Below are 205,029 nucleotides of genomic sequence, written 5' to 3'. Positions count from 1 at the left end.
TGCCCAAGTAATATCAAAATGTGGTATTCCTTTGTTATTTACCCCTGCTCAGATGTTCACATAATTACTTAAAAAAGCATTTTAGATTGTTTTAAGTTGATTAGACTTCTATTACCATTGAAATTTTCCAGTTTTAAGAATAAAATATACAAACACGCATAAAAATGTTTTGTAGAATCAGCCTGTACGAGGTTTGAATCAACAAAATTTTTGTTGAATACAATCAACAAAAAAGATTGCGTTGAAACAAACCTTGATTTTCTCAATTCCACAAAAGTCTTTTGTTGTTTTGAAAAATCTGCTTTGACGTTTAGCGTTGATACAACAAAAATTATGATTTTCACATAAAAAAACGGTTTTGTTGATTAAAATATGCCCTATTTTTCTGCGTGAATAACTTTCTATTCTAATGCAATGCAAAAACATTCATTTTTCATTCAACCTATTTTTTTTTCCAAAAAAACGGTTTTTTTTATAGAGTAATTAAATAAATTATATCAAAAAGTTAATGAGCTGCACATAATGGAACAAAGTTCCAACATACCTAGAGTTATTTTAAAAGCTTTTTTAAATATTTCTAAGGTATGCTCTGCCCCTGATCGCATAAATGTCCCATATGCATTTTCATCGTTTTTGTGTTATTAATGCATTTTGGGTCAAAATCGTGTGCTCTTTCAGAAAACCCTACAACATCCAGTACTTTGTTCTAGAAACCAGGAGGAAATCAAGTTTTTCGCGAAAACTTAACACGTGGCCTTATGTGTGGGACAAACTTCAAAAGCGTTTTTTTCAGCTTGCTGTTTTTGCATATGAGGCATTTATGCGAATGCAGTGCTCATGTTTAACAAATTAGAAATCGATGGAATAACTTTTTAAGCTAAACATGTATTGTGACGACTGGAATTGCGAATGTGCCCACTGTGCATTCGGCGCTGGACTCGAACTCGGCCCGAATGCCGAGCCTCGACTGTCGTTGACAGCGCGTCATTGTTTACTGTGTGTTGTCATGTGGTTGAAATAAATGTTATTAACTTGATTGATAGAAGACTAACCACACGCGTTTTATTATACTTACGAAGTTTACCTGTAATCAGTGTTAATTAGTGTGATAATCATTACACCCCACGACCGAGTTTCGGCTAACCTCCGGTCGTCTGTGGGGTCGTAAAAACATGGAAAAATAGCTGACGGTTTCGCCCATGTTGTCCGATTCGCTCCAGCTGACGGTTTACCAGTGAGAATCTGAAAATTAATATAAAAATCAGTTGATTCCAACCGTAAAACCTGTACCATTTAAACCCGTGAGGAAGTGGTTGATCACGAACCGCATGTGATCGCGAAGATCGTTCCGAAAATGCCCACAACTACCTAGCTACATAGCTGAAGAAAGAATCAAGAGAGAGGGTCTTGTTTATGTTTTATTTCTCTCTCTCTCTCTCTCTCTCTCTCTCTCTCGGCGGTGTTATCTCGCGTATGCAAACAAGAAATACCAAGCAGAAGTTGCGCCACATGGCATAAAAAGCATACTGTTTTTATCAGAGTATGCTTGAGAGATCGATGTCACGGTGAATATTTTGGCGAAAAACATGTCTTTTGCTTTGGAGCTTGAACAAAAAATTTTTTTTGTTGAATTTACTGAATTTTCATCTACTGAAATTTCAGTAAACGATTCAGTAATTAAGATTTTACTGAATTCTCTGTTAACTGATATTTGTCGCTTTGACAGATGAAAAACTGAAATATCATTAAAATTGTTGTCAAAAAAACTAAAATTTCAGCAAAAGAAACTTCAAATTATTTTGCAGAAAACTCAGTAATTTTCTTGTGGCAGTTTGACAGATTATTTGCTGAAGATTCAGTTATCAAAATTTGATTTTGCATGTTATTAACACTCAAACGCTCGGGTAGTCATTTGACCCCAATTTTTTTTCTTAAAGATCTCATAACTTTTGGTAGAATTGACCAATTTGGATGCTTCCGGTTGCAAAGATTTGTCTATATATTGAACTGTCAGATGGGGGACAAATATGGTCCACTTTTATCGGAGATAAAAGTGATTCCGTTGGGGTACCTTGACCCGCCTATTTGGGGTTCGGGTATCTGTCAAACTGAAATGTCACTTCTGACTCATTGTTTGGTTTGGATGCTGCCTTGAGAAAATCCTCTTTGAAAAGTGTTGTTTTTTTTTATTTTGTATTGTGATCTTTTGAAAGAAATGTAAGACAAATGTTATTAACAAATACCACGATGCTAACTCGGGTAGTCATTTGACCCCTGTTTTTTTTCTTAAAAATCTCATAACTTTTGGTAGAATTAACCAATTTGGATGGTTCCGGTTGCAAAAGATCCAGATTTGTCTATATTTTGAACTATCAGATGGGGGACAAATATGGTCCACTTTTACCGGAGATATTCCGGATTCCGTTGGGGTACCTTGACCCTCCTATTTGGGGTTCGGGTCAATATAACAATAACTTTTTCACAGAACAGTGCCAGAAACGATGCAAAACTTCAAGGCATCATCCTAATACATCATCCTGCAAAAATAATTGACATGGTTAAGTCCTACGGGGCACCGGAGCCGGTTCCAGTTGCTCAGCTCCATCAGCTCAGTAAACCGTTTCCGTTCACTCATGTCATGTATCAATCCAGGATGATGTATTAGGATGATGCCTTGAAGTTTTGCATCATTTCCGGCACGGTTCTGTGAAAAAGTTATTGTTATATTGACCCGAACCCCAAATAGGAGGGACAAGGTACCCCAACGGAATCCGGAATATCTCCGGTAAAAGTGGACCATATTTGTCCCCCATCTGATAGTTCAAAATATAGACAAATCTGGATCTTTTGCAACCGGAACCATCCAAATTGGTTAATTCTACCAAAAGTTATGAGATTTTTAAGAAAAAAAAAACTGGGGTCAAATGACTACCCGTGTTAGCATCGTGGTATTTGTTAATAACATTTGTCTTACATTTCTTTCAAAAGATCACAATACAAAATTTAAAAAAAACAACACGTTTGAAAGAGAATTTTCTCAAGGCAGCATCCAAAGTTTGGATTTCAAACAATGAGTCAGAAGTGACATTTCAGTTTGACAGATATGCAGTTACTGATTTTTCAGTAATGTTTTTGTATATTACATACAGAATTTCAGCAAATGTGATGATTACTGAATCGCATTCAGTTATTTATTTCACTGAAATGGCAACCCAAAATTTGGTTGAGGATCTTGGAAAAAATAATTATAGAGAAAAGAACGAAACAAATATTATGGTCATGCAATACCTTCAATGTAAAAAGGATAGCTACGAAAAAAAAACAATAAAAGTTTTTAGATTTTTTGTCAGTAAGTTCTTTATTCAAGATACCGCTCTCTTCGTTTGCTTGCTGTGTGAGTGTTGCCTCTTTGAATGTGGGTAAATTTATGTTTTTATTTTGCTCCCGAAGAGCGAATCACGATGAGCAACAGCGACGGCGCGTTCCGTGATCGTAGTTTTTTTTCCACCGTTCATTACCGCGTAACGCTTGCCAGAGAAAAGTTGAACAATTTTCCACCGCAAGACGAGACATTAGCCAAGGGAAAACCCAGCTGTCAGCATTAGTAGAGTAGTGTTCGGTTGGAGTGCAAGTGTTAGTTTTTTTTTCAGTTCCTTCTAGAATTGCATTTCATTTCTTCCGGTGCGCGTGGCACTGCCTCTTCCGGCGTAAAGTTACTACGCAATACGCAAACAAAGTTTTTTGCTTGTTTTCTTCTCGAGTTGTTTGTGTTTTTCTTATGTTCTGTTGCTGAAAAAGGTAAACAAAATTCCAGCAGAGCTCAAACGAGAGACATGTGAGTGTACATTGAATGGAAAACCCCTCCCTTCCTCCTTCCCTAAAATTCATTCATCAACGGTTCACGGTGCAAAGAATGGCGAACAAAATAAAGATAACAACAAAAATAAACACGTCTTACATGCGAATGATACCCCAAAAGAAGAGACCGGAATAACCTTGGCCACGAATGCGCACCTGTGTGTGTTATTATGCTTAAACTTAATCATCATTGAGGAGTGTTGTTATTCAGGGCAGAAACAAAAACGCGAATCGATTCATTCACACGAGCACCGCTTCCGGTGGTCAACTCTCCGCCTAAGAATGCCACATGGCAACTGGTTTAAGGGTGTGTGCGAGAGTGCGGTGCATCGAACTGCACATTCCTGAATGGAACTTTGAGCACAGTTGAAAGTTTGATTTGAAAAAAGGGTAATGTTTGTAAGCTGAAATGAATTACACTCAACCCCCGGTGGTTGTTCACTTTTTCGTTTGACACTTTTTTAGTTTGTACCCCGTTAGTTGGTCAAAGTCAAACTAAAAAGTGACGAACTGTCACTTTATACACGGCGCTCACGCACACTTTCAAAACAAACGTTTGGTAGTATGTGTAAACTCCGTGTAAAAGGGGTGTCAAACTAAAAAGTGACTCCGTTCGTTTGACAACAGTTGGTGTCAAACCATCGGGGTTTGATTGAATACGTAATTCTACGTCAGCATAATACAAATTTTCACTCTTTTTTTTGCCGTGCATTCTAGATAGAATGAGATACAGAAAGGTGGTATGTAACATTGCCGCTGGTTGTTGGTTGGTTACGTTGGATGATTCATCAGTTCAGTTGGTTAGTTAGTCTTCGTGGTATGCGACCGAGTGCGACCTTGAAAGTGTTCTACAGGTCATGAGAAGGGGTTTGCTCGAGAACTTTGTTTTTATCGACCAACTGTTTGAATGTGGTAGAGATTAGTTTTTTTTCCAAGAAATTTCCTCTTTTTGTGATGAGATATTAAGGGACCATCCACAATCCACGTGGACACTTTTTTGGAAATCACAAGACCCCCCCCCCCCTCCCCCTCTATCGTGGACAATTTCCATACAAATAAAATCTTTTTTGACAATCGTCAAATCACGTCCATGAATAGGAGGAGGAGGAGGGGGGGGGGGGGGGGGGGTTGTCTGGGGCAATCTACGCCTTTTACGACCAAATTTACAGAAAGCATCTGAGTGAACCTTCAAAAATCAGTTTTTTTAACATTACAATCCAGGGTAAAGTTTTAGAGAAAAGTGATGTTGGGGGCAATTCAAGAGCTATGCAAAACAAACATTTTTATTTTTTGACATGCCATTTTGGACTTAAGGGTCAAAAGTTACAGCCCTTTTAAGGTATAAAATATGCTAATTTAAAACTTAAATATCTCGAAAAAGCTCAGGCCAAATTTTAGGCACCATATTGCATTCAAAAATAAAAAATAAAAATGAAAATGTCTAATTTTCAAAGGAAAAGTGTATGGGACCACCCTAACGTAATTCAAAAATTGTCCAACTATATGTTTAACCATGTAATTTTGACCGCTGAATCCGAATTTGCCATCAAAATTGACCTAAATTGTCAAAATATCGATTTTTGATCATATTTAGAATTTATATGATAATTTTACATAGAAACCAAAAATATGACCAAAAATCAATATGTTGACAATTTGGGTCAATTTTGTGGGAAATTCGGATTCAGCGGGCAAAATTATATGGAGCTCTAAAAGTTCCCCCCAACATCGCTTTTCTCTAAATTTTTACCCGGAATTGTTATGTTAAAAACTGATTTTTGAAGGTTCGCTCAGATGCTTTCTCTCAATTTGGTCGTAGAAGGCGTAGATTGCGTGATAAAATTTTGGTGTCTTGGACAAAGTTGCTTAAATTGGCCAGCCTAACACAAAAATTCCCAAAAATATTCCTGAAAAGTAAGACTTTGAAAATCACTCTAACCGTGGAACCACCCTAATTTTCAACCAAACTTAAAGTTGCCCCTTTCTATTTGCAACAACTCTTCTGAAGACACCAAAGCTCCAAAACTTCACCATTTATCGGAAAATCCATTTTCCACTTAATTTTGCAATCTAGACCACTGTGCAATGGGTTAATTTTCGTTCTGATTTAAATCTTAGGGGCCATCCATAAACCACGTGGACACTTTTTTGGGAATCTGTTACCCCCTGTTAATCCCGCGGCGGGCGCTCTAAAATTCTTTGTGTAAATATGGGTATTCGGCGCCGTCGCTCCGTGCCATACTTTCATACACTTAGGAGCCCAGGGCGGCGAAGTCCTTGTAGATAAAAAAAAGGAAGACACTAGTGGTTGGTACTAGCAATGGTGGCCGACAGCTATAAAGTCAACTTCGTTTCGTTACCCCCCCCCCCCTCGTGGACAATTGTCCATACAAAAAAAAACTTTTTTGTATGGATCGTGGACAATCGCCATACCCTCCCCCTAAAGTGTCCACGTGGTTTATGGATGGTCCCTTAGTTGAGTTTGTTAAAAAGTTATAAAATTAGCTAAAATTTTGGCAAAGTAACTAACTTTTTTGTTAAATGTCATCTTTATGCTAATCCAAACAAGTTATTGGTCAGGCCGAGAATTAACCCAACAATTGAGTCCTAAAATTAATTAAGAGCGAGTCCACGAACAGGGCATACCCCTTTGTATGGGACGTCGTTTGGACCTCATCAATCTGCCTGAAATTTTCAGGGGTTGTTTGTACATATAAAACTAGCATCTGGCCAAAATATGAGCACTCTAGGTCAACGGGAAGTGGGGCAAATCGGGACACAAAGTTTGAAGGTTCAAAAACGTCAAAAATCTTAAAAAGGCTATAACTTTGGCAAAATTCAATTTATTTTCAAAATTCAAAATGCAAAAATGCAGGATAGAGCATCCCAATTGGTTAAATCTAAAGGGAGTTATTGTCATTTTAGTGAAAAATAGCATAATTTTCAAACTCATATAAAAAAGTGTTCCATCCAGATATCAACTCGGTTCGACCTGCAGCTTGTAGGGGACATCTGGGACTACCATCTGAGACTGAGAACGCTTTGGGTAAGGCAGTTTAACATATTAAATAAACACTTTTACTTTTAGTGAATTTTTTGGTTGTAAATTTTTGCTCGGGGAACCCCTTAGAACCCATTTTCTGGTGATAATTTTATCATATTCGTGTTTCTGAGACAATTTCACAATAGAAACATGCATAAAAATATTTATTTTGATTCATTTTAACCCTTTAAAAAATAAATGTTGAAAAGCCTTTTTAAGATTTTTGACGTTTTTGAACCTTCAAACTTCGTGTCCCGATTTGCCCCACTTTCTGTTGACCTAGAGTGCTCATATTTTGGCCAGATGCTAGTTTTATATGTACAAACAACCCCTGAAAATTTCAGGCAGATTGGTGAGGTCGATGCGAGATGGGTATGCTTTGCTCGTGGACTCGCTCTTAAATTTGTGTTATTATTGTTAACAACGATAAAGCTAATTTTTCCGAGTACAATGACCTTTTGTATGACTGCAAAGGATTAAATATGGATTTTTAATAAAGGTCCTAGTTGACAGCTCGCTCCAAAGGGGACCATAGTCGATCCATCGAAAAAATGTTTTGTTGTCAATTTATTTTTTTGCATTATAAAATGAAAAAAAAGTGATCAGAAATGGTTTTTAATCGTGTTTTTTAACCGTTCTACATCAAAATTTACATGGGGCTTTAAGACCCTATTGTATCTTTTCCGGTTATTTTATGTGTAAAAGATAATTTTTCATCTAGTTTTAAATTGGGGGTAGTTTTTTATTCCAAATTATGACAAATTTATGGTAAATTGACTTATTTGTACTAAGTAGTGCTTATATAACTAATGTTTCATTTTTAGGGTTACAAACCTTACTACTTTTGTATATGTTATATTTTTTGGTCCGATTTTCACAAAAATACTTTTTTTCGGTGAACCTTATTTTGTAAGCTTCAAATATTAGATCAAAATGGGCAGAAAGTATCTTTTATGTTTGCACTTTCACTTTACTTTTGCAAACAACTTACTTACTTTTGCCCTTGTTCCCCTGAAAACCCCTAAATGTTGATTATTTTCAATTTAAAACGTATCCAAATCGTATTTCAAGCAAAGCAGCATCGAGTTACTGTACATTTTTTGCCTTGTCTAGTAAACAAGAGACTCATCGCATTTACAAGCTGGTAAAGTACAAAGATCACGCACTCAAGAATCAGCTCGGAGCGTCTCATGCTTACAGATCCGTACTCTTCAAAGTCAAACCCAGCGAGCATAAGTGTATCGCCTGCCAAATCCGCCTCTGCTTCGCAGATTTAAGACACCTTATCTTGCGAGGGACGCTCACGAGAGTTTATGAACACCTACTCTACCAGCAACTATCTGGTTCAACTCCTTAGGTGTCGTGTGTGATGATAAGAGACGTCGCGCGATGATTACACGCGAGACACTTACACGCGGAGCACTCGTATGTAGGTCAGGATTTAAGTGTGAACGGACTCTGAGTCAATCAGGGACTGGTGAAGATTCAGTGATGATTGTGATGCACCCAAGTGGGGTTTGCATTAAGTTGTACTGTGTTATTTTGAACGATGCTATTCAACAACTTTGGATCTTGAAGTTTTAATCCAGATTAGTTTGTCCAGAATATTTGTTCCAGCATAATTTTTGCACGACATGTTCCTTTGGGTGTACAAAACAGACAACTGACGTATTTTGCTTGATTTATTTTGGGGACCAAAACTCTGACAGTTCATGCAACTACGCAAATGTTTGTATTTTATTATCCAGCGAAGAAGATCATATGTAAACCAATTTGTAATAAAACAACATTTTAATCAACGCTCGGGAACCCGCTAGATACTTCAACGTAAACAAATTCTGGAATGCTACAATTTACGCGGAATAACAATACAACAACAGTTTAAAAACACAGTCTAGTTCGATTAATCATCCAACTCCAGCAATAGTTGTCTAGTCAACATTTTGCAGCCATAATTTATGCACGTTTAGCGAAACAGTAAACAAATTTTTACCGACCAGCAGGAGCATTACTGCATTTCAAAAGTTCCCACAACTGGAAAAGGAAATTTGATTCTGTTTATGAAAGTCGATTCCGTGCAATGTTTGCAGAAATTTAATGTTTAAATAGTGACTCATATCACTACTGATGTAGAATAATCAAATAAAATCGCAATTGAATACACCTGAAAGATACAAAAAAAATCTACAAGAATTCCCTCAGCGAAATCCAACAGTTGTTACTTGCTGTTAGTTCGAAACCGGTTTCCCACATGGTGTAACACAACGCTGCCATACTCAATTGATAAGAGCTTAGCTAGTGTTCCCATTTGATTGATTGGTGATGTTGTGTCGATTGGATGATGTAAGAGCTATTCTGCTCTGTGTGCACCACCTCGTGGAACTGGAATGTGCTGGGTTTGAGATTTGAATTGTTTGCAAAATAGTGTCATTTAAATTGTAGTAAATATTTGGGTGTCCCGCCCGTGTGGATCAATCGGACCGCGCACTGGACTCACAATCCAGAGGTCGCCGGTTCGAATCCCACGGTGGGCGCTCTAAAATTCTTTGTGTAAATATGGGTATTCGGCGCCGTCGCTCCGTGCCATACTTTCATACACTAAGGAGCCCAGGGCGGTGAAGTCCTTGTAGATAAAAAAAGGAAGACACTAGTGGTTGGTACTAGCAATGGTGGCCGACAGCTATAAAGTCAACTTCGTTTAAATATTTGGGTACCAAGCAAATCTCCTGCTGTGACAAAAGCTTGGTTAACAAGCAGCTGTGTAAATAAGACCAGATTACTTGGTAGAAAGGATGTTGCAGATGCTGCAAAAGAATATATCACAGCTTATCAAGCTTATCACTGGAGAATAGTTGTTTGTACATCCGGGATAAATATTGGTAGTTGCAGTCTTTCTAACGGCTGTCACAATGTTAAACGAATGATTTTGTTCAAAATAATAACAATCAGCTGATTCATAACTCAAACAAATAAAAGAAAAAATAGTCGTTTAAAATTACAAATCACATAAACAAAAAAAAATGTTTTCATATTTCTACTTTTTTATTCAAAAAAATTGTGATGTTGGCATATCAAAATCTCATTTTGTATTTCTAGAATTTTTTTTTGAATAGGTCCTATAAACATTTGAAAGACAATAGCTTATAGGTCCTTTTCAAAAAAAATCTGGATTTCTTTATTGCTGAGTCACTTTTTCCGTACCTGTTAATTTAAAATGTACTAAATCTAACTGGAAATCACGAGTTTCATAAGTATGATTACAACAGTTCCAGTTTTTAATCGCATCATAGTTGACAACATAAGCGAGTCGGAGCTATGGTCCATTTACCGAGAGTACAGAGTTCGCTTGAGGCAGTGCAAGACACCCGAGGAACAGATCGACGTGATCGCACACTTGCTGACACATGGCACGAAAAAATGATCATCTGAATCAGTTACAGTTTTTTTTTTATTTTTCTTTTATTATTTTTTACCTTTTGATCCTCGGTCCTAACCTGGTCACAGCACCTAAAAGGACCTAATAAAAATAAGCTATGAAAAAAAAAAAATAGTTGACAACATTACATAGAAACCTCTTTTTACGTGGAGGTGTTACGTATTGTAATATGTTGATTTCTCTGGAAAGAGGTTACAATTTTGCAATCTTTTGAAAGCATTTTGTAGGTCTTGTGCCCATCTACAAATCACTTTTAAAGAATAAAAAAAGTGTTATGGTTTTAGAAGAATCGAAGAAATATTAAAGCGATTATATAGCTATTTCGATTTGGGTTTGTTTCAAGATTTTTTTTTAAATTTAACTTTAGGCCGATGCAAATATGTTTAAAATTTTTGTCCCTCGACCTCGTCCAGAGCTAAACAAAAGAATTGAAATTACAAGCCAAAATTTCACGATTTAAAGGAAAAAACCATTGCAAAATGCATTATTCACATGTACAGTTGACAATCATTTGTTTATAAAAAGTAAGATTTGACAAAAAAAAACCCTTTTCCGATTTTGTTCATCGAAAATTTAAAAAAAAATCAAAGGATTTTTGAATCAACCCAAATATGCTTAAAAATAATCCAAACTTAGGGGAATACATTTTAAATTGGTTTTAATTTTTTTTTTATAATTGCAAGCTAATGTTACCTTCTCAAACTGTAAAATTGTCCAATGAATCCGAAAATGCATTCCGTTTTCTAATACAACCCCATTGTCATTGAGAAAAATTATGACACTTTGAGAACATCAAAATAATAGCATATTCATCAACTCAAAATTTTATGAAAACTTCTCCTTGAAGTACTTTGAACACTTCTCTATCAAGGTCAGTATAATTATATACCATTCCGTAAGAAATGACCTCCTATCCTAACCGTTAATGCACAAATAAATAAATTTCAACTATATAATTTTAAGAAAAATACTACTCAAAAATCATAAAATAGTATTTTTATAAATCCATATATCACTTCAAAACAATACAATTACGTGAGAAAATCTCAGCCTGTTTACATTTTTTGCTAATGTAGGGGAAATATGCCCATTTTAAGCCTAATAAGCGGTCGTGTTTGAATGATGCTGGATAATCTGGATTGTTCCTTGAAATTCACTAAAACCAAGTACACCAACGAGTAGAGCAACTTTTTGTGAACATTTCTGTTTATTTTCACTTTTATTAAAAGTTATGCTTTTCCTTTTACAAGCATTTAAAAAAAAATATTTCAAAAATGCATTCTAATCAGTCGTGTGCATTGGGCCACGCCCATTTTTCTATTTTCAGCTTTGTTCTTTTTTACTTCTGCTTAGTGCTGCCAAAATTGATTAAATTTTAAGCGAACACTCACGAAAAGTAGCATTTATAGCGAAAGTTTCCTGGCAGCACTTGCTCACTCCAACAGGCGCTGCACCAGCATGTTGGTGGTGTTGGTGGCCACCCTTTGTTCTTTATTTACCTTCGTTTCTCGCTCGGTTTTTTCAGCCTTCGATTGGAATGGGTAGTCAAAATTGAAACGTCAAAAGGTTTAGCGCGTTTGTTTTTTTTTCATGGTGCTTGCTAATTATTTACATTTTTCGGGATTATTTTTCAAGTGAGTGACTAACTAATGAGCAAAAGAACATGTTGCTTGCGTGTGGATGTGTGAGCCACCAAAATTATGAGAAATGGTCTCGCAAAATAGAAATTATGATCAAAAGTGCATTAAATTTGATCTTTTTGGCCAGTAAATGGCATAAATTTGCGTGCTTACTCGAGGCGGTGCTGTTGCTGTTAAGTTTATAGCCTAAATAGTATTTTTGGAGCTTTAATCGAGCATCAAACTCTCCATATGACGAAGATAGGTGTTTGATTAGAAAGGGTATATTTCCCCTATCCTTTTATTTATTCATTTTGTAAGAGAGTTGACACTCCAAGCATATTTTCTCAATATTTCCAATTACCTAAAATCTGGCAATATTTCCAATAAGAATTGATAAATCGATAACAATAAAATTTCTACCACAGATAAACAAACATGTAGTTTATTTATTTAATATATAACAAACTAGCAAAGTGACTGTGACATAATGGTCCTCTCAAAAGCACCTCCATCCACGGTAGAAGCCCCTTTTAATCTGTTCTACATACACAACACGGTCAGATGGATGTACTCAAAATCAAGTTCGATTCACTCATTTTGGACCATGCGTGGAGGAATTCATTTATGAGTTTAATGCTGAAACTCATAAATGAGTTTAGCGCTCGAACTGCCGAATGAGTAGTTTGGTTGGCCCGCGATTTTTGGCTGTATTCGTTGATTTTAGCAAAATAAATTGAAATAGGTGCAATTTATAACAAAATTCATGAAAATTGCCAATGAAATAAAACTTCTTGATAAAAAACAAACTTTATTTCTTATGTTTCAAGAAACATTGATTGTGGATGGAAACAACGGTTGTGGATGGCCTTGTTGGAGAGTTTCAGGAGGATCTCGTTACGAATTCTTAGCCGCATCGGCGGTTCCTTAGTCATCGAGGACGCGCCTGGCCCACGCGCAAGTCGGCCAATTCATTGGCGAACGTTTCGGCAATTCACAGGATCTGCTGGGGGACTGTCACGTTACGCGCGAGTGGGAAGTACCCGGTGGTGAAGACGGAGTTGGGTTTCGCGGGGAGTTTGAACAATTTGTTGAGAACATGCTGCTCGTTCAACTCGTCGTAGTCGATTTCCATTAGGCTTGGAGTTGCGACGGCCGCCCCCGCATGTGCTTGCTTAGGTTGGTATTTTTTGCCGCGAGCTGGGAGGACATGGAGCTCTCGAGGGCGCGTTTGGCCCGCGTTTGTCCAACTTTGGGATGGCGCGGCCAATTCACTGCACCGAAGTCAGGTGGTCAACCTTCTGGTCGTCTAGCCTTGTCTTCAGGTAACAATCTTTGGAATGGACGAAGCAGACGTAGGTTTTTCTCCAGTTCCCGCTTGGAACCACAATCAGCGGGTTGTTCAAAGACGGCTTCTTCCGGAACTTTCATCGAGTTTGTCCATACGGGGGATTTACTGGAAGATAACTAGATTTAGAAGGAGTTTGAGATTTGGAAAGATTGGCTACTTACCGGAGCAACGGCGACAGTGACGGAGAACTTGACATTGTTAATTCCGCCACTTTCCTTTTTCGTGGAAGCTGCTTGCCTGTCTGCTTAAAGGACAGTCGAGCGATTGAAGAGGAGCAATTTGTACTGTTGAATAGGATTGACGCGTTCACCCGGGGTGGTTCTGATGGTGGTGCTGGTAGCGTGACCGATCTACGACATCCGGGCCTCTCGTCAACTTGCACTCGAATCCTGGTGCGACGTGGAGATCACCAAGCGCAGCCAGTGCCGCGTCGTATCTCCAAAAATCCTTTCGATCAACACGAAAAAGCTTATCCGGAATCCTCGGTCCCGCCAAGCCATCCAATCCTCTTTCAAACACGCCCAACCCCTCCTCGGAATGAATTTCGGGCGTCTCCTGTAGTAACTGACGAAGATCCCGCGTACTCCAGGTCAACTCGGCGCCAGCTAAAATGACAGAAAGAAAATGTACGTTTTTCATCCGCATTAAATTAGACCCTTTGAAAGAAGTTTAACATTTCAACCAAAACTCACCGTTGGTACTGCCCAGCGAAAGTTCGCTCAGGACTGACAGCGAGTCGTTGGCACGCGGCGCTGACGCAAAGGTCGGCTGTAACATCCTTCCGAACAACGTTGCAGGCGAACCGCTTCTTGGACTCAATCCACAGAACAAATCCTTCTTGAGACCACTCCGCCGGAAGCTAGTTTGTTCGCCTGCAGCATCCCAAAGGCCGCCTCAAAGTCTCCAAACTCCTGCCGCAGCGCAACAGCAGCAGGCTCAATCGCGTTGTTCTATCCAATTGATCGAATCTTGGACAAGGTGTTGCATACGGCTAGCCCGCTCGGCTGGTAATCCCGCCATCGGATGCGTGATGAGACTGCTGTTGTTGTTGCTGCTGCTACAGAATAGTATGCGAACTTCCGGAAGGTGGTGTCGTCGGGTTGCTTGATGCTTTGGAGCTGACCGGCGATGATACGGCAGTTCCACGGTAACCTGGTACCTTCGAAGTACCCCCCTGAGAGGAGAAAAAAATTTCAACTCGTGAATCTAAACCTAACTACTTATTCATCCTACCTGCAGCGGTTCGTTCTCGATCAAAAACGCTCCAGCAACGCCATGTGATCCGCCGGGTTCGTGTTCGTGTCCGTGACCCCGACCTCCTCCGTCCGCGTCTCGGACTTGCGATGGCTGATAGTGGTTGTTCTGCCCTCCACCACACCGTCACTAATGGTAACACGGTGACCACGGTGATAATTCTGGGCGCCACTCCGTTAAACAGTGGGTACAAATGCGCTTGCGCATTCGCGTGAAGGTTGTTGTTGATCTTGTACTGCAGCTTGTTGGCGATAGCTGTTGCCGCTAAAGTGGAAGAAGCGATTGAAGTTGGTATTCCGCTGTCGATTGGACCGGCGCTGCTGGCGGTACGGTGAAGATATTATCACTGCCGCGAAAGAAGTGGGCATTGGTGTTGAAGGTTGAGCCACCGCGGCCAGCGACACCGGGGGGACGAAAGAAGCTTGCTTGCTGAACGCTTGAAGCGGCGATGTTGGCATTGAAGGCGCAGTTGAAACCATCGTGGTTGAATCGGAGCGCAACTGTGGTCGGGGCACTGGCTGGCGTAATCAAGCTGCTCACACTACAGGTCGCAGCTGGCAAGGGTTGCAGCAATCTAGAATGTAAAAAAAACTAAAGTTTATTCCCCACCTTCGTCTGGTTTTGCACCTTCCGGATCGTCTGGAAGAAAATCATAGAAAATACATTCCTTCTCCAACGAGTTTTGCACCTTCCGGACTGTCCGGACCTTGTTGGCATCTTCGGGATAATCCGGAGGGTACACAAACAGAGAAACAAATTCCTCCTCCGGAAGGTCCAAAAACAAACAAACAAATGTCTCCTCGAACCACGTTTGCATCTTTCGTACAATCCGGAGGACTCAAAAACAAAGAATTAACTTCCTCCTTCAACCGAATTTGCACCTTCCGGCCAATCCGGAAGGGCTCAACTTAAAAAAAAAACAACTTTTCCGGCAAAAGTAAAATTGGATTGCCACTTCCGCCAGCTGAAAAAGTGGTCCATCAACCTTCCCGAACTGTTCCGGGACAGGAAATTGCAGCGTTCGAGCAATACTTACCTCCACTTAGAAGAAAAGTTCACTGCTAAGTGCAAACTGCAAACACCAACTTGACGTTTTAATCGCCAAGTCCAAACTACTCAAACGACAGTTCAGCTTTTGAACTGTCGTTTGAGTGAAAAATCCACTCAAAATCAAGTTCAGAAAACCACTCATTTTCAGTTCGAGCTCCGAACTTGATTATGAGTGGATTTGAACTTGATTTTGAGTACATCCAGCTGACCGTGAAGAGTTGTGTAAACGCCATCGACGACAACGACAACAACAGCAACAGCAACAACTACAACAACGCCCAGAAGAGGCAGACTACGACCGCCATCGCCACTGGTTGGTTGGTTGCTGTTATTATAGGCAGTCGATTCTGGCGAGTCTGGCTCAGTCTCTCGAACGAACCTAGCCGGGGACCAGGCAGTTCTCGTTGTTTGGTTTCGTGACTTGGTAGATTTAAAGCGCAGTGTGTTGAGTTCTGTTTGTCCTGTCGGCGTTGGAAGTTTTGAACCCGCATTGTCAGCAAAAGTGTTTAATTTGTAGGCAACTTTTGTGCAACCGTTGATGGATGTAGCCCAAGAAGTTTAACAAAGTGTTCAAACTGTAACATTGCCATTGCCACCGATTCGTTGCAGATTCCAGCTACTATGAGAAGTCGTTGAAGTGCGCGAAACTGTGAAGCAGTCAGTGTGGGAACTAACACAAGTTACGCTTGCAATCGCTTGTGCAACAACAACTGCAACCTCTGAAGAACCTCAAAATGGCCAAGTACAGTGTGGTGTTTGTGCGCCACGGCGAAAGTGAATGGAACAAGATGAATCTCTTCTGCGGCTGGCACGACGTTGGGCTGAGCGAGGAAGGTAAGTTCTCCGACGGAGTTTAGAGACAACATTTTGCAACATGGACGTTATCAGTGGTGCTCGGGGCGGTAGTTTTTATCACGAAAAAGATACGACGAAGTCGGTGTTGAGCTTGAAGACAAGTGTGAGCAATGTATTAGCGGCTGTTAGCGCTGAAACCGGCTTGGTTGATTTAATTTTGGGATGATCAGTGGCAACAGAGTCGCGATATCAAGTCTGATGGCGGTTTATTTTGGTGGACTATTTTTAACTATTTTGTTTTGGTTCTTTGAGCATCCCGTGCTTTGACGATTGGATGGTGTCAACGACAGATTGACCTTCCGGTTTGTGCTCTAGCGTGGTATCGTCCACAAATCGATGCATTTCAGAGTGTTCTGATGTTATGATAGTCTTCAGAAATTATTCAAAGAATACAAACAAGTAAAAACAGTAGAGAGAGATTTAAAAATTATTCTAAAAACGATTTTTTAATGGATATGATGAAAGTAGAATTATTTACGTCTTTTTGCTTTTGCTTCAGCCAATTAAGTCAAGCAAAATACTTTTTCTTCTTTGCAGTTTTTATCTCATCTTTTTCATCTCAAATAAATGTTAATGTTTTTTTTAAGTTGCCATAAGTAGTTCACCCGTAGCCGGGACCCGTGGTGTAGGAGCAAGCGTGGTTGCCCCACTCAGTCGGCCTGGGTTCGATCCCAGAAGGTCCCGGTGGCAAACTTTGAGACGAGATTTGTCTAATCACGCCTTCCGTCGGACAGGGAAGTAATTATTGGCCCCGGTCTAACCTAGAGGTTAGGTCGATAGCTCAGTCCAGGTGTAGGAGTCGTCTCCTTGGGTCCTGTCTTGGTGGAGTCGCTGGCAGGCAGTTGGACTCACAATTCAAAGATTGTCAGTTCGAATCCCGGGGTGGATGGAAGCTTAGGTGTAAAAGGAGGTTTGCAATTGCCTCAACAATCAAGTCTTCGGACACCTAGTTTTGAGTAGGAATCTCACAATCGAGAACGCCAAGGCAATAATGTAGAGCGAATAATTTTGTTTTATCATATGAAGGTTTTTTCGAATGCAAGCAAATGTGATATTTATGCCCTTATATTTGAAGTCGAATCTCGCTAATCTGAATGGAACACGATGAAATCTGGCTTGCTCACTTCCTACTGAGCTATTTTTACCTGATTTCTGTTGAAAACGTCTTTGAGAAGATGTAATTTAACAGCAATTAGTGCGTTCATCCCGGGAATTCCCGGGACAAAATCCAGGGATTTTTCCAAAACCGAGAATTCCTGAGTCCCGAGAATTTTCATAATTTGTCCTAGGAATTCCCGAAATTTAAAAAATAATAATCAAATTTTGGTCTGGAAATTCAGATTAGATTGTATGAATAGATGAACAGTTGAATACAATGTCATAGCAATCGATACGAATTTTAAAGCATTAACATTTGTATACGGCATATCAGCTTTAAATTGGGGAAAATTGTTGAAATTTTAGTTTTTTGCTTTAAATATTTTCAACTTAATTTCACGTTTTTTTAAAGCCTGGGTATTATTTTTATTTTTAGGATTTTAAATTTGAAAAAAAAATCTAATCTACATCAAATTATTTTTCATCAAACACCGGAATCTGGGGCAAATCACGACAAATGTGACGAAGCAAGACAGCTATTTAAGTCAATTTTTATTTGCATCGTGTTTTGAATAACTTCGGTTAAAGTAAAAACAGAACAAAACAATTAGTACACTGATTTTTAAATTCATTGCTCTGAAATCTCCTGTGCCTTTTCAGCCTGTAGTCCTGATTTTCCCCAGTTGGCGGTAGTAACTTAAAGATAATTAGTAAAACATGTTTTATATACAATAGGACATTCAAAACTTATCTAAAATTTTACATTGACTGGTAGTTATCATTTTATTTTTAAAGTTTTTTTTAAAGGGTCCTATAAACATATGAAAGACAATAGCTTATAGGATCTTTAAAAAAAAACTATGGTTTTGTTGTCGCTTCTCGTTTTTTCGACATTTTTAATGACATTTTTCAAGCTTTTCTAGTAATGGCTTATAACAAAATATATAAAATAAATCTATATCTATATCTATATATCTCTTATATATAAAAATATATAAATAATATAAAATATATATATATATATAAATAATATAAAAATATATATAAAAAATTTCGATGGTTTTGTTCGAACGCGAATCAATTCAATACGGAGCGTCGGATCGAGGTGCTCTTTGTTGCGTTGGGTTCGTATAAGCCCAAGGAAGGTTCTTACGCCAAAAAATTACAACTTTGGCCACTCCGGAACCGATTCCAGAAGATCTGCAGATTGTATGGGAAAAGCTGCGTAAAATCGAATTTTGATCACAAAAGTCAACAAACGAAAAAAAAAGGCAGAACAAAGTTTGTCGGGTAAGGCTTGTGTATTTATAAAACACTTATTTAATTTGAATCACATTGAAATTGAAATGTGTAGGTTTTTTTTAATCCAAAGCACAGCAAAGATCAAAAAAATCATTTCTCATTTCTTTTAAGTTATGTAAAACTGTCGTCCTTGTTTAGATTGAAGTGTAGATTGTCACCAATTATTGTTATTGAGCTAATTCTATGATTTTAAGCTTGAAATATCAAATATTATGAAAACATAGATTTTATGACTGCTTCAAAAATTTCCCGGGATCCCGGGATTTCAAAAATATTTTTCCCCGTTTCCCGGGAAATTCAAAACCCGGGAAAATTGGACGCCCTAACAGCAATGTCTCGTGCTTATGCCAACTGTAGGTACTGGATGGTATGATATAATCTCTAATTCAGATGAAAGTTATTTGCGATTCTTTGGTGAAACCTATTTTTAATACGGAGTGAGGATTGCACCAACAACATTGGTGGATTGAGTTAGTTTTCAGTGTTTATTCTTCCAGCAGTCCGGGGTCGGTAGTGTAGTGGTAAGTGTGCTTGCCTCTCACCCCAGTTGGCCTGGGTTCGGTCCCAGTCGACCCCGGTGGCATTTTTCTTGGTTAGGGACCATCCATAAACCACGTGGACACTTTAGGGGGAGGGTATGGCGATTGTCCACGATCCATACAAAAAAGTTTTTTTTTGTATGGACAATTGTCCACGAGGGGGGGGGGGGGTAACAGATTCCCAAAAAAGTGTCCACGTGGTTTATGGATGGCCCCTTAGGTCGTTAGCTCAGTTCAGGTGGTAGAAGTCGTCTCCCTGTGAAAACAACCTGTCACGGTAAATTCGCTTGTTGGCAATTGGACTCACAATCCTTGTTTCGAGTAGGAATCTCGTAATAGAGAACGTCAAAGTAAAGCTGTAGATTTGATTTTGTTCAGCATAAGATTTCCTAAGATCATGAATGTCTACACAGTAAAAAAAAATCATGGTAATATTACATCTGGGAAGTGGTACATCTTTCATGTCAGAAAAAATGTGTAATTTTACCTCTGAAAATGTGTAATTTTACCACTTTTCTGGTGTAATGACACTAAAATTCAACCTTCAGAAATTACAGCTTCAAAATTTACACAATTTTTTACTTTGTATTTCTGGAGAAGAACAACATTTAAGAAGCGTGTTTCAGCAAACTGAATTTGCATTTCATGAGAATAGATGATAATGATTATTTTAGTACCCTCAACTTAATGATTTTTTTTCTCATATCCAGGAGAATGGGACGCGCTGGAGATTTCGGCCGCTTCGCTCAAGCGCGAAAACATCACCTTCGATGTGGCCTTCACGTCGTGCCTCCGTCGGGCCAACCAAACGCTGGACGTGATCCGGCGCGAGCTGAATCTTGGCCACATCCCGGTGCATCAGCTGTGGCGTCTGAACGAGCGCCACTACGGTGCCCTAACCGGGTTCAACAAGCGCCAGATGGCGGACATTTACGGCGAACCGCAGGTGCAGGTGTGGCGCCGCAGCTTCAACGTCCCGCCACCAGCGATCGAGCCGAACAACCCGTACTACGGTGCCATCCGGAACAATCCCAAGTTTCGACACATTGCCGAGAAGGACTTCCCGCTTACGGAAACGCTCGAGACTACGATGCAGCGGGTCGTGCCCGAGTGGACCGATACGATCATTCCGGAGGTGCGCGCCGGCAAGAAGGTGCTGGTGGTGGCCCACGGAACGAGCCTTCGGGGACTGGTCAAGCATATTCAAGGTACGATGGAATTCAAGCTGCTAGAAGAATTGCTTGCCTTAACCAGTAACGAGACAAACTGGAACTCTGCATTTTTGCTTGAACATTTCTAAATGGTGGTGGTATTAACGAGTATTCTCTTTTTTTTCTCTTTGTATCTCTTTCTTAAATGGGTAAACAAATATGTCTCGACGATTGACTTCCAAAAACTTTTTCGCTAACCTCCAGATATTTCAGATGCCGACATTATGAAGTTCAATCTTCCCAACAGTATTCCGTTCATCTTCGACTTTGACGAGAACATGAAGATGGTCGGCGGCATCCGGTTTCTCGCGAACGAGGACACCGTCATCAAGGCGATGGAGAAGGTCGCCTCGATTGGCAAGTAGACGCTGGTAAAATCAAAACTGAGTAGGAACTCTACCTCATTGTACACGGGCGTAGGAAAGCGATGATGGAGTGATTGTTTTATCTTCTGTTTTGAAAGGTTAGGAACGATGCACGATGGTTGATTCGTAGGATGGTAGGGTATATGACCCTATTTTGGACCTAGTACCTATTTTGGACCTATTTTTATTAATCGAGTTAGTTCAGGCTTTTAAAGTACGAATTCACTGAATCCAACCAACAGAAAGTGTAGGCAGGATCGTTTTGTATCTTACCTCTTCCAAAAATGTTAACATTTTTGATTATTTCCGCCTCTTCAGCCACTTTTTCCAACGCCATTCGAACTTCCTTTCATTTTCCTAGCACATCGATTAGGTCCAAAAATTCCGGCCTCGTTGCTTATCAGATTTGGCTCGCGACACCTTGATGATTTTTTCTGTTTTGCACTGACACCAAGCAATTTCGTCCGGTTTCCGAGCAATGTAACTGTTGCTTATTTAATTCTTTCTTGTTTTCCGTCACTAAACTATTGATATAACTATTCTATTATCGAAAAAAACTCATTTCAAAATATATTTTCAAATCAGCCGCGTTGGATCAGTTTTGGAGCTACTTTGCCGTCGGTTCAAGGCTATCACCAACACATGCATAACAAGGTGTTGCCAGTTTTGTTTATCAATTTATTTCGATATTTCATTGAAATTGATTGATTTTTTTTAACTTAATATTTTGAATTGAATTTCTTTACTGTAATTATTTGAATGAAATCTAAGCTTTAAAAGCAAATGATTAACAGAAACAATGAAAATATGTTTTTTAAACGATTACAATGCAAATTGATGCTAGAGATTTAGATGATTGTTAGGACCGATTGCAAAGTATCCCAAAATTTAAACTGATGTTGATTTATTTTTGTCTTAACATCATTATCACCAATTTAGCCGCATATATTTTTAATTTTTGCTTCAAAAAATGCAAACTGGCTACCCTGTTGGAATTGAAGGGGAAACGATTGAAAAACCTAAAGGGTCTAGTTCATTAAATCGTCAGCTGTCACCGTGACAGGAGCTGTCAACATCGTTTACGAGTGGTTTTTGAAAAAGTCGTATGAATTAAATTTAAAAAAAATCTTGAGTTAGTTTAAAAAAGATCCTAAGCGCTAGTTGTAAACAAATCAATTTTTCGATTTGTTCTCGATCAATTTACGAATTATAAATAAAAAATGCTTTGAATTATCATCTGCACGTCTCTTAAATGCTCTTTACTGGAAAACAAACAAAATTTGGTTTGGTTCAGAAAAAAAATCAAATATATGTCGGAGATCGTGATGGCTTTTAAGACGTATTGCAAACTAATCAGAGAAATATACATATGGAAAATATATTTTTTGTAAGTTTTATCTGATTTTTGCATATATATATAATTTTTAAAAATATAGGTATAACGATTTTTTTTTTCGCCATTGGCAGCGTTGGTTTATAATAAATTACATTTTTAAGTTTTACCGTGTCAATCATGTTAGAAACACAATTAAACCAGCTAGAAAAATAAAAATCTTCGAAAAAAATAGGCATAAGAGGTTAATGCGATGTCAACATTATCACAGACAACAGACGTTTGGGCTCGATTCTTCCCTTGTGTAAATCATTGTTACAGATTTTTTAGTTGTGGCAATCCGTTTGTGGAGCTGCAGTCGCTTTGCCCTGACACATTGCCCGCTGTCAAAATATCGCTTTCCGCCTACTTTCATTTTGTTGGTTTTCAACGTTTGTAATCGTTTGTTCTGGTTCTGGTGTTTGAGGATCGCTTACACTAGAAATCCGGTGGGGGGAATCTGACGCGCCGGGGAGAACATTCAAGATTCAGGCCTTTGGTATGGCGACGAGGGTTCGCCGGAAGTGGCGTCACTTGAAGGTGGGGTGGGTTTCGAGGGCGTTGAAGATGTTGATGCCTTGGAGGTGAGCGTTGAAATGATCGTGGTAGCTGGTTTGTCGGTTCCGGAGATAATCTTCGGAATGCGGTCGTTTGGGGCCAAAAGGTTTACGGGGTTGGCCGTGATAATAGCTCTTGCTGACGGCGCCGATGACATCCAGACTTTACCGTGTCATACCTTGCTGTTTTTCCTTCTTCGACAGTTCCGGATTGTTTCGTTTCTGGTTCCGGATCTTTTATCCTCCAAGAAACGCTTGCCCATCCTCCCGATTTCCACCGGGTCTCCTCCTTATTTTCGCTCACCTCTGTTGGTTTTGTTTATAAACACAACCAGCAAAATTTGACAGCCTCAAGCGCGGCCTTGGTTGCTGTGTTAAAAACCATCAGATTAGACTATTTTTAATATTGATAATTAAATGAAAAAAAATCCATGTGCTCGTAAATCGTGTTAATTGATAATTAAAGTAGATTTACTATAGCATAAAAACACAATCTTTACCTTTTTATTTCTTTTCTCGAAAAATTTAAATAATATATTTTTAAACATTTTTGGGTGATGCATTTTCAAACACACCTTCTCAGAAAACCATCATGGCTGCTTTAGAGAGTGGCAATAGGCTAACAGATGGCGCTAGTAGATTAGCAGGATGCGGCAGCCATGTTTTTACACGAAAACGAAACGAAACTATTGGCACTACGCCCCCCGGGGCATGGCCTTCCTCTAACGTGGGATTTCTGCTCCAGCGCCTCTGACGAGACAGGAGAAACCGGGACCGACGTTTTACTTCACCATCCGATAGAAGCTCAGTGGATAAGGCGGGAATCGAACCCGCGTCTCATAGCATCATCGGGATCGGCAGCCGAAGCCGCTAGTTTTTACACACGATTTTCAAAATATTTTGTTCTAGCCGCTACGTCTGTTGTCTGTGCTATAACTAAGAAAATGTTGATAAATAGCATTATTTTCATCTTCTCAACGTGTCATGATTTTTTCAATGAACATGATTTTGAATCGTAAAACGGAATGCATTTTCGGATTCTTCGGACAATCTTCTATCAGGAAAAGGTAAAATAAGTAATATAAATATTATTAAATTTTATTTGTTTTTGAAACATAATTTAAAAAAATCTCATAATTTAAAGGCATTTCCAGTAAAACAAATTTCATATAAAATGTGAAAACTTTTGATTCATTCTTTAAATTCAGTTATACATGTTATATAAATCCATAATTTAATAAACAAAACTAGTTTCAATGAATTTCAGGCAAAGTTCTAAATTTTTAACAATATTACCTAAAATTGATATGTATTATATTAAAAAGCTTATAAACATAATTAACTAAGTATTGACATAAATGATTTTCTTAAAAAATATATCAGCAACCTGAGTGATGGTAAGTTCGAAGTAAAAATAATGTTTGAAAACCTCAAATCTGCTTTTAACAAGACAAACTATGACTATCAAAGGCACCCTGGTATTCAAACAAAGATTTTTTTGAAATATTACATTGTTTTTAAAGTGCAACATGTAGTTAATCTTTTTGTCAAGCAACTGTAAAGTTTAACATGACAGATGAGAAAGTTTCACACCAAGTTACCAGCTATAATCTCCCTTTAAAATTTCTTGATTGTTTAATAATATTTGAACATAAGCTCTGCGTAAAATTTAGAACCTTTTTTCATTGTAACTTGTTATGTATCTGTGTCATTCATTTAATGTTAAGATAAGGTGTTTTTATTGCGAGTAATAACGGGTTGTCTTTTATGTTCTAATGCTTGAACAATTAGGTCGTAAGAATATGCAAATTGTAAATAGGACAGAGACCTTCTAAAGATGCGTGAGTTTCCATTCAATATGATTAAAACACGTTTTCAAATTCAAATCCATTGTTTCATCATAATTGTTTAATTTCTGAAATAAATATTTTCCAAATTATAATCGTGGATAGGCCCTTTGGTTTATCAAACCGAGTTTTTGTAAGTGTGCGTGTTGCCGCCGCACGCCGCAATTCGAGTTGTCCAAATTTCAACCAATCAGAGTGTGGGTCCAAAATAGGTTCAGCGATGTCTCCAAAATACATTCAATAAGTCCAAAAGCATCCAAAAATGTTTTACTTGAAATGCTTATTACAATGGAATGGTTAAATTATTTTAAATTTTCAATAGTACACTTTGTTAAGCATAAATTAAGGCACAAAACAATCCTGAAACGAGCCAAATTAGTTAGACCGTTCCTGAGAACTATGCGAAATATGTTGACGCTTTGCATAGTAGGTCCAAAATAGGGCCATATACCCTAGTTCCAGTTTAATTTTATCATACAATACTTTACAGTACATCAAGCATGCTTTACGTTCGTGATGAATCTGTCGAAATTGTACGCGGGTTAAGGATAAGATTCTGAGTAACCGCCAGCCCGAGATAATATGAAAGAGGTTATGTTTATTCTAGCCAGTGCATCGTACTTGTTTTTATCCTATGTTTGTTGAAATTTTTATCTCAGAATATCGCTTACACTGATATACAAAAGCTGGCAGAAAGCTAGGCACCAGTTAGTTGTGTAAGTTATCTTTGTTTATTGATAGATATAAGTAAGGCTATTATGAGTAATATTTATTCTAACCCTCTTTGGCTAGAGCAGACTGAGCAAGGTAAATAAAATAAATTAGGAATTTGCATCTGCCCAAGGTAATTTAGCATTTGTTTGGTTTACGAGCTTGAAAGAAATCCGTTTACTCAAGATAAACGACAATCGAATGAGATGAAATGTTTTTCAAGATTACTAAATTCAGAAATTATATCATTGATATTATTCCATTTCTTCTAATTTATCGATATAGAGTCGACTCTTCGATTGTCAATATTCAAGGAACCATCGAAGAAAAGAATCGTCATGAAGTTTTTAAAGAACGATGCAAAATGAAGACTCGATTAGGTTTTACACCGTGACGTCATTTGACAGCTGGTGTGCACTGTTTACATGGTCTTCGTCGATTGTCGACGAATTTCCCCGAACAAAATCGACGACCGCATCGAACTGTGCTAAGTCCATGTAAACAGTGCACTCCTTTCTAACCTCCAAATCGAGTCGGCGTAAAACCTAATTGAAAATATGTTTTTCGTTCTACATAGCTTATTAGGTACTACGCCGACTCGATTTAGAGGTTAGAAAAGGGTGCACTGTTTACATGAACTTAGCACAGTTCGATGCGGTCGTCGATTTTGTTCGGGGAAATTCGTCGACAATCGACGAAGACCATGTAAACAGTGCACACGAGCTGTCAAATAATGTCACGGCGTAATCATGGTAACGTCCTACAAACAAAAACAGACAAATGTCAAAAATCCTTCAAAACATCGTTTCGCATACAAAAAAGTCTATGAATGCCATGGGAAAGTGAAATTCTTGACAACCGGAAGAGATTTTTAAAGCAAAAAGAATCCAAAGGACCGTCGAGAAAGAGATTTTTCAAGTAAGAGAAAATATCGAGGAATGAAGAGAATCGAAGTATGCAGTTTGGAGGGTTCATCGGTAGAAGGATCAATATCGAGATCGAGAATATCGACAACCAGAGAGTCAACTATAGATTGAAGTCTATTGGCATAAAAAGATTTTACTTTATAATATGCTTTTGTGTCATAATATAACTGCCCACGATCAATTTTAGTGAATATTAAGGGGATACGGGAAGATTCGCCATATTGATTCCACGACTCGAGCTTTCAAAACCGGTTTTTTGCCATAACGTAAAAGAATTCTGTTTGTTGCAGACGAGAAAAAATACGATAGCATACAAACTGTCGAGTTCTGAAATCATATTAAGTTGATCAGGGGTTTGTAATCGTGAAAATACGTATTCCTCGACTCGCGTTTTTGAAAGCAAGTTTAAGAAAAAAAACGCCGTATCTTAGAAAGTTTTTTGTTTGGCATACGGTAAATAAGCCGTTAGCAAACAATCTGTCGAGTTTAAAAATTGATTTAAGTCACATTGAAGTTTTTTTTATTAGCCGACGTCCAGTTTCAACTGAAGATTACAAGTTAATAAACGGGAACCACGATTGCTCATAAATGCCTTTGCTCATATTTTAGATGAAGTCAGTTTGGTTCCATGTAGAAGTGCTTAATCACATTTATTCTCCATACAAAATTCTGTAATTTTAGTGCCTTCTGAAGCTCAGTACCGAACTGAAATTAAAAAGGTGCTGCCCAGCAAATAGAATAGGAGTTTTCAAATGAAACTTTTTTCGACGATGCCTGCATGTCAATAAAAATCGTACTTGTACTTTTTACACACTTTGTAAGGCCATCTGTAAGAAATGCCAAAACAGGCAACTGCCACATGGTTGTGTAGACGTTATAAAATCATTTATAAATAGTTTACAATCAATTTTAATAGTTTTTTTTTATAAAATCAAAATTTTTATGAATAAATATTTTGGGGGGTGGTAACAAAACAATGAAATAAAATTTGCATTTGCCTTACTTGAATGAGTGTTTAATTTGGAATTCATTATAAATGCCGAGTGCTAGTCGAAAAGCATAAAATTGACGATGGCCATAAAATATCCCGCAAACTTGCCGGCTTGAAGTGGTCCAATCAAATCATTCAAGTATACCACGAAGCCCAAATTTTATTTCTACTTTTCTGTTAACGATCGTCATTCATCGTCCTTCCGGTGTCCGGCAGCAGTAGCAATCGTCCAACCATCCGCAGGCGATGACAATCACAAGTTTATCGTCCCCAATTAACACCACATACCCCCGTTTCACCAGCCAACATGGCCACCACCGAAGCCCACCCGCATGCCCATTGACACATTAATCGTCGTTGTGTCCTCCCCGTTTTCATTCAGTGTCAGGTTTTCCGGTCGAGTAACGTCGCACCAGCCAACAAACAGGAGTCTGCGGGTACATGCGGTTCTATGCGGCTTGCTGTGGCTTTTCCAACACCCACTTCAAGCAGGGAGGGAAAATGCTAAACAAAATCTCCATTCATGAAAATGGAAAAAAAATAAGTGAGAGCAAGAGAGAAATTCGCGAGAGAGAACGTCCACTGGAAAGCAACCAGTTGCGTCTACTATCGAAGAAAATCTGGGAGAAGGAGAGAGTTTTCCGACCATGCTTGTTTTGTTGTATGCGTGTGCGTGAGAGAAAAACTGGAAAATGGTTTTGTTTATATTATGCATTGCATGGTGGCTTCTTGAATAAGATTTAGAAGATAACCGGGAATTTTGAGGTACTTGATGTAATGATGGAAAAAATCGGAAACATTTCTGCATAGAAATCTTTTTTTTTATCAAAATAGAATGAAAAAATACTTAGTAACCATCACAGACTGGAACGGACAGTGAAAATGATACATATTTAATACCTTTGGGACCATCCCATCGTAAAATTGTCACAAACTTGTTTGTTGCCTTTGTAAAAATTAGTGAAAGCGATTATGAATATGGCAATTAAGCCATTGATGCGCTCGAAATTAAACACTTTTGTCTTTTTTCATATATCCGTGAACCACGCATTAGTATGCACATCACCTATGTGAAAATGCCACTTAAAATTACATACTGCATGTACGGAGTTTTTCATTACACAAGAAAAAGTGGCAACCGACGGGATTCAAATCAGAAATCACAGCGAGGACAGGCACCCTAGCCCGCTCGATTATAATACCGTTGTAAAATGGAAAGGATAAACGCATATAAGAGCTTGACATTTCGGACAGGAAGGTTTCCAAACTGAGAGTACATATTTCTGGGTGTAACATTACATACATTTTATAAAAAAAATCAAAATTAATTTTGCATCCATGCCTTTTACAAGCAGCTGGATAACTACTATTTTTCTGTGTAACACTTTGTATAGAAATTTACAAATACCAGGATTTCCCGGGGTCGGAATGATGTAATCCAGCTGCATGTAACATTTTATGTGATATTACACCCACAAATATGTAGCCTATCAGTATGGAAAACCTGCATGAGCAAAATGACAAGCTGATATCTGCAGTTTTTTTTTTAAAGACCCGATAAACAACTGTTTCATTTTTTGCTTTTAGGGTGTTTTTGAATACCCCTGACGGTATGGCGGTTTAAAAAACACTCAATAAGCAAAATTCAAAATTTTGTTTATTGGACATTAAAAAAACTAGGCGTTTGTCCGTCCTTCTCTTCAATGGTTCTACAGCCGTGCAAACTAATACACAGTACCAGGAGTAGTGAGTTTGAATCCTACAACCTGAATTTTTTTTAAATTTTTTGGTAAAAAATGTCACAAATAATTAATTAGGTATATTCTTCAAATTTGTCTTAATATGGAAAAACTAATTTGTTTAGAAATATAAGTATTTAACGTGAAGTTAAATTTTTTTGGACTCAAACAATGTAATTCCCGGAGCCCCACCCCCGAGTGGTCACCCTGCAGCCCGCCTTCCAGTCGGCACCACTTTAGCATCCCACCACCTACTACGAGAGGGAGTTCGTTCCGAGACCAGGTGTGTGAGTTTGGCGGCTGTGGGTGGCGGACGGCTCTAGTAGACGACCCGACCCGACGATAGGCACGTTGGCGTTCAGCCGTTTCAGTAGGTGTCGAGCGGTGGTAGCGTCCGGCTGGTCGGATGGATCGATTTGTTTCGAGTCGGTTCCTTTCGAAGAGTCACGTTTCGTCCGTTGGGGTATGCTAGCTAGCTAGTGCGTGATATACAGTGAGGCGACAGCTGCCGGACGGATCAGTAGTCGATGGGACGTGTCAGCGAGAACATCTCAAGAATATCGCCGTTTGATGGAGAGAGTGTTGTTCTGAAGAGCAATTAAGCGCCGTCGGTTCTTGGAGGTTGGGCGTTTTGTGTGATGAAGACGATGTGGGCACAGCTGGAGAGGTTATTAGGCGGGAGTGCTGTTTGGTGTCGAATTTACTTCTAGGATAATACGATTAGGATTGCCGGCTGGTGGCGTTGAGCACCTGAACAAACGGTTCGTTAATTGTGGTTTCCCTTTCGGAAAGGGAGTGTCCTTTCGTGGCATCTTGAGGCGGTGGGGTAGGTGTGTCACCTGTTGAATATGAAATAATGGGCACTTTCACCGGGGTTATGTGAGAATAGCGATAGAGTTGACACGTTCTGTGTTTTATGGTGTGGAAAGTTAAAGCCGGATAGCAAAATGTGATTTATGCTAAACTAAAGTGTTATTTTATGTTCGTTCGTGTTTTTCTTTATGTTCACAAAACGAAGAAGAAGATAATAAATTACAGTGAGCATACTTAATACAGTTCAAAATGGTCAACGACAGCTACAGTTCCTTAGTGATGGCGTCAACCTTGTCCTCGGTGGCCACCGGTGGCCTTTACAACACCACAGCCATCCCAACCAACACCACTATTGTGTCCTCGGGGATGTCCCAAGAAGAAGAACTTGAAATCGAAATGATCGTTTCACGAATTGTACCCATCTTTTTCGGACTGATCGGAATCACCGGTCTGCTCGGTAACGCCCTCGTAGTCCTCGTGGTCGTTTCGAACCCCATGATGCGATCCACCACCAATCTGCTGATCATCAACCTGGCCATCGCCGACCTGCTGTTCGTGGTGTTCTGCATCCCGTTCACCGCCACCGATTACGTGCTCTCGTCGTGGCCCTTTGGAGAACTGTGGTGCAAGATTGTGCAGTATCTGATCGTGGTGACGGCCCACGCCAGCATCTACACGCTGGTGCTTATGTCACTGGATCGGTTTCTGGCGGTGGTGCACCCGATAGCCAGCATGGTCATCCGGACCGAGCGGAACACGCTCTGGGCCATTACGGTGCTGTGGGTGGTGATCGTGACAACGGCGCTGCCCGTTATGTTTGCCCATGGAGTCAATGTGAGTATTTTTTGGATCTCTTCTGTTGTTATAAGGGACCATCCATAAACCACGTGGACACTTTTTTGTGAATCTGTTACCCCCCCCCCCTCGTGGACAATTGTCCATACAAAAAAAAACTTTTTGTATGGATCGTGGACAATCGCCATACCCCCTAAAGTGTCCACATGGTTTATGGATGGTCCCTAAGCAAGGTAAAAAATTGTATAAAAAATTATTTGAATGATTTTTAGCTTTTAGCAGTGTCAAACCTATTAAACTTGTGCCGTTTTGAGAATTATTCGACATTTCATGTCATGACAAATATGTGTTGCTTATCACGAACGCCGATTCTGAAATTTTATCTATTATACAAAAATATAAAAATTGAAATAACAAGCCATGGTATTCACATTTTAATGAAAAAGGAGTTTTAAAATGCATTATACACCTGCCCAGTTGTATTGCAATCATTAGTTTTCACTATTCATTAGTTTTCAAACTATCCAAGTATTGACGAACCTGTTTTTTCAGCCGAAAAAAAAACTTTTAGCATTACTGTGCAACGGAATTTCATAAAAATTAAAAATATTTTTGGTCGATCCCAGACATGCTAAATATGATTTTAAACGCAGGAATATGCATTTCAATTTGTTTTCAGTTGATAACACTTCTATTTCCATTAAAAAAAAGGTGCAGGTGGTTATGTTACACATGACCAGTATGACAAAGAACTTTGCTAGATGATTGTTGAAATTTTCGATTAGAACGTCCGATCCAAATTTCCCCATGATTCCCTTATAATTACACAAAACAACTCTTTTGTGGTCTATTTCGTGGCTCTGAAACAGGCTGTTTGATTTGTAAAGTTTTAAGACATAATATCAACGTCCTATCGAACTAAGGGGATGAAAATTGCAAGTGGAGCTGAACTGCCCTATTCAGGGCTCTAATTGATTACGAAATAGTTATTCTAAATTTCCAGAAACAGATTTCAGAAGTTTAACAGTCATTTTCCCCAACTCTTATGGTTCGGCAAATGTCCCCCCATCGGAACATCCCCGGGGCCTCCGGCCACTTCGGAGTGTGGCCACTACTGCCGAAATTTCAAATTTCATGTCCAGTATCAAAATCCATAAAGTTTAATACCCATATTGCAACAACTCTTATGATTCGGCAAATGTCCCCCCATCGGAACATTCCCTGGGGCCGCCGGCCACTCCAGGTGGTGGCCACTACTGCCGAAATATCAAATTTCATGTTCAGTATCAAAAACCTTAAAGTTTGATACCCATATTGCCCCAACTCTTATGGTTCCGCAAATGTCCCCCCATCGGAACATCCCCGGGGCCTCCGGCCACTCCAGGTGGTGGCCACTACTGCAAAAATGTCAAATTTCATATCCAGTATCAAAAACCCTAAGGTTTGATACCCATATTGCCCCAACTCTTATGGTTCCGCAAATGTCCCCCCATCGGAACATCCGCGGGGCCTTCGGCCACTCCGGATTGTGGCCACTACTGCCGAAATGTCAAATTTCATATCCAGTATCAATAACCCTAAAGTTTGATACCCATATTGCCCCAACTCTTATGGTTCCGCAAATGTCCCCCCATCGGAACATCCGCGGGGCCTCCGGCCACTCCAGGTGGTGGCCACTACTGCCAAAATGTCAAATTTCATGTGCAGTATCAAAAACCCTAAAGTTTGATACCCATATTGCCCCAACTCTAATGGTTCGGTAAATGTCCCCCCATCGGAACATCCGCGAGGCCTTCGGCCACTCCGTTTTGTGGCCACTACTGCCGAAATGTCAAATTTCATGTCCAGTATCAAAAACCTTAAAGTTTGATACCCATATTGCCCCAACTCTTATGGTTCCGCAAATGTCCCCCCATCGGAACATCCCCGGGGCCTCCGGCCACTCCAGGTGGTGGCCACTACTGCAAAAATGTCAAATTTCATATCCAGTATCAAAAACCCTAAAGTTTGATACCCATATTGCCCCAACTCTTATGGTTCCGCAAATGTCCCCCCATCGGAACATCCGCGGGGCCTTCGGCCACTCCGGATTGTGGCCACTACTGCCGAAATGTCAAATTTCATATCCAGTATCAATAACCCTAAAGTTTGATACCCATATTGCCCCAACTCTTATGGTTCCGCAAATGTCCCCCCATCGGAACATCCGCGGGGCCTCCGGCCACTCCAGGTGGTGGCCACTACTGCCAAAATGTCAAATTTCATGTGCAGTATCAAAAACCCTAAAGTTTGATACCCATATTGCCCCAACTCTTATGGTACGGCAAATGTCCCCCCATCGGAACATCCCCAGGGCCTCTGGCCACTCCAGGTGGTGGTCACTACTGCCAAAGTGTCATATTTCATGTGCAGTATCAAAAACCCTAAAGTTTGATACCCATATTGCCCCTACTCTTATGGTTCGGCAAATATCCCCCTATCGGAACATCCCCGGGGCCTCCGGCCACTCCATGTGGTGGCCACTACTGACGAAATGTCAAATTTCATATCCAGTATCAATAACCCTAAAGTTTGATACCCATATTGCCCCAACTCTCATGGTTCCGCAAATGTCCCCCCATCGGAACATCCGCGGGGCCTCCGGCCACTCCAGGTGGTGGCCACTACTGCCGAAATGTCAAATTTCATATCCAGTATCAAAAACCCTAAAGTTTGATACCCATATTGCCCCAACTCTTATGGTTCCACAAATGTCCCCCCATCGGAACATCCGCGAAGCCTCCGGCCACTTCGGAGTGTGGCCACTACTGCCGAAATTTCAAATTTCATGTCCAGTATCAAAATCCATAAAGTTTAATACCCATATTGCAACAACTCTTATGATTCGGCAAATGTCCCCCCATCGGAACATTCCCTGGGGCCGCCGGCCACTCCGGATTGTGGCCACTACTGCCGAAATGTCAAATTTCATATCCAGTATCAAAAACCCTAAAGTTTGATACCCATATTGCCCCAACTCTTATGGTTCGGCAAATGTCCCCCTATCGGAACACCCGCCGGGGACTCCGGCCACTCCAAGTGGTGGCTAATTCCAATTCCCGCTCATGCCGGCTGGCATGTCTTGGCGTGTCCATGCCTTCAGGCTATCTGCTCCCGGGCCTCCAGGCCGTCTGCAAACGGGCCACCAGGCCATCTGCTCCTGATGTGTTCTCGTCGACGGTCAGCAACAGACTGAATTTCCGGGACCGACCGAGCCGAGTTTTGTTAATTTGGATCGGGGACGTAGGGGAAATCTACCCTTTCCAATCAAACACCTATCTTCGTCATATGGAGAGTTTGATGCTCGATTAAAGCTCCAAAAATACTATTTGGGCTATAAACTTACCAGCAACAGCACCGCCTCGAGTAAGCACGCAAATGTATGCCACTTACTGGCCAAAAGATCACATTTAATGCACTTTTGATCATAATTTGTATTTTGCGAGACCACTTCTCATCATTTTGTTGGCACACACAGTGACACACACGAGAATCCCTCAAACGCTTAATGAATATCGCCAAAATTACCTTTTCACTTTCGCTTACTTTTTCACGGCGCTTAAGATATGAAATTGCTTCCAACTACCGGCAACATGTTCTTTTGATCATTAGTAAGGCACTCACTTGAAGAATAATCCCGAAAAATGTAATAAATTAGCAAGCGCCATCAAAAAAACAAACGCGTCAAGTCGTTTGACGTTTCAATTTTCACTTTGCATTCCAACCGAAGGCTGAAGAAAACCGAGCGAGAGACGAAGGCAAAAAAGAACAAAGGGAGCGTTCTTTTATTACGTAACGCAGTTAGGGGGGGGAGGGGGTGTCGGTGTCTGTTACGAAATGTTACAAAAATTGGGGGGGGGGTGTGCTGAAAAATTCTGTTACGTAACGCAAAATTTTCATATAAGCACTCATAAAAAATTTACAAAAAGACCTTGCGTTACGCGTTACAGGGAGGGTAGGGGGATGGCTCATCTGTTACGATTTGTTACAAAGGGGGAGGGGGTCAAAAATCCCAAATTTTGCGTTACGTAATAAAAGAACGCTCCCAAAGGCTGGCCGTCAACACCACCAGCAGCACAGCCAGCGATGCCAGGAAACTTTCCCTATAAATGCCACTTTTCGTGAGTGTTCGTTTGAACTGTCAGCGCAAATGGCAACACTCGACAGAGTGTTGGAAGAAAAAAGAACTAAGCCGATATTAGAAAAATGGGCGTGGCCCAATGCATTCGCCTCGATTAGAATACCCTTGGGAATTTTTTTTTGCTAAATGCTTGGTAAAGAAATAGAATAACTTTTAGTGAAAGTGAAAATAAACAGAAATGTTCACAAAAACTTGCTCTACTCGTTGGTGTACTTGGTTTTAGTAAAATTCAAGGGATACTCTAGATTATCCAGCATCATTCAAACACGACCGCTTATTAGGATTAAAATGGGTAGATTTCCCCTATGCCCCGCCTTTTTGCACCCATTCTCCTATACCTCCTTATTCGCTTGTTGCCCGTCGACGATCCGAAAATTATGAGGTGGAGTGGGGGTGATTTTAGATACATCAATCTCACGTCTCTCGATTGACTGATTGGGAAACGTTTGTTCAACCAACCAGCGTGCACCAAAAAGAGGGGAAATTTGCCGAGAGGGGAATTCGTCACGTAACGTTTTCGCTTCGCGAAAATTTTGGATTGACACCTTGTATAGAAACCTTAGGACAAAGTTCTTTGTCAAAATTTGCCCCCTGATTTTTCGGACCGATTTTGAAGAGGTCGCCCCTTTAAACTTTAAAAAATATTTACAACGGCCTAAGTTATTTATGTATTATGTATTTCGTAATTTAAAAATTACTGTATCTCAAAGCCGTTGCATCGTATCAAAAAGTGGTCATACACAAACTTTTTTTCGTTCGAATTTTTGAGGAATTAGCCTAAGATATTACAACAAGACTAACGAAAAATACAGGATGGAATGTCTCTGGTAAAAAAATACAAAAATCAAAATTTTCAAAAACCGATGCTGGGGATCGATTCTCCAGCTCGTCCGATTTCCCATTAGTTTGTCTTTGACAGTATTTCAATAGGATGTACACTGCCCATGATCGCATAAATGTCCCATATGCAATTTCGACACTTTTGAGTTATTGATGCAGTTTGGTTCAAAATCGTGTGCTCTTTCAAAAGAGCCTATAACATCCAGTACTTTGTTCCATAAATTAAGAGGAAATCCAGTTTTTTCGTGAAAACTTTACACGTAGCCTTATGTATGGGACAAACTTCAAATGCGTTTTTCTCAGCCTGCTGTTTTTGCATATGGGACATTTATGCGAACATGGGCAGTACAGATATAAGCTTAATTTCATAACTGTGAACATGATATTTTTTTCAGTGTAGTGAAGTGGATAGTACAGCCTGGATAGTAAATAAGCTTACATAATAAATAAACCGAGTTAAATTAAAAAGTGTAACTTTTCAGCACTTAAATGATTACTAAAATAAACTTTTTGCAATTTCGTCATGAAACTACTTACTTTTCCTGTCATTCTTGAACGACGAAAAAGCCTACTTTTCTGTACCAAAAATATCAGAATTGAATAGTAACACTTTTCATAATAAATGCTGTAAAGTTCTACTTTTCAGCACTGAAATGGATGCTGAAAAGTTGAACTTTTCAGCACTTGTCTCAAAACGTGATACTTTTCAACATTTATTAGATTTAAACGGTTAATTGACAAAATACATGAACATTTGACTCATAATTTCACTCAAAAAATGTTGTATGGAACTTTGAAAAATATTCGCAACGGCCTAAAAGGCAGCAACCATGCAGGTAAATTATATTAGTTTAAGTTGATTATCAGCTTTTTCGTTACATTGAAACCTCATGCTTTGCGGAAAAAATTAAGTTCATGTTAATTGAAATTTATATTTATAAACTTTGTGCTTTCTTTTTTTTATTGATATTTTTCGGCGATACGCAAAGCTTATGATTCTAGTAGATTTTAATAAAGCCTTGGCGCACAATTAACGTAATTGCGAAATGGACCATTAAACGTGTTCTGATAAAGTTGACCGTCCGTTGATTCTTGCAACCTCACATCTTAGTGATAATACGTGTGTCGAGAAAAGCAATTGCTAACATATGTTTAGTTGGCCGGCTAGTTTGCCCGAGTGTGTCGAAACACATAAAACACGCACGTACAAAGTGTCCTCCCACTCCCTTGTGGACCACCGATCAGTGAGGTACTCCTGGATATTAGCTCCTGAAAAGTGCTTTAAAAGTGCAAAAAATGCCTCACGGCAAGAAAAAGAGGCGGTCCTCACCAGCAGGATCGGCAGATTTGAAGAAGCTAAAAAATGCCGAAGCGCTACCTGCAAAGCCAGGCAGTTTGAGCAAGGACGCTCAAAATTCGTCTGGAAACCAGTTCGCTACCCTCCCTGTGGACGTGAGCGAGAAGGAAGTATTTGAACGACGGAAAAAGTTGCCACCCATTTTTGTGAAAACATCGTCATCGGATTCGGTGCGAAAGTGGCTGACCGGGTTTATCAAATCTGGTGCTTTACGAGCTTCCATTCGCTTGTGTGCTGATGGACTCAAAATTTTGCTACCTAGCAGAAAGGATTACAACTACGTTCGGGAATTCCTGAACAACACCAAGATTGAATACTACAGCCATGACGATCCAGGTAAACGCCCCATGAAACAGGTCCTCCGAGGTCTGTACGACATGGATGTGAGTGTACTGTGTTCGACATGTTTGAATAGACGTGCACCTTCTGTGTAAAACTTTGACGTGTATATTTTTCCGTGTACTTGATTGAGCCAAAATAAAGGAGTAGAGTTTAGCGTGTAACAGAAAAAGCAAGACGCGCGCGTTTTTACTCGATCCGTTCGCGGAAAGATAAAATCCGAAAAATCGAGAAAAAATACAGTCCACTCGAAGTAAAACGGGAAACATTGTGGTCCTGCACGAGCCGGATGCTGAAGTAGTGGTCCGGGAGTGACGGTGTACGGATTTCGACGGGAAATCCGACTTTGAACACGGTCGACGTGTCCGTGTGTGCGCGTGTGTGAGACGTCGAGGGGCGTAGCACCCACGCCGCGAAAAAGTGCGCGATCTGACAGCCAGTGCTTTGGAAGACCGAGAAGTGCTCCGGAAGATCGGAAAAAGGTTCCGAAAGACCGGACTAGTGGTCCGGAAGTGACGGAGAAATCCGATTCGTTCGCGTGATTGACGTTATCGCGTGTGAGAGTGTTTGTGGGACGTCGAGGCGTAGCACCACCTAGCGACGGGCATGGATGATGTTGAGAACGCCCAAAGGTGGTAGGAAGAAGACGCCAAAGAAGAAAACCCCCGCGAAAAGTGACAAGAACGGTGACGCTCAAAAGAGCGATACGCAAGAAGTGAAAGTGGTTCCGGTTACGCCGATCAGCAAGCAGCTTGAGGAACAGCGCCGGAAGGAGGAAGCTCGGAAGATGGAAGAGCAGCAGATAGTGCTGATGCGGCAGCGGGACGCGGTGGCGGAAAAGCTGGACCGAGTGAAAGCAGCCATCAAGTCGAGCACCGAGCAACCGAACCAGAACTTGAAGAACCTGCACTTCCTGAGGTTGCAGTTGAAGACGGTTGAAGCCTGTTACGGTGAGTTCAATGCGTTCCAGAACCAGATCTACGGGCTGGCACTCACTCCGGAGCAGGAGAAGCTGCACCGGGCGTGCTACTTAAAGTTCGAGACGCTTCACAACATTTTGACGGTTCAGCTCAACGAGTTGATCGAACGGCTTTCAAAGCCAAGCGTCGCGCTCGTTCCGGCCGCCCCCGCGTGTGCAGTTGTGCCGCAGTACCTGCCGCCGCTCAGTGTGCCCTTGCCGAAGTTCGACGGCACTTACGAGAACTGGTTTTCGTTCAAGTGCATGTTCAGGAGCGTGATGGACCGGTACCAGGGTGAGGCTCCGTCGATAAAGCTGTACCATCTACGGAACTCGTTGGTCGGCAGGGCAGAAGGCGTGATCGACCAAGACATCATCAACAACAACGACTACGAGGCAGCATGGGCTCTCTTGGTGGAAACATACGAGGACAAGCGAGTGATAATCGACAAGCACATCGAAGCTTTGTTCAATCTGCCGAAGATCACAAATGACGACGCCGTCGCGTTCCGGAAATTGATTGACACGTGCGTCAAGCACATCGAGGCGTTGAAGAATCTTCAACTTCCTGTCGACGGATTGGGTGAGCAGATGCTGATGAACCTGCTTGCAGCACGGATGGACAAGGAGACGCGGTTGGCTTGGGAATCACAACGGAAGGCCGGTGAGCTACCGACGTACGCGGCCACGATCGCGTACCTAAAGGAGAAGTGCCGAGTTCTGGAGGTGGTGGAACAGTGCAGTGTGGAAAAAGTGACGCCGCACAGATCAGTAGCGATGCTGATAGCTGGTACACAGAAGTGTTCCGTATGCAACCGGCAACACGGCTTGAACGGGTGCGAGCAGTTCAAGGGAAAATCCGTCAACGAGAAGTACAGCCATTTGCGGAAATGTGGGTTGTGCTTCAACTGTTTGAGGAGAGGACATCGCGTGGCAGCATGTACGTCTACGAACACCTGCAAGATCTGTGGCAATCGGCATCACACCATGCTGCACACTGACGGAGTGAAAAAGCAGATGGTCGTCCCGATCTCGACGGCGCCAGTTACGCCGAAGCCAACGGACAAACGCCGGCCAGGCCCAGCAAGGAAACAGACCCTTCTTTCGACCGCCGTCGTACTCGTCAACGGCAGAAGCAGCGGCCCGCACTTGTGTCGGGCGCTCATAGACTCCGGGTCGCAGCACCACTTCGTCACGGAACGATTTGCCAACAAACTGGCGATCAAGAAGGAGCGTGCCAACTACCATGTTAGTGGTTTGCACGAAAGCCAAACGAGGATCAGCAACTTGGTCCGAGCGACGGTGAAGTCCCGCGTCGCCGATTTCTCGACTGAGCTAGAGTTGTTGGTCACTCCGAGAATCGTCGCTGACCTGCCGCCGGAATCAGTCGACATCACAAGCTGGAACTTGCCGCCAAACATTGAACTCGCCGATCCAAGGTTCAATTCGGCAGGTCAGATTGATATGCTCTTGGGAGCTGGGTTGTTCTGGAACCTTATCAAGTCTGGGAAAATCACGCTGGCGGAGAACTTGCCCTCGCTTCGAGAAACTGAGTTCGGATGGGTGGTTGGCGGTGTCTTGAAGCATGCAGCAGAGTGAATCTATAAGAGCAAGGATGGCGAATTGAAATGTTTTCATTTCAAGGTGGGAGGATGTTCGACATGTTTGAATAGACGTGCACCTTCTGTGTAAAACTTTGACGTGTATATTTTTCCGTGTACTTGATTGAGCCAAAATAAAGGAGTAGAGTTTAGCGTGTAACAGAAAAAGCAAGACGCGCGCGTTTTTACTCGATCCGTTCGCGGAAAGATAAAATCCGAAAAATCGAGAAAAAATACAGTCCACTCGAAGTAAAACGGGAAACATACTGAAAGAAGAGCTCAAAACTCTTAAGTTGAACGTGATCGAAGTCTTCAAGATGACGAGACACAACAAGGACATCAAGTATCGTGATCAACTGTACCTGGTTCATCTCGAGAAAGGATCGACAACGCCTTCTGAGCTGAAAGCAGTTCGGGCAATTTTCAACATCATCGTGACTTGGGAACGTTATCGTCCAGTGCACCGTGACGTGACACAGTGTTCGAACTGCTTGCAGTTTGGACATGGTGCGAGGAACTGTTTCATCAAGAGTCGTTGTGCAACCTGCGGAGGTGAGCACAAAACTCAAGCTTGCGAAACATTCAACGAGAACATCGAAGCGAAATGCTTCAATTGCGGCGGCGACCATTCGACCAAGAATCGAAGCTGCCCAAAACGAGCTGAGTTTGTAAAAATTCGGCAGCAAGCGACGACGAGGCACCAACCAAATCGTCGCAAAACACCACCAGCATACACGGACGTGGATTTTCCTGCTTTGGCGTCACCTGGAGCAGGATCTGTTCGAGTGGTTCCAAATCTGCAGCCATTGCCGTTGAATCAGCGGCAAAGAGTTGCAGAGAATACAACACCTCCAGGCTTCAGTCAGCAACCGAGGGAAAACCAACCAACATCAACGGGTGAAAGCAATAGTGACCTGTTTTCACCACAAGAACTTCTGAACATTTTCATCGAGATGACAACAACACTGCGTGGTTGCAAAACTCGCCAGGAACAAGTGAGAACGCTTGGAGCATTTATCTTAAAATACAGTTCGTAGTTTACTCGTTCTAATGATTTTGAATATTTCAATGAATTTATTTTTTTAGTTTTAAGTTAGGATTAGTTGTTAAAGTGATTTTTTTTCTTTTTTACCCAAATGTATTCGATTAAATGCAATAATGTAAAACAATTTGAAGTAAATAAAATAAATGTTATCAGTTAATAATAAAACGAAAAATACAACAAAGATGAAGAGCATTAGGCCATACCACTTAGCATGTAAAAGAAATGTAATTATTATAAGAAAGTTCAATAAAGACATATTTAATTTCAAAAAAAAAAAAAAAAAAAAAAGTGTCCTCCCAACTGCTAAACACTTTAAATGCAGGTCAAGACCACTCCCTTACCACAAAAAAACGAACTTTATCTTCAGTGGCAGCTGCTGCTGCTGCTGCTTCGGAAAACTGTTCTCGGAAGGTGAGAGAGAAAAACTTAAGGAAAAGAACTTGACTTTGGAGAGCATCACTTATGGTACGTTCGTTTGAAAAGCCGGTGCGGCACTGAGTGCCGCACTAGTCGGTGCCAGTTTTGGTTCAATCGAACGTCACTTGTCAGTGTACGTGGAACTCGCATGAAACTGAAAAAATATCGAGTGCGGCACTAGAGTTTCAGTTCCAAGATGGCGGCGAAACTCGTGCGGAACTAGCGCGAGTTTCTTCAAAGAAACACTTTGACAGCTCTGAGTGCGGCACTCAGTGTGGAACTAGCCATCAAACGAACGTACCATTAGTCACGGACAGCTCGGAAAAGTCAATTCCCGTCGTGAATGACCCCTTTGATCTGTGTTTCGAGTTGTTGGAAATCGGCGAGCGTAATAAATTATTCAGAATGAAACTTAGACACCCTTGGGAAACTTGGAGCGTGAAGACCGACTTCAAGAGGGTTTGATTGATTTAACTTTTGACCTTCGAAATTGCTTTAAGCTGTGGGTTTATGACGGGTTGAATTTTTTAGGAGCTTTTTGAATTAAAAAGCTTGCAAATTTGATTAAAAAATATTGTGAATCTATAGTTTTTAATAGATACGTATCTACTCAAATGAGCATCCAGTTTCCAGCAAGTTTCAGCATGCCAAGAATTGTCCTTTTAAAGCACGCTGCTTTGATGTTGCCGACCACAACTAGCAGCCAATTTTCCATGTTGAGATTTCCATTTTCATTGCCAAAAGCTGATGGTGGTGGTGTTGGGAACCATTTGAATTCAATTCCATTCGATGGCCCACAATGGTTGTCCGCGTTGCGTCCGGTGACCAAAGCATGGGCTTTTGAATGCCACGTCGTCTGTGCCCGGTCCCAACAATGTGGTATTCCGGACGACGACCGACTGTGGGATCCGTTCCCTTTTTCCATGTGATCAAATAAACTCAGTTGGATGAAATCCTTCGGTAATTGCATTGAAATCGATATGAATAAGTTTTGAACATTCATCATTGAAAAATTGATTGAAATTGTTTAAAATCTTTGAGATTTAAATATTTATGTTAACTTGTCAGAAGTTTTCAAGACGATAACTAAATGACGAAAAGAGAATTTTCTAACCAGGAATACATTTTTCTAAAAACTTTAAGATCAACTACGGGCTCCACAATATCTCAAGAGTGCATAAAACAAATGGGCTGTCATAAGGGGGAAGACACGTAAATTGAATAATCGTGTGATTTTTTTTGAATCTCGATTAGGCTGATGCAAATATTTTTCAAAGTTTTTATCCCTCGGCTTGACGAAAACAAAAAAAATATTAAACCCAAACATGCTCAAAATGATTCTAAACGAAAGGGAATGCATTTTCAATTGATTTCAGCTAATTGCACATACATTTTTATTGACATTTTAAAGTTTTTAGAAAAATATTTTTTTCCCCTGATTTTTCAGACCGACTTCGAAGGGGGGTGACAAAAACTTTAAATACATTTTTTACCAGCATTATGTAAAACAAAAATTCAAAACATACAAAAATGAACTTCAACTGGTCTTCAATTAAAATTTAATTGTTTTTCTAACCAATTTTCATTTACATTATATTTGTAAAATTACGATTGTCTTCAACCACAAAATGAACCAACCCTGAATTTTTGTTTGTTGGAAAATATCGAAAACCTGGACAAAAAAGAATAAAAATCATTTTTGAATGATAAATCGAATTTGCAATCGAAAAGTACTATATTTTTTCATAAAATGTACCATATTAAAGTTAACTTAAGGTATACATTTTCGATTTCTTTAAGATTTTTTTCTTTGCATTTTTAAAATAATTTTTGAAAGAAAAGCACCCCGGAAAGAAAAATTTCGAAGAACTGACAAAATTTTACACATTTTTTTCTCAGGAACTTTGAAATTGGACAATAAGTGTTACCTATTAGCCTGTAATTTTCAATATCTCTAATACTATTGATCCGAATTCAATGTGAACATTCCAACGACCAAGGCTCCAAAAAAGTTGGAACGGTAACTTCAACTCGCTGGTTCTCGGGCATAATTCAACCAATCAAGACGATTCTTTTTCCAGTGATTTGTTAAGAGGCAGTATTTGTAGATTCTGCTCGGTTTGTTCTAGAGGTCGTATCGAGGTGCTCCGATTTGGATGAAACTTTCAGGGTTTGTTTGTCTATACATGAGATGAACTCATGCCAAATATGAGCCCTCTACGACTAAGGGAAGTGGGGTGGGCATTGAAGTTTGAGGTCCAAAAACATGAAAAATCTTAAAATTGCTCGCATTTCCGTAAAACTTCATCAATTCCAACTCTCTTAGATGCATTCGAATGGTCTTTTGAAGCCCTTCAAAATGTGCTATAGACATCCAGGATTGGTTTGACATTTTCTCATAGCTTTTGCAAATTACTGTTAAAATGGATTTTTAAAACCTTAATAACTTTTGCAACAGCCTCCAACACCCATACTCCCATAGGTCAAAAGTTAGGCAATTACATGGACTATAAGCCTACGGTATTAACTTTTTGGCGAATCGCAGTTTTTCTCATAGTTTTACGAGTTTTCTATAACAAACATTTTACAACGTTAGTTTTTGCCCTGTAGGCCGTCTTAGTGTCACTTTTTGGTCTCAATTTTGTCATATTCGAAATCCTCGGACAATTTCACGTAAGTTAGAAGTATTGGAAATGTAAATTTGATTGGAAAAAATGCCATTTAGAATTAATTAAAATATTATTTACCATTTTGTCGGATAATGGGTAAAACAGGTATCCGCCTACTTGATACAGCATTTGACGTATTGAACACAGGGTATGAAAAATCCAACTTTTTTTCAGAAATGTTTTATTTAATTATTTTCTTAATCAAATTCAAAATTCCAACACTTCAATCTAATGTAAAATTTCCTGAGGATTGCGAATATGTCAAAATTGAGACCAAAAAGTGCCGCTATGGAGGCCTACAGGGCAAAAACTAACGTTGTAAAATGTTTGTTATAGAAAACTCGTAAAACTATGAGAAAAACTGCGATTGGCCAAAAAGTTAATACCGTAGGCTTATAGTCCATGTAATTGCCTAACTTTTGACCTATGGGAGTATGGGTGTTGGAGGCTGTTGCAAAAAGTTATTAAGGTTTTAAAAAAATCCATTTTTAACAGTAATTTGCAAAAGCTATGAGAAAATGTCAAACCAATCCTGGATGTCTATAGCACATTTTGAAGGGCTTCAAAAGACCATTCGAATGCATCTAAGAGAGTTGGAATTGATGAAGTTTTACGGAAATGCGAGCAATTTTAAGATTTTTCATGTTTTTTGGACCTCAAACTTCAATGCCCGTTTTACCCCACTTCCCTTAGTCGTAGAGGGCTCATATTTGGCATGAGTTCATCTCATGTATAGACAAACAAACCGTGAAAGTTTCATCCAAATCGGAGCACCTCGATACGACCTGTTTCACATCGGTGAAAAACTCGCTCTTAAGATTTTGCGATCAAAAACATCGTTCCACCTTTTTTTTCGCGTGTAAAAAAAATCGCCAAAAATTCTGTGGAGGCAGTTGTTTTTAAAAAGGTGGAACGATGTTTTCGGTCGCAGAAATTACAGATTTGTTCAAATCAAGTTCTGCAAAATTTTAGGATCATATGGACATTATTACAAATCACTAGAAACAAGAATCGTCCCGATTGGTTGAGTTATGCCCAGCGAGTTGAAGTTACCGTTGCAACTTTTTTGGGAGGCGTGGGCTTCCGGGTATTTTTGACGAGCGTTGGGCGTTCCAGTGTTAAAAAATGAAGATTTAGCGGTTTACTTTTGAATAAGTATATAAATAGATAATTTTTGTAATTTTACAGTTGAGATCAAACTCTTAAATTCAATTTGACACACTACTGAGTGTACCGTATTATCGTGCTCCACGAAGGGATTTGATGTCTGGGCTGGGGCCCCCACTAAAAGCTTATTTCACGTTGATTTGGATTTAGGGAGCGGGGGTGTCACTGAATGGACAAGGATTGACGTCGCTTTACCAAGACTAGAGGGTGATGGGTCAAGGGGTGAAAAATTGTTCGTAGTACATGCCCTCGGTCACGCCCCGAGATCCCGAGGGTGCTCCCGGGGGATCAAATCTAGGGCAAGTCTCGGACCAAATAAGAGGACCCCCGATTGTTTAATGTCACGCGTGACAAAAGGGTTCTCTGGTGCTTCTGGAAAAAATGTGGCTCTCGATAAATCGAAGGAGTGACAATTTGGACCAGGAAGAGTTGCAATGTTTAGGCTGGATGAAATAGAATTCAATGTTCGATTCCTGGTAGGCAAAAGGAGAAAATTGAATGATTGCGTGAGGATTCAATCGTAAAATGGAATCTTGGACATAAACCAATACGGATTCGTTCGCATGAAGTAGAATTTTCGTCTTTTTTATGGCAATGACCTAGTTTAAAGTAGTAAAATATTTACTTTTTCTGAACCCATGAAAATCAGTCGAAGCAGTAGTGTTCATTTATCAATAATTCATTCAATAAATTTAAAAGAATGAAAGAAAAATAATAAACAAAATGTAACTATTCAATTCAAAGAATGGATTCTTTTTAGGACAAAAAAAAGATTGAATTACAAAACTTCTCCCTCAGAATGTCATCAAACAGACAACATTGGAATTTTTCCACATCAATTGACCAAGACGCCTTGACCGGATTCCGTTTTGTCGTTTCCCCCGGGGACAGTGAAGTAGAGAAATTCCAGACTCTGGTCCAGTTAACCATAACCAGCAGTATGTAGCAAGCACGTGTGCAACTTGGAACTTGTGACCACTCACCATCCCATCAGGCGACTATATCGGATATCAGAAATAGCCCTGCCTGGAGCGCGCTGTCCCATGTTGGTAACCACAAGGTGTGGGAGGTAACCACTTGAGTACACACCACACAGTCCGGAATTTGTAACACTATTTGACGAAATTGTTTCACTGTCGTTTATCTCTGAAGGCTGCGTTGTAATTTTACAGTAAACTTCTAAATTTTTGACGATGTGGTTTGTTTCAACCCTCTACTGTCAAACACTTCTTTTTAATTATTTAGCTTTTCCATGTTCAAAATCTAATTTTGAGCCACTCCGCATGTTTGAGGTTTATTTTCATTATTTTTTTTTAAATAATGTTTTGTTTTCATTTTTTTTATCTTTCTTTCAAAGTGTTACCTGTTTTTCCGGATCATAATTTACAAATACGTTAATTAATCAGAACCAAAAAAAATACAAAAATTAATTCTTTATTGGCAAATTATTTTACTCTCCAAGTGCCAAACACTTTTTTCTTGTCGATTAGTGTAATCTAATACAAGCTAACACAGCTAGAGGGTCCGGACATGAGCGAAAACATGGGTTAAAATCAATCTCTCCCCGGGCCGGGTGGGATATCTATTTGACAATCGATGGTTTGCGGTGGACCAACGAGGAGTGGTGAGGCGGGCTGGTGTTTGTTAACAATCCAATATCGGCCTTATTTGCGGTTGTAACAAAACTTTATCTTCAGCCCCGTTATCAGCATCTGGTCTCCGTCACATGTCACACACGTACCTGGAACTGTCACCATTGCCAACCGGGAATGGCACCGCCCTCAAAGCGTTGGATTTCAAACAGGCCTTCCGGAAAAAGCTGGTTCAAAAAGTTGCTCAAAGTTCAACACGCATCGCACGGGCTGTTTTGTATCAACTTTCGTCATAAACCTCTCTGACAGCAATCCCTAGGAGCATGGAGAAGCATTGTTTGACGGAGATTTTTAATTAATTTTACACAACGCGTCAAAGTGGTGGACCAGCGGAATGACGCGGGTTGTCACATTTGTCACGATTGGTGCTCATCTCATCATGAGTGCTGGGATGTTTCTGGGTAGAGTCCACGAGGAATTTAATCTCATGGGTTTGGGGAGTGTCGGTTGCCTTGAAGCAAAAAATTTTTATCTTTAGTTGATAAACTGAATTTTACCATTACAGTCCAGATTTGATTATCGGAAGGTCTCGGACAAATTTCACTCCGGATAATCGAACCGTTTTTTTTTCGTTGTCGAGCTTGAATATAGAAAATGCATTTGGAATTCCAACAGTCCCAATAAACACTAAAATTTTACTAAAAGAGGGTCGCAACTCGACTTTAAAAAGTAAAAAAAATACGATGCAAAAAATTATGTTCGAAATCAAAACGATCCATAAAAAATTCCGGTGCTTCTTTACGGTTCTGAAATAACCTAAATTGCTTTTTTGTTCAAAAAGGGTTTTCATCAAACATTAAGAACAAAATGTTTTAACATCAATAACTATTGCATTGCATAAATTCACAGGTTTATTCTCTTAATACTCAACTTCAGTCCATTTTTCAATTTTCCCCCTTAATTCTATTGAAATGCAAATTCGATAAAGAATCGTTAAACATCGCTGCATAAAGCTTTCTTACGACCATTTTAAGAGACTTTTCCAACAACATTCCAAAAAGACCGTTCAAAAATCATAGTACATGCCTCCGATGAAACTCAAAAAAGTTTCAAAACTCAATTTACGTCATCATCACACAATTTGCCTTCTCATAATCCTTTAAATCATCAGATTTATATACTTTGCCACAGTTGGAAAACTTTGACAGTAGCCGGCACCAAAACCACAAAAAAAATAACCAACCGCCAAGTCTCGCCCCAACCAAGGCATCAGCTGGCTAATCGTAAAATCTGAAAATGTATTTCATGAAGCCCCTTCAGCTCACCTGCGTGCTTTCTCAAAGAACCTCTTCCGCGTGTGGCAGGGCATGTCAAACTTTGCAGCGAACAAATAACAACAACATCAAGAATGGAACAGGAGGAATAACGTTGGCATATCATCCTTGCAAATCTTTTCCAAGGTTTCCGCTCTGCTCGTCAAAACTCAAGCAAGACTTTGTGTGGAAACTTTAGCGGATTTATTACGGCTGTACCGAACATAAGTTATTTCAATTATCATCGCGATGAGCTCGATGAAATGCAGCGGTTTTTCTTTCCTAGTTATTATCTCCTTGTGATTAAAAAGGAAAGAAAAAGGAGTTATTGTTCAAAACAATTTTAATAAAATGAACATTGCAATTTCCTTTTACTAAAATTTAAAAAATGCCTAAAAATTGTTATACATTTTTACAAATATAAAAAACAAAAAAAAATGCAAAAATGGCTGAAACTGCCGTCCGTTCTCATAGACTTTAAGAGGGAGTCGTAGAACCTCGGAATTACTAAAATTTTAAATTATTTGAAATGCTTGAAGCCGACAAATTTAGTGTCATGTTAGGTCATCACACACCATCGACACCGAAAGCAAAAGCAGGCCTTATTTATGTGAAAATAAACAAGTTTCGGTTCAGCTAACTTTACCACCCAACGATCCACATTTGGTTTAGAACATTTCCCAGATTCTACACAGAAAAAAATCAATTCTCGAAACCGTGAAGTTAGTTCACGATTATGAGAACCACGAAGGAATATATTCACGTTTATGGTGCAAATGCACCATACTCATGAATAAATTCCTTCGTGGATCTCACATTCGTGAACTTAATTCACGATTACGGGAATTGATTTTTTTCTGTGTAGCCGCTTCTGATGCATCCGGCAACCTTTTTGTGCTGGGTCCGGGTAGTTTTCGGCCCATATATTTTACAGCTGGGTCAACGCAGGATTTATGTCCCTGTCACTATCTATCGCTGGAAAACGTAATGCTGCTCGCCGAGGATCAACTTTTCAATGCTATGGGTGTAAAGTGGGTCGGTTGCTCTCAATTTTATTTTTAAGCCACCGAAAACTTGTTGTTCATTCTAAAACAAAACCAATGGTAGTTCAAGTTGAAAAAAGCCCAACCAAAAAAAAAAAAAAACAACGAAACACAACCATTAGGTCCGAGTTTATGGGCTCCCTGGAACATGACATTACATGCCCTTCCGGGAACAATCGCCATACATCATGACACGATGGCTAATGCTTTTCCCTATCCTTCGCCGTCGCACACACAATGGCTATTGTTTTGCTAAATTTTCTCATGCATCAGCATCATAGCTTGGCAAACACACATACACACGCTACTTCTGTTTGCTCTTGTGCTGTACTTGGCGTGTGACACATTATGACCGGTGCCATCTGGTGGTGCAAATAGAACTACATAAAGCTTGTATCGAAAATGTCCAGCAGAATCACCAGCGACTCCGCATAATGGTCAGTGGAATGTATTTTGTCTTTTAGTGGTGGGATCAGAAGATATATGTAGAATGCTTAAGAAGCTTATCGTTGCAAAAATGTAGCTGTCGGCTCTTCTTTTTCCGGTTTGAAACAATTCTTGCAAAACTAAACATTTCCCTTTCTATACTTGAGTTCTGCGGACATACACATAGCTGGTCTATACCGGCATGGCTGTAAACTGAAAAACTTCTTGAACATGATAGACTCATATCGACGCTGTCGTGCTATTTTGTCGCACGTCACTTTTTGACGTTCCAACAAAAACGCGTTTTAATGTTTGAACATGAATAAACAAAAACGAGATCACGCAATGTAAACAACAACAAACATGTTTTGTTTGGTTCATCATGCTGTGCATTGTTCCAAAGTTTGGTTTACGATAGACGGGCATGTACGTGTGTCAAACGCGTTCGGACCTGAAATCCCTTTGACCAGTTGTCGCACTTACAGCAATTTTCAGGGTGTGTTAAGAAAGCACGACAAGATTGAAACTTCTTGAATATAAGGAGTGACAAGAAAGCAAGGAGATATTCGGTTTTTATTGAATATCTCAGGATTGGAATCAAATTGCGTTTTAACTTAATTTGGCCCAAAACGCACGTGCGACAAAATAACACGACTTTGACGATATGTTATCTTTCTTCAAGAAGATATGTTATCTTATGTTCTTATATACACAGCAAAAAATCCGATGGTAAAATCGCATACAAAAGCATGCACATCACCTTCGTCAAAATAGACACTTAAAATTACACGCTGCATGTAAAATTTTTGCAAACACAAAAAAAAGTTGCAACCGACGGGATTCAACAGTAAGGACTGGTGCCTTAGCCCACTCGGCCATCAAACCGATGTCAAGCTGAAGCGATAAACGCATATATGGGCTTGACACTTCGGTCTAGTAGATACCCCTAATTGATAGGCTACATATTTCAGGGTGTAAAATTACATAAAATTGCATAAAATAATGCCATATTTATTTTACACCTAGGCCTTTTACACGTAGCTGGATTACTACTTTTTTAGCTGAAATATCTTTTCTTCACAAAGAGAAAAGTTTATGAATATATGTAAGTATTTAAAATGCTAACCAATTGCCAGTATAGTAAGAAATTAATATTCATCAGCAAAAAATCATGTTTTTGCTTTTCATTTTGGAGATAATTCAGCATTTAAAATTTCTAAAATATCAGTAAAAATAGAGATAGTTGAACGGTAAATTCAGCTGATGTAAAAATCCTACAACATTTCTCAACGGTTTGAAATGTGTATCTTGAACTACTGCTTATATTTCAGTAAATTTCCTGAACACATTTAATCCGACCAAACAATGTATTTTTTAGTTTTTTGAAGCAGCTATTAAAGTACCGTGAAATAGCCGTTGAATACCAATGTTTTGTAATTGGTATGCCGCTTATCAATAACTCTTCTTATATGGGTGGCTCGATATGCAGAACAGCCTTTTTCTGGCCACATTTAGGCTTCAAAATAGCCCCTATAAATTTGGGAGCTTTCTGAGCAGACCCGGTTTTCCGCAAAATATTTCTATATTGTATGCGAACAATAGCGTTCAAATTGAGAAATAAAATGCCAAAGCATTCCCGAAGAAAGTATGGCAAAAGACTGGTCTAAAATGCACGTTTTAATGCTATCTTAACCACATTTTTCCGGGAAAGTTTTAGCTATTTTTTTTTATTTGAACGCTATTTTGTTAGTTTTCGATTGGCAGAAAAATGAAAATTACAAAAATCAAATTTCAAAATGTTTCGATTTCCCACACAAATTCTCATACAAAATTAAATTGCTTTGCGGAAAGCCTGCACTGATTGCTTCTAAATTTGAGCAGGTTGTTTTGAAGCCTAACTACGATCAGAAAAATAGCTATTCTGAATCACTGATTAACAACCCAATATAAAAAACCTAATAATAAATAGTAGATATGTTTTTTTTAGTTTCTTGTAGAATTCCCAATAACACGTACTATAAATATTTTAGAGAAACCTAAGTAAATCCCATCCCGAGCAGAATGAATTTTTGCCAGAATGTTTGTTTTCGTGCCTGTTTACAATAAATATTCCACGTGTAAACTCTGCCTCGTGCCATCCGTGCTGTTGGACCAGACATGTTCCCTGCAGAAACACCACGGGGCTGACGCACCGGATTATCGGAGTGCCCCCTCCCCACGAGAGCAAGCTATAGCAACAGTTTTCGCTCCAAAAATCGCAGCAGCAGGTCTTTTCACCTCGATGTGGAATTTGGCGAGGATTCCTCACCGAGATAAGATAGCAGCGAGGGCGAGTGAAGTGTGGCGTATAATTTATTGCTTCTTATTTCTGGGCGAAACGGATCGATGGAATGTTTGTGTCCGGAAATTTGGCCGCGTTTCTGGCTTCTGCTGCGCTAAACTTGCAGCAAAATCAACTTGAGCTTGAGAAATAAACAACCACAGCGCGATGAACAAGTTTATGATTTAAAACGATGTTTGTGCATCGATAAATCTCACTTCATCGACGGAGGAACTTGCTCCATTCTACTTGGATGGTTCTTTCTGGTATCGAGAAGCAGAGTGTTCGACGTGGTCCCTCCTTATTGAGGGCAGTGATGCAGTGAAAGTATTATCAAAAGGATGCTCAAGCGAGTAAAGCAATGTTCAGTCAAGTCGACATTCTAATCAATTAGTCCAACTGTCGCAAAATAGCTAGAATAGGACCATTCCTCCTATACGATAACTCCGGCTTAGAATTCAATTTGCGACCGCTTATCTGCTCATCTATCACGGCTTTCAGTTACCATTAGGGTTGTTTCACTTTGCGGCTGATTCAGTCGGATAGCTTTTGTTCGTGGAGGTGTGTAAGCTATCTCTCTATCCGTTGCTAATTGAAACATCTACCCCAACAAAGCTGATCATATGCGAAGAACCACACCATTTGCTCACTTGGAGCTCTTTTACCCTATTAGTCCTGTAGCCCTAGGTAAAGGGATAACGCATCGTTCGCTTAACCGATAGAGGACTTTCAGCGGCCGGGATTCCATCCATCAGGGATGAAAACATCAAAGAGCTGTCCTTCATCGGACGTTGTGCGGTTTTGCGGATTCAATCAATCTGCTGCATGGGTGAGAACTTTAACGCGCGCGCGGTGCAATCACGTGTAAGCTTCAACGCTTCTTTGTTCGTTGAAGCTTGAAATGTGTGGTCAACCACTCTGGGGTGTAAGTTGAACGTTCTCGCGGTTTAATTGGAGAGATGGCTCGTTGATGGAGAAACGATGAAAATGAACATGTTGAAACGACTGCTACACCTGGAATGACCTAACGAACTGAAACTCTAGTGCCGCATTCGATATTTTTTCAGTTTCATGCGAGTTCCACGCACACTGACAAATGACGTTCGATTGAACCAAAACTGGCACCGACGAGTGCGGCACTCAGTGCCACACCGGCTCTTCAAACAAACGTACCATTAAGTTATTTTTTTACGTTCAATTCTACTAAAAGTTATAGGCAAAACGTTACTTAAGAGGCAGTATTTGTAGATTCTGCTCGGTTTGTTCTAGAGGTCGTATCGAGGTGCTCCGATTTGGATGAAACTTTCAGGGTTTATTTGTCTATACATGAGATGAACTCATGCCAAATATGAGCCCTCTACGACAAAGTTAAGTGGGGTAAAACGGGCATTGAAGTTTGAGGTCCAAAAAACATGAAAAATCTTAAAATTGCTCGCATTTCCGTAAAACTTCATCAATTTCAACTCTCTTAGATGCATTCGAATGGTCTTTTGAAGCCCTTCAAAATGTGCTATAGACATCCAGGATTGGTTTAACTTTTTCTCATAGCTTTTGCAAATTACTGTTAAAAATGGATTTTTTTAAAACCTTAATAACTTTTGGCAACAGCCTCCAACACCCATACTCCCATAGGTCAAAAGTTAGGGAATTTCATGGACTATAAGCCTACTGTATTAACTTTTTGGCCAATCGCAGTTTTTCTCATAGTTTTTCGATTTTTCTAGAACAAACATTTTACAACGCAAATTTTGATTTGTTTGAAAATTTGGGTGGTTCACGATTAGGGTGATTTTGAAAATCTAACTTAGGCCGATGCAAATATTTAAAAAAGTTTTTGTCCCTCGGCCCTGGCCGAGGTCAAGGGGGGGGGGGGGCAAAAAAATAAAAAAATATAAAAATTTAAATAACAAGCCATAGTCTTCACATTTAAATGAAAAAAGTGTTTTAAAATGCATTTTACACTAGTTCAGTTGTTTTGCAATCATTAGTTTTCAAAAAATCTAAGATCTGACAAAAACAAAAATTGTATAGAAAAAAAAGATTTTGCATCGAAAATTTTCAAAAAATCATAAGATTTTTTAATAAACCCAAACGTGCTAAAAATGATTTTAAACGCAGAAGAATGTATTTTAATTTGATTTCAGCTGGTTGCGCTTGAATTTTCATTGAAATTTTGAAGTTTATTGTAAAAATATTTTTTTGCCCCCTGATTTTTCGGGCAAATTTTGAAGGGGGGGTCGACAAAAACTTTTAAAAATATTTGTACCAGCCTTATCAGGAATATTATTAATTATCACTCAAACCAAAAGTTGCCCCTTTCAATTTGCAACAACTCTTCTGAAGACACCAAAGCTCCAAAACTTCACCCTTTTTCGGAAAACAAATTTTCCACATCACCGGAAAAGGGAAAAATATTTTTAAAATCCGGTAAATTCCTAGGATCCTGGGAAAATCACAAACTTTGCGTTAATAAAAATGCAAAAAAATCAATAACAAAAATGTGTTGAAAGTCAACACAATACCCTGATGAAAGTTCAAGTGACATCGGTGCAAATTTAGTAATTAAAATAAGGTGATTTTCAGATGATATGGTCCACAATCACCACAAATTGATCAACCATATCTCTAAATCAGCATCGATCTGGGATGTTACAATTTTGTTTTCACATCCTGAAAGTTCGCCAATTCTAGCTTACCCTAAGTTTAGTTCGTAAGAGGACTGCAGTTGACTGAACCATCATTTGGAGTCCATAACTCATCCCCTCTACTGCACTAATAAAACGGCCCCCGAAATGTGCCGTGGTATCCTTTTCGATGGTGAACAACCAGCCGGGAAGTTGTTATGGCACATAATACTCCCTTTTAGCTGACCTTTTATTTATGTTTATGTTTCGATCAGCGATTTTTTTAATGCTTTTCTTTTTTATGGATTTATTTGCGGGTAATCTGCACGATTTTCTACTTGATGGGCGAGGGCTTTGAATAGATATTATTTGGGGATTTATTATATTGCTCAATATGGAACCTATAATCATGATATTAAAGTTTTAAAGACGTTTTTGAAATGGATTTGAATAAAAAACCTTATGTTTTCTCTCTCATTGAAACCAGCCAGTTCTTTTTTACGTCTGGTAAAAAGTGGCCACGATGCCATGGAAATTCAATTTCTACCTGCAAGCAATTTCAAAGCCCGTCTGACCTGGAAACTTCGTTTCCTCGGGGCTAAGGTGGATCATAATGAACGAGCAATCCGTACGCCGTACAGTCCACTGCTAATGGAAATGGTGGTATGATTAATTCTGCTTCTCCCGCACCCTCAAAGTCATTTCCCGGTCAAAAGCGAGTTGCGACCACCATTGTGTGTTCATTCCGCTACACTTTGAGTTACTGAAAAAGATAATATTTCAAAAAGTATTTGCTTTTTTCAATCAATTCCTAAAATTTCATATTTTCAAAATAATTTTGCAATCAACTGAGCTATGAACTATGACGCCCAAGAAAATCATACTTGCAAATCAGCAATTATGATTGGGAACACAATAACTCTGGAGCTGCTCGCCCTCCGATGCTTTTAACCCAGGGGTGCTCAAAGTTTTTGAAGGCCGGGCCAAATTTGAAGCTTAAATGAGCTTGCGGGCCAAATTTACAAAAAAAAAGGTTGTTAAAAAAATAAATTACGTTATTTTAATGTAAAAGATTACATTTCTGTTATTTATTTAAAAAAATGTCTTTTCAAAATAATAGAAACTAACCACAAAATAACGAGTTACTATCGGGATTGTTGTTTCTGGTATTTGAACAAAAAAATTCTTAGCTGAATGTACCTGTGTTTTCAAAAAAAAAAAAAAAAATAAAGTTTTGTTTTTATATTTCGAAAATTGTGGTGACATTACATGTTGAACAATTCTTCTATAAGTTAAGTGTGGCTAATGAACAATCGTTGAGATCCAGAATTTGAACATTTCAATGAAAAACAACTTTTAGAAAATGTTTTAAGCTTCCGTATAGTTAACCTGCAATCATTTTTTTCAAAAAAAAGCGAATCAACATTTATTTATTTAATCGAAAATTCACTAAAATTCAAATTATTTTTAATAAACCCAAACATGCACAAATGATTTTAAATGCAAAGGAATGCATATTTAATTAATTTCAGCTAAATGCACTTAAATTTCATTTTTTAAGTTTTTTAAAAATATAATTATGCTTCTGGTTTTTTGAGTCAATTTTTTAATAATGGTGGAGGGTGGGTTGATCGACGAAAGCTTTGTAAAATATTTGCTGCAAACTTGATCCTCCGATTTCCACATTTTGTCTGCCTGAATCAGTTGATAGTCAATCAGATTCGTTATCTAACTGTAATGAGCTCGAATCCCTAAGGAAGTGCAATGTAAGTTTGAGGGTGACTTGCAAATTAATAAAGAAAACTTTTATTTTTGCAACTATTACAGAATTCTACCTAAGTCAAACTTGAACGTTTTTTTGATATTTCTAAAAATGTTTGATGAAAGTTTTGACGATATTTACTAGTTTCACTCATATTGAAACGTGTGAAATTGTTTTAATTATAAAATATTTTGAACAAATTATTTGTATCCTAAAGTGGGGATCAAAATATTGATAAACCATAAGTTTCTTTTTATTAACAAAAAAATAAAAAAGATTAGCATATAAAAACTTAAAATAAACCATAATTTTGAAAAAGTATAAAATCACTTTACAAGTGGTCAACGGGCCATTTTACATGATCATTAAAAATGGGTCCGCGGGCCACAAAATATCACATCGCGGGCCACGTTTGGCCCCCGGGCCATACTTTGGGCACCCCTGTTTTAACCGGATGACTTTGGCCAGCCCCCTGCAGGAATATCACGCTGGCTTAGCCAGCAGAGCAGAAGAATATTGAATAGAATAACAAATGAAGCTTTACGAGGGACCGGGAAATTTGAAATTACTCTTGAATGAGTTGGAGTTCCACCGGCAATGATGGCATAGCTGGGAAAAGCCGGGCTTTTTTCATGGAGAAAAAATGAAGATTAATTAGCTGTTGGATCGAAAAATGTTTTTCATGCCAGGAGTGTAAGCGGAAAATGTACGATAAATTATGCAGGTTTTAATCTTCTTATGGTTAGGTAAAAAGGATCAACCAAAATGATCAGATTTGATGATGGTATTTTTTTATTTGCAGAACTGTTACAATGTTTCTTAGATTTTAATAATTCAAAAAACCATCAACATGAGTTAGGGAGATCTGTTTTGTTTGCCTCTTCGTTACTGATTAAGACTGAAACCATTTTTTTGGATTTTGATATTTTAAAAATCCGCGTTTCAAGCTATATTAAAACCGGATTCATAATCGGTTGCTCTGGACTTACAATTTTCTCGAAGAGAGTATAGTGCTAACTTGCTCCTATAAAAAGATACAGCGTGTTCAAAACTCGTCCTAAACGTGTTTTTGCTCGAAAATCACGTTTTAGACGAGTTTTGAGGACGCTGTATCTTTTTTCAGGAGCAAGTTAGCACTAAACTATCTTCGGGAAAGTTGTAGAGCACCTTCCAGAGCATCCGAGTATGAATCCGGTTTTGGTATTGCGTAAAACGTGAATTTTTTAAATATCAAAATTCATGAAAATGGTTTTTCCCATACAAATTTATATGGAAAATTTAATCGCTTTGCGCAAAGTGAGGACTAAACCAATCGTTCCCAAACTTTGGGGAGTTTTTTAGGACCCCAAAAGGAACTGAAAAATTGCTGAGCTGGAAAATCGATTTTGTTATTACACCCTAATATCCCATATGTCAGGAGCGGCCGTGGCTGACTGGTTACGGTGTTCGCTTTGTAAGTGAATGGTCTTGGGTTCGATTCCCATCTGCTCCCAACGAGAAAGTATAGGAAATATAAATCTTGAAACTCGGAATATGAACGGAAAATCAAAGTCGCTCGAGTCGGGGTTCGATCCCCCGTCCTTTGGATCGGTAAGCAAAAATGCTAACCACTAGGCCATCGCGACTTGGTGAGCTATAACTGGAATTAGGAATACTGTTACTACAAACTATATACGCGCTGGGTCCTTGTCCATTTGACAAGGGTTCGGAAGTTCTAAACAACGTTTGAATCCGATTGATGCAAACGTTCTTCAGGGCGGGGCTTGTCGATAAAGCTGAAGTACCTCGCGCTCGGCTAGCCAGCGTAGAAATGGGTCACCGAAGCTCGGCAGAGCTAACACCTTCCAAATGCCTATGCGAGTTATTTGCATGTATAGAATGTAGATATATAAAAAAAAAATACATGGAAACAACTCAATTTGTAAGAAGCGACCGCGTGGTCCCGTTTGGTTGGTTGCACACACACACACACACACACACACACACACACACACACACACACCCTAATGTCCCATATGTCCCTATATTTGAATAGTTTTGACAAGTAGTAAAAGTAGTAAAAGATAGTTGTTGGCATGCCATCCGATCTGTAAAGATATGGAGATGAGAGAAGAGTCTGCTTAAAACAAATCCTTGCCATTTTTACGTAGTATTTTTTGTTTTAAATTCCTCATAGACCTTTCCCCTTACAAATTTCCTAACCGACTTGAAACAAGCGGGGAAATCCCAGAAATGATCTAGCAAAACATCTCCGCAAAGTGCTTCCCTTAATTGCGAATTCATTATTTAGCCCGGAACAATTGCGAGCGGGTCTTCTTCCAGCAACCGTTTTCGAGGGAGCTCAGGGATCATTTATCAATTTGGGCCCAACCTTCCGCACAAGTGAGAGGAGGTCTCAGGCCAGCAGAAACAACCCGGCCAGATGTTTACGAAGCCTACTTTCAGGCTGTGCTCAGGGCAAAAAACGGAAGGAAAAATCTGAAGAAATAAAACGAAACTACATCACAGCAAATAAACGTTTGCCTTTAAGACAGTTCCTGGGAGGGAAGGCAGGGTGCGAAAAGTGATAACGGCCAGGGAGTGCGGCAACACCGGTGACCCTGGCTCGGAAGTTCCGGAAAAGACCGTCCTCCACGACGTAATCGTCGTCGTCGACAGCGTTGGTACAAATAAATTAATTAAAAGAGATAATAAATCGCTTGTTTTTATGTGTGTAGACAATGGAAAGGAGGGCAGCGCCTTCGGCGTGGTGCTTCACGAATTCACGAATGCTTTTGGAGGGACTCTGCTGCCTGGTCCACCGTTGGCACGTGGTGAAGTGGCAGTTTGACAAATAGGACTTCCGCGGCCGTCCGCGTGAGGTTCAGGTTCGTTGTCAGGAGAGTCGTGCTGCGTAACTAGAGCACAGTCATCGCAGGTTTTATGAAATTAGAATAAAAATTGCATAACTATTGTCTGCTTAATGTCATCATTGTTAATTAGGAACAATATTTTTTTCAGTTTATTCATAAAAATCTTCATAAAATTTTGGCAGCTGGCCATACAAATATGCTATCAAAATATTAAAAAATGGGTTATTCTTTTTGAACGTGTTGTAATTTTTTGCCCATGTTTTACCCATGGTGCAAAACTATCCCAGCCATAAGCCCTGCTAGGCACCGCGACAATGGCGATAGGGACCACATCCCGCCCAAGTAGTAGCAGTATCTAGTGATAGTGAAACTAGACTATGGATGACAAAGAGTGCGAACATGAAATATGGCAACAAAAGTGCTTTCCCGTGCTTCCGGGTTCAGAAGTGTGCCCTCCTGGCAGCGGCGGCGTTCGTAAACATCGCCGAGCGCCATCTAACGACGTTATTATGCATCTTGCATACTGGTTTGGCTGACGATGACGATGTCATGTTGCTGGGTTAGGTTCCGCGAACCGCGATAGTCCTGACGACACTCCGATGGCCGTGGGGCTCCAACGTGCCAGTCAGTGTAGACATATTGCGGTGGTTTAACGAGCTGATGGATTTTTCTGTGCAGTTAACTTGCTGAAGAGCGGTGGGAAATTAATACAAAGTACCGACGGATTTCTGGAGGGGTTTTAATGAATTCAGGAAACCGACAAATTGTGCTATAAATTAGTGCTATCCTTAGATTTAATTTAAAATTACGTGATCAATTATTGGCATATATTTATTACGTAAAAAGCTACAAAAATTTCAAAATCGGGCTTCATCATGCACACCAGATGTGTCTTGAGAGTCTTCACCCCAAATTTCAGCCAACTTGGTCCATCCTATCTCAACATATCGTGGCACCCGTATATTAACTCGGTGATTCGATAAATACCCGAACAAAGTTTGACAGTTCGCTGTCAACATTTTGAGCCTAAGTCGTATCTTAATCAGACTTATCATGACATATGATCATGAAATTTGGTTGTAAATAATCTTTTTAGTGAATTTATTTAATTTTCTGTTAGATTCAATTTTGTGATTTTCTACATGAATGTAACCCCTTAACAAGAGTAAATGAGGTTGTAAGGTTATAATTATAGTAAATAACTTTTGTTGGTTCCAATCTGGGGTCCTCGTCACAAAAATTTGAACAATTTGCTTAAAGTCCATTGACTAATGAGTTCATCAATCACGCGTCTCAATGAAAAGTTTCCACGCTTACTACGATCAACAAGGCGAAATTTGTAAGACATTTTTAAGAAAGATTAGAAGTGAAAAATTTGACTCACATTTTGTTAAAGCCTCGGGTGTAATTTACAAGCTACGTAAACACTTACTGCATGAACAATTGTCCACGAGTTATGAGAAAAAGATTTTGCAATTTTCAAAAAATGTCCAATTGGTTTATGAATGGTTCTGACAACTCGTGTTCTCACATTGTGCTGTCATTTTTTTTTTTAAAGAAATAGTCTTCACGAAGCTGTCTCCTGCTGGTTCTAGAGGTGATAAAACTTAATTACACTTCAAGAGTACCTTCTCGAGTGCCTCTTGAGTTATAAGTGCAAAGCAAGTTTGGTTTCCCGAACTGGTGAGGTCAAGTATCTGGCCCAATAGTTTCACCTCAAGAGAGCAAAGTGCGGTGAAGTGGCAGCATATTCAATTAGCTTTCCCAAAATCAATATTTCATCAGACCAATTTGCTGCAATATCCCAAAGGACACGTATTCCATTTAATGCTTTTGTTTAGTCACTTTTCTACACCCAAAACTGGCAGCGCTAGTCCGAGAGAATGATGGTCTCGAGTCGAGGGAATAGTGGTACCATTCACGGACGCAGAGAACACAGCTCGAGATGGGCGATAGAACTATTCTCTCGAGGTTCATTTGCAAAAAAAGTTCATCCGTCAAACAAAAAACCAAAAGTGTCGACAACGAGAATGACTTAGCTGCCTCGGCCACCAAAGCTTGGTGACCAAGGAGAAGTCAGAAGTCGATGTATGACACTTGTTGGAGATTTATTAATTCAACTAACGAATGAACTCATTTGTTATGATGGTGTGAGTTGGTACCATTATTCTATCGATTTTGGCACTGAGCCCTCAATAAATTTTGAAAGAACGATTATCTCGATTCTGAATTTTGGGTGTAACCCTCCAAAACTGTATTACCTGCCATAAAACGACGTGTGGCGAAGGCATACTTGCCCAAAAAGACAGATTCAGACACACACAAGTACATTCACACATGAACCATGGCGATAATGTAGTAAATTTATTCAGGCCAAAGTAAATATTTGCCACTGTGTGGGTATGTTCGTGAGTGCGCACACGTCGGTGTGTGGGGGAGCTAAATTAAAACATAAGCAATAAAATTGTGCAGTTTAGGACATGAGTGAGACAGGTTCCGTCCTGTCCCAAATCGGGGAGTTTCCGTAAATTACGAGGTTCCGGTTTGGAAATGGTACTTTAGATGATTTTTAGTTTATTTTTTAAATTGATTTCTTACATCATTAAGTATCTACACGGAGAAAAAACAGTTCTGAAAATCCTGAACTAGCATGCATGAAACTCGGAACCACAAACAAACAAATACCATGATTTTGGGACCAGTTTCATCTCGATGTAAATATCAGGTATTTGCGAACATCCCATTTTCTCATATCGTCATAAAATGGTGCATTGCTCGCACCGAGTAAACACACCGACGCAGGGCTATGAAGTGCTAGTTTGTCGATGCAAAATATTTGATACTAGTTTAATCAACGACATCATTGCCGTCATCGTCACCGCCGTCGTGGTTTGCTTGAGAAAATGGTACCACAGCAAACTCCAGGAGACGCCCGGTTAACGACTAATGAGTTCATAAACCGCGCGTCTCCATCAGAAGATCCCACACTTTACTAGCGAAAAAATGGCGAAAATTTCTGCACCGCCAGCAGCAGCGGCAGTCAAATCTTTTTTTTCCAGTAAATTGATTACGAAACCAGAAGAAGAGGAAGAGTGAACGGTTTTATAGCCAGCTTTTATCCCCGAACACAATTATTGGACCATCCCGTAGTAAGCCGAAGAACGTCAAACCAAGACCATGATGCGATGGGATAAGAAATACTTTGGCTGGAATTGGACACAGTGAAAAACAATTTTTCTTCTTCAGTCCCGTGTTTTATCCTCCAAGCAACCCGTGGGCCTTTTATTCTCAACTAGGCGCTGTGCTGCTTTAGGTGTAGAATGGTTTACCCTTAAATGTTTTAGGGGACAATACCCTCCACTTTTTGACCCCGCTACGGAATTTTACTTAATTTTTTTTTGTCATAAGTTTTAAATGTATATTTATTTTTTTATCGAAATTTAAATTTTTAATCGAAGAGTTAAAAATTTCAGTTTTTTACAATACAATTCGATAGTAATAATAATTTTGTGAAATCTCAGAATGTTCACAAAACTACGTGTTTTTTTAAAAAAACATTTTTTTTGTTTTTACAAAATGGGTATTTAATGATCGGGAATTTTTATACATTTTAATGGAAATATTAAAAAAAACCCGATTTAATATCACCAGAGGTGAAATAGAGCCTTTCTTACAAAATGATGAAACTCCGAGAAATATATTGGTGCAATAAATTTTTCAAAAACATAATGATACCATCCAGTGAGAATTTTACCTAAAGCTTTGAATCTTTTTAGGCTAAACCACAAATGCCATTTTTTTTTTAATTTCAGAAGTACATTATTTGTCGCAAAACATTTAAATTTAATTAAGAAAAACATATTGGATTGACATTATTAGAAAAAAAAATAAAGGGTACTCAGTCTATAATGTTAGTCTATGATTAACTTAAAAAAATATGTATCGCTATTGCACTTTGTCGATCAATTATGAGAAGCCAGAAAGAACACTTTCACGCGCAGCGTAAAACGCGCAAGCGTAAAAGCGCTGGCGTTGAAGCTTCGACTTATCTTGTCGAGCTTTCGAGCGAGAACGAGCCGGGACTTCGAATTTGATGTTCAGTATATGATTTTGTATAAATCCAAAAATTTAATAGGAAAAAATAGGGTAAAAATAAGACGAAAAACACTAAAATCGCTATATCTCTGGAAATACATTTTGGAAAAGCTTCAAATTTTGGGCCCAAACAGTTTATGGCGCATGTTTTCGAATGGCTTTTTGTTTGAAACTGAATTCTTTAAATTTGATATTGTTATCTGTAAAATAGTCCAAAAAATACCTCTAACAATGACTTTGACCACATTTACTGGTCGAAAATTGTGAATCGAAAAATAAAATGTTCGTCTCCGACCCCACGGCTACAGATCTGACTTATTAAAATTGTGGGTTTTACGAGCGGTTTTCCAGTGATGGAAGACACAAATTTTTAAGAGCGGATACAGACATCGCTCATGTATTTCAGAAAAAGAGCTCTCAAAAATCAGACTTTGAGTACCGGGTTTCGGGCCAAAATTCAATCGAAAGAACGCATCCAAACCGTCAATTTAGTAATAGGATTTTTTTCCTGGGACGAATCCTCGCCGTGCACGAATTTTTTAAGATTTCTGAAAAAAGCGTTTTTCCAAAAGCAAACCTTAAACCTTTCTTTTGTAAGAAAGGCAAAACTGATATTTGGAGTATTTTTTCCAAAATATGTAGTTTTATGAAAATATTGAGCCTTGAACATTTAATCCCGATCATTTGATATTCATATTGAAAAAAATAATTTATAGGTATTTTTTTTCGAAAATACGTAGTTTTGTGAACATTTTGAGTATATTCAAAAAATTTGTGCAATTATTTTCAGACTATGAAAACTACGTATTTGTTGAATTTTTTTGTTTTTTTTTTCGTAAATACGTAGTTTTGTGAAAATTTTAAGCATTTCACAAAAATATTGTTACATTCGAAATATATGAAAAATCTCAACCATTTGATACGCATATTACAATATCAATAAATTTGAGAATTTTTCGAGAAACATGCAGGAAAAATACGTATTTTTTGTGAAAATTGGCAATGGATAGCTGACATCATTCCGATTCCAAAACACTATAAGTTTTTTGAAGTTTGGATTTCGCCATCGAGTTTGGATTATAGCCAATGTCTCCCATATAGCCAAAATCCCATAAGCTCTGTGCATCAGTTAAGCACTGGGCCATGCTTAACCGAGGCAGCTGAACGAATCATAATACCAATAACTCAGTGGTCCAATTTTCAATGTTGAAATCAAACATTTGTAAAGTTTTCCGATCTCTTGATATATTTTTGTGGAAACTTTCGAAGACTAACATTCCAATAAACGATTTTTTAAAGGTCCATTCCTTTAATTCCTGATTTAAACAATAAATTAATTTATCAATTGATATCAAATAGGAATCTGATTTTGTAGACATTTTGATTCATTGTTCGCCTAACTAAGTTATCGTAGCCTGCCAGAGGCAGCAGTAAGTAAATCAGCCTCGTAAATGGCAAAATACCAGACGGGTTGGTTGGGAGGAGGCTAGATGCCATAATAATTTTACCGCCACAAGCCACGCACAATGTACGCGTGTTGTTGTTGTCCTCTTGCGTCGGATATCCGGATAAGGCGAGCACTTTGGTTGATCTTCTTATTCTTTTTTTTATATCGTTTTTTTGCCTCCGTCATCCTGCAGACGAGTTAAGACCCTTTGATTGGCTTATGGGGCGGGTTTTGGCATGCATGATACATTAATGTTTGGTGAAATAGACGCACATACATACAAACTCACGAGCAAGAAAGGATAATGTCGCTAGGATGGTGGCTTGTAATGTTTATCCTTTTCACTTGGGTAAGCTGATCCTGGTGGAACCCGAAAAAATCTGCTCAATGATAAGACGAAAGTCGTGTTACAATGCAGCTTTTCCGAGTGAGTGAGTGAGTAAGCTTTCATAGAAATCACTTGAGTTCCATTTATCATGGGCCTGCTTAATGTCACGTAACGAGTTGTCGAGTCAGTTGATTCAAATCTAATTTCGATCAAAATTATTTTAAAAAATAGCAAAACTTTGTCCTCGCATCATATGAAACTTGCGCAATTAAATTTTAATCAGTTCACTTGTTTCCACCACATAATTTTTCGTAAACTTTTTTGAATAAATAAATAAATTAATTCCGGTAGTTTGCTTGCACGCCAGCGGCTACAAACCGGCCATTTGGGGTTGGCAGCCCAGGATTAAACAAGTGTGAAGCCAAGCCATACTGGCAAAAAAGGGCCAAATTTTCCGTGCGGCCCGGATGTCAACGGCGTTGCCGTCGGGGAAAATTTTCGAAATTAATTTTTTTTTTTTTTCAACGCTGGCAAACTTTTTTTCAAGCTCGACAGAGCTCTGCTACAGAGCTGGTTTTACGATTTACAATTGCAAGAGTTTTTACCGAACCACATTCAACACATGCATACAAGTGGCAAACGAGAATTTCCACGTTATGAGCTGGAAAATTATTCCGTTGCAACGATACAATCCGTTTCGGTTGCGCTGCCGTCAGCGGTCCGTGGTGGGTTTGGACGATATGATCAAAAAGTTTTAATTGAGCAATTTGTTTTTTTTTGTAATAAATTATTATTGTTAGAATCACATGACAGTTTTTTTTTGTGTACATGAACTAATAACATTCGATACATAAACTCAAAAAAATAAGAGAAACTACAGCTTCAATAAGTGAATATTGTTGAAGCTTTTGTCCCTTGATTTAAACACTTAATAAAAAGATTTAAGAGGCAGTATTTGTAGATTCTGCTCGGTTTGTTCTAGAGGTTGTATCGAGGTGCTCCGATTTGGATGAAACTTTCAGCATTTGTTTGTCTATACATGAGATGAACTCATGCCAAATATGAGCCCTCTACGACACAGGAAAGTGGGGTAAAACGGGCATTGAAGTTTGAGGTCCAAAAAACATGAAAAATCTTAAAATTGCTCGCATTTCCGTAAAACTTCATCAATTCCAACTCTCTTAGATGCATTCGAAAAGTATTTTGAAGCCCTTCAAAATGTGCTATAGACATCCAGGATTGGTTTGACTTTTTCTCATAGCTTTTGCAAATTACTGTTAAAAATGGATTTTTTTTAAACCTTAATAACTTTTTGCAACAGCTTCCAACACCAGTGTCTTGCGAACCTTCGTGGTGAACGGACACTAGAGCTGCGGTATTTTTTACTACCTAAGCTCAGAGTTATTTCAAACAAAATTCACAGTCTTTTTAAAGACTACCTGAGTTACTTTCCAAAATTCTAAACAGTCTTTTCAAGACTAACCCCACCTGAAAGTTTGTTGTATTTTACAAACGAAGCCATCTTTTTAAGAGAACTTTGCTTGCAAAATGCGTCAAAACAAAGGTAAACGCAAATCTTCTGAAGATTTGGTCGTTACGTCGGTGAAGCGTTTGAACGCTAAATCGGCTAACGGAAACAGAAAAAGAAAACAGCCTCATCCGAGGTCTGATTCTGATTCTGAAAGTGAGGTCAATCCTCCAATCCCATTGGCAAACGGTTTCGGTGTTTTATCCGAAACTGTTGACAAGAATCCTTCTCCTCGTACTGAGCCTTCTGCCGTCGAGAAACGAGTAAAGGCTCCGCCAATTGTAGTGACTTCCGTCTCCGATTTGGCCAGCTTTCGAACGCAACTGAAGAATTGCAAGGAAACTTGCAATTTGAAGGTTTCGTTCCAGCTTGGTCGAAGAGGAGAATGTCGCTTGTTGACGGAATCTTTACAAGATCACCAAACTTTTGTTGGTTATTTGAAAACCACAAACACAATTTCTACACGTATGAGACCAAGAATGCTCGTCCATTCAAGGCGGTCCTGAAAGGTCTCTCCAACGACTTGTCGGTGGATGAGATCAAAAACGAACTTAAGGTGTTGCTTTGCTTTGCCCCATCCCAAGTAATACCAATGAAGAAAAAATCAAACGGGAATATTTCTCGCTTTGGTTTGACTTCACAATTTTATCTGATTCATTTCAACAGAAATGAAATCAACAATTTGAAACTTTTGGACAAAGTACAGTTTTTGTTCCATGTACGGGTAAAGTGGGAGCATTTTAAGAAACATGGCGGTAATGGCCAGAATCTGACCCAGTGCCGGCGTTGCCAGGCATTCGGTCACGGTACTGATCATTGCGCCATGGTTCCAAAATGCATGGTTTGCGGGGATTCTTCTCACGACAAGGACAATTGTCCCGTGAAAGAAGTCACCCAATTTAAATGTGCAAATTGTGGTGGAAATCACAAATCAAATTTCTGGGATTGCCCCATCAGAAAAAGGTTTTGGATTCTCGTGCTAAGCATCAGCCGAAATCCAAACCGAAATTTTCTCAAAGTCAGGTTGTACCTGCATCTTTAAATCAAACGTTCGTGCTGTCTCACTCGAACAATGCTAGAAATACCCCTACCGTGGAAAAGTTAGGTAACACTAATGGTATTTCTTATGCCAACGTCGTTTCGGGTTCGGGTTCATCCACGAATTTTAAATCCTCTACCAATCTTCCTGAAATTGGCAGGTACCTCAAATTTCATTTGAAAATTTTTCTGCTGGCAACGCTTTGGGATCTTCTGATCTCGGCGATGTTACGTTTGAAAAAATGACTTTTTTGCAAAACTCACTGTTTGGTTTGATTCAAACAATGAGTAATGCTACATCCATGATGGAAGCAATCCAGATTGGATTAAAATTTGCGAATGATGTTGTTCTTACCCTGAAGTTTAATCATGGATCTAAGTAATTCCATCAATATTATGAATTTTAATGCTCGCTCTTTAAAAGCGAAAGAAAATGAATTTTTCAACTTTTTACGAGTTCATAACGTGCATGTTGCTGTTATAACCGAAACATTTTTAAAAACTGGCACTTATTTGAAAAGTGATCCAGATTATAAAGTTATAACCAATAACAGAATGAATCGAAATGGCGGTGGAGTTGCAATAGTTATCCACCGTAGTATGACTTATAGTACGTTACGTGACTTTAAGTTAAAAGTTATTGAAAGTTTGGGCATTGAACTTGAAACTTCTTTTGGGAAAATTATGATTGCAGCTGCATATTTGCCTTTCCAATGCACTGGGGAAAATAAAAATTATTTCAAAGGGGATTTGAATAAACTTACTCGGCATAGATCTCGATTTTTGATCATCGGTGATTTTAATGCCAAACACCAATCTTGGAATAATTCAAAAGTAAATTCCAATGGTAAAATTCTATTCAGAGATTGCACTTCTGGTCTTTATTCGGTTTTATACCCGAATGGACCAACTTGCTTTTCTTCTGTTAGAAATCCATCAACAATTGATTTGGTTTTGACAAATCAAAGTCAGTATTGTGGTCCTTTAGTGACTCATGCTGATTTTGATTCTGATCACCTTCCAGTAACATTTTCACTTTCTCATGAAGCAGTTACCAGACCCAATAGTTCTGTGTTTAATTACCACAAAGCTAATTGGGACAGGTATCAGCATCATATTGAGAATAATTTAAATCATGATTTTGTTTTAGAAACCAAAGCTGATATTGATTCTGCCTTGGAATCTTTAACTAATGCAATTTTGGATGCTAGGAATATTGCTATTCCTAAAGTCCAAGTCAAATTTGATTCTCCCATTATTGATGACGATCTTCAGCTTCTGATTCGTCTGAAAAATGTTCGCCGAAGGCAGTATCAACGTTCTCGTGATCCTGCACTGAAGCGAATTCAAAAAGATTTGCAAAAGGTTATTGACCACAGATTCACTCTCCTGCGAAATGAAAAGTTCGCAAGAGATGTCGAACAAATTAAACCTTATTCCAAACCTTTTTGAAACTTTCAAAGGTTCTTAAGAAACCTCAAAACCAATCCCTTCTTTAAAAGATGGTGATAATATTCTATTAACTAATGGGGAGAAAGCTCGAAAACTTGCTCAGCAGTTTGAGAGTGCTCATAATTTCAACTTAAATGTTTTGAGTCCTATTGAAGATCAAATTTCAATAGAATTTCAGAATATTGTTGATCAAGAATTTTCATCAGATGAAGTTTTTAATACGGATTTGAATGAAATAAAATCTATTATCAAAAAATTTAAAAATATGAAAGCCCCTGGTGAGGATGGCATTTTTTACATTTTAATTAAAAAATTACCTGAAGCAACTTCAAGAAGCTTGGTCAAAATTTGCAACAAATGTTTTGATTTGGCATACTTCCCCAGTAGTTGGAAAAATGCCAAAGTAGTTCCGATTTTGAAACCGGATAAAAATCCTGCTGAAGCCTCAAGCTATCGGCCCATTAGTTTGCTTTCATCTATTAGTAAATTATTCGAAAGAATAATTCTTAATAGAATGATGACGCACATTAATGAAAATTAAATTTTCGCTGATGAGCAGTTTGGATTTCGCCTTGGGCATTCAACTACTCATCAGTTGTTGAGAGTTTCAAATTTGATTCGAAGCAACAAATCTGAGGGCTATTCTACTGGCGCTGCTCTTCTAGACATAGAAAAAGCATTTGACAGTGTTTGGCATAAAGGTTTGATTGCGAAATTAAAAAGGTTTAATTTTCCGATTTATATCGTGAAAATTATCCAAAATTATTTGACCGTACTCTGCAGGTATGTTATCAGAATAGCAAATCTGATCATCTACCTGTACGTGCCGGCGTCCCTCAAGGAAGCATTTTGGGTCCAATTTTATACAATATTTTTACTTCTGACTTGCCTGATTTGCCCCCAGGATGTCAGAAATCACTTTTTGCTGATGATACAAGCATCTCCGCCAAAGGTAGAAGCCTTCGTGTCATCACAAGAAGATTACAAAAAGCTTGGATATTTTCAATGCTTATTTGAAAGAATGGAAAATTACTCCAAATGCTGCAAAACTCAACTTATTATTTTCCCTCACAAACCAAGGGCTGATTTTCTTAAACCAAAAAGTCATCACATTATAAAGATGAATGAGGTAAATTTAAAGTGGGAGGATAAAGTGAAATATCTTGGACTTGCTTTTGACAAAACCTTACTTACAAGGATCACATTGAAAGTATCCAGGTTAAATGTAACAAATATATTAAATGTTTGTATCCACTTATAAACAGGAATTCTAGACTTTGTCTCAAGAATAAACTGTTAATTTATAAACAAATTTTCAGACCTGCCATGCTTTATGCTGTGCCGATCTGGACAACCTGTTGCCTAACCAGCAGTGTTGCGTTCCTCACGCGCTCACGCGCTCGTGAGCGCTCACTTTTCGCTCATTCGTGAGGAGGAGCGCTGCGTGAGCTAGCTCACGTTTGCCCGCGCTCACGTTTGCTCCGATTTTTTCAGCTCGCGTTTGCCCCACGCTCGCGCTCGCGCTCATTTTTCGCTCACGGAGCGCTCACTTTGGAAGTATCGCGAATCGTTTTACTTTTTTGAGACATTTTTTTTTTGTTTTTCAATCCTAGTTAGATTTTTTACTTAAGGCGCAGCATGTCAGTGGAAACATCACTTAGGAATTTTTTTTTATATGTTAATTGAAAAGCTTATTTTCATAAACCTTGTTTTTAAATAATAAATTGGATTCACAAGGGTCAAACCATATTGGAGATCTACAGTCAGAGTTGAAAATATAAATATTTTCGAATTAATCGACCTTACCTTAATAATAGTCAAGGTAAGCAGAGACAATTGCTGGGGGAAGGGTATAAGCGCGTAAACAAAAAGGACTGAAAACCTTAGGAAAACTTACAAAACAATGAAATAATTCAAGAAGATTTATGCTGGGGTAAGTTCGATTCAGTGTTATGTGCTTGGTGAATTAAAATATAAAAATAAACTGTATGTACCTAAACAGTTTGTTGGCTACCATTCCAGCGTGCGGATCAGAATGAGCAATCATTAAACAAAAGTCATTCCGTTTAATAAATTGTTCAGTGCTTGGAAATGGCTGATCATTTTTATAAAGTTAATCTTTATCATGCTTATTCTAGAAAATAGGGTTTAATTGTTGAAACAGTTCTCTTTTTACAAAAAAGCCTCAAAATTGCTAGTGTTTGAAACAACCCATTTGAATGAAATAATATAATATAATGATGGCTCATCTTCCGTCAAGTAAATTATATTTAACACTTCCGCTACCAAGCCTCTGAAAATATTCAATTACAAATTAAATAAATGATTTTTTGAATATGGACATTCTATAAAATGTTCCGAATATGAGGGATGATTATAACTATTATAAAGCTTACTGCTGGGTTTTTTAATGGTCTAATAAAACAAATTTAATTTTTTTGACGTAGACTTACGTCTTTGTCGAAGGTACTGGGGTGTCATTCCAAAAAACCCGGGCCGAAGGCCCTGGATTACTGCGTCATCCGTCAAACGCTTATATCTTCCTTCCCTCTAATCGAATCGACACGATTTATGTGCCATTCGATTCGAAAATTATTCAGCAATTTGCTATAAAACTTTCATTGTTGGCAAAATAGTTTAACTATTGAAACAATTGAATGTTTTAAAATGTTTTCAAAATGCAGAGATTTTGCAAGCAAAATGAGCGCTTCCCACTCACGGACGGGAATGTCAAGTACCTATTTTGAGGGGAAAATCATCCGAGCAACGCGACCGAGTGTCGGTCGCGAAAAAGGAGGAGAAGTAGCGGGCCGAAATCATATATAAGAACGTGCGCCAGAGCCCATTCCATCATTCACGTCTCAGACGTCGGACCGGCAGCAGCAGCAGCAGCAGCAGGAAAGCTCAGCCCAGAGCAGCAGCAGCAGGAGAGAGACCAGAGCAGCAGCAGGAAAGCTCAGCCCAGAGCAGCAGGAGAGAGACCAGAGCAGCAGCAGCAGGAGAGAGGGACCAGAACTGGAAAAGAAGTGCGCATCGCCTTCTCGTCGTCACCGTCAGCCAGTTGCCTCTCGATGGCCGGACCGTTAGGATCTTTCGTGGTTGCTGTGGTTCGGAGGTGCTTCAATCCCCATCCCTCGTCCCACCCGGGACGAGGCTTCAACAAGATGAGGCGCGCGCCTGCTGCCTTCCGCCGAAAAGCCTCTCGTGGGTCAAGCCTTGGTTGTTAAACAATCGGGACATCCAACTAGCTCGTCGCATTCGCGGCGAGCGCTTCTGAAAGATTTACGTCTCATCAAATTCTAGTGTTGAAAGAGTTGCCCTCGTCCCACCCGGGACGAGGCAGCGAGCTAATTTGAATTTAAATTTCAGGAACAAATTTTGGTCTGCGGGGGCGACGGATTGCACAGCTTTCTGAGGCTGCTCTCGCCCCCAACCCCTATGCCCCCTCTCCCCCTCCCCCCATTCGGCTCGCTAAAATTCCTTCGTCTCTTTTGACGTAGACTTACGTCTTTGTCGAAGGTACTGGGGTGTCATTCCAAAAAACCCGGGCCGAAGGCCCTGGAATATTGCGTCATCCGTCAATCGCTTATATCTTCCTTCCCTCAAATAGAATCGGCACGATTTTGATTCCATTCGATTCGAAAATTATTCAGCAATTTGTAGTTTTCAATGTTGGCAAAATAGATTTACTATTGTAACAACTCAATGTTTTAAAATGTTTTCAAAATGCAGAGATTTTGCAAGCAAAATGATCACTTCCCACTCACGGACGGGAATGTCAAGTACCTATTTTGAGGGGAAAATCACCCGAGCAACGCGACCGAGTGTCGATCGCGAAAAAGGAGGGGAAGTAGCGAGCCGAAAACATATATAAGAAAGTGCGCCAGTTTTCAGACCATCATTTACGTCTCAGACGTCGGACCGGCAGCAGCAGCAGGAAAGCTCAGCCCAGAGGAGCAGCAGCAGGAGGGAGACCAGAGCAGCAGAGGAGAGAGAGGGACCAGAACTGCAAATGAAGCGCGCATCGTCTTCTCGTCGTCACCGTCAGCCAGTTGCCTCTCGATGGCCGGACCGTTTGGATCTTTCGTGGTAGGGGGTGAGGATTTCCCAACTCTTCGGAGTTGCCTCACTCCCCGTCCCTCGTCCCACCCGGGACGAGGCAGCAACAAGATGAGGCACGCGCCTGCTGCCGTCTCGCCAAACAGTACCCTCTCTTGGATCAAGCCGTGGTTGTGAAACAATCAGGAAGGGGGTGAAGACTTCCCAACTCTTCGGAGTTGCCACACACCCCGTCTCTCGACCCACCCGTGATGAGTCGGTGAAATGCCTTTCAGGAACTAGTGTTGGTCTTCGGGGGTGACGGTTTGCACAGCTTTCTGAGGCTGCTCCCCCCCGACCCCTCTCTCTCCCCACACATTATGCTACCAAACTTTCATTCGGTTCGCGAAAAAATCGTTTTTCGTTCTTCTCTCCTCCATTCGATGTTTCCATTGTTTAAATAAGGCTTTCTAGTCAAAGATTTACCAACACATTCAAAGGAAGGTTACATGGCAGTTGCGGTCCGATTGAGTTGACTGGAGTGTGTAAGTTCTGTCTTGTTGGGGGGTCCATCTCCCATTTACGATCTTATTCCGTTAATGTATTTCAAGTATCTAGCTAATTCTTCAAAATTAAGATATGGAAAACTCTATGTCCATATCTCAAAACTTTACGTAGTCTACGCCATTCCGGTTATGTCTGTGACATAACTACTTTGACTTTCTTTCCTCTCTTTGCCGTTCGAATGGGTGTTCCTTCCAATATATATATAGCTAATTCTTCAAATTAATATATGGAAAACCCACATGTCCACATATCTAAATTTTACGTAAGTCTACGCCATTCCGGTTATGTCTGTGACATAACTACTTTGACTTTTGATGTTTTTAAAACTGCCTTGGTTCAAAACTCCGGATTCTAAAAACTTAAAATAAATATTTGTCAATTAATTAAATTTTTTGTGCATATCAGTGCATCTCTTCACGTCAATGATTTTTTACATTAAGAATGAGTTAGCTCTTTGTTAGCACACTCAAGAGTGAATCATTCTGCCCCTTGGATAATTCTGAATTTAAAATAGAACGTATATTTCGGTTCGCCGAATAAATCCATTTCATTGCTTACTTTCGTTTGTTTGACCACTTTCTTGTTTGTATTTGCTGCCTGTGCTGAGATAGTTCTAGAAACTTCGTTTCAAACATGCAGATGCTTCAACAGGGAAAAACAACTACCTACTTTGGCTCACCAGCTCACGTGAGCGCAAAACGCTCCGGTGAGCGTGAGCGAGCACGAGCTACCTGATTAAAACTCACGCTCCAGCTGGAGCGAGCACACTTTCCGTGAGCGCTCGCTCATTCGCAACCCTGCTAACCAGGAAGAAAAAACTTCAGAGGATTCAGAACAAAATTCTGAAAATGATTCTGAAACTTCCTCCCTGGCACCAGTGAACTTCATCAATTAGCCGAAGTTGACACTTTGGATGTTATGCCCAATAAGATAATTGATGCATTTCGACAAAAATCATTGCAGTCTTCAGCTGCATTGATCCGCTCTTTATATAGTTTATAAGTTAGTGGGTCTCGTGGCGCAGGGGTAGCGGCTTCGGCTGCCGATCCCGATGATGCTATGAGACGCGGGTTCGATTCCCGCCTTATCCACTGAGCTTCTATCGGATGGTGAAGTAAAACGTCGGTCCCGGTTTCTCCTGTCTCGTCAGAGGCGCTGGAGCAGAAATCCCACGTTAGAGGAAGGCCATGCCCCGGGGGGCGTAGTGCCAATAGTTTCGTTTTTTTTTAAGTTAGTTTTAAGGTATCCCTTTTCCCTTTTGTACATGTAGGACCTCCTACATTTGAAATCACTGAATAGCGAAAGCTACAATATTTCATGAATAAATGAAAGTTGCTTGTATTTAAAATTGAGATGAAAAGTCATCGATTGTGATTGGACACTCAATAATATTTTAACTGAATGAATGTACATGGAAGAGAAAATCAAAATAAATATAAATAAAAAAAGAAAAAAAAAAAAAACAGCTTCCAACACCCATACTCTCATAGGTCAAAAGTTAGGGAATTTCATTTCAAGCCTACGGTATTAACTAACGTTGTAAAATGTTTGTTCTAGAAAAATCTTAAAACTATGAGAAAAACTGCGATTGGCCAAAAAGTTAATACCGTAGCCTTATAGTCCATGAAATTCCCTAACTTTTGACCTATGGGAGTATGGGTGTTGGAGGCTGTTGCCAAAAGTTATTAAGAGCGAGTTTTTCACCAATGTGTAACAGGTCGTATCGAGGTGCTTCGATTTGGATGAAACTTTCAGCGTTTGTTTGTCTATACATGAGATGAACTCATGCCAAATATGAGCCCTCTACGACAAAGGGAAGTGGGGTAAATCGGGCTTTGAAGTTTGAGGTCCAAAAAACCTAAAAAATCTTAAAATTGCTCGCATTTCCGTAAAACTTCATCAATTCCAACTCTCTTAGATGCATTCGAAAGGTCTTTTGAAGCCCTTTAAAATGTGCCATAGACATCCAGGATTGGTTTGACTTTTTCTCTTAGCTTTTGCAAATTACTGTCAAAAATGGATTTTTTTAAAACCTTAATATCTTTTTCCAACAGCCTCCAACACCCATACTCCCATAGGTCAAAAGATAGGTAATTACATGGACTATGAGCCTACGGTGTTAACTTTTTGGCCAATCGCAGTTTTTCGCATAGTTTTTCGATTTTTCTAGAACAAACATTTTACAACGTTAGTTTTTGCCCTGTAGGACGCCATAGCTTCACTTTTTGGTCTCAATTTTGTCATATTCGGAATCCTCGGACAATTTCACGTAAGTTAGCAGTATTGGAGTACTAAATTTGATTGGAAAAATTGCTATTTAGAATGAATTAAAATATTTTTTAACAATTTGTTGGATTAGGGGTAAAACAGGTTTTCGCCTACTTGATACAGCATTTGACGTATTGATCATAGGGTAAATAAGATCCATTTCTTTTTTCAAAAATGTTTAATTTAATTATTTTTTAAATCCAATTTACAACTCCAATACTACTAACTTACATGAAATTGTCCGAGGATTCCGAATATGACAAAATTGAGACCAAAAAGTGAAGCTATGGCGGCCTACAGGGCAAAAACTAACGTTGTAAAATGTTTGTTCTAGAAAAATCGATAAACTATGAGAAAAACTGCGATTGGCCAAAAAGTTAACACCGTAGGCTTATAGTGCATGAAATTACCTTTCTTTTGACCTATGGGAGTATGGGTGTTGGAGGCTGTTGGAAAAAGATATTAAGGTTTTAAAAAAATCCATTTTTGACAGTAATTTGCAAAAGCTAAGAGAAAAAGTCGATTCAATCCTGGATGTCTATGGCACATTTTAAAGTGCTCCAAAAGACCTTTCGAATACATCTAAGAGAGTTGGAATTGATGAAGTTTTACGGAAATGCGAGCAATTTTAAGATTTTTTAGGTTTTTTGGACCTCAAACTTCAAAGCCCGTTTTACCCCACTTCCCTTTGTCGTAGAGGGCTCATATTTGGCATAAGTTCATCTCATGTATAGACAAACAAACGCTGAAAGTTTCATCCAAATCGGAGCACCTCGATACGACCTCTAGAACAAACCGAGCAATATTTACAAATACTGCCTCTTAAGTGTAAATGTATTATACAAACATCAAACCCAGATCTGGGCATCGACATACGAGAGGATAAAGAGCATGGTGAACGGACGGAGAAGATAAATTCCGAAATTACCGACAGTACTATTCTCGTGGGTTCATTTTCCAAAAAGTTCACCCTTAAAAAAAGTGTCGATACCGAGACTCGAACCCAAGACTTTCGACTTATTGGTATCGGCCACCACGGTTCGGTGACTAAGCGACGGTCTTTTGTCCATATAAGCCACTTTATGGGATGAACTGTTACAATGAACGAAAGAACACGATTTGTTGTTGTTATAAGCGCGAGAAGTCTAATAGTATAGGCCAAATAGTACTTTCCTCTCGTTTCTTTTCGGAAGGACTATCCGCTTGGTCTTTAACTTTAGGTGCAGTTCTAAAAAATAATAATAATGAAGCACTGAAATGATAAAATTAAAGTATTCTGAGTACAGTAAATACCCTTTTCCTGTAAAAAAACGAAAAAAAACGAAACTATTGGCACTACGCCCCCCGGGGCATGGCCTTCCTCTAACGTGGGATTTCTGCTCCAGCGCCTCTGACGAGACAGGAGAAACCGGGACCGACGTTTTACTTCACCATCCGATAGAAGCTCAGTGGATAAGGCGGGAATCGAACCCGCGTCTCATAGCATCATCGGGATCGGCAGCCGAAGCCGCTACCCCTGCGCCACGAGACCCACTGTTTGCTAAAATAACAAACGGCAGACAATTTTAAATTGCTTCTCGGCGTACGCAAAAATTAATGATTGCAAAAATAAAATAAAAAACCCAGAGAAAATCTGTTTTCTGATGAGATTTGTTTGGCTTCCCTTTTTTATTTCTTTTTTGCTTCTGTTCACTTCCGTGCCCAGTTGACTAAATCGGAACGCAACGGATCTGCCGAGAGTGCTGTGGGAAAACTAATTTTTGTTTGATGTTGGCAGTCCAAACATGTTCTGTTTGCAAAATTTTAATCTAGCCCTTGGCATGTTGTCATAAACAAAACGTCTCTCTACTGCGTGGTGGAGTGCTGTTTTTTGCTGGTGCAAATTTATTTGGGAGTGGTGGTCATCTCTGGACTATTTATATTACAAAAAACATGAGGAGAATCAAATTTAGGTAGCTCACTTTTTTAAATGAGACTTAATTTTTTTTTAATTAATACCGAATTACACACTTCCAAGCAAGCAGCTGGAAACATTCACCTACCTGGAAGAGGTTAGGCTCGGTGGTTGCTGGTGGTTTTTTTTCCAGCTCGCTTATCTGTACAAATCCTCAGTGAGCAATTTTGCTCTTTTAAGAGGATTTTTTCTTCTTTTTTATTCTTTTTTTTGCGATTCTTTTTTTTTTTTTTTTTTTTTTTAAGAGTTAGAGACTGGTGTTAGTGAATACAATTGATGATGATGGGTGGTGGGGTGTGGGTGGTGAGCATTTGGCGGTTTTCGGTGGGCGGTGGGTGGTGGGCGATTGGCGATGGGCGGTTGATGGCTGGCGTTGGGCGGTGGGCGGTTGGCGGTGGGCGGTGGGCGGTGGGCGTTCTCGGTGGGCGTTCTCGGCGGGCGGTGGCGGCATCGGTAACGAGAGTTAGAGCAGATAGGGTGGCATTAGAGGCGAACATCATTGGCAGCAAGAAAGCCACTGACAGTGGATTTCAAAAAACTACGGAGTCTTTGCTTGAAAGATTGCTTCGAAGTCACTAGTTTTAGAGGAACGGGCAGAAGGTTGTGCAGTTTATAGCCAATGTACGTGAAGCGATTTTTTCCAAGCTCGGTGTTGGGGCGTGTTAATCTAAGGTCTCCAGTAGAGCTGGTGGGGCGTCCACTATTGAGTGTAGGAAGCTCAAGGTTGTGGTGGGTCTCAGGATCGTTGATCATGTTGTGCGTCAGTGTTATGTTCTGGAGGGCATGGAGTCCTCGGATAGGTAAGGCGGAGTGTCTCGGGTCTTCGTACAGCATTTGGGTAGAATACAGCCGGGGAAGGTTGAACACCACTTTCAAACAGCGGTTCTGCAGCGATTGCAGTTCCCGAATTCGAACCTGGCGCGCCGAACCCCATACCGCTGAAAGATACTGGAGTCTCGAGTGAACCATTGCGTAGTACAACTTCAGCAGCCATGTTCGAGGCACGAACGACGACATTTTCCATAGAGCTCCACAGATGGGTGCAATCTTTTGTTTTAGATGATCGATATGCAACTCCCAGTTCAGCTTACTGTCCAGTATTAGACCAAGGTACTTGTATACTGAAACCCTCTGTATCTCAACATCTTCTATAAGTACCGCAGGCAAGACAGGCACGTTCCTCCATGCAGAGTGGAAAATCATGTAGTTTGTTTTTCCCAGGTTTAGTGATAACAGGTTCGATTTGAAGTACTCAAGAAGGCACTGTAGATCAGCTTTTATGTCCTCAGCAATCCTTGTACTGTCAGCGTTCCCATACAGAAGGACCGTATCATCAGCAAACAAACGAATTTGTCCACGCCAGGTCATACGAGGCAGGTCGTTGATGAAGATAAGGAACAGCAGTGGACCAAGAATGCTTCCTTGGGGCACTCCAGTGGCAATGTGTAGATGATCACTTGAAAATCCATTTACCGAGACGAATTGGAGGCTGGACTTGACTCTTGATATTCAGACAGCTCACTTTAATTGGTACTTTTGATCTGTCAGGAACATAAATCTATAAATGAAACAGACTCGCTGAGTTTATTTTAATTAATTACGTATTCTTAAAAATAAATCTTCTATAATTTGAAGAATCTGAAAAAAATAAATAAAAAGGCATTTATTCAAATATTGATCTTTTTTAAAAAAAAATCAAGTATTGCTCCTGAACATCCCAAACCATTTTTTTTAAATTCCATCAAGCGGGTCAAATGGGATTGCCACCGGAGAAGCAATGTAAGCTGTTCCGTCGTCGTCGTCGTCTGTGGTGTAATCTGCAACGGAAACGGAAACGCAATGAACCGGAATCTCGAGCGCTCGTTTGCAATTTGCAAATCATTAAAAAGTTTAATCTTTATGCGCGAAAGAAGTCGTTATATTTTTGGGTCGGTCGCCAAATAAGCCATTTCCCCTCAGATTCGCTGTTTCATGCAGTGGAAAATCTTCTGCCCGTTTTCGGCAGCATCGGATCAGCGGATCAGCATTTGAAGTGGAAGATTATTGCTAGAGTTTGTTGTTTTCGGGACCGGGACACAGCTTCGCTTTGGACACGCTCCAAAAACGCTTCAAATGAAGCGCTCTTGAATGACTTTATTTCCACCTGATCGCACCCCCGGAAGGACGCACACACACTTCCGAGATCAGAGGGGAGAAAATCAATCTGCAGCATATTTCCAGGAGGAAAAAAGTGCGAGTCAAACAAATATCAACCATCTGCTCATCGGAGCGGTAAAAAAATGGTTTTTTTCCATCTCCTTAACGGTTGACGGCATCCTTGGGGCTTGCTCCGTCCGTGGGGCCACCATGAGGCGTTGAATCTGAATTTGTTTTTCTTCCTTGCCTGAAAATGTCCTGAGCTTCATCGGCGGGGGTGTTCATCGTCGACGACAACAACATGCAGCTTTCCGATAAGTCCAATGATGGCCGTGGGATAGTCGACAAACAAACAAAAATAGCTGCGGGACATCGCCGCCGGATTGGGATGAGGAGGCGGATTATCACGTCTATAAGGTAGAGATTTGTTGAAGAAGTGGGAGTTTATATGGCCACAATAGGTCATAATGATTAAAAATTCATTGTGTAATTCAAATCAAAAACTTATTAAAAATCATATAAAAACAAGATTAAACCAAATAGTAACTTCAAGACACTTTGAAACATATTTTTAAAAAAATCTTCTCTGTACTTATACCTATTAAATAAACGCTCATAAGCATTTATGTATGGGAACAGACTTGTGTTTACAAAAAACAAAAACAACTTTGACTTTATTTCGTTCTCTCCCAACTAACGTCCCACTGTTTCAAACGGGCCCAGATGCGAAAATGGCTCATTATCTGATCAAATCCAACCAACGGGAACGCATCGATGGCCGGAATCAGGTCATTTGTCGTGCTGTGATTTGCCATAACCGATAGAGGAGGATGAAGTTGTTTTGCAAACATCACTTGGTTTCGTCGCAGCCTCTTGTCAACATGTGACACATTCCGAGATGTCGTGCGAACCTTCCGGCAGGAGCGAGACTTTAACTTGTGAAGCGTGAAGTGCCGAACAAACGGGCCAAACTGTGAGGAGAACAGTGATTTTTCATACCGTGTTCCATTGGTCGGGAAATTCATGCGCTTCACAAAGTTTGCTGAATTCGATTGCTCCCAAAACGGGATTTGTGCAGCTGCCCTTGACGCAGACGGTGATAAAATGGACTGTTTCCTGAAATAGATGGCCAAAGTTAGCGGCGTGAAAATATGACACCCCAATGATGGTGGCCCTCCAGAGGGACCGAAATAATTTGCCCCAAGTTTATGAAGTGGCCGGACTGGTCGGACTCGAGCAGATTACCAGGAAGTCAATATCCGGGTGAGCCGTTATCTGGGGGTGAAATCGAAATGACCTTGTCTGGATTTCGAATTGGGGTATCAATACGCACTGTTACCAGTTGACATTTCGTCGTTGGCGTACTATCTTGTCGCACGTGCGTTTTGGGCCAAATTGTGCTAAGAACGCCATTTTGTGCAGCTCATAAAACGTTGTTATGGTTTCGTTTGAGCAACCTGCCAAAAATGTATGGAATTTCGTAATTTTTGTTCTCGTGGATCAAACTTACTTTTTGCCCAGGTATTTAAAAACGTAGGTTTTAAAGAAAACCTAGATGTTTGAGTATCAAAAGATCAGAAATTTTATGCCCTTTCCGATTCTACATAGGTTGACTTGTGAGTCGTGGACCGGTTCGGATGCCGGCGGATTTTCCTACGACGTAATTCCGGGTTGGTACGAAATTCCAACGAAAAATCTATTCTATCGATACAAATACCCCCAAAACGGTGTTATACCCACTCCAAAATGTTTATTTAGCAATTCTATGGTAATATATTGACGTTTAGTTGAATTAAAAGTTTGCAAAATTAAGTTTAGATAAGTTTTATATAGAATTTCCAGAGTTATATAAACTTTTATAATAAGTAGTTAGTAAACTTTATATTCAAACTTTGTTTGCACCTTTTTTATTTTCGTAATAGTATTTGTTATATAACTTTTTATAGAAATCATCTTTTCATGAGCTTTTTGTAGCAAAATGTTTGGCATGAGTTTCTAAACAAAACGTAGTACTAGGTTCCTATCAAACTTTAAATTTTTTACATGTTTCATCACAAAATGTGCATAGTGCCCAAGGGGTGTAAATACTTTTTTTACATACTGTAGGTTTACAAATATCAAAAAACACGTGCGACAAAACAGCACCACAGCGTAGAATTGATGAAAAGAATCAAATTTTTTTTTACCCTGAGAGAAAAAAATGTAAGAACGTTGAAAGATTAAGAGGAGCAAAATCACGCAACTGCACTGCAATCCAAAATCGAGAGAAATTTTTTTTTCATGGTGGCATGCTGAACCGCACTTTGCAAAATTCAATTTGCTGGAACAAACTATCACAACATCGCTCGTGCGTGATTGTAATGGCAACACAGCAGTAGCGGGCATTACGCATTCTGATGGAAAATTAAACCCGAACTCGAGCACCGATTTCTCCAGAGTGCCAAGATTGTGGGTTGTACCCTTTAGCACTGGGTTCTTTCTCTCGTATACAGTGCTAGAGGAACATAAAATTTTCATTCAAAGTCACGGAAGCGTCAAAGGCCCAAACATGCAACTATGTTCACGCTTTTAATAAGGTAGTGTCCCATTTGAGGAACTTTATTTTTAATAAAGCAAGTAGAGTTCATAAATTTTAAAATCACTTGGAAGTAGTTCTACTATTTCACATGCTACCTTAAAAAATCACTCAACAGTTACTTGAACCATGCTCACGATCGTTATTCAAATTCCTTACAACATGAAACTACGAGCACCCATTGGTAAATAGCTTTGAATCGCCTTAATCTACTTGAATTAAATACAAGGGCACTCCTTAAGAGGAATTTACCTTGCCTCTCAAGCTTATTTAAGTTCCGTCAATACGAAATGAAGTCTACCTAATACATTTTATGTTAATTTTTAAACACTTGAAGGCCAAACCGATTACCATCACAAATCCTAATTATTCCATCCAATCGCAAACGCACTGTCTCCACAGTTCGTTCAAAATGACCTACCAACACCCATTTGGAAGGCAATTTGCAAAAGGACCCCTCAGATGAATGGGACGGGTGGTAATTGGGCGGTTTAATGTTATGTGTGTAATTGGCCCCAGTCAGGGATCAGCGAAGCCATCGGATCGGAATTGGCTCGCACTGCTGGAGATAATTGCCTGCCCCGGCTAATAACAGGGGTGTGAATGATTGCCCTGGAGGGGAAGCGATTTGCGAAGTCCATCCCCGATCCAAGAGGCTGGAAAAATAATTTAGGGAAGGCGACTGCTTTTTGAGTCCTTTAAGTTTTACTACGTAATGGCTTTTCAAATGGAACATTTATATTGGGCAAAGTGGTTTCAAACAGAAATACCGAATGCTCGCTAACTAGGCTGATCAAAAAATGACGAGCGGAACATCGATGAATTCTAGTTTCTCAACAAAGAATAACAATAAAAGTAACTCAAAGTTTTTCCAGGTTTTCATTGAATACGACATCAAATTTCATGATGACATGAAACTTTTTTTTTGTTTGATGAAATTCATTTTTGCTTCAACTGACCCATCAATCATTTTGCTTTGTTATAGTTTTTTTACATTTGTCTGCTTTTTTTCGAACACCCAGTTGAAAGTAGCCCAGATAAACAACACCCAGTTACCGAACAAGTACTGTAAAACAACAGGCTAAACAAATTAAAATACAACCTCTGCTTTTACTCTCAATTGGTTCGATTTGTAACATTCAAATTATCACTATAATAAAAAAAGTAGATGAAACAGCAATACAAAAACGAACGTCACAAAATCCAGCTCCATCAACGACGTAATTGGCCAAAAGTCGTGAAATTTACAACCAACAATGCGAACAGCATTGCTTTCCCAATCATGGTCGATTTTAATGGGAATTGCTAACAATGAATGTATTCGTTTGAATTCCTGTCGAGGAGTCACTATAAAGGAGATGAAATCATAAAATGTTTATCACTATGAATATGATCTTGAACTTGATCATGAACTTGAACATGAGCTCTAAGAACTTGTTCATTGAAAAAGTTCAAGATATTTTTCTTGTGTGCTCCTTAACACCACGTTTTGACAATTCTTCAGCATATCATTTTGACTCCAGATCCCTACTTCCGTTGCGTAGCGTGCCTACCGTTACGTGCAATCAGTACGACGTTGACGCTTTTCTGTGCTTTTTTTGCTCCGCCCTGGAGGCTTATTTTTATTCAAATTTAATCTCAAATTGACTGTCGCAACGGAAAAACAGAGCGTGGCGTGACAGTTTAATAGGCTCTTGCTCGGAGAGAGCAAAAAAAACAATAACATCACAATGGACGTAATGGAACGAAATTGTGCAACGTTCGAATCACAGACAATTAGACCTTAATGTGTTTTTTTTTTTCTAAAGTTGATTCGAACGAAGATAACAATGATGATTTCGATTGTAAAAATTACCATAACAACTAGGGTGACCGTTGTCCATTAGCAGGGCTAGAACCAGAAGATAACAAAATGTAAACTGCTTTCATTTAAATTTGAAATGTCCCCATCGTAGGTATCTCACTTAGAGACGGTCCTGAAAAGCATACGTTTCAAATGGTTGAGCACTCGGTAAAAGTTAATTACTGAAATTCACTTTTTTGCTCTTTTCAAGCGTAAATGATGACCTACTTCTTCCTTTTATCATTACGGAGTCCAAAGGTGCATTAGGGCTGCATCCTTTGAACAAAAAAGAAAACACATTACTTGTGTCCTCTCTGAGAAATACGGTAGTCACAGCACCTTTGCACTTTTAACAGCGAAGTAATTAAAACTCATCACTATTCTTTTCATTTCAAATGCTACTCGTTTTCTAAGTAACTTTGCTACTGACTGATTAATTGAAAATTTGTTTTTCCTGATTTTAAAATTTTAAGAAATCTACGTTTAGTAATCAATAGGTTTTTCGTTTTACAAACTAATCCCTTTTAAGATATTATTCTAGAAATACGAATGTCACTGTTGAACGACTTCTAGCTAAAAAAACTACACAAGTGCAAACAAATGCGCTCATTAAACCCTTAGGATATACCCACCGGTTCCAGTTCCATTTTTTCATCCGAAAAACTAGTGCAAACGATAAAGTTGACTTTTACTGCTCGGAAAGTCTAACCTGGTAATATGTTTAAGTAGTTACAAAGAGACAACCAAAAAAACAACCATCCCTCGATGTTGATTATCTCACTTTATCTCCCACCGGACGGAAATTAATTCAATGAGCACAAAAGTACATAACTACATAGCCATTAGACATACAAACTCACTTTTCTAACTTTTTCGGTGAAGGCCCTCGGATTCTGTCGGGGATAATCTGGTGGGAGTCTCATGTTTTCCGTAAAAGTGCCCTCGTAGATAAGGCAGCCAGGCCGGTACTCCGCAAACTTTTCCGTGCAAATACACCGAGGGATGGCTCGAGACTAATTTATGAAAAGGACATAAAAAACTGATTGTGTTGAACAAGTTGTGAATTGGGGTGTTTTGCGAACATAAAGTGGAACTTCCATGTGAAAACAAAAATTGAGTTTTCGGTTTGGCAGCATGCACGACTTTTTTACTTGCCATGCCATGAAGCTGTGTGCATAAACATGGAAGCCCGATCCAACATTAGAACACTTAACTCTTTCTGGCCCAGATGGCAGCAAAACGGCTGATGTAGCAGAGCAAATCCAGCCTTAAATACAAAAAAGGATAACCTTTTGTTTTTTTTTTTGCTTAACGGTGCACATCAACCAGAGCTTTTTACACCAAGATTATTGTTTCAGATATTTTAGTATCTTCCAAACTACGGGAATTATTGAAACAATTTCTAATTCATCCCCTAAATTACCGTCTACAAAATTGTTAACAACAAAATTTGACTATTTTTTCAATCAGATTGTTGCAGGATTGGGTCCGTAAATTTGCCAATTTTGGAATAAGAAGACAACAACTTCCTTGGTTGCTGTGCACCCTTAAACTCGAAATATTTTTAAATTAACCCAAACATGTTAAAAAGGTTACAAACGCTGGAGAATGCATTTGAAATTGTTTTAAGCAGATTGCACTTGAAATTTCATAGTGATTTCAAAGTTTATTTTTTTATTTTTTTAAATATATATAAAAAAAAAACAAAGAAAAGTCAATTTAACAAAACGTTCTTAATGACACATTATTCATAAAAAATAAGCAATACAATACACAGCTTAACGGTGCACATCAACCAGAGCTTTTGCACCCAGATTTGTGTTACAGACATTTTAGTATCTTCAAAACTACGGGTACTTTCGAAATATTTTTTTATTCATCCCCTAAAGTACTGTCCACCAAGTAATTTACAGCAAAGTTTCATTAATTTTACAATCCCGTAGTTGCAGGATTGGGTTCGTAAGTTTGACAATTTTGGTATAAGAAGACAACAACTTCCTTCGTTGCTGTGCACCCTTAAGGGTGGACCCAAAGAATCATCACTAATTAGATCCAATTGGGTCCAAAAATTAAACCTGAATTTGAGATATTATTGTTCACAACGATAAAGCTTATTTTTCTGAGAACAATGAGCTTTTGTACGAACGCAAAGGATTGAAAATGGATTTTTAAATCAATTTAAAAAAAAAATACTTCCCGGCCCTTCTTGACAGAAAGGGTCCTAATTGACAGCTCGTTCCAAGGGGACCATGGTTGAACCATCGAAAAAATGTTGTCTGGATTAGTTCTTTTTGAATACAGTTTTATCCCGGTTTTGGCAATAGACGTGATTCTTATTTTACCAAAATAGGGGAAATCTTAAAAAGTGTGCCTTAAGAAAAACTACTAATATTTGTGGGAAATCATCAATAAACATCGTTAGCCCTGTATAATGACGGTGTGGTTAAAAGGGCAAATTAATCAATCACGTAATAAACAAAATAGATGATTCGGTGACCTTAAAAAATGTTTCCGATAAAAGATATTATTTGCTTAAAAATAATTATGTTTTGGAGAGATAACTTACAAATTATTATTTTTTTAAGTATAACGAGTCCAAAAATATCAAATTTAATTTGGCTGTTGCCAAAATCGGGCAGATATGAAGAATATGTTGCCAAAACCGGGTGTGGCCAAAAACGGGATGTCACTGTAATTGTAATTGTAATTGTAATTGTAATTTATTTGGTAACGATATCCTGTTAGTTTACACTTTGTATCAGGGCAAGGAAGGGATTAAGGAGATTGTACATTTGGAGCCAAATAAATAACAAAATTATTTTTTTAATATTACATTATTGCATTCAAACAAATTCTACACTGTACGTGGATTCCACATCCGAACCTCCAAATCCCGTTGGCATTTTTGTAGGTTAATGATGTCAAAGCAAACAGTTTTTGTTCCGTGCAAAAGCCCCCGAGGGTGACAACAGAACGACGAAACTGTGCTGTGTTTTGCCGTTGATGCAGTCCACTTTTGGAGCTTAGCGTTGGATGCTGTCCTTGCAGACATATCACCAAAGTTTATTTTTCAACCACGCTGGTGACCTTTGCTTGCCATGTTCTGTTGACAGCAGGATTAAAAATATGTTTCTAGTTTTTGACGTAGTATAACAGACAAATAGAGATAACAAACATTAATTCTGATATTGTAACATTTCCTGTCACGTGAATTGTAAATCTGAAAAAAAAAGATTTTTTTATTAAAGATGGTGTCAATCAGTACTTCACTGCCCATGATCGCATAAATGTCCCATATGCATTTTCGTCACTTTTGAGTTATTGATGCAGTTTGGTTCAAAAACGTGTGCTCTTTCAAAAGAGCCTATAACATCCAGTACTTTGTTCTATAAATCAGGAGGAAATCCAGTTTTTTCGTGAAAACTTAACACGTAGCCTTATGTGTGGGACAAACTTGTTTAGCGTTTTTCTCAGCTTGCTGTTTTTGCATATGGGACATTTATGCGAACATGGGCAGTTCAGCTTTAAACTTTATCAAAATTTTCCACAGCCATCATTAAATCCCTGTTCGCTTCACTTCCTACCATCCCAGTCCTGTGGTATTTTCGGCATCCATTTTTCCCACCACAGAGCAGGAGAAAGTTATGCCCTGGCACAGGAAAGATAATGACGTGCCACACAGCACACTTTCACTAATTGAATCAATCCAGTGAGCAAATATTTATCATTCCACAGTTTGTTTGCATGTGTGTGTGTTTGTTTGGTGAGTCAGTATAAGTCCCCAGAGTGAAAGCAGTGTCTTCTATATAGTAAGTCGCACTTTCACACCACTAGGGGCACCCACCCTGCTTTGATGTCATTTCTCAGAGGTGGGAACGTTCCGAGCTCATTCGGATGCTGGACGGTCACCGCACCTGTAATAAGGCTGTGGGTTGATCCGCAAGCCAGACCTGAAATAAACTAGCAAATGAGGTCATTTTTTTCTGTGGATTACCATCAGAATGAACTAGAGCGTCCAATTTCCCGTCCCGGGAAAAAATTTCCCGGGAATTCCCGGGATTTCCCGAAAAATAATATTTCCCGTTTCCCGGGAAATTTTTAAATTTCCCGGGAATTCCCGAAATTCAAGCGGAAGTATACATTTTCCTTGCTTCTTGGTCCTAATTTTTTTTAATTTGAAAAAATATCAATGGGAGAACCTAACTTAATTTTATTCATTTTAATCTACTGTGCATATTAAACTTATAAGAAAAACGGGGTTTCAATGATAGGATTTCATTCTGTTTTTATTTTTTTTTTCCAACTGGTATGGTTTGTCTCAAGATTATTATTTTGTAAAACATGTACTGGAGTAGGCCACACAAGGTCCATGTTCTATTGTTGGAAAAAATGTTTTTCAATAGTATTTGAAAACTAGTGGCGTTGAAAATTGTATTTAGCATATTGGGGTGACTTTGTACAAAATATTTGTTGTTAAAATCAGATTTAATGTGTTCAAATTTTACACAATCACTAAGGTTGCTGATAAGTTTTTAAGAAGAAAAAGAAAATCAATGTGTAAATTTTACTTAACATATTTTATAAGTTTTTTTACAATATACCTATAAATTTTTGGTGAAATTGATAAAAAGTCAAAATTTTGCCTAAAAATCCTTAAAATGAGTTTTGTTGACAAAATTACGGTCTAGAACAAGTTATTTGCCATGAAAAACATAATTTCTGCATGCTTTTATTTTTTGTTTGTTTTATGAGTCAACGTTATTCTTAAACATATTCATTTGAAATGGTAACAGAGACAAATTTAAAAGCATTTTTATGGTTAAGAAGCATGGATTTTACTCACTGATTCAATATTTTATTTAAAAAAATAATACTTCTTAACAAAAAAAATATCAATTGATATAATAAGAAAATTTTATTTTTTTTACTAAGTTGTATGATTTTTATAAGCAGTCAAGCCATTAATTGGCCCCTACACTCATTTTGAACATTAAAGTTGCAGTTCTATACAACTTTGTTGCAAAATATCAATCAGAAGCAGGATAAGATCAATTTTCGATAAATTTCAAATTTCCCGGGAATTCCCGGGATTTCCCGGGAAATTTGTTGAAAAATTCCCGTTTCCCGGGAATTTTGTAACCCCGGGAAATTGGACGCTCTAGAATGAACCAATCAATCAGATTGAGCAAAAAAGGCCTTGAATAAATTTGCTATTTATAAGGGTTTTTAAAGCTAACGAAGTTTTTTTGATTGAACGGTTAGTCAATTTTGATTATTTAATTAATGTCAAGAAGATTATTATGCTTCCCAAAATCACATTACAAATTATGCTATAAAATGAGATTAATTCTAGGCTATAAATATCACTCTCTCGCTACGTTCAAATCAATCTTTATTAAATATAAACAAGAATTTGCAGCACCTTTATTAAATTCGAGGAGAAAGAAAAAATCATCAACTTCTACGACCATAACTTGCTGGCACAAAATCGAGTTGCAACACACGGCCAAGTGCACAGCGTTAAAAAGTATATCTGATGAATAATGCATCGGCATCTGATATTAAATTTTCCGGGCCATTTTGTCAAGGTTGACGCAGCTCGAAACGCCACCAACGCAATGTCAGTAGTCAGTACACAGGAAATGTGTTGTGCTGGAGAGACTCCTGGTACGATGTCTGGTTCAAGGAAGACACTGAAAGTAATAAATCAAATTAAGAAATTTCCTCTGGCACGTGAAACTTGTACGAAAATTCTAGGTTAGGTATGCACCCAAAATGGGTTGTTATTTTTGGAAATTTGATAAGGTCATCTTTTTTTGGGAATTTTGTCCCGAGAAATACTCACAAATATCGAATTAAGCTTTTTTATTATGTTCAGTTTAAGAAGCAGTTTTTCTAGATTTAACTTTGGTTGTTCTAGAGGTTGTTTCAGCATTTGTCTATCTATACTTAAGATGAATTCATAAGGGTCGCTATATCTTTTCATACAAGAAAGTCTTCTTTAAATCGCTAATAACTCGTCAAGGTTAACTCGGATCGTTTTGTGGTCTTGGACAAAGTTGTTTGTCATTAAATTTTACAATAGGATCTCATACGTTTGAAAATGATCCGACAGAAATTTTGTCATTTTTGCTTTGCTTCATACATTTTTGCGAATTTTTCCATACAAACTTCAACGATAAAAAATTGGCACACTTACTTATTTTTTACCGGGACCCGTGGTGTAGGGGCATGGTTGCCTCTCACCCAATCGGCCTGGGTTTGATCCCAAAAGGTTCCGCTTGCATATTTCGAGACGAGATTTGTCTGATCACGCAATCGAGAACGCCAAGGCAATGCTGTAGAGCGAATAATTTGATTTGATTTTTTTACTTATTTTTGCCTTAAAAGTCTTAAGATTCCAAAATTTTTAAGTAAAGTTGCTTTGGACTTTAGACGAAATATTTCGATGCACCTCGCAAAATGTCGGGAAAGAGCCCTTCTTTCATGGTGCGAGAGCGTGATGATGAACTGTATTTTTTTTGTAGTTTTTGCCTTATGATTTAATGTCTAAATAATTCAAAGTGTTTGGTTACAATACATATCATATAGATCATAAGATTTTCAAATAAAAGATGTTTAATCTTACGTAAAAGCTTCATCAAAAAGTTTGATTAGCATAATTAAACACGGCGCCTTCTTTAATGAAAACCCATCAAGCGTTGATCCCGCTAATCAGGCAGCCTCTAATTAGAACAAGAATCACGCTCTGACGTTACAACTCGCTGGCAAAGAATTCAAGGCCGGTATCAATTAGGTGAAATCATCCCCTTTTCGCTCCTAATAAATTAAACCCTTTCCAATGAGCAAGCGAAACCACGCCAAGCGTCGACATAATTTGTAAGCTAATAAATTATAAGGGTTTGTTCAAATATTACGTCCAGAGATTTTCGGGATTTCAGACCCCCCCCCCTCCCCCCTGTCACGCACTTTTCCTATACCTTTAACATGGGCTGTCACAAACCTCAGACCCCCTCCCCTATTCATGGACGTAATTTTTGAACGAACCCTAAACGCAACAACAATTCAATCAAGTGAAGACGATGCCTGCCAACCAGCCAGCAAGCGCCCAAGACAGGCCAAAGTTCAAAAGCCTAAAGCGTCGTCTTGACGTCGTCCCAGCACGGAGACTGTTTCTTCAAGAACCGTGCTCAAGTTCGTCAGCTTGGTAGTGTGGTGCCATCTTGTCGTATTTGACATTTGCAGAATAAAAATCGAAATAAAAATTATTTTTTGGACAATTTCATTGTGCAATTATTTACTTTTCCCGTCATTCTCGAATCACAAATCGGCCAACGTTTCGTCGCCAAAAATAACAGTACTGAAAAAAATCATTTCGATACTGTTTTAGAGTTAGACACTTATCTTGACGGCAAGTCACATTCTAGCTGTCCCTTTTCAGATTGTAGTCCCGATTCACCCCAGTTGACGGTCTTCAACTTGTTTTTTTAGCTCGAGTTGTAGTTTTATCCAACGATCTTAACCTACTTTTTGCAACTTCCTGCATGAACTACAGTCATCCCACATATTCGGAGCGGTTTATAGATCGGCCAATGTTAAAAAAATCATAGAAAATCGATAATTGAACTTAATGATCCGCTTTCACCTTCATTTGGAAGCTTTTCTCGCGGTCTTTCGAATGCTTTATCGAAACACTGCAAATTTTAACTTTTATATCATGTTTTTGAAGAAAAACTTTGACCCTTGAAATCCACAAATTCGGAACACTTTTTTCTTACGGATGTAAACAAACATTGGTTCTCTCCATGAGTACAAAATTTTTACAAAATAATGACTTCACGCACTGAAACCAACGAAACTAAAGCATAGTTATGTTTTATGAATGGTCTGATAACTTTTTTTTGTGAAAATATCAGTTAAATTCAGATGTTCCACAATTGTGGGCGGCACAATAACAACCCACAATTATGGAACAGGCGATTTGGAGGCAGTGTTTTGCTGCTCTGGATAAAATAGTCTTGAAATGAGGTTTGTGTTCAAAAAGTACTACTTTTACTAGTGACATTGCAAGAGAATGTCCAAATGAAGGTCTTAAAAATAGTAGGGTCAACAGAAATGCTGCATTTGCCATATTATTGACAAATTATCACAAAAGTGTTCCGAATTTGTGGGTGTTCCGAATACGTGGGATGACTGTACAATTGTGTAACCTTTGACTTTTTGAGACCCAACTGTGGCAAGAGTTAACGCCACTGAATATTTCACAATTCTTGCCATTTGGCAAAGCTGGAGTCAACCAGGCCGGTTGGCCTTAACCTCTAACCAGGCCGCTGATGACAGGGGCCATCAGGGAGTTGTTTCTGCTCCGGCAGTCAATTCCCAGAACAATAATTCCATGTGCCATGTGTCTCGTGCCAACGGGCGGGCACAGGTTACTGGGCGTGGGCCCAGGGCGTAGGATTGTTAATCAGAGTCCAATTTCCATCACATCACAAGCACACGCACAGTTGGAGATAATGATGTTTTCGGATTTGGCGCGGAGCTGCTGGATGATCTTGACTCGTGGCCTCCAGCTTGGAGCAGGTTCGCTGGAGTTATTTTGGCACACGGTGAAAGTGAAACAGTAAAATAAAAATTATGGTATTCTGATCTTGTAATATTTGGTTTATTTAACTGGAATTAAGGTCTTCTAAATCTTGCTTAATACCAAAAATTGCCTGCAATTTGTACCGCAATAATTCTCCATAAAAAATTTTGCAATCTTCAAAGCTCCTTAATTTAAAAAAAATCAAAAATGCGAAGATAATATAAATAAAATTTTATCAAATATGTCTTATAAAATAACTTTTTTTACTGTGCTGTGTCCCACACAGTTACATCAAATTTCACCTTCACATCGTACCCCCGCCGGGCACCGATGTCATTAGGAGGTGATTGGATTTGTCTTCGGGGATTTTTTTGTTTTTGATACCTTCAAAATAAAAAAAAGGGCAAACAACAAAAAGCCTCCACGTGACTCTGAAAAAAAAACTAGCTGTCACGTAGATGTCGGTCGGCGGGTTAAGCCAACCAGACCCACCCACTGGGCCGTGTCTCGTTCGTGCAAAGAAGAGGGAAATTGATTATTTATCTAGACAGGTCACCCTGCATAGTGTACAGTAGAACCTCGGAGGTTTAACACCAATCTGTAGCCGCTTTGATTCAAACCATCGCTTTTTAACACAGTTTTTGGCGCACACTTTCTATTATTCAGAGTTAACAAGAGACCCTACTTGTTTGCTAAATAATTACTGTCGAACTAGCGAGGGTTTACTGTAATCAGTCGAGCATACTGCCTTAGAGAATTATGTAGCTTTATGCCGGTTAGTTGAGCTGGAAAACAGTGACTTGCTAAAAAACAGCAGTTTTTGGAAATCTTCCTGCTAAGATAATTCGTTGAACTCGAGCGGAAAACTAGTGAATTCAAAAGCAATCAGCTAGAAGGTTACAAATGTTTCAATTTGATTTTACAGGATTCGGCACAAACTGAGAAAAATAAAACTTTGCCAATTCAAAGCAGATGACCAGGCCGAATCTGCAAAAAAAAAATCATGCTGTGTCAAACCTTGTATGAAAAGTTTAACCGTTTCGTAGGATTCAAACAAACGATTAGTCACGAGCAAAATCAGCAACTCGTTGCGTTAAAACACTAGCGGAGGAAATGAAAGTGGGATTTAATTAAAACTTTATCCGTAGAGCAATTCGTTTGTTTGTGCTTTGTACCGTCAGATTGTGCGTGTTTTATTTTTAACAAAAGCTTATATTTTTGCCGTCCTTACTGGGAAAAGGCTATACTCAGGGTTGTTAGGTTGCCAGTTAAAACTGGGAATGTCAGATTTTTCAAGTGTCAGCCAGAATAAAGATTCACACTTTTCTGTGACAGTTTTTGTCAGAGTTGTAACTTTATGCCCATTTTAAACAGCTTTTTGAATAAAATGAACCAATTTAATTCAAAACAAAACAAAAATATGACTTTCTTAATGAAAATGTAAACTCAGCATTTTTGAGGCCATGAAATCAGTTAAACCATCCGAATTCTAGCAAATTTTGGATATGTTTTCTTCCTCCTTTTTTTTTCTCCATTCATAATTCAGAATTAGATTTTCGTCTGCCAGATTTTTTTAGATTTATCATCGATACTTTGCCAGATGTTTCAAATTTTGACCTGATATAACCCTGCTTCTATTGTGAGTGAACTTTTTTCTTTGATATTTTAACAGTCTTTTTGCGCTTCTTAAATAAATTCAAGGTTTAAAGGACTATTTTCAGCCTAAAAACTGGTTTAGGTAAATGGAAAAGAATTGCCGAAAATTCAAATTGACTTTTCTTTAACAAAAAATCAATCACATTAAATCCATATTTTTTTGTTTTTATTTCATATGTTTCAGGGGACAAACACCCACAGCTTAAGATTCATAGAAGAGTACGCCCTTTGGAAATGTTAGTCTTGATTTCAAAATATTCAGTATATTTATTAGAGGAGATCAGAAAATTTCTCAAATGTTTCATTTTTTTAATATTAAAAAAAATACAATTTGCTGCGATACTGACATTAACAATCGGGAGCAGCCATGCCAGATATACAGATAAATCTGTATTATACAGATTTTTTGATCCCAAAAATCACAAAAATCTGTATATACAGATTTTTAAAAAATGATTTAATTTGAAAATTTCAATATTGAACAATGCTTTAATATGATTAAAAAGCTTAAATCTGTCGTGAAAAGTCTAAAAAAATCTTCTATGGCTTCGAATTTGACATGATACAGATTAGAGGTGGGCAAAACCGCTCTTTTTTAGGAGCCGCTCTTTTTCGTTCGCTCATTAAAAAGAGCCGCTCTTTTGAACGGCTCTTTCGGTCTTTTTCAAAATTTTGATGAAAAGGACTTAAAAGAATCGTGTGATTTTGAAAGTTATTTCACATTGGACATTTATAAATTATTGGATAAATAAAATTAAAACTGATAACGAGAAGATGCCCTTGACAACCATAGGTCTTGGTGGTCTCTATGTCAAGATTTCTACTCGAACCTAAACTTTGAACTAATCATGATATTTTATTTAGAGAAAATATTCTGTGAACTCTTTTCTGCATTCTGATTTAATCGATAAAGTCTAAAAACGCTAAAGTTTAATCGGACAAAAGGATTGATTTTTTGTCCAAAATTTCTAAACTATTTAGAAGATTTTTGGTTATATTTTACAAATTTTTAAATGCTCAGATTTGTTTTCCGGTATTACTTTAATGTACAATCAGTTGTACAATAAAATGTTAGTTTTTCATTTTGTTTAGAAAATCATTTACTTTTGGCATAAATTTTTATAAGCATTCAAATATTTGAAATTGAATTTTCTATTCTAAAAAACAAATTTAATATTTTCTTTTTTTCTGGAAATTCAATAAATTATATTTATATCAAAAATCATGCCATCTCGAAACGGTTCTTTCATAAGACGGGAGTTTAAAAAAGAACCGCGGTTCATTTTTTTGTGAGCCACGGTTCGTTCGCTCTTTTCAGTGAACCGGCTCTTTGAGCGGCTCACTCTTATTTTGCCCACCTCTAATACAGATAAAATACAGATTTATTTTAAAAAAAATACAGATTTCCCATAAAATAATCTGGCAACGTTGATCGGGAGCAGTTTGAGTAAGACCTAAAAACCGCTGTATCTCAGCAAAAGAGGATCAATCTTCAATGTTTCTTAGACGATTGTTTTGGAATTTTTCTGAACATTTCGAAATAGTGCAACAAGTGGCAAAAAGAAAATTTTTCAGCATTAGTGGTACATTTATCAAACGAGGTTCACCGATTTGGATAAATACGACGAGTGCAGAATAAACTAGTTTTGCAACGAGTTCCTTTCTATATTATATTATTTCAGAAAAAAATAAAACTGATGTTTCTTACATCTCTGATTTAAAATTAAAATAATATTGAACGCATAGCAAACATTTTTAAGGAAGAGTAGAGCACTTCAATTTTTCGAGATAAAATTTAACAAGGTAAATCTTGTATGCGTTTAAAATATTTTTTAAATATCACAGCAATTCCAGTCGACAGTAACTTCCGTTAATTTCCTCTCCCGCCAGTCTTGACACGGCAAAAAGTCAACAAGCAAGCACGCTCTCGTCGAACGTTGTTTTGCTTGGCGTGTTGCTTTGCATACTTCCATCCTGAGTCTCTGCTCCTCTGATGATTATAGGTTAGGGTGCCCAAAACATGGGTAAATGTTTCAAAACCTCACTCCACAAGCTATATCCAGTTTCTCGGGGTAAATAGACTCGATTATTCTAAGCCCCGATTTTACGAAGTTTCGATTATCCAAAAGATTTTTTCGTTTTTTTTATTAAGGGATTACTTAGAAACGTGTTTAACTAATCGACAACCCATAACCGTGTTCCAAGTCCAAAAATTAAAATTGGCTCGAGGCTTAAAATAGGCTTAAGGGTCATAGGGTAATTTTTTTTTCTGGTCACCCTATTGTAGGTACATCGCAACAGTACTTACCCCGTGACTGTTGTAGGTCGGTTGCGAGAAGAGGTGCTTTCAACCCCCAGGCATCACATCTTGTTTGCCGATTGAACGAACCAACTTTGACGTTCCTGTTTTTCCTATCCAACACAAACCCAAAGCCCACACACCGACCGCACCCAGACAAGGGCAAAGTGTGAATTGAAGCATAAGCGCGATGTAATTAGATTAACCAAGCATTAATTAATTTCCTTCTCATTAGAGTAGTTCCGCGAAGACTAGGAGGATGCAAGCAAAAAAAAATGGTAATGGCGTCGTTATCTGCACAGGACAGAACAACTTCGAACAATTCGCTATCTTCCGTGTGGGGGTTTTGCGAGGGAATGTCTAATAGTTTTATGGTAAATGGCAGCACTGCTGGGAGCAAGCATTCTTTTTGCTTCCATTTCCGACAGGCGAATCGTTGATTAGCGTAATTGTTCACGGAAAATACTTGAGGCAAATTAGATTCTGGGATGCAATCATGTGCACTAATCAGAGGTGGAAAGTTGGAATACCTCCTGTCAAAATCATTTGGACATCTGTTTTAAAAATGTTTTAAGTTGAGCGTCAAATAACCAAACGTTAATTAGGAGTACAGTAATTTAAGCTGCATATGCATGCACAATAGTTTTCAGAAAAGCAATCGATAGCAAGCAACCTTCAATAAATTTAACCATTTGCTATGCAATTGAAGTTTAATTAGTTGTTGAATCAAGCATGTGGAAAACCATTTGAATTATGGGTTAGCACATCATCTGAACCGTATGAAGTGGGTAGAACCGCAAACTAAACTATCGATTTATCAGCACCACCACGAACATATTTGAAATTGGGAATCCTGTTTTATTTGTATTGCTTCCACAGAGCAGCTATAGTTACTAGAGTGTAACAAAAATGACTTTTTGGCGGGCATTCAGGGGTTTGTTCCGGTGGGCATACTGAGCCCAAATCCCAAATATGAGCTCGATTGGACGTAACAGGAGCTGGCGCTCCGCCCTTCAATTTTAAATGGGATTTAACCCGTAAAAAAAGATTTTTTCAAAAATGACAATTTTTGAGGCATTTTGGCCACTGAAGCGTTTATCAAAAACATCACTGGCATGTAGGCCAGATCCTTGCGCATCTTTTGGTATATAAAACATTGAAGTTTGGGCACCCTGGAGCTCGGTACAGACCTTCAAAGTTTGGCATTTTTTCGAAAAATCGGTCCCAGCAAAATCAAATAGCGTCTCGGGCGTCGCGAGACGCGACGCATATCTTTTTTGCCGGGGCCGGTTTTACGAAAAAATGCCAAACTTTGAAGGTCTGTACCGAGCTCCAGAGTGCTCCAAATTTCAATGTTATATATACCAAAAGATGCGCAAGGATCTGGCCTACATGCCAGTGATGTTTTTGATAAACGCTTCAGTGGCCAAAATGCCTCAAAAATTGTCATTTTTGAAAAAATCTTTTTTTACGGGTTAAATCCCATTTAAAATTGAAGGGCGGAGCGCCAGCTCCTGTTACGTCCAATCGAGCTCATATTTGGGATTTGGGCTCAGTATGCCCACCGGAACAAACCCCTGAATGCCCGCCAAAAAGTCATTTTTGTTACATCCTAATAGTTACTCAGTTTTTCTATCCATTTTTACTTGCAGAAAAACCTGTACCAGGACCGGGAGATCGCTTCCTGTACCTTCCTGGAGAACGACCAGTTCTCCCGTGCTGCCTTCCACATTGCGTTCTTCTCCAGCTCCTACCTGGTGCCGCTGGTCCTGATCAGCGTCCTGTACATGTGCATGCTGTCCCGGCTGTGGCGGAGTTCCGTCGGGGGGCGTTCCGCAGAGTCGAAGAAGAGCAAAAAACGGGTCACCCGGCTCGTGGTGGTCGTGGTCGCGGCCTTCGCGTCCCTCTGGTTCCCCATACAGGTGAGTGCGGCCGATGTCGAGTTAATTAAAATCAGCGATGTGGCGAGCTATTCCCTCCCACGAGTGATGCAAATTAGCAACGGGTCTAGGGGACCAGGTTGCCGTGCCCGGAAGGGCAATGGAAAATTATGAGTTAATTGCACTGGGCACACAATTACTTCATTTGCGTACCATCTAACCTTTTTAATCAATATTTTTATGATTAATGAAGCATCGTGAGTCACAACTAATTAAAAAAAAAGTATGGAATAAAATATTAGTGTTAGGAAATTGAACATAAAATAAAAACAAATTATAGAAAAATCGTTCCTTTAACCCTCTACTGCCCAAATTTTTTTTTCGAGAATTTTTATTTTTCCCGTGTTTAGGAGGTCATTTTGAGCAACTTTTGTTCTACGAAAAACTTTACTTCTCTTGTTTTATGTTTTTCTTGTTTCATTTTTAGTATTTTAATTTGCATTTATCTTGTTTAGTTTATGTTTGTTTTTGGTAGTATTTGGCCTATTCTACCACCTAATATAATTACATTTCGCCTATCTAATTTTTTCATGTTTTTACAGTCACTTTTTCATTTTTTTGCATGTTTTTCACATTTTCTGCTATAGAATCGCACCATCATCATTTAAATTGTAAAAAAATGCATAGAGGCGTAGTCTGGGACACTACAAAAATTACTGCATACTTCTTTTTACTTAAAGTATAGGAAATGTTAGTAAAAAACACAGCCAAAGTTGACCCCTAAAAAAATGACATTTTTAAAAACATTGGCAAAGTCACACAAAACAAGTCAAACTTCCAACCCTAGGATTTTCCAAAAATTTAAAAGTTCTTCTTTCCAATGCTTTTTAAAGATCAAAAATTGGTTTAAAAATGGATTTTTGGCGATTTTTTAAATCGAAGCCCGTCTAGAGGCGGGGTTGGGTTGTAGAGGGTTAACTCAAGTTCCTTTGTGGAACACCAATCAGTGAGGTACTCCTGGATATTAGCTCCTGAAAGGTGCTTAAAAAGTGCAAAAATGGCGAAAAAGAGGCGGTCCTCACCAGCAGAATCGGCAGATTTGAAGAAGCTAAAGAATACCGAAGCGCTACCTGCAAAGCCAGGACGTTAAAGAGAAGGAAGAATTTGAACGACGGGAAATGTTGCCACCCATTTTTGTGAAAACATCGTCATCGGATTTGGTGCGAAAGTGGCTGACCGGGTTCATCAAATCTGGTGCTTTACGAGCTTCCATTTGCTTGTGTGCTGATGGACTCAAAATTCTGCTACCTACCAGAAAGGATTACAACTATGTTCGGGATTTCCTGAACAACACCAAGATTGAATACTACAGCCATGATGATCCAGGTAAACGCCCCATGAAACAGGTCCTCCGTAGCCTGTATGACATGGATGTGAGTGTGCTGAAATAAGAGCTAAAAACTCCTAAGTTGAACGTGATCGAAGTTTTCAAGATGACGAGACACAACAAGGACATCAAGTATCGTGATCAACTGTACCTAGTTCATCTCGAGAAAGGATCGACAACGCCAACATCATCGTGACTTGGGAACGTTATCGTCCACAGAGTAAAAAAAAACATGGTAAATTACATCTAAAAAGGGGTACATCTTTTATGTCAGAAAAAAGCTTTAATTTTACCTCTGAAAATGTGTAAATTTACATCTGGCAGACGCTAGAAAAATATCTGTAATCCTAAAAAATATCAAACTGGCTTACTAAGTTCGCACGGCCAACTCGCCGCTGTGAAAACTAGATGATAAAAGCCGATGTACCTCTATGTGTTCCGTACATTGTATACTGTATTTACTGCATATACGGTACATAGAGATACATCGGATTTTATCATCTAGTTTTCACAGCGGCGAGTTGGCCGTGCGGGTTGGGACGCGGACTTAGTAAGCCAGATATAACTATCGCCGATTTGATATTTTTTTAGGATTACAGATATTTTTTCCTAACGTCTGCCAGATGTAAATTTACACATTATCAAACGTAAAATCAAAGCTTTTTTTCTGACATAAAAGGTGTACCCCTTTTTAGATGTAATTTTACCATTTTTTTACTGTGCAGTGCACCGTGACGTGACACAATGTTCGAACTGTTTGCAGTTTGGGCATGGTGGAAGGAACTGTTTCATCAAGAGTCGTTGTGCAACCTGCGGAGGTGAGCACAAAACTCAAGCTTGCGAAACAATCAACGAGAACATCGAAGCGAAATGCTTCAATTGCGGTGGCGACCATTCGACCAATAATCGAAGCTGCCCAAAACGAGCTGAGTTTGTGAAAATTCGGCAGCAAGCGACGACGAGGCACCAACCAAATCGTTGCAAAACACCACCAGCATACACGGACGTGGATTTTCCTGCTTTGGCGTCACCAGGAGCAGGATCTGTTCGAGTGGTTCCAAATCTGCAGCCATTGCCGTTGAATCAGCGGCAAAAATTTGCAGAGAATACAACACCTCCAGGCTTCAGTCAGCAACCGAGGGAAAACCAACCAGCATCAACGGGTGAAGGCAGCAGTGACCTGTTTTCACCACAAGAACTTCTGAACATTTTCATCGAGATGACAACAACACTGCGTGGTTGCAAAACTCGTCAGGAACAAGTGAGAACTCTTGGAGCATTCATCTTAAAATACAGTTCGTAGTTTACTCGTTCTAGTGATTTTGAATATTTCAATGGATTTATTTTTTTAGTTTTAAGTTAGGATAAGTTGCAAAAGTGATTTTTTTTTCTTTTTTACTCAAATGTATTCGATTCAATACAATAATATAAAACAATTTGAAGCAAATAAATAAATGTGATCAGTTAATAATAAAACGAAAAATACAACAAAGATGAAGAGCATTAGGCCATACCACTTAGCATGTAAAAGAAATGTAATTATTATAAGAATGTTCAATAAAGACATATTTAATTTCAAAAAAAAAATATTAACTCTAAATTTCTATCTTTTCAAACGTGTCTTAATGAAAATTCAGAATTTGATTTGGCGGAGAATGACTCATCAAGACTTTAAATATTTTTCTCTGATTTTTGCAAAAAAAGTACGACATTTCATTTTTTAATCGAACGAAAATGCTTTGTAACAAGATGAAAAGTTGTGCAAAATATAAAGCAATATTATTTATCCCACAGTAATCTTGATCTAAATCTTTTTCACTGCTCCTGAGTTATATTGAACAGAGGCACCTCGCATGTAAGTGGACTATTTCTCATCGACGACGTGTTCCACATTTGAAACCATAACTTGTTCTGTAATCTGTAACCACCATCTGGAAAGCTCATACTCTATACATTTATTTCCAACATATGTACATTAACAACACCGGAAAAAAGTATCGATTGCACCAGCTTCCCCCCACCTCCCCGGGGAAGCACCAATATCTCCTCCGAAAGGGGTCACCAGTCTTCCGGTGTGTGCCGGATCTGTCCCCGGGAGAAGTGAAATGATAATCCCATGAATGGTTGCACGCGTCTGCAGTTTGTCCTCCCGCGGCTGCCGTGACTAGACTACGCGAGATATTTTTTTCTTCTTCCCGGAACCGCCAATCCATCATTTTGGCACTTACGTGCCGTTTAGGTCCCCCCGGGAGAGCTTTGAATATGTCATCGTCTGGCGTGCTAAAAGCCCTAGCGCCATTGCTGTCACCGGGATAGGGACATCCGGCCAGCACAGTGATGGTTGAAAGTTTTAGGATTAAATCTTCCTAACTTAAGCTAACTAGTTCTAATTTCAAACACATTCCGTCGGCAGTGTACTCACACGCACAAAGAATTTCCATTCCGTTCATCATGATGTTGCCCCCTGGTTTTGGCAGCAATGGTGGTCTCAAAAGACCGACGACTTCGAAAAGTGTGTTTGTGTGTGTGTGGATGACAATATACTTTTGTAAGTCATAGCCTAACGAAATGTGAGATATGCTTGTTTAGCGAAGAGCACGCATTTCCTTTGCATAAATATATTTGGCAGCTCCTTGTCGGGAAATGTGATAAATATTTAAGCCTCCGTTTGCTCGCACGCGTGTATCAAGTTACGATCTGTGGAAATAATGGTGTAAATTGCACAGAAATTGTTGCTTGCTGCAAGAAAAACAACAAGTTGGATGTTTGCTATTTAGTGTAATTCATAATTTATTTTGTCACAAATAAGAAAAATTTAAAAATATTTTTTTTTAATTTACATAAATGATATGAATGCCGCCGGGTTTCGAAGCATGTGGTAGTGAGCTTTTCAGCTGCTTTAGTGTTAGTGTGCTGGAGGAAAAAGTGTGTCGTTGCCACCTGAAATTATTGTTTTGGTTTGCCGATGACAAGCCGATTGAAAGAGTTGTTCCCACCGGCTACTCAGCGGCCGGCGAAAGTTATCCGAGGCAAGCGGCCACTTGTATTTCCGTGCGACTTCAAAGAGTTTTTCAATTCGGGTGAGTTTATTCCTTGTAGCAGGCCATTTTGCAGAGAGCCCAAGTTTCGATTGACGTAAGAGAGGTGAGTTTCTTTGACAGAAGACCCACTCAGTGAGTGTCTGAGTGCTGGGTTAATGTTTGCAAGCCTCTACTGTAAGATTTGAAGATGCAGGGCTGCCATAGTTTTGGATTACTTATCTTTGTTAAAATTTATTATTTCTTGGTTATGTATTTGTTTGTGTCGTAACTTGTTGGCATGCTTATTTAGGGGTCTGTTGGTTTGTGTTAATAAATAAAAACAAAGGTGGTGGGTAATTTATTGAATGATCATTATTTCACTGTTATATTTGTGCAAGCTGGCTTCGCGTGGTGATTCTAGTGCAAGCAGCAGTGGAGGAAAGTTGAATTTTATTTGTGTTCTTTTGTGCCCTATTCGTGTTCCAATCATGCATGTCCATCTGGAGCATTACCTTTTGAATTATTTATATTTTTCACAGCTTCCTGGAATCATCTTTAAATTAACTGCTTATATGTATTTATCTAGGCACTTTATGATTTATTTATATTGTTATATTATTCCTTGTCCTGTTCCTAATCCTTTATCATACCATTCCCCCATATAATATATATTGAAATTGCATAAACTAACGATACTTAAAAAAAAACAGCATCTGGAGCATTTGTTTTTAAATTATTGCTATTTTTACAGCTTCCAGGAATTATTTTCAAATTTACTATCGATATACATCAATTCACCATATGATTTATTTAAATGTTCAAATCATTCCTTCCTCACACCGTAAACGATCAAATTGCATAAATTAACGACACTTATTAAAAAGGCAAGGGAACCATTTAGAGCATTTGCATTTTAAATAATTGCAATTTTTTACAGCTTTCTGGAATCATCATGATTATATAAATTATCATTACAAAATTTTATGCTTTTACAGCTTCCTGGAATCATCTTGATTATATTCATTATACTTATTTTATTTATTATATTTTTTATATTTATTATAATTGTTACATTTATTATATTTATTACATTTATTATATTTATTATTTATTATTATTACAAAATTATATGCTTATTAGATAATACACTACAGACTCACACTAACACTTACAAACTTCCAATACATTTAATACATTACGAATTAAACAATTTTCATCGGCCCGATGAAATTCCCATAACCCCCATTCCAAACCTCCCAAAAAATATTCCGTTCATTTTTTAAAGTCGCATGGGTTCCCTGCTTTTTTGCCGCTAGTGAACAACAAAAACATCCCCTCCCAAATCCCCACGGGACTGTATGGGCGTAGCTTTGGAGCACAGTGTGGAAATTTACGTCCTTAGATATTTTTGATTGTACCGGGCAGCAATCAAACTGTCTAAGAATATTGAATTGACCATTGTGGCACCCCCTACAGCGTGGTGCAGACCCGTTATGCTATGCTATGCTATGCTATGCTATGCTATGATATGAATGCTGTTTTCCAAGTTGGGTCCTTAAATTTAAGCTTAAATTTGTGATATTATTTTTCAAAACGATAAAGCTTATTTTTCTGAGTACAATAACGCTTTGTAAGGCCGCAAAGGATTTAAAATGGATTTAAAAAAAATAACTACGCAGCCCTTCGGCTTCATCCATAAAGTACGTCACGCTAAAATCAGCCAAAATTTACCCCCCCCCCCCCTCCCCTGTCACGTTTTTCCTATACTTACAACACGCAATGTCACACTTGCTCAGACCCCCTCCCCCTAGAGCATGACATACTTTATGGATGACGCCTTCTTGACATAAAAGGTCCTACTTGTCAGCTCGATCCAGGGGGACCATAGTTGACCCATCGAAAAAATGTTTGATGAAACTATAATTTTTTTTTGAATGCGTTATTATTTTAGTTAGGTACTAATAGTCAATCATTTTTGAAAAAAAGATCTACTCCAAGACATTCGTTCTCAGGTTTAAAGATGTCTGTAAATTTCCTCCTATTTAAGTCAGAGTATATTTTTTTAAATTGGAATTAGGGGAACAGCATCTAATTCCATCGTTCCTCTTATGTTGGCGTATCAGCACCTTGACGTTCAACTAAAGCTCATAAAAATCGTTTTCAACTGAAATCCAGTTTCAAAAAGTTCAAAAGTTATATACATAGAGACAATCAGCAAATTGAATGGAGCTGGGGGCGAGCGCTTAAGCTGCCAAATATACGAGAATTTCCCCTATTGAACATAAATGCAAGTAAAAGAGAGCAGTTTGGAGTCATAGCTTTGTTTTTGAGTAGTCTTGTTTATTCAAGGTCAAACATTGAAACGCGATTGTCTCGAAACGTCGTGCGATCAGATAGCACGAGCAGGTCGATTTTGCTTCTAAATTCAACTTATTCGCTTTGTAAAGTTTTTCTCAGGATATTTACTGAAAGCAGAAAGTTTTGAAATCTCATGACGGTGGGGCGGTACGGAAATCAATAGAGAACGTTATATGAAAAAATTGTCCGTAAACAATATGAGAGTGTTTGCTAAATTTCATCGATTTGTTACTTATTTGCCTCTGTTTGATGTGATAAATAAACGCTTAAAAAATTAATGCTCCGACAGATTCGGGTCAAAAATTTAATTAACTAAAAGGTTAAAAATCCAAAATAATGAGATGCAATTTCGATATTTTATCAGCCCCAAGGATGATTTTACTTCATTTCCTCTACCAATTTCATCTGCCATCGAAGTAATTACATGTGCACGCACACACACACACACACACGCAATTTCCATCCTTATAATAAAATTGATGCCGGTTTATGATGAAATTTCCATGAGACGCCACAGTTTATTGCCTGCGATCGTTCGTTTTTCGGGGTGAGTTTTTTTCCCAATTCAGCCCTTTGGCATCTTGGTGACACACGTGTACGTACAGTGAGAAAATTTGATCCAACATTTTTTGGGTAAAATTTTATTAAGAATAAAAAAATGTTTAAAGAGTTTAATTGAACTTGCTTAACAGGATTTATAACATCAGATAATAATTTCAAGTAAATTATTAACCCACAATTTTGAACAATTTTTTCGTCATATTTCGTGATTTTCGCTCAAAATTCTACGTGAGGAGCGCGCGATAAGCCGGTCGGCCGTTGCATCGCGAAGGTAAAAATTCAATCAACTGCGTTACCCAGCGTAAAAATTTTCTCTCAATTTTGGGCGATCGAATTACATCCACCAAAATTGAAGGGTGTAGCTTGTTTGACTGAGAATTTGAAACATTTATTAAATTCGTATCATTCGCCTACGTTAATAATTTTGAATATCACAAGAAAAGCTTCTTTGAAAAAGATTTGATGAAGCACAAAGTTTATTTTACCTTCAAATGTTACACCACCCTAGCGGCTTCGAACTTTATATTCTCAGGAGGATTCGCACCAATAGAACTCGGGAACGGTGTGAGTGGATTCCCGTGAAATAAATACAATTCAATTTTTCCATGATACCTCAATCTTGCTTTATCGCACCGAAACGATACGTGGTATTTGCACAGTCGTTGAGAACCCTCAAAATCTTCCCCCAAGTGGAGCCGTACATATACAGCACACCCCCGTTGGTTTGACACTGTTCTGTTTTGTCGCTTATTTGAAACACGATAACAATCAAATAAACCAGAATGCGGTACTTAAATTGACAAGAATCACCGTCAAACGATCGAGGTTTTACTGTGCACCCATATAAGTTTATGTTTGGTTTCCATCGAAATTGCAAACAAAAATGTTGGCCATGGGTGATAATACCGTGAGGGAGGAGGGAAGAGAATTGAGACACGCAGTCATACATCAGATCGGCTCGGAATTTCCCAAAGCCGGGTTCGATGGCTTTTGAATCAATGGAAGTGAAATTTTTTCTACCAAGCTGGGACGGCGACAGTTTGAGTCTGATAGATTTATTTGGAAAGAAGAAACACAAAATGAAACCGGCACGCGTGACAGAGTGGGTGTTGAGTTGAAAGAAGATTAAATTGCATTATTTAGACTCAAGGCGGGTTTCAATTACTGGAAATGTTGAATACAGTTCAATGTAAGGAAAACTTTCGTAACTCATTAATATTTTAATTTCCGGCATTCTCAATCATATAGGGGAAATATACCCATTTTAATCACTCTAAGCCGTTCGACCAATTCTCATCACTTTCGCTGTTTTCCACTATTAAATCAACATTTTCAGATATGTCAACAATGGAGAATTGCTTGCTCACTTTTATTTGAGCTATTCATTACTTTGGAACAGTCAAAAACACTTTATGAAAGCTGGAATACGTGATCAAAGTGCTGATAGGCTGATAATAGAAATAGGCTGAAAAAGGGTGTAGTTCCCCTACTGAGACTTCGGTAAATGGAATTCTTAGTATTATTAATATGGTTAAGATTTCCTATCATCGCTGGTAACGACATCAAGAAAATGTATTTGACACATTCTCCGGGATGGTATACCAGCGCGATAATTTTAAAATTTAATTTAATGGCTAAATAGGTGCAGTGATTGCTGTAATGCTGACATGTTTTCAAGCACATCAATCTGCAAAAAAGAAGTACCTCAAAACCACCTCCAGAAAACCAGAAGTATATCCGAAACCATTTTTCGAAATCTGACCAAATCCTGAAAACAGAGTTAATTTCTCGTCGAACGCAACCTGGTAGATTGAAATTGGTAAATTTTTCGGATTTTTTTTTTTAGGTGTCAATGACGGCATTTAATTTTGAATAAAAAACATGAAAAAGTCTAGATTATGTTGATAAACAGGGCAAAATCACAGCCTTTTTTAATAAAATATTGAAGAAAAATAAACAAATTTCTCCTCTATTGTAGTGTCACTCGCAGCACAGCAAAAATAACGTCCAAAGTTGATTATTATGGCAACTTTTAAGTACTTTAAGAATCTTTAAAGATATTGAGGTGTTTTATCAGATTTACAAGTTACAGAAAAAAAAATCTTTAAAAAATAACGTCACGGAAGAATGTGTCATTTTATTGCATTTTTTTAACACATAAAATCAAATTGCGTCAAAGTCCATAATTTGGATAGGTTTGAGATGAATGTTAAAGGGAAATTAACACGTAAGACGATTTTTTCTTTCTACATGTATTCTTAGAAATCGACGCTATCATGTCGTACGTCGCTATTTGGCGTTCCGAGAAAACGCGTTTTAATGTTTGACCTTGAATAAACAAAAACGAGAGCACGCAATGTAAACAATGACAATCACGTTTTGTTCGGTTGACCATTCTGTGCATTGCTCCGAAGTTTGATTGAAATTGGTTGCCAAATTGGTTGTCCCGAGTTATAATTGAAAATGTTTACAGAAGCCGGGCTTGTTGGTGTGTCAAACGCGTTCTGACCTGAAATCCCTTTGGCCAGTTGTCGCACTTACATCAATTTTCAGGCTGTGTCAAGATAGCACGACAAGATTGAAACTTTTTTCATATAAAAAGTGACAAAAATGCACGGAGTTTTTTCGGTTTTATGGAATATCTCAGGATTAATATCGAATTTTGGGGATCTGTGAAGATCAAAAGGTGAGACATTATGAGCTGCACTAAATGGCGTTCTTAACTCAATTTGGCCCAAAATGCACGTACGACATGTTAGCACGACGGCGACGAAATGTTCACATTTTTATTTAAAGTTCAGATAATTTCTTAACATTGATGATTCAATCATTTGTAATTGAGGTCAGGAATGTGAAATGATCAGAAATTAATTTCTATGAAAGCTGGCTTCTAATTGTTGTAGAAATTATCGATTGCATTGTTCAGCTGTAGGTTGGGTCGTTTCGTGTCTTCTGATTTTTTAAAAATAGTTAGAGTTTTGTTTTTTCAACAGTTTTTAAGTGACTTTATCATCGTTTTGAAAAATATCACTTCCAAGGTAAACTTTAACTGTGTACTTGACAAAATAAGTTGGCAATACTTTTTGGATGTATATTGCAACTTAAATGCCAATATATTAATTTTATAGCATAAAATGTGAAAAACAAGCAAGCAATCAACAAGAAAATAATGACTGCAAGTAATGAACAAAAGAGAAGCCAAAGATATAAAAAAAGTATCGAAAAAAAAAACAACTTGGATCACATATTCTTGAAAAATTGATTTAAGGAGGAGTACAAGTTTTCGCAACAAAGAACGGTAAAATGACCAATATTTTTAATTCTTTTTGAAAAACTCTAACGTTGCAATATATTTTAAAAAAATGGTTTGATTATTAATATTTTTATTTAAATCTATTGCAATTTCAAATTAGATTTAGTGTTCTTCTTGATATTTGCTTATATCTTACCTAACCATCTTAAGGTCATCGATGGTATCATTCACTTTTGGATCAATGACTGTCAATGTTGGTTTTGGCTATAGAGCCCAAAAATAATAAATCGAAATGAAAATTAATCACGATATTAAAATGATTCTACAAACAATATGCAGAAATCCATCTTTTGATTGATGCATTCTCAATCAACGTTTTTTTTATAAAACAAACATGATTTAGAAATGGCTGAATAATGATACTTCTACAGCCTTGAAATTTAAAGAATTTTTTTGAATGTTTTTTACTATTAGAAGACAACGAGAAGTACATCGATTTTTGTCGAAAAGTCTCTGAAATTATTAAAAAAAAGTAAACAAAGATTAAAAAAAAACTGTCAGGTTATGAATTCTATGTTTAAAAAGAAGAGCTTGAAGAAAAACTTGATGTTTTCAGCGGCGCTGTTATAAATTCTGTAACATTTTAAACAGTGGACGAATCTTTTCGCATTCTTCGGCAAAGTTATTCCCTGGAACACGGACTATGAGCTCATGACGTTTTTGAAAAATGCAAAGGGGCTTTAAGCCAACCAATCAAGCTAATATTTGGGATTCGGTCTCAGTACACCTAGGGGATCATGCCCTGAAATGCCCTCAAATTTTACCCGTTTTGTTACATCCTAGTGACACACATCAAATGGGAATCATGGTCAATGATATGTATAATTGAAAATTTCACAACGAAGTGAGGACCTCATTAATTTCAACTATTTCACCGACAAACAAAGTGACATAGAGTCATTTTTAATCATTAGTGGTGCCACGTGCAGCACTACTCCGCCTTTTAATCTTGCTCATTAGTGGTGGATTCAAATTAGTACCGAACATAATTGGAACTGGTTCCACGTGTATCTCTCTGCGCTCTTCCCCCCTTCCAACGTCTCTTTACTATCACGTGTTTGCGCTGTATTCATTTTTTCACGCTCCCGTTAAAGGTAAATTATAGCGTCATGTATCCATCAAAGGAGCTTTTTTCCCCTACCTTCCAACCTTCGATTTTCCATTTTCCCATTATCGCGATGCGCCCGCACACATCTGTCAATGTGGCAAAAAAGGTACATCTACAGCTCACTCCAACAGGTCCACCCGGAGGTGGGTCATAAATTTTCACCGCCGGTAAAAGTCAAATTTCCGCGTCGTTTAGAGCGAACATGTTTGTTAAAATGTACTGGACATGTATCAATTGTGTACAATTTTATGGAGATGAAAATTCTGGGATCATCATTTTGTATAATATCTACTTGGAAAAATTATTGGTTGTCGATTTTTCATTAACTTCAGCTGAATTTGTTTTACCTTAATAATTTTAAACTGTATTAACTTTTCCATTTTTAATTTTCCTTTCAGATCATACTGGTGCTAAAGAGTATGGAGGTCTTTGTACCCGATACGTACTTTAAGATTTCGCTCCAAATCATCTCCCACGTGCTGGCGTACACGAGCTCCTGCATCAATCCACTGCTGTACGCGTTCCTGTCGGAAAACTTTCGGAAAGCGTTTCGAAAGGTGAGCCTGAGCTAATAATCCCATTTGAGGATCTCGCATCATATAGCAAAACAAACAAATCTTTAATCCTAGTCGGGCCCCTTCGCAAAAAAAATTCAAGGATTTACAAATCATTTATCCATGGTGAGGTTTTTTCCTCATTCAAATTAAAAAAATCGAATCAAACTAAAAAATCCAGGGAATTTCACATTCACTAAAATTCAACCGACCCTAAATGACAGGGAAGCGATTCCCAGTAATTGAATAGCAGCAAAATCGGTTTCAACTAATAAAAAAGTACGCCCTGTACCCGAAAGTGCCGCCCCCTGTGCGCCCTCTCCGGGTTCCGACGGCGATGGAATCTGGTTCTACTCAACGTTCGCGATGAAGTCATCAAGCGTTTGCATGTTTTCGGCCCCCGCGGGAGGATATTGGCCCGCTCTCGCGGCATGAGCTGTGCTTGTCTGGCTGGTTGGAAGTCTTACTGGCCGTTGAGTGCGCTGAACTAGCAACAAAAGAGTATAATCAGATTGCCACACTAGAGGACGGTGACGGCAGTGGAATCTGGTATGACGTTTCTGTCTGGGAGGAAAATTGCCTCCTGGTGAGCCGATTTCGACGTAAGTGCGGCAGTATCGGTTGAAGGTTATTTTTGGAGGTTTGCGAATGTTGGTGGAAGTGAATAGAAATATCTGAAAAACCTAATAAATTGCTAACATGTAAACTGCAAGAATTCAAAAATAACAAAATAAAACTTGCAATAGAACAAAAAAAAATATATCTGGCAACCCTGTCTCATATTATGACCACTAAAGTGACATTTACATCGCTTGATCAACTTCGTTGGACAAGTAATCGACCGAAAATCGAAGACCTTTAATGAGTTTATGTGTGGCAACCCTGTCACCAGTTATTTTTATTTAGATCATTGCAAATTTTATTTCAAATCCCTACCTTAAATATCAGAGTTCCAATTTTTTAAATTAGATTGAGATTTTCAATGAAAAAACTTTTAGGACCTAGCTAAAAAAATACTTTAAAAAATTTAAAATTCAATGATATTAGCAATTTGTTTTATAGTGGTATGACTGTGGTGATGTATTAAGCATTTTGGGATACTTTTCTTAAATTTTGAAAAGAAATTGAGTATTTCCTTGTTTTCATGCTCCTCCCTCGACTTTCAATATTTTTTTTACCAGCCTTAAGGTCCAGAAGCCAATTGAGTATTGTCTAAACTGGTTCCATGCCCTAAACTGAATTTTCTACGCTTTTTTTTCAAGACTTTTACATGGGTAATTCTTCGCCAATTTCCACAGCAGTTGCCCCGACCCCTCTTAGAATTACGTAAAATTTTGATCCCTGATTAAGAATCCAACATCCATGTTTCGATGGTTGGTGACGGTGGGGCTGTACGACCCCTTATTTTTTCTGGATTTATAATAAGCCACGTTTTAAGAGCGAGTCCACGAGCAAAGCATACCCATCTCGCATTGACCTCACCAATCTGCCTGAAATTTTCAGGGGTTGTTTGTACATATAAAACTAGCATCTGGCCAAAATATGAGCACTCTAGGTCAACGGGAAGTGGGGCAAATCGGTACACAAAGTTTGAAGGTTCAAAAACGTCAGAAATCTTAAAAATGCTGTTACTTTGGCAAAACTCAATATAATTTCAAAATTCAAAATGCATTTGAAAGGGCTTAAAAAATGCAACAAAATGCAGGGAGAAGCACCCCAATTGGTTAAATTTAAAGAGAGTTATGGGCATTTTGGTGAAAAAATAGCATAATTTTCAAACTCAAATAAAAAAGTGTTCCATCCAGATATCAACTCAATTTGACCTGCAGCTTGTAGGGGACATCTGGGACTACCATCTGAGACTGAGAACGCTTTGGGTAAGGCAGTTTAACATATTAAATAGACACTTTTACTTTTTGTGAAGTTTTTGGTTGTACATTTTTGCTCGGGGGACCCCTTAGATCCCATTTTCTGGTGATAATTTTATCATATTCGTGTTCCTGAGACAATTTCACAATAGAAACATGCATAAAAATGTTTATTTTCATCCATTTTAACCCTTTAAAAAATAAAAGTTAAAAAAAATTAAAAAGCTGTTTTTTTCTGGTGTCATCTAGTATCCTTGGAAACGAACTTGATTTTCAATAAATGTGAATCGAAGATTTTTTTTAACTTTCATTTTTTAAAGGGTTAAAATGGATGAAAATAAACATTTTTATGCATGTTTCTATTGTGAAATTGTCTCAGGAACACGAATATGATAAAATTATCACCAGAAAATGGGATCTAAGGGGTCCCCCGAGCAAAAATGTACAACCAAAAACTTCACAAAAAGTAAAAGTGTCTATTTAATATGTTAAACTGCCTTACCCAAAGCGTTCTCAGTCTCAGATGGTAGTCCCAGATGTCCCCTACAAGCTGCAGGTCGAATTGAGTTGATATCTGGATGGAACACTTTTTTATTTGAGTTTGAAAATTATGAAATTTTTTCACCAAAATGCCCATAACTCTCTTTAAATTTAACCAATTGGGGTGCTTCTTCCTGCATTTTGTTGCATTTTTTAAGCCCTTTCAGATGCATTTTGAATTTTGAAATTATATTGAGTTTTGCCAAAGTTACAGCATTTTTAAGATTTCTGACGTTTTTGAACCTTCAAACTTTGTGTACCGATTTGCCCCACTTCCCGTTGACCTAGAGTGCTCATATTTTGGCCAGATGCTAGTTTTATATGTACAAACAACCCCTGAAAATTTCAGGCAGATTGGTGAGATCCAAACGACGTCCCATACAAAGGGGTATGCCCTGTTCGTGGACTCGCTCTTAAGTGATTTGTAGCTCAAAACTCAGAACTAAAAAAAAAACATGTTTTTCTTTCAAAAAGAGTAAAAGTTTTAAAATTGCTGTCTTTTCCGTCACACAACTTTCTAAAATCTTGAGATACGTCATTAAATGGGAAATTTAATGTACATTTCGAATCTGCAATAACTCATTTATTTAATTTTGTTGTGACATTGCACAGTGGTCCGAAACCGAAATCTAGCGTGACAAAATTGATAGCGGCCACACGTTAAGATTTAGAGCTTTGGTGTCTTCGGGACAAATGATCAGGGTCAATAGGGGCATCTTTTGGTATGGTGGACATTAGGGTGGTCCAAATTTTAGGGTGGTTCAGAATTTTTATTTTGGCGAGATGACGAGATAGCGCTTTGGTGTCTTCAGAAAAGTTGTAGGGAACACCATTCTGAGCAACTTTGCTGAAGGGCCCAAAGCTCTATCTTCAAACGGGAAGTTTCTAGAGCCATTTTTGTAATTTAGGTTTAGGTGTTTATGAAAAAATGAGTTTTTTGAATTTATCAACTCAGGCTTATGTCGTAGCGAGTTGGTGTCTTCTAGACATTTGAAGAGCTTATCAAAACACACATTTATCTTCCAAGAGAGCGAAAATCGGACCTTTTAAACGAAAGTTATAGCCAAAATACGACGAAAAAGACGCCATTTTGAAATGTGAATAACTCGAAAAGGTGGTGGAGTTTGACCTCGCTCTTAGAAGCATCTGAAAGTACACATTCTAGAGTACATTTGCTGAAAATATCTCGGAGGTCTTTTTTGTTTAACTCATTTAATCTTAATTTGAAAATGAGCATTTTTAAATCGTTTTTTGCCCATAACTTTTGATAGAATTGGCCAAAATTCGTTTTTCAAGAACGAAAATGTTCATTTTGACAAGCTCTACAATTGTCTAGAAGGGCTCAAAAATGTACAAAATGATCTAGTGGTTGTAAAAGAAGAAACAAGTTTTTACTGAAATATTTTAGGAATCAACAAAATAATTAAATTTATTCCTGAAATATTTCAGTAAAAACTTGTTTCTTCTTTTACAAAAAAAAACGAATTTTGGCCAATTCTATCAAAAGTTATGGGCAAAAAACGATTTAAAAATGCTCATTTTCAAATTAAGATTAAATGAGTTAAACAAAAAAGACCTCCGAGATATTTTCAGCAAATGTACTCTAGAATGTGTACTTTCAGATGCTTCTAAGAGCGAGGTCAAACTCCACCACCTTTTCGAGTTATTCACATTTCAAAATGGCGTCTTTTTCGTCGTATTTTGGCTATAACTTTCGTTTAAAAGGTCCGATTTTCGCTCTCTTGGAAGATAAATGTGTGTTTTGATAAGCTCTTCAAATGTCTAGAAGACACCAACTCGCTACGACATAAGCCTGAGTTGATAAATTCAAAAAAACTCATTTTTTCATAAACACCTAAACCTAAATTACAAAAATGGCTCTAGAAACTTCCCGTTTGAAGATAGAGCTTTGAGCCCTTCAGCAAAGTTGCTCAGAATGGTGTTCCTACAACTTTTCTGAAGACACCAAAGCGCTATCTCGTCATCTCGCCAAAATAAAAATTCTGAACCACCCTAAAATTTGGACCACCCTAATGTCCACCATACCAAAAGATGCCCCTATTGACCCTGATCATTTGTCCCGAAGACACCAAAGCTCTAAATCTTAACGTGTGGCCGCTATCAATTTTGTCACGCTAGATTTCGGTTTCGGACCACTGTGCATTGCTGCAATGAGAGATATTTTTTCTAGTTAAAAAATATGTTTGTTAGAAACGGCAGTATCTGGTTTGCTTCAATATTTTAGAAAAATCCCCAATTTCAAGCAGAGCACATGCACATGCAAAGGGTAATTCTTAAGCAAAATTGGCAAAACTTTCCGATAAAAATTATTTCAAAAGCAAACATTGAGTTCTAGGGGTAAAAACTTAGAAAAATTAGTCAAAATGGTCAAAACCATCAACTTTTTTGATTTTTTTTCGTAAAAGTAATCCTGCAAAGTTTTTTTTTAGATTCAAAAAGAACATTAAGTTTCTTATAAATTGACAATTTTCTCGACTTTAGCAGTTGTGTAATGGGAAATGGCACTGATTAAAAAACTAGTTCATGCTGAAAAATACGTTTATATTTCGGAATTTTGAGCATGCCATTAAATCGGGTGTTTTATTTTCAATTTTACACAAAATTCTCATTGACACCAAATTTCATCTCACCACGGTTTTGAGCTAAAAATCATTTCTTGGTAAAAATCAAGCAACATGTAAGGGATCATACCGTCCCGACATCGTAATCAGGGACCAAAATATTCCCCTAGAGCAAAATTTCACGGAAATCGAAGAGCGGTCGGGGAAACTTTTTCCGATTTCATGTTAGTTGGCGGAGATTTTTTTTGTATTTTTTAAGTCCTCTTTTTGGGTAACGATTTAGGAAGGCACCAATCACATAGATAGATTGAGTTAGTTTTTCTAATGAAAATAAAACAAATAATTAGCTATCAAAATGAGATTGTTACCTCAAAAATATTATTGTTGAAATTACAAACCTCAACGAAACGGAGCATAAATAACGCCAAGTTGTTATGTTCCATCACGATTGATTTATGACTGGGAGGAATATGAAAGAAGGTATATTTGTAAATAGCCCAAAGATGTATACACTTTCTATCGGCACTGTTTCGCTGGAATACATTCCAGTCACGCAGAGTTTGACGTCCGTTTGAAGTTTGTTAGCGCAACATTTGAGGGGGGCGAAAATTTGGCTGTGTCAAGTCGAGAAATTTTCCAGGGACCCGCTGGGAACTTCCTCTTTACTATAAGCGAAGTATCGAATCCGTGGTTTAAACCATGGATGAATTCAAATACAATTATTTCTACACTTTTTCAGATAAAAAAATAATGTTTGTACAATCATAAAATAATATTTACTTCCAACATTTTAACTAACCTTAAAAATAATACATTTTGTTTTAAAGATTAGGATTTCATGGTCGTTCATAAACCAGAAAGGTAAACCGAAAATCGCCTGCCACGCCGCATTAGCTTAAACAGACCAAAAAATCAGCCGTTAAATGGCAGTTCATTACGGTGAATTATTACCATTTCCGGTGGACCCAACCGCGCTAGGCCACGTGGCCTTGGAAGCGCCGAACTCAGGGCACCCGGCAACAATGAGTGGAAATTTGGCCTAATACAAAAAAAACCCCAAGTGAGTTTCAACCAGAAGATTCTCCAAACAGCAGGGAACCGTACACGGCTACAGGGATTGCGCTGTGTTTCGGGTGGAAAAGAATCTTGACAAACTTTCACTGACGGAGAACGACGAAAACGGAAAGTGAACGCTTCCTGGCAATCTACTTGTTTTTTTGCTGCTCAGCTCACTCATTGTGTTACTTAGAACCCTCAGTCAGGGAAAAGACGGAAATTTCACTCAAGTGAGTCTAGCCTTTTTTATGCTTCTTCTGGGTTGGTTTGCATCATCGTCTCATTTTTGGTACAGAGGCGTTTGAAAGATTGGTTTAAATATAAAAGACAAATTTTAATTTCAGTGTTTAACATTTTTTCAGAGTTTTCCAGGAAACCCAATTCTCTATAACAAACATAATAAGAATGTTTTAGGCCGTGTGTTTGCCCGACATTAATTGAATTCGCTGCTTCATTTCCTCCGACATTTTCAGCGGAATATTCTTATTGGGCACATGTCGGGTTCTCAGATTCCTAACGTGCAAGTACCTGAGGGAAAACAGGCCCGAGTTTCGCTTCAGCTTCCCGTTCCGTGACGTGAATCCAGCTCTGAGTTTTATGTTGGAAGGATTATGCACAAAAAATGATACAATTTTCTGTGTTTGCATGCTCCACATGTGTTCATTTCTACCAAAGTACATAATACTTGTTATGATTATACACTGGCATTAACAAAGGTAGAATATCCAAGAAATCTTAAAAAGCATTTTATATTTGCTTTTACTTAAGTTTATGTTTTTTTAAACACAAATTATCACCAAGAATAACATTTTGCTAACTGGTCTTCGTTAAAAAATAGTATTGTTCCATCCAAACCCTATTTTATTCGGGTTCAAAAGGTTATTTTGAGCAACTGAAGTTCAACTAAAAACTCTTCTTATGTTTTATATTTTGCCTTCCTCATTGAGGTAAGGCTAAAATCCTACTCTAAAAATGAACTTTTCACGGAAAGCTCGTTGACCCACTTTCAAACATACCTATCGACTCAAAATCGGACGAACAAATGTCTGTGTGTGTGTGTATGTGACCAATACTGGCACTCAGTTTTCTCAGCACTGGTTGATCCGATTTTGGTCAAACCAGTTGCATTTGATTTGGTTTAGGATCCCATAAGTACCTTATTTCCCGGGAATTCCCGGGAAATTCTAAATTTTATAAAATTGTTGTGATCTTGACTCTTACATTTTGCAAAAAAAAAATTGATTAAAACAGCGACATTAAAGGTCAAAATAAGTGTGAAAATCTAATATGTAAACAATCGATCAATCAAATGCATGTAAACAATAATACAACTACTTGTAAATGTATGATTTTTTTTCTAATTTTAAGAGCTGACATCGTAAAATAAATCAAAAATTGATCTCAGGTATTTTTGGTTACGAACAGTGTTGCAAATGAGTGATAGAAAAGCTATCAATAGATAATCTCTGCACCAAAAATATCCGAGAGTATAGCGGCCGTCACTATAGCTTGTGAGATCTCTTCTTGTGTCTCGTGATTCCCAGCGATGTCATTCTCTCTCTATCACTCCTCCCCTTTTCCTCGACTATGCGCTCTCACCGCTGAGTCTCTCAACCTCTCCGAAAACTGCAATGAGAGAACGCGAGATGGCGATTAGGAGCCAACCACGCATGACCTCCAGCTAAACTGCGTATGCGAAATTGGTTTTGTGGCGGCTTTTGTGGTTAAACGCTGATACGGTAGGATAGTAGTGGAAGCGGGAATGAAACACGAAAACGTGTTCGGCTATGTTCGGCGCTGAGAGTTTCAGAAGAGCAGTTGTATTTCAGGCATGATTATTCAGGCGGGATAATTGTAGTTGCTGAGAGCTGATATTTTGATATTTTAACAGCCCTGGTTACGAAGTATTTTTTTATCAAAGTGGTTGGACAGTGAGTTAAATGAATCTATACTCCACAACCATAAAATGTATTTTAAACTTGCCTCTGTGAACATTTTGAAAGATTATGGTTTGGCACATAATGTTGAAATAAAAAAAAAATGCAGAAGTTATGTTTTTTATAACAAATAAGTTTCCTAAAACATGTCATACTGGTTTCAGTTCTTGAACAAAATAATAAAGCTTCTTAGTTATTCCTGAAAATCTAACTTCTTGTTTTACTTCAAACAACTTAATGTTTTTAAATATTTAGAGCGAGTTTTTTTTAAATATGTTTGCATTTTTTGGGCACCTCTCAAACAATAGAAAAAAGATTTTCAATGATTTTTATGGTTAATTCATGCCACATGGTTTTCGGGTATTAACTTCGGTTGATTTTTTTTCACAGCGCAAAACATGATTTTAATTGTACGATAAATTAACAGCATTTCACAATCAGTCATCAATTTTTCATATTTAACCCTTTAACACCCATTGTTGCCCCAGTGCTCCATAATTCTTATACCTCAAATTGTATTTTTTTGAATACTAGGTATAAACGAATTGCAGTAGTTCTTCTTGCATAAACTATTTGAAATATTTAATGACACTACAAAATTGAATTTTCATCTCATTTGATCATGGTAAACAAAAAGTAAAATAATCACAATTTTGCTTTGGCGGAAACGAGTAACATCTTTTTTTATGAAATAACACCAATAGCTTACCTAAATTGTAATAGTTAATTTTCATTAAGTTAGATCTACTTACAGATGCTTAATAAATGAATATTATCAGAAAGAAATCTTGACACAATTTTTTGTGTTATCTGATTAATACTGTTTTATTTGAATTGAACAATACATTGAATTGGACAAAATTATGTTGAGTTTCTTTATTTATTATTTTTTAAGAGCAAAAATCGTTCTAAAAAGTAAAGAAAATGTATACTTTTGCTTAAATTTTGGGAATTCCCGGGATATTTCAAAATTTCCAGGGAAACAGGTTATCGGGAAATCCCGGGAATTTTTCCCATACAAATTTCAAGCGATTAGAGGGAGGTGTTCCCGTGGTCAGAATGAGCTTAAATTTGGAATTTAGCCTAGTCAATCTTTGATTTCAGAGGGTAGCCCAGAGAAAGCCCGGATTTGGACCATCCTAAAGTGTGCATGCTTTTGGATGCGATTTTACCATCGGATTTTTTGCTGCGTAGATATGGAGGCAACAATAATGGTATTGTTTTTTACCGGATTCAATAATAAATTAAATTTTCATGCATAAATAAATCGCATAAAATCACCACATTTCATAAAGAATTCATCAATGTAATGAAAAGCAAAGGATCATGTGGGTGGCCTCTCCATTTGATTCTCAAACCCCAAACGAAGGAAAAGCTTTGAAAGAAAAAAAAGAACTTATTCAGATGTGTAAGAAAGCAAACATTTTTTCAGTCTCTTTGCTCTCTTTCACTGTTTTAGACGTATCATGTGGGTAATTCTCTACCAACTCACACGAAATCGGGAAAAGTTGCCCCGACCCCTCTTCGATTTGCGTGAAACTTTGTCCTAAGGGGTAACTTTTGTCCCTGATCACGAATCCGAGGTCCGTTTTTTGATATCTCGTGACGGAGGGGCGGTACGACCCCTTCCATTTTTGAACATGCGAAAAAAGAGGTGTTTTTCAATAATTTGCAGCCTGAAACGGTGATGAGATAGAAATTTGGTGTCAAAAGGACTTTTATGTAAAATTAGACGCCCGATTTGATGGCGTACTCAGAATTCCGAAAAAACGTATTTTTCATCGAAAAAAACACTAAAAAAGTTTTAAAAATTCTCCCATTTTCCGTTACTCGACTGTAAAATTTTTGGAACATGTCATTTTATGGGAAATTTAATGTACTTTTCGAATCTACATTGTCCCAGAAGGGTCATTTTTTCATTTAGAACAACATTTTTCATTTTAAAATTTCGTGTTTTTTCTAACTTTGCAGGGTTATTTTTTAGAGTGTAACAATGTTCTACAAAGTTGTAGAGCAGACAATTACAAAAATTTTTATATAAAGACATAAGGGGTTTGCTTATAAACATCACAAGTTATCGCGATTTTACGAAAAAAAGTTTTGAAAAAGTTACTTTTTGCGTTTCTCTTTGTTTCGTCGTCCGTGTCTGTCGCGGGTTACCATGAACGGCCATGATCGATGACGACCAACTTTTTCAAAACTTTTTTTCGTAAAATCGCGATAACTCGTGATGTTTATTAGCAAACCCCTTATGTCTATATATCAAATTTTTTTAATTGTCTGCTCTACAACTTTGTAGAACATTGTTACACTCTAAAAAATAACCCTGCAAAGTTAGAAAAAACACGAAATTTTAAAATGAAAAATTTTGTTCTAAATGAAAAAATGACCCTTCTGGGACAATGTAGATTCGAAAAGTACATTAAATTTCCCATAAAATGACATGTTCCAAAATTTTTACAGTCGAGTAACGGAAAATGGGAGAATTTTAAAACTTTTTAGTGTTTTTTTCGATGAAAAATACGTTTTTTCGGAATTCTGAGTACGCCATCAAATCGGGCGTCTAATTTTACATAAAAGTCCCTTTGACACCAAATTTCTATCTCATCACCATTTCAGGTTGCAAATTATTGAAAAAAACCTCTTTTTTCGCATGTTCAAAAATGGAAGGGGTCGTACCGCCCCTCCGTCACGAGATATCAAAAAACGAACCTCGGATTCGTGATCAGGGACAAAAGTTACCCCTTAGGACAAAGTTTCACGCAAATCGAAGAGGGGTCGGGGCAACTGCTGTGTGAGTTGGCGGAGAATTACCCATGTAGGTTCTCATGAACGCTCCTTGTGTGGAAAATGGAAATGTGTATATTTTCCCATTTATGTTTGTGTGCTCTCGCGCCAGCAAGCATCAGCGCATATAATGCGTGAAAAGCTGTTGAACCGACTGGCCCGAATCCCGGAGGGTTGCGGAAAAGCATACACCTCACGAAAATTGGCATGTTCTTTGGAAAAGGAAACGAGCGAGAAACAAAAACTTGGGGAAACTACGTTTTCAGAGTCCTTGGCTCGAGTAGCATCATAAAGCTTAGAGTAGGAGGGGTATTTTTCCTCTTGTGCCTTCTTCAAACGATGTCAGAGTATGAAGATTATATTGAGTTGTAAAAGTAAATGTTTATTCCCGGAAAAAAGTTATGCGCATCACAGTTGAGCTTGAGCTTGAGGAACATCGTAAATTCCATTGAATGTAAAAAAGATGATTTAATGAATGATCAAAAGCATAATAAAAAGCTTAAATTTCATTAACTAAAAAACTGTCTTTTGATTCCAATAAAATAACCCATTTCTGAATTTCAGTTATTTTAAACCTTTCCATAAATTCAAGCATCGTGCTACCATTCAACCAATTTAAAGAAACCTATGCTCAGGATAGTAACTGCTAAAAAGTATTAAAACCACCTTCATGAAATAAATCAAAGTTTGTTGCCAGAGCAGTTGCTAGGTGGAGAAAGACAAGTTGGCTTGTCGAGTGGGAAAAGTGCATCGCTGTCGTGACAAAAGATGGATAAAAATGGAGGATAAAAAAGCTACAGTTCAGTAGTTGTTACTGACAGCTTTGTTGACATGTGGCATCCCACTGAGCAGTTCCACAGCAAGTGACGTTGATGGTTCAGGTGACTGTATGACTCTCACAATTATTTCAAAATAAATCAAACAATATCACAACACTGTGTACGTGTAATTGCTTCTGTTATTTGTTATCATTGAAAATTAATTCTATTTAACCTCGAGCATTTAACGAGCAATTTGGCCTAAATAATGTTGTTCTGATTTGTCCTTGCGAAGATTCTTCTGAGGAATTCATTTGATATTTTAGTTGGAGAACTTATTCAATAAAATGAGAAAAATCGATATCGCTTTGTTCTATGAGTAAGTATCGAATTGAAAAATAGTTCAATGATTTCTGCTTATGTTTTAACATAAATTCTGACAAAAGAGATCAAAAATTTCTTGGAAAAACATCAAAAATAACGTTATTTTAAAAATCAAATCGATCCACAAATTCTTGAGCACTGAAAGTTTTTTTTTTTTTTTTTATTTTTTTTTTTTTAAATTTATATTTATTCAGTTTTTCTTTTCCATGTACATTCATTCAGTTAAAATATTATTGAGTGTCCAATCACAATCGATGACTTTTCACCTCAATTTTAAATACTAGCAACTTTCATTTATTCATGAAATATTGTAGCTTTCGCTATTCAGTGATTTCAAATGTAGGAGGTCCTACATGTACAAAAGGGAAAAGGGATACCTTAAAACTAACTTATAAACTATATAAAGAGCGGATCAATGCAGCTGAAGACTGCAATGATTTTTGTCGAAATGCATCAATTATCTTATTGGACATAACATCCAAAGTGTCAACTTCGGCTAATTGATGAAGTTCACTGGTGCTGAACCAGGAGGAAGTTTCAGAATCATTTTCAGAATTTTGTTCTGAATCCTCTGAAGTTTTTTCTTCCTGGTTAAGCAACAGCTTGTCCAGATCGGCACAGCATAAAGCATGGCAGGTCTGAAAATTTGTTTATAAATTAACAGTTTATTCTTGAGACAAAGTCTAGAATTCCTGTTTATAAGTGGATACAAACATTTAATATATTTGTTACATTTAACCTGGATACTTTCAATGTGATCCTTGTAAGTAAGGTTTTTGTCAAAAGCAAGTCCAAGATATTTCACTTGATCCTCCCACTTTAAATTTACCTCATTCATCTTTATAATGTGATGACTTTTGGTTTAAGAAAATCAGCCCTTGGTTTGTGAGGGAAAATAATAAGTTGAGTTTTGCAGCATTTGGAGTAATTTTCCATTCTTTCAAATAAGAATTGAAAATATCCAAGCTTTTTGTAATCTTCTTGTGATGACACGAAGGCTTCTACCTTTGGCGGAGATGCTTGTATCATCAGCAAAAGTGATTTCTGACATCCTGGGGGCAAATCAGGCAAGTCAGAAGTAAAAATATTGTATAAAATTGGACCCAAAATGCTTCCTTGAGGGACGCCAGCACGTACAGGTAGTTGATCAGATTTGCTATTCTGATAACATACCTGCAGAGTACGATCCGTCAAATAATTTTGAATAATTTTCACGATATAAATCGGAAAATTAAACCTTTTCAATTTCGCAATCAAACCTTTATGCCAAACACTGTCAAATGCTTTTTCTATGTCTAGAAGAGCAGCGCCAGTAGAATAGCCCTCAGATTTGTTGCTTCGAATTAAATTTGAAACTCTCAACAACTGATGAGTAGTTGAATGCCCAAGGCGAAATCCAAACTGCTCATCAGCGAAAATTGAATTTTCATTAATGTGCGTCATCATTCTATTAAGAATTATTCTTTCGAATAATTTACTAATAGATGAAAGCAAACTAATGGGCCGATAGCTTGAGGCTTCAGCAGGATTTTTATCCGGTTTCAAAATCGGAACTACTTTGGCATTTTTCCAACTACTGGGAAAATATGCCAAATCAAAACATTTGTTGAAAATTTTGACCAAGCTACTTAAAGTTGCTTCAGGTAATTTTTAATTAAAATGTAAAAATGCCATCCTCACCAGGGGCTTTCATATTTTTAAATTTTTTGATAATAGATTTTATTTCATTCAGATCCGTATTAAAAACTTCATCTGATGAAAATTCTTGTTCAACAATATTCTGAAATTCTATTGAAATTTGATCTTCAATAGGACTCAAAACATTTAAGTTGAAATTATGAGCACTCTCAAACTGCTGAGCAAGTTTTTGAGCTTTCTCCCCATTAGTTAATAGAATATTATCACCATCTTTTAAAGAAGGGATTGGTTTTTGAGGTTTCTTAAGAACCTTTGAAAGTTTCCAAAAAGGTTTGGAATAAGGTTTAATTTGTTCGACATCTCTTGCGAACTTTTCATTTCGCAGGAGAGTGAATCTGTGGTCAATAACCTTTTGCAAATCTTTTTGAATTCGCTTCAGTGCAGGATCACGAGAACGTTGATACTGTCTTCGGCGAACATTTTCAGACGAATCAGAAGCTGAAGATCGTCATCAATAATGGGAGAATCAAATTTGACTTGGACTTTAGGAATAGCAATATTCCTAGCATCCAAAATTGCATTAGTTAAAGATTCCAAGGCTGAATCAATATCAGCTTTGGTTTCTAAAACAAAATCATGATTTAAATTATTCTCAATATGATGCTGATACCTGTCCCAATTAGCTTTGTGGTAATTAAACACAGAACTATTGGGTCTGGTAACTGCTTCATGAGAAAGTGAAAAAGTTACTGGAAGGTGATCAGAATCAAAATCAGCATGAGTCACTAAAGGACCACAATACTGACTTTGATTTGTCAAAACCAAATCAATTGTTGATGGATTTCTAACAGAAGAAAAGCAAGTTGGCCCATTCGGGTATAAAACCGAATAAAGACCAGAAGTGCAATCTCTGAATAGAATTTTACCATTGGAATTTACTTTTGAATTATTCCAAGATTGGTGTTTGGCATTAAAATCACCGATGATCAAAAATCGAGATCTATGCCGAGTAAGTTTATTCAAATCCCCTTTGAAATAATTTTTATTTTCCCCAGTGCATTGGAAAGGCAAATATGCAGCTGCAATCATAATTTTCCCAAAAGAAGTTTCAAGTTCAATGCCCAAACTTTCAATAACTTTTAACTTAAAGTCACGTAACGTGCTATAAGTCATACTACGGTGGATAACTATTGCAACTCCACCGCCATTTCGATTCATTCTGTTATTGGTTATAACTTTATAATCTGGATCACTTTTCAAATAAGTGCCAGTTTTTAAAAATGTTTCGGTTATAACAGCAACATGCACGTTATGAACTCGTAAAAGTTGAAAAATTCATTTTCTTTCGCTTTTAAAGAGCGAGCATTAAAATTCATAATATTGATGGAATTACTTAGATCCATGATTAAACTTCAGGGTAAGAACAACATCATTCGCAAATTTTAATCCAATCTGGATAGCTTCCATCATGGATGTAGCATTACTCATTGTTTGAATCAAACCAAACAGTGAGTTTTGCAAAAAGTCATTTTTCAAACGTAACATCGCCGAGATCAGAAGATCCCAAAGCGTTGCCAGCAGAAAAATTTTCAAATGAAATTTGAGGTACCTGCCCAATTTGAAAATTGGTAGAGGATTTAAAATTCGTGGATGAACCCGAACCCGAAACGACGTTGGCATAAGAAATGCCATTGCTGTTACCTAACTTTTCCATGGTAGGGGTATTGTTCGAGTGAGACAGCACGAACGTTTGATTTAAAGATGCAGGTACAACCTGACTTTGAGAAAATTTCGGTTTGGTTTCGGCTGATGCTTAGCACGAGAATCCAAAACCTTTTTCTGATGGGGCAATCCCAGAAATTTGATTTGTGATTTCCACCACAATTTGCACATTTAAATTGGGTGACTTCTTTCACGGGACAATTGTCCTTGTCGTGAGAAGAATCCCCGCAAACCATGCATTTTGGAACCATGGCGCAATGATCAGTACCGTGACCGAATGCCTGGCAACGCCGGCACTGGGTCAGATTCTGGCCATTACCGCCATGTTTCTTAAAATGCTCCCACTTTACCCGTACATGGAACAAAAACTGAACTTTGTCCAAAAGTTTCAAATTGTTGATTTCATTTCTGTTGAAATGAATCAGATAAAATTGTGAAGTCAAACCAAAGCGAGAAATATTCCCGTTTGATTTTTTCTTCATTGGTATTACTTGGGATGGGGCAAAGCCAAGCAACACCTTAAGTTCGTTTTTGATCTCATCCACCGACAAGTCGTTGGAGAGACCTTTCAGGACCGCTTTGAATGGACGAGCATTCTTGGTCTCATACGTGTAGAAATTGTGTTTGTGGTTTTTCAAATAACCAACAAAAGTTTGGTGATCTTGTAAAGATTCCGTCAACAAGCGACATTCTCCTCTTCGACCAAGCTGGAACGAAACCTTCAAATTGCAAGTTTCCTTGCAATTCTTCAGTTGCGTTCGAAAGCTGGCCAAATCGGAGACGGAAGTCACTACAATTGGCGGAGCCTTTACTCGTTTCTCGACGGCAGAAGGCTCAGTACGAGGAGAAGGATCCTTGTCAACAGTTTCGGATAAAACACCGAAACTGTTTGCCAATGGAATTGGAGGATTGACCTCACTTTCAGAATCAGAATCAGACCTCGGATGAGGCTGTTTTCTTTTTCTGTTTCCGTTAGCCGATTTAGCGTTCAAACGCTTCACCGACGTAACGACCAAATCTTCAGAAGATTTGCGTTTACCTTTGTTTTGACGCATTTTGCAAGCAAAGTTCTCTTAAACAGATGGCTTCGTTTGTAAAATACAACAAAATTTCAGGTGGGGTTAGTCTTGAAAAGACTGTTTAGAATTTTTGAAAGTAACTCAGGTAGTCTTTAAAAAGACTGTGAATTTTGTTTGAAATAACTCTGAGCTTAGGTAGTAAAAAATACCGCAGCTCTAGTGTCCGTTCACCACGAAGGTTCGCAAGACACTGTTGAGCACTGAAAGTAATTTTTCGTTTCTACTGTCAACCCCACGTTAAAATACTTTGTAGACAGTGATGGAATAACTACTCTGCTTTCTTTTCGCTTCACCGCAAGAAACTTCCGCGACAGGGCGAAAGTTTTGCCGAAACCTTCGTTGTGTTACTGTTCTAGACTTGTTGAGTGACGTTGAAAAAATATGATGACATAAATTGTCTCTCAGACATTTTGCGTCATTTTCGTAAAATGTGGCTGGGCTATGCCAACTCGAGGTTTTTTTTGTGGCGTTTCATATCTAGACTTGACGCTACAAAGTTGAACAAATTTTACACTCCTAATTCGAGCGGGGCAATTTAAATTTTATATTGTTCCTCTAAATAGTTCCACTTACGAACCAGTCAAGCAATCAGCCAACTATCTCACCAGAACTGTTGTACCACCAGCTGTTGGCAAAAGTCAACCATTTCCAGCAGTCAGTGTGCATTCACATAAATTTCACCATAACCATCATCAGAAGTTGAGTACTTCATTTCGAGTTGTAGACACCGGCGCCCATAAAGTGGTGCTCCTTGTCACAGCCGGCACGGCATCAGTCATCAGTGCTATACTAAAGTTAATTGCCCAGTTTCTACCACTCTCTGTGAGCAACGTCTGTGAATGATGAAAATCCGCTTCATGCATATGGAAATTGCGTTCAGGAAATTGCTGGCGCGTCATTCCACGGCACTCAAGAGGGCGATACTTGGCCAAAGTGTAATGGGCCGCAGCAGCGAGCGAACGAGACAAACCTGATTGCTCATTTGTCCTGACTGGTTTTGATTAGCAAATTTTACCCCCTCCTGCCCTCCCGAAAGGCAAAGGCCTAAACTTTATGCAAACACGGCAGCGACGGTGGAAACGACAACAGCTGATATGATAAGCATTTGGAATAAATTGTAGAATTTGGAACTAAACACTGGTTTCTGTGTTGGGGTGAAGAGCTCTTTGAAATGAAATGCAATTTGGGAACTGGGACAGCTGTTTTAGCCTTGTTACCTCTTAATTTTTGGATGTTTTTGATTATTTTCGGATAGAACAGGCACAGATCAACAAAAATAGTGTATCAATTTTTAAATTTCAAGCTTTTAAGTGCTCTAAAACGTACTTTCCCTCTTCAGACTGTAGTCCCGATTCGCCCAAAGGACGGTACCATTAGTATTTGAGGACGCCCTATCCACGGATTGCTCCACAAAGCTTGTACAGTAGGGTAACACATTTTAAGGTTATGTCGAGAAATTTTTCAGCGTCACTTCTGAAACGATAGATTATGATGCCAGGAAAAAAATCCTCGGTAAAAAAACTTTCTTGTTTTACTGAACCTTTTTTTTAAATCAATTATGTATTTATTGAACTTTCTTATTACAATTATATTTAATTTAAATTCTACTCCCAAAAACTGGGCAGCACTAGTCCGAGAGAATAATGGCCTCGAGACGAGAGAACAGTGGTACCATTTACGAAAACAGCTCGAGATGGGCGAGAGAATGATTCTCTCGAGGTTCATTTGCAAAAGAAAAATTCATCCGTTAAAACAAAAAAACAAAAGTGTCGACTACGGGAATCTAACCAGAGACCTTTGACATACTAACCCAATGACTTAACTGCTTAGGCCACCACAGCTTGGTTAACAAGGAGTGGTAAGCGAACTGGTTTCCAGACGAATTTTTAGCGTCCTTGCTCAAACTGCCTGGCTTTGCAGGTAGCGCATCGGCATTCTTTAACTTCTTCAAATCTACTGATCCTGCTGGTGAGAACCGCCTCTTTTTCTTGCCGTTAGGCATTTTTTGCACCTTTTAGCACTTATCGCAAACTCATTTTACTGAAACTGAAAAATACATTCCAGCGAACTTTCTTCGATTTACTGAAACTGTCTCTTTTTTACTAATTTCTTATTAAAGTCAATGCACAACATGTTTAAACAAAAGGTTTTTTTGTCATTAAAAAATAGGTCATTGGCCAAGGATCAAGTTGCAATATTAATATTTGACTCAAATTTAAGTTTGTATGTTATACCATGCGGGTTTGTATCGAAAAATAGCACTTAAATCAATTATGTATGCGTGTAGGAAATTTCAAATATAACGGCTCTCGAGTGTCAATCATGCAAAAAATCAACAACATATTTCAACTAATTATAGAGCATGCGATCCAATTTTAAAAAATATTGAAATCACAAAAAAAATGTGTGGAAATGTGTGGAATAAACGTTCTGATTACACAGCTCGCCAATTTCGAAGTTGATAGATATTTTTTATAGTTTGGTAGACTTGAGCTCCCTGAACACACTCTTATCGACAGAATTGAATTTTAATTAATTTCCATACCATTTGTTTGCCCCACTTATCACAAGCTGCGACGAATTTTTCACAGATAATCAACCCTTTTCCGACATCTCTCAGCGGAGCTATCTATTCCGCATTTGTAATAAATTATCAAATTAACTGAATCCTGTTAATCTCAACAATGTAGCTCATAATTTAATTTCATCTAGTAATTAAAATCAATAATAAATTCAGTAGCGCAGTCGAACTTCATTAATGCTGCTTATTACTATGCTATGCCAACGACGAAATCTCGCGGTAATCTATTTAAAATACCACCCAACTCCAACACATCAGCTCGCGCAAGCAAATTGGTCGAGGCCAATTAAACCAACCAGTATTAGATCGGGGTACACACAGCAAATCTCCAGCATCTGGTACCACTCGAGTAGCGCCGTTGATTGTTTATTTGAAATTCATAGTTTTCCCGCGCGAAACCGGTGGCGTAAACAATAATAACAATTAAATTTATTGGCACCCACAAACACTCTGCCTGCTCTGACCCATCTTGTCCGTGTCCGTGTTCCGAGGTCCGAGAACCAAACTGCACCCACTCACGCTTTTCCGAGCCCGGGATGGAAAATTTACGGAAAACGGCGGAAAGGGCTTGGGCACTGCTCCTTCAGCGAGATAAATCGGTGCGCGCCTCCACATCGGAATAACACATAAACATCAGGCAAAACGCCCGACCGACACAGGCAGACATCGGATACGGGTCCACTCTGTCGGTCTGACGGTTAACGTTTTGTGTTGTTTTGTTCGTGGCAGGGCATCGGAGAGCACCGCCGGCAAGGATCGCACCGGTTACCGAACAACAGCCGGGTCCCGAGTTGCGAGATTTACAGCTGAGTTCAATTATTTGGGGTTTCAAAATGTGTACTGAAATTTTTTAATGTAGACAAGATATTGTAAATCTGGCAACTATGTATAATGTCATGAATACTTAACTTTAGAACTGTTGAATGTTTTAAAAAGATTCCGGGATCGTACTCTGTACATTTTTAGTTTGGTATTTGGAATAACTCATCGATTAGTCATGCGATATTGATACTAAAGCTGATCATTATATTTCATATATTTAAAAGAAAACAAAGAATACATCAGCTATATAGAAAATCTATCCATACGATCAAATATATTTAACCAATCTTGCAACTCTGGCCAAACTATCAACATTTCATTGTTTAATCTGAACGATATATGTATTTCACTAGCCAAAATAATTGACGTTAGAAGATTTTTTTTTTCTTTTTCCAAACTCTCATTCATGATTGTTCCAAACAATAGCAGTTTTAAATAACTTACTTTTTAAATGTTTCAATAAAAAAAAATCTGGATTTTTTTCATAATAAATTAAACTAAAGCTACTTAATATCTTGAAAACGGTGTACTTTATTAAACCACCTGGAAAGTACTTTTCGATTGCAATTTGATTTTGCATTAAAAACTCGACGGCAACATTTTTGTCCATACTCAAAAGTTGCGGTTTTTGTCCCTTAAAACACATAATTTTTTTTTTAAATTAATAATATGGAAATTGATATTTTGTAAAAAAAAGTTATTTTTTCCGTTTACCATTTTTTTTTCTAAATAGTCCAACAACTTTGCCTAAGAAAAAAAAACGAACAGTGAATTCCTTCAAAAGATACAGATTTTCGAATATTTACGCACACAATAAAAAAAACCCAACCAAACCAATGATACAAAAAGGCTTCTTCCGACATAGGGAAGGCCCCCGAAAAGTTTGAACCAATTCAAAAATGAATAAATAACATTTATTTCCAGTGTTGGTGAAGAATTGATCAAGGGCGTTTAACATTATTTAAGGGAATAGGGTTTTAAAGCCCTATGTTAATTTTTATGCACTACGGCAAAAATCACGATTAAAAACCATTTCTGATCACTTTTTTTCATTTCAAAGCAATAAACTAAATTAACAAGACCTCATTGTTTCAATGGATTAACTATGGTCCCCTTAGAACGAGCTGTAAACCTTTTCTGTCAAGAAGGGCCGCGATGTTATTTTTTGAAAATTTAATTAAATTTCAATTTTACATCCTTTGCGGTCGTACAAAGGTTCATTGTATTGGAGCGTGGCAAAAAAAAAAATATATATATATAAATATTGAAATCACAAGCCATAGTTTCAACATTTGCATGGAAAAAGGTGTTTTAAAATGCATTTTACACTAGTTCAATTGTTTTGCAATCAATAGTTTTAAAAAAATTACGAAAAAAAAACATTTTAGCGAAAAAAAAAACTTCTTGCGATAATAAACATTGAAAATTTAAAAAAAATTAAAGAATTCTTAAATCAGCCCAAACTTGATAAAAATGATTCTAAGCGCAGGGGAATGCATTTTAAATTAATTTCAGCATATTGCACTTAATTTTACATTGAAATTTTGAAGTTTTTTGAACAAAATATTATTTGCCCCCTGATTTTTTGGGCCAACTTTGAAGGGGGGAGAGACAAAAACTTTAAATAAAATTTGTACCATGCAAATTCCAAAGAAGTAATGAATAAACGAATTGTTTGTCGATTTTATTGCCCATTACATATAAAATTTCAGAATAACTCACAGCATTCTCAAATCTCTTTCTACTCGGGGAAATCGTATAAATCCTAAGCAATAATACCAATCCGAGTGGGCAGGTTATGGTACTCAGGAACAGAACAGCAGAAGAAGGGGAAAACGAAGGGGAAAGTTTGTTTTCCTTCCAAACAGTGCCAGTGTAAATAAAACAAAGCCGATGATTGCACTGAATAAAGAAAAATATTATCTCAATGGGCAACTAGGAATTCACACAACAAGGTGGGTTGAGCACATGGAAAAGTTCAACTGAGGACTTTAACCCACCGCCGCCAACGATAACAACAGCGAGAGTTTCCATTCGTGAATCGTGCGCTCACGTGGAAACGGTGATTAATCGGCTTTACGTGCTTCGATGGGCACGGTGGAATTTTGTTTTGCTCTTTCGAATTTTGAAATAAGTTTTTGAAAAAGCGAATCGTAAAATTTTGATTATTTTTTCTTATTATATGAATTAGAGAAATAAATTTCCTTGAATGGTTCTTTCTTAACTGTGGAAAATAAATTGATCAAAAATATGACATTTTTGAATCCCCCCACTTGAGATTTGAAAATATTTTTGCCCAACACAATAATATTTTATCCAGCTGTGCCTTGCTGCTTAAACAATCTGTGAGGAATGTGTGTACACTCTTGGTATCCCAGGGCCAGAGAAGAAAGATGTGAAAATAATAGTATTATTTCGATTGTTGCGATTTCAATCGCTGCCGAGCTCTATTAAGACTTAATTGTATCATTTGTTTGGGTTTTCTCGTAAATTGAAAGGGCTTTCGATGCGCCGTTAGTAAGAAGGTTGGCATGTGCCAACAAAGGATTTTATTTCGACGGAGTTCAAGGTAAATTGTTTGGTAATGGCATTGTTGAAGGATAAACACGATGAAGCTCGATTGTAAAAACCCAATTACGGGTAAATTTAGTAACAAAAGCCAAAATTTTGTCTCACAATTGTGTACCATTTCTAAATAACATGTTTCCAATTTTCCTCGAATAAATTAAAATTGTTTGAAAATGTGTTTAATGAATAGAAATGAACATGAAAAATAAAATTATAAGTAGTTTCTCCAAATCTCCCGAATTCCGTAGCAAATCTTCAAATGAAAAACATCAAACGAAACATGTTAAAATTCTCTATCAGTTTCCGGGCACTTATTTTTTATTAAATCTGAAAATTTGGCTATTATGACACAATAAAGTCTGCTTCAAAGTAGTTACTCATTAGACTGAAATATTAGCCTCTTGTTTTTCACAACAACGGTGAAAATAAAACTTAAAAAACTTTAAAAGTGTGATCAATTCTCCCAAAAATGAGCAAACTGATTGAAATTTATTGTTTTTATTTTTTGTATGGAGCGTGGTTTTTCAGCATTGCGCATCATTATTTGAATAATCCCATTTTTGGATATGTTTTAGATGACAAAAATTGGTCAAAATTGATATGATTCCAATTTAAAAAAAAACTAACTTAATTCACCTATGTGGTTGGTGCCTTCCTCACGCTTTACCAACAACGGGTAGTATGATGGGTTTGTACATAAATTTCAACTATTATTTTAGATCCAGACATAAAAAAGTACACAATATCACTTTAGCGATCATAACTTGAGATAGGGTTGCCAAATGTTTTGGATTTGCTGAAAGGTCTTTCGATTACCTAACAAACGATGGGTCGGATGATGGATCCGGATATAGGTAACATACAATTAAGTGAGATCCGGCTTAAAAAGGTACACAAATATTACTTAAGTGGTTATAACTAGAAACAGGGTTGCCAGATCTTCAATGTTTTGGATTCGTTGGAAAAAATAACCAACGATGGGTTGAATGATAGATCCGGGCATATTGTACATACATTTAAGTGAGATCCGGCTTCAAAAAAGTACACAAATATCACTTAAGTTGACATATGTTGAGACATGGTTGCCAGAACTTCAATGATTTGAACTTAATGGAAAGGTCTTTTGATTACCTAAGTAACATATTATAACATACAGGGACTTGAGTTTTTTTTTTGCCATTTTTCTATCATTCAGATATTTGCGAAAACACATTTTTATACATAACTTTTGAACTACTTATCGAAACTTCAAACAATTCAATAGCGCAGTATGGAACCTTAAACCGAGACGAATGAGACTGGTATGATCAAAATCGGTTCAGCCAGTAATGAGCAAACTTGGCAAGAGTTTTGGTCACACACACACATACACACACACACACACACACACACACACACACACACACACACACACACACACACACACGCGAATACATTTGTTCAGTTTTCAATTCTGAGGTATACCCACCTTCATGAGTCTCCGAGCTTTTTACATTGTTTATTTAAATGTTTATTTTCAGAGCAGGATTATAGCCATACCTCAGCGAAGAAGGCGAAACAACTTTTTTTGTTGGAAACGTGACTTTTTTACCTGTAGAAGTTATAATCAAACTTGACTCATTTAATTTAATGCTCCTCCGAAAAAACAAAATATTCTCAATTGTTTTTTTTTTATCAACCCTGATATTTGAAATGGCATTAACGAACTTATTTTTGATCCTATCAAATGTTAGGTTTGATATGAACATTTAAAAAATATTTTTTCCCGAAAGAACGATTATGGATGAACTAATGATGCAAAATGACTTCACTGATAAAAAAGTACACACAAAGTACATCAAAATTTAAAAAAAAACAAAAAATAATTGTTGTAAGAAGCGTGGCTCGTGTACCTTTGTAATACAATTTTCAATCTGACCCTTACATTTTGTATCTTAACTGCCACCATTCACTTTGCTGATCTTTTTTCACCTCAAGTTTGATAATCAATTTCATAGGTTTCATCCAAATTAAATAGTTTTTAATTTTTATATAAAACTTAATTCTAATGAGATAAAAATAGATCCTTGTTTATACATAAAAATATGTTTCCACTTTTAGTGCAATTGCAATTCATTGCAAAAACACTCGCCTTCGCCCAAAGTCGTTCAAAATAATCATTTGATTATGTTTTGGTCATTTTATTCCCTAGAATCCATTAGTCATGTAATAAAAAAAAACAATGCTAACACTTTAGCACGAGAAGCTTAATGCTAAAATCTCTATCCTTTCCACCAAAAACACCATATTTTGAATGGAATCTACCACAATTCCACGAATTTTCCATAATCCAGTTTTGAAATTGTAACGAGAGTCGGGCTAATTTAGTTCAGTTCATGTGTAAATCCATAATTATTTTAGCTTTTATTCCATAGCAAAAACACCATATTTTGAATGGAATCTACCACAATTCCACGAATTTTCCATAATCCAGTTTCGAAATTGTAACGAGAGTCGTGCGATTAAAACTTCAGGCTAATTTAGTTCATTTCATGTTCAACTAAATCCATAATTATTTTAGCTTTTATTCCATAGCAAATGTCCACTTTTCTACGAAATACCTGATGGTTCCATTTACCTAGTGGAAGTTACGAATTAAAATCCTTTTAACGGGAACCACTACACGAAACAGCGACCAGCGTGACCTGCAGGTGCCAGTTCACACTGGTGTGGTTGGTTCACCGTTCCCAGAGGACAATGCATTGCCTGCGTTTGCCATTTCCCGTTCGCGGAAACCGCCTGCTCGCACTTACATGTTCTAACTTTTTATTTCGTGTGTTTGTGTGTGATTCTGTCCATTCCAGATCGTGTACTGTGGGCCCGGAAGTCGTCGCCACGGCAGCACCCGCCACATGCCACTGCCAACGAAGACGACGCGCACCGGCAGCTGCCAGGGGCAGGACATTTTATAACCGGAAATGGAGCAAACGTCCGTCGCATACTTCTAGGAGGTTCACCATCAACATTATCCATCAACGTCGTTGTCGTCCAGCCAATCATCATCATCATCATCATAACCAACATCATCGGCAGAAACGACCAGCAGCAGCCGTATAATCATCCCCGACCACCAGGCGAAACGGGGCAATTTGGTTAGGGGTGGTCCCGGGCTGGGAACGATCACCCGAATCCGGGACCGTTCTGCCACGACATCGCACAACATCACAAATCACACGGAACCTATCGCGCTTTTATCGACTGTAACCGCTGGACGTGAACGTCCCAAAGCATCATATCCCATTATCGGAGGACAATAGTGGACACAGCGTTTTTGTGGAGTCACAACGAGGGCGACGGAGGTTTCAACGGGGCTGTAAATGGACAGAGGGCATCCGGATCGTCGCAAATTATGCCAAGGTAAGCTAAAGAGCGTGCAGATTAATGGTGATTTGGGTACGGGAATTTTAACTGATGCTCGGAATCGGTCAATGTTTGTAACGTGGAGATTTGGGCGATGTTTCAAATTGTAACCCATCTGCAGTGAACTGTATATTTTCCATTGTTGACTGGGAGTATAAAGTTCAGTGAACGTACTGAGAGAATGCAGCGCCTGTGGGCTAGGGTACGCAGAAAAAAAGTTGAATTTTGGAAGGTTGAAAATTTGGTGGGTTGATTATTACCTCTTTTTTGAGTAATATTACATTAAAAATGTATAAAAATGTGAACCTGATGAAAATTCAATAAATATTACACATTTATTTGACACAAAATCTGTCATCATTTCCTGATGAATATTACCGTCATTTATTTCCTGTGTATTTGACTCTCAGGTTCCTTCTAAAAATAGATTTGGAACTTATGTGAAAATTTTATTTAAAGAGAATCATTATAATTTAAATTTAATATTTCAAATCCGTTGACCTCATATTTGGCCTAGGATGGTTCATTGGTCCACGTTCCGTTTGGGAGCACCATCACAAATCAAAGGTTAACCTTGATGATTATTTACATTAGTCGGATGTAGGATCTCTGTTTTATTAATATTTTTTTTCGGAAGGTTGTACCGAAACTGTTAAAAATGAAACAATTATTGCAGGATTTTTAAAATTATTGTTGTTTTGATTCTTTTTTTTTTTTTTTGTCCTTGACCTTTCATCTTTATCTCTTTCGCAAGAAAAAGTTGGTACCATAAATTGAGTGCGTCCATTCCGGAAATTCCCGGGAAAAAAATGAAAAAAATACGGTACACGGTACTGACATTTGAATGAAAAAAGTGTTTAAAAATGCATTTTACATCTACCTTGTTGTTTTGCAATCATTAGTTTTCAAAATATCTATGTATTAACAAAAATTTTATTTCATTGCAAAAAAAAAAATTGCGGTGCTGTACATTGGAATTTTATAAAAAATCAAAACATTTTTAAACAAGCCCAAACATACTAAATATGATTATCAATGCAGAAAAATGCATTTTAGATTGTTTTCAGTTGATTAGACTTCTATTTTCAAGGAAATTTTGAAGTTTTATGGAAAAATATTTTTTTTGCCCCCTGATTTTTCAGACCAATTTTGAAGGGGGGGCGACATAAACTTTAAAAAATACTTGCAACGGCCTTACGTCAAATAAAAAAATTAAAAAAATATTTAACAGAGACTTCTTTAATTTGAATCACATTGGATAAGAAATTGTGGTGAATATAAATTCAACGCACAACAAACATTCACATAAAAAAATCTTTTCAGCTACCTAAAAAGGGTTGACTATCACCAATTAGTAGTACTCAGGGCCGTGTACAAGGGGGGGGTTTTAGGGGTTTAACCCCCCCCCCTGGCAAATTAAGTTAGTTACACCCCATGCGCCCCTCGGCCCGAAGGGCCGATTTTTTTTTAGCTATGTTGCTAAAATGCCAAAGAGATTTTTTTTTTCAAATCGATATGAAAAATTTGACTGGAGGCGCCCTAATGACTTAAACATTTTTATGAAAATTATGAAAATTTAACTGGAGGCGCCCCTAAAACTTATTTTTTCAATACGAATATGCAATATAAAAATTTGACTGAAGGCGCCCCTACGACTTAAACAATCATGCAAATTCTCGATATGAAAAATTTGACTGGAGGCGCCCTAACGATTAAAACATTTTTATGAAAATTATGAAAATTTAACTAGAGGCGCCCCTAAAACTTAATTTTTTTCAATACGAATATGCAATATAAAAATTTGACTGGAGACGCCCCTACGACTTAAAAATATCATGCAAATTCTCGATATGAAAAATTGAAAGCAGGCACCCTTACGACTTAAAAAAATCAAACAAATTTTGTTATGAAAATTTGACTGGAGGCGCCCTTATGACTTAAAAATTCAAGCAAATTCTCGATACGAAAAATTTGACTGGATCGCCCCTATGATTGAAACATTTTCATGAAAATTATGAAAATTTAACTGGAGGCGCCCCTAAGACTTAATTTTTTTTCAATACGAATATGCAATATAAAAAATTGACTGGAAGCGCCCCTACGACTTTAAAAAATCATACAAATTTTGTTATGAAAATTTGACTGAAGGCGCCCTTATGACTTAAACAATCATGCAAATTCTCGATACCGTCAGTGGGGGTGACATTGGGTCTGGGGGGTGAGATTGGGTCAAAGTGATTTTTACGGATTTTACCATTTCTCAGATTCTTTTCAATGAAACTGAATTCTGTTAAAAGGGTTGTGTAGGGGACATCTTAAGATGACTTCGCTGAAAAAATTCGTTCCTAGAACATATCCTGTTATTTTGGCAGATGTCTAAAGTTGGGGTACGTTTTTGGCCAAAATGACCTCTCGAAAATCATTTTTCTAATATTTTTGTTAGAATTGCTCGAAAACTACCCAAATGTTTGAAAATCTCCACTTCAAACATTGTAGCGTGTCAATACGATTCCCTCGAACAAGAAACGCTGTTGGATGACTTGTTTTTACCATATCTTTGTATTTCAGCATCATTTTAGTTTCATTTGACCAAATGTCACCCCCTCTAAGGGGTGAGATTGGGTCAATTTTCAAACAATTGGCATTTAAGGTAGTGTTCATCAAAATCGACCATATTTTGGGAAAATGTTAGTAAACTATCTAAGCACAAATCTACGTTAAAAGATTTTCGATGTTATTTAAATTGTTTTTGTTATTAAGAAATTTCGAGAGGTGTTTCGTTTTTTGACCCATAGTCACCCCCACTGACGGTATGAAAATTTGACTGGAGGCGCCCTATGACTAAAACATTTTTATGAATATTATGAAAATTTAACTGGAGGCGCCCCTAAGACTTAATTTTTTTCAATACGAATATGCAATATAAAAAATTGACTGGAAGCGCCCCTACGACTTTAAAAAATCATGCAAATTCTCGATACGAAAAATTAAATAGAGGCGCCCCTACGACTTTAAAAAATCATACAAATTTTGTTATGAAAATTTGACTGGAAGCATCCTTATGACTTAAAAAAATCATGTAAATTACCGGTATGAAAAATTTGACTGGAGGCGCCCCTATGACTAAAACATTTTTATGAAAATTATGAAAATTTAACTGGACGCGCCCTTAGACTTAATTATTTTTAATACGAATATGCAATATAAAAATATGACTGGAGGCGCCCTTTGTCTTAAAAAAATCATGCAAATTCTCGAAATGAAATATTGAATGGAGGCGCCCCTACGACTTTAAAAAAATCATATTAATTTTATTATAAAAATTGACTGGAGACGCCCTTATGACTTGAAAAAAAAACATGAAAATTCTCGATATAAAAAAATTGACTGGAGGCGTCCCTATTACTACCACATTTTTATGAAAATTTAACTGGACGCGCCCTTTAGACTTAATTATTTTCAATACGAATATGCAATATAAAAATATGACTGGAGGCGCCCCTACGTCTTAAAAAATCATGCAAATTCTCGAAATGAAATATTGAATGGAGGCGCGCCTACGTCTTAAAAAATCATGCAAATTCTCGAAATGAAATATTGAATGCAGGCGCCCCTACGACTTAAAACAATCATATTAATTTTTTTATAAAAATTGACTGGAGGATCCCTATGACTTGAAAAAACATGAAAATACTTGATATAAAAAAATTGACTGGAGGCGCCCCTATGACTACCACATTTTTATGAAAATTTAACTGGACGCGCCCCTTAGACTTAATTATTTTCAATACGAATATGCAATATAAAAATATGACTGGAGGCGCCCCTACGTCTTAAAAAAATCATGCAAATTCTCGAAATGAAATATTGAATGGAGGCGCCCCTACGTCTTAAAAAAATCATGCAAATTCTCGAAATGAAATATTGAATGGAGGCGCCCCTACGACTTAAAAAAAATCATATTAACTTTTTTATAAAAATTGACTGGAGGCGCCCTTATGACTTGAAAAACATGAAAATTCTTGATATAAAAATTGACTGGAGGCGCCCCTATGACTACCACATTTTTATGAAAGTTTAACTGGACGCGTCCCTTAGACTTAATTATTTTCAATACGAATATGCAATATAAAAATATGACTGGAGGCGCCCCTACGTCTTAAAAAAATCATGCAAATTCTCGAAATGAAATATTGAATGGAGGCGCCCCTACGTCTTAAAAAATCATGCAAATTCTCGAAATGAAATATTGAATGGAGGCGCCTTTACGACTTTAAATAAATCATATTAATTTTATTATAAAAATTGACTGGAGGCGCCTTTATGACTTGAAAAAAATAGAAAATTCTCGATATAAAAAAATTGACTGGAGGCGTCCCTATGACTACCACATTTTTATGAAAATTTAACTGGACGCGCCCCTAAGACTTAATTTTTTCAATACGATTATGCAATATAAAAATTTGACTGGAGGCGCCCCTACGTCTTAAAAAATCATGCAAATTCTCGAAATGAAATATTGAATGGAGGTGCCCTACGACTTTAAAAAATCATATTAATTTTATTATAAAAATTAACTGGAGGCGCCTTTATGACTTGAAAAAACATGAAAATTCTCGATATAAAAATTTGACTGGAGGCGCCCTATGACTACCACATTTTTATGAAAATTTAACTGATACGCCCCTTAGACTTAATTTTTTCAATACGAATATGCAATATAAAAATTTGACTGGAGGCGCCCTACGACTTTAAAAAATCATACAAATTTTGTCATGAAAATTTGACTGGAGGCGCCCTTATTACTTTAAAAATCATGCAAATTCTCGATATGTAAAAAATTTGGCTGAAGGCGCCCCTATGACTAAAACTTTTTTATGAAAATTATGAAAATTTAATTGGAGGCGCCCCTAAGACTTATTTTTTTTCAGTACGAATATGCCATATAAAAATTTGACTGGAGGCGCCCCTACGACTTAAAAAAACATACAAATTTTATAATGAAAATTTGACTAGAGGCGCTCTTATGACTTAAAAAAATCATACCAATTCTTATATTGAAAATTTGACCTATGACTATGTATGAAACATTTTTATGAAAATTCTCAATATGAAAATTTAACTGGAGGCGCCTCTACGACCTAATTTTTTTTAAACATAATCTCAACATTAAAGATTTGACTGGAGGCGTCCCTTAGAATAAAAAAAATCATGCGAATTCTTGATATGGAAAATTGACTGAAAGCGCCCCTATGAATTATTTTTTTTAAATACAAATTCCCAATGTAAAAATATGACTGAAGACGCCCCTACGACTTTAAAGGCATATGCTCGATATGACAACTTGGATTGAGGCGCCCTTATGACTTTAAAAAATCATACAAATTCTTATTATGAAAATTTAACTGGTGCCGCCCCTACGACTTAATTTTTTTAAACAAATTCTCAATATTAAAAATTTGACAGGAGGCGACTTAAAAATCATGAAAATTTTCGCTATGAAAAATTTAATGAATGCGTCCCTACAACTTTGAAAAAATCATACAATTTCTTATTATGAAAAATGACTGGAGCGCCCTATGACTTAAACATTTTTATGAAAATTCTCGATATGAAAATTGAATTGAAGGCGCCCCTACGACCTAACAAAATCATGCAAATTCTCGATATGAAATATTTGACTGGAGGCGTCCCTTTGACTTAAACATTTTTATGAAAATCATGAAAATTTAACTGGAGGCCTACGACTTATTTTTTTTTTTAAATAAAAGTTCACAATATAGAAACTTGACTGGAGGTGCCCATTTAACTTAAAAATATCATGCAAATTCTCCATATGAAATATTGAATGGAGGCGCCCCTACGACATTAAAAAAAACATATTAATTATATTTAAAAATGACTGGAGGCGCCCTTATGACTTGAAAAAACATGAAAATTCTCGATATTAAAATTTGGTTGTAGGCGCCTCTATGACAAAAACATTTTTATGAAAATTCTTGATATGAAAATTGAATTGGAGGCGCCCCTACGACTTAAAAAATCATGCAAATTCACGATATAAAAATGAATGGAGGCTCCCTACGACTTCAAAAATTCATGCAAATTCTCGATATGAAAATTTTACTGGAGGCGCCCTATGACTAAAAATTTTTATGAAAATTATGAAAATTTTACTGGAGGCGCCCTACGATTTAATTCTTTCCAATTCAAATTCTCAATATAAAATTTTGACTGGAGACGCCCTAACGACTTAAAAAATCAGGCCAACTTTCGATATGAAAAATGAATGGAGGCGCTCTTTTGACTCAAAAAAATCATACAAATTCTTATTATGAAAATTCAACTTGTGACTTAAATTTTTAGAACAAATTTTCAATACCAAAAATTTGACAGAAGGCGCCCCTACGACTTAAACAATCATGAAAATTTTCGCTATGAAAAATTTAATGGATGCATGACTACGACTTTAAAAAATCATACAATTTCTTATTATGAAAATTGACTGGAGGCGCCCCTATGACTAAAACATTTTTATGAAAATTATGAAAATTTAATTGGAGGCGCCACTACGACTTTAAAAAATCATACAAATTTTTATGAAAATTTGACTGGAGGCACCCTTATGACTAAAAAAATCATGCAAATTCTCGATATGAACATTTTGATTTGAGGCGCCCTACGACTTAAAAAATCATGCAAATTATCGATATGGAAAATGGAATGGGGGCGCCCTATGACGTAAACATTTTTATGTAAATTCTCAATATGTAAGTTTTACTGGAGGCGCCCTTATGAGTGGGGAAAAAATTGGTAAAAATATTGAAAAAAGTTGAATAATCAGTGCCCAAATCAGCTTAAAAATGATAAAAATATTTTAAACATAAGATTTTACTGGAACCTCTATTATGACAAAATTAAAACATTCAACAAAAAAAAGTTTGACTATTGACGCCCCTCTAGCAACATAAAGACTGTTTAATAAGAGCAAAACAAAGTTTGGCGTACGGTAACATAAAAAAATAAAAATTCTGTTTAGCGGTCTAGCTACAACAATTTTTTGCGCCGGTTGGCAAACTTTGTTTGGGACCATCCATAAACCACGTGGACACTTTAGGGGGTATGGCGATTGTCCACGATCCATACAAAAGATTTTTTGTATGGACAATTGTCCACGAAGGGGGTAAAGATTCCCAAAAAGTGTCCACGTGGTTTATGGATGGTCCCTTTGACTAATTTTGAATAGTCTTTATAGCTTGAGGAGCGCCGATAGTCAAATAATTTTATCAACAAAACGCCGCTGGTAAAATCCTATTTTTGAAATATTTATCTTTGATCTTTTTATGTTGCTCTACTTTTTCATTTTTTTATTTTGTCATGAGGCCACCTCTAGTGAAATTTTATTTTCAAAAAAAGTCAAATTGTTTTATTTAAAAAAATTATTTCATCACAAGGCGCAACTTTTTATCATTTTTATGTTGCTTAAGCTAATTTTTTTTTTTGATTATTTTTTTTACGTGTTGTGAAACTTTCTTTGAAATCTAATTTTCAAAATATTTTCATCATTTCTATGGTGCTTTTCAGGCGTTGATAGTATTTTTTTTAATATGTTAATTATTTTATCATTCTTTAAATTTTGTTTATGAGAGAGGTGCCTTTTCGGAACATTTTCTGGGGTAAATCGAAATATATCTTTGTTTCCTGTAGCAACTTTGTTACTTTTTATCGATTTTCTAGGACGTTTCTTCAGAAAAGTCAAGGAATCGATAGAAATATATTCAAAATTATTTTTTAATTTTTATACTCAAAAATCTGTTACAAATGTTTGACCCAAAATGAAGTTTCTTATCTAATTTTTCAGATTTTCAGAAAATTCCGTCCAAAGATACAAAATTTCATACGTTTACATACCCATTCCAGCCCTCAAAATTGTATGGAGACTTGTATGGAAAAACAAATGATGCAAAATTGCTTCTTTTGACATAGGGAATGCAAAGAAAAGTCGATTGAAAACCAGTAGTTTCCGAGTTATGATCAGTTGAACACTTTCAGTTTATCCAGCTACAACCCAACCCCACCTCTAGGCGGGGTTCGATCTAATAATTCGCCAAAAATCTTTTTTTTTACCAATTTTCGACCTTTAAAAAGCATTGGAAAGGTGAACTCTTAAAATTTGATTTTTTTAGGGTTGAACGTGTGACTTGTTTTATTTGACTTTACCAATGTTTAAAAAAATGAAAATTTTTCTTGGCTGTGTTTTTCACTAATATTTTCTGTACTTTTTTTTCTATTGTTTCAGACTATACCTCTAAGCATTTTTTAACAATTTAAATGATAATGGTTTGTTCTAGAGTAAAAAAAATTAAAAACATACAAAAAAATAATGAAAAATTGGCTGTAAAAACATGACAAATTAGGTGCTAGAATAGGCCAAATACTACCAAAAACAAATATCAACTAAACAAGATAAATGCAAATATAAAAACTATAAATGAAACAAACAAAACAAAAAACAAGAGACGTAAACTTTTTCGTAGAACAAAAGTTGCTCAAAATGACAAGGGAAAAATTTAAAAAAAATCGAAAAAAAATTGGGCAGCAAAGGGTTAACACTTAGAAAAAATCAAGTTCATCGATTTGATTTCTTTGAGATTGTGTATCTCAGAAACAAATTGCTCGATTTGAAAGTTTCAGAGAGAAAATTGTACAAAATTTTCTTGAAAAGAAACCAAAATAAATTGAAAATGCAGTCCTAAAATTAGCTTTAACCTGAAAACGGTACATTTTGTTAACAAAATTGCTTCAACAATTTTTGTCCACTTTTACGTTTTTTTTTCAAAAAATCATATCTCCTAAACCAGATGAATAATATGACCGGCCCCAGAATTGTATGGACATTTGTATAGAAAAACGAATTATGCAATTGTGCTTCTTTTGACATATGGAATGCATGGTGCATGGCAAAGTTTCATCCAAATCAAAAAAATGAAAAGCTAAAAATCGTGAAAAAATTTGCGAAATCGTAGAGAACTACTCTTAATATTTAAAAAAAACTTATGAAAACTTGTTTTGAGCAATTACTGCTACACTTCTTCACTAAAACCCCATTTTACGCTCCACAAGTGAACGGCCCATGCCTCTTCCGATTTACGCCAAAACTCTCATTTGCGCAAAAATCTCAAATTCGCTCAAACTCCGAATTAACGCCCCCCCTTCATAGTGCTATTCAACACGATTTGCAGCACCAATTCAAAAAGTGTAGTCTCCTGTTGCACCAATGTAAAATATATAAAAAACTGTCACTGTCTTCCTTTTAACTACAAGGACTTCGCCGCCCTGTTTGAGTAAGGCACAGAGCGACGGCGCCGGATACCCATATTTACACTTAGAATTTTAGAGCGTCCGCCGCGGGATTCGAACCAGCAAAATATATGTAAAATATACCAAAGTATTATTTAATGAGTTTAAAGATTGACTGTTAGCGCCCTTTCGCAATCTAAACAAGCACCCCATGCGCCCCTTTCGAGAAAACCCTCCCCTTTCGAAAATCCTGTGCACGGCCCTGGTAGTACTGATCTATTTCTATGATTTTAAGCTTGAAAAGCATAACAAATATAATGCAAACCTAGATTTAATGACTGTATTAAAAAGTTCCAGGGATCCCGGGAATTCCCGGGATTTAAAAAATATTTTTCCCGTTTCCCGGGAAATTCAAATCCCGGGAAAATTGGACGCCCAACATAAATTGAGCAATTTCAATTGTCGTGAAATATCTCTTCTATCCTTTAAACTACAATAATTGCCATCGGCCCAAACTTTGGAAACATTCAGTAAAATATGTAAATAACGGTCAACCCAATAAGCCGTTTATCGCAAACACGTGCGAAAAGTTCTTCTCTTTCATCGCTGCCGATACCGTGTTTTGTATGGTCGAACAATCGCCAACAGCCATCCATCCTCCTCCCACAACACGTGGTAGAACAATAACCACCAACGACCGGATGGGGAAAATTGCCCTTTTGGTCCCTATTCAAATTTGTTCCCTTTTTTCGGTATCTATTTTTCCTGAGCAATCTTGCTTGTTGGGATTGCGGCGTTGTCAGCCAAGGGCTTTTCAACCGTAAAAGGATAGGTTTGAAAGTGTTAAAATTTGCAGAAATGTTTCACCTGAGATTCTGTTAGAGATTTGCCGAGGGTGGGGTTTCCAAACATTTTCTATTGGAAATTTTATTGTTTGAACTCTCGGAATGAAAAAATAGCTAAATAATTAATTTTGATGCATTTTCATCGTAAACCTTATGAGAATAAATAATTGCTTTTTCCGAAGCACAACAATGATTGTACCAAGTTTTAATCTTTAAAAGCATCATTTGCATAGCACAAAACAATAAAAACAGACGTTGACAGAATCTGAGTGACATTCTTGCTTCATCACATCTTTTCCATCCTTCTTCTCCGACAAGAAAGTTGCGAGATAATTTTCAAGGTCAGATAAATATACAAAGTTGAATAGGGCAATTATGCCTATTTTAATCAAACACCTATCTTCGTCATATGGAGAGTTTGTTGCTCGATTAAAGCTCCAAAAATACTATTTTTGCCATAACTTTACCAGCAACAGCACCGCCTCGAGTAAGCACACAAATTTATGCCATTTATTGGCCAAAAATATCTTATTTAATGCACTTTTGATCAAAATTTATATTTTGCAAAACCATTTCTTATCACGTTGCGTGCACACACTGACACACACGCGAGCAGCTATCAACCGCTTAATGAATATCGCAAAAATCATCTTTTCACTATCGCTCAAGTTTACACAGCTATTTCGGGATAAAACTGCTTCCAACTACCGGGAACATGTTCTTTTGGCCATATTTTAGTCACTCACTTGTTAAGTAGTCCCGAAACATGTAATTAATAAGCAAGCGCCATAAATAAAAACAAACGCACTGAGTCACTTGACGTAAAGCCTATTCTAAACGAAGGCTGAAGAAAACCGAGCGAGAAGCGAAGGCAAATAAAGAACAAAGGATGGCCACCAACACCACCAGCAGCGCAGCCAGCGATGCCAGGAAACTTTCCTATAAATGCCACTTTTCGTGAGCGTTCGCTTAAAATTTCGTCACAAATGGCAACAATAGGCAGACACAAAAAGTGCTGGAAGAAAAAGAGCTAAGCCGATATTAGAAAGGTGGGCGTGGCCAAGTGCATTCTCGTGTGATTAAAATACCCCTGGGAATTATTATTTTTAAATGCTTGTAAAAGGAATAGAATAACTTTTGATAAAGATCAAATTAAACTGAAATGTTCACAAAAAGTTGCTCTTCTGGTTGGTGTACTTGGTTTCAGTAAATTTCAAGGAACACTCCAGATTGTGCAGCATCTTTCAAACACGACCGCTTATTAGGCTTAAAATGGGTATATTTCCCCTATAACGAGCGGCTGGTGGAAGAAAAAAGAAAGAAAACGGTACTAATCCTTTGCTGCAGACATCCTTTTGAATGGAGAAGAAAAAAGTTGGAGGGGTGGTTTGACAAATAGTTTGTACAACCCTTTCATCGCTATTCGCATCTTGATACGATAGTGTATTCCCTGTTGGGTTTTTTAGCTATTGGGGTAGTTTTTCATTTGACGAAATGTGGTGCAAAGTTGGCAATTTGCCAAAGCATTTTGTTAACATTACAATATTTTTCTAAATTTGTGTTACAAAGTGATTTGAAGTATGAGTTAGTGACACAGGTAATTAAATTATGAAGAGTAAATTAATTTATCTAAAAAATGTTTTGGTCTTTTTTTTCTAGTCATTTTAATCTCGTAAGAAAATGTATTTGTGTGCAAATAAAGTTAAATTAAGGAAATTAAATTGCACGCGCCATATAAAAACTGTCATTCAATAAAACTGTTTTTTTAAGCTGTGAGATTCATCTTACCTTGTTTAATCCAACTTGGTTTTGCGGTTTAAAATAAGAAAATGTTTTTTAAATGTTATTTTTCGCATAAAAAATCAACAATAAATCAAAAACTAATCTAAAGCTGTATCATCACCGCCCTTTACCTAAATTACTTGGCCACAACTCGAATTCTGTCAACCCTATGATTACAACGGCGGCAAAGCGACCTCTCCAACATTTCGCTGCCACTTCCAAGGCCATAGGTTCCGCAGCCAGTAGAAAGATATGTAAAAGATAATCGAGTCAGTACCAGACCAACAACCAACGAACTCACCAACTATGCGGAAACCCCCCTTCCCCAAACGATGGAGCGTCGCTTCTTTGACATTTCTCCAGTACGTCACCAGCACAGTATTGCGGACAATCTCGTCCGCACAATGCCGGTGGGACACAAGTGCTCCCTTCGGGGACATTCCCACCCAGCAGCAGCCGTTGCACGTGCTGATTGCCCAACCAACCAACGGATTGTCCTGTGGAGGATACTTGTACCATTCAGCAGCAGTTTGTAGTTTTCCAAGATATCTAGAAGATGTTCAAGGCTAACTAGCCGTATACCAGAAATCTTGAAATCTCAAATATTTCACAGCTCATAAGACGAAACCATCTCCAGTGCCACCCTCCTGTTGACGAAAATGTTGAATGGCAGATGACAGCCCAACTTTGAGATCCCGGTGCAGATTCCAGCCGGAATGCGGAAGACATAAATCTTCGCTAAACTAATCCTTACCACGGTTCAAACCTTCTTGACCCGCGTTCCTCCCCACAGGCCTGCTGGCACATACTGGCCGCCGCAATGATTTATGGTTTTGCATGACCCACGGGGCAGTTCAGGATGAAGAGAGGGGAGCAAAAATAACGAAATCTTCAACATCTTGAAACGATTTGGCTTCCTGGATCTCGCGTGCTGAAGATGTTGTTGACACGGAAAAAAACTTTTCAGAAATTAAAAGTAAAGAGCATCAAGAAATTGACCTTTCCCATAATTATTTCTGAACGTGATTAATTTCCTTAGCAATAAATAACAATTAAATCTCCAATACCTGAACTTATGTGAAATTCCGATGATTCTAAATATGTCAATGTTGATAGCAAAAAATTGCTTTTTGTCTCGCTACAGGTCAAAATTTTAGAAATGAAAATGGAAGAATTTTACAAATAAATTCGTCCAGCTTTGAAAGCATTTTTTAAAGCTACTTTAACCTTTTTCCTTAATCTTAATTTCAACCATCCAGCTAGATTATTTTCCGTGTTTCCACCCACCGTTCCAACAGATCCGAATTGTTCCATCGATATGATGGCGTTAGACAGGACAGGACAGGACCGGCCAGCAGCAGCAGCTCCTCCGGTGCCTAATCAAGTCAATAAATCACGTTCGGAATCTCGTCAGCAGATAAGAAGCAAGTGAAGCCGTTCGGGTGGGGGTGGACCATTAGGGTGTAATATCAAAATCGATTTTCCAGCACAGCATTATTTTAGTTCCTTTTGGGGTCCTAAACAACTCCCCAAAGTTTGGGAACGATTGGTTTAGTCCTCACTTTGCGCAAAGCGATTCAATTTTCCATACAAATTTGTATGGGAAAAATCATTTTTTTGAATTTTGATATTTAAAAAATCCAAGTTTCACGCTATACTAAAACCGGATTCATATTCGGATGCTCCGGAATGTGCTCTACAACTTTCCCGAAGAGAGTATGGTGCTAACTTGCTCCTATAAAAAGATATAGCGTGTTCAAAACTCGTCTAAAACGTGTTTTTTGATCGAAAATCACGTTTTAGACGAGTTTTTAGGACGCTATATCTTTTTATAGGAGCAAGTTAGCACCATACTCTCTTCGGGAAAGTTGTAGAGCACATTCCAGAGCATCCAAATATGAATCCGGTTTTGATATAGCGTGAAACGTGGATTTTATAAATTTCAAAATTCAAAAAAATGATTTTTCCCATACAAATTTGTATGGAAAATTGAATTGCTTTGCGCAAAGTGAGGACTAAACCAATCGTTCCCAAACTTTGGGGAGTTGTTAAGGATCCTACAAGGAACCAAAAAGTTGCTGTGCTAGCCAAATTTGGACAACTTTATTTTTTCCATACAACCATATTACACCCTAGTGGTCCATTAGGGTGTAATATCAAAATCGATTTTCCAGCACAACAATTTTCCAGTTCCTTTTGGGGTCCTAAACAACTCCCCAAAGTTTGGGAACGATTGGTTTAGTCCTCACTTTGCGCAAAGCGATTCAATTTTCCTTATAAATTAGTATGGGAAAACCCATTTTTTTTAGTTATGATATTTATAAAATCCACGTTTCACGCTATACTAAAACCGGATTCTTATTCGGATACTCTGGAATGAGCTCTACAACTTTCCCGAAGAGAGTATGGTGCTAGCTTGTCCCTGAAAGAAGATACAGCGTCCTCAAAACTCGTCTAAAACGTGATTTTCGAGCAAAAAACACGTTTTAGACGAGTTTTGAACATGCTGTAACTTTTTATAGGAGCAAGTTAGCACCATACTCTCTTCGGGAAAGTTGTAGAGCACATTCCAGAGCATCCGAATATGAATCCGGTTTTAGTACAGCGTGAAACGTGGATTTTATAAATATCAAAATCCAAAAAAATGGTTTTTCCCATACAAATTTATATGGAAAATTGAATCGCTTTGCACAAAGTGAGGACTAAGCCAATCGTTCCCAAACTTTGGGGAGTTGTTTAGGACCCCAAAAGGAACTGAAAAATGGTTGTGCTCGCTAAATTTGGACAACTTTATTTTTTTCCATACAACCATATTACACCCTAGTGGTCCATTCATGCCCAGTCTTTGCGACTGCTGCAAGATTGTGTTTCATCATACGTGATTTCCGAACGTCAATTTCTGCACAGTTGGAGAGAATGCCAACATGAACTGGCTTGAAATGTGTAGAATCAGCCCAATAATCGAATTAATCAGATGTAATTTGTTGGAAGTACTGCTTTGGGAGTTTGTTTCGGAAACTAACTTGTTCTACCAGGCAAGGAAAGGCAGATTTGATGGCCGAAGATTTTGCTGATGGAATAGTAGTTTGAGCAGTAATCTTATTTTCCATTTTAGCACTGGAAATGCCGAGTTATATCTTATTTTATAAGCCATTTCAACTTGTTTTCTTAGGTTATTTGACGTTTTGACTAGAGTCTGTATTCATCTTGAACAATTAAATTTAAAGAGTCTTAAAATACGTTCAAACTAACCATAAATTGAAACACATAGCCTCCCTCGCAAATAAATATAAATTTTCCTGAATTTGAATGAACCTTTACTTTGCATGTACCGGGTCAGACGCCCCGTCAGGTCGTGCCGAGCCGTTTCCAGAATATTAATCAAGTTATCGATCCACGATAGGATGAATTAGTGTTTTTCCACCCAACACACCGAGCCACGAAAGAAGGGGGGAAAATATGATTAATTCGATCTTTATTATTTACACATTTATCGTTGACCGACGATGATGACGCTGACGGTGAAGTTATTGTAAGGATGATGAATATAAAACAGATGATAATAATGATGCTGGTGATTTTGTTGATTTTGTTTTCAAAGTTCCGTATAAAGTGGGTGTTTTTAGCACGAACTTTAATTTTCAAAGTGGCTTTTAGGGCTTCTTATGGTGCTGGCTTCGCAGTGAAATTCCATGAATCGATATTGATGGGAAAGAATCCTTAAAAAAGGATAATTATTTTAAAAAGTGATAATCAGAAACTTTTTTTTCTGTTTTGCTTCACCCAAATAAAAATCCGGTGATTAAAGCCCAATTTGAGTATAATTATCTAACGCCTGGACAAGACAAGAACCCACCTTGGCATACCTTCCGAAAAATATAAATCCCTTTTCCGCTGATGAAGGTGGAATGAAATTGTTTCCAAATGAGGAATTCTTCCTTCCAGCCAAGTCAAAATCGTGAAAGTGGGGGTGCTGTCCTTTTTTCATTGCTCGCTTTTCTCAGCAGCTCAGGCTTTATGAAAGTTGATGAGTTTTTGAATAAATCATGTCGCTTGGAGGTACAGTTAGCCCGCAATCAAAAATCGTGAAATGTTTCAAGAACGCAGACGAACTGTACCTCAGTAACAACTTGCATTCTCGAAATCAGAGTAGGCAGCATTCAGAGTGCGATAAAACTTGTCATGCGAAACAAAAAAAAACGCTTTCGCAATGAACTTTATCGGTTGTGAAGCGAGGGCAATTGAGATGAATGTAGTGCAGTTTTAAAAAATGTCAGCAGCATGAACGGTTTTATTGCATTGCCGCTCTGGATGCACGATTGAATAACCATGTGAAGATATTGGCGATACTGGGATATGATTTGAAGTTTATGAAATTTGAGTATGTTGACAATAGATTATTAAATATTTTTAAAATTGATCAAAATCATCCTTTTAAAGACACTTGACACCATATAATTGGGTAAATAATTGGTTCCAAATACGTCGGTAACCCCTCCCTCCAATCACTTGAAGTTTGTTTGGAAAAAAAATCGTCAGAATGTATGGAGAAAAGCAACTTCTTCATTTTTTTACCTTTGGAGGGCACAATAGTCGTCCCGAGAAAGTCCGGATTTAGATCACCCTAATGTATAATTATTTGACAAAAAACGAGTCCTAAAATTAAGCTTAAATTTGTTCACAACGATGAAGCATATTTTTTTGAGTACAATGACCCTTTGCACGACCGCAAAGGATTAAAAAATGATTTTTAAATCAATTAATAAAAAATAACTTCGCGTCCTTCTCGACAGGAAAGGTCCTACTTGGCAGCTCGTTCCAAGGGGACCATAGTTGATCCATCAAAAATGTTGTCTTGTCAATTTTTTTTTTTTTGCATTTAAATGAAAAAAAATAATCAGAAATGGTTTTCAATCATGTTTTTTTCAATCAAGCTTGAAGATTGTTTGTCTTTGCATTGGAAATATTTCCGTGATTGTTCAAAAACAAAAAAAAAATCTTAACTCAGTTATTTATGAAAGTATGAGATTTCAATAGATTTTAACCATCAAGGCGCAAGTATTCATAGAAATGCAATATTATGTTTTGCATCCAGATTATTTTTTTCAATTAAGAGAAGAACGATTGCATATCACGCTTTGTTTTAATCGCAGACCGGTTTTTCAAAATGTAAACAGATATTTCTCTTCAATCAAGTCTCAAGCGATGTTAAGAGCAAATGTATTTAGGAAATCGTAAATCTTTTTATTATTATTGAAACAGATTGCATTCAAACTCTAACAGTTGTATTGTTTAAAGGTAAAATGCCTATTAAACCTATTTTTTTGGATTGTATATAGAGCAACATCGTTCCAGATCAAATTAAATTTAACCCTATCAAAATACACATTTAACACAAATAATCCCGTTGGCAAAATAACAAGCTCTCAAAGCTTCACACCGCACCAACAAGTTCTCAGAACCCTGCAGTGTTGGTAGGACGATGTAAATCTTGCCTGTATTCTTTACTAATTGAACGATAATAACCGCCCTCAGCAGTTGAGGCCTTGCCTTGGCACCGGGAAAACATGACCCCAAACTACATGCCTCCTTCCCATTCGCTGGCCAGAGAGCCACTTTATCCCACAGCAGCGATCCATCTTAATTCAGTTTCCCATCTCGTATCTCTTTCTCGTTTTTCTCTCGACCAGATTGGACCAGAGCTGCTTTCGGTCCGGACCTGGAGCTTCGAAGCTTTCGAGACCCCCGCGGGAGCAGAAACCACCACCAGATTATCCCCAATTATGCTCCCAGAGAGTGTCTGGTTCCCAGGCTGAGTGCTCTCAATCTTTGCTCCCATGGACTCAGGGAATCTGCTGCTGATGCCGTTGTTCACCGGACTAATTGCGCCCTGCAGCCATGGCCAAGATGCAATTCTGAAGTGGCCACTCTATCTTGGTATCAAGTTCGTTCCTGGGAGTCAGAGCAATGCTTTCTTGCACACATCCAGATAATTAGGTAATAAACGAGGGATGAAATTGTTCCTACCGGGGGTGTGTCAATCCAGGTATTCTGGGTGCTGGGAGCAGTTGCGAAGAATTGGGGACGATGCGACCTTTGAGAGCTGAGAAAACATCACTTGGATTGGGTTTGGTAGACGATTAAACAACAGTAGCTTGGAGGAAGATTCCTTGGACAGGGCAGGTTGAGACCGGGCATAAATGACTATAAATAATTTGGTGCACATTTTTGCATTACATAGGCATGCAGAATGCTTCTGGCTATTTATTGTACTGTGTTATGAAAATTTATGACCTTTCAAGAAAGCTTCAAATGCAAAACTCCAAAAGGAATATTAGCTTTAACAAATGAACCTGTTGCTTGATAAATCATTGAACAATATTTGCATCGATCAAACATGAGTTTTTTGTCCCAAAAATATTTCAAGTGATTTTGCCAAATGCATCAAAGGACAATTGAACTCGAAGAAAACATACAAATCCCTGGCTTAAACAACGGAAACAAATATTTAAAGCCAGCGTTGTGTCCATTTCTTTACTAGCGTCTCGCCCCGAAGGCTTTTCCTTAAAAGGTGCTACCAAAACGCGTAAAAAAGGTTGTAAATACCGAAAAAGGTCCCTTCTTGAGAATTTTCCTGCCAATAAAAACAAAGCCGAAAAAAGCGAGCTCTCGATTTTCCCTCTTGTCCTGCGCGGCCTCTGCGTAAGATAAATTACCCTCTGCCCCACAGGTAACCCACCTTTCATCGCGTCGCAACAGTCAAAAGAAAAGATGCTAATTCAAAATTCGCGAGAGAGAGAAAGAAAAAAATGATGAAAAATGCACGTGGGTCGCGTCCGGTGCAGACGGAATCGTGAAATTAAGTGATGATAAATAAAGCTCTTTGCTAGGGGAGAACCTGCAGCACAACAAAAAAAAAAACAAGGTAAAGTGCGAAGTGTACGTCCTTTTTGGGGGCCCTTCCCGGAAGGTAAAAGCGCAACCATTTTACTGCTGCAACCATAAAAAGTACATCGAAGTTGAGGCTAGAGTTTTTTTTTGTGAAAAATGAGGTAAAGGAAACAACCGAAACAGATTACGACTTTTCTTTTAAACTCGAAAGAAAAAAAGATTGATTGAGTCGAGTTGATAAAGAAACTTGTAGATAGATAGGCTACCATTATTAACGGAAATAGGAAGTACCAACTGCTGTAGATAAATGTAGAATTATTTTAAAAGTGTATTTTTGGCAAAGCAGAAATCTACGAATTTGTCACTATTTTACTTACGATGAGAATCTTTAAAGTTGAAGAGATTTAAAAGCTAGTCAAGGTCGCTTTTAGATTTAACAGCCATATAGTATAACTAGTAGTAGCATAATAGCAGATCGTTAGTCATGACTAGTCAATGTTAGTGTTTAACTTGATCTATTTTGCTATTAAAAAAAAAAAGTTTTAAGCAGATTTTATCAGTGCGAATAAAAGTTTCGCGAAATGCAAGCTTAACCAATGATGAGCCCCACATTTTTCCAAAGTTTCCCAACAGTTTTAGCTAACTTTGTTTCAATACAGATATTTTTATGTTTTATTTTATTTTTCATTACGATTGCATAAAAAATGTACCAGATTTTTTTCAATTTTGAATCAAGTTTTAAAATGAATTCATTTTTACGTTTCCAAATTACTTTCAACTCTATTCGCCATCAAAATGTAAAAATACCCGCCTACGATCCAGTGAAATTGTCCCTTCATCCGAAAATTTTCAAAAATTAATAGAAATATCTCGTCCGTAACCAATTTCCCCATAGCAGCACAAACCCCAGCAATAAAATCATCTAAAATATGGTGCCACCAGTTAGCACCACGTCAATCTGACTTATTAAATGGATGCCCGCTTCGCGCCAGTTTCACACGCTCTAAACCAGAAAACGGCGTCGACGACCAGAAATCTGCGAACCGAGGCGATCGAAACTATTTGACACACATGAACGATAGATGATTCTTTGGAGTAAATTGCCAAATTTGGCACGCTTTCATCAAAATTGCTCGGAGACCATGCGCCTCCACTAAAAGTTGGAATTCTGAATAGTTTGATGGAGCCGCATGGTGTCCTAATGATTTTCAAAAAGCTTCCCTGTTTAGACCGCCATACAAAAGTTTTGTGTTTTCGCATATTATAAGCCATGACACTATTCAACTTTTTTTCGCATTTTGAAGCAAAAAATATATATATATATTGGTTGTTATTGCATGCAATTTTCGAATATTATGCAGCAAGACAACCCGCCGGAGAAAAGCCTTTTGACCCTTCAAATCATCTTTGGATATTGTACCAAAATTGGTGAAATTCCCCAAAAACATGATATTTCCATTATGGAAATATTTACGACCTCAACATTCATTCGAAGGTAATAAAATAGCGAAAACTATGGAAATACACGGTTCAGGCTTGAACCCCCCTACAATATCTATAAGCATTCGTAGAGAGCCTCCACAGATTCATGGTCAATAGCTGTATACATTTCAGCTCGATATATGAACCAGTGAATTCCAAGCTTTGCCAGCACTCACGGATTTGTATCAATTTAATTTTCCTTGCCTGATAAGGGCTTTTGATGATGCAGTAGATTTCGAATAATTTCGATGGATTGCAACTGGAATCCGATTTTCCCTTTCATGAAACGTAAATATTTAAATCTTTCTTGTCTATATCTAGCCAAAATACCCTGCCTTCATGGTTTCAAAAATGAATAAAAAATGTGGAAACGTGAAAATGATAACCGTATAAAAAGTTGATCCCTTCCTCATCCCAAAAAAAATAACCTAACTGATCCGTCTGCGAGCAGGGGCGTGCATTGGCAATATAAAATAGAGAAACTCTGTGGAAATAGTTTGGCCCCGGGCTTCGATAAGGACGAATCTATCCCCATGTGGATGGATTACCCCCAGCAAGTCCCACCCCCCTTCGTACGCAGACTTTGGAGAATAAAAATAACGATGGGTTGAAGCTTATAAACCTAGCCCGACCCCTCTCTCGCTTCTGATGTTCTATAAATTTCAATCCACGTAAAATGATTGATCGACAGCACGGTTTGCGGCGTGGGTGGGCTTTGAAAACAGGGTGCTGGAAATAAATCCGAAACAAGGATGAAAAGATGAATAGCCGGAAATTAGAGGGAAAAGTCCTCTTTTGAACGACGTGCTTGATTGGGTGCGTGGATAAATTTAATCCTTGGACTAATAGATAAATAATGTTGGCAAACTTTTATGCATAACATATTTATTACGCGATTTTGAACTAATTGAACTGATTCATTTGAATCTTGATTGCTGAAAATCTACCCTCAACTAACGAACACAAATTGAACGCCAAAAACTTACTTTGATTAAACTCTCCCCATTCTTTTATGCACTATCTCTCTCATTCTATTCGGCTAGTATGTGATTGATTTGGACAAGCCGATCGCGCTTTATCACTCCAAGCTGACCAAAAATCGTCGGCAATCGAGAAGAAATTGAGAAATTGTGTTTACACAGCATCAAAGACAACAACATACACCATGCAAAATTCAAATTGACGGCTAAAAACAATGCCGCTCGTATATTTTTTAGTTTCACTCCTCTCAGAGCAAATTTGCGTGTCGCCGACAAGCGGAGTAGGCCAAGTAAGTCAAACAAGATTTGGATACCTGAGCGAAACGATGGAAGAAATCGCTGGCTGCTTGCGAATCACGGTCGCTCACTATTGATTGCGGGTTGACGATTCACATTATTAGATCGCTACTGAGTGATAGTTTGTGCTCTTTTAACCTAACCTTTGTTTAGTATAATACAGTCATCAGGGGTCATATAAATTTCCACAAGTAAATATGACCTTATCTCACCTCCAGACCCAATGTACCTGATGACGGTGGCTTATTAATTTGTTTTTCACTTTCAGGATGGATTTGATTTTTTTAGGTGAGGGTTTGATTTTTATTCTTGTTTCACCACGTCTAAATTTCGTTCGATGGCAAAAAAAAATGTTTTTTTAAGATGATTCCATTGCTTCTCTTCATTGAATTAATTTAATAATATTTTTTATTGTATTATTTCAACTGTATTTTTTGTTAGTTAAACTAAATAGATATTTCAAAAGGTCATTATGACGTACAATTTGGTAAAACAAAACTGTGACTTTTTGGAAAATTCGTAGTTAAGCTTGCATTTCGCTCAACCCGTAACGTAAAACAGAAATCAGTGTTCCAATAGTCGAAGAAATGTCCGTGCAGATCAAACAATTTAAAGAAAATAAACGCTCTCCCAACATCCCACCACAACTGTGTAAATGAGTTTTCTGAAACCGTAAACCGTTTTGTGCTTGAAAAAATGTTAAGAAAAACATGGAAAATTTTAAATGATGTTGCTGTTACAAACAGACAGGAAGTAAAAATAAATAAACCATTATTGTTTCACAGCAACAGTGTGAGGGATTGCCCTCACCAATACAAAGAAATAAAACAAATAAATACACACACAGAATCAAACACCGGGAAATCAGAATCGATTTGTAACACGCGCAATGCAAAGCCAAGCCAATCGATTATTTAAATATTTGCCATTTATCACTTCCGCTCGCTTGGGCTGACATTGTCGTATTCGTCGTCATCGTCATCGTATTTGCATGATAGTGCAAGCATGTGCGGCTGATACGCTCAAATTGTAGCGGTAAACAAACAAATAAACAATGATCGCTTATAAGGGAGGTGGCGGAGTGAGTCGCGGTTGGTAAACAATGAAGAAGCAAACAAAAGAACCAAACTAAACCAACCAACAAACCACGATGACAATGATAGAAACAATGGTCTATTAGTTTTTTATCCTCTATGCTGTGAATTCGAAAATAGAAGAAGAAAAATCAAACAGAGAAATCCATTTTCTACCAAACAATTAGGCAAAATAAGAAGCAAAACGACCCGAAGCTTTGGGAATCCACGAATTTGTACAAAAAATAAGAAAAGAAAAATAAATCATACAATGAATGTCAAAAAAAACGCGATCGATGATGATAGGGCTCTTTGTAAGAATGGTTGTTAATTATGAGAAACTATTTGGATGAAATAAAATTTGCATTATTTAAAAAAAAGTTCGTTTGTTTGCCTTCCTGGGACGAGAAAAGAAACAGATGGTACTAGGTATGACTATTCAGTAGCGTTCAGTTTTGCATTGCGTTTTGTTTTTATGCATTATTCATAGTGCAATCTCTGAAAGTAAATAAAATTATTCGATTTAAATATTGCTATCCATTCATCTGATTCATCTGAACTACAGCCGGGTTTCGATTTGTTTTCATATTTTAGGGTTGCAAATTTAACTGCATTAAAAAAAATCCAGAAATTTATTGCGCCTTGCAGCAATTTCTAGAGTTTTGTGTCAATCGTGCTAGGCCTAGATTTTTTCATCACACTGCTTTGCAGGACTGAGAACTGCCAACTTTGCGCACTTTGCACCTCAGTAGAGTGCTGCGGGATTATTTTCATCACAGTTGGCAAACTGAATTTCTATCACACCATCAAAACAAAACAAGTGCAATGCATCGACTTCTGACCCCAATCTAGTCACCAAGCTGTGGTGGCCGTGGCAGTTAAGTCTTGAGATGGTCTGTTAAAGGTTCTTGAATCGATTCTTGTAGTTGACACTTTTGGGTTTTTTTTAACGGGTTATTTTTTCTAATAAGCTCGAGGCCATAATTATATCGGCCATCTTGTAACCGTTGGTCACAGTTCTTGAACGAACCTTTACTTTTTAACATAATTCCTCAACCTACAATACTACACCCTACACTAGCAGCGAAGGGATTTGCGTACCACTGCAATTAAGACAGGCTCGACAGCGCTGCGTCGAAACTGCATCAAAAATGGATTGGATTGAAAATGGTGGAGTTTCCTTTCGGAAAAGATTAGAAGGGAGAAGTGGAATTTTATCACCGATTGCAAAGATCGGAATCTTTTGCCATTCAGGTGTCTGTGTGGTTAGTCAAGTGTCCCAGTGTCAGTCCCGTTTTCGTACTGGTCACGCTCTGCATCCCGGAAAAGGAAGTGCCCCGGCAGAAGTTAATAATCCGCAGGACCTCGGCAACCCACGGTTTTTGGTCGGTCTAGGCTTGTGAGTGCGTAGGGGCCATTGCCTGCATCAAAACGTCCACCATACATTTCACCTCTGGCGGACCATCTTCATCTCTGGCGTGGACCATCTTCACCTCTGGCGCGGAACGCGCCATCATCGTCAAGGAGGTTCCCTCTCGGTTCAACCGGATCAGCCAGGTGCTGGGTTGGCCGATACCGTCAGTGAGAGAAGACGCCTAGCCGCGCGGAAGCCCAGCAACACCCGCTCGACTTCCGGCAGCGGAATCCTGCCCGAAGCAGCAACAACAGCCATCAGCCGTTATTTGACTCCAAAGATCCACCGTAAGCCAAGATGCCGGCGCAACACGACTGCATCTCGGCACCAAAGACCGCGATTCCACAGTCGGAACAAATCGGAACACACTTTCTCTGGGCTGGACGAGCTTTCTGAACTTCCAAAAATAAATTAATAAACAGCCTGCCATAGCAACGGATATCATCGTCATCACTGTGAAGAAAAATCACTGTGATGAAAATAATTGCGCAAGACTCTAGTAAAGTGCAAAATGCGCAATATTACACATCAGTCTTTAGGGTTTAGTAACAAAATCGTTTTTCTAGCACAGCCTGTTTTGAGCACGCTGAAGCACGATAGCACCATAGTTTCTTCGAGAAAGTTTTATAATTTTTTCAATTTTAACGCTATTGTATAAATTCAAAATACAATAATCAGGTTTTCCCATATAAATTGCCATACAAAATTAAAATTAAATGCTCAAGGTGTGGATTGATTCAAAATTTTAGGGGGGTTGTTGAAGCGCAAAAGGCACCAACAATTTTTTGTTGTGGATCGATTTGATCTTTTTCTAAATTTACCATTAACGACAAATCAGTAAGCCTGATCCACAATCAAACTTACGCAAACTCTTGCGAAAACAATCATCAAGTGGATCGAGATGTCATTCAAGTATCGATCATTGGTTGCTGCGATCCCTGTTAGATATCGACAATAAACAGGGGCAATCGTGACAGACGCAACATTCTACGATTTGCCATTGTAGATTAGACTTAACGATTATGTTATTACAACCTAATGGGTCATTCTCCACCAACTCATATAATATAGCAGTTGCCTCGACCCCTCTTCGATTTGCGTGAAACTTTGTCCTAACGTATAATAATGGTCCCTGTTAACGAGTCTGGGGTCCATATTTCGATATCTCGTGACGGAACATTCGGGAAAAGACGTAGAATTTGCAGCCTGAAATGGTGATGATTTAGAAATTCGTTTATAACTTTAATGTAAAATTAGACGCCTGATTTGATGGCGTACTCAAAGTTAAAAAACGCATTTTATATTGAAGAAAAACATTAATGATTTTAAAAACACTGCCATTTTTCGGTACTCAACTGTAAATATCATTGGCGCATTTCATTTTAAGGGAAATTTAATGTTCTTTTCTCATCAAGAACAAAAAGAAAAATATAAAATAAAAAAATCGGGCTTATTGTTACTTTGCAACTCACACAGCAGTTGCCCCGACCCCTCTTCGATTTGCGTGAAACTTTGTCCTAAGGGGTAACGAAACACGAATCCGAGGTCCGTTTTTTGATATCTCGCGACGGAGGGGCTGTACGACCCCTTCCATTTTTGAACATACGAAAAAAGAGGTGTTTTTCAATAATTTGCAGCCTAAAACGGTGATGAGATAGAAATTTGGTGTCAAAGGAACTTTTATGTGAAATTAGACGCCCGATTTGATGGCGTACTTAGAATTCCGAAAAAACGTATTTTTCATCAAAAAAAACACTAAAAAAGTTTTAAAAATTCTCCCATTTTCCGTTACTTGAATGTAACATTTTTTGGAACATGTCATTTTAATAATGTAATAATGTTCTACAAAGTTCTACGACTTGTTTACAAAGTTTCACTTTTGCCTGAAGACACTTTTCCACAATACGACATTGAGCACCATCGATGAAAATAACTTTCAACAAACAGCTCGTTCCATTCCGTAACCACCTTAATGCTAGGCAAATTGGTTGCCCTGGTACAATCGCAACATCGATAGAAAGAGGTCCAATCGCAGTACCATCGCACACCCTTCCTTCCTAAACGATGCAGTATTTATGGTCCCCATCCGCAAATAGGGTACTTCCAGACCTTCTCGATACCTTTTGTCCTTCTCTTTCAATCGACAAAGTAAGCTCCCCCACTTTTCATCGAGTGTTGTGTGCACATCGGCCGCGTAGGTGTCGATTAAACTTCCACCCGGATTGGCCCGAGGCCGTTCGGTAGGAAAATAAACTTCAATTTTATTCCGGGAAAACCACACCGGTTCCGCTGGTGGGTTGGAAACACGGTTGGTCCTCTTTTTTTTTGTGTTTGGAATGAAATCCTTAAAGTTTGCACAACACCATTCGGCAGGGACAATAACAGCAACGGCAGAGAAGCCTCTTTGCAACGCCATCCTCCTATGGATTCGATTTTCATTGGCTTTCATCGGCTGGTGGCAACACCCACATGCCACAACAAAACAACTCGAGAGCAAATTTGAAGGCTTTTTCATTCAGTGCACAGTGGAAATATTTTCTGAAATTGGGCTTTAATGTAAAAATCATGCCATCTTTTGTGGTCTCTATTGCAAGTTTCTGCTCGAACCCAGGAGTCCGAAGGCTTGAATGGGGAGAGCACCCAAACCTCTTTTTACTCCAAGGAACCTTTCACCCCAGTGTTTGAACTGACGACCTATGGATTGCGAGTCCAACCGCCGCCAGCGATTCCACCGGAGTAGGCTTGGTTTGGTGTGTTGTTTGTACTTATGGCATGGAGACGACTCCTACACCTGGAATGACTTAACGGCCTAACAACCAAGGGCGGGACCGACATTTTACTTCCTCATCCGATGGAAGGTTGCAGAAGATGGGAATCGAACCCAGAATCATCCGCTTACAAAGCGGACAGCGTAACCATTCGGCCACGCACTGCCAATCATGCATATTATCATTTTAAATTCATCTATCAGCCCAATTATCAAAGAATCCGTGTACCAGTAAGATGTGCCCAAAAATACCATACAAACTTATACATACATAATCCATCATACAAAATCCATAAAAATCTCGCAAAAATAAGGGTTGATCATTAGAGTGGTACAAATTTGACTTTTCACAATTTTTTTAAGGTCTGATTTGTATGGGTATACCTGGGTATACTGAGCCTAATTTTTGGATGTGTCCTGCAAATTTAAATCACTCTTTAAAAAAACAAATCATTCGCTCTACAACTTCATGGCCATGGTCTTTATTGCAAGAATCCAACTGGGCTCTAGAGGTGGTCCATGAGTCTTTTATATCTATACCAGATGACTCCTACACCTGGATTGACCTAACGGCCTAACCTCTAAATTTGACCGAGGCTGACATTCACTTATTAATTTGACGGAAGGCGTGATCCAGCAAATCTTGTCGATATTTGAACACAAACTTTTCACAGTGTAAGTATTCCCAAACACCGACCCATACACATCTTCATTCAGCTGTGGGGTGGGATCAAACCAGGTGAGTGTGAGCATTGTGTGCTGCTAAGCTTGTGTGAAATCGAAATGGGATACATTGTCACAGTGATTGAACACATTCGAGGCATCGGTATTGGGAAACACATCGATGGGTTAAAATGTGGTATGCATTCACCTAAAGGTGCAAAAGTCTTGATTGTGCAAGCCGGTGTAATTAAAAATTAGTTATCTCAAAATGAACGTAAATTTTAACTCATTTCCTCGACACAGATTTTTAAACAAAATTCAAATCGCGCATTATCAAAAGAACACCTCTGCACAACAAAGAGAAATTTCCAACGCAAAAAAAAAGTTCGTCAACACACATCCCTCGTCAATCATACGGGCCAATGGAATGCGATCTCTGGACGTTGGTTCGAGTGTCCGTGCAGCACAAATGGGATTGTTTCGTCGAACCGGTCCAATTTTCAGTGCGTCCCGGAGGAAACGGACACGTGCAGCGACAAATATTCGGTGTGGTTGTTCACAGTGAGAGACAGGGTAGGTAAACCATCACCATCGCACTATCATTGATGCATATTTCGGTGCGTTCCTCGTCTCTTAAAATTTCTCTTCTCTTTCGCAGCCGAGTGATGGTCGGCTTGCTATCGCGAATATCGAAAGCCCATCACATCGACGAGAAATACCCTATCGCTGGCTCCGATGGAACTATCGTTCCAACCGGAGAGATACGCACACGAAATTGCTGTATACATACACTGGAGCTCACGCACACAAATGAACTCATTTCTACAGGGCTTACGGGCGAGAGAATTTCACGATTGCTCTTTCTCTTGCTTTTTGAGCGAGGGGACTGGCTGTGTGAGAGATTTTTTTCCGCCTTTCGCATCGGTTTGTTCGTTGCTCGCTATTTCATCGGCGTCGTTTTCGCTTCGCTCTCTTGATGCAGTTTTGGGAGAACGCCGAAAATTTGATGATTTGAGCGAGGGACGATATCTAAAAGCCCTCGCCATCGGCGAGGAAACGAGAAAATACCATCCCTGGTGAGAGATGCCACAACTTGTTTACCAATACACACGCATTACAGGAAAGTTTTAATTTGCATTTCGGTGGAAATTTTAGCACAAGAATCAATTTGGAAGGATCTGGGAAACCAAATTTAAATAACTACTCGATCAGCTATAACTAATTAAATGATACACCCAGAATTCAGAGTCACGAAAATCAACAAAATCGCGAAACAAATGTGGGCATTGGTTAATTGTCCCAATAAATTTCCAACAAGTGTCATACATCGACTTCTTACCACTTCTTGATCGCCAAGCTGTGTTGGCCGAGGCAGTTAAGTCGTTGGATTAGTCTGTCAATGGTTCGATTCCCTTGGTCTCCACTTTTTTGTTTTGACGGATAAACTTTTTTTGCAGCAATTCTCTCGCCCATCTCTAGCTGTTTTCTGCGTGTCCGTGGATGGTACCACTATTCTCTCACCTCGAGGCCATCATTCTCTCGAACGAGCGCTACCCAGTTTTGGGTGTGGTCAATGAATTTAAATGAATGATTATCTCAAGATTTACTTGAAAATTCTTACAGTCCAACTACAAGAACTTCAAAAAGAAGAAAAATCTTGAAAATAATGAAATTAATAAAAAATTGAGCAAAATATTTATTTTTCTAAAATTACACGATCACACGATTGTCTCCTAAAACACATTAAAAAAATCAAAAACTTAAAACTATGGATTTTTGGAAATTAATTTGATTTTTCTCAATAGTCCTCATCATACCTAAACCTTGCCGAAGACACCAAAACGATAAAAAAAATCCATCAATATATTCAGATTTTCGAATATTTACACTCTATTATTCTAGATACGGTCGCTAACATTGTATTGAGCCTTGTATGGGTGAATCAATGACACAAAATGGCTTCCAAAAAGTTTGAGCCAATCAAAAAAATGTAAATAATATCCATTTCCAGTTTTGGTGGAGAATTGCTCATTTGCGCAACACACAGTGGTCACAATTTTTATTCGGAAAATGGGCTGGGTTAATCCCACCTACGTCCATTTTTCAACCTAATTATTTTTGGATCATCCTTCCTATGATTGTATAAATAGGCAAATTTTGTTATAAATCGCTTAGTAGACAGTACTTTCGGGGATGAACAAAAAAATATATCGATAGTTCTCGTAGTTTCGGAAATACTAAAATATTTGTAACAAAAATCTTGGTGCAAATACTCTGTTTGATGTGCACCGTTAATCAGTTTTGAGTGCTGATACTTTTTTTTATAATCCATATAAAGTTAATTTTGGTAGGACTTTCAATATTTGCGAGAAAGGGTGCATATTAAAACGATTACTTAGTATCTTTTAAATCTAAACTTCTGAACATCTCCGTACTTTGAAATAATTGAGAAAAAGCCCAACCAAACCATTTTATGAACGCAAAATCAATAATTAAGTTAACAATCTGATTAAACCTCTCCCATTTCCACTTCTTAAACTCCTCATAACTTCTTATGATTGAATTACCCTGCTCTCAAACACGAACTCATATGACCTCCTTCGAGCGCGCTAATCCCAACGGCTCATCATCAATCTTGGCTGCACACATTCTCGGATGTACGTACGTACGTACGGTACCTACACAAAGTATATATATAAACGACTATCCCGGATAAAGCAAAGCTATTACGGGGACAAAATGTGCTCGGGGCTGTCGTTTAATTAAATATATTGTATGACTTATGCCTTCATTGCCACCAGCCCAGCCCAGCCCACCCCGCTATCGAGGAGTCAAAGGACGGCGACGATGTTGACATGAACTCACAATACCATACTCGGTATCTGTAATCACAGCTCAATGGATGATACCGGCAGAGTTCCATCAGGCTGGTAAGGAGCGATGAACGTTGTTACTCTACACTTCAAAAATTAGAACGAAGAATCAGTTGAGTGACATTTGCAATATTGAGTAATTTAATTTTGTATTCAGTTTACTGCTTGTTGCTTTTGCAATTCCCCTTCTGAGGAGTTCACAACACAAAAAAAAAATAGAATGGTAAGTCCCCGAGGAATTTCTGTTGATACAACAAACGAATCTACTGTTGCACCAGGTTGCAATCAACAGAGCGATGTCCATGGGATGGTCAGAAATTTGATTTTAATTAAATTTGCGTGATCTGTTTGATCAACCGAGCAAAGATCTTTAACTAACTAATCTAGTTAGCTTGAAAGATTTCGAACCACCCTAGGTCCCAATACCCAAAACGAGTCAGATTCCATTGTAGTAGCTGTTGTTGTTGCCAGTCACCCCCGAAACAACTTCTTCCGAACCCCACCAAGCGTCGACGGGGGCAGTCAGCAGTCAGTCATGAGACCGGCGACGGAAATCCAAATCACAAAACGAAAGCGAATTGAATAATGCAGCTCGGGCGCAACCTCGGGGGTGTTTTCGAATGCCATTTCTAGCGAAGGCTGTTGTTACAGGAAACTGTTGTTACGGAATGCAAGCGCCAGCGTAGGTACAAGTACAGAGGGCATTCATTCTCTTCTGGAAAATGAAGTCAGCCATAGAAGGTTCGTTTGCTTTTCAATTTGAGTTTAGACCAACGCACTGGATGTTGCTTTTTTCGGAGCAGGTTTGGAGTGAATATTTTAAAAAGGTTTTTTTTAACGCAATCACAGCAAAACAGTACAGTAAAACTCTTCAGGAAACTGGTTCAAGCATATTGCATATTACAAAATATATGATACAGTTCAGACTCGATTATCCGAAATTCTTGGCAAAATTTCATTTCGAGTATTCAAAACAAAATCACAAAAAATCGTTGTCTTAGGCCGTTGCAAATTTTATTCATCCTTCGGAGAATCGAACTTCTGATAATCTAGACTTTCGATAATCGAGTCTGGACTCTATATATTAATAAGGGATATATACAGCAATTCCATTTGAAAAGAGCCTAAACCGAAAAAAAGTTCTCAGATCGGGCTCAAAATTTACCTGGGGGTTCCTTGGTCAAAATAATTAGACCCATATTTTTTTTTGGCCTTTAGGGCCACTCTACATCGTGCTAGGGTGGTTCGAATAAGGCAATTTTCGTCATTTTTCGAAAAAAAAACACTTTTTTCAAAAAATTATATCTCCACGTCATTTCATCCGATTTTAGCTGTCTTAGACCCAAAAAAAAGGTGATTATTTTGGTTTTTTTAGAAGAATAGTAAGAAGTTTCAAAAATCTAGCTCAACATTTGAAAAAGTCGTATGAAAACTTTAAATGGCGTTTGACCAAAGAGCCTATGTCTGAAAATATTTATTTATCGGATTCCTCGAAAAATTTCACATAACAAATTAAAAAATTTGCGATGTCGAGCCGTACGTTTCCGGGATATGATTTTTTGAAAATAAAACTGAGTTTTTCGACGCGCCACGCGCAAAAACCGAAAAATGACGAAATCGGCAAAAAAATCAACTTTTTTCACTAAAACTGCGATAACTTAAAAATTTCAGCGATGGCCTCTACATGTTATGGTCCAAAATTTTCGTAATTAAAATACGCAAAACGGAAACGTATGGTTCGACATCGCCACTTTTTTTAATTTGTTATGTGAAATTTTCCGAGGAATCCGATAAAAAATATTTTCAGACATAGGCTTTTTGGTCCAGACATGGTCAAAACGCCATTTAATGTTTTCAATACAACTTTTTCAAATGGTGAGCCAGATTTTTTTAACTTCTTACTATTTTTCTCAAATTGCCAAACTAATCACCTTTATTTTACGTCTAAGACAGCTAAAATCAGATGAAATGACGCGGAGATATGACTTTTTGAAAAAAGTGGTTTTTGCGAAAAATTAAGAAATTTGACATTTTTCGAACCACTCTAGCACGATGTAGGTCACCCTAATGGCCGAACAAAAAAATACGGGTCTAATTATTTTGGCCAATAAACCCCCAGAAAAATTTTGAGCCCGATCGGAGAACTTTTTTTCGGTTTAAGCTCTTTTCAAATGGAATTGCTGTATATTTTGTTTAAAATTAAACTCACAAGCATAGTATAATTTGTATGGAAAACTCAACTTTACCGATATGACAAACTACTCAATGGTGTTAAACCAGCTCATTCTTCAATAAATTTTATTGATTGTAAGAAATTTTGTTTTAAGCACTAAAATTACATTTTAAATATGTTCTAAGTACGTTGTATTATATTTTGGGATCTTCGGTTTTGAAATATGTAGCATGAAACGTGATTTTTCAGAAATCAAAATTCAAAAAACCGTTTCCCACTGTGCATTGTACGACACAAAATATTGGCACGAACTATTTGATAAACAATGACTTTTTTCCAGTTCCCGAGAAATTAAATGCTCAATTTAGAACCCCATAGTAAACTGATAAATTGCTGGGATGGAAAATTGATTTTGTAATCGTATTCGTAATCGCAATGTGTCATACGTCGATAAAAATATGTCACTGATGCATATTAATGTACATTTCTAAGAGTCCAGTTAACTTGCAATGTAAAGGCTTGAGATGTTTCCCTATTTGTGTATTAATTTTTGGCTTTCGTCTTGCTGATGCTACTTCATCAATTCCGTTATCATTCCCCCTACAAGCCCATAAATTTTACTGTCATCAAACATGATTGAAGATAAAAAGGTACAACCAAAAAAAAAAGTGCCAATTCATTCGATGAAGATGCGCTGCTGGCACACAAAAAACATGACATCGAACAATTTTCGGAAAGTGACACATCAAAAAGAAGCCCAGACAAGTCCTTTCATTCATCGCTCACTGATTGATTATACACTTTTGCATCGCTGGTGCCATCAGTCAGTGTAACGTGGGAGGGGGTTCTTCTTAACGACCATGCCACTCCTCTCAACAGCTCCCAAGGATGTCACTGTCTATGGAATAACAAATGGCCAAGTTTCGCGAAATCCTTCCCAATTCCCAAAACAACAAGATCGCACAAAGTGGTTGTCAAAAAAATCGAGAGAGAGAGAATTTCGATTGCTGCCTATCACCGTTTAGCAATCAATCCCTTTGATCCCTTGTATTTGTTGTTGACTGTGCTCGGATGATTGACGCACACGACCAACCTCCCACACTTTGGTTTAGTTCAAACGACGTGCATTTGGCAGATGTCAAAATGTCAAACGGGATGAGCACGCGACTTCCAAGCAGGTCGTTACCATGGACAGCAATGACTCATCTTCTAGTGATGAGGCAGGGGCAGATGAGATGAACCGTGAAATGGAAACAAAATTTCATTTGTTTCTTATGAAATTTGAAATGTCTGATGATAAGAACAAGTTGAGTCAAACAAAGTAACAAAAACGATTTTGGGTATTCAAAAAATGTTTTATTCAGATCCACATTACCTCCTTGCCCTAATATACAGTGTAAACTAACAGGATATCGTTTCAATAAAATTACAATTACAAATACAATGTTTAGAATTACTGTATACACGACAAATAATTTAACAAATTCGCCACTAAATCAAATGATGTACTTTTATAATGAAAATTCACAGTACATACATTTTGACCTGTCTAAACCGGAACTACGAAAAAATCTGTACAATAGAAATAATATCTAATATGTAAGAAAAAATTGTAAGTAGTCTACATTAGCTTGACGAATAAACAAAAAATTACTGAAAACTTATTTGTTCTGTTTTCTAAAACTCATCTCGATTTAATGAGGTTTCGAAGTTTTCAATCAATGCAACACAATAGGATTCAATGTAACACAAAGAATTTATTTTCCAATCAAGCAAACGAAAAAGAAGCTTAACTTTACGACAACAACCATTTCACCTCATTTTACGGTGCATCATTTCATGAATGTGACGTTTCATTTTCATGACCGATCAACTCTCATCAATAAGTGTCACGCTGAGATTTGCACCCAGTCCAAACGGCAGTCCAGATTAAGGATGGAAATGCCATCTGAGACCGAGACAAATCTTTGTTTAGCTATGAATTTAAAGAAATCCAAATCATCGTAAAGTATTTATTCCCCTAGTAAATGTTGAATAATTTCTCGACATTCACGAAAAAGTTAGAGCACAGTTGATGAGACCACCCCATCAAATCAAAAGCGCAAACTCTTGCTTGATGACCCATTTGAAAAAGTGCCATAATATCGAACATTTGGAAAGCTCAGAAAATGCTTCCACCCATGTGTCGTAGATCCGGTGCGGAGCAAACAATGAAGCAGGAGGATCTTTATCGTCTAAATTTTATCAGCTTGTGGTGGTCGGAGGTTCGTGGTGATGGTGGGAAGTGTTCATCCTCTTAAGTCGTCTTTATCACACATGCTCGCCTTTCTGACGTAAGAGAGGAAATGGGACATTGGGTAAGGGAGTGCGCTTTTAAGCTTTTAGAGTAGTTTGATAAAAGTTGGCTACCACCAAGCCGAATGCAGTCAGTTAATATTTTTTTAAGTGTAATAGTTTATACTAAAACGTTTCCGGGACTTTTCATTGTTTTGTTTTTATATGAATATTTTTACAGTGTCGTACTTCCTAGTCTAATTCCTTCATTAAAAACCAAAAACAGTATTTAACTAACGTCATGATTCGAATTCCCGGACGCTTCGAAACCCGGACACTTCATCTTGTTTCATGAATTATTTGGATATAAGTTCACATTCTGAATGTCAAAACTGTGTTATTTGATGAATTCCAAAATTAACTTTCATTTAAAGTTTGTTTGAACGCTGTAACAAACGCCAAATCAATTAAATACAATTAAATTATAAGTTTACCAAAAATGCGAAACATTTCAACTGAAATATTTCATAGGCGTTCGAAGCACCGGGAAGGCAAAGCAGAAAATTATGGTTTCGATTTTCTTAAATTCTAGCAAATTTTTATATAAACTATCGATTGTTTTGATGTTAACAGCTTATTTGAGACCTAAAGAATGACATTCACTAACATTTCAGTCCAAATTTGTGTGATTCATAAGTAAAATCGAGTGTCCGGAATTCGAAGCAAAAGTGTCCGGATTTCGAATCAGCTTTTATCAGTGTCCGGGATTCGAAGCACAACAAGTCATTTTAATTTTAAAATTCTGATGAAAAATTGTTAGAAAATACATATTTTTCATGCTTTTTCTTGAAACTGACTGTTTATACTACATCCTGATGATATTTCTACATTTCCAACTTATTACATGATTTTTTGCCAGCTATAACAAAAATGATATGTTACTAAGTGTCCGGATTTCGAATCATGACGTTATCTGCAAATAACCCTACATTGTGGAATTACCAGCAGCCGGACGGTGAAACGTAACAATACTGATGGAGTGGGTGACACCTCGAGAGGCTGTCAAGGTGCTATAACTGAAAAGGCCCTGAGAGCCAGGGTCTACTGTCAGCCAACAACTTCCTATATCGATCACTGATGGATAATTCCACTTGGAAGCGGAAAGGCGGGAAAAGATAACGAAACTATTGGCACTACGCCCCCCGGGGCATGGCCTTCCTCTAACGTGGGATTTCTGCTCCAGCGCCTCTGACGAGACAGGAGAAAACGGGACCGACGTTTTACTTCACCATCCGATAGAAGCTCAGTGGATAAGGCGGGAATCGAACCCGCGTCTCATAGCATCATCGGGATCGGCAGCCGAAGCCGCTACCCCTGCGCCACGAGACCCACCCAAAAGATATCAGACAATAATTTGATTTGTGTTTTCTTTTTGTTACGCCACGGCTGATACTTGCTGGGGAAGTTGTGGTTAAATTAAATTATAGTAACACTGTAGCTTTTGAAACAACTCTAAAAATGCTTCAAAACAGCTTATTTAAGCTGTTCAACATCACGCTTTAAACAAAAAACATGCAAAGGTACGAGCAAATAAAAAATCATCTCATTTCCGCAAACACTCCACTGGAGAAATGAGCTGAAACGGAAGTGAATCAACAACCTCAGCTCAGCCAGTTGGTGATGGGTGGTGCCAAAACCACGAAACTGCAATTTTGAGTGTGCCGTAAGTCTGTGCTGTTTGTGGCAGTAAATCAAAGCTCTATGCCACAATCTGTTTACACTGAGTTTTTTTTTTTCATTCATTTCTTGATTTACTGTTTGCTGAGCGGAGCTGATGATGGTGGTTGAAAACGTTTGCGGCAGAGCTGTGCAAAATGTTTTGAATTGTATAAATTTACTATCAGTTTCTCTGATATCTTGATTATTGATTATTTTTATTAAGTGAACAGCAGACCTTAAAATATTTTTTTTAAGAAACTTTCAAAATAAATTGAAGGAGAAATTTCCAGCACTGTGAACACGCCCGAGTGAGCTTGAAAGTTGAATTTTCATGGATTTTCCCAATGAAGTCCACAGTCTATGCCTACATCCCAAAGCATTGAAGAAGAAAGATGAACTCGGTTGGGGTGCGTGTGTACATTAGAAATGATTTATGCAGCGCGAGGCTTTCTGTGATGAATGAAAAATGCTCCCCATTCCGCCTGTGAAGTATATTTTTTAAACATTTCGGCTCCCATTACAGATTGAAAGTTTTGGGCGCTGGTTGGGGGGGGGGGTGTTATTGCAGAGCAGTGGTCCTGGAATTATTATGCCATCACAAACAGAGAGAAATGATGAAGGGACAAATACGGTTCATCCATCGTACAAACAAAAAATAAAACCATTCCACTGAATTAATCATTTCCCAATCGTTAGGCAAATTAGCTTTTCGGACGAGAGGGAGGGAAATAAGGTCCAAAATAAATTTCCCTGACCAACCGTCCACGACGGGGTGGCGGGTGTAGAAAGTCAGCCGAGCTTGGCCGGAGCAAACATCAATTTATCAAATTGAATTTTGAATTCAAAAGGGACAAAGCTTTTGCACGTTGCAGATTTGATATTTCCGAATGCTTTTTCGATTTTAGGGTGGGCCGGAACGGAGGGTGTGTACAGGAATAATGGACGTAATTCGATTTGGGTGTATCAAATCGGAACGACTCCGGAGAGAGAGGATTGATACGGAAAGGAAACAAACCAATTTTACTAGGGATCACGTGTTGAAAAACATAAATATAGCCAATAAAACGGTTTTAACCAGTTTTAAATAAGATAAAGTAATTATCACAGCCGGGACCGTGGTGTAGGGGTAAGCGTGATTGCCTCTCACCCAGTCGGCCTGGGTTCGATCCCAGACGGTCCCGGTGGCATTTTTTCGAGACGAGATTTGTCTGATCACGCCTTCCGTCGGACGGGAAGTAAATGTTGGCCCCGGACTAACCTAAAAAGATTAGGTCGTTAGCTCAGTCCAGGTGTAGAAGTCGTCTCCCTGGGTCCTGCCTTGGTGGAGTCGCTGGAAGGCAGTTGGACTAATAATCCAAAGGTCGTCAGTTCGAATCCCGGGGTGGATGGAAGCTAAGGTGTAAAAAGAGGTTTGCAATTGCCTCAACAATCAAGCCTTCGGACACTTAGTTTCGAGTAGGAATCTCGTAAATCGAGAACGCCAAGGCAATGCTGTAGAGCGAATAACTTGACTTGAATTATTTTGCCAATTAAATCACCTTTTAAACAATTGACCGAATCTTTATGAAGATACACAACATGTTCACTTCTATCAATTAGCAATGTGTTTTTACAATAAAAAAAACATTTGTTCGTGTTCAAATAATTGCTTCAAGGTTGTTTTGCCTTCCTTACTGAGGTAAGGCTATAATCCTGCTCGAAAAATGAACTTTTGAAAAACAGCTCGTAGACCTATATTCATGTATACCTATCGACTCAGAATCGAAAACTGAACAAATGTCTGTGTGTGTGTGCGACCCATCGTTGGTTAGGTAATCAAAAGACCTTTCCAATGAGTCCAAAACATTGAAGATCTGGCAACCCTGTCTCAAGTTATGACCACTTAAGTGATATTTATGTACTTTTTTGAAGCCGGATCTCACTTAAATGTTTGTAAACTATGTCCGGATCCATCATCCGACCCATCGTTAGTTAGGTAATCAAAAGACCTTTCCAATGAGTCCAAAACATTGAAGATCTGGCAACCCTGTTTCGAGATATGACCACTTAAGTGATATTTATGTACTTTTTTAAAGCCGGATCTCACTTGAATGTATGTAAACTATGTCCGGATCCATCATCCAACCCATCGTTAGTTAGGTAATCAAAAGACCTTTCCAATGAGTCCAAAACATTGAAGATCTGTCAACCCTGTCTCAAGTTATGACCACTTAAGTGATATTTATGTACTTTTTTGAAGCCGGATCTCACTTAAATGTTTGTAAACTATGTCCGGATCCATCATCTGACCCATCGTTAGTTAGGTAATCAAAAGACCTTTCCAATGAGTCCAAAACATTGAAGATCTGGCAACCCTGTCCCGAGATATTACCACTTAAGTGATATTTGTGTACTTTTTTAAAGCCGGATCTCACTTAAATGTTTGTAAACTATGTCCGGATCCATCATCCGACCCATCGTTGGTTAGGTTTGAAGATCTGGCAACGCTCAGTCTCAAGTTATGATCGCTTAAGTGACATTTGTGTATTTTTTTTATTGAGAAATAGATGGAATTGGTGTCCAAACCCATCATATCACCAAATGTTGGTAAAAAGTGAGGAAGGCGCCAACCACATAGGTGGATTAAGTTAGTTTTTTTAAATAAACTCTCTATAAATATTATGTCCAGATCCATCATCCGACCCATCATTGAATGGGTAATCGAAAAACTTTTCCAACAAGTCTTAAAGCATGAAGATCTGTTTTATTATTCGAATGCATTTTGTTGCTGGATCTTGGAACTTGTAATGGAAAATGGCAGAGTTTTTAAAACTGTTTTAGTGTTTTTTTTTTCGATGAATAATACGTTTTTTTTCAGAATTTTAAGCCATCAAATCGGTTGTCCAATCTTATATATATAAAAAATTTCGATGGTTTTGTTCGAACGCGAATCAGTTCAATATGGAACAACGGATCGGTGCGCTTTTTACTACGTTGGGTTCGTATAAGTGCAAGGAAGGTTTATACGCCAACTAATTAACACTTTGGCCACTCTGGAACCGAAAAACTCAACTTCTCATACATCTGTCAACGTCCATGCATGCTAACACATTCATCAACATCTTCTATGAAATCTGTAAAAATTATCTAATTCACAACCATTCTACCTTTTCTATAGGACAGAATGAATATCAAATCAAATAAACCGGATCAGTGGCACTGTGCTGCCTCTGACAAGGGTCATTCATCACCTCTCCTCAACTAAATGGGATCCATTAAGTTTCAATTTCCGCCTGGCTTAGTATTAATTTACAAATTCCAACCATGGCATCACCTCTGCCCAGTATAATTAGACAGCCAGTAAATTCCCATAGTCCCCGCCACTAATCGGAAACCAACCTCTCTCTCCATCGGAATGGCACTAAATCTGAGCCACAAAAAGCACCCATTTTTGGTCTCTTTCAATTAAATTGAGCGTGATGACCATTCGCGTGCTATTAGAAACATTCCAGCTGCGAAAACCAAACCCGAAATGAGTATCCTCCCTCTTGTGTTTCCCCAGAGGGAAAAACTCGGAAATTGTTGTTTATTGTATCTTTTGGGGGGTAAAAAAATCAGAAAAACAAACGCTCCTCCAGGCCAAACAGCCCAGTTGGGTGGCCGTTTTGTTTTTATTTTATTTTATTTTTGAACCAAGCTTCTCTCCCTCGCAGTCCTGGGGGTCGTGATTTACGAGATTGCAGGACGAGGCAAGTTTTGCAATGTTGAGCTGCAGACCAGAAACCGGCCGTTTCCGAGTCCTGGTGGTTGGTGAAAATTCATATCGTGCCTTGGAAACGAGGAAATTCCGCAACAAAAAATGTTGTGGCTGCGGTCATGTTCGGGGAACATGAAAAGATGCGCCCCGCAAAAACCCAGCCGGTGGTCAGTTTACAACGCCCACGCGTAGCTTGGGAGCCGCAGCAAAAAAAGAAGCATTTTATGACCATTACCCAGCAGATAACAAATGTTTTCAAATTTGGGTCTGGAAAAAGTGGGAGGGAGTCTCGTTTAACAAGTTTAAATTGAGTTTACAAATTCAATGCCAAAATGGTAATGAATTTCAAGGATATTTTTTTTGAAATTAAATACGTCTTTATTGAATATTTTTATAATAATTACATTTCTTTTACATGCTAAGTGGTATGGCCTAATGCTCTTCATCTTTGTTGTATTTTTCGTTTTATTATTGACTGATCACATTTATTTTATTTATTTCAAATTGTTTTACATTATTGCATTGAATCGAATACATTTTGGTAAAAAAGAAAAAAATCACTTTAACAACTAATCCTAACTTAAAACTAAAAAAAATAAATTCATTGAAATATTCAAAATCACTAGAACGAGTAAACTACGAACTGTATTTTAAGATGAATGCTCCAAGAGTTCTTACTTGTTCCTGACGAGTTTTGCAACCACGCAGTGTTGTTGTCATCTCGATGAAAATGTTCAAAAGTTCTTGTGGTGAAAACAGGTCACTACTGCCTTCACCCGTTGATGTTGGTTGGTTTTCCCTCGGTTGCTGACTGAAGCCTGGAGGTGTTGTATTCTCTGCAACTTTTTGCCGCTGATTCAACGGCAATGGCTGCAGATTGGGAACCACTCGAACAGATCCTGCTCCTGGTGACGCCAAAGCAGGAAAATCCACGTCCGTGTATGCTGGTGGTGTTTTGCGACGATTTGGTTGGTGCCTCGTCGTCGCTTGCTGCCGAATTTTTACAAACTCAGCACGTTTTGGGCAGCTCCGATTCTTGGTCGAATGGTCGCCGCCGCAATTGAAGCATTTCGCTTCGATGTTCTCGTTGATTGTTTCGCAAGCTTGAGTTTTGTGCTCACCTCCGCAGGTTGCACAACGACTCTTGATGAAACAGTTCCTTCCACCATGTCCAAACTGCAAGCAGTTCGAACATTGCGTCACGTCACGGTGCACTGGACGATAACGTTCCCAAGTCACGATGATGTTGAAGATTGCCCGAACTGCTTTCAGCTCAGACGGCGTTGTCGATCCTTTCTCGAGATGAACCAGGTACAGTTGATCACGATACTTGATGTCCTTGTTGTGTCTCGTCATCTTGAAGACTTCGATCACGTTCAACTTAAGAGTTTTGAGCTCTTCTTTCAACACACTCACATCCATGTCATACAGGCCTCGGAGGACCTGTTTCATGGGGCGTTTACCTGGATCGTCATGGCTGTAGTATTCAATCTTTGTGTTGTTCAGGAAATCCCGAACGTAGTTGTAATCCTTTCTGGTAGGTAGCAGAATTTTGAGTCCATCAGCACACAAGCGAATGGAAGCTCGTAAAGCACCAGATTTGATAAACCCGGTCAGCCACTTTCGCACCGAATCCGATGACGATGTTTTCACAAAAATGGGTGGCAACTTTTCCCGTCGTTCAAATTCTTCCTTCTCGCTCACGTCCACAGGGAGGGTAGCGAACTGGTTTCCAGACGAATTTTGAGCGTCCTTGCTCAAACTGCCTGGCTTTGCAGGTAGCGCTTCGGCATTCTTTAGCTTCTTCAAATCTGCCGATCCTGCTGGTGAGGACCGCCTCTTTTTCTTGCCGTGAGGCATTTTTGCACTTTTTAAGCACTTTTCAGGAGCTAATATCCAGGAGTACCTCACTGATTGGTGTTCCACAAGGGAATGACCAAGGATATTTATTAGACCAACAGTTCTTTTCCGGTAAAATAATCTTAATATGTATTAATTCAGATTTGATGTAGTACCGATTTGCTCCATTTGAAGAATTATTATTTTAGTTTCTCCTTTAACCATTCAAACATTATTAAAAAAATAATTGGAAATTAAAAAAAACTCATGATTTTTTGACGATTTTAAAAGATTGATTTTGATCATCTTCACCATGGCTTGATTATTGCAATGTTGTGCAGTATTGTGTGATATCTATGAGCCTAAAAATTGAGCTTCTTGTCCAAATCATGATTGCTTGAAGAACTTGAAAAATATTTCCCAATGACATCATGACACATGATATGGCATTACGAATTATTCTTTCTTGAAATGTTACGGCAAACCTTGAATTTGAATACATTACGCAATTCAACCCCTCTCCCTCACGTCATGTTCTCAAATATTTTCCATCAAACAGGATTGTACCCTTCACTGGAGGGCAGTCCAAACAAAATGCATGCAAAATTGGGTCACTGCGGCCAACAACACATACCAAAAGAGGAGTACAAACAAAACTTCGTTCATTGCTTCAACCTACCGCACCAATCGCAAAAAGCTTCAATGCAGCCGAGATGCCATCAAGAGGGTACCCCTTCTAGGAAATCTGATTCATGAGCATCATTGCTCACAAGCTAACTGTTCAGGGCAAAACAAGCTTGAGCTCGGTTTTGGTTTGGAATGCATTTTTTTCGAGCATTGCCTTTCTTTGCGAAAGGGAAATGGATATTATATATTACAGTTTCAATTTTAATAGATGAATTTCAAATTCAAAATTATCCTTTTCAAACTATTCATATTGAAAATAAACAGTAAGAAGAATATACAGTTATTTCGTTGTGCTCCGTTTTATGAATTTAAATTTACAGCTAGGAGAAATATAATAATCATATTTATATACATTGAACATGGAAAAAACATCCTCAGCACAACAATATGTTTCGAATGTCTAAGGCATCATCCATAAAGTATGTCACGCTCTAGGGGGAGAGGGGGGTCTGAGCAAGCGTGACATTGCATGTGACAAGTATAGGAAAAGCGTGACAAAGGGGAAGGAGGGGGCATAAATTTTGGCTGATTTTAGCGTGACGTACTTTATGGATGAAGCCTAAGATATGTGGGCCTTCTCTTCGAAACGAATCCATCGAACCATAACAAAGTACGTCCTAACCGTCCAAGAAGATACATTCTCCTAATGGCATTACCTACTTCAAAAAACGAAACAGTCTAACAATTCCACGAAAAAGTCTGTAGTCAACATGCAGACACCATGACGGTGTGTACCTGCCACTGCACGCTGCACCTGCACGCTGGAACGCAAATGATACAGAGTGCGCACTCTGGACCTGGCAGAAAATGCTTTCTAAGAGGATTATTATATTGAAATATGCACCGTCGGAGAGGAGCTTCGTTGGCACCGAATGTATCATGTTGTGTGAAGAGTTGCTTGTTTGCGTACCTCCAACCTAGGAAAAAATATCTGTTATACCAAAAAAATATCAAACCGGCAATAGTTACATCAAGCTTACTAAGTCCGCGCCCCAACCCGCACGGCCATCTCGCCGCTGTGAAAAACTGGACGATCAAAGCCAATGTAGCTCTACGTATCTCGTATTTCGTATATGTACCCTATATGCAGTAAATACAGTATACAATATTCGGAACACATAGAGCTACATTGGCTTTGATCATCCAGTTTTCACAGCGGCGAGATGGCCGTGCGGGTTGGGGCGCGGACTTAGTAAGCTAGATATAACTATCGCCGGATTGATATTTTTTTGGGATTACAGATATTTTTTCCTAGCGTCTGCCAGATGTAAATTTACACATTATTAGAGGTAATATTAAAGCTTTTTTCTGACATAAAAGATGTACTCCTTTTTAGATGAAATATTACCTTGATTTTTTTTACTGTGTAGACAGTCGTAAAGTGCAGTGACGTAATGCCAAATCTAGAAAACACCATTTTTGGGTATGGCAGTATGGCGCAAAATGAAGCAAACGTCACCTAGGCGTATTAGGGCAGTAGAGTGAACAGTGAAAAATATGTAATATGGTGTTATTTTTCAGCAAGTTTAAATTGAATATAAATTTTAAAGGGGGGAGAGTGGACAATTTTTGTGTATCTATATTCTATCAAAGACCAAGGATGGCCAAGATGATTGCTTTACCGTAGATTGCGTAGATTGTTTGTTAGTTTTAGGAAATATCTGGAGCAACATTTGAAAGGGGCGGTACGACATTGCTCTTACGGCCTTTCGTCCCATTTAAACGCGTGTAATGAAAGGCCGTAAGAGCAATGTCGTACCGCCCCTTTCAAATGTTGCTCCAGATATGACGGTTGGAAACTACTTACGGCTTTACATGCTTCGTAGAAAAGCTTCCCATCAAAGGAATTTCAAATTATCCGCGCTAAATAGAGGGAGCTTTTCTCATAGCCTTTAGCCTCAATAAATCACAAATTTGTAAACCAAACCACCCGCCCCAGCCGCATCATACTCACGTCTTGAAGCTCATGCACTAATTTGACGTGAAGTAGATCCGAGTTAACATGACGGTAAATGTCTCATAAACCACTTACTAGCTTCCCAACACATGTGAGACCTCACAGCAAACTGGCTGGGACTGGCAGATATCATCTTCGTCTAACTTTTCAGCATCCAACACAGATACGAGCTTTTGAAAGGAAATCCAACGGCTGTGAAATGCTTTCATAGCGCAAATCTTTTTAATTATCAAGAATTATTTGAACTTGTGCACTTGACCAGACGATTTGATCCAGAAAGGTGCAGAGAAACGAGCAGAGCTGTTCGGCCCGACATTGATTATGGCGCCTGCTTCCCAGGATCGGTTGTATAGCAAGCATGGTTGCCTCTCACCCCAACGTGGTTTCAACCCAAGTTATAGAAGAGAGCTAGAAAGTTCTGTTGGTATTAAATTATGCTTACAGAACTATTCCACAAATAAACTCATGATAGAATTTTACTTCCCCACAAAGTTCGATGAATTTCATGGGTTCTGTCTTCCTCACTGATATAATCCAGCTCTGAAAACGTTTTTAATAAAAAGATTGGTTCACGACCCTTCACGTATACATACTATGGTGCCCAGAAAAAATGACACCCTGCTCCACAAGTGGAACATGGTTTTTGGGTTATTAAAGCCGTAATTTTTTAAGATTAACTCATTTCGTCGCTGTCGCGCTAACTTGTCGCACGTGCATTTTGGGTTAAATTGAGTTAAGAACGCCTTTTTTGCAGCTCACAATGTCTCATCTTTTGACCTTCACAGATCCCCAAAATTAGATTTCAATCCTGAGATATTGAATAAAAACCTAGAAAAATCGTGCATATGCATATGCTGAATATGAAAGATGTAGGTGCGACAACTAGCCAAATGGATTTCAGGTCAGAACGAGTTTGACACACGTAAAAGCCTGACTACCATAAACATTTGTGATTATAACTCGGGACTCCAACAACCAAATTCAACCAAACCTTTTGACGATGCACAGAATGGTCAGCCAAACAAATCGTGTTTGTTATTGTTTACATTGTGTGCTCTATTTTTTGTTTATTTAAGGTCAAACATTAAAACACGTTATTCTCGGAACGTAAAAAATCGACGTGCGAACAGATAGCACGACAGCGTCGATTTATTCTCAGTCCAAAAATTGGTAACAAATTGTTTTTCAAGATAGGGTTAAAACAAGTCATCCAACAGTGTTACTTGTTCAAGAGAATCGTATTGACATGCTACAATGTTGGAAGAGGAGATTTTGATACATTTAGGCAATGTCAAAGTTTCAGCTAATTTCGTAAATAATCACTTTTACCTAAGGCTACCAACTGTACGGATTTTTTCCTTACCATACGAATTTTCGAACCTCTTCGCGGATTTTTAACAGGCCGGAATTTTTGTAGGGAATTTTACGCATAATACGGATTTGTAAGGAATTTTAACAACTTTTTAATCATTGAATTGCTTTTTTGATGTGGTCGAAGCTTTTGTCAACTAGAAATTTTTATTTTTCTGTGAGTTTGATTTAAAAAGGGAGAGTTTTCCGGGGTTTCCTCAATTCAAACTTGATTATCAATAATTCTAGAGTTTTTGAACTATTGTCTTTAATATGTTGATAGGACCTTTTTTAAAAAAAAACTCTAGAATTTTTATTTGAGAAATTCTTTACTAAATTTATTTATCCCTTTCCAAAGGCATTCTAAAACTTGTGAAAACATTAGAACATTTGAATTAACAAATCTAGAGTTTTTTTTAAAGGTCTTATAAACTGTTGTGTTTCACATGTTATAGGACCTTTTCAATGAAAAAAACTCTGGAAAAGTGTTCGTTAAAACACCAAGAACGATATTATTCGTAAAAGCAAACTTAACATTTCGTAAACTTTTAAACGTTTAACAAAAACAATTGAAAAACGTAATGATTTGATTCAAATCACGGTTTATTTTATGAATACTTCATTGAACTTCATTATGAATAATTCATTGACAGTTTTTGTTATACCATGGTGTCATATCGGCAAAGTGTACGGATTTTTGCTCAGCAAGAGTTGGTAGCCTTACTTTTACCCAATGTCACAAGCGATTATTTTAAATTATAATCCCAAAGTAATGTTTTCATGCCCATTTCAAAAGAGTAATATTTTGTTTTTTTTCCTAAACAAACAATTAATTCTGTTATTGCACGGCAGTACTTCCGATTGCAAGCTAAATTTAACATCCTCAAATTATTTTCGATAAAAATGAGGGCGCTTGAGATACTTTTCACAATCTTTTTTTCAACATGTATGTTTTAACTTGGGCTCAACAAAATCGTTCGTTTTAACATTAAGTCAAAAGTTGGCATTTTAAGTCCCACGATCCAAGAAAAGAAATACAAAATAGATTTGCGAGAATAACCGGAAAACTAAAAGCGCAGAGGATTTCTCAATAGAATATATAAATTCGATGTAGACTAAAGTTGGTTCAACTCCGCGTGAATAATGATATAATTGATGATGATGATGAGTCCCAAGTAACATTTTTGTCCAGGAGTTCTACAAGAGCTCTTCAAGATAGCTACAGTATAGCAGTTTGGACCGCGGTAGGATAAAATTCTCTTCAAAACTTCTTCAGGAGTTTGGAAGAGTACTTGAAGAGAGTTTTATCCTACCGCGGTCCAAACTTCTATGCTGTAGCTATCTTGAAGAGCTCTTGTAGAACTCCTGGAAAAAAATGTTACTTGGGGTCTTACTGTTTTCAATCATTTATTGGTGAAAACTGATAATGAGCAACCGCGCGTCTCCCTTTAAAAGCTATAAACAAACCAAAAAAATGTTTTGGTTATATGTTTTATAACATAAAAGCTTTTAGAAATTTCAGCGACATTTTGTGGCACAGCAAACAGAAACCATAGAAGAAAAAAAAAGCGCAAATAAATGTTGCACATTTCGCAAACAAAGCATTTATGCTGGAGCACATGTCGCACGTGGTTTTATGCTACTCGGAAAACAACGTGAAACCACGACAATGCAACGCTCCACACTGCCAAACCGTGGGTGCATGGAGCGAAAATTTAATGCATGGTGCGTTTTATCCGTTAGTATGCATTAAATTCTGAAATGGAAGAAAAACTCTTGATGGACAAACTAAATTATGCTACAGATTTTTGCGAGAGCTTTTACGGTTCAGATTTATTTTTCTTATTTCATTCTGAAAATTACAAACATCGATGTGGAGCAAGGAATGATGTAAGTCCTGTCTGAGCCCTGACAAATTTCATTAATCATCATCATGTGGAGATTAAACTCGAATCTATTTGATTTTGCACAGAAAACAATACTAGACGACTCCTCGAATCGTACGGATTTCTCGAAATATTGTCAAAAGTGATGAATTTTAACGTTTTGGGAAATGTATATCATTTGTCAATAGATTTCATTTAAAACATTTTGGGTTTTTTTTTCAATTTAGCAGCAAGTTGTAAGCTCTGCTAACGAGCTTAGCTGCAAGGTTTTAACTGATTACGTTTTATAACACTGACCAACAAAAAAATAAAAAAAAAGTGACTGCTGAGTCTCAACTCAAGAAGGCCTTGACTAAATATTTAAAAAAAATCAAAGTGCACGTGTTTCTAGGGACCCCGAAGTTCATGCTTCCCCTCGAGTTGAGTCTACGCAGAAATTTTGTTGGTCGGTGTAACAGTTTCACCTCAACAACTGGCCCACTTAACATTCATTTCGGAGAGTTGTTTTCACAGTTGGTAGAATTTCAATTTCTGGCGATCGTCGTCATGGGGTGCTACAAGAGAGGAAGGATTTCAGAGAAAATCTACAAAAGTGCCAGTGTCAAAAATGAGCGTTGCTTTGGGAGAGATTAACAAATATTCAACGATACGGTAACAAACAGTTTGGCTGTATCAACTAGTCTCAGAATTTGAAAAGTGTAAAAAAAAAATAAACCGCTTTGACTATGATTATTACCGGATAGCTAAAGAGTTCTCTGCGAAATTGAAGAGAAACTCAGTCTCAAGCAGTGGCATGCGTCTCACAATTGACACTTGGCAGCTTATTTTTTCCTCGTAAACACGCTTGGGGGATAAAAGTTTCCGCTATTTTGCAGATGCAGTAAACAAAAAATTAGAATTGTATTTTTCAATTTTACTGTATGCAGTAATAATAATTGATTGACAGCAAAATCAACAACCAAGGTTGCAACCCACGCTTGCAATAATTTACACAATAATTTGCGAGGAGAAAAATAACACTGCTCCAGATACTTCACCAACAGAAGTATTTTTGCACAATGAACTCAGCTGGATAAAAGATACTTGGTCTATTTTAACAGAAATCTCGAAAACCGTGGGAAAATACCCTACGGAAAGGATGTATTTTACTTGACCCGTCACTGCTTTTGCCTGTCTCTTAATTAACTTTTTTGTAACGAATCGTAAAGTTTGTGTAACCTTTTTTTGGGATACTAACTTCACAAACGTTTCAGGGGTTTAATAAGATAATAGGTCTTTTGACATAAAATTGCCTTTCGTTTAACAAAATTCGTTTCATTTAAAGAATTAAAAAAGTTTTGAAGAAACCCAACAAACTGTATTTAAACATAAAATTGCATTCAAAACTATGTCTTACAGCTTAAATTGATGATTCAATTACAACCACTTTCCTCTGGGACTCCACTGCGATAAATATCCATCAGAGCACGATTTCACAGTGAAACAATTGCGTTACAGAAAAAAAAGAGCAAACGCAAACAGAACGCCCATCTGACGCGTTTTTTTAAATGGCCCCGTTGTCTTTCAATTTCCATAAAACGAATCACTAACGTCTCTGAAGGACGTGATGAAAAAGGACGAGGTAAAGAACCGGCAACGATTTTTCACTTTTCTGCTCGAATGCACTTTGATGCACTTTGCTGCTTCACCCTCTGGAGAGCAAAAGGAAGAAAAATTGAAGGAAAATGCATTCTGTCCGTCTGTCTGAGCTCTGAGTAGTGTAACTAAACGAACTCAACTGTCTGTTCGAAGCAATCTACTGTTTTCGACTCTGCAAAGTGGGAAGGATCTTTCGTAGAACTCACCATTTTGTATCTTTCCTTAGTCAACTCTTCCAGAAATCTTTGCAGAAGATTGCAATCCCTGATTGAGAATTCTTTGAAAATGTTGGAAGATATAGAACTCAGCCGAGATAATATTGTTAAATGGGATACGATTCATGCAGAGCAGCGTTATAACAATTCCTGGTTGTGAATGCAATATAGAATACCTAGAAGCATTTGATTTAATTGTAAACATGTTTTTAAAGATCTTTTATAGCTGTTTGTTAGGAGACTTAAGTTCCCTCAGTAAAATAAAAAATGTTATCAAGGAAATTTTGTTCTTCGTTGCTGTCACATACTCAATTCAAGCATTTACTTCAGCTCAACATTTCACGAAATAAGTTTGATGCATCATCACATGTGAGCTTATGTCAAGGATGCGTAAACTTTTAATTTATTCAGATTTGCTCCCCAGTTAACAGCTGTCTTCTGGCTCGGGTACGTTCTCAGAGTAGTCGAGAGTTCAAGCTACCCGGCTCGAACTTTTCTACCTGGAACTCCCAAAGTCAAAGTTCTTGCTGAATGTAGCAGCTTTAAAGGGAGAATTGATCGAGGGATGCAGCTTCGGTTTGACAAGGGTAACCGAAGAAAACTTTCTTTCCAGCAATTGGACCCAAGTTGAAAAGTAATCATAAACAAACTTGGAGGAAAGAAATTTGATAAGTTGGTTGTGGTGCATTGGTTCTTCCGAATAGAAGTTTATTTGCCAGATTAAACTCTTGGCTTAGATTCTAAGCCAAGTAGAAATTAGGAATACAGTCCAGACTCGATTATCCGAAAGCCTTGGAAAAAATTCAGATTAGATAATCAAGTCTTTGAATTGAGTTGTTTGAATTGTCTTTTTTTTTGACTGTCCAACTTAATTATGAAAGGAAAGTTGTCATCTAAACTGCCCATGTTCGCATGAATGTCCCAAGCAGACATTTATGCGCTCAGGGGCAGTAAAGTGATTTCAAATTTGGACATCCATGATGGCGTCTTAAATGGTGGTGATCAGTATTGAAAATCCGACTACTATGATTGATTTTGCGATTAAAAGTTGCCTGTTGCAGCTCCCGAACTTGATTGTGATGAAATATTGATAAAATGCATTTGGTAATTTAATAGGCAATCAACCATTCCAATCTTACTAAAATGGAGTCACTAAACTAAATTGAAGTAAAAAAAATACGATAAAACATTTTTATTCGTGATTCGATTATCAAGTCCAATACAAACCTTGGACTCATCGAGTCTGGACTGTATACTAACTTCACTGATAATTACATTTGTGTCCCTTGATCAAGAAGCTTCACATGAGCTCAATCCTGAGAAATACCAACATCAAACTGTTCAATCCAATATGCCAGTGCATTGAATCCTCATAACGGCTAAGTACGAAGAGTAAGTTTTCTCCAAATACAACATTGGACCTTCCCGTTCGCCATGAGTAGGACTATCATCCAACTTCTGGTTGCAAAAAGAGGAGCTGTAGAGAAAACCCATTACATCGGACTCTTTCCACAACTTCTCGGAAATCTTTCTATAGCCTGAAAGGTTTGAATTGAATCAAACAACAACTTGTCAGAGCATTGGGATGAGCAAAATTGATTTCGGTCCATGATGGAACTCCCACGCACCACCCTGCCCTTGTCAATACTGGGAATTACCTCTCTTTTAACACTCCTCCGTCCAAGGCATATTTCACTTACACGGACGACCAAGCCTCCGAAACCGTTGCTTCGCTAAATTCAACTCGCTCGCATTTGGCTCCATTTCAACCAATCTTGATCGTTCTTGCAGCATTCGAACCGGTAGGATTTCAAGATTCATCTAAAACAAGAACGAACCTGATCCGACTTACCTGCTAGTCACACCGACTAAATTCGTCGAAGCAACTCTTTTTAGGCGCTCGTTTTAGGGAACACGTCATGGCCAAATCAACAACTAAGCATTAAAATTTGGAATCAACCATTCAAATTTAACTAATTTGGGGTCGCTGAACACGAATATGACACTCAGAATATCCCAAAATATTCAGAAATCCAGAAATCCAAGATGGCGGCCAATATGGCGCCTGTAGTATATTGGGAACATATATTTGAGGGTGTAATAGTGATTCAACCACTCAAATCTAACTAATTTGAGGTCGCTGAACAATAATATGACACTTAGAAAATCCCAAAGTATTCAGAAATCAAGAAATCCAAGATGGCGGCCAAAATGGCGCCTGTAGTATATTGGGAATATTTTTTTGAGGTTGTAATAGTGATTCAACCACTCAAATCTAACTAATTTGAGGTCGCTGAACAAAAATCTTAGAAAATCCCAAAGTATTCAGAAATCCAGAAATCCAAGATGGCGGCCAATATGGCGCCTGTAGTATATTGGGAATATTTTTTTGAGGTTGTAATAGAGATTCAACCACTCAAATCTAACTAATTTGAGGTCGTTGAACAAGAATATGATACTTAGAAAATCCCAAAGTATTCAGCAATCCAGAAATCCAAGATGGCGGCCAATATGGCGCCTGTAGTATATTGGGAGTATTTATTTGAGGTTGTAAAAGCCAATCAACCACTCAAATCCAACTGATTTGGGGTCGCTGAACACGAATATGACACTTTGTATATTCAAAAGTGTTCAGAAATTCAGAAATCCAAGATGGCGGCCAATATGGCGCCTGTAGTATATTGGGAATATTTATTTGAGGGTGTAATAGCCATTCAACCACTCAAATCTAACTAATTTGGGGTCGCTGAACACGAATATGACACTTGGTATATTCCAAAGTATTATGAAATTCAGAAATCCAAGATGGCGGCCAATATGGCGCCTGTAGTATATTGGGAATATTTATTTGAGGTTGTAATAGTGATTCAACCACTCAAATCTAACTAATTTGAGGTCGTTGAACACGAATATGACACTTAGAATATTCCAAAAATTCAGAAATCCAGAAATCCAAGATGGCAGCCAATATGGCGCCTGTAGAATTTTGGGAATATTTATTTGAGAGTGTAAAAGCCATTCAACCACTCAAATCTTACTTATTTGGGGTCGCTGACCATGAATATGACACTTGGTATATTCCAAAGTATTCTGAAATTCAGAAATCCAAGATGGCGGCTGTAACGTCATGATTCGAAATCCGGACACTAAGTACCATATTATTTTTGTTATAGCTGGCAAAAATCATGTAATAAGTTGGAAATGTAGAAATATCATCAGGATTTAGTATAAACAGTCAGTTTTAAGAGAATGCATGCAAAATATGTCTTTTCTAACAATTTTTCATCAGAATTTGAAAATTAAAATGACTTGTTGTGCTTCGAATCCCGGACACTGATAAAAGCTGATTCGAAATCCGGACACTTTTGCTTCGAATTCCGGACACTCGATGTTGCTTATGAATCGCACAAATTTGGACAGAAATGTTACTGAATGGCATTCTTTAGGTTTCAAATAAGCTGTTAACAACAAAACAATCGATAGTTTATATAAAAATTTGCTAGAATTTAAGGAAATCAAAAACATAAATTTCTGCTTTGTCTTCCCGATGCTTCGGACGCCTATGAAATATTTCAATTGAAATGTTTCGCATTTTTGGTAAACTTATAATTTTATTTTATTTTATTGTTTTGGCACTAACTACAACGTTCAAACAAACTTTAAATGAAAGTTGATGTTAGAATTCATCAAATAACACAGTTTTGACATTCATGATGCGAACTTATATCCAAATAAATGATAAAACAAATTGAAGTGTCCGGGTTTCGAAGCGTCCGGGAATTCGAATCATGACGTTAGAATTTTGGGAATATTTGTATGAGGGTGTAATAGCCATTCAACCACTCAAATGTAACTAATTTGGGGTCGCTGAACACGAATATGACACTTGGTATATTCCAAAGTATTCTGAAATTCAGAAATCCAAGATGGCGGCCAATATGGCGCCTGTAGTATATTGGGAATATTTATTTGAGGGTGTAATAGCCATTCAACCACTCAAATCTAACTAATTTGGGGTCGCTGAACACGAATATGACACTAAGAATATCCCAAAGTATTCAGAAATCTAGAAATCCAAGATGGTTGCCAATATGGCGCCTGTAGTATATTGGGAATATTTATTTGAGGTTGTAATAGTGATTCAACCACTCAAATCCACACGGAGAAAAAAGAGTTCCTAAAATCGTGAACAAGCGTTCATGAAAATGGGAACCACGAACAAAGTGTTCAAATTCCATGGTACGTTTTTCGAAATCGTACCATGAGATTTGAACACTTTGTTCGTGGTTCCTATTTTCATGAACGCTTGTTCACGATTTTGGGAACTCTTTTTTCTCCGTGCAACAATATGCCGGGACCGTGGTGTAGGGTAAGCGTGGTTGCCTCTCACCCAGTCGGCCTGGGTTCGATCCCAGACGGTCCCGGTGGCATTTTCGAGACGAGATTTGTCTGATCACGCCTTCCGTCGGACGGGTAAATGTTGGCCCCGGACTAACCTAAAAGGTTAGGTCGTTAGCTCAGTCCAGGTGTAGGAGTCGTCTCCCTGGGTCCTGTCTCGGTGGAGTCGCTGGTAGGCAGTTGGACTAACAATCCAAAGGGCGTCAGTTCGAATCCCGGGTGGATGGAAGCTAAGGTGTAAAAAGAGGTTTGCAATTGCCTCAACAATCAAGCCTTCGAACACCTTGTTTCAAGTAGGAATCTCGCAATCGAGAACGCCAGGCAATGCTGTAGAGCGAATAATTTGATATGATTTGATTGATCTAACCAATTTGGGGTATGAATATGAGGAATATTCCAATATTCCAAAAAATCAAATCAAAATCAAATTATTCGCTCTACAGCATTGCCTTGGCGTTCTCGATTGCGAGATTCCTACTCGAAACTAGGTGTCCGAAGGCTTGATTGTTGAGGCAATTGCAAACCTCTTTTTACACCTAAGCTTCCATCCACCCCGGGATTCGAACTGACGACCTTTGGATTATTAGTCCAACTGCCTACCAGCGACTCCACCGAGACAGGACCCAGGAGACGACTCCTCCTGGACTGAGCTAACGACCTAACCTTTTTAGGTTAGTCCGGGGCCAACATTTACTTCCCGTCCGACGGAAGGCGTGATCAGACAAATCTCGTCTCGAAAAATGCCACCGGGACCGTCTGGGATCGAACCCAGGCCGACTGGGTGAGAGGCAATCACGCTTACCCCTACACCACGGTCCCGGATAATATTCCAAATATTCCAAAGTATTCAGAAATCCAGAAATCCATGACGCCTGTAGAATATTGGGAATATTTATTTGAGGTTGTAAAAGTGATTCAACCACTCAAATCTATCTAATTTGAGGTCGCTGAACACGAATATGACACTTAGAATATTCCAAAGTATTCAGAAATCCAGAAATCCAAGATGGCGGCCAATATGGCGCCTGTAGAATTTTGGGAATATTTATTTGAGGTTGTAATAGTGATTCAACCACTCAAATCTAACTGATTTGAGTCGCTGAACACGTATATGACACTAAGAATATCCCAAAGTATTCCGATATCAAGAATTTCAATATGGCGGCCAATATGGCGCCTGTAGAATATTGGGAAAATTTATTTGAGGTTGTAAAAGCCATTCAACCACTCAAATCTTACTTATTTGGGGTCGCTAAACACGAATATGACACTTGGTATATTCCAAAGTATTCTGATATTCAGAAATCCAAGATGGCGGCCAATATGGCGCCTGTAGTATATTGGGAATATTGATTTGGGGTTGTAATAGTAATTCAACATCTTAAATCTAAATAATTTGAAGTCACTGAACACGAATATGACACTTAGAATATCCCAAAGTATTCAGAAATCCAGAAATCTAAGATGACTGCCAAAATGGCGCCTGTAGTATGTTGGGAATAATTTTTATTTTTTTCTGGATTTCTGAATACTTTGGGATATTCTTAGTGTCATATTCGTGTTCAGCGACACCAAATTAGTTACATTTGAGTGGTTGAATCACTATTACAACCTCAAATAAATATTCCCAATATACTACAGGCGCCATATTGGCCGCCATCTTGGATTTCTGAATTTCAGAATACTTTGGAATATACCAAGTGTCATATTCGTGTTCAGCGACTCCAAATAAGAAAGATTTGAGTGGTTGAATGGCTTTAACACTCTCATATAAATATTCCCAAAATTCTACAGGCGCCATATAGGCCGCCAGCTTGGATTTCTGGATTTCTGAATACTTTGGAATATTCTTAGTGTCATATTCGTGTTCAGCGACCTCAAATTATTTGGATTTGGGTGGTTGAATCACTATTACAACCTCAAATAAATATTCCCAATATACTACAGGCGCCGTATTGGCCGCCATCTTGGATTTCTGAATTTCTGAACACTTTGGAATATACCAAGTGTCATCTTCGTGTTCAGCGACCCCAAATTAGTTTGATTTGAGTGGTTGAATGGCTATTACACCCTCAAATAAATATTCCCAAAATTCTACAGGCGCCATATTGGCCGCCATCTTGGATTTCTGGATTTCTGAATACTTTGGATTATACCAAGTGTCATATCCATGTTCAGCGACCTCAAATCAGTTTTCAAGTCATTCAATTTTGCATTAAAAACTATGATAAGAACTGCTCATGTTTTAAAGAATGGAAAAACACACAAAAATGTAACAAAACGATTGATGATTCTATGAAAAGTTTTTTTGCCAAATCATCATTATTAATTTTAAAAGAGTAGACAATTTCCAGAAACTTTTTTATTGGAGTCATAAAATTTCGAATTAAATTCTATGATAAGAACTGTTCATGTTTTAAAGAATGGAAAAACACAAACAAAAATGTTTAAAAAGATAAAGATGTCTCAAAGAATTGATGTTTTTCCAAACATGTTCTGATCTAGACTGACAACTACACTTAAAACCATCAAAAGAACTGCTCTTTTTTTAAAAGTATGTGAAAATACAAAAAAAAGCAATATTGATTTTAAAAGAATAGACAATTTTCAGAAACTTTTTCAAGTCATTCAATTTTGCATTAAGAAGTATGATAAGAACTGCTCATGTTTTAAAGAATGGAAAAACACACAAAAATGTAACAAAACTATTGATGATTCTATGAAAAGTTTTTTTGCCAAATCAAATTAGATTATGATAAATTCGTTTTCATACTTTTTATTTTTATATAATTTTTCATTTTTGTCGCAAAAGTTTGCATAAACAAAGTAGACTTTGGAGTGTTCTACACGCAAACGAGAAATCCGTGAGAGAGGCCCTCCCAATTTCAGTTGCGTGGGACAGCGCTGAAATCGCGTGGAAATCCCTCCCGATTAGAACGGTCTCTAAAATTCACGCACACCATCACAGGAAAATGTCGAAATGTTTCAATTTCATTGATCAAGAACGTAAACACTCGACGGGCAGTTGTATCTCATACGTCAGTGCTGTGCACAAGTATGCGTGCTCAATTTGTATCGCTGATCAGCACAAATTCACTTAGCAGTGTGGTGCAGGAGTGACATGACTCAAACAAATTAAAAATATCGAAGAATTGTTTAATTGTTTAATTGTTTAATTGTTTAATTGTTTAATTGTTTAATTGTTTAATTGTTTAATTGTTTAATTGTTTAATTGTTTAATTGTTTAATTGTTTAATTGTTTAATTGTTTAATTGTTTAATTGTTTAATTGTTTAATTGTTTAATTGTTTAATTGTTTAATTGTTTAATTGTTTAATTGTTTAATTGTTTAATTGTTTAATTGTTTAATTGTTTAATTGTTTAATTGTTTAATTGTTTAATTGTTTAATTGTTTAATTGTTTAATTGTTTAATTGTTTAATTGTTTAATTGTTTAATTGTTTAATTGTTTAATTGTTTAATTGTTTAATTGTTTAATTGTTTAATTGTTTAATTGTTTAATTGTTTAATTGTTTAATTGTTTAATTGTTTAATTGTTTAATTGTTTAATTGTTTAATTGTTAATTGTTTAATTGTTTAATTGTTTAATTGTTTAATTGTTTAATTGTTTAATTGTTTAATTGTTTAATTGTTTAATTGTTTAATTGTTTAATTGTTTAATTGTTTAATTGTTTAATTGTTTAATTGTTTAATTGTTTAATTGTTTAATTGTTTAATTGTTTAATTGTTTAATTGTTTAATTGTTTAATTGTTTAATTGTTTAATTGTTTAATTGTTTAATTGTTTAATTGTTTAATTGTTTAATTGTTTAATTGTTTAATTGTTTAATTGTTTAATTGTTTAATTGTTTAATTGTTTAATTGTTTAATTGTTTAATTGTTTAATTGTTTAATTGTTTAATTGTTTAATTGTTTAATTGTTTAATTGTTTAATTGTTTAATTGTTTAATTGTTTAATTGTTTAATTGTTTAATTGTTTAATTGTTTAATTGTTTAATTGTTTAATTGTTTAATTGTTTAATTGTTTAATTGTTTAATTGTTTAATTGTTTAATTGTTTAATTGTTTAATTGTTTAATTGTTTAATTGTTTAATTGTTTAATTGTTTAATTGTTTAATTGTTTAATTGTTTAATTGTTTAATTGTTTAATTGTTTAATTGTTTAATTGTTTAATTGTTTAATTGTTTAATTGTTTAATTGTTTAATTGTTAATTGTTTAATTGTTTAATTGTTTAATTGTTTAATTGTTTAATTGTTTAATTGTTTAATTGTTTAATTGTTTAATTGTTTAATTGTTTAATTGTTTAATTGTTTAATTGTTTAATTGTTTAATTGTTTAATTGTTTAATTGTTTAATTGTTTAATTGTTTAATTGTTTAATTGTTTAATTGTTTAATTGTTTAATTGTTTAATTGTTTAATTGTTTAATTGTTTAATTGTTTAATTGTTTAATTGTTTAATTGTTTAATTGTTTAATTGTTTAATTGTTTAATTGTTTAATTGTTTAATTGTTTAATTGTTTAATTGTTTAATTGTTTAATTGTTTAATTGTTTAATTGTTTAATTGTTTAATTGTTTAATTGTTTAATTGTTTAATTGTTTAATTGTTTAATTGTTTAATTGTTTAATTGTTTAATTGTTTAATTGTTCATTTTGACATTTTGACATTTTGAAATTTTGACATTTTGACATTTTGACATTTTGACATTTTGACTTTTTGACATTTTGACATTTTGACAATTTGACAATTTGACATTTTGACATTTTGACAATTTGACATTTTGACATTTTGACATTATGACATTTTGACATTTTGACATTTTGACATTTTGACATTTTGACATTTTGACAATTTGACAATTTGACAATTTGACAATTTGACAATTTGACAATTTGACAATTTGACAATTTGACAATTTGACAATTTGACAATTTGACAATTTGACAATTTGACAATTTGACAATTTGACAATTTGACAATTTGACAATTTGACAATTTGACAATTTGACAATTTGACAATTTGACAATTTGACTTTTTGACTTTTTGACAATTTGACATTTTGACATTTTGACATTTTGACATTTTGACATTTTGACATTTTGACATTTTGACATTTTGACATTTTGACATTTTGACATTTTGACATTTTGACATTTTGACATTTTGACATTTTGACATTTTGACATTTTGACATTTTGACATTTTGACATTTTGACATTTTGACATTTTGACATTTTGACATTTTGACATTTTGACATTTTGACAATTTGACAATTTGACAATTTGACAATTTGACAATTTGACAATTTGACAATTTGACAATTTGACAATTTGACAATTTGACAATTTGACAATTTGACAATTTGACAATTTGACAATTTGACAATTTGACAATTTGACAATTTGACAATTTGACAATTTGACAATTTGACAATTTGACAATTTGACAATTTGACAATTTGACAATTTGACAATTTGACAATTTGACAATTTGACAATTTGACAATTTGACAATTTGACAATTTGACAATTTGACAATTTGACAATTTGACAATTTGACAATTTGACAATTTGACAATTTGACAATTTGACAATTTGACAATTTGACAATTTGACAATTTGACAATTTGACAATTTGACAATTTGACAATTTGACAATTTGACAATTTGAAAATTCGACAAATTGACAATTTGGAGTCATTAATAAGTTAAAATTCGATTAAAGGATTATATTTTTTATTTTTAAATGATATTATAGCTTAAATGATTTAAATCACAATTTCGTCATTCATAATTTTTACTAAAAATTTTAACAATAAAAATGTTATTACGTAGTTCAGGGGATGACCCATATCGAACCAAAAAGTATCCCTAATTTAGGTACTGCCCCTTGTCAAAACTATTTAGAACTCACTAACACTCACACACGCTCATAGCAGCCGTCGCTGTCACTTTGTCGGGCCAATTCAGTAGTTCTGCCAGTTTTGCTTTCTACATTTTTATCGGCGGACATAAATCAGTTACCTAATTTTGAAGATTTTTCTAAAACTCGGGAAAACAATATGACTTGTCGAGCAGGTAAGCTAACTTTTTTGTTTTGAGTTCAACATACTGCGTATCGATGATGGAAGTCATAAAATTGATTGTGTTTTCTTGTTTTTGCTTTTTCGTTTTGCAGGTTGCTGGTCCAGGAAATCGTTTGGATGCTGTTCCTGTGGAAAAGTGTTGTCGAGAAATCACGGGTTTGGCCATGACGATGGGCCAAATCCTGATCAAGAACGATGGTGAGCAGAACCGCGGCAGCAACGGTCGCAGATTTACTCCGGGCGTGATCGGGAAAGTGCATCCAACGCGCTCGAAGGGCCAAAGAAAGCACTAGTGAAATTTGTGTGTGGAATTTGTGGCTTAGTGATGGGTTGAATTTGAGGTTCATAAATAAAAAAAAAATCAAACTAAAACCAACTGCTTTTTTCTGAAAAAAAGAATAAGAGTAAGAAGTGTAATATTCTTGGTACACACATACACACGCAAAAAATAGCTCACCAATACTTCCACAACAAAAGAAACCAAATGAACACCAACACAAATAAAAAAAACAGTTTCAATGTGTGAGTGTTTTCGTGTTTTTAAGCTTGAAATGATTCATGCGGTTTTCCCTCACAAGCTTTGTGCGGTATTTCTCGCCTGTTCGTGCGCGGAAGGATTTCTCGCTCGTTTCGAGAGGGATTCCGCACAAATATCCGCCGATCTCGGTTGCGTGTAAGGGTCATATTCGTGGCCAGCGACCCCAAATTAGTTAGATTTGAGTGGTTGAATGCCTATTTCACTCTCAAATAAATGTTTCCCATAATCTACAGGCGCCATATTGGACGCCATCTTGGAGTTCTTGATCTTGGAATACTTTGGAGTATTCTTAGTGTCATATTCGTGTTCAGCGTCCCCAAGTTAGTTAGATTTGAGTGGTTGAAAGGCTGTTACACCCTCAAATTAATATTCCCAATATTCTACAGGCGCCATATTGGCCGCCATCTTGGAATTCATGATCTTGGAATACTTTGGAGTATTCTCAGTTTCATATTCGTGTTCAGCGTCCCCAAGTTAGTTAGATTTGAGTGGTTGAAAGGCTGTTACATCCTCAAATAAATATTCTCAATATTCTACAGGCGCCATATTGGCCGCCATCTTGGAATTCATGATCTTCGAATACTTTGCAGTATCCTCAGTTTCATATTCGTGGCCAGCGACCCCAAATTAGTTAGATTTGAGTGGTTGAATGCCTATTTTACTCTCAAATAAATGTTTCCCATAATCTACAGGCGCCATATTGGCCGCCATCTTGGAGTTCTTGTTCTTGGAATACTTTGGAGTATTCTTAGTGTCATATTCGTGTTCAGCGTCCCCAAATAAGTTAGATTTGAGTGGTTGAATGCCTATTTCACTCTCAAATAAATGTTTCCCATAATCAACAGGCACCATATTGGCCGCCATCTTGGAATTCATGATCTTGGAATACTTTGGAGTATCCAAAGTTTCATATTCGTGGCCAGCGACCCCAAATTAGTTAGATTTGAGTGGTTGAATGCCTATTTCACTCTCAAATAAATGTTTCCCATAATCTACAGGCGCCATATTGGCCGCCATCTTGGAAGTCATGATCTTGGAATACTTTGGAGTATCCTAAGTTTCATATTCGTGGCCAGCAACCCCAAATTAGTTAGATTTGAGTGGTTGAAAGGCTGTTACACCCTCAAATAAATATTCCCAATATTCTTCAGGCGCCATATTGGCCGCCATCTTGGATTTCTGGATTACTGAATACTTTGGAGTATTCTATGTGTCATATTCATGGTCAGCGACCCTAAATTAGTTAGATTTGAGTAGTTGAACGGCTACTACACCCTCAAATATATGTTCCCTCTATTCTACAGGGGTGCGGGACATTTCGCCGAATGTCGTTTCGCCGACGGTCATTTCGCCGAAGGTCATTTCGCCGAATGTCGTTTCGCCGCATGGTACGTTTCGCCGAATGGGACGTTTCGCCGAATTGACAAATAATCGTAAAATAAATATATAAAATGGACACAAATTGTATTAAATTATTTTGAAAAACTATAATGTCCCTAAAAGGTGATTTTGCAATTTTATTTGTTTTTAAATTGTTTCTTAGTATGAAATTTTTATAAGTTACAAGCTTACCCCGACAAACTTCGTTCTGCCTTTTTTCGTTTGTTGACGTTTTTAAATTTTTCGCTTATTCAGCCTCCTGTGATCAAAATTTTATTTTACGTAACTTTTCCCATACAATCTGCAGATTTTCTGGAATCGGTTCCAGAGTGGCCAAAGTTGTAACTTCTTGGCGTAAGAACCTTCCTTGGACTTATACGAACCCAACGCAACAAAGAGCACCTCGATCTGACGCTCCGTATGGAACTGATTCGCGTTCGAACAAAACCGTCGAAATTTTTTATATATATAGAAGAAGATAACATGCATAAACAATTGCTTAAAAAATAATCTAGTGGAAAAAAATTGTGCGAGTTTTTGCATTCTTTCAAATATAAGCAGTTATTTAATTACAGCAAACAATTTTAAATCAATTCGGTGAGTTTTTGAATTAATTTCTGTTAGTTTTTTGCATTCTTGAATTATTTCTGTGAGTTTTTGCGTTCTGTTGACTATGAGCAGTTCTTTTAATTTTCTGCTTACAATTTTGATAAATTTCTGTTAGTTTTTGCATATTTTGTTTTTAAGTATATTATTTGTATAATTTTTGTAAGTTTTTGTATTCTTTCCAACATGAGGAGTTCTTTTGATTTTCAGCATACATTTTTGAAAAAATGCCGGTAGTCTTTGTTTACTAAGCATATTTTTTAAATTATATCTGAGAGTTTTTGCATTCTTTCAAACATGAACAGTTTTTTTTATTTTCTGCTTAGGCTGGTACAAATATTTTTAAAAGTTTTTGTCACCCCCCCCCCCCCCCTTCAAAATTGGCCCGAAAAATCATGGGGCAAAAAAAATATTTTTACAATAAACTTCAAAATTTCAATGAAAATTCAAGTGCAACCAACTGAAATCAAATTAAAATACATTCTTCTGCATTTAAAATCGTTTTTAGCATGTTTGGGTTTATTAAAAAATGTTAAGATTTTTTGAAAATTTTCGATGCAAAATCTTTTTTTTCGATACAATTTTTGTTTTTGTCAGGTCTTAGATTTTTTGAAAACTAATGATTGCAAAACAACTGAACTAGTGTAAAATGCATTTTGAAACACTTTTTTCATTTAATTGTGAAGACTATGGCTTGTTATTTAAATTTTTATATTTTTTTATTTTTTTGCCCCCCCCTTGACCTCGGTCAGGGCCGAGGGACAAAAACTTTTTTAAATATTTGCATCGGCCTTATAATTTTGATTATTTCTGTTTGTTTTTGCATTCTTTGTTTTTTAAGCAAATTATTTGTATAATTTTTATGAGTTTATGCATTCTTTCAAACATGAGCAGTTCTTTTGATTTTTAGCATAACATTTTGGATTTTTTTTGTTAGTTTTTGCATTCTTTGTATTTCAGCATGTTTTTTGAATTATTTCTATGAGTTTTTGCATTCTTTCAAACATGAGCAGTTCTTTTAATTGGCTGCTTATAATTTAGATTATTTCTGTTTGTTTTTGCATTTTTTGTTTTTCAACCAAATTATTTGTATATTTTTTGGGAGTTTTCGCATTCTTTCAAACATGAGCAGTTCTTTTGGTTTTCAGCACATCATTTTGCAAAGTTGCTGTTAGTTTTTGCATTATAGATTTTTGGCATATTTTTCAATTATTTCGGTGAGTTTATGTATATTTAGTTTTTTAAGCATATTATTTCTATAATTTTTGTTAGGTTTTGCAATCTTTCAAACATGAGCAGTTTTTTTTATTTTTAGCATACAATTTAGAATAATTTCTGATAGTTTTTGCATTCTTCATTTTTTAAGCAAATTATGTGTATTGTTTCTGTGAGTTTTTGCATTCTGTGAAACATGAGACGTTCTTTACTTTTCAAATTAGCGAACAAATAGCATAAATTATACAAAAAAGTTAATTTTTATTCAATTCGGCGAAACGTCCATTCGGCGAAATGACTTTCGGCGAAACGTACCATTCGGCGAAACGACATTCGGTGAAATGACCGTCGGCGAAACGACATTCGGCGAAACGTACCAGATCCATTCTACAGGCGCCATATTGGCCGCCATCTTGGATTTCTGGATTTCTGAATATTTTGGGATATTATGAGTGTCATATTCGTGTTCAGCGACCCCAAATTAGTTAAATTTGAATGGTTGATTCCAAATTTTAATGCTTAGTTGTTGATTTGGCCATGACGTGTTCCCTAAAACGAGCGCCCAAAAAAGAGTTGCTTCGACGAATTTAGTCGGTGTGACTAGCAGGTTAGTCGGATCAAGTTCGTTCTTGTTTCAGATGAATCTTGAAATCCTACCGGTTCGAATGCTGCAAGAACGATCAAGATTGGTTGAAATGGGGCCAAATGCGAGCGAGTTGAAATTAGCGAAGCAACGGTTTCGGAGGCTTGGACGGAGGAGTGTTAATGTTGGAAAGGGATAAGCAAAAATATCTCTTTAAATTTATGTAACACAAATATTACTCGAAGTGATGGGCAGATGCTGGTGATTCTCTCGAAGTACCTTCAAGCTAAGGGTTAATCACTTCTCTTGCGACGAAGTAGAAAATATCAAGCACTACTTCGAAGGTTCATTTGATACTTCGAAAGAGTCACCACAACCAGAAGGAGGTAAGCAAACAATGGGTTCGAAACAGTGGTTATTTCGGGTCAGGTGATTTTGAAATAAGGTTCTAATTGGATACATGGCAAAAGTTGCGCGCTGTACTATACGTTTTGCAAAGAAAATCACAAGATCATAACTTTGCTTGGTTACTATTGTTTTGACAAAGTTTATTCTTATGAGAAAGTTCTTTCATTGCTAACATTTAACAAGATGTCATAGGATTTGATTGTCTTGCCGGTACAACCAGAACTGGTCCGTTCTTGGCACTGTCCTTAAACTGTATTTTTAAGGATTAGCAGGTTATAAAATAAATTCGGTAAACTATTTGAACTGATTCACCTCCTTTGAACCAAAAACCTGAAATCAGCTTTTTAGCTGAACGCAAATACATATTGTGCAAACCATCTTCAATCCGTTTGTTTTTGACTCAATAAATCTGAAATGGGAATGAGCAACGGAAAACCCATTAGCGGTATGTCAATTTGGAAAATTTCCACCACATTTTTCACAGATCGCTGCAATATCCCTTTCCGCGAAAAGTGATTCGAATTCAGGATCGTGAAATGCAGCCCTTCTCTGTTGGGAATCGACCAAATGAGATTCATTTTCTGCATACATTTCACGTAGGGTAAGGTGGCATAAATTCGTCACATTAAACGTAATTTAACCTGCAGATTCTTTCAACGTTGTTTCTAAACATTTTAAATTGATAGCAACTCAAAATATGGTTTGAAAAAGCCTCAAACCACTCACAAACCAAAAAGCCACCTCAAATTGCCATTTCCGGCAGCTCTGCCCTGCTGCGGTCTGACAGTAATGGTGATAGATTTTGCATCCACAGCTCCGAGCACTTCCAACTCTGTACCGCAACTAGTTGATGGTGGTTTTGCCACCGTGGCCGAAAGCCACGTGCACGCCCCACTGCATAACTCGATTAGTCCGCCATCTTCTGGCGAGATGCTGCGAAATGTGTAATTATCTTCTCGACTTCACACAATCACATGGCTCGGTGTGTGTTTGAATGTTTGTTACATGCTCGTTTTCCATGTCATTTTGAAAGGCAGTTTGTTTTTAAAACATCTACAAGTAATAAATTTCAATTTACCAAAAAAAATCTTTTATTTTCTTTCCTCACGCAGGTAATCCGAAGTTTCGACTATCCGAAGTTCGATTATCCGAAGGTTTGTATGGGACTTCGGATAATCGAATCGAGAACAAAAAAAAATCTTATTTTTTTTTTCTTACCTTTAACATCAAACTCGAGTTCTGCAACCCCATTTAAGTCACATTTAAATTTTAATGGTTACTAAAGCTCAATAATCAAAAATATGATAACAAAAGATTTTTTTTTTCGAGATTCGATTATCCTAAGTGAAATTTTGCCAAGGCCTTCGGATAATCGAGTCTAGACTGTACTATCATATTACACGTCGGTGGACAAGTTAACAAAAGACCTTCCACATGATGTAGGAAGGACGGTTTTGAACACTAACCACGAACACGCAAAAAAATATATTTATTTAGCTCATTGCATTGCGATGTTTAACAACCACGTGCTCTGTGGTCTGTTACCCTGAAATGCCAAAAATTAACTGAAACTTTTTCAATTGCAGCTCTCGAAACATAAGTTGAGTTCTAAATAAAACCAAAGGTTCGAGAGTCCTTGTACACACTATGCATGATTGTGGGTTTTCAACAACTCCCACGCAGTATACTTCAAACTTGTACCAAATAACTGTCAACGTGCTCTCACAACAGGTCACAGCACCTAAACTGGTGGCTGAGTTTCATTTTTGATGTGGTGTAATATTAGTTTGGCTGAACAGACTGAGCTGAAAATATTAGTTTGCCCACATATTATCCTATTTAATTTGTAGAGAATTGGAAATTAAATTTATTGATTCCCAAATTTTAATTTGCTACTAAAGCCGTTGCAAACAATTTTCAATATTTATGTCGCACCCCCCCCCCCCCTCCCCTTCAAAATTGGTTCGAAAAATCAGGGGCAAAAAATTTGTTTTTCGTAAAACTGGAAAATTTTAATGGAAATGGAAGTCTAATCAACTCAAAACAATCTAAAACGCCTTTTTCTGCATTGATAATCATATATGATTAATGTGGGCTTGTTTAAAAATATTTTATACTTTTAATAAAATTACAATGTTTAGCACCGCAAAAACATTTTTTTTGTCAAAAATAAAATTTTCGTCAATACTTAGAAATTTTGGAAACTTACAGTATGTAAAAAAAGTATTTACACCCCTTGGGCACTATGCACATATTGTGATGGAACATCTAAACAATTTAATGTTGACAGAAACCTACACACCAATTTCTCATTACTGAATTCAGTTAAATTTACTGAAATCTGCACTACTGAAATTTTCAGTAAATGAAAACTTGCTGAAATTTCAGCAAACTTTGACAGCTCCATACAAATTTTTACTAAAGTTCAGCGAAAAACTAACTGAAAATTTCAGTAGTGCAGTTTTCAGTAAATATTAACTGAAAACGAACATCAGAATTTGCTGTGTAGTACTACGTTTTGATCAGAAACTCATGCCAAACATTTTGCTACAAAAAGCTCATGAAAAGATGATTTCTATAAAAAGTTATATAACAAATACTATTACGAAAATAATAAAGGAACAAAAAAAGTTTGTACACCTTTCGAAAAATTAACATAAATAATGTTATTTGTTGACAAATCACCATAAATCCAGTCTCCCAACTCCAAATAGGCATCCTTGACTGATTAAAAAAAAAATTTGGATTGAATATAAAGTTTACTAACTACTTAGTATAAAAGTTTATATAACTCTGGAAATTCTATATAAAACTTATCTAAACTTAATTTTGCAAACTTTTAATTCAACTATATCTCAATATATTACCATAGAATTGCTAAATAAACATTTTGGAGTGGGTATAACACCGTTTTGGGGGTATTTGTATCGATAGAATAGATTTTTCGTTGGAATTTCGTACCAACCCGGAATTACGTCGTCGGAAAATCCGTCAGCATCTGAAC

General features: G+C 37.6%; 2 protein-coding genes and 1 long non-coding RNA gene across 5 annotated transcripts; 2 read left to right on the top strand and 1 right to left on the bottom strand.

Annotated features, from left to right (window-relative positions):
• The first annotated feature begins 3,522 nt into the window (after nt 1-3,522).
• LOC6046157 (2,3-bisphosphoglycerate-dependent phosphoglycerate mutase) lies at nt 3,523-21,140 on the top strand. 3 transcript variants are annotated; one of them, XM_038248878.1, is made up of 4 exons: nt 3,523-3,835; nt 16,221-16,445; nt 20,116-20,613; nt 20,821-21,138. In XM_038248878.1, the coding sequence occupies exons 2-4, from the start codon at nt 16,346-16,348 to the stop codon at nt 20,979-20,981; spliced, it is 759 nt and encodes a 252-aa protein (XP_038104806.1). In that variant the 5' UTR covers nt 3,523-3,835; nt 16,221-16,345; the 3' UTR covers nt 20,982-21,138. The 3 variants fall into 3 exon arrangements, with proteins under 3 accessions (XP_038104806.1, XP_038104807.1, XP_001863396.1); XM_038248879.1 differs by lacking the exon at nt 3,523-3,835 and adding an exon at nt 15,911-16,124 and having other exon boundaries at nt 20,830-21,140; XM_001863361.2 differs by lacking the exon at nt 3,523-3,835 and adding an exon at nt 15,912-16,124.
• LOC119765295 lies at nt 12,847-14,475 on the bottom strand. The gene is made up of 3 exons (XR_005276627.1): nt 14,000-14,475; nt 13,469-13,912; nt 12,847-13,412 (listed from the first exon to the last, which is right to left on the bottom strand). It is a non-coding gene; the product is annotated as an uncharacterized LOC119765295 (long non-coding RNA).
• An 8,437-nt stretch (nt 21,141-29,577) lies between the features above and the next one.
• On the top strand, nt 29,578-157,021 carry LOC6043892 (allatostatin-A receptor). Its single transcript, XM_038248206.1, has 5 exons — nt 29,578-30,771; nt 98,701-98,970; nt 111,074-111,232; nt 136,395-136,947; nt 154,568-157,021. The coding sequence occupies exons 1-4, from the start codon at nt 30,187-30,189 to the stop codon at nt 136,500-136,502; spliced, it is 1,122 nt and encodes a 373-aa protein (XP_038104134.1). The 5' UTR covers nt 29,578-30,186; the 3' UTR covers nt 136,503-136,947; nt 154,568-157,021.
• The last annotated feature ends 48,008 nt before the right edge of the window (nt 157,022-205,029 follow it).

This window comes from Culex quinquefasciatus, chromosome 1, assembly GCF_015732765.1.
Source record: "Culex quinquefasciatus strain JHB chromosome 1, VPISU_Cqui_1.0_pri_paternal, whole genome shotgun sequence".
Lineage (NCBI taxonomy): Eukaryota > Metazoa > Arthropoda > Insecta > Diptera > Culicidae > Culex > Culex quinquefasciatus.
This window is presented reverse-complemented; position numbering and strand designations above follow the sequence as displayed.

What these genes read in the sequence shown, in the direction of transcription:
- LOC6046157 (XM_038248878.1), top strand. Translation starts at nt 16,346, where the DNA reads ATGGCCAAGTACAGTGTGGTGTTTGTGCGCCACGGCGAAAGTGAATGG. An exon ending in CGTTGGGCTGAGCGAGGAAG is followed by an intron (nt 16,446 to 20,115) that starts GTAAGTTCTCCG and finishes TCTCATATCCAG; the next exon opens with GAGAATGGGACGCGCTGGAG. An exon ending in ACTGGTCAAGCATATTCAAG is followed by an intron (nt 20,614 to 20,820) that starts GTACGATGGAAT and finishes GCTAACCTCCAG; the next exon opens with ATATTTCAGATGCCGACATT.
- LOC6043892 (XM_038248206.1), top strand. Translation starts at nt 30,187, where the DNA reads ATGGTCAACGACAGCTACAGTTCCTTAGTGATGGCGTCAACCTTGTCC. An exon ending in TGTTTGCCCATGGAGTCAAT is followed by an intron (nt 30,772 to 98,700) that starts GTGAGTATTTTT and finishes TTTTACTTGCAG; the next exon opens with AAAAACCTGTACCAGGACCG. An exon ending in TTCGGAAAGCGTTTCGAAAG is followed by an intron (nt 111,233 to 136,394) that starts GTGAGCCTGAGC and finishes TGTCCATTCCAG; the next exon opens with ATCGTGTACTGTGGGCCCGG.